The sequence below is a fragment of the Apus apus genome, chromosome Z (genome assembly GCF_020740795.1).
Source record: "Apus apus isolate bApuApu2 chromosome Z, bApuApu2.pri.cur, whole genome shotgun sequence".
NCBI classification, from domain to species: domain Eukaryota; kingdom Metazoa; phylum Chordata; class Aves; order Apodiformes; family Apodidae; genus Apus; species Apus apus.
In genome coordinates, this window is record NC_067312.1 from 12,982,040 (window position 1) to 13,242,284 (window position 260,245).

The 260,245-nt window shown below is 40.0% G+C and overlaps 6 protein-coding genes across 8 annotated transcripts in view; 2 read left to right on the forward strand and 4 right to left on the reverse strand.

Annotated features, from left to right (window-relative positions):
* The window catches only part of IL7R (interleukin 7 receptor), a 15,153-nt gene extending 5,131 nt beyond the window's left edge, over nt 1–10,022 (forward strand). Inside the window, exons 2-8 of the mRNA XM_051643487.1 lie at nt 401–539; nt 1,918–2,072; nt 3,717–3,871; nt 5,320–5,497; nt 6,218–6,308; nt 8,226–8,301; nt 9,519–10,022. Coding sequence (XP_051499447.1) covers nt 401–539; nt 1,918–2,072; nt 3,717–3,871; nt 5,320–5,497; nt 6,218–6,308; nt 8,226–8,301; nt 9,519–10,022 — 1,298 coding nt within the window. The remainder of the gene's footprint in view (nt 1–400; nt 540–1,917; nt 2,073–3,716; nt 3,872–5,319; nt 5,498–6,217; nt 6,309–8,225; nt 8,302–9,518) is intronic.
* An 11,443-nt stretch (nt 10,023–21,465) lies between these two features.
* CAPSL (calcyphosine like) lies at nt 21,466–31,318 on the reverse strand. 2 transcript variants are annotated; one of them, XM_051643490.1, is made up of 5 exons: nt 31,257–31,318; nt 24,949–25,085; nt 23,949–24,126; nt 22,904–23,113; nt 21,466–21,595 (listed from the first exon to the last, which is right to left on the reverse strand). In XM_051643490.1, the coding sequence occupies exons 1-5, from the start codon at nt 31,272–31,274 to the stop codon at nt 21,494–21,496; spliced, it is 645 nt and encodes a 214-aa protein (XP_051499450.1). In that variant the 5' UTR covers nt 31,275–31,318; the 3' UTR covers nt 21,466–21,493. The 2 variants fall into 2 exon arrangements, with proteins under 2 accessions (XP_051499450.1, XP_051499451.1); XM_051643491.1 differs by lacking the exon at nt 31,257–31,318 and adding an exon at nt 30,003–30,224.
* Nucleotides 31,319–45,946: 14,628 nt separating this feature from the next.
* Nucleotides 45,947–80,459, reverse strand: LMBRD2 (LMBR1 domain containing 2). Its single transcript, XM_051643484.1, has 18 exons — nt 80,293–80,459; nt 73,146–73,375; nt 72,607–72,686; nt 69,762–69,857; nt 68,844–69,011; nt 68,359–68,569; nt 63,828–63,902; nt 63,368–63,481; nt 62,571–62,754; nt 61,579–61,760; nt 60,663–60,796; nt 60,343–60,448; nt 59,517–59,614; nt 57,684–57,787; nt 56,443–56,489; nt 54,592–54,694; nt 53,352–53,481; nt 45,947–51,559 (listed from the first exon to the last, which is right to left on the reverse strand). The coding sequence occupies exons 2-18, from the start codon at nt 73,317–73,319 to the stop codon at nt 51,499–51,501; spliced, it is 2,067 nt and encodes a 688-aa protein (XP_051499444.1). The 5' UTR covers nt 73,320–73,375; nt 80,293–80,459; the 3' UTR covers nt 45,947–51,498.
* A 140-nt stretch (nt 80,460–80,599) lies between these two features.
* On the forward strand, nt 80,600–93,077 carry SKP2 (S-phase kinase associated protein 2). The gene is made up of 10 exons (XM_051643488.1): nt 80,600–80,696; nt 81,621–81,883; nt 82,904–83,015; nt 83,282–83,425; nt 83,969–84,103; nt 85,381–85,479; nt 86,997–87,124; nt 89,091–89,142; nt 89,827–89,934; nt 91,033–93,077. Exons 1-10 carry the CDS (start codon nt 80,689–80,691, stop codon nt 91,244–91,246), a joined length of 1,263 nt encoding a protein of 420 aa, XP_051499448.1. The 5' UTR covers nt 80,600–80,688; the 3' UTR covers nt 91,247–93,077.
* A 524-nt stretch (nt 93,078–93,601) lies between these two features.
* NADK2 (NAD kinase 2, mitochondrial) lies at nt 93,602–126,944 on the reverse strand. Of its 2 annotated transcripts, none has more exons than XM_051643486.1 (12): nt 126,516–126,944; nt 111,281–111,369; nt 110,862–110,950; nt 109,152–109,233; nt 107,749–107,832; nt 106,068–106,204; nt 104,956–105,034; nt 101,156–101,251; nt 99,033–99,088; nt 98,896–98,949; nt 98,312–98,435; nt 93,602–96,445 (listed from the first exon to the last, which is right to left on the reverse strand). In XM_051643486.1, the coding sequence occupies exons 1-12, from the start codon at nt 126,873–126,875 to the stop codon at nt 96,307–96,309; spliced, it is 1,389 nt and encodes a 462-aa protein (XP_051499446.1). In that variant the 5' UTR covers nt 126,876–126,944; the 3' UTR covers nt 93,602–96,306. The 2 variants fall into 2 exon arrangements, with proteins under 2 accessions (XP_051499446.1, XP_051499445.1); XM_051643485.1 differs by having other exon boundaries at nt 101,156–101,299.
* A 4,300-nt stretch (nt 126,945–131,244) lies between these two features.
* Nucleotides 131,245–170,240, reverse strand: RANBP3L (RAN binding protein 3 like). The gene is made up of 14 exons (XM_051642754.1): nt 170,093–170,240; nt 161,057–161,115; nt 160,750–160,786; nt 159,001–159,075; nt 157,808–157,882; nt 157,046–157,170; nt 156,730–156,833; nt 148,938–149,022; nt 147,724–147,823; nt 144,478–144,608; nt 143,445–143,565; nt 142,611–142,753; nt 139,195–139,387; nt 131,245–133,834 (listed from the first exon to the last, which is right to left on the reverse strand). Exons 1-14 carry the CDS (start codon nt 170,238–170,240, stop codon nt 133,791–133,793), a joined length of 1,440 nt encoding a protein of 479 aa, XP_051498714.1. The 3' UTR covers nt 131,245–133,790.
* Nucleotides 170,241–260,245: the final 90,005 nt, after the last annotated feature.

Here is a 260,245-nt window from a genome sequence, read left to right on the forward strand (position 1 = left end):
TCTGTTCTCTATTTTGAACTTGACACTGGTACTTTTTCACAGCAGTTTCCATGTTGACATCAGTGCCCCTTTGTCCATGATTAATAGAAAATAATAGACATAGAGTGTCTCATATGATCAAATCATCTGCAATTCTATGTCTTTTTATAGTTCACAGACTGATGCAGAATGTACCTTTGTGCGTGGTAAGTAGGTGGGCATGTAGGGAGAGGAACCTTGAAAGGCACAAGTGGCTTTTAATTTCATTTTGAACAAGCTCTCTTTGCTTCTTACAAAACAGGTGGGTTGATCCACTTCCTTTCAGGCAACCATGTAAAGAAACAACCTCCTATACAATGGAGCTGAAAACTGAACACACTCAGAGGTTTGCTTCAGTAACATCCTGAGAATCTCTCTTTAGGGACTTCTGGAGATGACGAACCAGACAATTTTAACATCAACTGCTTCAGCCAGCTGGAATTTAAGTATTCCTACAGTAGCCTGACATGCAATTTTACCGAGCTGCCTCCTCACAACACTAACTATACCCTGGCCCTGTGGTAAGTGCTGTCAGTCCGTCCTTTGGTAAACTTCTGGGAAGCAAAATATTAAGCACCAGTGAGTCACACTGCCATCATATGCTGGGAAACAGGAGCAGCAAAGCAGTAAAATTACACTTCAGAGTTTTTTACCAAGTTTGAATACTATATTCAGCAAAGAAGAAAAGTTTACTGAAACAGAACATAACTCCCTAATAAGAAAAAAAAACAAACAGATGGAAGGGTCTGTAATGATCATTATAATGTCTCTAATAGTCCGATACCTGATACTGCCTCTGTTGCTCTGGAAGATCTGTTATTAGAGATGCAGCCCAAAATGAGCTAAGAGCATTTTTCCTTTAAATTAAATTATATTTTAAACCAAAACAAACCTAGCCTTTATGAAGTGAAAAATAAAATTGTTTTTGAAGAGGCACACCCTTTCCACAAAAAATTCTTTGGCAAGACTGATTTTCCACTGAAGGAAAAATCATACAAGGCAGAGTATAATGCCTTTATCTAAGCCAAATAAAAATTTAATCAATTGTTTTCACATATACAGACTCACAAAAAACACATAAAAATGAGTATACAAAAACTCAACAGTAATGAAACAGATGAGTTGTCTCCACTTCTCACTGAGACCTTGAAACTGTTTTCCACCTTTTTTAGAACTGATGCTACTGGCTGAAAAAGCTCAGATTTTGTTTCTGTAGCATATGTCTGCTTGTCCTTTTACCTGTTTTCCCTGAAGCTGAAAGTTCTGAAGCAGACAGGAAAAGAAGTAGTTTTTCTTTTTTCATCTTGGTATTTTAAAAATTGCTACATAATTTTTTCCACCTAGTGTATTAGAATTTTCTAATTCATGAGGTTATTTCTGTATTTGGACTGAAATTTTATGATAATCCTCAAACAGGAGTATCACAGAGATATATCAGTCACACACAGATGTATTTCCACCTCTGAAACTGTGTCTTAGGAATCCTTCATGTTGACCCCATACTTGCTAGCATTTTGGTCAGCAGGAAATTTATCTTCAGAGAATATCCAAACTGTGACCCTCTATTTTAAAATGGCAGCAGTGAGATAATTTTTAAAGATAGAAAGGATTTTAACACATAAATCTCCAATGTAATAATTGTCTTTTTTTCTTTTTTTTTTTTTTTTTTTTTCATCTTGGAGAGGCCTAGGACTCTTACTGTGACTCACATCACTTTGTTACTGTGTTCAAAGACCACAATAACAAACACTATCAATCTTTTAAACTCTTTGTTTGCATGGCATTTTTTTCTTATTTCATATAGAGTCTTACTTCAATTAATGTGAAATGAGCAACCAGGATTTGTCCCGTATAGTTAAGACTGAGAAGAAACTAACGTTATGTCACTTTGGTCAACAGTACCAAGGAAGACAGCAGTTACGTGTGCTTCAATATGGAGAAACAGGAAGATGCATATTTCTTACAATTCACTGATATACTGTCAAATAAATATATTTGCATGGACTCTGAGATGAAGAGACTGGTCTGCAAAAGTTTGGTTGTAACTGATATTGGTGAGACAATATTTTAGACATTTTTAAGATACAGTGGTTACTGAGCTGGGAGGAGGGGGTGGCAGGAATGGCCCAGCACAAGGCCTAAGCATCAATCTGGATGACATAGAGGCAGTATAAAATAATGTCCTAGCAGAGCATGGAGCCTGGATTGGGGTGTTGGCAGAATATGGTGTTCCCCTAGCTTCAAAGACAAACATGATTAACCTTCATTCAAAACATGCAGCTCAGTTCTGGTTTATTGTAACACTCTGCCCAAACCTGGACACAGACCGGGTCATGCACATGGGTGAAACAGCTGTTCCTGAGCATGGGTGAACTGACAAACAGGGGCATTTTGTTCATGTCTCACTAGGGTTTGTGCAGTTTCAGGACTGACCACTCCAAGTCTAGTGTGAGCTCAGTAGCACAGGGACTGTAAGGTTTCAAGATCTCGCTTTTTCACACCTTGCTTCTTGGTAGAGCTTGTTGTCTGAACCAGGTGCTCAGACATCCTGCAGCACAGCAGGGACACCAAGAGCCTATGAATGGGCTCCACAAAGCCATGCTGGGGATCTGCCTGAGGACAGAAATAGGGAACTGAAAGGAAGAGGGGCTCCATAGGACTTAGCTCTCTTGGGAGCTGGTCTCATTTAAGGACTGCAGAGAAGCCCATGTGGGGCAGCTCTTTACTGCTCTGGTGCCACATTGCTTTGCCTTCCTTGGGCAATACGCTCTGTGACATTCCCTTATTATGAAACATTTTTCCCCAGTGCAGTAATTTTGTAATAATTTTACATTACCTCTCAGTTTATGGCCCAGCCTTGACCATCTCTGGTAGGCTCTGCTCTAGAAACCATGGGCTCAGCATGAAATAATTAAATATTTGGGAGTTGCAGGTGCAAGCACAATTTCTGGCTAGATGCATTTTCCTGAGAGCAGAGAGGTGTGGGCTCACTGTTCCTGTGAGAGCCAATGTTCTTCACATGGCACATTCAGGTAGCCTCAGTGTCACAGACACAGGTCACTGCAGACCTCAGGCACATTCAGCACGGGCCTGTGTTTTGGATTTGGTGTAATTGCACAGATGGTCAACCAACTGACAGTCTCCTTCTGCAGACTAGGTCAGGTGTTCATAGCAAGTGCCTGAAGCCACAGCCCCCTCTCCTATATCCAGTACTGTTGTGTTTTGTGCCTTCCTCAGTCCCCCTGCCTATGATGTCCATGAGTAGTTGTACCTGTACCCAGTTAACTTCCCATTGCCTTTCTACAAGAGCAGCGATGGGTTGTGCCATGGAGTCTCAGTCTCGGACCACAGGTTAGAGGGACTGAATTTCAGGTCTTCAAGCAGTGCTAGCATAGGGGTGGGACTGCTCAGGAACTGCTTTCCAAGACTAAATGTCACATCCCTAGGAAGAACCACCCCTGCTGGCCACACTGCTGTTCCAGCAGGTCAAAACCAAACCCCTCTCAGGACCAAGGTGTAAGGGTGAGCTAGAGCTCAGCAGAAGGCTTTCACAGTTCAGGCCAACCCTCACTCAAGTTGGGCCACCCTGCAGGGGGTGTAACTTGGAGCGGATTTTTTTAAATTATTTTTCAATACCTGTTCATTTGGTAGTAACATTTTTCTACTCCTGTTATGTCCTGGTTTGTTATAATTTGCAGTTAAGCCTGAAGTACCATTTGGTATAAACATCACATACCAGAAGGAGGCAAATGAATATCTTATTCATTACAGTACACCACACTTCTGGAAAAAATACTTAAAGGACAAATTAATACACCAAACGGCCTATCGGCAGGAAGCAGGTACTTGGAAGGTAAGCAGTGATGTATTAGTGAGCTTACACTAATTTCTGAAATTAAACATTGTCAGAAATCATGTCACAGCACCCTCCACCCCCTCCCCCAAACCTGTATTTCTACAGTTCTCCAGCTGAAAACTTGGAAAGGATCAACCCTCCTATGAAGACAGGCTGACAGAGTTGGGGCTGTTCAACCTGGAGAAGAAAAGGCTTCAGGGAGCACCTCCCAGTACCTTAAGGGTCTACAGGAAAGCTAGAGAGGGACTTTTTATAAGAGCATTAGTGATAGGAAGAGAGGGAACACTTTTAAGCTGAAGCAGGATAGATTTAGGTTAGATATTTGTATCAAATTCTTTACTGTGAAGATGATGAGACACTGGCACAGATTTCTCATGAAAGTTGTGGCTACCCCATCTCTGGAAGTGTTCAAGGCCAGGCTGGATGGGTCTCTGAGCAACCTGGTCTTGTGGGAGGTGTCCCTGCCCAAGGAGGGTTGGAACTAGATGTTCTGTAAGGTCCCTTCCAACTCAAGCCATTCTATGATTTGCCATTTTTAAATTTCATCATTCAAAACTGTTCCAGACAAAGCAGTCATGTCTGTTAGGTGCTTGTCTGGGCTAATGAAGTTTAATTCACTTGTACTTTGCTGAGGGAAGAGAAGAGATAATGTAATGAATCCAAGTGTTTGGATGTCTTGCTTTTTGCTTTGGTGTTTTTTCTCTTATTTTCTGAGTTCATCAGTCAGCAAATCACATGACCCCTTTCTTACTTCGCAAGAGTTTCTTCATGTCCCTTTTCCCCTGAGCCTTTCCAGGCTTCAGGTGCAGTCCCACAGTTCTCCCACCCTCATATCATGCTTTGGGCTGCAGATGCCTGTGAGCTGGATCTGGTCCGGGCTGCCCAGCTGCTGAGACCTCTGTGTCTCTTGTCACAGGAGCAGCCATGCAAACAGTTGACCAGATGGGAAGTGTTTGGAAATATAGACTATATCTGATTTTTACAGAGGGAAGAGAGGAGAGCTGTAACTAGAGAAAGAAAAGGATTCAGGCAACAAAATATATTGAAATACAGAGCACCAGAGCTGCATTGTGGGATTTCAGCTTCTTTCCTGCACCTGCTCTTTCAGAAGTTGTATTTTTTCCCCTCTCTATTCTGAGCTTTGCCAGGGAAATACTTATTTCCCACTGAAGTATCAGCAGTTGCCAAGCACAGATAATACCTCCAGCTACTTCCCAAAGAGCTTTTACCCAGCATTAGTCTGTCTCCCTGATACTGTCTGGATTACCTTGCTGATGCACTAGGCTGAGGCTGTGATGACCACCTTTAGAATAATGACAGTGACACAGAGCAGACATCTCACTTCTGCAGGAATGCACCTAATACTGCACATTTTGCTGGAATCCAAAAATACTTTTCTGATGCCTTCTAGAAAAATAATTGCATTTTTTTGTGTGTGTTTTTAGACAATAGAGTCACCATACCTTCAAGTAAAATTACTTGGAAAAAACCTTGAAAATGATGCATCATATGAGGTGAAAGTACGTTCACAGCCTGATGGACAGTATTTTAAGGGCATGTGGAGTGAATGGAGCACTTCCAAGAGCTTCAGGACTGCAAGGGAGCAGCATTCCACAGAGAGCTGTAAGGGCAGAAACCACTTTGGTCGACCTGGAAGAAGCAGAGCTAGAAGCCCTCAGCTCCCTGACCAGCTCCAGCGGAAGCAGTGACAGGAGCACAGGGGGGGAAGAGCCCATGGCCACTCCAGGGTTAGCCCTCACAGGCACCAGGCACTCCAGAGATGACCCAGAGAGTGGCTGTACTGCCCCAGCCTGGGACTAAACATCCCTGTGGGGTTAAATCTCATTCAGCTTGCTGCCTGCTGGCACGCAGGGAGAAGAACCAGCTTGCTCTGAGCATTTTAGTTAAGGCACCAAGAACGGTGAAACAGGACCCATCTCAGGGCCCTGCATTTGTGTGTGAACATGGAATTTAATGGCAAATATTGTCCAGGATAAATCCCACTATGGCACTTGTAAACATGAGTTACCCCTCTTGGGGTCCTTGGGGACCCTTCAGTCCCCAGGGGCACCTTGACAGCGTATTCGAGGTCCCTTCACTGCTGATGTAAGGGCACTATGAGTGGTGGCTTCAACTCACTGGAGGTGATAGCAGACTTCGAGCTGCTTTAATCCAACCTGAGAACCTCTCTTGGAGCTCAGCCAAGTGCTGGTGCTCTGGCAGCCTACCACTTTTCCTCCTTCAGGGAGGCAGGAGAAATTAATCTGACCCGACACTACAGTTACAATGGGTTAACAGTGAGACATTTACATGCATTGGCTGATGATCTTTGTTTTCCTTCAGATAGCAGTGTGGTTGTGGTCATACTCTCCATTCTAGGATTTATGGTCTTCATTGTCATGATTGTCCTGATCGTAACTTTTTGGGAAAGCAGGTAATCTAAGTCTCTTCATACCAGAAGAAGTATTGGGAGACCCCCATGTTCTGGCAGTCTTGCTGCTTTTTTTCTGTTATACTTGTGAACTAGTCTCTTTCTGTCTCTGAGCCTCTGTATCAAACTGATGGCAGGCAAAAGGTAGAAGTGGACAATATAAGAGAGCATTGGCAGGTAGAAGATGCCCTGAGCAGACTTCAGACTTGGGCTCGAAACACCAGGACCCTTGGGCAGCTAAAGTCATCTTGAAACACAGTCAGTGTCTCACTGGGGCCAAGTTTGTCTCAAAAACTTCAAGAAAGATACAGAAAAGAAAGCAACCTGAAGTTTTCAGTAAAGTCCCAAGAGGTCTGGAAACACTATAGGGGTGAGACTGCCTCTTTCTCTTTCATAGGCTGAGTCAGCAGGGTGTTTCTCAGCCTTGCTTTCAGAGGGAGCAGGGCAGAGCTCTCTGCAATAAGGGACAAGGGCTTGATGGTGTCAGCCACAAGCCCAGCTGGGTCCACATCCAGCCATCCATGTGGTGAGCCAGCTCTACATCCCCCACCAAAGTAGTCACAGCAGAAGTGGAACTCGAGATACATTTGTTACACAGGCACCCATTTGTCTACGTTAGCTTTTTTTTCATATATTGACTACACAGCCATAGATAGATAGATGTCCATGTATTTTTAAATACGTACATGCTTATATAGAATAGACAGTCGACAAGTTTAAGAAAATTAACAGATATGTAGATTATCTGGTGAAACCAGAATCCAAAGGAAAATAGTCCCAAGTTTAACCATAGGAGATTACCCCCTCCCAGGGCAGAAAGCCCAGAGCTGTCCTGTGGCATTCAGGCATGCCCATCCATGACATCCAGCTCCACTGACAGCCAGAGAGATGTCTACACACAAGTTGCTTTTTGGGGAAAAAACTTGGCAGGTGTTAATTCCTGAATTGCAGAGAGGGATTGCATGAGAATGTGCTAGTTGGCTCTAGTTAAACCATGACAAGAGCAATTTTAACAACTGAACATTTTAGACACTGGAGTTATCTGCCAGGGAATGCTCCCTGATGCTGTTTTATTTGCAAGTATAGATGTGGCTTGAAACATCTAGCTCTTGCCTTTTTCTGTTGCTGAGAACCTGCAGTTCTCCAACTTTGCTAAAACTTCTGCATATGTCAAACTGCTGAAGAAACAATACATTTTTAACCCTAGTATTTCCCTTCTAAAAATAAGAGGGGTTTATGCATATGTATATATACACCCATGTATGCAGACACAGACATAATATGAACTATACATTCATTTACATCTATAGTAATATTTGTATCACTGCCACATTGCATGTGAGTCAGGCAGTAGTCTCTAGATGCATCATGGCTGAGGGTTTCCAGCAGCACAACACACAAATGTTGCTCACCAAGGCAGTAAAAATGAGGCTTGTGAGAGAAGGCTACAATACAGTTATCTGAAACACAGAGGGCTGGCCAACGAGTGGGACAATATGCAGTTCTTTGACTTACATAAACATGCAGGGGCAAATATCAGCAAATTTGCACTTAAACCACAGCATACTTTTTCAATTGCAGAAATCGGTTTCACTGTGCACAACCCTGTTACCACAGATAGATGCAAATAAACTCCTTGCCAGCATAATATGCTGCTTTTCCAGTACTTGGTGAAGTGTCTTCCTTTAACTGTCACAATTTGTGCACTCAAAAGAACAATGGCTATTCAGTGATCTTTTTAACTGCTCTTCTCCTGTCTGTTTCATTCTGGGACTTCTCTATCGTTATTCTGGGTACTGCAAGCCAGCTGTAAGGCCTTATGAGAATTAGTACAGATGGTGCAATATGAACCTTGGATATCTCAACATGTTCCTCTTTCGCTGCTGTTGAAACGCTTTTTGTCTACTGTTGCTGTTTCAGGATCAAGCCTGCTGTGTGGCCAAACCTTCCTGATCATAAAAAAACTCTGGAGCAACTATGCAAGAAGCCAAAAAATGTAGGTAGTTACACTGTTGTTTTCACTTGAGTACAGACTACTGGGGAAAAAAAAAACACCTAATGTTCATGAGAGGCAGTACATGCAGTTGCTGCATTAAATGGGACATCTTTCATCGGTGGATTCTACATTTCACTGAAGAGAGCCCCCATTTGCACAGGCAGTTGTCAGTCAAGGGTATGGAAATAACAGACAATTCAGCTAGTGCCTGAGCTTTGAGCTGTGCAAACTACAGAGGGCTGGAGAACTTTATATATACAGAAAGGTTGAAGGAATTAAGTTTTTTATAGAAGAGAGGAAGATCAGGATTGGGAATCCTAATCACAACTTTTCAATACTTCAAGTGTAAGTAGAGAGATGATGCAGGTGCTCTCATCAGAAGCCTGCATAGTGACAGGACCAGAGGCAACAAGAACATGTTACTTCAGCACAAAATTCATCTGGATATAAGAAAGAAAATTCCCCTTGAGAGCAACAAAACACTGTGTAGATTTTCCAGAGAAGACGTAGGTTCTCCTTTGTTGGTAGGGCTCCTGATAAGAGAATCCACATCCTTTTTCTAGCAGAAGGTTGGACCAGTTGGACTGCAGAGGTCCTTTCCAACCGAGATGCTTCGGTGATTGAAAGAAACTGTGATCATGGGGCTGGACAGGGACCCTTTGCAAACATCTCTGGTGATTCCCATGTACCTTTACACAGCCAGCAGAATTGCTCATATATTCATCAGCACTGTTCTCTGCAGTTGGTATATTACTGGCATCTTCTTAATTTAATAAGAGTGCCCAGGGCAGAGATTCCAAATATGTTGCAGAAAGCCATGGCAAGATTTCACTTCCCTCACTGCTAAAATAGGAAGGTAAAACTGAAAGAAACTACCTGGGCTGGCGCACTCATTCCTGTGAAGTGGCAGCTGCGCAGTAAATGTGTGGCTCAAAAAAGTCTCTGAAACTCCATTTCCCACCACGTTGTGCAGAACATAAAACACTCTCCAGTGGCGCTGTCTGCAGGAGGCCACTAGAGAGATTTGTACTGACATGGAAAAGGATTTCAAGTGATGTGTTAATTTATGCCAACCTATTTTTCAGTCTGCTCAGGGTTACTTTTAGAGTTAAAGAAATAATTAATACACTTCTAAAATAAAAAAAAAATATTGAAGTACTTTTCCTGTTAAGCTAATACCACTGTTAACTGACCATGTTGTTCCCTTTGCCATGCAGAATTTTGATATAAGCTTTAACCCAGAGAGTTTTGGTTATGTTCACATCCATAAAGTAGAAGGCATTCAAGTAAAAGCTGAACTGGAAAATTTTCTGCAGCCATCAACTGCTCCAGAGACAAACCTTACAGAAAAATTTAGGAGCGGCTCAAACCTGAAGATGATTCCTGCAATGACAGACAAAATCAACCCAAGCCTGTCTGTGACTTATGGAGAAATCTGGCCATCTGAAGCCCTGCACAGACTCCTGGGCACCAGCCAGTTTGCAGTCACTGAAGGAAATAGTGTCTCCTGTATGTATGAGGTGTGTCACAGCAATGAAGTGTCCCTGTGTGATGATGGTTTCAACCTTCCCTCTGCTCCTCCCCTGGATCCCTCTGGCCAGTCTGGACCAGACCCCCTAAATAGTGACTCAGTATCCCAGTTGCTGCCTACCAGTGAAATGAGGTCACCAAACAATGAGGAAGCCTATGTCATGATGTCTAGCTTCTACAAAATTCAGTAAACCTTGCAGGAACGAGAGCATACAGGTTTTTCTCTAACACAAGCAGGACATTGAAGCTTTCTGCTCTGTTTTTTCACATCCTGTGAGCTCCCACTTCCACAACACAACCTGCTCATGTGCAATGCTATACCTGCAGAAGAGTGGGTTTTCCCACATTTCAGTGATAAGTGGCCTAACCATGGCTCTCAGTATGCTGCTAGCAACCTCCACTGCAGCAAAAATTAAATTTAATTCAGCTTGAGTTAAATCTTCAGATCTGATTAATCCAGTACAATGACACTGCAGTCCTAGCTGAGGATCACAGCATGTCTTGTTAAAGATAATGAACTCCTCTGCTAGTCTCTTGGTTGCAGTTAAGCTCTTAGTCATGCCTAATCAAGAAATACAGTAACAAATTCAAGTTAAATAGAATCCAATCTCTTTTAAACAGCTGTAGATTGAGAGAAGCTCTGCTGCGGTCAGTGGAAGTCCACAAGTTTGCGAAATGCTGGTAAATTACAGTTGCTATCAAGCATTACTTGTCTGGGGATTCAGGAATTTGGTCACCCCAAGGGAAGTCTGCTGAGCCCTCAGGAAAAAGGGCACATGGACTCCTTTTAGGAAGACGTATTCTCAGCCTGACACTTTGTTTGTTTGTTTGTTTTTTCTTTTTTTCTTTTTTTTATGTTAGTGAAGATCATTTCATGTATTTCATGTATTAGCAATGTTTAGCTAAGTAAACAAAACAAAACCAACGAAAAGCAAAATCCCATCTCTTTCTATAAACTGAATCAGGACTGTAAAATGCACGATGCTTTCTTTGTCTGCAGCTCTTGTGCAAGCATTAGTGCAGCAGAAAAGTACTTTCCAGGACAGAAGGGCTGAGTGGACCATGTTTCTTTACTAGCATTGTTCCCAAAGGCTGTGGCTGCATGACAACACTTTGAACTTGGCCATGCAATTTTCTAATGCAACATCTGACCTAGGAAGAAGGATGGAACATCATGGATCCTGCCAGTGATCAGTCAACCTACAATTTTTTTTAAAGTACCTACTAAATTGCCCAGTGATAGCTTTACTGTTATTATAATTTTTATTATTAATATTATTACTTTACATTATGATGGAGGGAGGTATCCTGCCCCTCCTTTTCACCTTTCTCTGGACTCTGTGCCCAGCTCTGAGGGCTTCCTCACGTTCTGTCACACTGCAACGGTTGAGCCACTTCACCTCCCTCTGGGATGCTGCGCATCATGGAGCACATGCTTGGAGATAAAGCTGCTACAGCCAACCAGCTGCATGACAGCCAAGCAGTGTGGCCATGGGAAATCCAAGCTGCTTTCCTGCACTCTGGGATCAGGGTTCACCTCACTGTGCCGTCTCAGTTCCTCTAGCTGCTTGAAATTCTCCTTTACAGAAAGATATTCACACCCGCAGAGTCTCAAGGTACAAAGAGTTCTCTCATCCTCAGAGCTGCTTGAATTTGTTCTGACTGGTGATAATCCCTGAGATGTCACTGTATTTGGTGTAGCCTGCTGGAGAAAAACATCACTTCCAAGACTGCTCCACCTTCTCCTCCTCCACCCGAAGCCGGGAAAACATTTGAACAGAAACAGACTTAAAATCTCTTCATGCAAAGGGGCCGAGGACTTGGCTCAAGGCATGCCCAGTAACATTTTACAGGACGGTTTTTATATCTGTTTCCCACCAGATAAAACATTGATTCATGCAGTAGGAAAACATTAAAGCCCTCGACTTTAATTTGCTTTATAATGCTTGCATTTTTTTAAAAAAAAAGAGCTGCTGGGCCTGCTCATGCTGTGCTGACTTGCACAGTGTGATTGTAGGTGCAGACACACTGTGCTGGAAAGATAACCTCTTCCAGTAACACAGGGACAAATAAAGGGGGATAGAGGAAAAAGCAAAAGCGCATCCGAAAATTCCTGTACAGTATGTGCTATGCTTGTTTCAAACTCATAGACACTTTTTAAGGATTAAAAGGAACATGATAGATGTTTATTTGCACTATTTAAACAATAAGGTACCCATGTGTAATAGAACTTCTCTTTGTCCAGAAAGGTATACTGCTCTTTAATATGGGAAAAGTAGTAGAAACCTGTTGTTTGCTCTTTAATATTGGAAAAGTAGTAGAAACCTGATGTTTATTTACTTCACTCCCTCTGAAACAGTTATATTTTTCCTATATAATACTCATATTTTTGTATAGCTGCTAATGTTTAAATATTCATTCTGTTTTCTGTGTCTTTTTATCTTATTTAATTAGGTAACATGTAACCTTGGTTTTGTGATGTTTTTACTTTATTAAAGGGACTTGTCTATTTGTATGTTCTGTTTATGTTGGTCAGTCTTATCAGGACAGGACTCATTCTGCCCTCACTGAAGTGTTGATAACTCCATGGGCACTACCTAGCTTCAGGCAGGATAAATCCCAAATAAATCCAGACAGTTCCAAGGCCTGAAAGAACTGTAGGATAGCAGCAAGCACCACGCTCCCTTCATCATTGCCACCTGCAAGACAGGGAACCCTCTCTGCACCTGCAGTGTTTTAAACTGGACATGTCTTTTTTCCATCCTGACTACAATTGCCATCCAGCCCTTGTCATCCAGAAAACAGAGAGGTAGCAGTTCTGGGAATCAGATTGCTGAAGCCGATCTCCCGCCAATGGCTTGTACTTGCTCAGGTGAGACAGAAGCTTTGCCCAAGCTCCTTTGTGCCGCCGTTTTCCACACCACATGCACCAGAAAAGAAAAAACAAAACAAAACAAAACACCTCAGGCTTGCAATAGTATAGGTATGCATGCAGTAGGGCAAAGTCATGGAATCATAGACTCATAGGATGGTTTGGGTTGGCAGGGACCTTAAAGATGATCTAGTTCAAACCCTGCTGCCATGGGCAGGGACACCTCATCTCATCTCCTCATCTCATCTCATCTCATCTCATTCATCTCCCTTATGAGGAAAGGCTGAGAGAGCTGGGTCTCTTTAGTTTGGAGAAAAGGAGACTGAGGGGTGACCTCATCAATGTTTACAAATATGTAAGGGGTGAGTGTCAGGGAGATGGAGTTAGGCTTTTCTCAGTGTTGACCAGTGATAGGACAAGGGGTAATGGGATCAAATCGGAGCACAGGAGGTTCAAGGTGAATATTAGAAAAATTTTTTTACTGTGAGAGTGACAGAGCACTGGAACAGGCTGCCCAGAGAGGTTGTGGAGTCTCCTTCTCTGGAGACATTCAAAACCCACCTGGATGCGTTCCTGTGTGATGTGCTCTAGGTGACCCTGCTCTGGCAGGGGGGTTGGACTAGATGATCTTTTGAGGTCCCTTCCAACCCCTAGGATTCTAGGATTCTATGATTCTATGACCTCCCATTAGACCGTGTTCCTCAAAGCCCCACCCAGCCTGGCCTCAAACAGTTCCAAGAAAGGGGTATCCACAGCTTCTCTGGGAAACCTCTTCAAGTGTCTCACCACCCACACATGAGAGAATTTCTTCCTAATATCTAATCTAAATCTACCATCTCTCAGCTTAAACCATTTCCCCTTGTCCTGTCACCCCATGCCCTTGTGAAAAGTCCCTCCCCAGCTTTCCCAGAGCCCCTGCGGGTACTGGAGGGCCACAGTAACATCTTCCTGCAGCCTTCTGTTCCCCAGGCTGAGCAGCCTCAGCTCTCAGCCTGTCTTCATAGGACAGGTGCTCCAGCCTTCTGATCTTCAAGTCTTGTATAGGGCAGTACTTCAGAGAAGGCACTGTGTAAATTCACTGCTTAATGCTGACAAATAAGCAACTGAAAAGAAAGCAGTGGTTTTTTTAGTCATGTTCATCCCAATGTAGCTTTTCTTAGTGGAGGTTGTTCAAAGCGTATGATGAAGCTTACCCAGGAAAGAATCTTTCTAGGAGAGTAATGCCATTCACAGCCAGACTGAGCACCATTAAAGGTTAGCACTGAGGACCCTGAAGGACCCTGTCTCACAGAAACAGCTATTCATTCAGTGATGTCCAGTCATAGGACAAGGGACAACGGGTGCAAACTGGAATATAGGAGGTTCCACGTAAACATCAGAAAAAAACTTTTTTTTTTGTGAGAGTGACAGAGCACTGGGACAGGCTGCCCAGAGTGGTTGTGGAGTCTCCTTTGCTGGAGACATTCAAAACCCCCCTGGACACGTTCCTGTGTGATGTGCTCTAGGTGATCCTGCTCTGGCAGGGGGGTTGGACTGGGTGATCTTTTGAGGTCCCTTCCAACCCCTAAGATTCTGTGATTCTGTGAAACTTATTCACCAAACCACATCCAGCTGCTACCAAGCCAATGCCAACAACTGGGTGTTTACAGTGGTGTTCTGTCAAGTTATGTCAGGCTGAACTTTCACAGGTGCCAGGTTCCTCTGAGATGACTCTGGGGATTAGGCTGCTCTGAAACGTGCAGAGGCTAGCAGTCTGCTTCAGCTTTGACAATCTGGCCTGTGCTGTGAGAGCTTGATCTTCTGGAAAAATGTGTCTCTGATGATTTTGCAGGTGGTGAGTACCAATATGTAAGCAGTCTTAGTATCAGCCTCTCTGAACATCATCTGCGACTTCTATAGCCATCAACATAAATTTGATGAGTGTACACAGATATTACAACTCTCAGCTTCCTTAGGAAAAAAGGGAAATCCAAATATGCACCAAAGCAAGAAGCATCACAAGCACTTTTGGTCCACGGCCAGCTTTTAGGTGCATAGTACATATGTGACAATATGGCCATGGCTATGTCTTGACAACACTTCACTGGGTCAGGACTGAGTAATTCCCTTATTCTCCATGACGATGTTTTCCCCAGAACCATTCACAAATTCCCATCTGACTCAACATTCTCTGGGGAGTATAGCTCAGCCTTCACATATTCAAGCACCTTCTTTAGTTCAGCATAACCTTCCTCCTCCACACTTTGTGCCTCCTGTGCTCATACTTGGCTGCACACACAAAAAGAGCTTGGTGACCCTGGTTTCTACGTAGCTGGTTTATGTCACTGTGCTTGGAGCTGCCTGTTCCTTTCTCTGTATGTACTTTCCAGGCTCTGCTGCCTCTTCTGCACTCATGGTACAACGCAGCTGCTCTCCTCTCTTCATTTCTCCCCTCATCTGTGTGCAGCTCATTTGCACTATGTAAACACCTCCTAGAGACACACAAACACTAATCTGGGAAATAAGTCTTTAGTCAGTTATAACACTGAGTCACAGCCTAACTTTAATGATGTTGAAAAATGCTAATTACCTCTCAAGGCAATACTTGTCCCCTGCTGAATTTATTAGTTTGTTTACCAAATCTCCTCCTCTTGTGCACATTCATCAGGCAGGCTGGTAAAACATACAAAAATGTTGTCTGTGTCAGTGGGGTAGTGAAAGACCAGCTAAGCACAGGGAGGCAGGGAAACAGTTTCTTGCACGGCAAAGGGATGGTTAAATGCATGTGATGTGAAGTCTGGGTCATGAAATAAATGGTGAAGGGATGGCCTGGCCATGACTGCTGCTGGGACACATGGCTGAATTCAGAGCAGTTTTAGGCAGACAGAAGCTGACTATGAAGCTACCCCTTCTGGCAGCAAGGGACCTGGCAATGCTGGCAGCGTATGTCTGCAGGGCAGGACTTTAGCCCCTTCTAGGCTTCTTATCAAAGTGTTTATTGGCTCAAAGGCCTGTATTCATACAGCAGTGATGGCAGCCCTGGGGAAAACAGCACCAGGTTTTCCACCTAATATTCTTTTTTGTCTCTTATCCCCTTAGTTGGGGGTTTCTGAAGCTATGCTTTAAAACCAGCTAAAATTTAACATAAAGGAGACTTAACCATCTCTGTGAAGAATTATTTTAGGGTCAAATAGTTCCTCACTGCTGTGATCATGAAGCCTCCCAGATCAGCACTCCTGTGTCTAGCAGGGAAACGGCAAAATCAATCTACTGTACAGACCCACAAGGAAACAACTGATTTACACGGACTATCCCCCCACGCTTTGCTCACTCGGTGGCTCCAGGCTGGCTGTTCCTCTGCTTTCAAGCGCCATCTGTTGAAAGCCACACGTCTGAGTCCAGCACTGGGACATTTGCTGATGTCATCAAATTATGCAGCTCTGAAAACGTTGCTCAGATGGGAGCTGGGGGAAAAAAAAAATAAAATAAAACCCGCAACAAACTAAGCGGAAGTTTCACTTCTTCATCGTCTCTGATCCCAAAGAAGCTGAGGTAAATGAAAGCAGAAGTCAGAGCTTCCAGGATTTCTTCATCCTTAAAATGAAGTAGGCATCACTGTTTACAGAAGCACTAACTCCAGAGTAGTAGTTCAAAAATTCCTCTTTTGTAACCTAAGAATGAGAAAAAGTGTTTACAACATGTGAAGGCCTCACACTGGGGCTCAAAGCAAGTTGTTTACGTAACACATCCTCATATTTTGCAGATAATTCTTTTGTATCTTCCAGAGAAGTCTGATTTTTTAGATCAGGCTGTTGCAGACAGAGCTGTTGCTTCACCCTGGAAAAATATTCGTGAGAGAAGCTATTCTGGTTATTGATAAATGTTGACTGCATAAATTAGGTGTCACAATGAAATTAGATTAGTTCGACACTAGCACAATCACTAAATGACTGCAAAAAGGCCCAAAGGTTAGTCAAGCAACAACAACAACAAAAAAAAGCAGAAATGCATTGGTGGAAATGTCTAAAGGAATAAATCTATGCCACAAAGTCAGACCTTGTCTAAAGAAATCTGCTTGTTTTGATTTTTTTTCAGGAAAGATACATAAGCTAAAAAAGTATAAATAAATAATAATTAAAACAATAACAAAACAAAAAAAAAACCAGTAAATTTTGAGTGCTGAAGTATTAGCTGGAAAAAAAAATAACAACACAGATTTTGGGAAAGATATCATGTTTTAAACTAAAAAAGAACAGACTGATCTCTGGAAAATAAACACTGCTCACATTTTACCACGTTCTTTGCTTTTCCACAGCAAACCAGGCTTCAGTTAACTTTCATGAAACACTGCACTTCCTTCCTTTCTAATTTTTCCTGCTTGCCAAGACATTAAAAAAAGTCTGGATCCCATCCCTGTTCTCCATCTGCAGCTCCTGTTGGCATCAATGGCAACGTTGTAAGCTGGGAGGAAGTCAGGGCCCAGGTTCTGGCAGCGCCAGGGCTGCTGTACCTGGAATGAACTGCAAAGCAGCGAGCTGAAGCTTTTGCACCCTGCCTCCTGCAGCCTCTGCTGGCATGAGAACTGAGCAGGTGCTGGAGCTGAAACCAACACTTGCTCTGCAGTAATGGAGGCTTCAGAGTCAGCTGGAGCAAACCAGCATGGCCAGGGCTGTTTGAAATACCGAGGCTGCCAAGTGTGGCCCACGAGGATTCACAGACTCAGAGAATGGTTTAGAATGGTTTGGGTTGGAAGGGACTTTAAAGATCATCTAGTTCAAACCCCCCTGAATGGGTAGGGACAGCTCTCCCTAAACCAGGTTGCTCAAAGCCCCATCCAGACTGACCTTGTCCTATTCCAGGGATGGGGCATCTGCAACTTCTCTGGGCAATCTGTTCCACCGTCTCACCACCCTCACAGTGAAGAATTTCCTCCTAATGTCTGATCTAAATCTCCCCTCTTCCAGCTTCAATACACTACCCCTTTTCTTGTCACTGCAGACCCTTGTAAAAAATCACTCCCCAGCTTTCCTGTAGGCCCCCTTCTGCTCACCCCTTTCTCCTGAGTTGGCTTTGAGAAAGGATTTCTGGAGGAGCAGGGTGGGTCATAATCATAGTGAAAGCCACACAAAGCAGGTGGCTGCTCTTGGCATTAGCTGTTTCATCAGGGAAAGCTGAGTGTGCTGCCGTGGCTGCTGCTCCAGGTGCAGAAAGCAGCAGCTGGGAGGCAAACGCAACTGAAATCACCAGGCTTGCTTGTTCTGCCAGCCACTGAGAGCAGTGGCCAAGAGCCCAGCTCCGGGATGGCAGAGCTCTGTTCTGCCCACACAGCCAGGGAAGTTTGAAGCAGCACCATGTAAGAGCTGCTGGCTCAAGGCAGGTCAGCATTTATAACAGCAACGTGTGCAGGTGGTTTCATCTGTAGAAACCTCAGCTGCTTCCAACCTGCCTCTGCCAAGACAGCTTTGTGCCAGGAGACCGACAAAATTAATCAGAACATTGAATATACCTTGTGGTCTAATTTCAAGAATATATGCCAGTGAGTGGGACTTGCATTAGAACTCAGTTTCTTGAACTACAAATTTATAGTGCAGGGGAGAGTGTGAGCCAAAAAGTGATTTGAGACCATGTCAGGCCACAGAATTCTGCTCCAGGTCAAAACTACAAAGCCACAAGAAGAACACAAGGGGCAAAGGATGCTGCAGGAGTGCTGTCTTTCCCTGGGGAACACACGAGGCTGTCCCTTGCCTCTCCACTCCTGAGCCTTGTGCTTTTATCAGGGGGGTGATGGTCACAGAGATGCTCTGACAGCTCAAGTAGAGGTACGGAGTGGGGGCAGAGTTTTGGGGGAGGTGCAAGGGAGCCTTTTCCCTCCACGAGGGAGCATAGGGCCCCACTGGCATTTCTAGAGGAAGTCACAGTGGTGCTCAGTAGCAGGGAAGGCAGAGCTCAGCCCTGCCTGGGTGCTGTGCCAGGGCTGGACCTCCTGGTGCAGCCAAATCCTTCCCCTCTCATATTGGCTCACAGCCCTGCAGACTCAGATGTTCCTATGGTCTGTGCCATCCTGTGTAGCATCTATTGCACAATCAGAAAGAAGAAATAGTGTTTCGAACAGGAGGCACCAACCAAGATCTGACAATCTTGATGCTGGAGCCAGATACGATTGCGTGCTTTGCCACCTATCTCCCAGTATCTGCTGTGTGCTGTGAGCAACCACAGGCTGGCAGGACAGCCTGCACTACCATCTATCTCTAGCATCTGCTGGGTCTGTAGCCAGCACACAGCAGCCTGCAGCTCAACACGGGTGTTAGAGCTTCACTTCTGCTTCACAGTAGCCCCAGCAGAGAGGGACAGTGAAGTGCTAAAGGGCAGCTCTGGACAGCCGATGTGAGCCCTGATATGTCTTCATGTCTGGTTCAAATCCCTTTAACCTCTGCTCAGGTGCATGTGCCCAGTGTGTAGAGGTTTTTCTGCCTTGCAGTAGATGCAATGCCTTTGTTTGTTCCATGAATTTGCACATGTATAAATCAAATGACATTTCTTACTGCACAGATTCTGATTTGTGTTCTACAGCATCTGATTACAAGTGAAAAAAAAAAAAATCACGTATTATTCTTTCCTAGATTATTTCTTTCCCCTGAAGCACTATTCCTTTTCTGCAGTTAACAGTTTTCATTTAGATTGCTCTGGGAGGAACTCGGTTCCCACAGAAGTTAAAGGAATCTTTGCCATCAACTTAAAGGAATCTGAAACCAGCTCTTGGAAGCATGCTCCATACAAGTTTTGAAATTACATTATGAAAAATATCCTCCTAAAGCTAGGAAATGTATTTGGCAAGCAATGAGGTGTGTAGGCAGGCAGACCCCAGGAGCCACTCTGAGAGAGCCAGGGGGTACATCAGCTGTGGGTCTCGCCCCAAGGGGGGGAACTGAGCCCTCCCACCAGGATGAGGGGGCTTGAACTCTCCTGGCTTACAGCCTTCAGGTCCTACAAATAACCCCCTTAGTCAAGGGCAACTTCCACTGCACTTGATTAAATGTCAGCACAGCAGATTCCTGTGGGGTCTGAAGGCAAGCAATAGAATGTTAGAAGGAAATAGTTTTTTCATTTTGTGATCCACATTATTGCTTTTTATTTGAAACATTGAAGACAGACAAAATCCCCATTTTAGAGCCAGCTTATAAATGAGAAAGGAATGGATTATACTCAAGCTGCCAGGACATGCAGAGCCCTATGTGATGGTAAGGTTGTTTCTCATGTAAGGTGTGTTGGTACTCCAGCAGCATCAGAGTATGCAAAGGCTCCTGTTATGATCTTTGGCAACCATAAAGAGACTCTTTCCACCAGTTTCCAGTGTCAGCCAGTATATGAGTTTCTGGAGGGTTGCAGAACAGAAAATAATAATTGAGTTTGCACAGCCTGTCTAAGGAATTGCAAGCAGCTATTGCTCATACTGAGATAATGGGTGAACAAAACAAAAATGGAGTTTGCACAGGACCAGAGCAGCAAAACTCAGGACTTCTGTGTTTGAATTTTTAGCAGCCCAGGCTAAGTAAGAGCTGAGACTTCAGCAGTCAGGCTCTTTTTGAAGTCCAGTATATAAGTCTACACTTCTCTTAGCTGATTGCCAGCCTGAAATGGAGCAAATGCTGCCGTACACAAGCCATCTACTCTGCAACAGCAGCAGCATCTCAGTCTGCAAGAGCAGCACAATAATGTGAGAGAAGAAGAAAGAATACAAAAGGAAAAGGAATCAAAGCAGGGATAATTACACAACACCCTCAGTCTTTTTTCTTTTTTTTTTTTTCTTTCTTTCTTTCTGTTTCCTTTATGTGTCATTTCCCCACTCTCTAGTGAAAGGACAGAAGATTTCAGAACTGAGAAGGCCTTATTGGTGTGACCAGGATGGCAGGTTCCCATGATTTTTTCAGCATCAGAAACAGATTATGACAAAATGAGCAGGATAGAAGTTCTTCAGTTCCCAGAAAGTTCCCTGAAGCCATGGCTTGGCCATAAACCAATATAAATACAAAAAGTAGTAAGCAACTTTAGATGTAGGTGTGTACAGTCAACAGCTACAAGATCAGTAAATGTTCCAGTGAGAAGAAAATCCTGAAACATACATATCCCCTTCAAAGACAAATAAAAGAAAAATATTACCAAGATAATCTCGAAGCACAAAAAGCAAAAAATCACAGAGGGGGCAGGAGGGAAGCAAGAGCATTTTGCATTAGTTCTCGTCCATGTCTTGTCTTTCTGATTTGTTTCTTCTGTCAGCCTCCTGGCACTGGGAGCTCACACATTCCCAAGAGCAAGCTGAAGAGCTGCTCCATCCCACAGTTGAGAAGAAGCCAAGAGATGCTGCAGTAGTAGAGATGAGAGGGCTGCATGATCCTACTGGGACAGTCTTGCTCATGTATGTAACAGTCTGCTCCAGACCACCACCTATCCAGAATATTTTGGTTTCCTCCCTCCTCTTGCGTCCTCTGTTGAACTGAGCTGTATCTAACGCTGGAGGAGGGGATACATTCAGAAGCCACTGGGACCTACTGCAGATATCTGAGAAGAAAAGACATGACAGGGATGCAAGGAGAAAAAAGGACAGATCTGCCGAGTGGCTGGATGCCAGATAATGCTCTCTGGTTATGCTCTGATCCTGAGCCTACCAAAGCATCTGGGTATTACTTATGTAGGTTGACTGTAATTGGCACAGTTAGTGGAAGCTGTGACTATGGAAAATTAGTGTGTTGTTTTGCATACACTAAATCATGGGAACCTACAAAAGGTGGAAGTCTTGCTCCTTTAATCACATGATCAGAGTTTCCAAGCATTCTTCATCATGATGATGAAGTAGACATCTGTGTCAATTGAAGCACTGACTCCGGCATAATAATTCATGAATTCTTCTGTTGTGACCTGAGACAGAAAGATTTAAAACAGGAAAATGAACCTTTATTTCTTTAATACTATAGTAACTCAAACCATATGTTGAGAAGAGCTCTGAATGAAGAAATCAGCACCTGCTATATCACGTTATTTCTAGTGAGATAAGGAATCCAACAGGAGGAATGAAGACACTGCAAATTTGTGTAAGTTCACTTCTTTGCTAGAAATAAGAGCTCATCCTCCAGGAACACTTGGAAGGAAATGAAACATATAGAGTTAAACTAACCTTACCAGGAGCTGAAGATAAAATCAGTGTTGCACAAGAAGACAAATGTTTTAAGGCATTTTTTTTCCAGGGATGTTATATTCTAGTCCTTTGCATTTTTATTAATAAAAGTGGATGGGGTTTCTAGTGCAATACAGAGTCTGGTAGAAGCTTTATATCCATTCACTAGAGAGAAAATGTCATTGCTCTAAACAAATCTCATTTAAAGAAGCCAGCATTCTTTCAAATACCTAAGAGTTTTGACTATCTTTTGTGGGTATTTTGAGGTTGCATTGGTTTTTAAATGACCTTTAAAAAAACAAACAAACAAAAAAAAAACCCACAAAAAACCCCAAACAACAAAAAAAACAGTTTAGCAGATATAAGCAGTACATGACTCCTCTAACTACTTAATTATTTGACAGTATAGGTCATTCTTTGAATAAATATCACATAGAAAAATATTTGCTCCTACTGCATTTTCCATTTGAGAGCTAAGTGAAATGTGACAACGGGGGGCAGAAAACACTGTAACCTGTCCTTCCACCACAACAGGCTCCACCTTCTCCAGAGGCACCCAGCAATATCATAGTGAAGAGGACCTTTCTAGCAGACACTCAGCCTTGATACATTTCTGCTAAAAAACTTTTAAGGTCTTCAGTTCATTCCAGCATCATCAGTGACCTCTGATTCAGGCACAGGAAAGTCCCAGACAGTTTTCAGAAGAAACTACAATCAGTTGGCTAATGTTGGGATGACTGAACAAGAAGTGGGTGCTCAGAGTAATTTTTCTATAAGCTCAAACACTGCAGTGTTTGTGAGGTGCAAGGCACTGAACTTGTCAAGGATCCTTCTAAGGACTTGCTTTATTTGTTCATGTCTGACCTCAGCACAAAAAGCAGGAACATTCTGCTTGAGGAAACTGCACCAACAATCCTGTATGGAGGTTATGCATCCATTTTACTGGAGTCATCCCCATGAATGTGATGAAAATACATGTTTGGTACTGCAACACATTTAATAATTTAAGTCACATGGTGATTTCATGGCTTGACATTAAGTGTTTCACTTACCTTCCCATCTTTGTCATAGGGTGAATCAAAATTATCCAGAAAGGCCCTAAAAACTTGATCTTCTGTCCAGTCTCCATTTTGGTATTTGGGATGGTGCTTTGCATTATACACCCCTCTTAAGTCTTCAATTGTTATGACACCATCTCCAGACTTATCTAACTTCTTAAAGGCCTGCATGATGATTTCTTTCCTTGCGTTCGACATGGGAGGCTGTAAAGAAAAATTAATAGGATCAGTTTATTTCTGCCAACTGCTTGACTAGCCCAAATTCAAGTAACAGCTGCTGTTAAAAGCGAACCTGTTTCAAGGAACCTGGGACAACAAACTGTTGACAAACTGTTGACAGTCTGTTGAGCATTCTCCATGAGCTGGAAGGGCAATGTATTATTCAGTGTCTATCAGTATGATGATAAGTTGGTAATAGAACAGAAACCTACCCAGAACACTTCCTGTTCTACTAATTTTAAATATTTCTGGAAAGAAATTACTAATTACACTAATTGCTAGTATTTTTCTTCCTAATTTTTTTAGACCTCAGCAGAGCAATGAGGCTCCAACCAAAATCCTTCACATTGTGGTTGATTAGAGGAAGCCACCTCATGATTAGTTCATGTTATAAGGAGATAAATCAGGAAAGTGACAAATAAGTGAGATTAATGGGCTGATGTGCATGGGTACCCAGACTGCAATACAGCAGTTTAGGTACCTAAATCAATGGAGCAATTCATTTTTAAAAATCCCCAAAACACAACCATTTATTTGTAACTATACTACTTGTGAGGAGACTTATGCCTTGCCAATAAATTGCAGAGGTATGTTGGCTTCTGAGCTCTCTCATCCACAGAGGTGTTGTTTAGGGTGATTTTCCCCTGCAGCATATTTAGATGGAAATAGAATATATTAACTTCTAAAGAACTACTGACTTTTAAAATAGAGATGTAGATTTTGCAGATTACCAAAGTGGAAAACATGTGCAGTGTTTTCTGTTCAGCTAATGATGATTTTCTCCATTTAATTCAGTAATAACATAAATTTTCAGACTTACTCTCAGCGTAACAAGAAATTCATCAAAATCAATTGTTCCACTGCCATCTTTATCAAATATCTGGAAAATCTCCTGTGCTTCTTCCTTGTCTATCATCATAGCATAATCATTTAATCCTTTAACAAACTCTTTGAAATCAAGGGTCCTGCTGTTGTTGTCATCCATAATCCGAAACATTCTGTGGAAAACATGCAATATTAGGATAATTTTGTTATTAGGAAAACTTTGAGAATGGTGCAGTCATTTAGCACAGTGCTGGAGCACAGGGACTCTATTGAGATAAAAAACAAAAGAGGAAAAAACACCCAAACAACCCTTAAGAACCCCCCCACCACACTTACTGACAGCAGAGAGGACTTGCATAGGTTGGGTGCCTGAATATTATACAGCTGAAGTTAAAGGAGATGAAGGCTGGCTTAACTCAAGGAATCTTCCAATTCATTATACATTTGGGCTATCTAAGAGTTGGGCAAGGTGGTGAAGTTCCAGATGTTCACCTAGGATCCCTCTGTGGTTTGTGGGGTCCAGGAGGGGTTTTCAGGCTGCAGTGCAGCTCTGCTTTCCTTGGGGTGGGCTGACCCACACTCTCAGGGTCACTGCAGAAGAAAGTTAGATGGCTCCCATAAACGAGACAGCTAATAGATAATTACAGGAGAATAACACCCCAAAGGAAAGGAAGCACAAAATCCCCAATACTGATATATAAGTTAATTAGAGAAAATACCAAAGCAAGAGGTATGTTTTATGTTCTCCCTCTCTGCCAGCAGCTATTCTGGGCCTCAGGGAAGCACCTTCCTCTGAGCAATTCATGGTCTTTGGTCCTGCAACAGGCAAGCAGGTCAGTCCTGTCTCCCAAAACACAGGAGCCCCAAGCACAGGCTCTGTGAGTTGTGGCGTTTGCACTGGAACCAGGAGCCAGGTTTTGGCCCCTGCTTAGCCTGCGTGTTTCTTGTAGCTAAAACTATTAGGCTGAATAATGGAATTGACTTCTTAGACTCACCTGCCAAGTCCTTTGATGCCTGCAGATCCTCTTGCTAAACACTTCAGCCGAAGTCTTTCTAGAGGGTCGGTGGTTTTGGACAAATTTTTTTTTGCTTGGATTGCCATCTCTCGGTCATGCCTTGCTGTGCCTGGCATCTGGAAGACAAAAGCACTCATATGGTGCAGATTTACATACACAAGGCAGAGTGCTGAATCCTGCCTTAGTGTCTGGAGCATCCCAAATTCCTCACTCGTAACGTGCTGGCAACTCTCTCATGAGGATTTATTTTGACTTTCTATCTCCTTTTCCTTGTATCCTTCTACCAGAAGAGGAAATGACAAGTTTGGGCCACCAACCCTGAAAGGAGACCTGAGCCAACCATCCTGTGTTTAACCCAGGTGCAACTAGGAAAGTGTGGCTAAGAATTTGCTGCCTACAGTGTACGAACACAGTGAAGACTGGCGGAGCACCCCGCCCAGGAGAGCAGTGCTGCCCCTGCACCCCCAGAAGCCCTGCCAAGCCTCCTCAGCCTGGCCAGGCTTGCAGTCATCATTCCCTCACAGGTTGTCCTTAGTCAGGACCTTTTCCTTATGTTTTTTCTACTGTAATCTTAACTATCCAGAATAGGGAGATGTCATTGCACATCTAAGCAATAGCGACCACCCAGAGACCTGACCTCACATGTGGACGACAACTTATTTCAACTCAACTGGAGAACAACTGCAATTATTATTTAGGACCCCAGGACTTCAGGTCTCCACCAAGAGGCACATAAACCTCCCAGCTTCCCTCAGAGGAAGACAGTGGGATAAAAAGTGGAAAAACAGGGGAATGGACCTGCAGAACTGCAATACCTCCTGCAAAAGCAGCACGCTTAGGCTGGCAGAGTCACTCCGCACACAGGGATTATTTGTGCCTAGTGCTAAGAACACCAGGGATGCCCGTGTCCATGCAGACATTTTAGAGACATGTCAAATCATAGCCCATGGGGACACACTCAGGGTCAGGACTGCAGCATCTGCAGATCACAAAGGCCCCAAAAATAACTTTGAGCCCTTAAAGCATCACAGGACCAGGCCACAGTGTATGAGAGCCATGTAAGGGCTGGCTGAGTCACAGCACAGCCCGGACTGTGAAGGCACTCAGAGGATGCTCAGGCATGGGGAGATGAGGAAGATGGGCAGCTCTGTGAAGAGGCATCATCAGTGCACATTACACTTTCAGTCTCATTATCATTGTATGTGCAGCAGTGTGAATTTAAACAATTGGAGAAGACTTTAAAGAAACCTGAAATTAATAAACTATTTTATCTTAATTGCTCTGCTCCAGTCTACAGAGCACTGGCTGCAGCAGCTGGTATGTTGCTGCACCTTCAGAGAACACCATCTGGGCTTGGAAAAAATGAAAAATAAAATATTTTTGTTCCCCCAAAATGGTTTCAGTAGTAGCATATTGCAGAAATACACCATGGTAGAAAAGACACCATTTCAGCTTTTGCTTCAAACAGAACGAGTGAAGTTCTTCTGGGAACTCATTAGCAAGTGACCAGAAAAACCCTACAGCTCTGTGAGATCAGCAGTCAAAAATGTTCTCTCCAAACAATGATCTGCCCTTAAGAGGCAAAAGTGTAGAATTCAGTGATGTTCTATAAACAGAGTGCAAACTATGCTTACATTATATAATTTTGCACTATAACTTTCATAGATAGAAAAAAATATCTATGTACCTACATGGAGAGTGCATAATGCATCCATAGCATGTGCAGTCTCTATACTATGTTCTGTATTTCCAAAGATCACAGAGTCACATAATCATCATGGTTGGAAAGGACCTCTGAGATCATTGTGTTCAACCATCAAAAAAAAACCAACACCGAAAATACCCACAACCAACAACAAAGCAACAGCAAACAAACAACCCCCCCACACACACACAATAGAATCCCAAACAAATACAAACACCACACACATTTCACCAAACAACACCCACAAAAAACCCCAAAAAACAAACCTACAATCTCAGCCACTAGAGCATGCCATGAAGTTCCTCATCTACACATTTCTTGAATACATCCAAGGATGGTGACTCCACTACCCCCCTAGACAGCCTGTTCCAGTGCTTGACCACTCTTTCAGTAAAGAAATTCTTCCTGATGTCCAATCTAAACCTCCTTGACACAACTTCAGGCCATTTCCTCTGGTCTTGTCATTAGTCCCTTGGGAGAAGAGGCCAACACCTACCTCCCTACAACCTCCTTTCAGGTAGTTGCAGAGGTCAATGAGGTCCCCTCTCAGCCTCCTCTTCTCCAAACTAAACATCCCCAGTTTCCTCAGCTGCTGCTTGTATGACTTGTTCTCTAGACCCTTCACCAGCTTGACAGCTTTCCTCTGGACACACTCAGTGTTCTTCCTGTAGTGAAGGGCCCAGAACTGAACACAGTACTTGAGGTGCAGCCCCATCAGTGCTGAGTACAGGGGCAAAATCACCTCCCTACTTGTGTTGGCTATGCCTGATGCAGGCCAGGATGCTGTTGGCCCTCTTGGCCACCTGGGCACATGCTGGCTCAGGATAAGCTGGCTGTTCACCAGCACACCCCAGTTCCTTTTCTGCTGGGCATCTTTGCAGCCACTCATCCCCATGCCTGTAGTATTGACTGAGGCAGTTGTGACTGAAATGCAGGACCCAACACTTGGCCTTATTGAACCTCATACAATCGGTACTGGCCCATCAACCCAGCCTGTCCAGGTCCCTCTGCAGAGCCTTCCTACCCTCAAGCAAATCAACACTCCCACCCAATCTGCAAATTCACTGAGGATGAACTCAATCCCCTCTTCCAGATCACTGATAAAGATGTTGAACAAGACTGCCCCCAAAACTGAGCCCTAACCCAAGAGCAGTGATGACATAATTTGTCTGGACTGCATGCTGCAAAACTCTACACAAACACATACCCTGCAAATAAGACAGGAGCTCTTTGCCTGGAGTTCAGTGGAGGCATTTCCAGTATACTGCAATGCCCAGCAAATCACCATGGCAGCAAGATTCATGAAGTGAGGCTAGAGAGTGATCATCTGATAGAATATCTATCATGATCTCCTACACCTCAGTAAAAGCCACTGAAACTGGCCAATGCTCAGTTACATCTGTGGTAAGAACACAGTTTGCTTTTACCTGTAGAACCATTTCCAGCTGAGAACCCACCATCTCTAGGCTAAGTGGTTCGGTACTTAATAATTTTCTTCTTAAAATATGTTTTTTATTCCTAGTGTAAATTTTCTCCCATCTTTTGGTGCTGTTTTTCTTGCTTTTACCAGATGAAAGAGTAGTTAGTATTTGTCCAGCTGCAAATACAGGCCCCCTTTAAACCCTCTTTTGCTAAGTAATCAGACAGCACTTAGGACTATCGCTACAAAATGAGTTTCCAGATGTTAGATAATTCTGGTCTTCTTCCTGAACTCTTCCAATTTTTTCAGTATTCCTTCTCAGCTGGAACAGAGCTCTCATTAATAATCTCATTAATGTCACAGGCAGAGATAATGTCATTTTTTCTTCCATGCACCGCAGCTAAAAATCAATATCAATATCAATAATCAATAATAAAATATCAATAAATATTTCTGCTGCTCTTTGCAAATCTATGTTTTCTAAATTGTTCAACAATAAAATTACCAATACCACAGTGTTACAGAAAGCTGGGAAATTAAAGTCTGCTTGAAAAAAGATTGCACTTAAATGAACATTACACTAAAGCCTCTTAAACATAACCCGCTTCCTGCGTTACACAGCAATACTCATTTGAGAATCCCTTCTATATACTAAAAAAATACAGAAAAACAATTAAATACAAGCCTTAGTACACATAAGCCTAGTCTGTAGTCATGTCTACCACTTTGTTGGCTGCTGTTTAAGCAAGAGAGAAACCCTTCCCAGAATGTTAAAAGACTATACTGTACTGCAAGAAAATACTTGTGAGAAAATAGATTCTGAATCAGAGAAATGATGGAGGAATCATGGTGATTCAGCTGCTGTTTTTTACTCTCTCCTCTCATTTTGCTTTTTCCCCTTTTTGGGTAATGTGAAGTAGTTAGAGATACAGTCAGGATTTGCTAAATATAGCCGTTCTCTGTCCACCTGACAAAGTTGTTACATATTAATAACAATTATTAAAGTAAGAAAAGGTCATAAGTATAATTTTGCATGTTTTTCATTCTCAGATCTCTCCCAAAATCATCAGATGTCTCCCATTGTGAAATGAAAAAGGGCTGGTTAATTTAACCCTGAACACTGAAGAGCTGTTTTGCGTAAGAGCTTGATCTATGAGCAATTCCAATACCTCACATCCTCATCATTATTTGTTTCTATGGGCAGTGTTTTGTTGTGCAGGCTGAACAGAAATGACTGCATTTCTTCTTAACAAATACAAAACCTGAAATTCTGGGTTGAGTTTTCCAGAAAAGCCTTAGGCTGTTCAGCAACCAGATCCCTTTACATCCCTTTAAACCCGAGGCTTTAATCTAAGCTATGTTCCTGCTCAGCCCCATTTGTTTATGCATTGTCCTTCAGCTAAGCCCAAGAGACTCCTGTGAAAATCCTAAAAAAACACCCCAATGTGGTTGATAGAAATCCACACCAGGCTCTGCATCACCACAGAATCCTGAAAGTCCCTGTCCTGGTCAAACTCACAAGTCATCCACTACTCTTGAGTAGAAGATCTCAGAATCTGGGAACTTAGTGTCTTAAACCAGTTGCATGCCTTTGGGGTTTTTTTCCCAGTAATTTCATTACATTATTAAAAGCATGAAAACTGCATCAGTGTTAAGCAGCCAACTAAACACTACCTTAAAAATCTGGCTTCCCAACCCCACTGACTCCTCCATGGCAGTCTGCAGCCTCCTCTCTGTGCCTTCACCTTCTTAGCATCATCCAGTTTTAAAAAATATACTTATTTATTAAATTTAAGCAAAATATATCTATTACATGTATATTTTAAAAACTACTCTTGGCTGAGCTGCAAGGCCAACTGATTGGATATGCTCACTGTGAGGTAGCAAACAAGAGAGAAAATCCTTTACCTGCAATGCTATCCTGCACTTGGGGTTTCCACCCAGGGCTTGGGAAGTGCTGGGGGGCTGGGACAGTGTAGTGCCCCACCTGATTCCACCCTTCTGGGCTCTCTCCCGAGGCTCAGGTGGCAAGCGGAAGGGTTACAGGGCCTGTGATTGCTGCAGAGCTTCCTTGTCCATCTCGTTTTACTTGTTTACACACCCAGCTGCCTTGGCCCCCCCTCTTTTGGGAGGCCTGGAGTTTACCAGCCAGTCTCCAAGGTGACACTGGCAGCTGCGGCTGGCCCAACCTGCAATTACGCTGCTTCCCTGGGCGATTGCCTCTGGGTAGCAAGAGTCCTTTGATTTATCCTCTTGTTAAATCAATGCCTCCTTTCCCCTCTCCACCCACACGGGCTGCGTGGGAGGGAGTAGAAGGTACCTTCTGCTGCCCCTGACCGAGATACCCAGGGATGTCTGCAGGAGGGTGCGGCAGCGCCGTGCCAGCCTTGGCCTCGGCTGTGTTTTGGCAGCATATTTCTCTGTTCCGCAGTAGATGGGGTTGAAAAAGAATTGCTGGCTCAAACCCTTACTCAGAACACAATGGGAGTAAAAAGCCTGTTGATTGTATTTCACAAGAAACAAGTCGCTGGCATGCTTTTTTTCCTGCTGATTAATTGCCATTTTGAAGACCTGCTGGTGGTGAGAACCTCTGGGGAGATGCTGAAATTGCATTCATTTGAAGCAAGAAGAAAACTGAAAAGGTTAAACACCCATATGATGAGTAAAAATTGCTCTCTGTCTAGACACAGCTGTTAACAACTCTGTCTGCAGGTCACCACCATTATTGGTGACATAGTGTGACACTTGGAGAAGGAATCAGTGTATTGATAGAACTCTAGGGATGATAATATAGCCTGTGTTATGCTCCCCACCTCTCTCCAGCAGGAGCAGGTGGCGCACACAGGGTCAGGGCTGATGACAACAGCAGCTCATGCAAATCGGCACAAGAACAGGCGGGAAACGGAGAAAGAGCTCAGTTCTGCCCACAGATGAAACACCAAGCAGGAATGCCAACTGCATCGTTTCCTGACAAGAGCAGAAAATTATTTCAGGCAATTACTAGAGCATACTAACATTTGTATCCTGACAGGCTGCTTATCTGGTACTTCCTGGTACTAAGCCGTAGCTTGTGCAAGCTTTGTATCTGGCAGCTGATTGAACGCTAATGTACAAGCAGGAAACTATGCTTATTTAATCATTCAGCAATTAAAAAATATTGACCTTTTGGAAGTGTAACATCCCCGTGCCTGCTGTCTTTGTTTTGTGAATCGATCTCCAGAGGCCACCGAGGAATGTAGGAGAGACCAGGGGCTCTGCATCGGAGCAGGGCTGCAGGTGAGGGAGGAGCAGCCCTTGCGGCCCGCACAGGATGCAGAGGCCAGGCTGAGGCACTGGCACTGGAGCAAGAATTCTTGCTGAACAACAGCTTGGTCCTTGAAATCCCTCTTCCCACCCAAGTGCACCCATTCTTCAGGTGCAGAATTTGCATTGGCTTTCAAAGGGGTAGATGTAGATGGGAATGGCAAGGACAGGCTCCCACACATGCAGGGGTTCAGTCCACCTTTAGCAACCTTCTCTGAAAAATGGACTGTGTCATCTGAGCTTGTTAATGAGTTATGAATCTGAACAATTATTAATGTGCTTTCAGGCATCTCAGATTGCATCAGTCTGTGATTAAGTCTGTTTGATGGTACCTGCTCTGTTACAGTGCACAAAACTGCAAGCAGAATAACTCAGTGAATTCAGAATTCTTCAGAAGGGAGATAGAAATTTCATGAGAACTCCAGAATTTTCCCTCCTCTGAATACAAACCTGTTGTTTTTTAGTTTTGTTCCATCTGAACAGCTTGAGTAGTCTGTCCAGTTTGTGGTTCAGCACTGGAATAAATCTACTAAGAAAAAAATATTCATGAGATTTATCACTATGTGTACATTCACGACAGAGGCTGAGATTTGCCAATTTCAGTTCCCAAAAATTCAGATTTCTTGTTGAATTTAGGCAAGTGGGAAGGTATAAGAGATCAAAGTGCCTCAAAGAAAACAGAGACGGCACTGGGTCATTTGGCACACTTGCCATGCACTGCCATTTCTTCCTAGTGTGCTACATGAGACCATGACTGTAAAAAAAGTTCTCTCTGCACTGAGAAGTGCAGGTATGAACACTTCTATTTGCTCTAGGTAGGGGAAGCAGACTGGTGTTTAGTAAGTGATATAATTTAATTAGCAGGTTAAAAAAAAATAAAAAAAATGCATGATGTATCAGAACATGTCACAGAGTACATCTATCACACCACTATACACCAAAAAAGACTGATTTTACAGAATAAACCTTTGAGGTTTTTTCCTACTGTTGAAACTGAGAAAGTTTCACATACACCAAAAAAGAAACCCCCATGGTAAGTAATATTGTCAATGGAAAACTATTCCCATTTTAAACCAGGCTATAATCCAATTAAATCGAACTCTCAAATACTAATAAAATGCTTTTACAGTTTATGCAAAGTGGAAAAAAACTTCAGGTGGTCTTTAAAAAAAAATTTATTCTCTCACATTTTTCAAAAACATTGATGGGCTTCTGCCAGTCACAGTGAAACAATGCAATGGAGATCAGATATACATGTCAGAGCACATGTCTCTGCTCACCCCATTCTCTCCTCCATGGACAAAAACAGTTACGAGGACCCAGCGTTTAGTAGGCTCAACATACTTTTTGATGCTGAAAAGCTGTGGTGGACCATGGCTGGGAGGAGGAGGTACGGAAGGACATGAAAGCAGTCTGCAGCTTGCTGCAACAGGAACCAGAATATCTGTCCTCAGTGAAGAGGGCAAAGAGAAGGGAGCTAAAACCAGAGAGGATAAGATTTCTGTTAGCTGCTCCTCAAAGAGGCCTCCCTAAAGACTATCATAATGGAGTGGTAGAACAGGCTAGGGAAAGAAGAATGGTTGTGAAGCCTCTGCTCTTGGCACAGGTGTGTGCCAAGAGGGGAAATCTTGTTGATTTTTTGATGTCTCAAACTTATGAAATGTGGATTTTTATGTGTATATGGGATCATGCAGGCACAATTTGACAGGAGAGAAGAAGCTTCCCAGGAAGCAGTGCCAGGAGCTGTAGAGGAAAGGGCAGAGGCTCTTTCTTCTAGAATGTGGGCGAAGCATTGACTGCAGGACTGTCTGGAGGCTGCAGGGAGGAGAAGCTCTCTTAGTCGCCAGTGAGATGAGTGCTTAATTTGTCAGCCCGTGGACCTGCATAACTGCATCTGTTACTTCAGTCTGTGTGGCACCATTTCTAAAAGAACCACAAATACGATGTATCTGTTGCTTCTGTTCTCTGGATCTTCCTCTTCAAATTACCAGGGACTGTTTTGGTTCCTGTCTCCAGAAACTTTGGGACTGGCATGTCAGTCAGATGATTTTCACTGCCAGGGCATGCTCAGCATGGCAGGACAACTCAGCACAGCACAGGTGAATTCTCATTTGTTCTACCCATCAACACACTGGTAACACACCATTGACCTAGAAAGCTTAGTGATGTCCCACATTCCCTTCTCTTGGGGGCTTGCTCGCTTCAGAAGTTACTTTTGTCGTCTTGAAGGACTAGCTGTTGTCAGGCTCCTCAGCAGATGTTGAGCCCCGAGATGATGCCACCTTGGCTGTTGTTGCCTCAGCAAAGGTCTAACTTCTCTGGCTGCAAAGAGCAGATTCACACAAGGATGAGTCAGCAGACTAAAGATCTCAAAACAGATGAATGCCAAGTACTGATATTTACCTTCTCCAAACACTGCAGTGTCCAAAACCTTGTATCTTGTGACCATCAGAAACTTAACATTTACCTCCTTCAAAAGTACCACTGGTCAAAGAGTGCCCCCTCCCCATCCCCCCCACTTCCCTTCTGAGCTGGTGACAGAAACAGTGAGAGCCCAACCATATGCACTTAGAGATATTTTAGCCACCGAAGACACTCCACATGTCTGCATAAAGCCTCACAGGACTTACCTGAGCCTTTCTGGGAGAGGAGCTGAAAAGACAGAGCTTCCAATGCTACCAGATGCTGGTGTTTAGGCAAATGAGTCACCCTCTGGCTGACCCTTCCACAAAATTACAGCATGTAAGAATATTTGAAGTTAAAAACCAGTTTGTTTGGGTCATCCCAAAGTTCTGTGGCCCAATTTCTTAATCTCCACAGTGGCCAGCAGCCTCTGTTGGGGTATAAGGCATGCCTATAGAGTTCTTCCCCATCCACTCCCCAGCCCCTGGCTCATTTCCCAGCTGGGTCAGCTGGAAGTCATACCTATAGAGCCTCTCTCTCTCTCTCTGAGTTTCTCTAGCCCCTCTTTGAAGCCATTAACACCTCTGGCCCTTGTGAAAACCTCACAGTACGAAATACCACAAGTACTCAGTCGTCATGTCTGGAGGTCATGTCTAGTATTGCAAGCAGCCTTTCAGATTTAGTGGGCATCCTCAGTGATGATGTATGAGGACTGGAAAGCAAAAGGTGACGTAGTGTCTCTGCCAACAGGCTTGCCAATCTTGTGATGAGGGCTTTAATCTAGGTTTGTTGGGACTTGTGGCCAAAGCCTAAGAAGGACATGCATGTAATGGCCTTAACACTTCCCAGCTGAAAGCAGCACTGTTGGCAACCAACTTGAATGCCAGAATAGCACAGATGCAAGTGCACAAGAAGAACAGAAGGAGTTAAAATGCTAAGCACACTCCTCCTTTACTAGTTTCTTCCTGTTTGCCTGGTGTAGATTTCAGACTTGCAGGTTTGAAATTCCAGGCTAGGTCATCAGACATGGCTTTCTGAGGATGTGACTTTTTACCCTTGGTGAAATTAAATCTGCTTAGGACCCAGTGCACCTTCATACTAGTCTAAATTTTAGATCCCTGGGAAAGTGTCTCTCCTAAAATAAGTGCATGCATTCCCTACCTAAGCAGTGGACATGAGTAGGTGCCTCTGACACCTGATAGGCAAGCCCAAGTGTCCATTTCTTCCAAAGCTTCCAGGAGAACAAGGCTCTCACAGAGATACAGGGGATCTGCCTTCACAGCCTGGCCTCCTGTTCTGAGCCCACAGCACTCACAGGTCACATATACAAGATAAAGATGAAGACATATTCATTCTTCACTATCTTCTGGCTCCCTACAATTTGGGTTTGGAGTTGGATTTTTCCAATATCATCCTCCAGCATCCAGTCTGAGCACTCTCTTCATTACTGGAGGAAACTGACAACTGAGACAGGAGACTCCAGCTACAGATTGTGAATTTCAGCGGTTTTGAAAATGCTGACTAGCAGAAGCATTTAAACCCCACTTTCTCTGGGGCTTGGCAGAAAAGCTTTTCAGATATCAGAGACAATTAAATGACAGGGTCACATGCTGCAGCCCTTGTATCTTATTTCCAAGTGTACCGTGGACTTTCCTTTTCACATGCAATCCTTTGTTTGCTTTTCACTGTAAATCAAGGCAAAAACACATTGGAAATTTCTTGTAAAAAAGCCTCCTGTGACACTGCTTCAGGTAAATCATAATGATCATTTCTGATAAACCCAAAGTGACTCTGGCATGGATCTTACTGCACATTGCCAGGCAGCCCTTCTGGAAATGATGACATGCAAAGATGTTTCTCTTTCGTCTCTAGCTTTTGATATGCAAATTTTAACCAGAGCAAAATATCTACTCTAGTTTTAAAATTCTGGGTGTTTTTTATGTTTCTTCGCATGGAATGAAATACAGTAGTTGCACACAATCTCAATCCTACAAGCTACTTTCTCCCATACAGCAGTGATCACAAGACCTCTGCCAGCTGCTTATAGAATATTTCATCAGCCTCTACATCCTGGCTGGGGGGTCTATAACAAACTTCCATCAAGATGTCTGCCTTGTTGAGAAACAACAGAAGGGAACAACATAATCCCCATAAAAGGGATAAAATCTACAAGGTGTGTCTTATAATTTTAATTATATTATCCCTGTACTGAAGTATCTTAACTTCATTATTATGATTTCTTTTTTCTCTAACAATTAGATTTGGACCAGCAACAACAGACTCTTCATATTTCAACTAACAATAAATTCTTAGCTTTAGTTACATGTATGGTGCTCTTTTTGCCCATAAATGAGACCTTGATCATAAAGGGAAGAAAGACAAGCATGGGTGCTTCCCCAAATTCAGTTGCTAGCAAGGGGCCAAAAGGCACTCTGTAACATCATCCTGCTCTTCCTGAGGTATGTTATGCATGTTGCCAGCTGTGAACAGCATTAAAGGAAGTTTTAGTATTATATTCTGTGTGGTTAATTTCACATCCACAGAGCTGAGGTGTGTCCCAGCAGTGAGGCTGCTTTGCCTCTTCTGAGTGTTTCCCTTGGAATGGGAAGGTGCTGTTTTTCTGAGCTGGGAAGTTAGGCAGGTGAAGTCTTTCTCCCTACAGGCTGCAGGGTAGTGTTGTCTTTGTGTATGCCACTCACTTCACCCTTGATCCCTGTTTAGCATATAATAAAGAATTATTTTAAATAACAGTGAAAGCATGTAGTGCTTATTCCCAGTAGATTTGGAATCAGCTATTCAGATCTTCCAGCAAAGATCCTCCTGTCCAGCTTGTGAGCAAATATGCCCCAGCTGTGACATGCTCCTTCCTTCACACCAGCAAGCTTTGTTTTCTATCTACCCATTAGTTTCACAACTGCTGGGAGGGAAAATTCCATATTAACCACCCCCAACATGCACACAAGCTTTCCTTTCATAACCCAGGTGCTCTCATCCAACTGCAGGTTAGGTGGGAGTGCCACCAAGAGTAGGAGACCACAGCTCCCAGGCAATCATCCAACACCTCATATTGCACAGTACAGTAGAGAACTACACAGCTTGTGTACAAAGGGACCAGGGAGCACTGTCTGGTGCCACCAGTCTGCAGCAAACACTGGAGATGACATCCAACAGGGAAATACAGAGAAGTAGGCCAACACAATGCTGCAGAAATGGTAGCAGGAGTTCCAAAACTTTTCTAGTTCTACAGGCCAAGTTACAACGTGTTATGGATCCTCTTTTGTTTTGAGACCTTGTCTACTAGTGAAGTCATAATTTCACTTCCTAGGATAGTTCCTGCTGATTTTAGAAGTGTGGCACCTAACACACGCAGTTATGCCTGATGCCACAGAGCTGAAGCACCCAGTATCCACACTTCTCCCTGAAGTAAGTCACCTGGGCCATGACCATTTACACTAGGTAATGTTTCTACTCTGTCTCACTGTGTGGCTCCACGATGGACACTGATGTTGATGAGAAACCTACCACAGTACAAACCACTAGCAGGAACTGGGAAGCAGTCATTTACACAGCATCAGTGCTAGGATACTGGTGTGAGTTCCACATACACATATTTGTAAACTAGTTTTTCTACCTGAAGACTTGTCCTTTTTAAAACCAATTGGTCAAATAATCTCAAATTTATTTATGCTAATGAAAAACACAGTTCAACTATATAAACAAGTAACCAGACTACAAATACTGCCATGTTTATGATACACCACACCTGCATTTGAGACCAGATAGTGTTAACAAGAATTTTTTTAATATTCTCTACCCAGAAGTTGTATAATCTGGCATGTTTCTTATCTACAGGAAGAAGTCATTATCTTTGGATGGATGAAACCTCTCAAGTTTTTGTACAAACAATCATACAATCTGGATATCACCTAAAATGGCTGTTTTTTATTATGTCAAGCAAAGAAATAAAAATAAAAACCAAAAGAAAGAAACAAACAACAAATAACCCAAACAAAAAACCCAAAACCTGATGTGGTTTGGGCCCAACACAACAACAAAGGAACAGCCCCCTGGCTGCTCACTCAACTCTCACACACACACACACTCTGGGGTAAGGAGGACAAAGCTCCTGCGTTGAGACAAAGGACAAGGAGGGTTCTTCACTGATTAAGGTCCTGGGCAAAACAGACTCAACTTGGGGAAAAATAATAATTTAATGTCACACTAATCAAACACACACAGGACACAGACAACACACAGAGCAGGGCTTGCTTATGTTACCCCACCCCTCCCTTCTTCCCAGGCCCAAATCACTTTGTTCCTGGTTTCTCTCCCTCCTTCCCCCCAGCAGCACAGGGGGACAGGGGATGGGGTTTAGAGTCAGTTCACAGGCTGGTGGTTCCTGCCGCTCCTTCCTCCTCAGGAAGAAGGATTCCTTTCATGATTTCCCACGGGGTCCCTCCCATGGAAGAGAGTCCTCCACGAACCTCTCCTTCATGAGTCCTTCCCACGAAGTCCGGAGCTGCTCCAGCCTGGGCTTCCCACAGAGTCACGGGCTGCTTGGGGAACAAACTCCCCTGGCGCCAGGGTCTTCCAAAGCTGCGCAATCAGAGTCCACAGGCAGCAAATCCTCTGGCCAGAAAATCCAAGTCCACTGGCCAAGTTCACCCCTCCTGGCATCCCCAGGGAATGTTCCACCACGTTCCTCAGTGAATGCAGGGGCACAGCTGCCATCTCGCCGTGGGTTGCAGGGAAACTTCTGCTTGGGCACTTTTTTCCCCTTCTTCCTCACCAAGCACCAGCACCGCTCTCCTACCCCAGCACCAGTCTCTTCCTCCAGCACAGCTCTTCTCCCTCAAGTGCCTCTCTGCTCAGGTGTTATAGCTGTTCTTTTGAATGTTAATGGCAGAGGCACGTCTATTGTTCCTCTAACGGCTCCTTGGCTGGTTTGGGAGCAGGGGGAACTTCTCAGCTTCTTACCTCCTGGGGCCCTTCTCCTGCTACCAAAAATCCCACCAAATCAAACTAGAACAAAATCAAAACCCAAAACTCCAAACAACACAAAAAACCCCCCAACAGCTCACATCTCACATAATCACAAAGTAACAACAAAAGTAACAAAACATTTATCAGAATAGAATATTGTTAAGAACAATGGGAATCTTAATTATACTGTTACTCTAAATATTACATAAGCTCTAATAACAGTGTATTTATTCCACCATCAGTTGCCTCTGCCAAGGCATTCCATGCAGTCCATGGCGTGTTACTTGACCATAAGAGGCTTTGCTGAGTGGCACTTTCAGAGTGCAAGTTCAACTCTTCATCTGACATCACCTGAAAATCTAATCTAAATCTCCCTTCTTCTAGTTTACAGCCATTCCGCCTCATCCTGTTGCTACACACCCTTGCAAAAAGCCTCTCCCCAGCTTTCCTGCAGCCCCTTCAGGTACTAGAAGGTGCTATAAGGTCTCCCTGGAGCCTTCTCTTCTCCAGGCTGAACAGCCTCAACTGTCTCAGCCTGTCTGCACAGCAGAGCTGCTCCAGCCCTCTGATCATCTTCATGGCCTTCTTCTGGACTCACTTGAACAGATCCACCTTGCGGGCTCCAGAACTGGACACATAAATCAGTGCCTGTTTCTTATTTAGGAACAAAGTAGCTAAATTGGGAGAAGGACACAGACACATACCCCTGGCAAGTGGTGCTTTCTGAATGGTTTGGTGTCTCTCTGTTCCCTGTCGTTTTCACAGCTGGGACCCAAATTAGAATAAACTGTGAACTCTTTGTCATCCCTTGCCCAGAGCTGTGAAAAAGCGACGGTTATTCATCCCTAATTTTTGAATAAAAGTTTAATTTTAGCCTCTGAAGAGTCCAAAGAAAAAAGAAATGGAAGCTGACTTTAAGGCCGTATGTTAAAAATGCCTCTGCTTTGAAAATATGTTGAATCCTATGTGGGTTAAAATAGGAGTAGTCCAGTCCCTACCAAGGTACCAGGCACTCTGGAGTCCAGGGCTGCACTGATTAATATAAAAACAGGTTTGCCAGCTGCACTGACACATTTGTAGAGGGCAGGTAGACTCTTGGTGATTTCTGCATACAGTTCCTTAAGCAGCTTAGATTATCTGCAAAACCCACCAGCATTCCTCAGCCTCAGACAGTGGATTCCGAAGTACTTGGCATTAAATAATGAACTAATGCTGCAAAAGTCTTTCCAGTGGAAGTTCCCTCTCCCTTCCCCATGCAGTTTTTACTATGGTATTCCTAGGCAAAGCTAATGCTGCAAGATAAAACAGACTTCAGATAAATACATTCATATAATTAAGACCTGCAGTTTCAAGTCCAGGGATTTCCCTGGTGGATTTTGTGCTTTGAACAAAATAAAATAAAAAAAAATAATTAAAAAAGTAAAATAAAATAAAAAATAAAAGTCTAGGCATGAAATTCAGGTGAGTGTACTTCTTTATGTAATAGTCATCAACACTTCAATAAGGCTGTCACCCAAACTGAGGCAAGTGGAAACAAAAGGAAGCACAAAAAGCAATGAAGATCTTAATTTAGGCAGTGTGACATTTTCTCGCAAGGTTTCAGATTTTTGATGTCACGTCCCTGGTCATCAATGTCAGAAATCTGTGGGTGGCATGGGTAAGGCATCAGTCCCCTACTTGAATATTTAACTCAGATGTCTGAGAGCGCACTGGAGGAATGCTTGAGTGGTACAAGGTTTCCTGTACAAAGTTTACGAAGCAGTTACAGTCATTGACTCTCTAGCCCTGGGACTTTCCCAGTAGACAAGTTTCCTGGAAAGAGACAATGTGTTGAGTTAGGGTTTCCTGACATCTGGCTCTTCTGAACTGTCACAACTTGGATCCAAACCAGAAAAACCCTGAATTCCTCCTGCCCATGCTAAAAAGTTCAGTCAAGTCCTTCGTTGTCAGAAGGTAAGGGAAAAGGTAGAGAATCTTCCTTATGAATTCTGCTATATTCTACCCCAAATCTTTTTACAGGGTCTGTGCAAAACCTGGAAGACTACTCTGGAGATAGGCTCTTCAGCTGATGAGGAATACGAAAGGAACATTAACACTGAGTTCAGGGATTTGGTGAGTGTGGAGCTATGATGAACAAGTTTCTCACTAAGTGTTCTGGCTGGTGTGGATAGAAATCTACGTAGATACACAGACAGATAAATAGATTTTGCCTACTGACCTAATCTGTTGTCTAGGATTTTTAAACACTGCACTTGGTTTCCTGAGAGGCAGGACCTGGCCCCACTTGAACGCCAAGTCTACTTCAGGCACTGCAAACCTTATCTTAACTGTGGTCTCTTGCAAAGCAACCCATGGCTTCCTCTCCTAGGAAGCAAAGCAGCAAGCAGTCCAGAAGAGAGGGCTGTGGTGTGGAATGGATTGAGGCAGCCTTGGAGTGGGACAGTCATACATACAGCTGACAGGGATGCTGCTGAAACAAGGTATGTGCAGCTGTGCAAGGATGCTCTGGAAGCCAGCCAGTCTTACAAGCATGGATATCCGCAGTAGCAAGAACCAATCATTTATGTATTTATTTTCAATCCAGAAGTACTAGCATGCAGTTGATTTTTTCAAAACACTTTGTAATTCTTTTCAACTGGATTAAGTGAAAAGTTTAGCAATTTTATTAACTTCTAAACCATTAAAGTTTAAAAAATTCACAGTCTGTAGTTCTGATGAGGAAGCAGCAATTAAAATACTCAACATAAATAGTACACAGTTAAAGAGTCTTGCTTTTCCTCCCACACTAATAGACAATGTTCAGCCCTTACCCCAGTTTCATTAATCAACTGTCACACCAATATTAGACTCCAAGACCTCATTTCCTCAAAGGAGAAGTTTGGCATAAGGTGGTGGATGCTTTCAATCCTTCCTACTCTGCTGTAGAAAAATTAAGGTGTGGTCTGTACCAGAGTTCACTATTGCTGGCAGGCCACATGCTGGGATGGACAGTCCTCTGTCTTGTGTCTCAGTATTTCATTCTCACTGTGGACTTTTGGAGTCATGTTGTCAAGTAGAGTTTTTTGCTTCTCTGATCAGTAATAGCAGAAAGTTGTGAGCAGACCAAATTTTAATGTATCAGCAAAGAAGGAAAAAACAAATCCAACGCAAATCTGACTTTCTATGTTTTTTAATTTTTTTTTTTAAGACATTAACAATTCTCTAAGTAGGGTAATGCTTGCTACCCTGTCCCTCCTGGTTGTGTGGTAGACAGCAGAAACTTTTGTAGCTCTTGTTTTCAAAGTAACAGAGATATGAAAAAATATCCCGAGAGTGTGAGCACCCAAGGAAATATCATGAATCCAACACTGGTACTGTCAGACCCAAAGAACTGTTCTACTGACTGTCATGTTTTATTGCTCTTTGCAAGTGCTGGAAGACTTCATAGCAAAAATCAAATGCTCAGAGTTTTAGTTGTGACATTGCTCCAGTTACTCTCAACCTTGTTGCTAAACATGCTCTTCTGGAAGAATTCTGCCTTGGTCTATCTAGCCCAAAGTAAACTAATTTATTACTTTGCCCTGTAGCTGATGAGATCAAATTCCCACTCTGTGAAAATTAGAGCTTGGATTGAATAGAAGGACTCAATAGCTGAGGACTCTAATAGAATATCTAGCTAATCTACCAAATGGTTCTAAATTTGTTCTTTATTCAAGTTCTTAACTTTTAAGGCTCAACATAATTATTGTTCCTGATAAATGGTGACTGAATTTCTGATTATATTGCTACCACACTTCAACAGATGTCTGCTTAAACAAGAAGTAAGTCCATCCCATTTTCTGGAAGTGTTTTTAAAGTTTCTAGCTCTAAATTCGTTCCAAATCCCTCAGCACCAACAAGAGGGGGCACTGACCAGGGTTCAGGCTGTTGCCCGCTTCAGCAGAGTGCTCCCACCTCTGTGGGAACCTGAGACAGCCCCTGACTACCTTCCTGCTGCCCTGAGCCTGCAGGTCCCAGTCATGTTGTTCTGCACAGGCTTTGCTACTGCTTTACAACGCATAAATATTCAAGTCTGCTCAAGCCTGCAGCCACACCCTCTGCAATGTTTATCCTTCAGAGCTGACAGGTTTTGGCTGGTACATAAAGAAGTTTTAAGCATTAGTCCAAGAAAGGCCTGACTCCAACTGTCTATGCTTTTCCATCTTTCATTTTGGTGCTCTGAATTGCACCATGCTTGCTCACATTCTCAGTCTCTCCCCTAGCTCACTCCTTTCTTCTTTGTGTAGGCACTCTTCAGGCCATGAGCTGTGCTCAGGCTGGATACCTGAAATAAGAGAGGGAAAAGCTACACGGTGTTTTGCACATTACTGGCCCCAACTTCGGCTTTTATTGCTGCTCTGCAGTCAAAGCAACATATTCTTAGATCTCGGGGGACAGTTGTCAGCATGTTGCTATCAGATTTCCTACAGAAAATCTGAGGTGAGGCTGTGAGCAGCAAAAGGTGCTGCTTACCCCAGGAGCAGAGAGAGATCACACCTTCTTTGTCACCACCACTCAAGTACTCTCTCTCCCACGCTTTGCTTTGCCTCTCAACCCACTTCCTTCGTCCTGTCTCTCTCTGCCTTGGGTTCACTTTGCCTCATTCCTTTCCACACACTGTGCAACACATGCAAGTGCTATGTGCACTGAGGGGTTGTTGCTGTGCCACCCTGGCTGCCACAAGTGCTAGACTCCAGCAAGACACTTGCTAGTTGTTTGTGAAACCTGGGCTGTTGCTTGCTCCCTGAATCATGTCTTAGTAGTACACTTCTTTTGCATCTTCTTCTCAATTCCCATAGATTTAAAAACTGCAAAAGCTTCCAAAATTAAAAGCATGATGTTTTTGCAGGACTACTAGTGCTTACAGAAGGAGCCAGCCTTTGGGGGACATGAGGAACATGGAACACACCAGAAAAACTCCCACCAGCATCGAGCTTTTGTGAAGTTTTACTCAGAATAGATGACTTCTCCTAAGCTTTGGGAACAATTTCATTTGACAATGAATTAAGTGTTCACTTGTATTTCAAAGGCTTAGAAGGTGTCCACAGAGCATGTCTAGTCACTGCCTCAGTTAAAACTTTGATGTTGACCGTGTGACTTAAAACACACAACCTTTAACCAGATAAGCTGTTTCTGTGGAAGGAACCTGAAAGCTTTTCTTGTGCTTGGCATAATCTACATGCATAAACCACTGCAATACCTGACCTCTGTTTATGAGCTTAATTTTTCTTTGCAGCTCAGGTCATGCTGCCTGAGAAGAAAAATTGTGTCCTATGTCCAGGTTGGGCCCTGACCAGCTTTGACTATCAAAAAGGCCTGAAGGCAATGGTGTGTTATGAAGCAACACATAAGATGATGCAAAAGATAGGATGTTTATGAAGAGAAAGGGTTAAGATCTTTATCACAGTATGCAGAGCAGAGAATAAGACAACCAAGCAACACAGTGTGGCAGGTACAACATAGAACTGCGCAGGCAGAGGTGAAGTGAGAAGGGCAGAGCAAGGTTAATTCACAACCCTGACAACTCAGTCAGTCAAATGCTATTTCAGAAGACTTAAAATTCACTGACAATACAAGGTAGTTTCATTAGCAACTGCTGACAATTAAATAACAGAATTTATATTGCTCTGTGAGCAAATAAAACTTTGACTATGAGAAATGGAAAGTCAGTATTTAATAGAGGACAATCCCATCCCATCCTCTGCTAGGCTTACAGTAGCTACTCATCACAGTAAGTCTGGAAGAAGAGTGTGGCTGGTTAACTATTCTGACATCCAGACTGTCTCTGCAAAAAACCTGAAAACATACACAGAAGAGCATTCAGCTACTTCTACCTCTTCTTCCATGAATAGAGAAAATACTATGCACTGGATTGACAGATTTCTCAGTTCAGTCCACTGAACTTTCTGTTACACGTCTTTCTTAACACCTGCATCATTCATTTACGAAATTATTCTGAACCCACATACATTAAAAATGCATAACAAAAAGATCCAGAAAAGACACTTGGTAAGCAGCAGGGAGAAGGGGTGTGACAGAAAGAGTCTTTACAAACAGTACCAAGACTTTCCTTTTGCAGTGATAGCACAGACTCAAAATGTTTCCTGAAACTCACTTAAAACAGCAGTAGCGGATTAAGTATAGGAAACAATTAATCAAATACAGGAGTTAACCATTTTTAGTTGTTTTAAGTATTCTGATGTGCTAAGAAGATTAATTATTACTTGCTCCAGGGTATAGCTTTTCTGTTTACAACATCCAGAAGACATTTCTGTATCCCTCTCAAAAAAGAAAAAAAGAAAGAAAGAAAAAAGCCTCTTTACCAGAATGAGAAAAGAATCTGAATAGTTTGGGTGGGAAGTCACCTTAAAAGATTATCTAGTCCAAACCCCCCTGCACAAGCAGGGACACCTCCCATGAAGATCCTAAAAACATCCTGCCACTGTAGGTGTACAGATACAAGATATTTAAACAACAACAACAAAATAATTTCTTCCCTCAGCCTATTTTTTTTTTTTTAAGGTAAGGAAAAGCAAGCAATGGAATAAGAGGTAAGAATAACTCCTTCTTCACTTCACCCATCTCCTCATACAGTCTCTTGCCTCTGTTCTCACCAGTGTCTGGGAACACCTAGGAGGAATCATATTGTAGTTTGACTGCTTATGGAAGGGAGGGATAAGTGTAGAAGCCCTACCTGCCATCCCACCTTTTCCCCACAAAAATGCCCAGTGCCCTATCTGCCCCAGGAACATACGAGGTCCCCAACAGACTTCCTCCAGGTGCTGCAGGAGCCTTACAAGTTCAGCTAACCTGGCTGTACTTCTCTCTCTCCCTGCAGGCACAAAAGCTGCTTGTGCTTCCACAGCTGGGGTGACTTGTCAGTAAAGGTATTGGCTTGAAGTGAGGGTCTAAGTCTCATCCCTGTATTCTTACAAGAACATGTTAAAATATGCAAGTTTCTTCTCAACTGCCTTTTTAATTTGTTTTAAAGAAGATGCAAATGGATGACCAAAACAAGGCTGGGAGTGCCATCTAAACCAAACTTAACTTCTACCTGGAAATAAGAAATACGTCAAATTTCTCTAAAAGATCACTAGCAAAACCACTTCATAGTAGTATGAATATCTAAAATACACCAGGGAAAATATATTGCAGAAATTATTTATTTCATGCCATCTTAGCTCTTTGACTAGATATTTTAACACACATTTTAAAATATATACCCATTACAACAATAATTTAGAATGCTACAGAGAAAAAGGTGTAACTCGGTGACAGAACACAGAATTATGCATACAGACTTGTATCATAAGGCAAAAAAAGAGAGTCTATCCATAAGCAGCACTCCTACAGCGTATCTTCATATACACTGGAGAATGAAGTTCTGTAACTAAACCTTTGCTTACAAATGAATCCCCTTATCTTCCAGACACATCTACAGAAATACAAGTTATTTCTATAGACAATAATCAATTTCTACAGCTATAGCTAAGCTGTCACTCTGCTACTACTGCAATTCACAGGAATATGTCAAATATAAGTACACTACCCTGAAGAAATAACTAAAGTTGCATATTATCTGTTGCCTGCGAATTACAACTAAAACACATATGCATACAAAATCATGCTGAGGAATACATTCCAGTGCATTTTAACAAAGAATAAACCTGATTGGTTTTACCATATGACTGAAACAGAAGATACCAAATACACTGCAACATCATGACAGCAATTACTGTATTAGAAAGGGATCTAGTTCAAGGCATTTTCTTTTTTTTTGCTAGGAATGCTGAGTTTTTGCTAACATAATCAAATGGTGTAGGAGTGTCTCAACTTCAGACTAGACTACTTTATTAGAGGCACAGTTATTACTAGAAAACTGTCACAGAACAGTACATATTCCTGCAGAGCCCATTAGAGAAAAGGAATATAAAAGTCTCAGAAAGTTTACAAGATTCACAGGTAAGTTCATCTGAAAAGATCAACCATTTTCTGAATTTTAAAGAACAAAAAAAAAAATCTAGGAGACAATACATACCCTAAAAAGTGTTTTTGTTAATAATTAAGATGCACATTTTTGTCTGTAATGAATAAGTCAGATTTCTTTAAGAAGCCTCATGAAAAGTTTTCCTTCATAAAGTGATTCTATTTGGTGTTGCAAATGCCCCTCAGATTCATTACAATAATAATGAAAATTGGAACAAAATATTGTTTGTTTCACATAACTTTTACAGTATTCCAAGATGAAGTTAGTAAAATAAAAATTATCATAATTACAGAAAATCTGAGTGATCACTTTTTTTAATACTTCTTATGTGAAAATAATTGTTATGGTTATGTTTTAAAATAGCAAGTAAAAACAGTGAAAAGGTAGCAGCTTTCCACCATTCCCATTAATACTGTTAATTACTATTTTATAAGTGCTTGATTACAAAATAAAGGCAGAACAGATAGCATTATTTTTTTCCAGTAGTCTAAGTTACAGTAGTATAAAGTATGTTATTTCTTAACACATTATCGTACCTAGATAATAAAATATATCCTATTTTGTCCAAAGTGTCACCATTAGCACAGACTAGAAATTGCATAACCTTTGCCTTCCCTCATAAGACCCCCCCACTTTGCTAAGAGATGCACTTTCCTCAAGCAGAGAACTCATTTCTCAAGATAGGTATCAGAATGTGTATATTTTTAAATGCCTCTAGTGTGAGTAGTAAGTGCAACTAGAGCTTTTTGCTATCATAACCGTTTAATAAATCCAACACTGACACAGTATTAATGTAGCTACTGTTTTCACTCTTGCTTTTCAAAGTTCATTGCAACTTGCATGGAGTCTATTCACTAGTTTAAAACTTTGTCAGGAAGGTACTCATACATTTGCACTTAACTTGGGCGGGTTTTTTGATGTTTTGGTGGTTTTTTTGGTATTAACAAATGAAGAGGAAACTGCGGAAATGATGATGAAATGGAAGCATACCCCAACTGCTCAGTAATTCAGAAAGTGAAATAATAAAGAAATACATAATTGACATTCTTTAGCTGAGAATAAATATGACCATGTACTAACAGATTAAATACACCAACATTCAGTTCCCAAAAGCACAGGTTGCAAGGCAGTTATATTTTAAATCACCTACTCTGGAGCATCAAATGTGATGCAAGAACACCACTAGCCAACAGCACAGTTGCTACTTAAAACATATCAAAGCTAGTTTTATCTTTTCTTAGCTGTGGTACTCCTAGCACTAGAGCTATAGCAGCAAATAACTCATCAAGAGTTGCTGCAATCTGGCAGGGAATCATGATAAAATCACAGAGTGGTTTGGGTTGAAAGTGATATTTAAAGCTCTTCTTGTCTAAACCCCCTGTAATGGGCAGGGACATCTTCAACTGGATCAGGTTGCTCAGAGTCCCATCCAACCTGGCCTTGGATGCTTCTGACATGTACAGCCTCTCTGGAGTGGTGTAAAACCTTAGGCATGTAGCCCCCCCAAGCAAGTTCTGTATTATTTGCACTAGCAGCAACCAAACTAGTTGAAAACTAGATCAAGTACACAGCAAATGCCGTGCAGGTATATTCCTTATTTCTACAATGTTCTTTTTAGTTATATTCTGTATTTCTTCATTGAAAGTCTTCCAGATTTAGTAATATGAACTCATACTTACTTTTCAAAACACCCTTTAGATTAATTGGCCAACAAATTGCGTGTAATTAGAGCAAGAGTAGCTGTTGGTCAGCAGTGAACACTCTGGATGAAACCTGACTTCACCTACCAACTCTGTACTTAAACACCCAGCATGCAAGGAGCATGTGACACTGAGGACCTCCAAGCACAATCCAGAGAACTCATGAGAGAGAATCAGACCTCCAAGTCTCATGCTTTCAAAAAGCAGCCCCTGGTTACTCCATTAGTCCACTGCAGCATCAAAAAAGGTCAATGGATTCCCATCACCCTGAGCTCAGAATTTCTATGTTAACAACTGAAATCCCACTGCCATCAATTTATATAGCCAACTCCTCAAATTATTGCACCCCAATGAAAACCGGACAGAGGGCTTACACCAGGGACTAGTTAGCTTTTGTATATAACATCTTAATTACAAGTTTCCACTGAAAATTCTGTTTGCAGCCACTCAACTGAATCCTGAGGGGGGGAAAAAAATCAGGTCCCAAAAAGGCTCGATCCAACTCTCTGAAAGCAACAGGGGATAGGTAAGGATACTTCACACATACTCAGAAAAACAAACATTCCTTCTATAATTTTTCCATTAGCACTGAATTAGATCCCTTTGTAGTGACATTTCAAGAGTTAGACAAAGAACTTGAATCTTAGTTAATCCAACGATTTTTACAAACAATTTTTTTAACAATTAAACAATTAAATGAGATTTTAAAAATAGAAATATCAAGTCTAAGAACATTAATGTGGATGGATGACCAAGAACATATACGACCCTTTTAACATAAGGCTGAATTCAGGATAGCATTTCTAAGTAGATCCGAAATAAATTAAATAGGTGCTAACATAAAGTTGCTAAAGAAAAATTTGAATTAAAAGTCTGATTTTCTCAAATTTGAAGCCCTGAAACAGACATAAGGTTTTGATCAAGTTTTTACAGAACACAAAATGCCCAAAATAAAAAAGGTGCCCTCTTACATGTAATCTGGAAATTGCATGAGCTTGAATACATGTGGCCATGGTTGTTGTTCAGTGTTTTCACCTAAGAAAAGAACTGACAATTATTTTATGTCTGCCAGTTTATTGATATAATTAATGCTATACCGACAGAGTATTTTTTCTCCTTCATAGTAACAGGTCAGCGTTTTAAAACAGACAGACCAATATATTACAAATATCACTACTGTTAGAACACATGATGTACTAAATCACAGGAGGTAGTTAGATCCCCATTAACAATTGCTTCAGAAAGCAAAGATTATTTTTAAAAATTAGTGTAACACCTCATTCATGAAAATTTACTTTTCAGAATTATTCACTCTTAGCTGCTTTCACGAAGGTCTTCTTTTTAAAGCATAATAAAGAATTTACGATAGAAACATGTTCTCTTTCCTTTTTCAACATAACATTGCAATAAGCACATAAGAAAACTCCCAAGTGGTAAAGACTTAGGGCACACTGAAATAAAGCAACGTTTTAAATTAATCAAATTTCCAAAGATATAATGAATTTGACCACACCTTTTACCTTATGATTACACTTGAAAATTCATTCAACTAACTACATTTAAAAAATGTATCTACACCAATGAAATTAATGTGAAACTTTTTACACAATTAATAATTGGCATTTCTGAATGGCATTCAAATGAATAAGCATTATTTGTTTTGCAACAACATACTGCAAAATACAGGCACCTTAAAAAAGATACATAATGCAACAAGGGCATTTGGGACATCAGAAGTGTTTACCATTATCTACTCATGCTATATATTTCCCTTCTTTTAAAGAAATACTCTACAATTTGAAGCCGTGCCTGAGGTGTGTGCAAATTATATTTCAGCATTTAAGTCAATTTTCACATTATATTTCTTCTATAGTTACAAAAACATTAGTGTGCCAAGATTTTCAACCATTACTGTAAAAATCTTAAGCAGACATTGTATCTTCAATAATGTATTCTTGCTATTGCACATATGCTCATGTGACAATGAAACTCCAGTCCATATTCAATTTCAACTATTTACACATGCTAAAATAATTTATCTGCATATAATGTTGGAAAAGAAAAAAGATAGCCTCTCTTGACCAATACACCTTACTCCAAAATTTATGCCAACTGATTTCATAGAACCATAGAATACAAGGTTAGAAGGGACCTCAAAGATCAACTTGACAAAAGCTCCACCTAGACAAGGTGGCCCAGCACCCTGTCCAGACAAACCTTAAAAGTGTCCAATGTTGGGGAATCCACCACTTCCCTGGGGATATTATTCCAACGGCTGATTGTTCTCATTGTGAAATTTTTCCTCTTTTGTCCAATTAGAATCTTCCCATGAATAACTTGCACACATTACCCCGTATCTTTTCCATATGATTCCTTGTAAAAAGGGGGTCTCTATTTTCTTAGAAGCCACCCTTTAAATACTGGAACATGTATTTTATGATTTTATGAAGAACAGTCTACCATTCAGTCTTTAAGATTATGCAGGGTCTGATTCAAAGACCACTGAAGGCAAAAGAAGCCTTAATTTAATTCAGTCAATTTTGGACTAGGCATAAAGTTCAAATAGAAAAATTCCAGAAAGTGTTTAGTATAGTAATTGATATAACTGCACTTTGGATGCATTAAGATGCTCTCACAGCATCTGTTAAAATACAAAAAAATTCATTCCAAAATATCCCCTTCTTAAAACTTACAGTGTTACAGTTCAAGTTGAGTCCTAGGTACATATATCAAGTTTACTCTCTATTAACTTAATTAATAGTTTTCTCCTTTTGGTCATGACACAAAAGCCCACACTGATGCACAACAATATCTACAACAGAGGAAGCATATTCTTGTCATAAGTAGTAAAGTTATCCTACAAGTGCATTTCCAAAATAGTTGTTCCTTCATATTCTTTTTTTTGAACAAAAATGGTCTTTTCTGGTTCGGCAATATATTGTAAATACAGTATTTCCAGACAATGAGTAGGAGATGTATTTCCACTGAATTTTCTTTAGCTTCGAGGAGTTTAGACATCATCAAATATTTTGCTTCGAGACATTGACAGGTATCTTCCACCAGGCTGGTACCTGCAGAATCAATTTTAAATATGAGAAAGTAACACAGGAAATAGAAAAATAATCTGATGAAATTATTTAAGTCTCACTGCACTATTACTCCTTAACTCTCAATTAATTGTAAGATCTGAAGTTCCACTGAATTTCTGTTTCCATGACAGTTTGACAGACGGTCACTAAATTAAATCTCATGTGATCAGGAAAAAGTGATATGAATACTGGGACTCTTAAATAACTTTGTTTTCTGACACAAAGGAATTAAGTTGAATACTTTTGTTGAACAGAATTTTTTTTTTTTAAACAAGACAAATCAATATCCAAAGGTAGTTTGGGTGATGAACAGAACATTGCACTGGATATTCCTAGGAGAAATAGAGTATCAAAGATAATGAAAACAAATGGCTGCATATTTAGTTGGGAAGAAAGAAGCCTTGCAAATTGTTGGTCAAATTTATTTTAGGAGCATTTTTGAAGTACAAAAAAGTTCCAATGTAAGCACAATGTACTTCCTGTGTCCCTGGTGCTCTGTCCTATAATGCTGTAACTATTGATGGGCCTACAGTTTTAAAAATTGATGTCACACAGGCTATTTTTAAATTAATTGGAGTTTCATATGCTATTATTCTTTCTTAATTACTTCTATGAAGTTAAATGCAGGTTATTAGAGGAAAGCTCAACTAAGCTCCAGATTTTGTTTTTAAAGAAAAAGTTCAGAGCACTCCACTCTGCTAAGTCCATACAGAACTTCAGACACTGTACCTGAAAAGTATTTGCTGTCACATAATATATGCATATTCCTATTTTTGTAGATGATTATTCCTTTCACCCTCTATAGAAGTCCATAGCTGACAGACTGCTAGGCTAGTTGCTATTTAAACTCTTGTGCTTAAAACAAACCAACTTTTGAAATGTGGTGACATCATACTGCTCAACTTAGCTGTTGATAAAAATAAGCATGGTTGAATCAATCACTGAATACACACCCAGCAGTGTATTTAACTGGAATTTATTTGTTGACGTTATACTACGACATTTGGGTAGGCTAGTTCCAGCTGAAAAATCATGTGAACTGTAACGTTTTATAAGGGAATTTAAATTATTTATCATTACATGGTTCGGCATCATATCTAGCTGGATAAAAAAGGGCCCCTAAAATGTATTGCTTCTTAAATATGAACAGAGCTTAGCAGTTACATAAGATACTCCATTTCACGACTTAGGGAATTTGGTATTGTAATCACATCCACAGACTCCCAGAATTCTCTATTACAGACAGAGCTACACTGTGCAGTCTCAGACTTTTTTTCAATAAAACAATTTTAATTTACTTCAGTAGTTCCAAAATCTGATGCCCAGGTGTACTGCTGCTACTGCTAGTCCTGTAATACTCGGTTTTCTTCCTTAAAGCCCTTTGTGATGGTTTTTATACAGGGAAATCAAGTGAGCTTTCTGAAGTCTCGTAGGAAATTAAAGAAAAACTTAAAACTACTGTACATATGCAGGTAATTCTCCAGTTTTCTGGTTTTATATGCAGTATTTTTCAGATTATGCCAATATACAAAATTACATGGAACTCAAATTTTACTCAGACAGTTCTAAAAAATGGAAAACATTTCAGGTTTTAATTGGTTTCAAAAAAATTCCCAAAACATGGAGGAAAAGGATGAGAGGAAAAGAGCTACATGAGATGATACATTTTGTTTACAAAACTATTATTATGAAACCATCTGATGTGGCTGTCATAGGTCAGAAGACAGATGACATCAGTATCCTTTAATTGTACATAACACAGATGATCACTTACCTTCCCGAATCTGATTCAAGTGGGTCATCATTAATTGAGTCTGCGTTAAAATCCAAAGGTTCTGCGTCCTGAAGGAGTTCTATTCTATCTCTTTCAGTCCTGCCATTTGATCGGGTATACTTTGATAGTGCTGAACAGGTAAAAGGAAGGAAAGACATTAATTTTCTCTATGAACACCTTGGAATGTGGAGACATCAGACTTAAAAGACCAGAATAATAATTTGCTAATATCTCATCCAAAGTGTAAGTATGATGACTTAAAGTAGATTCAATATTAAACCAAACCTGGCTACATGCTCAAATTCATGGTATTTAACTTTTTTAGCTCCATAGAAATGTAACTACAACTTTCCTTTTGCCCCTCAAGTAAGAGATTGACTTTGCAGAAAAGTAAAAGAAAATAAGAAGCCATATGCAAACATTATTTTTAAATCAATCAATCAATCAATCAATCAATCATCCATTCGTCTTCCCAACTTCCCACTTTAATTAAGCTAGCTGGAGCTTTTTTATTGTTTGTTTTGTTTTGTTTTGTTTTAAAGAGGCCATCTCATGAATTAATGAAATGTAGACGTTCTGCAGCTCACTCTGCCTCCTTAACTAGGCCAGTAATTAAGGCTTCTTTTGGTGTTGGAATGATATTCATATGGCTAACACTAAAATCCAACTTCATATGATTTCCGCTAGTCTGTCACAGAAAATCTGGGTCTCCAACTTTGTAAAGAGGATGGAGAAATGCAATAGAGTTGTCTCAAAAGCATGTTCGAAGTTTTCCTCCTTCTCCCTCTTTTTCCTACTTTTTTTTCAGTTTCATTTATTGCTTGTTGTTAGTTTACAAGAGCACACAGAATACATTAAAAACATTACCATTGTGACAGACTTACTTTTTGGAAGTTTAGAGAATCCAGAAAAAAAGAACAGACATTATTAAAATAAAGTATCTTTGCTGACAACTGCTACTCTATTGCAATCATTATACATCCCATAAAATCAAGTAACTGAGACCAGGCAGAATCTCCAACCTCTACTAGCTGAAGTGTTGAAGAAGGGAAGAAATACAGCACCTCTTTTGAGGTGTCTTTAATGGGCAAGATGGCATTGTGCTACAGAAGGGAATGTATCACCACATCATCTAAGACAAAAAGGAATCTATTTGAAGCTACTCACACAGCCAGTGTTGGGCAAAAAGATACTATAAAAATAACCAAAACAAAGTATCTCCAAAACCCACAAAGCTTACCTCTATTGGTGCTGGTGTCTGAGAAGCTGGATTCTTTTTGGTCTGTGTGGACAACTCTGTTTCTAGTAGAATCGTCTCTATTTCCATATCGCTCCTTCCATTCCTGGAGAGAGGAAAAAAAAAAAATTAACAAAGGAAACATCATCTGTGAGGAAAAAAGTAACACAACAAAAGCATAAGTAGAATCAAGAAATCTTCCAGACCCACAATTTATAGCTAATTGGTCAATCACAACAGACAATTAAAGTAATACTTAAAAAATGTTCCTGTACAGTATCTTGATACAGGAATAATTTGTTTTATTTTAAACTCAATGTATCTCCCTAACTAAACCAGTTACCATAACTGTTCTTTAGAAAAAAGTCTTGTAGAAAACAAACAGTACATTAAATCTGCACTCTAAGTTCACTCAACTGCTTCAAGTTACAACGGGGAAGTTGCTTTTTTAAATTTCTACTTCCATCTAGTGGAAGAATGGTAAAATAATCAGATGCAGGTAGCATCAAAACAAATTTGGTCTGGCCGTGTTTACCAAGCTTGTTCTGTTGTGTTTCCATTCCACTCCATCATGTTTTAGTATATAAACATCTTAGTATCAAGTATAATGAAATGCTAAAGAAGAAAATGCTTCATGCTTTTATCAGGACGCAAGTTCGCATCTTAATAGACTTTTCCAATTGCTCAAAAAACTTTGATATGCTTCAGATTTATACCTAGATCCCAGATTATAGACTGGTAGGAACGAGTATACAGTGCTAATTTATGCCGTATGTTACAATTCTAAGCTGCAGAAGGATCAAGCATTTAATCATGCTCCTGTAAAAGACAACACTCTCAAAAGCCCTAAAATTTTCAAGCATGTATGTGCTGCTAGAGTATCTAATGCACTCAAAGCCAAGTAACATCTGAAGTTGAGTTTGCTCTTGAACTAAAATGTTGTGTAATGTCAGATCATTTCAGTGTATACTAAATGCAAACATTTGCTACTACTTGGTTTCACAAGTTCAAGCTCAAAAATTACAAGATGGGGGCAAGAGGATCAGTTGTATGCAGTAATGGCTGTCATCTATAATTGAAGTATTCTTGAGCTTGAAAAGCCAAGAGATTTTAGTCCCAGGATTATCTTGCTTTTCTGCACAACATACTTTTCCCTTCCTTTAGTCAGTTCTTTTTTTGCATGCTTCCTTTCAGTTTATCTCTTTGATTGAGATGCTCTATGCTAAATTCCAGATGTTATAAATTAATGAAAAACTGTAACTACTGTTAAAATGAAGTTGCCTGAATTAGGTTTTATTCAGGTTGATTGCCTTTCCAAATCTTTCAATTCAGTATGTACTCAAAGTTCAATTTGAATCAAGCATTCCGCTTGTTGCTCAGTGGTAACAGCATTCATTCTGTCCTAAAAGCAATTCCCTCCTCTGAAAAAAAAATAAAAATCCGTGCAAATTATCTTCCAGTGAGCACACAAAGCAATGGGTAAGTTGACACTGCAGCTGCAATTATGTCAAGCAGAGCAGTATCAACATAAGAGACTGACAATAAACCACTTCAGATTACTCTCCATCCTAGAAATCAGGACATCTATTGCTTTTTACACCTATTGGCACACACGGTTCTCAAAGCACAGCGAGTAGAATAAATTTCCAAGTAGTGAGACAACAATCACTCTAATAAAAAAATAAATTATTTTTTCTCCCCAGCCAAGACTATTTTGCAAGATTCAGCTGATTCCATCGATTATTAGAGACTTATTTAATTGTGGAACAGATTATGCTGAATTAAACAGCAATGGCAAATCCTGCCATATATTGCAGTATATTAATATTATAATCAGGTAATATAATATCATACCCTTCTTCTGTTTTCACCTTCTTCCTGCCTTTGTCGTTTTCTTTTCTCTATAAATAAAAAAAACCTGTCTGAGCACCATACAATAAAAACAATTACCAATATTTTTTTAAACAATGTAAATTGAAAGTTATTTAGCAAAGATTCTTATTTAAACAGGTTGCTTATACAATTAAAATAAAAACAAAGCACAAACTCCCTGTCTATCATTATGAAGTCTCCCATTTAAATGAATTAGTTATAATGCTATCTTGGGTCAAGGCATAACATTTGGATACCAGCTGGGAAAGCAAAAAAAAAACCAAAACAAACCACAAACCACAGCATATCAGAAATAGTTGGAAAAAGTATGACATTAAGAAGAAACTTCAGCATTATTGAACCAAAATCTTGCTGAAGTTTTGTGAGGCCCAAAGTATGACTGACCCAAATGGTTTGTCACCTTCTCTGCTATTAAGCTTGAAGTGAGACATGATAGCACCAAAGAACAGTAACCTGTTGCTTAAGTGAAATAGAGACATTCCTTTCTTGAAATAAATACTATTATTCTAAGTAAATCTTGGTTTTGTTTTTCTAAAGTATGAATGGAGAATGAAAGTTTTCCATAATATAACATTGTACTCAGAGACTTTAAGTTCTAAATATTTACTCAAGAACCACAACAGCTTTAAATAACCATCAAAAAACATTTTCCATAAAAATAAACATGAAAAAATTACATAGCTTTTCAAAAGAGGAGATAATTACAATTCTACAGAATAACATTGCTTTTTTAATAAATCACAGTTAGTTAAAACAACAAAAAATCTTAAAGGAAATTAAAGAATGAGAGCAACTCAATCAACACATACAAAGAAAGACCAAAATATGCCTGTTGATGATCAACACAATGTAAGTGCTAACTATCCATTATGACAGATTACACAAGCACCTGCTCAGGTATTATTATTAGATCAGTAATTACTTCAGAGAAGCACCACTTAACTGAACTCTAAAACATTTGGAAATATCTGAAATTCAGATACTGTATCAGTAGAGCTGACACTTTACTTCAGATGTCAATGAGGTCCAGAACCACTTTACAGCAACCCCAAGTCTCTTGCAGTTTGGCACTAGGCTGCCTCAGTACAGTTTTCAAACTATTGACAAGCTATAGGCTTTTTTTGTGTGTAACACTTCAGACAAATTTAATTCAACAATGCATTACATTTAGCAGGAAGACTGGGATATAGGACCTAACTTACCTCTTCTGATTAGCTCTTTTCCTTCATCAATCAAATCAGAGGTCATTTCACTATCCCCCATGAACTGCTGGAATCCCAGAAGATTCAAACAACGAGTTCCTAAACTGGTAAAAGCAGCAGAAGAAGTAGTTTCCTTTATTAATTTACAAGTTTAGATATATTGCACTGCAGAATGTAAAACAAGTATTTGGAAACATATGGACAATTCAAGTAAAAAAGCAATATAGAAGACAGACAATTATACTGAGAAATCAGATAATTCAGAATGGTGACACGTTCCTAAATACAATTGGATGTGATAAAATAATCATTTCCAATAAGAGAGATAAATCCCTATAGTTTGAGAATACTGCAAATTATTTAAAATAAGGCAATTGCTTGAAATGTTTCCGGATATAATAGAATTTATACATCTTATACATTATTGACTTTTCTTTGCCAGAAGACAATTACTATAAAAAAATATGCCTATTATGATTTCTGTGTTTTTGAAACAGTAATAATATAGGAAAGCTACCTTCATCTCAGGTTTACACAGGAGAAGCATGTATCATACTCTTTAAGCTGTCGGGATGCCTGCTGACATTTCTGATACCCACCAGGCTGCAGCAAGATAATAAGCTTGCTCCACCTTTTTCAAGCTATTTCTGGAACTAGATAGCATTAAACAACTTTCACCTTTTCAACTTCACACCGGAGAACACAACTGATGGTTTTGTTATTTTCCTCTCTCCAAACTGGAGTATCAATATCACGTTCTAAGTTGCCTTCATTGTTTATGCTGAAAAGCTTTTTTTCCTATACTACCTGAACTTTAATAAGACTGCTGGATTAAACAAGGGAGACTGATTTCCTTGATACATTTTAATTGAAGATTCAGTTTTACCCATATCTGAATTATTACAGGGCATTGTATTTCAAGCATTAAATTTCAATTTCCTCTCCTTTAGTTCCTTTTCGTTCATTTCACTGTTGGATTCAATACTCGGGATGATCATGGACAAGAAATCACACAAACTATTTTCTTCTCATTGGTTTTCCTGCTTGCTTTTTGTGGATGCTTTGGGGTGTTTTGTTTTTTTTGCATGACAGTATGCAGGGAAAACCTAGGACCGGATCCCTGTCTTCTTAGTATGTGTGTATGCACATAGGGTATTAATGGACTTTGAAGACTTTTAACTGCATTCTGCATGACCCAAAACTTACACATGGCTTCTGACTGAACGGTACTGCAAAACTGAGTAAGTAAACATAAAAGTAGCCGAGCAACATCAGATCAAAAGTATCTCTACTCTTACAGTGGCCAAAAGGCAGACATTTTGAAATGTAAGGATAAAGCAAGCATGTAATGGTATTTTCTGCAATTACCCTTCCAGCCTCCAACTGTGGCATAGGGAAACACAATCAAATTATTTAAATCATTATGCCTTCAAAGTGGGAGTCAGTTAATGGATCAGAAATGTTCACTACCTAAAGGTTCTGCTAATGCTTCTTAGTTTACTAGTAAACCTTCCTGAAAACATTAACTTCTCAAGGTAATTTTAAACTAAATGTCTGTGAGCTCCAAAGTTTGAACAGATCAGATATCAGAATCTAGCAATGCAATTTAATGGGGGAAAAAAGCCCATACTCAATGATGAGTTGATACAACTGATACTCTTAAAATGTACACATCACATATATAAACAGCAATTTGCTGGTTTAGTTTTTCCCTTTTCATTAATAAGTCTCAACTCAACAGCTGGAAGAGGAGAAGTGAATCTCTTCCTGATTGCTGAAATAAGTATTATTAACACAAAAAACCATGGAGGATCTGTCTTGCCAATCACTTACCTAAAGTATGTAGCAATACAGAGAATGACAACAAGCATTGGGTAATATATATAGAATCCATCTGCAATGAAGGACAGCACTCTCATGGATCCCATTATCTAGGTAAAAAAATCCACAAAAATAAGGTCTTATCATATTTATTCTACATATACCCATAAAGATTATGCCATCTCACTGTTTTCAGTCCACAAGACACAAACCCACAGGCTTTTGCAGTTACTGAAACATCGGTAAGTATTATTATCACAGATCTAATTCAGACACTTGACCCAGAATGCCCAGACATTAAGACCATCTCTAAGAGTGTATCCACTTCAGAGGTTTCTAAGGCATTAGATCCTGTTGCCTCATTTAATCCAGAACCTCTTCAAATTTGGTGCATATTTTCACCTGTTGTGAAAAGGGTCTCTGGACAACACAAGGAATCTACTTGCTAACAATGAAGACGTGAGCTGTAACTGTCCTACAGAAATTGGTTGCTCAGTAAAATGAATCTTGCTGGTTTTCAGAGGCAAGTAGTCTACAAAGATGACACAGATGTTAAAACCAGTGGAAGTTGAAGTTATTAGAAAGGGAACAACAGTCTGAACACTTTGGTATAATATTTTACTTTCTCAGGATGAAGGAACCAAAATAGAAAAAATGGGCTATTGATGACTCCTAGTTAGCAATCATTACCAAAATCATAGTGTATGCATATTTCTACCCTGTTTAATACTGCAGAAAAGACTTCAATATCTGAATCTTACTATAAGAAAACCTTAAAAATATTTTACCTATTCTCCAAACCATGCAGAAGTCTCAAGAGCACATTTTCTGTACTTACAGATGTATAAGCAGTTGGCTGAGTGTTTTTGTGAGAGATTGTTGCATCCATGTGGGTCAAGCCCAAAAAGTTCAAGCATAACGGTGGAGTAAGACGGCAAAATAACCTGCACAAATGCAAGAGGTAACAGCATTTAAAACAATTTCTTGCACTAAAAGTATTAATAAATTATAACCGAATATATCACAGAATCATAATGCACACCTCATTAGGATTTATACCCATATGATTATAAATAAAAGAATATAAGTGGAAGTTTCATGGACATTTTCAATGGAATATTTGACAGAAAATCTGCAAAATATATGCCACATACTCACATGCCACTGAAAAGGAGACTGTAAGCATCTGTCTGATGATGTGAAGCTAAGTAATAATAGTTAAATACACGGATCCTGAAGACAGTAGAGTAAACACAGATACTTAGGAAAAAGATTGTAAGAAAACAAGCCATCTGGGGAAAAAAAAAATAAAACAAACCTTGTTTAAATGTAGAACTCTACTAAAGATTTTAATACATTCAGCACAAAGTCTGAGCATCCTACAAGTTGACTATAGTCTAATTTTTCATTTTGAGATGGGACAATAACACCAGCTCTGAGAATTTTCAGGTGGCTTCTTTGACTAATTTGAAAAGGATATATGTAACATTCTGTACTTCAGAACTACACTAACAACTGACCCTAAGAACATTGATTTTCCTTCTTTTTGTTAGGTAAATGAAAATGCTGTAATTGCCTCAATAATTACTATGTCTGATTTGACATTAATTGCCACAAAAAGTGCTAAAACCAAGTGTTTTCAATTCAGCCTATTTTGTTAATATAGTGGAATTTCTAGCTCAGCTTCTTTACTGATAAATTTGTGCACTCATATGCTAGCCGCACCTGTGACAGGTTTTCTGGTCAGCAGCAAATTCCTGTTTAGGGATGAGAGGTCACATACACGGTCAATTAGACACAACTCTAGACATCTATGCTCCAAGCTAATGTATCACAAACTACTCTACACATTATATTCAGCTCAACTGGCTCACATCCTCACCCCATACTGGAAAGTTCTAAAAAGTGGCAAAAGGCAGACAGACTCCCTCCACAGAAACAGTTTTTGGCATTATACGTTTCAGACACCTTCTGAATGTTGACAGACTATTAATTTTACGTTTAAATCTATCTGGTCTACTACTATTACAAATTAATTTATGTGAAAAGATTTTTGTTATTTTCTCAAACTTACCTCTATGTATATATAATTGTATGTCTTCTCTGCCAGCTGTATGAAAACTGCAAATAGCGATAAAACAGGGTTTGTGCTGAAAAATGTGCACTCTGACCACACAACAATTACAGAGAATGTGGCCAGAACAACTGCAAGCACCCTGTAAAACCATGGTCGTAGAAGACATTCCCAGTACCACTCTGGAAAAAACAAACACACACACATCCAGCATGTGCTAATGCAAATTACACAAACAGAAATGGAACTCCCTCACAAAAACTGTTATGAACTTCTTGCATGCACGCCCTTAAAAATCAAGGCTGGAATCTGTGGGGCCACACACTTAATTTCAGGGCTTTTCCCATACCTAGAGATCTGGCTCAGCCCTAAGGAACTCTATGCACAACTGGGGAACAGGGTAAGGCTTGTAAGGCAGATTTTGCAAATGGATTAGAGGGTGTAGAACCGATCTCTTCACTTCTGGTCCAGATACTACGGCTGATCAACTTTTTGTTCTTCATCTGTTACTCTCTCAGAAACAAAGCTTAGGCTGTAAAAATTATATTCCCTATCTTGGAAATAACTCAGTGCTAGTGCACAACAAATTAGAAGTTAAAACATTATTAGGAGAAGACAATTTCTAAAAAGATGCAAAAGCAGCAGCATGACCCCATGAGCAGCTTGATGAGCCCCTTCCTCTTTTGCTTTACTAGAAGAGCGGTGCCATCTCAATAATATCCCACAAATGTAGAAGGCAGCCATGATCCAATAATTTGAAGTTGCTGTTTCTTTCTAAGGCTCCAAATTTTGCTATCACAACGTAACTGCTATAAATTTGTAAAAAAAAAAAATATTGAAGCTTATGGTCAAGAACATAAATGGGTACCTGATTAATTATTCCATTACATAAATGCATTAGGATGCACATTTGCATAAAACAACTGGTTCTTCTTACAAAGTGGTACCAGCTACTCCCTTTGTATATTCAGAATCTGCATGACAGCACTTACCAACTGTTGGTGTGTATAAATACTGAATAATTTTATTCTCTGGTTCCTGGGAATGAAAGGTATGAACAAACTGTCGAGTTGCACTGCTTTCATTTTTTGCCACATCTTCTAGATAAAACGCTTGTTCTAAGAGAATTTGCCACTGAACCTGTGTACGGCGATGTCTCTGTACTGAATAGATTACCTACAATAAATTACAAGAAATTATGGTTACAACATACTTGTTTCAAGAAATGAGAGAAAAGCTTTGAAAATCCCTGAAATATCTACATTACAGAATTGCAAAGATTAATTCTGTATACCCAAAAAGCAATTCCTTGACATTGTTTAAATAAATTATTTAATTCTTTAAATACATACATAAGAGGACTCCATACATAATTTCTAAGTTTTGTAGTTCTCTCATCACAATCTTACCTGTAGCAGTAACAGCCTGTTTTTTCAAGGATACCATTTTATTTTTGCATCTTAGTGAATACCAAGCTTTTACTAACAATTTCTTTTTTTTAATGGATTATTAATCAACCATTACAAGGCCTACCCACAGACAGCTAAAACACAGTCAAGATATAATGCAACAAGAACACTTTTTACACATTGAGAAGTTTGATCTGGACATCACTTGGGATAATAAACTTTTACATTTCCTTTTACTGAGAAATGATTTTGTTAAGTAACATTCCTAAAACCCACTATACTCAGCAATTCAGATAAAGTGCACTGAAAATCTTTATTTGACTAGCATTTATTCTAATTACATTAGCATAAGTGAGGCATTCTCTCATTTATTAATATACCTGCTTGTGAAGTTTCACCAAACTTTTTTCACTTGGGTAACTGTTCTGTCTTTCATCAAAATCTTCATAATCATCCATGTTCCTACCCATTCTCTCCTGATACTCAGTAGGACACTGGAAGGAAAAGGGAAAATTAACTGAAAGATGGAAGAGCAGTCAGTGCTCTTTGTTAATTATGTGTAAATGTTAGGGGACCTTCATGCAACCAAAAAGGTCAACCTAAGCATACGTTTTTCTGCTTCTAAAATACTACCTATGTCAAAATACAGCAGATAATTGCATACATCATAAGAAAGAATACCACAAAGAATCACAATTCAACATCTGATCAGAATGTCACAAGACACCAATCAGAGATTCTATGGTAAGCAGAAAAGAAAATAATGTGCAAGTATTCAGTAGTGCAGGAAGTACCCACTCCCAAATGAACAATTCCAGCTGAAGATGAGCAATTTGTTACCTTTTTCAGTATTGTATCAACGCATTTTCTCAAAGGGTGATTATACTTGATACTCTCACTTACTTTACGGACTTCCTATTGAGGAAAAAAAAATAGAGTTGTTTCATTATGTTAAATATATTAAACAATTTTACAGGGTCAGGTAAGAGTTTCACAGCGCTGCTAATGGAAAAGATAACATCAGAGATTAAAAACAATAGAACTTCCTAAAAGCCACAACCTTACTAACGAAAGATAATTGAATGAGTATTTATAAAGAACATACGTGCATTCTTAAAAAAAACACCCACAATGTCTGTGTGTAAACATTACTCTGCTGATGCGTGGAGGACTGGTTTCTGTGCATGAATGCTGATATGGAAAATATTTTCTTGTTTTATTTATAGCTTAAAATGATGAATCTCTGTCTTATTTGGTTTAGTTTCACTTTCATTACTTTAAAAGGCAGCTGATGAATATAATTTTACACTACTCAGTTTTGTATCTTCTACACATTTATCTCCACATCGCTCACTTCTGAGACCATTTGCCATTTATCAGTAATAAAAGATACTGCCTAATAGCTAGATAGGTTGCACCAGAACTGGAACAGTTTATCAGGCTTAGTGAGAACTAGATTTTGTTCTTCATCCTATTGTCAATCCAGAGATAATATTTTGATGCTTTTTTGTTGTTGTAACGAAGAGCACTTTAAAAATAAACATATTAAGTTCTAGATTCTGGAGGATGGAAATACATGTAAAGGCTTAGAAACACTGTCAAATAGGATAATTAGCAGATAGAAGAATTTTGTTTGTTTAGTGTGACAAGGAAGGTTAAATGGGATATAGACAATCCTTTAGCATATAAAAGGGTGTTCTAACAGATGCCTGTCAGTTATTCTGGACTCCTCCTGAATTTCTTAAGAGAATGACCACAAGAGATCTGCTTAGTCTGTGGCAAAGAAGTAGTGGAATTATGAAAAACAAACAAACAAAATCTCACAAGAATGTCTGTAATGTCAATCCTAATATACTCAACTCTGTCAAATAGACCACTGGAGTGCAAAAAAAAAAAAAAAGAAATTGGGAATATTCTCCAGTACTACACTTTCTTGTGTTTTCAGAATCTCTGATAAAGTAAGAAAATGAAAGCCTAAACTAAGGTGTGTGAGAACTAAAATTCTGTGATTTATTTGATTCAGCAGAAATTAGTAATATTTACAATCAGCTTCTCAGAGTCATCACTGGCATGCTTTGCAATTCCACTGCAATTTTTTCTCGACTGTAAGAAAAAAAAAAATAAGTGGGGGGAGAGGAAAAAAGTGAAGTGCTAAACCCTGAAAGAGGGTTTTATCATGCATTAACAAATTAACATTAATTTATGTTGTGTGTGACATAACCTCAGAATCTGTCAGTCATCCTACTTGACTTAGAGGACACTCTAGTTCAAGACAGTAGTCTAGTACAAGACCCTCTTTTCAGGGAAGTTTGCTGCTTCCCTGGGGCCCAAATTAAGGCTGTCACCAGAAGACTGAAGAGCTTAGCTCAACAGTCAGACTACTATCCACTTCTGCTCTGTTGCTTGGGTTAATGCTGTCACAACAAAAAGTCTGAGGTAGATAAAAACATAATTCAGTATCCTGCAAAGAATACTAAAAAGTCCAGGTAATGTTTTCCTCAAATCTCCCAGCAATGTGGGAGACTCTGGAAAAAACAGGCAAGTGCAGGACATCAGTAACTAGCAACTGCTGTCTCTGCCTAAATTTTGATTTTTATACCACGGAGGAGTCTTCAAGGCACAAGATATGCTGTGTTTAAGGGAACAGAAGGAGGAAAAGGAGAAGAGAGGGAAGGATGAGAAGAAGAGAAGGAAGGAGGAGAAGGAGAAGAAAAGGAAAGAGGAGGAGAGATGAGACAGTTGGAAGGTACCTATAATGAGTATCTAGTCCAACAGTCAAAGGATTGTATACATGCCTCTTAAACACTGACAGGCTTGGGGCATCCACCACGTCTCTAGGAAGCCTGTTCCAGTGTTTTACTACCCTCTTGGCAAAGAAATGCTTCCTAATGGCCAGTTTAAACCTCCTCCAATGCAACTTTGGACAATTCCCACACGTCCTCTCACCAGATACCAGGGAGAAGAGTTCAGTACCTCCCTCTCCATGCATCTGAACAACATTCTTAATAATTTGTTTTAACTTTTGGACAGCCGTGAAGTGGTCAGACTCTTGGGCTAGATGATTGCTGTAGGTCTCTTCCAACTGAAGTATACTCTTCTATTCTGTTCTGTTGTAAGTACTAGTGGTAAACAAAGGTTTTGTTACTCTTTTTCTAGTATGCTTTGTAGTATGTCTCACTCAGATGTTTCTAGCAATTTCTTGCAAATGCTACCACTGCAGAAAAAAGATTCTACTACTGACATATCACAGAAGTTAGCACCCTACCTTAGAACTCTTCAGAATTATTATCACAGAATCACATAGAATCACAGAATCTTAGGGGTTGGAAGGGACCTCAAAAGATCATCCAGTCCAACGCCCCTGCCAGAGCAGGATCACCTAGAGCACATCACACGGGAACGTGTCCAGGCGGGTTTTGAATGTTTTCAGTGAAGGAGACTCCACAACCTCTCTGGGCAGCCTGTTCCAGTGCTCTGTCACTCTCACAGGAAATATTTTTTTTCTAATGTTTACCTGGAACATCCCATGCTCCAGTTGCCCCCATTGCCCCTGGTCCTGTCACTGGACATCACTGAAAAAAGCCTGGCTCCATCCTCCAGACACTTGCCCTTTTTGTATTTATAAATGTTTATGAGGTTACCCCTCAGTCTCCTCCAAGCTCAAGAGACCCAGCTCCCTCAGCCTTTCCTCATAAGGGAGATGCTCTACTCCCTTCATCATCTTTGTGGCTCTGTGCTAGACTCCTTCAAGCATTTCCCTGTCCTTCTTGAACTGAGGGGCCCAGAACTGGACACAATATTCCAGATTTGGCCTCACCAAGGCAGAATAGAGGGGGAAGAGAACCTCCCTTGACCTACTAACCACACCCTTTCTAATACACCCCAGGATGCCATTGGCCTTCGTGGCCACAAGGGCACATTGCTGGCTCATGGTCATCCTCCTGTCCACCAGGACCCCCAAGTCCCTCTCTCCTACACTGCTCTCCAGCAGGTCAGCCCCCAACCTGTACTGGTCCATGGCGTTGTTCTTCCCCAGATGCAAGACTCTACACTTGCCCTTACTGAATTTCATCAAGTTTCTCCCCACCCAACTCTCCAGCCTGTCCAGGTCTCACTGAATGACAGCACAGCCTTCTGGTGTGTCAGCCACTCCTCCCAGTTTAGTGTCATCAGCAAACTTGCTGAGGGCACACTCTATTCCCTCACCCAGGCTGTGGGTTAAAATATTGAATAGCCATGACCTCTGACAGCTTCCTCAGCACCCATGGGTGCATTCTAGCGGGACCAATAGATTTATGGATGTCCAGACTGCTTAACTGATTGCTAACCCAGTCCTCATCAACCAAGGTAAACTCCTCCTTTATTCTGACTTCCTCTGGGCTTCAGGGATCTGGGGCTCCTGAGGACAGTCTCCAGCAGTAAAGACAGAGACAAAGAAGGTAGTGAGTAACTCAGCTTTCTTTGTATTCTCTGCTCTCTATCCAGGGCACGCACCTCATTCAGGAGTGAGTCTACATTGCCTCTAGTGTTAGTTTTATCTGCAGTGTATTTGAAGAAGCCAAGTAGTATTGGATACTGAAGAAGTATTACTTTGAAGCGATGGTATCAGAGCAGAACAGGGAACAGCTATTCAATGTGTTGCACTTGCCCAGGGAGTCACCATCCCTGGATGTGTTTAAGGGTCATTTGGATGTGGTGTTGGTAGGTTATGGTTTAGGGGAGAACTTTGTAGAGTAGGGATGATTGTTGGACTCAGTGATCCCAGGGATCTTTTCCAAACTGAATTGTTCTATGATTCTATGATTTCCATTCTGTTCTTTAACTACAGTAGAGCCTATTGCTCACTCACAAATATCAATAACTGCACTCCCAAAAAACCAAAACTCTGAAAAAACCAATGATCTATATAGTTTCCTCTCAAAGAGCACATACCAAGATCCTGTAAATCCAATTTGGAAACTCTTGTTAAGATTCCTGAATTATACTGGGAGCACAGCATAAAATCAGACATACACAAATCGCATAAACAATAGCGAAACATCTGAACACTGTATTTTCAAATTCCCTCTGGCATGTTATTCATTAGTTACCAATATAAATCCAAAAAGGTCAAAAAAGTAATAAAACGCAACAAATAATGGCTCCCAAGCTACCATGGCTATCATGTGGACAAGGTCTTCACATCAGGAACAACTTTTCTTTTTATTGAGCATCCTCAAGCGGCACACTATGTTGATTTTCTTAATTTTATGATATGTCACATTAAGTTCCTGCTATTTACATTTTCTTGCCATAAGTGTCCAACACCAGGAATTTCAGAAATAATTAACAGCAGCCTTCACTTATTTAATAGCTGAAGCTAGTTACTTACCTCCATAATATCCTCTAAATTCTCCTCTGCATCTGCTTTTTCAGTCATAAGTTTGGCAGCTTTGAAATAGGTCTTCATGAGTAGATAACCCCTCTTGGCCCCATTCCAGTGCGAACGGGGAATTTCCACCAAGCCATAACCCAAAAGCAACACAAGAAGAAAAAGACCCCATGTGTTTGCAGCGGCTATCCCAATTGTCTGAAGTTGATTCCTAAGGAAAAAAAGCAGCTGCAAAAACAGAAAAAAAAAACAACACAACAAAACAAAAACAACCAACCAGCCAACATCCTCCTAGTCCACCTATAAGAAAGCAACTCTGAAGTATTCATGCACCAATATGGCTTTCAAGTTTACAGGAATAGACTTAGCATCATCTGTGACCCTTACATAGGGCCAGTGTGCTACTGGGCCATATTTAAAGACCCATTTAATCTAGAGAAAAGATTCGCCATGACAACTCACGTGAGCTCTAACATTATTCTTACCATTGTAAATTGAAGTTTGGGTTTACAGCCACGTATATTAAAAATGCTCCAAAAATCAGTAAGTAAGTGCCGTAATAGATTGCATTCTCAATCAACGCAGTTTTAATCTTTCCAGTAATGGAGAACCCTCCTGATCTAGCATATGACTGCATGAATGGCAGCAAAATCCTAGGAGGAGAACAAACAAAATTAAACCACATCAGTCAACCAAAAAATAAAAGAAAAAAGTTTAGCAGTGGCAGGATACTGGACAGGGGTGTTTAAGCTAAAGACTCCCAAGCTTCTAACAAAAATAGCTAGATATACATTTTTATTCTAGATTTACTGGTTTGATGGCAAACCTTAAACAAGCTGCAGATAAAAACAACAGTAAGCTTTACTATGAAAAATCTGTGTTAATCAAGAAATAACAACCCTGATATTCTTGACTGAACTATAAAAACATTTATTTGATGATAGGCTGGTCAGAAACCACAACTCAGTCTAACTCACATCTGCTGTAACTACAGCTATAGCTTTATACAGTGTACTAAATAAAGCCAAATAATTTACAGTATTAATAAAAAAATTACCCAACTTATTACTGGAATTATTTTGGTGTCCTGTGGCCTAAACTCATTTTTTTCCCCAAACAATCTATTCATAAACACCTACACCTCTATGTGTAAATTGCTCAGTTTCAAGTATAAAATGAACCAAGGTTAAATTGTTGCCATCTGAAAAGGAGCAAAGAAAAAGGGGATGCTCAATTCAGTACAGTAATTATTAGAGAAATTTCACTGCTAGCAAACAATATATGACTAGATAGCACTGTGGAACAGTGATATATATATTTTAAGAGTATGCTAAGACTGTTGAGATATTGCTCTTAATAATACCTAAATTATAGTCTTTGTCATATTCTTTTGCCTTACTTACCACGTCAAGAACTGTGATGTCCAATATACAACACGCCAGAAAATTGGCATAATCCCGTTAGGAATATAACTCCATGGTTTGAAACACTTTTGCTTACTGCAACATCGTAAAGAAGCTTATTGTTAGTTGTAGGGCCAATAGTATAAAAAATATTTTATAAAAAATTCCCCTATCTAGAAAGGTCTTTGAAAATACCAGACAAGTAATAGACTACTAGTTGAGTAAGCAGTCAACCATAAACCATCTTAGAAGCAGATAACCTGAATTGTCACTTAAAAATATTTATCATTCTCGTCACTGCAAATAATGTATATGGACAAGACAGCTTTCTTAGAGAAAAGTAGCTCTGACTAAAGAAAAATAAGTAATTAAGCAATTTAAGGTTACAATTTTTCTTTTTGGGCAGTAAGTACTTTCTTCATGCAAAGAAAAATATATTTTTGTAGATAGAAGACCATCCAACCTTAGTGCAGTAGGTTTTCAAAAAATCTTTTGGAACCTCATCACCTCGTTCTACCACCTAGAGCATTTAGTGGTAAAAGTGTTTTAGTTGTTTATTCTGTGACCGAGCAGGACTTAGTCCAGTTTATATAAACTTTGACTTGTTGAGTCAATACTATTCTGCCACATAGTGTTTGATTCCAAAGACCAGAAGTCACAAGAGCTTTTCAGTAAAAGAATGAGCAAAACACAAAGTGTCTATGTATCCACACTAAGACACTTTGTTATTTTACCCACACCTGTCTGAGTAATGAAGCCATAGTGAGTCAAGGGGGCAATTCAGTCAATTTAACAGGAATATCTATTGAGAAATAATTGATGTTTTCCAGGGTCAAACTAGTTAAGCCTGAATTGTGAGTTTTTACATACACAAAACTATAAAATTACCACAGAATGACAGGTAGTGTGACTGAAGGTTTCAAACAAAGTTTTAAGATACAAGTTGCACCAACACAGTATCTGCTCCACTACTAAGTTGATATTTTTATTTGATATACTGAAGGCGTATCAAAGAATCATAGAATGCTGACTTGGAAAGGACCCACCAGGATCATCGAGTCCCAACTCCTGTTCCTATGTAGGGCACCCCAAGAATCACACCAAGTGCCTGAGAACATCATCCTAATGCTTGAATTCAGGCAGGCTTGGTGCTGTAAACTGAAAGGCTATTGAATGGTTTTCAAATAATATATTTACCTATGTCCTGTATCTACTTAACTAAGTCTGGCAGGTTACTGTTCTCCCATCGATACACAACATGCAGATAGACTCTGCTTTGGGGCAACACACCTGGCAGTATGTTGGATGGACTTCTTAAATACTCTAATCACAGTTAAGCACACTGCACACATGTACAGTATGTCGAAATGGCCTATGGAGGCTAAAGAACCAGCAGGCACGGAAAGGGCTCACATTCACCTACATTTCCCGTGCTTTAGGGATTACTTCCTTCCTGTCAGAAGACGGCAAGCAAGGTTTCTTTGGTGGAATATAGTAAATTTGAGATAAATCTATTACTACATATATGCATTTACAATAAGCAATTAGATATGCTACTTATATACTAACAAGCCTCCTAATTTCATTCCTAAGGTATAAAATTAGATTTTTTGGGTTTTAAGTATTTAAGATTGCACAGGCAAGATAACCATTCACCAAGGCCCCTCCTCACAGATAACCAAGGTTGCTGGATACCAGATGACCTAGACAGACTGGAGAAGTGGAATAGCAGAAACTTAACGAAGTTCAATGGGGAGAAGTGTAAGGTCTTGCACCTGAGAACACATAACCCAGGAGTGCAGTTCAGACTGGGATCCACCGGGCTGGAGAGCAGCCCTGTGGAAAGGGACCTGGGGGTCTTGGTGGATAACAGGCTCAACATGAGTGACCAGCGCTCTACAGGGACACAGAAAGCCAACAGGATGCTGGGCTGCATCAACAAGGGCATCACCAGCAGAGATAAAGAAGTCATCATCCTGCTGTAGTCAGCGCTTGTCAGACCACACCTGGAGTACTGCATTCAGTTTTGGTCCCTGCTCTACCAAAAGGAAGTGGACAGGCTGGAGAGGGTCCAGAGAAGGGCCACAAGGATGATCAGAGGACTGGAGGACCTGCCACATGAGGAGAGTCTGAGAGAACTGGGTTTGTTCAGCCTTGAGAAAAGAAGGCTTAGGGGAGACCTTATTACCATGTTCCAGTACTTGAAGGCTGGCTACAAAGAAGATGGAGACTCCCTGTTTACAAGGAGTCACATGGAAAAAACGAGGGGTAAACAGGCACAAGTTGCTCCTGGGCAGATTCCAATTGGACACAAGAGGTAAATTTTTCACTATGAGGACATTCAAACACTGTAACAGTCTCCCAAGGGGTGTGGTAAATATCCCAAGTAGGACAGTTTTAAGTGCCAGCTTGACAGGCTGCTGAGCCATCTCCTATAAACTAGAGTAGTACCTAGAAAGGTTGGACCAGATGATCCTTGAGGTCCCTTCCAACCTGGCATTCTATGATTCTCTGATTGCTTGAAAAGCTTACTTCTATTGATTTAACAACAAAACAGAGGAAATTTAGCATGGGGAAAAAAAAATAAAAGGAATATTTAGGTTATCAGTCAGAACTACTGTATAAATTACCGACAATAGAAGCAGATGTATTTTTCTTCACCTCTTCCCTCACCCTTCTGTATGCTACAATCTTCAAATAGCGTATCACATTGATAACACTTATTTATTAATCTTAAAAACACAGTACACTCCTGTTCCTTAAAAATAAAAACAAAAAACCAACAACCAAAAAAACCCAATAACTTTTTAAAAGCAGTCTAATGGAGAATACATATAGCTGATACCTTGGAGCAAGCGTAACATAAGAGCCATTATTTTCAGCAGGACTGGAGTTGACAGCAAGTTTGCACCGATTATAAATAGTCTAAAAGACAATTAATCTCTCATAAATAACCAGAAACATGTACAACAATTCTTTATAAACAGTAATTCCAATTTTTTAAGACATTTCCTGTATTCCAGGTTTACATTTGGAAGCAATTATAGTAATAAATAAATGCTCAAGACAATGTGCAATCTGCAGGGCAAGTAAGTAAAAGACTTGTTTTTATGCTACGTAAGCAGATAAAAAAATTGCTATAAACAAGGAATAAAATTCTAAAGCATGTGAAATAGTTTTGTTATCTGACAAGACCAACAAAAAATAAAATCACTTGTAAACACCAACATTATCATTCTAAAAGTAACAAGTGTCCAGTTTAAGAAGATGCTATTAGGAAAATTTATTTGCTGTTTAAGTTACTGTATTCTGAAATTACTATTTTTTTAAAAATTACCATACACATCCTGTGCAACTAAGCAGAAAATCTCACAAGCTTCTTACCGTACTGACATCGAGAGGCAGTATGAATACAATAAGAAAGCAAAGATACCAAGCCAGTAATGTTGCTATGATCACCAGTCGATGCTGTTTCTTGAAGTCTCCATACCGATGAAGTAGGAACAAGGCCAGAAAAAAGACAAATACTATCTCAAGGCCCAGTGCTGCACCACTCATTATTGAATGTTCGCTCCAGACACACTTCACAGCTCACTTAGGAAAGCAGAACAGAACTGCAAAACGAAAAGACATTTCATTACATTAAAAGCTCTGGAAGATATTTATGCAGAAAACAGTTGTTTAAAAGACTTTTTAAAACATATTAATAGACTCTTCTTATTTCATGACAAGAATGCTGATCAGAAGAAGAAAATAATTTTCAGAAAGTGCTTTATAGTCCTCTGCAGAAATCAAAATATCATGTAATTCCAATTTTGTCATTTCTAGCAATATATTAGGGCGACTCTTCATCTTCTTGATATACAATAGAACCAAAAGTGAAATTTCTGCCCTTGAGTAAGACTGTAAAACTACCTTTTTAGTCCAGTGTGAACCTCAAAAGAAAACCTTTTTTTTCTTTCACTAAAAATCAAGTTGGACAAAGGTTTAAATGCTTCTGGAAAGCTCTGTTAACAGACTGTCCTCAAATATACATTTAAATTCTGTATTCAGAGTTAACAGAGCATAAAAATGCAGCAGCGTGTACATTAGTCTACTTTGTGATGTACCTCTTTTAGGTTTGAAACTTCATCTAGTAAGAGGCAACATGCTAGCTAATTTACCTTCCAACCCCTCTTCTGTTCTTCTTCAGAGAAATAAAGGTCTCCATTATTTCATTACTAGTTTTGCCATGACACACTTCTGTTTTGCTCATCCTGGGTTAGCAAGTCTAAGGTCAGGACTGCTAGAAATGCCTAGAAGTTCATACATCTTCATAGAGGCATGCTATTATAAAAAGAGCCAGTGAGCTGCACAAATATGTTATTGAAAATTTCACTGACTTGTTAAATAATAATTTAAATTGTTTATGACCTTTTTAATAAGCACCATTTTACCACAGGCACTTCATACATTTAGGAAAAAAGTCTGTCACTCTGGTCAGGTTGACTTGCTTCTCCATGGACATTACCACTCTGATTAACAGACATTTTTTCTTAGCATGACTACCCAAGTGTTGTATTTTGAGTGCTTTCACTTTTCACTGGAACTTTCGAGATTTTAAATAAGTGTTAATACTCACATTTCCCTGAATTTACTTTTAAATCCCTCATAACTTGTTAAAGTGAACATTTCCTTTACTAATCTTTCTGCTTAAGCAGATCTGTTATGTATGAACACACTAAGCAGTGAAAATCGCCTTATTTTGACTAAGAAATTTCAAAATTTGTGATCCCAATACTTCCTTGAAGTCACACTGGATCATTATTCTTTGGGTTTTTTCCACAAGGACTTGTTTTACCTCATTTTGTTACTTCCATGTTTAATTTCCAAGTAGTGCAAGCAGCCTGTTTACTCCGTGTCAGCTGCTGTACACTGAGCACCCCACACTCTGAAAATAACTTGAGTTACCTTGCTCTTTTTATCTTCCGCATTTAATCTAATGGGTTTCTGAAATTACTAGCATTTTTGTTGGGTCAAAGCATGCCCTTACTATCTGCCTGTACTACATTTTAGTTAGATCATTTGTGAGTCATGATGCAAGCAGTCTAACCTTTCTCAATCACTTATTCCAAGCAAGTTCTTTCCTATTCTATCACTCCGTTCTTATTTTCTCAGAAAATAATTTTTAGTATTGATAGCATAGTAGCAAATTCCACCAAAAAATGAACGGATAAGAAATATTATAGATTGACTTTTTAAGGCGGTACTATCTAACACACATAGCTTTATGTGTTCATTACAGCCACACCTTATGCTACGGAAACAAAAACAATTACACAGTATATCCTGCATTAGTCACTCCTATACAATTTTTTTACTCGAGTCACACTCAAAATGTTGCTATCAAAACAGAAGGCAAGAAGTTTTTGCACAAGATGCTGCAGTCAATACTGCAGGGAACCTGCAGAAAGATTATAAGTGTGCACTGAATATCCTAAAATAGTCCTACCACAACTTAACTCACTTTCAGAGCCAAAAGCAACTTTGCAGTCACCAAAATAAACTACTTTTTTCTGTTCTTCACCTTGTTATTTTAATATCAAAAGACAAAATGAAATGCCTAATTTTTATGAGAAAACCCACAAAAAATAACCACAACTGATGACAAGTAAAGTTGTTTTGAAATACTGTATATACATATTCCAAAATACTGTTAAACAGTTTTAGACAGAAACCACTTAAAGCTATTTCTCATAACAAATAGCTTAAGTGGGAAAAATCCAGGTGATAAATGCAATGCTTGATAGGAGTTCGTATTGTGAACAAATCCTGTCTAACGGGATTGCTATATTTGGGACCCATACTACTAGAATTTTCTGTATCAGACATTAAAATGTATTACTGCAGGCTAAACAGCTATGCCTTCCTGTGTTAAGCAGCATTTACTTCTGTATCTGTTTGTTAGCTCCAAAAAAGTTAAGTTCCTTATTTAGACAGGCTTCTCACCATTAGCACCACAGCTCCCTAGTATCAGCTGGCTGAAATTCCTAACCCCTTAAGAATGTTCTCCCAAGATCAGCCAACTACTTCAGGAGAGTTCTCTTGCACTGCACAATCTTCAGCTGCTTAGAAGATGCTCCCACTAAACAATGACAAAAAGTAACAAAATTCATCACTCTGAAAGGAAGAGTATCAATTGGCATACTTTTGTTTCTGAAGAGTAAAGCAGCTACAGATTTATACAAATAAGATGAAAAGCTGAAACGTTGGCACTGGAAGTGCATTTTAACTAATAAAAGACAAGGAGCCTCCTGTGTAGGCTTAGGATTTTCTTTGGGTTTTTTTAGACATAGACAAAATCAGTACATTTTTAGTTTTGTGAATGGAAGAGTTTGTTCCCATATAGGATACACATTTCAAAATTCTGAAACAAAATCCTCTAGAGACCAACCCAGCTAATAACTCAGTTCACACTTAATTCCCTTGAAGCCTCCCTCCTACCAACAGTATTAAATTACTTTGCAAACCTCATGCCTAACCGCACTCATGACCATCTACATTACAAATGAACTGACTGCTCTGTCTGGTACAGAAATACTCAAGTTACTAAATACAACAGTAGAGAATGAAAAAACTATCTTAGAGCTTCTATACAGCATCAAATCTAGTAAATACATTCCACTATTATATTCTTGAAGAAAGGCTAACAAGAATAGAGCGCACCTGTGAAGTACCTTGGTCTCACTGAAATGGACTCCTACACCCCTTTAATCAGAAAATTCAGATCAGACTGCACAACATTTTTAGTCTTTTCAGACTTTGCAGGAAAGCATTTTACCTGATAATTCTGTAGACCAATGTAACTGGTACTTCAGCCCTTCCCAGTCAGTCTTACACCACACTTTCTTCTGACTTCTCATTGCTGTCCTCACTCTCCCCAGTGTACCCACCTCCTTCTATCTTAAACTGGACACACAGTATTGCAGCTAATGACTTAGAAGGCCTGAACCAGGAGTACAGATTGCTTCACATGCCTTACTGAAAAGTATACATATAACCTCCACGATGCTCCCTCCACATATGCCAGTTATTATACTCTCTAAATTCTTTCCCTCTAAGAAGTAGGATACCATGGAATAAAGCCCTGGTGAGGACAGCAGGCCAAGAAAGCTGGTCAGTATGCAAGGATCACCTCCTCCAAGCCCAGAAGCAACGCATCCCACCAAAGAGGAAGGCAGACAAGAATGCCAGAAGACCAGCATGGATAAACAAGGAGCTCCTGGACACACTTAGATGTAAAAAGAAAGTCTACAGGCAGTGGTAGAAAGGACAGGCAGCCTGGGAGGAGTACAAAGTAGTTGCCTGCACAGTGAAGGATGGGGTTAGGAAAGCTAGCAGGTTTCTACCAGGGTATCAGTGATAAAATTTTTCAACTGGGGAAAATGTGGGCCCTCTCCAGAAGGAAACAGGAGACGCACAGACTGGAAAAGGGGAAACATAACCCACATTTTCAAAAAAGGAAAAAAGGAAGATGTGGCAAACTACAGGCCAGTCTCACATCCATGCCTGCCAAGATTATGGAGAAGATCCTCCTGAAGGCTCTGCTAAGGCACATAGAAAATGTGGAGGTGGTTGCTGGCAGCCAACATAGTTTCAGCAAGGGCAAATTGCACCTGACAAACTTGGTGGCCTTTCATACTGGGGTCACATTGTCTGTGGACAAGGAGAGAGTAATTGAGAACCTGAGCAAAGCATTTGACACTATCCCACATGACATCCTGGTCTCTAAACTGGAGAGATATGTATTTAACTGATGGACCACTCAAGGGATAAGGAACTGGCTGGATGGTCACACTCAAGGAGAAGTGATCAATGGCTCAATGTTCAAATGAAGACCAGTAACGAGAGCATTCCTCAGGGGTCAGTACTGGGACCAGTGCTGCTTAACATCTTTGTCAGCAACGTGGACAGTCAGATTGAGTGCACCCTCAGCAAGTTTGCTGATGACACCAAAGTGTGTGGTGTGGTTGACACTACAGAGGGAAGGGAGTCCACCCAGAGGGACCTTGACAGACTTGAGAAGTGGGCCTATGCCAAATGTATAAAGCTCAACAAGGCCAAATGCAAGGTCCTATGCATGAGTTGGGGCAATCCCAAGCACAATTACAGGCTGGGTGGAGAATGGACTGAGAGCACCCCTGAGGAGAAGGACTCGGGGATGTTGGTTGACAAGAAGCTCAACGAGAGCCAGCAATGTGCATCTGCAGCGCAGAAAGCCACTGTCTCCTGGGCTGCATCAAAAGATGCATGGCCAACAGGTCAAGGGAGGTGATTCTCCCCCTCTACTGCACTCTTGTGAGACCCCACCTGGAGTACTGCATCCAGCTCTGGAGCCCTCAGAACAAGAAGGTCATGGAGCCCGTGGAGGAAGTCCAGAGAAGGGCCATAAAGATGTTCAGAGAGCTGGAGCACCTCTCCTATGAAGACAGGCTGCAAAAGTTTGGGTTACTCAGCCTGGAGAAGAGAAGGCTCCATGGAGACCTTATATCAGCCTTCCAGTATCTGAAGGGGCTACAGGAAAGCTGGGGGGGGGCTTTTTGTAAGAGCGTGTAGTGATAGGACACTTTAAACTGGAAAAGGGTAGATTTAGGTTAGACATTAGAAAGAAATTCTCTACTGTGAGACACTGGAACAGGTTGCCCAGGAAGCTGTGGCTGCCCCATCCCTGGAAGTGTTCAAGGCCAGACTGGAGAGCAACCTGGTCTAGTGGAATGTGTCCCTGCCCATGCAGGGAGGTTGGAACTAGATGATGTTTAAGGTCCCTTCTGACCCAAATCATTCTATGATTCTGTGACTCCACACTGTTCTCTGTCCTGTATTTGCATAGTTGATTGCTCCTGCTCAAACACAGGCACAGACTCTAGTCATTTGTACCCTTTCCCCTTCAACAGGTTTCTGAATCTTCAAGGCACTTTGATTTCCACTACCACACTCAAAAAGATCTGCAATACCTCCTAGCTTTGTGCCTTCCTTAGTTTTAATAATCATATTATTTCATTATTTCATTATGGAAATTCTTTATGAAAATACTGAAGAGTAGTTGACATGGGACTGGCCTTCTTAATCACAACTGTACCAGCTGTGCTTCCTTTGCAAGGACTATTCTTCCCCAGTAAAAACACCCAGAGAAACAGAACCAAAACAAAATCAAATGTAAGATATCAGCTGATTCTCTCATATACAGTTGGCCTATAATTAAAATAAGTCAGAAAAGTAAAAAGCTTGAAAAAAACCCCAACAAAACACAGGGGCTGCTATACAGGTTAAATATAAACAGCTTATTTTTTAAAAACTAAAAAAAATCACCTTGCTTTCATTTGATTATCCACTTAAGATAATCTTTCAACAACAGCTCTCAGTTAAAACTGGAAACAGTGACCAAAATTATTTTTTTACATTTGTAAGAATGCAAATTTGAGTCACATCATTGTCTGGATCTGAGTTAAGAGCTGTGCATGGTCTGCCATGCGTTCCATTGCCATCTCCAGCCTCACAGGCAGGTCTCTCCATCGCCAGGCAGCAAACAAACGGCAGCACTCACAAGCAAGCGGCTGAATAAGCAGGGAGGTGTAAGTGTATCCAGGGTTATTTTCCCACCCCCCACCCATTTCAAAACGAGCAGTTTGGAGAAAAAGCAGGAAGAGCTGCACTGCTGAAAGAAAGCCCGGCATAAATCCGAAACACGCTGTGAGAGGATGACAGCCTTTAAACCAGCCTGGCGAGGGGCAGGACCAGAACACACCGCCAGTCCCTCAATTTCAGGCCTTCGCAGTGATGGCGTTTCCAAAACGCAGGAAAACCTTTCACGGTAAAAATTTCACTTGTCAGCACGATCCTGGTCTCGCAAAGCAGCTACTGCCCCCGCACACGGCAGCTGACGACTACACCCGCCGGCCCGCGAGGCGCGCAGAGGCTGCGGACCCCGCGCCAGCACGCAGGCCGCAAACGCGCAGCTCCCCGCAGGAAGGAAAACACGGGTCGCTGGGCGCAGAAAAACCAACAGCCAGGGTCCTGCCGCCCCCACAAACGCTGCCTCCAGCCTCCCCAGCCAGACAGAGCCCGAGGTGTGTCTTCCCGCTCCTGCCCGGCTCACGCACCCGCTCTGGGCGCTGCGGGGGGAGCGGACGCGGCTGCACCCTCCCCTGCCCACAGAGCCGCGCCCGCCTCGGCGCCCGCCTCGCTGCCCGGCTCGGTGGTGCCCGGCTCGGTGCCCGGCTCGGTGGTGCCCGGCTCGGTGCCCGGCTCGGTGCCCGGCTCGGTGGTGCCCTCCTCGGTGCCACCCGGCTCGGTGCCACCCGGCTCGCCCCCGGCCCCCGCCGCCGTGACTCGGCGCGGCACCCCCCCCCCTCTCTGCCCGCCGCGCTCCGAGCCGCTCCGCCTCGCCCAGACCCCCTCCTCCTCCTCCTCCTCCTCCTCCTCCTCCTCCTCCTCCCGCCCGCCCCGGGGCCCGCACGCCCGCCTGCCGGGCCGCGCCGCGCCGCTCCCTCACCGCATGCGGAGCCCCCTGCTCGGCAGCCCGTCCCTCACGGGGCGCCGCCGCCCGCCATCCTGCCTCCACGCGAGGGCTCAGATCGCCACGCAGGCAGCGGCGGCCGCGCCCGGCTCCTTCCGCGTCAGGGCGCCCGGAGCCGCCAGCGCCGACATCGGCCCCTCGCCGCCCGCCCCGCCCCGCCCCGCCCGGCCGGCGGGCGCAAGGCCCTCTGGGTACGGCCCTCCGGGGCGGGGGGGGCGGCCTCCGAACTACAACTCCCGACAGGCTTTGCGGCGGGCGCCAAGCGGCTTCCGGCCGGCCCGGGCTACCCCGCGCGCGCGCGGCGGGACGGCGCGGAGCGGAGAAAAGCGCGGGCGGGGCGGGCGCGGAGGTCCCGCCGGTGCCCCCGCCGCCATGCACAGGTACCGGGGGCGGGGGGGGGGGGGGCGTGCGCCGCCCCAGGCGCCGGCCCCGCCGCTGGGGCGGGAGAGGGAGCCGCGTGGCGCCGGGGCTGTGCGCGAGCCCCCGCGGGGGGGGGGGGTGGAGGGGAGCGGGGAGCGGCGCGTGGGGCGGCGGGAGCGCGCGCGGGTTCTTGCGGGCCCCCCCCCCCCTCCCCCTCCCCCTCCCGGTGCTCGGGGTGGGGAGGAGGTGCGGGGGGGGATGGGGGGTCCCCGGGGCGCCCGGCTGGCAGCGGCGCGGAAGTCTGCGGCGGTGGGGCGGCAGGGAGCCCCGCGGGGCGGGCGGGCAGCGCGGAGGCTCCGGGGCGGGCGGGGGGTGCGTTTCCCTCCCGCCTCCCTCCATCCCGTGCGGGGCTGCCGCGCGAGCCGGTCCCGCGCGCGCCCAGGTGCCCAACGGCCCTCCCGCGCGGGCGCCCGCGGCTTTCCCGCCCTCCCGCCGCCGTGCCGGGTTTGCGGGGGCCGGGCCCGGGGAGCGGAGCGGAGCGGGGCCCGGGGAGCGGAGCGGGGCTGCAGCGGGGGCCGGGCCCCGGGAGCGGAGCGGGGCTGCAGCGGGGGCCGGGCCCGGGGCCGCCCCGTCCCGTCCCGTCCCGTCCCCTGGCGCCGCTCCCCGGCCGCCCTTCCCGCAGCCCCTCCGCTCGGCCCCTCGCCCCCTCCGGGGCCGTGGGGCGCCTTGCCCCGGTTCGTGCCGGTCGGCCTGCCTGAGCACACGTCTCCGCCGGGGCCGCTGCCGGTACCTGCAGCGCCCACAGTTTTGGTTCCAGTGGCTGCTTTGCGTGGGGACGTGGCTTGTGTGTGACTGTGAGAGGCTTCTGTGCGAGGATCCCCCCCCTGTGACGGGCGTCGGTCTGGCGGTCCCCCCAGAGCCTGTGGGTTTTGCTGTGTCTGCAGGAAACACCTCCAGGAGATCCCGTCCTCCAGCAGCAATGTTTCCACCAGTTTCACCTGGGACTGGGACTCCAGCAAGACCTCGGAGTTTCTCTCTGGCATGGGAGTGTCTGTCCTTAAGAAGGACAAGCTGGGCAATGAGAACACACCGCAGGACCTGCTGGTGCCATCGTCCTGCCCTCCCCAGAAGCGGCAGAAGGTGAAGGAGAAGGAGAAGGACTTTTTCATAGTGCGCCGGCCTCGGCTGCTCCGAGAGGTGGAGTCAGGTATTTGTCACCCTGGTGCAGGTCTTGTTCACCCTTCAGTAGAGTAGGCATCAGAAGTCATTAGTACTTTATTCTTTGCTTTATTGCTCTTTCCCACCATAATACGGTTTGCAGACCTGGTGGCTGGTACATGCTGTTCCATGTAAGCCTTTAAGTAGAAGTGGTATGTCTGGCTCCAGAACTGTGGCCTGTGTAAGCCATGGATGGCTCCTGCCATCCCCTCTGTGTGTGTTGAGGGTTTGTGCTGTGTGTCCCAGTCTGTCTGCTCCTGCTGCCTGGGACTTGGGTGGCACCTTGGCCCCGAGGGGCATCTGTTGCTCTGTCCATGGACCCGTTCCAGGAGATGTTTCACCACATTCCAAGCAGGGCCAGGCTCCTCACCAAATACAGCTGTGGCTGCCAGATGAATATGGATTATTGGTGGTTTTCTCCCCAGTGTGATTTTGAAGCCTGAGGAGCTTGAATTTTTAATTTTAATTTAATTTCTTTTTTACTTAAGCATCTAAGAAGTGAGATACTTGTCCCTCGAGACCAAAGGGGCTCAAATCCACCTCTCTTGCAGTGCAGGCTGAGGTATGCCAAAAAGGCAGCATCTGTTCCTCTGTTGGAGCTAAGCTGTGCGTAGTGGAAGGGACCCTGCCAGTTCAGCTGCAGGGAAGATACAACTAAGGGGTTAAGGCTCCTGTGCTGGAAAGGGACTGGCAGGGAAAGAGCAGGCCTGCAACCTGAAGACCTGAAGGACTTGAAGAAGGGATTGGAGGATGCTGGGTTCCTTTCCCTAGTATCAAAATGTATTTACAGTTTCCAGAGACTGCAGAATGCAAAATAAAGACATGACAGTAATATTTGGTAGTTATCTTCTGATAACAAAGAGCTGAAAGGGGGATGAGTATTGGGCTGTCACCTGTATAGCTTAGAGGGAGAGGCTGTAGAGGTGTTTTAACAAGCCAAACAAGGCACCTGATCAGTAGGCAAAAATGAACCAGCCTTACCTAGAATACATTTGCTCTTTCCCTAAAGGTGTTTCATGGGATGCACTTCCAGATGAATTGCTTTTGGCAATCTTTTCCTATTTGCCCCTAAGTGACTTGCTCAGAGTTTCCCTGATTTGTAAGCGATGGCATCGTCTTTCGTAAGTATTACTAAGAAAATGTTTGCTTCTGTGGACTGTTAAATGACCTCTTTCTCATCTTCTTTAATCATGTACAATTCAGTTTAGGCTGTATGTGGGTTCTGTGTATGTGTAATCAAAAGGTGGCTCACGTATTTTAACATTAGTAAATTCTATTAAATAGGTTTCCCTCCTCTCCATCTTTTGTGACACTGAAAGCTTTCTGTGCTTATACTCATAGTTATGACCTTTTCTAACTCACTAACGGGTAAAATTCTGTGTCTCAGGTTTGATGAATCTCTCTGGCAGACTCTTGATCTGACTGGTAAAAATCTGCTACCAGGAGTGATTGGACAGTTGCTGCCTGCAGGTGTTACTGTATTCCGCTGCCCAAGATCGTGTGTTGGGAATCCATTGTTTAAAACAAGCAAGTAAGGCTTTTTTCTGCATGTTCTGGATCCTGAAACCACATCTCAAATATTCACGGTTTCTCTCTGTATTTATCGTTTTAAGGTCTCTTACCAGTAGTAGCATTTGTGCTGTCTCTGTAATGTGGAAGAGCTGATCAATGGTTAGGCATGTATCAAAGTTACTAAGATTTTTGAAAGTATGAAGCACCATTGCAGTTTATATATCTTATAGAACCAAGAGGCATCAGTATCTCCAGCATTTTTACATGGCAAGCTCAAAAAAACCGATTAAACTCCAGCAGGACAGACTTTCAACTGTTAAGACAAATCCTGTAAATGCCTTGGAGTTTTCTCTAGTTTTGGCTAGTAGCTTAGCAGTAGACCTGAGCTTAAGTAGGATGTCCAATGTGTAGCTGAATACAATAGCATAACTATTTTCTGCAAGGTTTGCACGGTTTTACTGCACAGAGTGTATTTATAGTATCAGGACTTTGTAGAGCAGGTCTCTACAAATGTAATTTTACAAAAATGTAATTTTAGTAACCTGTCTTTTGCCTTTTTTAGACCTCTGAGAGTGCAACATATGGATTTGTCAAACTGCACAGTGTCTGTTGCCGATCTCCAGAGTATTCTTTGTCTGTGTGAAAGGCTGCAGAACCTCAGCCTAGAGGGACTAGTTCTTTCTGATGACATTATCAGGTGAGTAACATTTTTTGCAATATTCAGTAAATACCTTCTGTTCGATACTGTCATTTTGTGCAGGCTAGTGAAAGAGTGCAGTTGAGAGTTGTTCATTGTGTGAGTTGTTTGAAATGGCTAGTTTTTAGGCACCTAACAGAGCTAGCTGGGCAGGCTAGATGAGCTGCCTCTTTCCTCTCTGTCCTCCAAGAGATTAAGCTAGGATGAAATGCTCTTGGTGCCTTTTCATTCCCCATAGTAGGAGGAGCCTGGAGAAACCACTTAATCTCTCTAGGGTTTATATGTCCATTGGCTGTTCCCACACCCAAGCTGTACAACAGAGCTACTTCTGTTTTCCCATTTCTGTGCTCCCAAGAGAACTTTGTGTTTGACATACAGCTTCTTTTCTGGTTTAAGGGGTCTCCCACCAGATGCTTGTCATGCTTTTGCACAATTTCTCACTTCTGTGTTGAACTTCACTGTGAGTATCTGGAAAATTAGATTCTGTGAAGCAGATGAGCTGTTGTCTGGTTAAAACGGAAAGACGCTAAGGGGTACAGTCAACCTGTTCAAACACATCAGGTGATTGTGGAGGTGCCAGGGACTAGAGGTCAGATGGCAGAGACACTGGGTGTCCTGCTTTCTACTTTTGAGCTTTTCTAATGCATTCCTCATGCCAGAGGGAAAAAAAAAAAAAACAACCCAATATAGTTTGGCTTTTGATAGATGTAAAAGTATCTGAAATTCAGGTACTAATTAGGCACAAATGATGGCATTTTATTGCCTTGTGTCCAGATCTCAATACTGGGTGTAAGGGTTTTTCCAGGTTTTGCCAACTGCGTATCTGCTGTAGTCCTTGCAAAAAAATGCATTTGGGGGATAGTATTTGGGCGTGGGTTATATTCTGGAATTACTCCTCATCTTGCAGGGTGACTTGGAGAAATGGGATGATTCCTTTGTCTTTCGTAGAGGTATAGTCATCTCTAATAAGCCATGTTTGTGTTTAATGGCAAAAATAGTTTGCTTTTAAACTCTGCAGTTTATAAAAATGGAGATTTGTCAGGAATGTCAGTTAAATAGGAACATGTCCCTTTCAGAGTTGTGTCATGGTACAGCAAGTATAGAGCTGGAATCTTTAGTGACTTTTAGGCTGGTCAGTTTACTAAAGATGCATTGCTGCATGTTTAATAAATAATTCTGTGCCCAGGATCTTGGCTCTTAAAAATAGTAATGCAATCCTAGCAATGCAAACAATGTTCCAACATTCATATTTTATCAGGCTTTTCTCTTCTCTACAGGAGCATTGCTAAGAATCCCAGTTTGATTCGACTAAATCTCTGTGGGTGCTCAGGATTTTCTGCAGAAGCCTTGGAGCTGATGTTGAGCAGCTGTTCTTTGTAAGACAAAAATAATTCTTGCTATTCCTGCTTGCTGCTATTGCTAAGGAAAAGGAATTTTTCCTTTTCTCATAGGCATCCTAGTTGTACTTAACGCTAGTATCTTTTTCTCAGCCTGTTTCTGTTCTTAAATGCCTAATAGTTGATTATTAGCAGAGTAGTCTGTTTCTTTCTATCAAGCTGTTTTCTTCTTTAATAGTGAAGACATATTTTGTAGTTTTTAAGGAGTTTCCTTAATCATTCTTAAAGGAAATGTCGTTGGTAGGTAACACTAAGTTATGTTCCTTTGATTATATTAATGAAAGCACTGTGTGATCCTCACGAAGTGGAAGTGTCTTTTGAAACTAAAGAGTCCCACAGCACCGTTAGCAATCGGAGTACAGTATGAGTGTCAGAAAACATTGTGCTTTCCATACACGATAGAATAATTCTTCCATAACGTTCTGCTTTTTGCAGCACTGTGTTCAGATTGGCATCTCCAGTGATTAAACCATCTGCTGGCAGGAAGTCACTAAACTGAACCCAAGTCAGTCTGGGATTATATCCTGATCTTTCTTCTGGCTTCCTGTGAGATGCTGGACAATCTCCTTAATCTTTACTTCTGAAAAAACGTGTTTTTAATCAGACCACAAGTTAGTGGACAGCCAAAGCCCTAATTTTTTTTCATGGGTAGATAATGATTTGTGTTGCTTGGTCTGATTACTTGGATCATGAGCTCTTCAGAGAATGGCAGACTGTACAGTGAATAATGAACAGCAGATGGCAAACCTGATCCTAGGAGTGCTAGTGGCAGTTTAACTGTTTTTTCATGTACATAGGGACTGCCAGCTAAATGGCTCTCATTGTGCTGTTCACAAGTCCTTGTCCTCTGGTTACATCTAAGCATCTGCACACAAGACAATTACTTTGTCCCAGCCCTGAATGATGATAGACTATAAGTAATCAAGCATGTAAAGAGAGTTAAGGTCACAGCATGGTAAATGCTTATATAAAATGATGAAGTATTTTATGCTAATTAGGATCAATTGGTCATCTGACCAATCCTAATAATAGATTGTCTTTTTTCCTCTCACTGTGAACATCTGTTCAGTAGTAACAGATTCAGGTCAGAAACCCAGGAGCAAGATGTGAAACAGTGTCTCCCTGTGTCAGTCTTCAGAGAGAACCAATTCACTTCCTAAGATATTATTGAATCATTCCAGTCAGAAGTGGCCTTGGGAAGCCACTTCAGCCCTTTGTCTAGAGCAGGGTCTAAATTCAGCACTGGCCAGGTTCATGAAGACTTTCTCTGGTTGGATCTTGAAAACCTTGAAAGACAGATTCCACAGCCTCACTGGGCAACCTGCTCCAGTGCTGAGTTATTGTCATAGTGAAATCTGCAGTCACGAATATGGGCATTTGGTAGTAGGTGTGCTACAAATTTTTGCCTCAGAAGTATCAACTGTAATAGCTAGTATCAGAAATGAAACTGTATTTCAGTCTTTCTTCTAGACAATTCTTCCTTCATTTTTGTGTAGGTTGGAGGAGCTGAACTTGTCCTGGTGTGACTTCACAGCCACTCATGTCAAAGCAGCAGTCAGTCATATTACATCAAAAGTAACCCAATTAAATTTAAGTGGATACAGACAGAATCTACAAATACCAGGTAAATAGCAGTATGACAAATCTTTATCACTGTAGCAGCAGGCTTTGTATTTTCTTCTGGTGGTGTATGCTGTCTGCATAGAAAAATCATGCACCAGCGCTGATCTTGTGCTCTGTATAGTTCAGTTTTCTTGATATCAAAGGATCTTTCTCATACCTCTGGCGTAGCCATGAGGGTTGAGATGATTTCTGAATTTAAAATTAGTCAGATGAAAGCTCATTTCAGTTGAAAGGTATAGCCGTTATTTCTGAATTAAGTGCTGGAAGCAGGATGCAGTGGACACCCCACGCTCCACTTTGAATCAGCCTTAGAAATACTGTCCTTAATTCTCTTCTGGTATTGTGGCTGCTGAAGGCATTGTCTGAAAGAGGGCAGTCATAGTAACTATTTGAGTTTCAGCCTGACATGATTTTGTACACATAGCAGTTAATGTGGAAGGCAAATAATCTCGGTAATCAACATTAACTGTTTACTTTCTAATGGTTCTAGGAGGGAAAGTTGGATAAAGTTACAGGCTAATAAAAGTGCAGGGAAATCTGTATTTGGGGAGAGGGCACAATAAAATGAACGAGAGCATAGATAAAGGTTGAAATGGCTTTGGTGGTAAAGAGAAGTTAGTTTTCTTCATGAGCAACTGTGATAGTAGGGGATTGGCTGACAAGCAGGTAGGTGACACATAGGCTGTGACTTCTATTTAAACGTCACACAGACCTTGGCGTGCATTCCCTTGTGGGGAAATGCACCAGTCATCTTTTTAGCTCAGCCCAAAACCCTAAGTAAACATGCTACATAATCCCCTCCAAATGAGGAATCGGCCGTCTGGTGATCTGACCATTACAGACAATCTCTTTGCAAAACAGTTTCTATGAGTAATTTAACTATTTCAGTTAAATTTATAAGCTGTAAAATTTGAATAGCTCATTGATCATCATAATCTAGCTATTGTTTTCTTTAGTTTTTGCATGAGTTCTGAAATACCAATGTTCTCTTGCATGTCGATTACCATATTGGTAATATAGTGGTGACACTTGAGCCACAGGTGACTGTGCTGTTAGCAGACAATGACAACATGGTCTCAGGAATTTACAGTTTAAATGGTAAAAACTGTAACTTTCTGTTACAAGGAAAGAACTTTCTCTGGGTAAAAATGGAGATGGCTGAAGAACTTGCTCTGAAAGGGTATTTGATGTGTGGAAAAATTTTGGAGGAAAGGCTAAGGGAGCTTGGTCTCTTGAGCTTGGAGAAGAGGAGACTGAGGGGCGACCTCATCAATGTTTACAAATATGTTAAGGGTGAGTGTCAGGAAGATGGAGCCAGGCTTTTTTCAGTGATGTCCAGTGATAGGACAAGGGGCAATGGGTGCAAACGGGAACATAGGAGGTTCCACGTAATCACTGGAAAAAAACTTCTTTACTGTGAGAGTGACAGAGCACTGGAACTGGCTGCCCAGAGAGGTTGTGGAGTCTCCTTCACTGGAGACATTCAAAACCCACCTGGACACGTTCCTGTGTGATGTGCTCTGGGTGATCCTGCTCTGGCAGGGGGGTTGGACTAGATGATCTTTCAAGGTCCCTTCCAACCCCTAAGATTCTGTGATTCTGACTACATGTAAGAATTTCAGGCAACTCACCAATATTGTGTCTACACCATATTGTGTAGATTTCTACACCAGTATCATTTGAATTATTCACTTGCTAAGTTGCTGGTGCAGTTTACTTCTAGGAACACTTCGGACTAAATGGATCTGTTTTGCTGAGATTTAAAAAAAGTCCCTGAAAGGTATGTTAATAGACTTATAGCATATAGTCTGCATTAAGTGTGTATCTTGTTCACAAAAAGTTGTGTTTTGATTTTGGGGTTCTTGTAGAGAAGCTACAGATTAGAGTATCTGGAAGTGAGTAGGATGTACAAAGCACATTTGTCTTGTTGCTGAAACGTGGACTGAGTCTGTGTGACTTTTTTTCAGACGTCAAAACACTGGTGGAAAGATGTCCTTTGCTCGTCCATTTAGATCTAAGGTAAGAAGACCTGTGCAGCTAGTCCTTAAATCCTTATGGTTCGGGGGATTGCCAATTCTATTGCAGTGCAATAATTTATATAGCAGTAATTGTGTAGCACTGCACAACCAGAAAATACTTTCTATGATAAACATACAACAGATTTGCTATCTGGCGTGATACAATCTGGAACTTCTAATGAACTTGAAGATTTCTTATCTGTGCATCTATGTTATATACATACAGGATTTTTTAATTAACAAGTGATGGTAGTTGATGGGTAGAGTGGAAGGAAGCATTTAGATGCATACAATTTGAGCCTAGCATTGTAGAGAGGGTTTAGTTCAGCTCTGATATAAATGTGTTGCTTGGCCATAGAACTGTTGAAAAAAAAAGGTTTGCTTTGACTTTGTCAACTAAAATATTGTAAAGTAGTTGTCTTTTCATAGCGTGAGTTCTGCTGAAGAATATCTGCCTGCAGAGAAGTTTCTGCTTCACTTCCCCTGCAGTGAAAACCAAAATCCCTTCTGCACCACACACACACACACACACACACTAGAAATGGGTTACTTCTATATTGAGAAAAAAATACTGCAGTGGTAGAAAAAGGTGATATTCATTGGATTTATCATTCTGAATTTTAGAAATACCACATTTACTGCAGCTTTTTACTTAAACCTCTACTTCATGTGCTTTTGTGTACAGTGACAGTGTGATGTTGAAGCCTGAGTGCTTTCAGTATTTTCACCAGCTCATCTTTCTACAACATCTGTGTCTTAGCCGATGTTACCAGATATCACCTGCAGCCTTAGTGTAAGTAATCTCAACGTGGCTTTGGTTTGCTGTTTGCACAGAGGGTGAGATAACTTAATTTGCTATATTTTAGGTTTAGAATGGCAAGTACTGTTTTGAAAAACTTACTCTGGTGTAAGGAGTTAGAAATGAGGAACTGAGATAAAATAACCTTACTTGCATGTACCTTTGAGAATCCAGACTGGAACCCAAGGTATCTGAGAGAATCCTTGTGATGTCAGTCTGTGCTCATGGAACTTGCTGCTCAGTGTGTCTTCCAGTAATGGCATTATACTACTGGTACTCATTACTGAGAGGTACAGCCAGTGACCAGTATCAATGTCAATATTGGGCTTTCAATTATGCAGCAAGGAAGGTTAGACTAGCTTAATCTATTTATATTCCTTTGCTTTTGTGTGTACCTGTATCAGTTATTGGTTGCCACTGAAACACATCTTCAAGCTATTGCTTGTGGGTTTTTCTACTTCTTATTAGTGTAACAGCTATCCATCTTAATTCTCTGAGGAAGGCTATCAATCCTGGGAAAATGATCAACCAAAGAAAAGGTTGTGAGAGGACCAGGACTATCAAAATTTGCCTCTTGAAGAATCTTTTCTGTAGCAGTGTGTGCCATCATGATGATAGCTTGTGTGTCTTTGCCTTTGGCATTGTCTGATACTTGATAAAACAGGTCACATGATGACTAGGCAATGAAGAAGCCAAGGCTGGGTAGTTTTCAAAACATTGTAACACATTGGAGCCTGAGAGTATCCAGGGGCTTCTGTCCTCTGAGCCACATCCTGAAACTTCATTTGGGGCAATTCCTTCCACTTGTTCTAAATACTAAATCCAGGGAAATTAAAGGCAAGGAACAAATTTATTTTCACTCTGAGAGGGAGAACAGCAAGAAGCAATTTATTGAACTGGTTTCCTGAATTATCAGTACAGAGAACTAATTTCAGTTAAGTAGGTGATTTTAAAAAGTAGGAGGGGGAATTTAGCTTGTTACCTTACTTTAAAAAAAATTGGAAGTAATGCAGTTATCTAGTTTTGAGTACTTTCTGTAAAAAAAAAAAAGTTTTCAGGTTCACAACTAATTTAGTATTTTTCTCTTTCTAGAGAACTTGGTGAAATTCCAACATTAAAGACTCTTCAGGTATTTGGAATAGTGACTGATAGCTCCCTACAGCTCCTCAAGGAAGCGCTTCCTGACATGAAGATCAATTGTTCCCATTTTACAAGTATTGCAAGGCCAACTATTGGCAGCAAAAAGAACCATGAGATTTGGGGCATCAAATGCAGATTAACACTGAGAAATCCTAGTGGCTTATGATCATGTACAACGCACTGGATGTGATGGACATGCTGTGTAGTGAAGCTCCTTATGAAGCAGAGTGCTGGAGCACCTTTAATCATAGTACTGTTATTGTGAAAAGCATTCTAACTTGGTCTTATGCGTTAATGTAGTTTCATAAATATTTGTAGTTTCACAATTTTTTTTTTTACTCAAAGCCTTTAGAACTCTAATCTGTGAGCAATTGTAGTTTGTTTGTTGTTTTTTTTTTAACCGGAGAGCTTTTTTTAAAAATACTATGATAGTCTCATTGTAATTAAACAATGCCAGCCTCTGGCAACTGTTGGAGGTCCTGATGCAGCTTTTGTTGCTCCAAGGTGTTCTAAAGGTGCTTTTGATTAACTCTTCCAGCTCTACAGCTCCTGAAATGGGTTGTAGAGGTGCTAGGTATCTTAAGGCTTATTAGGGAATTGTTGTCTTCTGAGTTTACAGAATTCAAAATGAATAATGGCATTAAACTTAATCAAGTCCTTAACTGAATAAGATGCACAGTAAAGATGAGAAGCTAACCACTGTCTGGGAGAGGGACAGTCTGAACTTGCTAAGTGTGAAATCACTAAAGAGGGGAAGGGCTGTCTACACAAAAGTAGCTATGAGACAGCTCAATACTGTGGACATCAAGCAGCAGTATAAAGGAGCTACAGTGATGTTGTTCTTTAGCAGGCCACAAGGCAACATCTGGTTTTAGTATTCTTCATTGTTAACAAAATATAGTCAGAAAACCCATTCAGAATAAGCATCTGTAAAATTAGATGCTGGTTATCAATTGTTTAATGTTGTGGTGTTCTGATTAAATATTACAAGACAATGTAGGTTCTGTGACCTTGATCTCAGATGAAACTACTTTAAAATGTTCTCTTCCTTCAAAAAATAAGATCTTTCAGCTGCAACTGATAGATTGGCAAAAATCTTGCAGGACTCAAATGGCTCTCAGACCAAAACCTGGGACTACAGCATGAATGCTGAAAGGAAGAGATGCTTTGGTGCTATCAAGAGATACCTTGTTTGTAGTATCATTTCACTTCTTGTATCTCCCACACTAGGTACTACTGTCTCGTGTTGGGTTTTTTTAGTCATATGAAAAGCTGAGTAACTGTCAAAAAAACCCAAACAGGTAGTGCTCTAAAAATTTTGATCTGATCATCAGGGTCCTCATGCATAAGCCTGGAATGTTTCATGGGTATGTTAGTTGAGAAGTCTGAGAGCAAAACTTGCACACTATGTAGGGCATGTATATGCTGCTGCTGCTGTTTGCATTAGCACAGTAAGCAAGTAGGCACTTGTTTTGTTCATGAATGTTTGTTAGCCTACAGCATCACATTAGGGCTGTTCCACAGGGGTAGTGTTTCCCATCTCAATCTGAAGAGTTCACGCATAAGTATCTGGTGGCACAGAGCAGATTAATTACTGTGGAAAGATTGTATTAACTTGATTCATTTTGTTTTAACTATTTTCTACAGTATAGCAAATAGAGCACTATCTTGTTTATTTGTTCTAAGTGGGTTTGTTTTATATTAAATTTAACAGAGTCTAAGTAACACTTTAGTCACTAATATACTGCCTACTCACTCCTTTGTAAGGCACACAAGCCTATGTTCTGAAAGCTGGAGTGCAGAAGTGATGGGAGGTTTGGGGATGCTGGATACTCTTAACGCTTCAGTTTGCAGCCTTAGATTTATGCCTTAAATTACTTATGGAAAAAAGTAAAATCTTTGCAGTAAAGCACTGTTTGTAAATGCTGCTTCTCCCTATGCACATGTAAGCCCATACAACTTCTCTTGCATTTAATAAAGATCTAAGGAACTGCTAAGTTGCACAAAATGACTGATGGAGGAGAGAAAATTTTCTCTGACTTGGCATTGACTGTGTCTTGGGTCTCAAAAAAAATCAAACTGTAAAAGCTATGTCTAAACAATGGTGGTTTAGAGGACAGGGTGTTACCACAACTACTTTTGCCATTTAACAGACTGTGCTTGAAAATCCTGTACAGAATTGGAATAGTAATATGGCTTTGGTTAGAAAGAGTAGTCATTAACTGTTTTTTTTAAGTACCAGGTTCAGTGTTGGAAGAGGACAGACACTGATAATTCAGGTCTGTTGGTTATGATGGCAGATGTAGCAGACTCATAATGGAAATTCTCTGGTTAAGATGCACCACTGACCTTTTCCTAACTGAAAAGTTATAAGGCAGCTCCAAGCACTCTGTATCAGTAACTGCTGCATTTTACCTAAAGCATGACAGCTTAGAAACCATTATTTAAAACAAATTGCACAGTATGTGAGAAAATGAGCACATGAACTACTGTTGAAAGTTGAAACAAAGCACAGGCCAGCTTCATGTATCTACCAAGTTTTTAATTTTTATTACATAATGTATAAACACCACTTTTCTTAAAAAAAAAAAAAAAGCAAAGAATGACAGGTCTAGTTTAGCAGAACACAGTGTGGACTGGCACTAAATGAAAAGACCATGGATTTGATTCAGCAGCTAGAAGAGGTGCAGAGTTCACTGCCAGTCCAGGCAGATCAAATCAGTGTTAAACCAACACTCAGTCCTGTCAGAAAATACTGTCTACCAGGTAAGTTGCCTGTACTGTGATCCTTCATAATAAAGGATGCTTATTGTATTCTACAATTCTTTAATTAAAAAGGTAGCTGCTTCCTGTTTATTTATTACAAATTTCTGAATCATCCTAGTTATTTAAATAAAGCATTCACCAGTAAATGCTTTAACAGAAGTGCAATTAAATATAGACAAAACCAGTAGAGGCCACTCATGAGTAGGTCAGGTTTCCATTTTGCAAAGTTAGGAATTTGTGAAATCTCTTACTGAGGGCTAAACCAGATCATACTTAGTCTCTGCAGGGCCTGAAAACATTGCCTTTTAGTCTCAGCATTCATAATAAGGAATGACAGGCATCTTTAAGAGGTACCCTGATCAGACTAATCGGTCTCCATTAAAAGGTTACAGCACACAAATGTCTTTTAAGTTTGGGACAAGGGTTTCTGCTGTGAATTTTTCTGTGCAGGTATTCAAGTACATTAGCAATATCTAGACCTCAGATCTAACACAGTGATAAAGTTCTATGAAGTCATCAATGTGTGCTAATGACACTGGTGGGTTGATTTGTTTTTTTAAATCTTAACAGCATATTGACTAGTGTACTAGACAGAGGCACATTAACCCTCCTTAACTGGTTACAGATGGATTAGGAATAACTAAAACACCCTAGTCTGTGCAGCCAACTTTCTAAAGAAAGATTAGTCTTGCATCTTTACCTTTAGAGCAGTTTTACAGATTAATTTAGACATTAAGAGCTTTATTCTTACACTTCCTGAACTTACCAAGTTTTGAAAGAGTATTTGGTTACTTGATTATCCCCATCTGGTCTGCAATCCTGGTAAGTAGATTGAGTTATTTACACTATCTGCAGCACACTTAAAGGTGAAATGTACACAAACAGTGGCAACTTACTCAAAAAGCTCTGTCAATATCACATTTTACTAAAATTGAATGCTCTGGTCAGATCATTTTCCTCTAAATGCTGGTTTAGTGAATACAAAGCACTTAAGTAGTGTAAGGAAAAAATCCTTTATCCCCTTCCTCCACCTGTAAAGATAAGTTTACATTTTCTGATTGGCAATAAATACACCAATTTGCCACACTGGAAAACATTTACATCAGACCTGAGAACATCTGTTGCAGAAGTCTCTTCATTCAAAAGTGGTTTAAAGAAAACTCACTTTTGGAAATAGATCTGTAGTAGACAGGACAAAACATATTTGTTTCAAGTCACATAGAAGTGTTCCCGCTGTAGGAATCTTCCATTTTGTCAAATTCTGCCCTGATCTATGCAATTAACACACTTTCAAAGGCAGTCCTAGTTCACAGTTTCTCTAAAACATAAGCCAAGAATTCACTTCCTTTTCTATTATCAGAGCTTTTTTTGCTATTATCAACTTGCTTACCTAACACATTATTAGAGGCACATAAAACTCATTTGTTTCCAAATAAATATCAGTAAAATTCAGCATAGGATTGGAAATTTAAACTTTTGGGGAAGTTAAACACACATATGGAAAACTGGGAGACACACAGGTATTAACTTGTGCTCCCAACTACTACCACTCAGCACATCTCCTTCAATTATAAAGAATCTCAGAACTTGAAATTGCAAACCAATCAACTTAAGTCCAAATATCTTTCTTAATGATAGTCACCTACATACACTACTGTGACTAAACACCTGCTAACCCGTTAATTCATTCAGTGAAGGAGTATATCTTACTTCAACATTTCCTATAGTTTATATATTCCTACTAAAGGGCTCCAGAAAACCCTGGGGTTTCAAGTCCCTCTCTAGCCAAAGAGTAAAGGCAAGAACTACCTCATCCAAGATGTGATTAAACCAGACTTTTACTTTGGATGTAAATCTACTAAGTAGAAAAAAATCCTGGAAGAGCAAAAAAAACCCAACAAAACCCCACCAAGTTTCACAAGTTGTATGGAACTAAAAAGTTGTAAAATTCTTTAAAAGCATACAAAAAAATTTATATTTCTATTATTTCAACATTAGGATTTACCAAAATCTATATATCCTTGCATCAAGTTGCTAGATTGACAGCTTTTCTACAAAAGTGTATGTATGAAGGTGTTTAATCAGTCCCAGACTGTTATTAAAAAACTGTACATCTGAATATTTAATACTACTGACTTAATATTTGAACCCATCTACCTGTGTTTATAAATATGCTCTTTCAGGTTTGCCTTGCAGGTTAAAATGTCAATTTCCACTGATGTTAGAGCTAAGAGACTTCAGATCTATTTCTTTTTCAGCAGACACAAAAAGAGCTTTAACATCAGGCTAAGGTTTCCCCAACCCAAAGGAATGAAAAGCATCTCAAGCTTCCTCCAAACGCTCTTGCAATCAAAAAGGCCAACTTCCAACATAATGCAGCATTGTGATTGCTGTCTATCTCCAGGAGTCCCGTCTCTGGATCCAGCATTGCTTTCAGCAGGAGCCATTTCAGCAGGTCCTTCAATCTTCCAGCAGAACTGTGCACAGTGCATCCTCTGTATCGATCATTATTGAAGCTATCGCCCCATCATTGAACTCAAAAGATGTTCCTCCATCTACAACCATACATGCATCCCAACAACGGGAACGGACGCAGACTCTGCAAAAAAAAAAACAAAAAAAAAAGATTTTCACAAAAAATTAAAAAATTATTTCATACAACCAGTTATTTGAACTGGTTCTTGGACATTCCTTTGCATGGATCAGCCAATGCTTAGTTACATGGAGGCAAACATAGAGAATAACTCAATTTGGTGCTAAGGAATTGAGTCCCCTGACCTACCAGTACCTTGTATACACAAAGCAGAGTCCAGAGAGGACTGAAGGACTTGTCCAAATGGAGACTATTGCTCAAAGAGTCTGAGAACAACCCTTGATTTCAAAAGCTGCAGTTCAGGTGTATTTTTTAAAAGAAAGCTACTTTTTTTTGTATTGCTGGGTGGGAACCAATAGTTATGCCAGAGCTGCTGCAAGACTGCAGTTTCACACAGACATACTTGATTGTTTCTGACTTACACCTTGGTCTAGACAAAGTTCTCATCTCCAAAATGTAATCAACAATTACCCAGGGACCTAAATTTTCAGGGAGAAACATCTTTTACAAATACGAAAAGGCGGGAAGCACAGCCACAGTGTCAGTTTAATTGGCCTGTTGCAGAACATGAAGGCATGTTCCACTCTGGGCAGCCACTACGTCAAAAAAAATAATTAAAAAGATAACAGCAATGGGGAGATAGCTAGTATGAAGAGCTGAAGATCAATTGTGACAGGCAGTAAATTATTCTTAAAAAAAGTGAAAATGGGTATATATCCTTCATACCTATGCAGTCAGTTGTAGCTTCAGTATAGTTTTTATAGTATGTATCATGCTGAGGGCTCCAAGTAAGACAAGACTTAGTCCTGTAGAACCCATGGATAAAAATGCAGTTATTTGCTCCTATTTTAACCTCTGCTCTTACCACCTCTTAGTATTTATACACCCTGGAGAACTCCCAGATCCAACTAAGGAGCAGTAAATATTTAAGGACATGACACATACACTGTTGGCATCTAATATTGTAATATTTAGTAGCAAGAGATGTTATTTATTAATAGGTCATAAAACGTTGTAAAATTGATGTGGCTCAAAAGGAGCAGAATTTGGGCCTCCTTTGTCAGAGCTCCTTTAGACATTTGTTTTGATACAAAAGGTTGAATTAACATTTAACTGATATGTTGTATTGTTCTTAACATGGTTATTCTGAACATAAAATTAAGTTGCATGTAAATTTATATTTAATTGTGGCAAGCTCCAGAAAAATCAGAGAATTCACTTAGGTTGGAAAAAACCATTAAGGTCATAGAGTCCAAAAATTAATACAACATCCACCACTAAAGCATGTCCCTAAGCACAATGTCTGTATATCCTTTAAGAACCTCCATGGATGGTGACTCAACTCCTGGGCAGCCTGTTCCAATGCTTGATAACTCCTTCCTATAAAATCATGGCTAATACATCATATTCTGCTCTGAAAATGAGTTTTCAGAGTACAGAGTATGCTCTGTAACCATACACTGGTAGTTCAATTCAGCAACTACATTCACCCTGATTAGTCTTGTTTCCTCCAGACTGCACAAAAGCACTGTTTGAGTCTCTCCTTCATACAACATATGTTTTGGCCCCCTCATCATCTCAGTGGCCCCTTCCTGAATTTACTCCAGTTTGTCAATGCCTGTGTCTCCTACTGAGGGAAATGGCACACAGCCAAAAATGGGCACAGTGAGTTATTTTTATTCTGTAAGACTGCAAATGGATCAAACATTAAAAAGGCATAACACAATTTGGAAACATTTTCTTCCTGTTAAGAAAACAATACTCAATCCCTTCAAAACACAAACTGCATGTTGAAACACTTCAAAGGAAACTCCTGGATTACTCCTAGTTTGACAAATACACTCTTCAGTGACTGCTACAGCCAACACTTACTTTGAAGAGAAGCCACGCTGCCGGCTACTGGAGAAAACTCTGTTTACAATAGGTTCTCGAACACTGAAAAACATCTTTGGTTCTTCTGGACTGTAGAGCAGGGACTCATTGTAATCATTCGTTACTGTAAACAGAGAAATCAGCCATTATTTTCTTCCAGAGAAAATCAGTTAATCTCAGAAACACACCTTTCCAGGAAAGAGCAGCTTCCCTACCAAGAGGGAATACTGAGTCTTGCCACATGTTTAATAGCCTTTACCTGCAAAAAATCAGATTTCATAGAAGATTCCTTTCAGTTCTATTGCATGATGAACACTCAACAGCTCTATTCAGATGATTATATATTAAATGTCTCAAATCTTAGAAGAAATGAAATTCTGAAGACCTACACATACCAGAGTCTAAATAAGTGCTTTCCTATCAACTCAGACATTTTTCACCAAATGTGCCTAAATAATGTTTGTAAGAAATACTGATTTTACAAGAGTGCTAAAATACTGAAAGCACTGCTCTGTATTAAGAGTACGAACGAATAACTGGTCAAAGATAAGATACCTTAAAGAAATCTTGCTTTTTTCACTAACCTTTTTGTACTAGCTCCGTGTTCAATGGCATAGTCAAACTTCCATGCCTTTTAGCTGTTGAGCCAAGAGAAAGAGCCCCAATTAGATACATAAATCTTTATATAAGCTTGGCCAATAAAGCCACAATGTTAACTCACCAATGTTAAGGATCTCTTCAACAGCTTGATGTGCTAACTTGTTAATATTATAGGACCTAGACAGAGAAGTAGAAGCCTTGTTTGCTAAGCAACACAAGTTGGGAGAAAAACAAAACAAAAAAACTTGCATACACATTAAGAACTATATTCAACACCAGGAAAAAAACAAAGACTGCTAGTAAGTGTGAGCTGACATGAGTTTCTTAAAAAAAATGCCTTAAATTAACTCTCAGTTTGACATCTGCCTATAGCTTTGTAAACCTTAATAATGTTAAGTCTTCAAGAAAGAAGAGCAGATACTCAGGATGTAGTCTCCTTAACAATAATCCTCCTGCCTTAAAACCCCAATAATTGCTGATTAAAATCTTCATTTTTAAAAAAAGAAAAATGACAGTTCTACAGATTTGTGTGTTCTTATCCCTTCTATCCACTCCCTGCTAATTACTTCCCTTCTGTTAAGTTCTCATTTATGGTACCCAACAGTTCTCTACAAATATTACTTTATTACTTCTCTTTATCCCTACCCTAAGATCTGGGCTTTAATCTCTTACGAACCAGTGCATGTAGAAAAGGAACAGTCAGATCAGACACTTGCACTTGCCATATTTGGATGTACAAGTCATCATAAAACCTCAATCCGAACCAAGTCTAACCTCCAACAGAAGTCTCCCTCCCATGTCCAGTCTCAAAAGGTATCAGGTGCTAGTCACAGCCTCTGTGCAGCAGTGCTGTGAACTCGCCGATGTCTCAAAACAGTATGAAATTCTCAGGCCAGCACTTCTGAGCCTGAGCACATGCTGGCATAAAATTGAGATTCAGTTTGAAATTGTCCTCTCTCTCAGCCAGATATCCTTTTGTGCAAGCTCTGGCAGCCGAAGGAAGCACTTGGACACTTAAATCCCTCTTAGTCTGAGGAGGTCTGAAATAGCAGGAGAGCCCCTAAACCACAGTAAGGATCATCACTCCACTGAGGCATCGGTTCAGAGAAGTCCAGCAGCACACACTGATTACAGCAATGGAGACAGACAACCCTGGAGTTTGGTCCCTGGTTCTGGGATTGCTCAGTACAGAGTGTATAAGCAACTGAAATGCATAATAGCTTTGAACGAAGACTGTACATTTCCCAAGGTACTGAACACCAGGAAAGTTCCTCTAGCAGTCTGCCAACTTCATCCTTGGCAGCCTTCAGGACTAAGTTATGTGGTCTGAATACAAAATTCTGAATTACAATGAAGCGTAAAACCCAGTAACCATGGTTATGGCATGAATATGCATTTTTGAATTCAATTAAAAGCTTCAGTTTTAGTTCATCTTAGCTTGCCATATGAATCCAGGGTGTGTTGTACAACTTTAAACTATAAGCACAGCCAGATTTTCAACCGAAAGAGACTCTCACTGTACACGTCTCTCACATCTCAAAACTCAAATGATTATAAATGTCCACACACTACTGAAGCTTGTTTAAGCTGAAGTTAATTTACCCCTTTGACTAAGCTAGTACCAGCTCTGCTTAGATATGCCTGTCTTTGTTTAAGGGAGTATTTTGGCAAGGAGATGGTGCCCTTTCAGTGAAGTTTGAAAGAGGCAAGAGACTTGGAAGGAGAATGGACAGTAGATGTGGCAGAGAACACATAACGCTATTTCCAAGTACATGTTTTCTCATTCTTCTTAGAGCTTAGATTTTTTTTTTTTTTAAGTTTTCTGAGCTACTTCATCTAAGCATTTTAATTTTAGCCCACAAGAGTAGTTTAAAGATCTTACCAATATGCACTGCAACTAAAAGCAGAGCATCTTTCCCTTGCCACCCCTAACCATTCATTTCCATGTGTGGCATGCAACTTCTTTCAAAGTTACACCAAAGGTAATTTTCTGTCTCAATGTCTCAGCTCCTCACCCTTTCATATCTTCTCCCCATACCTATAATTGAGGGGTGCTCTGCTCTTCTCTTATACCCAAGACAGCTTTGAACCATACTGGCAGTAAGAATAATTGGACACAGTTGACATGCACCAACTTACCCGTAGGCAAATAAAGCCTCAGTCTGAACAAAATGCTGAAGCAAAAGAGGTCCATCTAGCTTATCTGAAGTTATATTTTAAGTCAAAGCAGCAACATGTACTTACCATGCTTTTGATCCTGTTCCAGTACACACATTAAGCCCCGAACTCTTCTGTTTTTCCCAAGGACCATCATCAACTGATATCTCATAATAGGAGGCCCTATGAAGCGAGAATTTAAAACTGGGTTTGCAGGACTTAAAGTTCTCCCTGAATAAGACAGAACACACAGCCTTATCAGGCACATAAATATTTACAGAGGCTAGTTTCAAATCTGGATGATAACTTCACAGGTTTTGCACAGTGTTTCTGATTTGGCAGCCACTTCTGATTCACTGTTTTATAGCAATTATAATGGACAAAAGTGATTTGCAGCATGAGCTTTCAGGCAGTTTTTCTGCAGCCACTTTTCATACTAAATTATGCACAAAGAACTCTGTGGTTCATCTGGGAAAAGCTACATACACAAGCAGAGTTTGCTAGGCTTACAAATGAAACCAGAAATGTTACCATCCTTGAGTAATTGTTAAACTACTGAGAAACTGTGTGCATGCTGTGACTGGATCTCCTAAAATTACATCAGGGAACACTAAGAAGTAAGGCACTCCAATGTCTGAAAGTAATAGAATGGCTTCAAGATTAATTGTTGATCACTTCAGTAATTAAAAATCCACTGCTATCCTTCCCAGTTTTAGTTTTACAACAGTCAGCAGGCTTACATTTCTGTCCAGGGCAAATTCTTCCCAAAGCTCAAATGTATTAAGTCTTGGGGTACAGTCAGCATGACAAAGTTCCACCTTCATTAGTACAAGGAGCTTACTGATCTGGTTTGGGTCATGACGGTTTCAGTATGGATCAACTAGGAATACACTTACTGAGTATTAAGCTTAAACTCTTAGTAACTAAGGGCATTTTTGAGCACTCTTGAGAGTATGGAAAGATGAAAGAACTAGTGGCAAAATAAGAACACAGGTGTACAGCTTGATTCAGTTTAAGATAATTCTTGCAAGCTGGGTATGAAAGGTGTTGTTTTTTTTTTTCAATTTCCTTGTTTTCTTAACTGACATGCAGAATAAGGCCTTGAAAGAAACACCTAGACTCATTCTGTCTTATTATACCGCAGACTCTTGTATTTGAATCTTACAGAAGGTGCTGTAAGGTTCTGACATCTGTGTGATGTTATTATTTAAGTCTTCAAGTGTAAGGCCCTATTAACACACTATTTAACAACACAGTATTTATTATCACAGATTTTTTCCTAAGGGCATTGTGTTCCTCAATGCTTCTCAAATACACTGGAACCAAAGAGCACAAGGTATTTGTGACACTCAGAAGCAAAGGGCTACTATAAAACGTTGGAAAGCAGCTTTGTGTTTCTCTATCAATGTACATTAACAAAACATTTTGAGAGCAAAATTTGTATCTCTTTGAGACTAATTCCTTCTGACAGTCTGAAGCTGCAGTCCAGATGGAAGATAGAGCACTCATGGAACATTTATATTTTTTCCAGCAGCAATCAGTGTCCCAGGCATTATACAAATGTAAGAATGTTACACTCTGAAGTTGTGGGGTTTTTTGAGAAAAAACATACAGAAAAAAAGGGAAAAGGAATATAAAATACAAGTTTGGCCAAATCCTGACCAAGGATCTTGCTTTAATTCCTGTCATGCAGTCCCAGTCACATTTCCTACATCCCTACATGTTATCATTTGACTCACAGAAAAACACTGATCTGCAGGACAGAAAGGATAGTCAAAGGTATCTTAGATAATCCAGTACAAGGATTTGATACGAATTTGTCCCTTAAAACAAGAAATTAAGTGTTCTCCCACAGTAACAATGCTTCTGACAAATGCACGCTGATACCTTTGCCTCTAATGACAGAGAGGCAGGGAAAAGAGTACTTCACAGAATCACAGAATATCAGGGGTTGGAAGGGACCTCAAGAGACCATCGAGTCCAACTCCCCTGCCATAGCAGGACCAGAACTAGGGCAAGTCAGTCAGAAATGCATCCAGATGGGTCTTGAAAGTATCCAGAGAAGGAGACTCCACAACATCCCTGGGAAGCCTGTTCCAGTGCTCTGTAACCCTCACAGTAAAGAAGTTCTTCCTTATGTTGAGGTGGAACTTCCTGTGCTCTAGCTTGAATCCACTGTCCCTTGTCCTATGACAGGGCACAAGTGAAAAGAGCTTGTCCCTGCCTTCTTGATGCCCAGCCCTCATGTATTTATAGACATTAATAAGATCCCCTCCCAGTCTTCTCCTCTCTAGACTGAAAAGCCCCAGGTCTCTCAGCCTTTCCTCACAAGACAGATGTTCCAGTCCCTTACTCATCCTCATAGCCTTTTGTGGGACTCTCTCAAGTAAATCCCTGTCCCTCTTGAACTGGCAAGCCCAGAACTGGATGCAATACTCTAGGTGAGGTCTCTCTAGGGCAGAGTAGAGGGAAAGGAGAACCTCCCTCAATCTACTGGACACGCTCTTCTTAAGGCACCCCAAGATACCACTGGCCTTCTTGGCCACAAGTGCACATTGCTGATTCATGGATAACTTGTCTACCAGGCCTCCCAAGGTCCTTCTCCATGGGGCAGATCACCTCCTAACCTCTACCGGTACATTTTGTTATTCCTTCCCACGTGCAGGACCCTGCACTTGTTCTTGTTGAACCTCATTAGGATCCTCTTTGCCCAGCTCTACTTGGTAACACTAAAAGCTAATTCTACCTACTTGGCCATGCTGAAAACTTACGAAAAGATATTTAAAAAGAAACACAGGAGAGGAGGCAGTTTAAGGACAGGTATTTAAATCTTCCATTCACTGTGAAGATAGGAAGTGAAAGCATTTAGTTACATAAGAATTATCTGGGAAACAAGTAAAAGAACGAAGACGAAAGAAAACACCCAGAAATAATAAAAGATGAAAGAACGACCAGACAGGAAGACTGAAAACCAGAAATTAACATCACTGCACTTCCATCTCTGGAAATTCACTCCATAATTAGCAAAAGTACAAGCAGTTTGTCCTGGTTTGAGCCAGGATGAAGCCAATTTTCCTTTTACTGATTTTTTTTAATTTATTTTTTTTTTCCCTTCAGCAAGCTTTCTTTTAACTAGTCACAGGGTGTTCTAACTAAGGCTGATAACAGTGGAATGTTTTTCTAACTGCTGGGTCTTCAAGGTCGCACCTTCACTCTGCCGGTTCAGACACTACAGGGAGATCTGTGACCCCCCCTGTAGGAGGCTGAGTTAGACAGACAGCAAAACTGGCCAGAGATATTCCATTCCATGTATCTACGTAAGCTCAGAGGAAGGTCAGAGATCACAGAAGACAACTTCCTTCCTGCTTCTTCCCTTCTCTTCCATCCATGGCCAGTGTCCGTGGAGGACTCCATCCATCCAGCACTGTCAAACCCCAGGCTCGAGCTCTCCTGAACCTCATAACTCTCCGCTTTCTCCAGCAGCTCCAGGATTTTTTGGGACTGTTCACAGCTCAGGAGATGCTGTGGCAGTTGCTGGGGGTGGTGGGAGGTGAGAGGCTTTTGCACATATCTGAAGATATTGGTATATAATTGTATATATTTTCTTTTATCACTAGTGTTTAATTAAAGCTGTGTAGTTTAGTTTTCAATCCAGCCAAGTCTCTCTCTTTTTCTCTCTCTCATTCCCTACCTGGGTGGGAGGGGGAGGGGATCAAGAGCATTGTTGTCAAACCTGAGTCAAATGGTGACACAGTATTATATGTTCATGGATTAGAATTAAAATTTGACACCCAAGACATCATCCCGTCACTAATGGTCCACTGCAATGTTGTAACAAGAAATAAATTCAACTGTGCCTAGCTGCAGCAGCAAAAAGTTCAACATACCTGGATGAAAGAGATTCTCCAATAAAGACTTCATTGAGTGCTCTCACTGGCAGAAGATGTGGACCAGAAATGTCAGATCCTGCAGATATTTAATATAACAGTTTTTGATCATGGCTCTAATCCCCAAATTAAAAAAAAATATTCACAACTGATTGAAGGACACACTCTGCTTTCTGGGTTTGTATTTCAGACCTAGTGCTCCACTCTCTTCAAGGACTCAATTTTTCACTGATTTGGTCTGTAGCCAGTCACTGTCCTTTACTGGAGACTAGAAATATTTGAACCAAGGTCGATACGGCAATGACACTTACATTCAGTCACTGCTTTCCCTGAAAACTCATAGGCAAACAAAGAAACTGAGGTCTTCTCTTCTGTCAGTCACTCTTCCAGCCCAGTTAAATTAACTGATGGTGACCTAATAGACATTTCTGATAAAGTTCAAAGATTTAGACTTCTTACCACAGGGTAATTAAGGGGGATTAACAAGTTCTTTATGTTGACTAAGGAGTCTCAGTGAGGACACGTAGTGCTAGACACAGGTAAAGGATAGAATCCTGCATCTTCATCATAAAGAAAACCATTGCTTTCTGATGACTAACGAATACCCAGAGAGCCAGAGAGACACCCTCACTTCTAGTTTCTAATTTGTTTGCTGGCCATCTGTGACCAGCCTTTTCATTTGTCAAGTAACCTACCTCAAATTTAGCAAAACTTAAGAGCACATGCACGCACACAAACATGCTTTCAGTGTGAAGCTACTAAACATATGGTTAAATTGATCATGTAGTAATCCCCATGTGTCTATAGTAACTCTAAGAAACAGCATTTTAAAAAAGTTCAGCTGTTTTTCCAGCAGACAGTACTATTTACAAATATTTCTAAACTGTTAACACTGAAAACTGGTTATAAGTGTACAGTCCAAAAAAACATCTATAAACAAAAAATACTCAATTCTAAAAAACTTTAATCTGTGTCTTCAAGTAATGAGAGCTGTCTCTCCCTGGATCTCAAATACATCAAGCAGGCTTCAAATACTTCAGCTCTTACAAGTCTTTATCTCCTGGTGCAAGTTATCAAAACAAAATTATTATACTCATCAGATTTTAACCTACTTTGATCCGGGAGTCTTTCATTTATGTGAGCCCTGCTGTGTTGCTCTTGGCTTAGCTGCTGTTCATGTAAATCTACAGGGGTTGGGTTAATACCAGTCCCTTCAAGATACAGTCGGATTCTTTGCCGCCACTGCCACCTTAGAGGAGAAAGAAGTTGGTATCAGCAGCTGAAATATTAATTGCAGAACTAGACAGGATCAGAAGGTCATCATCCTTGTACAGCCTCACTTAACATTTCCTTACTATAATATACCTATCTGCCCTTAAATTCCATGTATGGTTTAAGTAGTCAAGCAGACAGTATGCAATGAATACTATCATGCTAGTCTCCTTAAAATACTCATGCTAGAACATGTCAAAATCCTTACAAAATTTGAAAATGTGACTGTACCCCTATTACACCACTATTACGAGATCCTGTTACACCACTGACCATCCAAAAAAGAAACATGGGTAGTCTGATACACTTTGTCCTTTATAAATCAATGACGTTGGTTGTGCTTAGAGAGATTGTTGCACTGAAGTGGCTGACACTTCAATGGTAAGCAGAAAAGGCAACCCCCCTTTTTCCAGTCAGTTGGCACCTCACCATCCTTACACAAGTCTGAGCCCCCATAAGCTGTCTAGACAGGCTGATCCAGTTACCCACCTACTTTAAAATTTCCTTAGGGTCAAATCTGAAAACTGCCAAGTGAAACACTCACTCAGGTCCTTGCTTAGGAATATCAGTTCCTATTATTCTGGAAAAGCAACCAGAGACATTCTGTTTCACTCTGGTGAGCCTTCAGATCCATAATGAGAAACAACAGGAGTGTTGGCAACATTAGTATAACATGACACCCAACAAAACATTAGAAGTGCCCAGATTATCAAGGGAGGTTACCTGCATTAGCACCACCTGCTTTGCCTAAGCAACTTAGCGTGATGGAAGGTTAAAAGCTTCTGTTTCAGAACACGGGAGATGAAGTACCTTTTCATTGAGCAATACCTACTGAAACCCCTTCAGCTACTTAAAATCAATCCTGATGACGGTATTCACCCCATTTCAGAATTTTTCTATGCACAGATACAGTTACACATCAATCTGTAAATTAAATGCTAGAAGTATAAACAAAACCCAACAGTAATGTACGTTCATGTGAATTACTTGTTTCTGTTTGATGGTTTGTCATTCTAAAAGTATTCTGGAATGTCAATACACTGCAGAACAAGTTCTACTTTTAAATAGTTTTAAAAAACTCTTCCCTAATCTGTGCTTTGAAATTCAGCTTGCCTCCTTCTTAATTCAAGTGAGACTCTTATTTTAAAACACCAAGCTGTCTTCAGCATAAAGAGAAGTTTTGGTTTACGCTAATCTGCTAGCAAAATTTAATCCACTCTACATTAATCAACAAACCCTAGATGCAAGACATTCACCATTTCCTAACTGTACAGGCTTCATTAGCTTCTAGCATGGCCCATCAATGTACTACGTATGTTTGAGTGTTTAAATATGTAAACCAATACAGTCTTCACCAGAATGAAGCTCCCCATTTAAGAATTTGCTAAGTCAGAAAAGAAAATAAATTACTGGAGATCATAACAAAAGCCTTTTTGCAGAAACTGACAGTCACTTTTATCTTTTGTATTTCAATCTCACTCTTTACCACATTTTGAAAAATCAAAGATCAGTGAATCCTACCTGAACTCACCACGATAAAGCTTCTGTAGTGCTTCAGGAAATGAGTGTGTGTATCTCACAGGCAAGCATAAGTGACCTTCTGATCTGGTAGCAAAAAAGGACAATGAAAATTTCTATTAAGATTTGGTATCTTTAAAAAAAAAAAACCAAAACAAAACAAATCAAACATGTATCTTGTTACATAAAGCAAAGCTACAATTTGACCTTTGTGAACCTATAGTATTCATACATTAATAACACATCAGCAACAATACATCTTGTCCAGCTCCTTTGGCATGTGTGAGAGACACAGGATGTTTCTCCCACATTTCCCCTAAAAACTCCCACTTCAGCGAGTAATCCTGCAGCAATACATGGGCAGTAATATAGTTCCTGTCACCATAGTCCTAAACAAGGAATTGAAGCCTAATAAACCTTCCCAAGTTAGAAAGAAAATTTCCTCCATTTACATACAAGTTAGTGATACTAGACAGGTAAACAACATGTCTAGGATCAAAAGACTGTCATATCAAAGCCAGAAACACTGCTACTCTTTCAAGAGTGATATTTGATAACTTGAAGGCACTTGTAATTTGAACCCTGCTATTCAGGCTTGATACTGTAGAATAACTATTCACAGCATTTTAAGAGTTTTGGAAGTAAGGTATGGAAGGAATTAAAACTTTTGGCCTCCACTTTCTTGTCTACTGAGATTAAACTGGTAACAAACCTAAATCTGGAAATCTCAGCAGACAGAGCCTTGGTGAATCCTGAGTTTTACTTGCCATCCATTTGAAAGCTATATCAGCCAGGCAGTACTAATAAGCTGCATCCACCTGCCCAAATCAATCTTAGGGCTAGGTGGATGCAACTTGTGTGGAGTTTATAATAGGACAACTAAATGCCATTAATTCGCTGAGGAGACTGCGTCCTCTGAGGCATGGCACCGTTTACACAAAGAAAGCAGAACAAACCTCTTCCTCTGAGGCCCTATCAGCTTTCCAATAGGATCCATCTTCTTCATAAAGAAATCACGTTTCTGTGTGTTCAGGCACTATACTGTTAGCTGCTTTCATTAAGTTCCTTCTCCTGTCTCTGTTCTATACTACCATCTCTAAGTCTCAAACTTCTGGTTAGTAATACAAGTTAACAAGCTCCAAATGCTGTTACACTGGTGTGTGAAAACAGTTGTAGCAGTTTACAGTCATGCTTATCCAGTACTACTTAATGTTCTCTCAGATGAAACAAGGTAACTCACGATGGAAACTTTTCTAATAAAACATTATGCTCATTTGATAGCTACAATCCAGTAAAAAAGACATTTATGCTGCCAAATGCCATGGGCATGCCTCATGCAGCATGAAAACAAATGCAAGTTGTCCCAGATAGTAAATAAAGCACTGCTTTCTCAAGTGTGTTTTTACCTTTCAGGATCAGTATTTACTCCAATAACTGGTTTAAATTTATCAAAGACCTTACTGGCTGCCAGCAACATTGTACCATCACCTACAGAAAAAGCAAAAACAAAAGTTAATTTTACTTCACATTCTAGTATCCCAAACAAAACCCTCTCACAGGTACTGTAGCATTATCACTACCTGCTTTAGTATCAACAACCAGCCAGGAAATGGAAGCATTCAAAGCCAGGCAAGATATGTCCCTGAGCAACCTAATCTAGTGGGAGGTGTCCCTGACCATGGCAGGACGGCTGGACCTTTTTTAAAAGCTTCTTCCAACCTGAAACATTCTATGATAATCTGTACAAAAATAAAATGGGACCACAAAACTAGTGACACTTTCAAAGGAGAGTAGTGACAACTGAATTCAAGATGACAGATATGATAGGAAAAAGTACTTTTCTGACAGCTATCCACGACCAGGCAACTAAATTTGGCAGAAGCAAGTTTGAAGGGAGATATATGGAAATCTCTGTATATCAGCTAAGAGAAAATTTCTAAAGAACATAAATTTAGAAAGTATCACTAATCAAAGCCAAAGGAGACAGGAAGCAATACAAAATTTTACTGTGAATCATATGAAAACAATTACTTTAGTTCCATCTCAGTTGTTCTCCTAGAAGGCACAATTCAAAGACCTGATTTAGTTGCAAATAGGCATGCTTGGAAAAAATAAGCTGTTAAAACAGAAACCTTAAAGTGTCACTCGTTTCTTTAGACATTGATATTCTTTCCTGTCTGTTAAACAGGTGGACAACTATAACCTGACTCAACCAAGATATAAACTCTGAAAACACTGATGATGGATCACTTCCCAGCTGCTTGCCTCATAATCCTGACAGATGTTGCCACAGCCAACTGGCACCTTAATCCCCAGTTTAGAGGAGTTCTTTGAAATCTGCAGGTGTATATCAGAATGCTTCAGGAATGTATATCTCTTTCCAACCATTATCCCTTTATAACCATTCTGAACAGTAACCAGTAGCTAAGGGCAAACTGGACCAGTAGAGAGGAGAGAAAGGCAAAGTAGTGGTCAAGTATAACTGCCATAGATGATGGCACATCACGTCAGAGCCCAGCAACACACTGTAGTATTTACAGCAAATCACAAAATTAATACTGAATGAACTGCTGCGATCCAATGTTCAAAAGGCTAGTTGTTCTGTTGGTTCATTTAAAAAGCTCAAAGCAGTGGCACAGGCTGCTCAGAAGTTGCATACTCTCACCTGTACCACCCAACTAGATAATCCATTAACTGGAATTGAGTGTAAAAGCAAGAAATAGTTTGAGTAAGGGGAGAAAGAGGTAGTTTTTGCTAGTCTCCTCACACACCAAAAAACAAGAAGTAGGGTTCAGACCTATATATTAATCACATGCCAGCAAGCATTTTTGCCCTTTAGTTGAAAACAGTAGTAAATTTCACAGCTTATGCTGTTTTCCATGACAACAGTAAATGTTTCCTAAGTGGTTGTGCACTGGAATTCACTTCCTAATGCTACAACTTTACACTAGATGTAGTGATGATGGTCACAACCACTGGATTTTGTCATGTTTTCTGACAATCAGATACACAATTTGTTTTCAAAATGTGCATCCAGATGCTTCACACATTGCAAAGTATTTTTGAAAAGGTATCTATAAAAACATACTGAAAACACTACTCCCATAAAGTCATACCTCCTGCTGATATAACAGCATCTGCCCACCGAACTGTGTCTTCATTATATTCTCGACGTTTAACAAGACGAACTTCTATCCTCTCGTTCCTACAAAGTGCAGAAAAAGCCTGAATGTGTCCTATATTGTTCCTTGCCACAGCCTTCTGAAAAACTGACATTTAATTAAGGACTAATTACAGTGGTTTTTGGATCACAAGCATTTGACACACGGACAAATCCTTCACATCTTTCTCTTTTGTTTTCAAGATAACAACTCGGTATGTAACTTCATATTATGATTATTTCAGGAATGACTATTCATCCACATCCCTCTGTTTTAAGCATTCCTATTTCAGAGCTTGTAACACAAAGCTTCCTTTCATTGTAGTACACAATTCATCTGCACTGTGTATCAAATTCTCAACACCCAACTCTTACCGTAAACTGTCTACAACATGCTCCACATTTTTTGTATGAATGCGATGTCGCTCCAGCAGACCAGCATAGTTAGATCCCTTCAAGGCAAGCTGTGAGAAACAAATTGATTTTGTAAAAGTTAATGACTACAGTAATTGCCTCTGAGTAATACCAACAGAAGCTATAAAAAGCATGTCTTTTATCTCATCAGAGACATGTGCTTTTATAAGCATTCCATTAGATACATCTCTATATACATATCAGTTAGCTTATATTGACAAGTTCATTAAATTAGTTACATGGCCTCAGTACCCAAGAATCACAGACCTTTTGAGGGTTATACACAAAATGCAAGCAAGTAGGCTGGCACTGACTTTTATGCCACTTCAGGCACTCTGCTATCCTTGTATCTGCTAAGTAATTTGAACTCCAGGTAAAACTACATAAAATAGTAATACAATCTATACTCATGTGCTAAAAGCATCCAGCCAAACAGCTAACTACCTGAAGAGTTATAAACATTGTGTTATAGAGAGAGAACAATAGAAAAAGCAACAGGAGTGATAATTAGGAAAACACAAATCTTTTAAATACCTTAGAACCTTAACCTTTACATTATATTTGAGCTAAAATGGAAGACTGCCAAGTGGTGACAAAGGTGACATTTCCCCTGCGTCAAAAAAAGCTTAAGGACAGCCTATCTGCTACCTTTGACACTGTCCCCTGGATTACAGACCAGATTTTTCAAACAAATTCACATAAATAACAAGACAAACAGTATTTAACAGTTGCATTCTAGCAAAATTATTTTTGGAAGCCTCCTGAGGGTCCTTCTAGCCTGTTATTCTACACCTACACTGTCATTGCTCCCTTTTTCCCAACGAGTTAAAACCAATTCACCACCACAGAAACATGAATTCCCCTAGCATTTGTGCAGCGAAATTCATCTGTGCCAGAAGCTTTGAATAGCAATTCCAGCAATATATTGAAGTGCCTTTACTTAAGTTGCACACCCTTCCAAGAGAAAGTGGTGCCAAACAGCCACAACTAATCCCATTTCCATAGAGACTCCCAAACCACAGAACTCTGCAGCAAAGGGGAAAGGTATGGCAGGATACGACCATTTCAGTTAATTGCAATCCAATACCCACCAAACACCATCTTTATTCACCTGACACCTGCTGATGTCAAGAAATCCAACCATGAGCTAAGCACAAAGACAGACTCCGTGCTGCTGAAACTGCAGAAAAGAATGGAACGGTCTGTTCTGGAACTGCGTTGCTGTCCTGCTCAGTGTGTTTATGATCAGCGATTAACTTGCAGGAATGAAATATTTAGGTGGTCTTACAGCTGGGACCTGGAAACCACCTCCAACAGAGGGGCTCCTAGACTTTGTCTGGCTGCCTCCAACAGCACTAGAGGAAGAGTAGCTGCCAACTGTGCTAGGTCACACACACAGATAAGCATGTGGGTGATAAGGAAACATTCAGACAAAGCTTTCAGATCATCTTTACAAAGCTTGTTAGTACAGGGTAACTGGGGTACAGGGTGTTATGTCCCATTCATTGCCTCACACAGTTAAACCCCATGTTTCTGTTTCTTCTACAACTGCCATCCTTGCACACTCCTGAATACCTCCTGCTCCCCCAGTGCCTGTGGGAATCTGAATTTCCCACTGGGAATCTGAATGGTGCCACTGTGCTGCTCTAGGAATGGGAAGAGTACGCAAAACCATCATCAGTTACAGCACTGCCCATTGCTAGGTCTGCTGCCAGCCTCTCATGTCCATTTGGAGCAGAAAGGAGAGAGTGGAAAAGAGGAAATAAGAGATCCATCTCCCACAGGCAACATCTGCCACTGAGCGCAACAGGTCTAATTTGCTAGAAGAGAGATTTTCAATTACACATTTGAAGCACAAATTTACTGTGCTTTACCAACTGAAAGGACAAGAATTCCACAGCAAATGACCTCAAAAAAGTAATCAAGTTGTGTTACTAAAATCCGATTACCATTCATGTCTTCTCTAGAAATACCTGCTGTGAATGAAAGACAAACACCTGACAGACTGCTGCTGCAGCAGCATATGTTTTTCAGGCTTCTATTTCCAAAAGCTATTCTCTCCACACACAACAGAAACTGCAAATTTCATCTTGCGATTTTATGTACCTCATTATTTGGCTAATTTGTCAGCACGCAGTCTTTTAATTTGGTCAAAGAGAACTTTTATCTCAGAACAACGACACCATAATGGATATCTGTATGACCAGTTTGCAAGCTTTTCAGTCACAGACACCAGTGGTGAGCCTACAGCTAACAGTCCACTGGCATTACTAGCAAGGAGAGGTATGGGGAGTGTCACTGCTGTGGAACAGTCTGCTCTGTAACCTACATTTGCCTTAGGTGTGTTAAATTATTTCACTGACAGCTTCACAAAGCAGTAAAGGATGCTCAGCTAATAAACTCCCAATATTCTGATGACTGGCTGAACCATTTCCATGGATACTTCTACTTTTGCTAAGAGCAGCACTGCAGAACAGTTACCTAACAGGTAGAGGTCTCCTCTTTGAATTCAGCTCTGTAACAAGTAAGCAGGTATCACCAAGCAACAAGATAAATTAAAAGTTAGAGCCTTGAGTTTAAATGACTAAGATACATCTACAGAGTTAATGAATCATCCTAATCTGCTAAAGGCTCCAGAGATTAAAACAGTCTGAACATCTCTAGCGTTATCCCTCTAGCTCAGAGTAAATAACTCCCAGGTTCATTCAGCTAAGAATGAATTAAGAACTCAAAAAAGGAACACCCTGCCTGAGCCTAAGCACCTTCAATTGTATCAACAAGGAATGCTTATCAGCTAATTTGATTGTACCTGCCTAAAGAACCAGAGAAGCCCTTGTGGTCAGAAGCCAAAGCACCGTGGAGTGGTTTAGGTTGGGAGGGACCTCTGGAGTTCATCTTGTCCACCTTCACTGCTCAGGCAGGGCCACCTGGGGCTGCAAGGACTGTGTCCAGGTGACTTCACAGGATCTCCACAGATGGGAGCTTCTAACTCCTCTCTGGGCAGCCTGTCCCTGGGATAAGCTACCCTCATTGTGAAAAATTGTCTCCCAGTGTTTAGACAGACCCTCCCTGTGCTTCAGTTTGTGCCCACTGTCTCTGGTCCTACCTCATATCCAGGGCCTGGATGCCATACTAAAACTATGACAAATGCCACTGCTTAGAAGAGCTCTGCACCACGCACAAAGAATAAGACAGACCAACACCTCCTTTTTATTTAAAAAAAAAAACTGAAGGCAAAGATCAGACAGTTTAGTTGCTGTCTGTACAACCAACTCCCCACAGAGCATGGGAGGAACTTGAAAACCCCAGACTGCAAGACAGCCTGGCTCCCAAGACCACTGATCAGAGAGGCCTGTGAACCCGTGACAGGCCTGGGTCTTACCAACTGACCTTCAAAAAGGTCAGTAGGTTTCAGCTTCTGCATCAAGAGAAGTTGCAAATTCTTCTTCCTTTGAGGGAAGCTCTATTTTACAATTGTGACAGTTACCCTGACAAAAGGAAAAGGTTGGACAGGCCACTCCCCACTTTCAACATCCAGAAGCAAGTCTGACAGTCTCACAGAGCAAGTATCTTTAAAGGAAGTACTGACATTTGTGGGGAACGGGCCATCTTCTCTCCCCCCCATTCACCATTTAACTCCCTGATAACAGCCTGTGACAACATTCCTGACTAAAATGTGAAAAACAAACTATTACGACACACTCCTGTTGAGCTTATTTGGTCTTTTAAGCTGTATGGAGCAGAAATTTGATCCAAGTATGAAGTCTACCTGAAGAAAAATGGAGTTACACCAAATACCTGATCACATTTATGAAATAACTTTGTATACTGTAGTTTCTTCAAGTTTATTTTCTAAAAACTGTCATTAAGATAAAGTAAAACAACAAAGGTCTCATTTTTACAAGAAAAAGTTCTCATTGAAAGTAATCCTTCTGCTACATTTCACCACTACCCTTTTGAAGAAAAATCACTTTTTTCCACAGAATAAGAAGCTATGTTTGGTCCATGAAACAGAAAAAACTGTCACAAAACTGGGAAAAAACTGAACTAAGTGTCATGGGGTCATAATATATACTCCTGCAAAACCTACCCATACTAATACAGAAAACCTAAAAAAATTACAAAAAAAAAAAAAGACTAATCCTGCCAGCACAGTACAAGGAGTACACTGTAAAACATAAAACATTTAAACTCATCCATACTCTTCCATACATTGCCAGATTGCAAACTGTTTTTCTAGGCACTGGCTAGCAAATAACAAGGTTGCTTCTACAGAGGTCAGAATCTTCAAACTGGAGTATTCATGGTATTTCTTGGTGTTGAAGTTGTAAAAGCCTGTGTGAGGGGCCACACACAGGTCTGGAGCCCTGCACTAATATTAAGTAATTTCTTCCAGTGGTTTTCTGGTCAGATGTGTAAAAGGAAATTGAAAAGTGCTGATGAATAGAAGTTATAAGCTATAGGTCCTTAAACACACAGGAAATGTGGCATTTGCTGAGGTTCCTGGAACAGAGGGGAAAAAAAAAGGGTAGAACATGCAGGAAACATCCTAACAGAGCACAAGGGTGGTCAGCTATGGGAGGCACTAGCGGAAGCACCCGAAAGCAGAAGTACCCATGACGCGTGGGAAGAAACAACTGTAGACCTATTAATCTGACCTCTATAGGCATGCAAGACTGTAAAATAAAATGCATTAATATATACATAAAAGCTATTCTAGCTAAGTGCATTAGTAGATGAAAACAGACAAACTGGCCAAAAATACATTCAGGCATAACTTCAGTAGGGTTTTTAAACATCACAGATGCAATGTAAAGCAGGCTTCCAAGAGAGGAAAGCATTGGAAAACACTCTCAGGTGAGAAGAACTTGCTCTATAATGGCGTTATTTTTCCTTAGAAGCCTGAGGGAAAAAAGGTCTACATCTAATTACTGCCAAAAAAAACCAAACAAAACAAACCCAACACAGCTCTTCTTTTATCTTCTGGCCTGATCCTTTTTTTTAATGAAAGGGCATTTTTTCAAAAACCTTTAATAGTCATATAGGCAAGACACACTAGACACACTTGCTTGACTGCCTTCCTTCTGAAGTCTCAGCTCTCACCTCTGGCAAGTGTCACCCCACTGGGACTGAATTGTAGACCTGCTGCCCTTGAGTAATGTCGGTCCTCCAGGAACACTGCTGCACAACCAAGGACATGCTTGTAGCCACCAATACAGAAGCAACATGAAGCCAAGTAACATCCAAATACCTACTGCGGTCTACATATGCAGATAATGATCCTTGATTCAGAGAATGGGGAAAAGAAAAGCTATAGACAAGTCTTACTGACATCACTAATCTAAGACGTAGGATAAAAGAGTATGTGCTCTCAAAATAGCAATGTGAATGTTGTCCAGAGTGAAACTGTGAACAGAGCACTTTCTACACCTCATCCTAGTACACTAAGATTAACAGGAACTTTTCAGATCCATTTTGGTTATATATTAATATACATATATAAAAAATACACATCCATATTCTTATTACTACGTTTATCCTTAATTTACAGGGCTAACCTTCATGTTGCCTTAAACTGACACTGCACCAGGGTGTAGTTAATGACTTGGAGTACCAATCAGTTGTTTTACAACCCATTCAGAAGTTAAGCTAAATGTTTCACTAGAAGCATTAAAAACAAACAAACAAAAAACCTAAAACCAAAAACAAACCAACAAAAAAAACCCAAAATAGATCTAGAAACAGTTACTCGCAATATCCACACTGAAGCTGCCAACACACACACCCCAGGCAGGAAAACAAGAACAGATCACTATTTTCCAATCTACTTAATTTCTACAGAAAGAACCACCAAACAAATGGCTTTAGAAAGGAACAGCTGAACACAGAAGTTTGAATTCTAACATGAAGAAAATAATACTATGACCATTATAGGTACAGTCATCTTACCATTTATCAGCAGAAAACAGCACTATCAAAAGTCCTGTATTTTCATAAATTGTACAGTTAGATTAACCACATCTCTCAAATATACACAAAATCAGTGCTCTCAGTTTTAAAAGAAAAAAGCATTTCTTTAGACAGAAATATGGAAAAAAAAAATCCCAATGTGTCAACTTTTTACCTAGAAACAACTTTGAATATGGTACATGCTTCAAATAATACAATCCTAGATTCCCTGACAAATAAGGAACACTGACTCAGAACTTGCCTAAGTATAAAAGACTGGCAATCTATAGTTGCACACAAGTAGTTTTCATATGTTCTAGAGTTAACTACTAGTAAAGTTAAGTCTTCATCTGTCATGCTAAAATCCAGCTACCTCACAGGTCAGGCAGATACTGAACTTTCTGATTTCTTAAGAGCTATAATCATATATTAAGCTTTCCTATTTCATAATGGAAACAATCTTCATACAAATTAGTAGGATAAAAGCATGATTCAGCTTCTGAATCCTAGATAAGAAAGTGCAGAAGCAACAAATATAAAAATAAAATGAGCAGTTAGTCATGGCAGAACCTCCCAGTAGAAACCAGTCTAAGCTTGGATAAAACACCAACTTTCACTATGAGTACAGGACAGCATGCCCACCCTCAATTTATTCTCACTAGAGGAGAATTACCAAAACCAGTATCATTTATGAGCTTCAACTGATGTATTTGTACCAATGACAGCAAGTTTGTGGATAACAGCAAACTCAGCAATGTGGCTGATCCAGAGAGACCTTGACAGGCTGGAGAGATGGGCCAATGTCAACCTCATGAAGTTCAACAAGGCCAAGTGCAAGGTCCTGCACATGGGTCGAGGCAACACAAAGCACAATTACAGGCTTGGTGGAGAATAGATTGGTAACATCCCTGAGGAGGATTTGGGGGTGTTGGGTGATGAGAAGCTCAACATGAGTCAACAGTGTGCACCCACAGCCCAGAGGGTCAACTGTGTCCTGGGCTGCATCAAAAGAAATGTGGCCAGAAGGTCAAGGGAGCAAATTCTCCCCCTCTCCCCCCTCTCTTTTCCCTGGAAAGGTAATGGAACAACTTGTCCTTGGCACTATCTCTAGACATATCAAGGAGATGGGGGTCATCAAGAGCAGTCAACATGGTTTTACCAAGGGTAAGTCATGTTTGACTAACCTCATAGCCTTCTATGAGGAAATTACTAGGTGGATAGATGATGGTAGAGCGGTAGATGTGGTCTATCTTGATTTCAGTAAAGCATTTGACACCGTCTCCCACAGCATCCTTGTAGATAAGTTGATCAAGTATGGGTTTGATGATCAGGCAGTGAGGTGGATCAAGAACTGGTTGAAAGGAAGAAGTCAGAGAGTTGTAGTCAATGGGGCAGAATCTAGTTGGAGGCCTGTGACTAGTGGAGTCCCTCAGGGGTTGGTACTGGGACCGGTGTTGTTCAATATCTTCATCAACGACCTGGATGAGGGCACAGAATGTACCCTCAGCAAGTTTGCTGATGACACCAAGCTGGGAGGAGTGGCTGACACACCAGTGGCTGACACACCAGAAGGCTGTGCTGCCATTCAGAGAGACTTAGACAGGCTGGAGACTTGGGCGGGGAAAAACCTGATGAAGTTTAACAAGAGCAAGTGTAGAGTTTTGCATTTGGGGAAGAAAAACGCCATGCACCAGTACAGGTTGGGGGCTGACCTGCTGGAGAGCAGTGTAGGTGAAAGGGACCTGGGGGTCATGGTAGACAGGAGGATGACCATGAGTCAGCAGTGTGCCCTTGTGGCTAAGAAGGCCAATGGCATCCTGGGGTGTATTAGAAAGGGTGTGGTTAGTAGGTCAAGAGAGGTTCTCCTCCCCCTCTATTCTGCATTGGTGAGGCCACATCTGGAATATTGTGTCCAGTTCTGGGCCCCTCAGTTCAAGAAGGACAGGGAAGTGCTTGAAAGAGTCCAGCGCAGAGCCACAAAGATGATTAAGGGAGTGGAACATCTCCCTTATGAGGAAAGGCTGAGGGAGCTGGGTCTCTTTAGTTTGGAGAAAAGGAGACTGAGGGGGGACCTCATCAATGTTTACAAATATGTAAAGGGTGAGCGTCAAGACGATGGAGTTAAGCTTTTTTCAGTGAAGACCAGTGATAGGACAAGGAGTAATGGATACAAGTTGGAGCATAGGAGGTTTAAGATGAATATCAGGAAAAAATTTTTTACTGTAAGAGTGACAGAGCACTGGAACAGGCTGCCCAGAGAGGTTGTGGAGTCTCCTTCTCTGGAGACATTCAAAACCCGCCTGGACGCCTTCCTGTGTGATGTGCTCTGGGTGACCCTGCTCTGGCAGGGGGGTTGGACTAGATGATCTTTCGAGGTCCCTTCCAACCCCTAGGATTCTATGATTCTATGATTCTACTCCACTCTCATGAGACCCCACCTGGAGTACTGTGTCCAGTTCTGGAGCCTCAAACATAAGAAGGACATAGAGCTGTTGAAGCAACTCCAGAGGGCAGCCGTGAAGGCTGTCAGGGAGCTGGAGCACCTGTCCTATAAAGACAGCAGGTTGAGACAGGGTTGTTCAGCATGGAGAAGGTAACACTCTTGGAAGACCTTTTAGCAGCTTTCCAGTATCTGAAGGGGCTACAGAAAAGCTGGGGAGGGACTCTATCAAGCCACGTACTGACAGAATGATGGGTGTTTCAAACTGCAAGAAGGCAGATTTAGATCAGGAATTAGGAAGAAATTTCTTACTGTGAAGATGGTGAGACACTGGCACAAGCTGCTCCGCTAAGTTGTGGATGTCCCATCCCTGGAAGTGTTCAAGGCCAGGCTGGATGGGGCTTTGAGCAGCTGGTCTAGTGGGAGGTGCTCCTGCCCATGGCAGGGCTGATCTAACTAGACAATCTTTAAGATCCCTTCCAGATCAATCCATTATATGATTCTGTGACCCTGCTTTCACAGAAATTGCTTGACTTAAACTTCTCAAACTTCTTAAAAGGGAAAGCATGTTCTCCTACTTGCTTTTCCTTTAGAAACACTAAATGTATTATCTTATCTTACATGGTTCTGCTAGGAAAGAGATGGTAGGATTGCCATACTTGGATAAAAACTAGTCAAATTCAAGTCCTTATTGAAACATTCCAGGCTCATTGAACTGATACTTTGGATCTACCCGACTAGCACTCCTGCCTGTCTGCTCTTGACTGACAGACTAACTGTTGATTGCTCAGAATTTTCCTGATATTGTCCCTGGCTATATGCCAGGCTTCTGCCAGAATGCTACATCAAGCCTCATACTGTAGCACCTCAGTGGGGCTGCTCCAGACAGGAAACTTCTCTGCTTTTACTTTCCTCACTGTTTTCTTCAGCAACTTAGTTCTCTCATTTTCATTACAACAGTCATGGCGCACTTTCAAATGCTGCCTCAGCATCTGCTACAGAGTAATGACCATGAAGTGTTTTGCATATTGTAGTATTCTGTATGCCATTACTTCTGTAGTCACTGACTTCACTAATCTCTTCACCTGGTAAGTGGAACGGGCAACATTATGTTCCTATAAGAAATGATGCTTTGGGGCAAGAGTCTGATTTACACATCAACAAAAGTAAAAATACCATAAGCTGCTTTCTAACTGTTTTAATCTACCACATTAAAGTATTATTGTAAGTTTAACCACAACTGAAGAATATACACAGTGTGTTTATTTCAAAGGCTGATGCAGAGCAAATTGCTGTGTTAACTACAAACAAAGCAGTAACCACTTTCTGCACGTTTCTGGAAATCCAGTGCAATCCAAGCAATTCAATTATTCAGTTCCATTAATTCAGCAGGACACAAACAATGTCATAAATCACAACTAGCTGAGTACCTAAAAATAATATTATAGTCACTTCCAAAAAGCAGCCATTTTCATCTGTATACAGTATCAGATGCTTGGTGAGACAGTTCGTGATATTCCATTTCGGCACAATGAAATGCCATACTTCTGCATTTATTTGCTATATAAAACTCAGTATACTTGAATAGTGTGCTGGAAACAACAAATGCTAAGGAAAAGCTAATACTACATCCCAATTGTTTGTTTCTATCATTTTCTAGACTTCTCTTATGACAGAATGACATCCTGGAAGGAACGTTTTAATAAAGCAGATACAACTGATGTTACTTAACACTGACACAAGTATATCAAATTTCAAAGGTAAACAAATGCACCTTATGGTTGTGAAACTTGAAAAACATTTGGGTGCTGTTCTCCATACATTCACACCCATTTCAGTTTCCAGTGCAGTACCTCAAAAACTTTCTTTCAGAAAATAGTGTCTTTAGCTTTATATGATCTTGGTATAAACAGATGGGCAGTCTGAATTTATCAGAACAGAAAGCTTCATAGTACCACTTTGCTCATTACATAGGTTTCTATTTAAAGATACTACCTTCAAATGTACCACTGTACATTTGGATACACAAGAGAACATGGGTTAACTACCCTTATACCTAACTGCTTTTTAGAACAGCTCAACTTTTTAAGAAAACAATTAAAACACAAGTTTTAAAGACAAAAGACTCTGTGCTGTTATCTGATTGTATTTTAATAAAAAAATTCACTTGAACATTGAAGTTTGCTTAATAATTTTTCCTTCCACCACCTTCCATCTGCAAAAATCCTAGTGTTTTGCAAATACTGAGAAATATTTTATAAATAGAGTTCTAGTGGATAACAGACATCTAGACTGAAGTGCAGATTACGAAAGCAGAAATCTAAGAACTAAATAGCTTCCAAAAGCCTGAATTGAGACGCTACTATAAAATTCACAAACCTGAAACACTAGTATTTATAAAAGTCATCCAAAAGTGACACTAAAAAATGTATCTTTACCTTCTTTTACATGAAGCGGTGAAATAATTTTTTTCTGTACTTTAAAAAGAAGATAAAAGATCAATCACCTATCAAGTTACAGGTAAAACAGTACTTTTCCCCAGGAGATAATTTCCTAAGAAATACTAAAACCGTAATGTGCAAATTAATAACAGCTGGTGCTGCAAGCATATAAATTAGGAATTAGGAAAGAGGGGGTGGAAGCAGTATACTTCTACACACAGACATTCCACCCCCCTGGCCCCTGTTTCTGGGGTTTTGGTGTACAAGAACATACAAACACAAGCTGGAGCTCTCCTACCTGCTGGGAGACACTCGCTCCTTCTTGACCAGCCCTGCTCTGAAGTTGTTGGTGCACTAGGCTGAAGATGAGTTCATATCATGCCTCTTATAGGGGAGGCAATATCCTGCTAACAGGTTACCTTTTCTCTACTAAGATACCAGTTTTCAGGAAAGAGATAGGAACTTTGAACTTCTAAGATGACCACCCCTGACAATTTGTTCCAGAGGTCCAAAAGAGCCAAACATGATCCAAACCTCCAACTCCTTGTTCTCCATTCCCACGACAAAGACAGACACATAAATGATTCACAACAGAGTAACAGCAGTGGTCCACATGAACAATTTTCAATCAAAATGAACATGACTTTTCATCTGACATTTTCAAAGATAATTAAAACAACATGTGAAAGTGTGTTTGGACAGCTAAATTGTTAATCTTCCCTAAATACGTTCCAGCAGTGAGAAGCTGGCAGCTGCACCTCAACTGCACTATCAAACCAAAAAAGAAATCATGACTCGGGAAGTTGGCTTTATCTGCTACTCAGATATTAAGTTCTCTGAATTTACATAAGGACAATAGCAATGCTTGCTCTGCATGGGTTCGCTGAGAGTAAGTCTCTTAAAGTCTCATCAAGGCAAACAAAACTACTCCTCGCAAGACCTGATGCAAGAATTTACTGAAGCAAAGGGGTTTTTGCAGAGACATAATTCACAAATCTTCCAAACACTCTTCCAAGAACGTTCGCCCTTGCTCTCCATCTCTGCCCCACCTATTTTGCTCTTCTACTGTCTGGTCTACTGCACCTCTCCCCTCTCTGCAGTCTTGACTTTGTAGCTTTGACACTGCAACATTTAATAGTGTTTGTATAACACAACTAACTCACTTGGTGTGTCCAAAAGAAAGGCCATGGAGTATTTAGGTCCCAGCTGCCCAGGGCCTCTCTATTGCCTATTAGAAGTGTCAGACAGCCAGGTTAAATACTGAGATACTCTTGTTCCTGGAGTGTACTGTCATTCATATAGTATATCACACATATGACAAATGCTGTGATCTAGGTAATATTTTAATACCTATTGCTGCATGCGAACAAATCATCATCACTCTTCTTAAATATGGAACAAATCCCATTTAATGACAATGTGTGACCAAAGGCACACACACGCAGTATCACTTCCACATAAAGTGGAACTGCATTTTGTCTTCATACATAAACACAGTGATTGCAACAGCTAAGTTCATGTCTGCTCTCTTGTCTTGGTGATCATGCACAACTGCTAAGCCCAAAACGATAACCAAAATCTGAAGTTTCCAAGTAGGGACATTAGTTATTCTCTAGGGACTTGCAAACACTTCTTCTGCCCACAATCAGTAGGCAAGCAAGCCCAAATTAGGCTTTTCAAATCTAAGCCTCACACTCTGCCTTAAAATTTAGTTTCTGTATTTCAGATAGCCAGTGTCTGGACATCTGAAGATGACAGATTACAACAGCACCCTGCTTCTCCACCAGGACAGGCTCCCTCACTCCCAGATGTTGCCACACCACAAGCCAACTCTAGTGTCATCTCAGCTTGAGCCCCAGCACTTTTGCCTTCACTCTTTGCTGCTACCCCAGCAGCAGGCTTCTGTGAGAGCCTCAACTCCCATCCTGCCCTCTGTGCGGCCACTCGGCATGACTGAGCTTCCACACTGGGTTCATCACCACTTCAACTCACAACCCTTGTGAAAAACTGAGAATCACCCTGGGCAGCGGCAGTAGGGACTCAATGCACGTCCAACGGCAGTGTCTGGCCTCAGTTCTCGGAGATCAGCAGCCTTCGGACTCTGAAGTTTTCTCAGGAGAAGCAGGGACACAGGCAGCACAGACTGCAGTAAACCTTGTGAAGAAACACATGTTCCCAAGCTATTCACAAAGGACACAGCAGAAGAGGAAGGACACTTTGCAGCAGCCAGTCTAAGAAGTGATCCCTGCCCACAACAGAGAGTGTAAGAGCCTCCAGAACCTTCACCTTACCTATTTACCAAGACTGACATTAGCTCAGAAAGTTTGATGGGAAAAATCAGAGACACACCAGTTCTTTACAGGTCTTCTAAAAAAAGCTGAGTAACAGGCAACAAGAATTCCTTCACACTCTTATTTCCTATTTCCAAAATACAGTTCTGGAAGAGCTTTTGCCTGTGCTTTTGCACAAACCTTTGTATTCCCACCCATACGGCGAGAGCCTAACTTAGTATTTCTACACACGTAGTTATACAAGTTAGGCTTTGTCTACCTGGCAGTACTATGAGTTTTACTGCTGCAATTCCTCACATTAAAGTATTTTCAGGGGAAAGCTAGATTTAAAAAAGCATCAGTCCTAGAATAAGCCTAGAGTTCTCACAAATATGGAAAATTCTTATACCTGTAAGTGCCTCTAAAAGGACAAACTCTAAGGTGTTTCTGCCACCACTACAATAAGACACCATGCATTCACAGTTACTTTTAAAAAAATGCATCTTCAGACTGATATATGTCACGGGTCATGCAAAATATGGATTCTTGTGAAAAGAGAAACTGCAGCTATTGCAACAATCAGTCGAGAGCACCTTCAGGGATATGCAACACTAACGACACTGCTCACTAACAGATTCACTATCCCCCAGTCCTGCCAGCACACAAGCTTTTATGCAAATGTGACTACACAGGCCACTTTATTTTTCATGGTTTTAGCTGCGCACTGAGGACAACCCAGTTCTCTACACTCAACAGCAAGAAATTTTTCCTCAAGAGCTTAACTGAAGACAGAAAAGCAGTCTTACAAACAAGCTGTAAGACACACGGCTTTTCCACAGCCATCCTTAGAAAGAAAGCACAGGGACATCTCATCAGAAGGAATCTAAGCGTAGGTGAGAGTAAGAAGAGGCTGATGTTTCCACACTTGGCACCCGAAGAAACCAGACTTAAGAGAGCTTTACAAAACACAAAAACGTCTGGACAGGAATTCCACAGATGTATGACCTATGCAGAACTATGCAGAAAACTGTAAGAACTATCTTGCTTTAGATACTGCTTATTCTGGTGCTTTACAATGCAGTATCATGCAACCAAAGCATTTGTCCATGCTATGCCAGTTATGCAAGTTTGCAAGTTTAATTCAAATGTTGCCAACGAATTGACATCTAAAATATTTCTAGTTCTAAGAGACCAAAAACTAGAAGGATGCAAACTAATGGTCTTATTCAGAGTTAAGACAGTAATAGGAGCTCATGACCTGGTCTGGACATACTGCTGGCAAACAAAGTAGCTCCATCAGGTACCAGCCTTTAGCCCACTGGTGGCAGAGGGGAACAGGACAGAGAGGGGGACAGGATGGGCTCACCAAGCTTGGTGGAGATAAAGACACTAGACACTGGGTGCACGAATCAACTCTTCAGGGATCTCTGCCGTCCTTAGGATACCTTAATGAATGGAACAGCCATCTGATTTTATAGTGAATGTTTCTTCAAGGTCCAAGAAAAAGGCTCTGCTAAGAACTGCAGCAAGACATACAGACGTGAAAGAGATTTGGCTGTTTGGCCACAGGAGTGGTTAGAAAAATACCTGAAGGACGAAGCGAGACAAAGTTGTGGAGGAAGAGAGAAGGAAGAAATTAGTCCTCTCCAAGTCTCGGAGGGGATCCTCACAACATCCTCAGCACACACTCCTCTAAACACAGTCTTTATATCACACACTGCAAGAAAAACCCTGGAGGTCGCTGATGGCTGCTGGAATCAACTCAGAGGACAGACCCCAAACACGCTCACCGCACAAATCCCCCGGCGATTTGCAGCAGGTGACCGGAGGGCGGCTAAGCGGCGCTGCCCGCAGCCCCTCTCCCCGGGCAGCGCGGCGGGCGGCTCGGCTGCCCAGCTCGGGGCCGGGCTGCGGGGCCGGGCGAGGCGGCTGCCGGGCACAGCCCAGCCCCGATGCCAGCAGCGGGGCAAGGGGAAGCCCCAGTCCCGCTTCCGACAGGCGGGCCCGGCGGGGGGCTCGGGAGCCCAGGCACGGCCCCGGTAACTCCCGCCGCCGCAGCCCGGCCCCGCGCCCGGCCGTGACCCCCCGCCGCTCACCAGCTGCTTGAGGTCCTCCTCGGAGAGCCCGGCGTAGCGGTACCGCTGCTGCTCGAACTCGTACCGCGTCGTCTTCACCACCACGGCCACCCGCGCCGGCCGGAACCCGCCGCCCGCCGCCCCCAGCCCCCCGCAGCCCCGCCGCCGCGGGGCGCACGGCCCGCTCCCCGCCGCCCCCCGCCCCGCAGCCGCGCAGCGGAGGGCGATGAGGTGCCGGCGGGCGCCGCCGAGCAGCGGCAGCCCCGGGAAGGCGGCGGAAGCCCCCGCCGCCCGCTGCCACAGCAGGAGGGAGCGGCGGGCGGCCGCCCGGCTGGCGAGGCAGAAGGAGCCGAGGAGGAAGCCCCGCTGCGGGGAGGCCATGGCGCGCGCGCGGGCGGGCGGGCGGGAGCGGCGCGGCCCCGCTCTGAGGCGGCGTCCGCGCGCGGGCTGCGCTCGGCACACATGGCAGGGCCGCGCCGCTCGCCCCGCCCCCCCCCCCCCCCCCGCGCGCGCGCAGCCGCCGGCTCCGCCAATCGCGACGCGCGGCACCCGCCCCCTGCGGGCCCCTCCCCTCCCCCCCCCCCCTCCTTACACCCGAGAGAGGCGCCTCCTGCGCATGCGCCCGGGCCGAGGCGTGGGAGCGCGGGTTGCGCGTGCGCACAGCGTCTCCCACCACCACCCCCACTACCCCCCGCTCCGCCCCGTTCCCCTCCCGCCCCCCAAAAGAGACCCCGGGTTTCCCACCGCGGTGCCCGCAGCCCCTTCTTGCGCTGGCAGCTCGTCAGAGAAGGGCGGGGGCGTTGGCTGCCGGGGGCGGGAGTTGGGATAAGCAGCCCGGGCAGCCGGAGGGGACGCGGGGCCCGGCGGGCGCTGCCCGGGGCAGCGGGCTCTGGGAGCCGGAGGGGCCGGCGGGTGCTGCTGCTCCGGAGGGGCCGGCTCTGCGTGCAGCGAGGGGCTGCAGGGGAAGGGGCCCTCCCAGACGCCCCGGTCGTGCTCGTGGCCTCCGCTGCCCCTGCGGCCGCGTCTGGGGGAAGCGCTTTGCCAGCTCGGCTAAAGAAAGTCGCGGAACGTCCCTGAATTCCCTTTTGGCAGTGCACGCGAGCTGTCTGGCAGCAGCGTGGGGTCTCCACGTTACTGGCAACTGCTTCCTCAGGCCCTGGCCCTCGGCCCCCGCGCCCGGGAAGCCCGGCGTCGGCAGGTCTGTGTCCCTGCTGGGCTTGTGCCCCGCGGGAAGCGCGTCCCAGCGCTCCGGGGAGAGGCTGGAGCCGCAGAACCTGCTTGTCGGGGCAGCACCTCCTGCAGAGTTTGCGGGGAGACTCTTGGGAAACCAGAGCAGCTACAGCCACCCCGCCCTTCCCTGCCCTTGTCCCGTACAAAAGCTCCCATCCCATCCTTATTGACAGATTTTTCTACCTACTGATTAGCTTGGCCTTGAAGGAAACTACCACGAACCAGATTGCAAGGAGAGTAATTAAACATAACTAATTCCCTTGCTAGGCAGAGCAAACCTCACTCTGTATAACCATTAACTTCGGGATTGTACAAAGCAGTAGGTAATACAAGATCCTGGAGACCAAAAAGATTCAAGAGGTTTTGAAAATTTACAGCTCTGTCCAGAATGCTATCTGGTTTATAGCTTATTTGACCATAAAGCTGCTCCTCTGCAATTCTGTGCTTCATGTATGGCCTATTTACATTGAACTGTTCTACTCTTTGAAAAACAACCTTCAGCCACTAAGACAAGCTGGAATATGGGTCAGTGTTTTACTCTGAGGCCATGAAAGTATCACGTTACGGTCTTTGGAATTCATACCCACAGCTAGCATTCTAAGCACAACGTATGAAATATGTATTTTAACATGTAAATTCAGAACAGTGGATATCTTTATGTCCTGGAAGCAGAGCATGAAGGGATTCATCCAGGGTATCCAGAAGAAAGTCTCTGATAGACTAATGAAGGGTACACAGATCATATGACATACCATTGTCTATGTAGAAAAAGGTTTATACTTTCCATAACACATAAAACAGGGATTATGGGATGTTACTCACAGTTTACATCTTACTTGGTAAATGGACCTACTTAAAAAATGTTCAATAGACACTACTTATCCTCTCCCTTACTTGAAAATGTTCAAATCCTTTTGATTTGAACATACACCTGGTACACAAGAACAAGACAGAAGTGTCTGTCAAATGACACTTCTTTTGAGATATGTTTGCAGTCTGGGGCGTAAGACGTGTCTTGTAGCCCCATCTTCAATGACTTCAGAGCAGTATACCCAGTGCATCAAGGGACAGATTAGTTCCTATAGAATTAAATCAATAAGCATAGATATTTTAGCCTGGTATTCTTACAGGATCTGAGTATGGAGCAGGGGTGAATTCCCAGTGTAATAACTTCTTTAATCCTTGGCAGGCTACAAACAACTTTGTTTTGGGCACAGAGTACTTAAACATTTTGCATGGAACCAAACACCTCAATACTGCCTGCAGTATGGGAAGTGCTTCAGGGTAATACCTGTCTTAGACACCAAGGTGTTATAATACATCAGTTAGATTTCAAGACACAAATCCACCAAAACCCAGTTATTCCTAGCTCTACATTCTTCAAGTTACATAGCAGACTTCTAAAAATCCCTGTGTAATAATCTTCTAATAAATCATGTGTTACAAAACAATGTAACTGGAAAAACTTCCATGTAAACACTAAATTATTCCTAAGTTGCTACACTAGCTGCAAAACTGGCAATACATGGCTGCACCAGAAATTTTGTATTAGATCTCCAAATGTAGCTTTTTTTCATCCAGAAGTATGTATGTACTGCATCTAGTACATTTATAATCTCGGACAACTTGTTCATTTATACTCCTTATTGAAGAACTAATGCCCTCTCATAATAATGTAATTAAAAACCAGTTATATAATTAATCCAATCACATTTACATTCTCTAGACTTCCTTTCCATGCTCCTAAATTATACTGGTACCTGAAAATGATAGTGCTATCTTTGTGTTGAAAATGATAATACTATCAGTGGCAGTTGCATTCACAGAGGAAGAGGTAAAGAGACCATTAGGGTAACATTTCACAAAACCTGAATCCTCAGATTTTGAGCCCAGCTGACCACAGCTGTTAATTCTAGTTTTTCAGAGGAAAAATCCAGGCTGGTGCTTAGAGAACACATCACTCATGTGACGCATCAGAATTTACAAGGTAGGTAGATGAACACATTAGCAGGCGTAGCCTGGTGGAATTTCTGATTGCAAAGGTTCTATACATGCATGCTTGCATTTCGATGAGTACCCTCATCAGTGATTATGTTGTTGGGTCACATAATTTGCTTCATCAATTCCAAAATAGAGGAGTGTGCTTCAGAAGAAGTAAAATAAATGCTGTTATTCCTATAAATGTAAATTATTGAACATTTTCCACACAAAACCAATTACTTTCTTGCCTGATGCTTTCATTAGAACATGTTTTAATTAACAGAAATTTACTTTTCTACTTTTCTTCCCAGCCTTTGCTTATGCAAAGAAAACTACACCATCCCTAAAGCAGAATAACAAAATGGAAAACAACATTTCAGAAGCTTGAATATACTGAAACAGCAGCAGACTCCTTGTTGTGTAAGAATAACTTCAGTGTTTGTGAAAGGCAACTCAGGAACCTGAACTCCCCTTTTTAGACAGACACGGCTGTAGAACAGGCAATGTGTGCTGTCCTGCCAGCATACCCCAGTGGTAGATCCTCCAAAACCCAGCCAGGGAAAACAGCATGCTCTTCCCTTCCCTGTCCGTGTTGTGCAGGTACTACTGAAAGAAGTACCAAATGTGCTAAAAGTTTTCCCTGCAATCATTCATTCAATAAAGACATTATCAAACTCTTAACTTCAGTTTGCCAAAACCAATTCAGAGGTCACTAAAGATTGTGACATAAAAACCTGAGCAACAAGATATAGGAAGAGATACAAACACCTCTAGAATCTAAACCAAACCGATTAGGCTAGCACATCTAAGTGAATTTTCCCAGAAACTCGTAATGTTAGAGAAAGAGATCTGCATACATGTCATTATATTAGGAATTTATAGTTTTCCCTCCTTTTGAAAATTATTACTACACTACTACATAGGAGTTTTCAGCTCTGCACCCCTGATGTATATAAATTACTTACTGGGCTTTGTTACAGATAAATGAACAAATAAACAACATTAATTAAAAAGCAAACAACCAATCAATCACAACCAAGAAAAGCCCACATCCAGACATAGAACACATAGCTCCACAAACAGCAAAATTAGTGATGTCTAGTTTCATATGGATTTGGGTCATGTTCCTACTCCCCTCTTCAGCCCACAGTAATCCCAGACATCCATACTTCCATGGTTTTCCTTTCCCCTCCCTCACAGCAAATGCTGCAGCATATTCAGAAGAAGGAGCTCAAGCCTGCAATCCTCACAGACAATACCAAGCTTACCCTGAAACTTTTTCCTCAAGTTAGGTATCAAGGGATACCTCCCCCTGACTTTTGTCACTCAACAACTACTAATTCTCATTAAGAACTTTAATTGCCTTTGAACTTTCAGTTCCCTTTCAATTACTGTTAAACTGAACAGTGTGCTTGACAGATAGAAGGATGTTTAAATCTTGTTTCCTTAGGAAAATAGGCTTGAAATTCTGCAGCTGTTTTAAGGAAGCTCTGACTGGAACAAAAAATAAGGCAACTAGTTGCAAATTAAAGCTGTAGGAAAATTTTTTATTGTTCAGGCATAGAAATTGTCACTCTGTCTGTCATAAAATGTCAAACTTTACATTTTTAAAACCAATTTAATATATTACATATTAGCATACCATCAATCTTGAGAAACAATTAATTTTAGTGCAAGGAGACTAAATAAAATAAATAAAGTATTAGGAACTCAAGAGTAAAAATTCATACCATAAATATAAATGCACATAAATGGATTTATATGTCCTCTATTACTACAGTATACAAGCTCTTCAAATTAGTTAAGCCTGTCTTTTCCTCCTCAGCTTTTAGGAGACATAGCTTCATGTTTGAGCCTTTGTGTTAGTGTGTATATTCATATATATGTGTGTGCATATATATATATGCACACACATATATATATGTAACAGCCTTGGCAAGAGGCAGATCAAAAGAGAGTTTATTTGTGAATGATCATAAACCTTGTTCCTCATGCTGTGGGAGCAAATTACAAAGTTTAAGTGTGTCTGCAAATGTGCTGTTGTGCCTGCTCTGGAACACTCCTTTTGCCAAGGATTTTACAGCTGTAGTAGAATTTAGAGGGGTATCATGACACTCAGGTGCTTAAGTCCTGTTTCACAGCAGGCTTTGATTATCAGGACAGACTTTGAAATCAAACTCTGCATGTAGTGCATAGCCAGCTGAACTCCAGGGCAAAGTTATCACCGTGACCTGTTGCTAAATACATGGGGCTGCTGTGTTTTACAACTACTGAAGTTCTTACACTATGGAGCTTTGTTCCCAAGTATGAGTTGCAGCAATGAAATATGAACATCAGTGATGCAGATACTGTTCTGGTCAGGAGTGAGGCTGATAGAAAAGGTCACAATGTACAGCTAGTCATGGAAAGAACAGTTTTGTTATCGGCAAACTGAAGTCAAAGAGAATCCCAGTGTGTTACTTTTTGACACAGGCCCTCTGTTGTGAAGAACTCCTCTTTTCCTCAAGGCAGAAATCCAAACCCACTTAAGCTTACATTCACCCAGATGCTAAATAAATGTCAGAGAAACACTAATTTTGGTGGGCTGCTTGGAATTCAAGGTAATCCAGATGCTGGTTCAGCTTCATCTGGATGCTCATCTTGACAGGGCACTGAGAATTCAGGAAGAAGCCGGAATTCTTCCAACTGCATAAATATGTTCAGATGGGAAAACTAAGTTGTAATTTGACCCTTTGAGTGTGATTCAGTTTTTAAGATTGAGAAATGGTTACAATTACCCTAATTAAAAGGACTTCAATTATTGCAGAACATTGTTTCAGCTTTTTAGGATGACAAATCATTTTTGGTAACCAACAGCATACAAGGCAGGAGAGAGCTACAGCAGAATGATTGCTGACATTGTTTTTTATATATTTTGACAGAATGAATAGAAAACACAGAGCATAAATGGTGCCTCCACTGTGTGTGAGCTTATGAATGATCTGGAAAGTCTTCATTCACAGGTGGCATTAGAGATAATTGATTTTCCTGATTCCCCATGAGAATAGGTAGAATGCAGTAGTTTGTGGAATCACTTCTACAGTGAGTGGGTCTTTGGCACTGTTGAAACTATTGCACATATTAGGAAGTGTAACATTCATCTATTTCAAGGAATGATGCTGTTCAGGGATAGCTACAGCTAAAGCAGAAGTAATCTCAGATAATCTCACACATTAAAGAGAATTTTTAATGCAAATATCTAGTTATACTGTGCATGCATTTATTCACTTATATCAAATAGACAATTAACAGTGCAAGTACTTGTTCTGTGCAACTGAGAAGGTGTTAATGAGTGCAAGCAAATACACTTCTACATCTTAAAGCTCCTATGTCCCTTACAATTGGATTGCAATTCTTCACTGTGAATTCTTCTGATGCTTACAGCTGTAAGAGCTGATCATGTTTCTTTGCCCTTTAACAAAATTCTACAACCAGTATACAACTCCATGTATTTTCAAAACAAACAGGAAAAAAAAAAACTTGTTATGAAGGCTGATATATACAGGCCTAGGTCATGCTAGCCTGCCACTCCCAATTCTGCTGGTATGTACTTACAAACAGGATGCTAAATGTTACCACACAACTTTAAATAAAAGGTTTCAGTGAAGCCCTATTTAAAGCTTTTTAAATGTACCTTTTAAATAATAGATGAAAAGTGACAACTATCTCTTCATGTATATTATTAGTTCATGGTAATGTGTTTTTTTCAATCAATACGATGAATATTGATTCCATAAAATTCCTTACTTTAATAATGCATCTAGATATACTCAATTCTAAAATCTGAAGCCTTTGTAACACTTCTTGAGTATTGGAAGCCATTGTGTCATTCCTACCTCAGTGCAAAGCAGGCCAACTGGAATCCCCAAAAGTGCATCTCAAGCTCTTTCTCAATGTGTTAAACTTAAGCTGTCCCTAAAATTAATCTTTGTTTGAAAGTCTTAAAGCAAAATGCATCTGATTTCCTCCTTCCAGGGGCTGATGAGTCAGCTTAGACATTTTGGGAAGATGAGTTCCCAGCCGTGATGTTGTAAGCTCTGGGAGGTGTCACGAGCAGACTACAGACTGCCTGCGGTTCCATCTAGAATGATCTGAAAAAGAGGTTAAAAAGATCTGGCTTATTTGAGCATATTCATGTTTTGAAACAATCTGGCATTTCATAATACCAAAGTGGTAGGTTAAAGTCTGGAAATGATCAGTTCCTGGTTTAGGTAAATATCTACCTAGATAACACAGGATTATTCACAAATATTTGAGCATGTGAATTGTGAATGAAGCCCATGACCCCTGAGTCAATAAAGCACATCAGCACTAAGGATAGGACAATGTGTCTGGGATGCAAATCATCTTGCTCTGTAAACGGAACAGTGTCTTAACACTTCATAGTTGATGTTCAGTAAACTGTGAGAAATGCAACATACCTTCAAATAACTAATTGGTCATGATAAAGTACCCCGTGGTGGTTTTGGTGTGTAATCTCTGTGACTATGACTAATCTGTGAAAAGTAGATACAGCTGATGAGTGCCAGACACATAATATCACTATGTCAGTATCTGTTTGAAAATTGCTGCTACCACCTGGCCACAACTAAATACTTAAAAGTTTTTGTAATAAGTAAATACAACGAATCATATATATTAATCAACATTTAAATTGAATAATTAAATTTATAATAAATAATTTAAAATAAAGAGAAGTTTTAAAACTTGCACAGGTGAAATCAAAGGCTTTGAGTTTGTCAGAACATTAAAACTGATTTCCCCGCTCTCTTTCCTGATATGTTAGCATTTAAAACCAATCAGAGAGCTGTCCTTTCTTTTCTGCTTAGATGTTACTGGTATCTACAGCAAAGAATACAGAAACTTGGACTCCAACAAATAATTAAATTCTTAACTTTTCCTCGACTTTAATCACTATCAGGTTGTGTGTGTTAGGTTTATGTCTTGGAATACTTAACAACTGGTAAGGATTTAAATTAAATTTACAAGAAATGTCAAACAAATATAGTGTTTTTTCAGAAGTTCCAATGATGTTGCTGATCAGTAAGTAGTTCCTTTAAGAACTTTAAAAATATTTTCCTTAAAAATGAAAAAAGCTCTTGTAGCATTTTATATCTTGATAAACACCAGCAGGTGACAAGAGTCCTAATGAAGCCAACATAGGAGGTACATGTACTGTGGCCTAGAAAACGTGCCAAAAATAAAGCAAAGGTTGCACTTCTGTGATATAATACTTTCTGTCTCTCATCACCAAAATCCATAGATCCATATAGGACACACTGTATCTTCACACAGTATGGTTTTCTCTTAAGGTCTGTGGCTACATATGGAAAGACTTCTTGGGATTTACTCTAGCATCTTTGAATTCACACTAATAGCTTCTGAAAGAAAATTCCATGCCAGAAAAGAGGGGACTCCTCAATCAAAAGAGAAGATCCCTCAAGGAGGATGAAGTTAGGAGAACATTTAAGAGTAATTGGTGAGGTACAGTATAAGAAGTAATGCATAAAACATTTCTTTGCTTAGTGGCACTGTCATCCTTGTCCCTCACTTGTACTTTTCCAGTTTCTGTGTTCCCCCTCAGCCATAAAACCAAACAATTTCCTGCAAAATCAGAAAAGGGAAAAGGAATTGTAGAAACCATCCTACCCGTAGGTCCCTGCTATTCTATTGCTATGACTGACAAATCATACTCCCCTGTGAAAGAAATGCCTTATGCCTCTAAAGAATAACAGTTCTTACTAAACACTACAGGGTTACAAAACTTTGAAGAACTTCTGCTATTTCTGGTAACTGTGATGGAAACAGCACTTCTTTCTAAATGTAAATAAAATGCATTACTTTGGGCAAGGACAGAATCTCCTTATATCTAACAGAAAAATCTCTTACAAATGCCAGAAGCAAGAAGTAAGATTTTCAGAGATAACGCAGTCACTTATGGGTCTACTGACTTCAGATGATCTGCTACCAGTGGCAAGTTTAGGTGTTGAAGCTATAATAGGTCCCTGCTCTGGCTGCATCAGTTTTTGGGCCTGACACACACACCTTGTTTGTGCTGTCAGGGAATAGCAGGGCACCCTGCAAGAGTTGTATGGTGTCTACATTAGAGAATTGTCCATCCAATAACTATAGAGAATTTATGCATATTAGCAGTGCAATCAGTACTCCCATGTGCTGAGCTTGCAACTGCCTGTGGTCAAGCTGCTTAAGGAACAGGAGTAAGAAAACTTTGGCTGCACAGACACCTTGCACCAGTTTGCTAACATACAGGAAAGCCCCAAATCCATGGTTGAGAGCCATTAGCAAACCAGGAGGGAGTAGTGGCAACATCTGGCATTATGTTACTCATTGCAGAACATGCAGGTACATAGACCTGTGGGGTGCTAGGCTGTCTTTACCCACAAAGGTCAGGTACAACTCATTGCCTGCCAGGAGACCATGCTTCCTTATTAGGCTGTGCCTGGCAAAGGGGAATTCTCTGTTCTGTTTGTTGAAGCAGATCTACCACACAGCAAAGGATGTAAAGTTTTCAAGTCCAAGGAGAAGAAAAATGAAAGGGGAGAGTCATGCAACCCTCTGCAGGCAGGTGGCATTCCCCTCGTAGATCAATACTTCACACATTGCCATAATCAACATTTTTAATTGTTATTTGTTAAATCATTTACTGAGAAAATTTTTAATCTGCAGAATACAGAATTCTGGTCTTTCCTCCAGTACTTATTATGAAGACAAATGAAGGCAAACATAGTTGCAATACTTAGCAGAGAAAAGAATTAGCAATGAAAGAAATGGAAGAAGATATCTGCTTAACTTTGGTCAGCCCAGAAGTTTGCTGTCTAGTCTAAACTCATCTCCTCAATTCACTTTTTAGTCAGTAGGAAAAGATGAATACTTCCCAGAGTGTTATTGATCCCATCCACACTCAAAATCTGTTTAAAGATGAGGTGTTCTGTTTCTCTCCACTGAAATTTATAGAGCAATTGTATTGGTAAAAATATCCAAGATGTATCTGGTGAAATATGAACTAAAGAATCATATATCAGGTACAGCAGCTTATTCTTTAGAGACTTCATCAAATTAATATCTCTACTTGAAAATAAAGCGATTCCATAAAAATTTAGAAAATATTGGAATAAATGTCTATACTGAATTTGTAAAATGGTAGAAATATCTCTAGTAGCTTATATACTGCCCTTATATAACACATCCTGTGGATGTTACAGTGAAGAATTCTGTGCAAAAAATTCTTACAAAAATGTCTCACAAACATATAGAATCACTGCAATATTCATAATGCTTGGCTTGTTACGTAGAACATACTTGCTTTCTTCTTCTGGTCTAGCACTACAGATAATCCACATCACTTTTTTCATATCTTTTACAGTGTCATGAAATATATAGCATAATCTAGGGAACTGTGTTCATTCAGTTTAATAAGAAGGAAACTGACTAGCTTAAGAACAGAAAGAACTATCCTATTTTTTTTTACTGTTTTTTTAAGACAAAACAGGTAGAATGGAATGAAATAAAACACAGGCATACTTTATAATTGCATTTCTTGTAAGGAAACAGTCACTGAGAACTTGTGATTTTTAACATTTATAGTAGTCTTAAAGAGAGGTAACCTCTGAAATTAAGTTACATCTATAAAAATAAGAACTTATTCACACACATCTTTAAATGATAATGAAAACATGAAAATGAAAGCTTTGACCAAATGCCTTTACATATGAAGGATCTGATAACTTTCATCTGAATGGATGTTTCTATGAAGATATTTAAAACTGACCTCACCCTATTCAAAATCCTTGAGATGTATTTTTCTTCCTGTTTGGAGATCGGAGTTTGGGAACAAGTGTGTATAAGGTGAGAAAGTCTGCATGTAAAGTGGGAGCTGGATACCAGTAATCAAAATCTATGCAAAATGAAAAACCTTGTGGGTCTGAGAATAATAAAAGAGGTTAAGGTACGCAGGAAATGCTAGAAGTCATTAAAAAAGCTCTTGAAAGGGGATGTTAGAACTGCTGCCTGTAACAACATAAATTAAAATCAGCTTATTAAACTAAAAGGTCAAGAAAAAACAGCAGCTGACACTCGTATCACAGAATTTGTTTGCTGGCTGCCATCTGAACAGTAGTATCAGAAATCTCTGTGGATCAAAATAAATATTTAACTTGTAAATCTGTGCTCCCACACTGCTTTGACATTCCCTTTCCCCTCTCTTTTTTTTTTTCTTTTTTACATTTTTTTTCAACCTAAAAAGAACAAAGGGTTCTTGTCATCAATAATTCTAGAAAGGAATCAACCTCCATCCAGAGTTTTCATGTTACCAGAGCTGCTTTGTAATATCAATAATGTTTTATAAGAGCATCATGCTTTGTTTGGAGCACAGAATGCTACTGAAGTGTAGTTAAACAACAATTAATAATAGGAGCAAGCTCTGGAAACGGTGACCTATTTGCTGCCAGAGGAAAAAAAGACTTGTTTCCTACGCAAATAGTCACTCGTAGATGTTTCTCACACATGACTTGATCCCTTGTTAAAAGGAAGAGTTTATATTATAAGGACAGTATGTTACTCAGTTGAAGAGGAAAATTAATGCTATGAAGAACATTTCTGCTGTAGTCTATCTGTTAGAAAATTGAATGTAACTGGCAGCTCCTGTACCACTGTAGCAGTTTGGCACAGGCAAGTGAATTTGACCCAGACACTTGACTTCTCTTTTGCTGCTATAAGAGCTTTTAAGTCTGACAGCTCTTTCTGCCTTGCTTTCTGCCCAGCCTTGTCATGAGCTGTATTAACAGCTTCTGGAGTAAGTTTAAGTCCACAGCTTGCCCCTTTTATCTTGTTTTAGTTTCATGGTTCACTTTCAGGATTCACTACATTTTTGTTACGTTGAAGAAAGCTGGCCAAACTGGCGTGTAAATCTTGACCTGAAAATTTCCTAGTGAGGTAGCTGTTACAGCTGATCAAGAATCAGAGTTTTAAATTCAGTTAACTACTGCATATTAAATATCTTAGTAAACACATTATGCTTGAAGCTGTTAGTAACTTTCTAAGTGCTGATGTGAGTGGAGTCAACTTTCACTTGCTCAAGTAACAATTAGTTATCTCAAAACTTGTAGTAATTTCTACTTAAACTGTTAGGTAAGGCTTGACAACATTAAAATTTCTTAACCCTCAGCCTTTTGTCGAAAGTATATTCCACTGCTCTGAAGAGGTGTAGATGCTTCATCTGGCAAACCCTTGAATTTTAACAGTAGGAAGTAAAAAAAACCTAAAAGGAATTGCCATTTTCTACCTGTAAAGGGGTATCAGTAACAGATGAAAGTTATAGTCAGTGGGGGGGGGGGGGCAGGGAAAGTAAAAAAAAAAAAAAAGTACAATATTCATTGCTTACAAGAAAATAATTGGAAAGGATTACAGCATTCCCAGGAAAATTTCTACTTACCAGATCCACTGCTGCTCTCTTGAGTTATTTTTTCATCAGCTTCATCGTCGCTATCATAGTTTAATGGCTGAGAAGCTATTTCTGACTCTGTGTCTACCTGATTAGCATCTGGCTCTTGCTCAGCAAAGCTTCGCAGTGCCACAAGGCGGTGATGTATTGCTGCATACAGGTACCCAGTGTCTTTTGAGCTTCCCTGCGGAACATAAATTGCATACAGTCCAAATTAACCAAGAAGAATCTCTACTTTTCATTCAGAACCTGACTAAGAAATTTTCAAAAGTATGAATTAGCTGTATTTTGTGCTTTTTAATCAAAACAGTTCACTTAAGATTCACACGTAATAATTCATTTCAGAAAACAAATTTAAAGATAAATAATGTCAAGTTTCTTTAAGTGGTCTGAGTTTTATAATATGTAGATGTTGATTATCTTCTTCACAGCCAAGTGAAACATAAGGTTAAAAATTATTATTCCCCCTGAAGAATGGCTCAGTTTGTACTGACTACTTCATATTCCAGGCAATTTCTGAAGGTGGTTCTAGAAGTAATAAGGCACTGAAATGTTAATATCTGTATTGCATGTTTACAGAATAAATTAGAATTTCAAAACCTAACTACGAAAATAATTTGTGGTTATAAAATTTAAAGATATCATGAATTGTGCCGTTATTGTGAAATAGAATATGACATCATCAAGAAGGGTATTGAGAACTAGATGAGGCAGTGTTTTGCCAGTACATGAAGCCTTCAAGCAGTCATGTCCTGATTACTGTGTTCCGTTCTGGGCATCACACCTCAAGGACAAAGCAGAACGGAAGAAGATACAGAGAAAGGCACAAAAAATTATCAAGGGGGTGGTGCAGTTCCTTGTGAAGAATTGAGACTCTTCAGTCTGAAGGGAATGATGAGAAGGGGGTATCACTAGAGTTTTCAAAATTATAGAAGTGGTGGATAAACTGAATATGGTACAACTGTTTAGCAAATCCCACAGTAAATGCTTAATGAAGGCAGCAGGGGATTAGTGTAATGCTTATTCATAGAGTAAGAACTTCTAGAATTTGCTGCCTCAGGAGAGAGTGGGGATAGAAAGTATAAACTAAAACCAACAGGCAAAAATATAAAAGTTTAAAAAATGAATTAGAAAAATTCAGGGAAAGGTGTATCATAAAATAGATAGCGAAGGAAACTTCAAGTAGAGGAGCATACTCTCACATGCCTAATGCAACACTTCCAAACACTGTGGGTTCACAAGGTGAACAGACCATACCAAGTGTCCATACATGCTTGTGCTTCCTAAAAGCAATGCATTTGGGCACTGTTAGAAGTGTCATAGAGTACTTATCATGTTCTTATGAAGGAAATAATCTACCAGAGAGTAATTGAATGCATATGATAGCCCAATTCTCCAGCTCTGTGCATGTGGAGTAATTTCTGTCTGTATCACTTGGCAATAGGAAAAAGTATGTATTCTTCAGATTGGAATGGCATGTTTCAGTGTGTACAGGTGTACGTAACTGGGAAGCACCAGCAGCTCAGGCTTGCCTTCTGTGCTACCCAGATGTGCAGCAGCAAAGAATTATCTCCCTATAGCCAGGCATAGAAAAAAGCAATTTAGAGTTGTTCAGGTGTCTCAACTACAGATGAAATTTTCAGTGGGCACATCTGAGCTGTAAAGATACAGCTTTTCAGGATGGTAAATATGAAAGAGGCAGTTATTCAGTCTGATAATTTCTATCTGTAGCTTCCTACTTACTCATTCAAAAGCTAGAGTTCCTCTGTCACTTTAATAGGAACTCCAGCTTCTGCCACGAGGGGTGGACTCACCTCCATACATCCTCTGACTCTCCACTGTGCCAACAACACCATTAGGGTGATCACAGGTGAATAAAATCAAGCTAAAAAACTAAGCAAACATGGAAAAAAACACCCATATCAGTTCTCTGATCTCCTCTGAAGTGAGGAGGCCAGCCTTCTATGCAAACCTGGGTGACTACTACAGGACCAACCTAATGGAGTCTTGTAAACTGCCTCCTTTGTTATCAGCACCATATGACTCTTCTCCTTCACTCATGAGAAATCCTTTGGATAATACCCCTGAACCAAATGTGTCAATCATTCCTGTGACACAGAAAAAAAAAATTAAATAGCAGTTAAAAATTTCTGCTTGGAGGTGTGGGCTCCACTGACTACTACACCAGCCTGATTTATGAGCCAAGGCTTTGGTGATGCCTGCTGTGTGCTTCAGAGATTGACCAACTTGCCTTCCATACTCCAGGGTCACTGGTTGTCCAGCTGGATACCAACCATAGGGATGGATACCAGTCACCTCAGTGACAACTGCAGAAGCAGCTTCCTGCAGCACTTGTCACTCACATACACCTGTCACATACCTTGGTTCTTGTTGGGAACTGATGCCATTGAGGGGTAGTAGACTTGTGTGGGGAAGAAAAACTGTTTCCCACAGTTCTCCTAATACATATATTTTTTTACTGTCCAGAAGTGCCAGGACAGAATTTAAGGAATGTTTACATCTATATATGCTAGAAAAAAAATGCAGCAAATCTGGAAATCTAGGACGGTTCTAACTGTCAAGCTGTGCACCACAGCCATAGTTAGGTCAGTCACTGTTTGGAAATTATAGACTTACAGTGCTTGCATATACAGTACATGGTGCTTTGCTTGAATATGACATGAGACTCTTCCTGGAAGTGGTGATTTATTTTTCTCACCCAGGAGACTGAAGCCTTCCAAGAAAGGTCTACTGGGGAAGTCAGAAACATCCTTAAACTCATGTGGATGCTCTCAATTCCTAACCTAGGATGTATGTGGTACTTATTTGCAAAAAACTCCACCACATTTCCATCTTCAATTTATCAGCCCTTGTTAGAGAAAAACAGAATTCCCAAGACTATTGTCTCACATAAGGTGACATCGTAAAATCTGTGTTGTCCTCAACTGAAAAATGGAGGTGCAACACTGGATGGATTATTGCAAACACTGCGTTGCAAACCATAGCAGAAAACTGCTACCTTGTACGAAAGTAACCTGTGAATATGTAACTACCTGTGTAGAAATTCCTACCCTGTTGCTTCCATTGCTGCATGTGACCCTGTAATGACATCCATTCCAGAGTCTGGAAATATCTGTCCTAAGGACATATCCCATCTTCACACCTTCACACTATTTTCTCCTTTTTTTTTTTCTTTCTTTTTTTTTCTTTCTTTCTTTTTTTTTTTTTTTTTAATAGTATCAAGGGATAGCACTTCTAACTAATTTCATAATAAAAGCCAAGTAACAGCTAAGCTAATTGTAACCTCACAAAGCACAGAAGTTCATTTGCCAAAACCAGAGCCTCAGCAAGACTTCAGAATCATAAAAGAAATAAGGACTTGAAGAGCACTTTTACCTTTTGCTTACCTGAATTAGAAATACTTGAACAGAGTGGTCCTCTTGGTCTGTTGCAGTGAAGCACAGGCTCTTCCTGTTTGCCCTTTTTATAACCATTTGATCCCAGAGTCGGGTGTTAAGAATTAGTCTCAAGCTGCCTTGATTTCGCATAACTAAAATAAGAAGGTTTACACGATAAGTCATTGGAACCATCTGTATTTTTACTATAGCAGTTTTATGGACCACTTGTACACAACCAGTATTTTCATTAATTACTCTTTTTAATTTGGTCTAAAACCTGACATGATTAGATGATATTATTATTATTATTATTATTATTATTATTATTGTTGTTGTTGTTGTTGTTGTTGTTGTTGTTGTTGTTGTTGTTGTTGTTGTTGTTGTTACTGTTGTTGTTATTATAGTACCAAAATGTATCAGTTTCTTTCAATATATCTGGCATTCAAAGCAAATATATCTGCTGAAACTGTGTAATACGGAACAAAAAATAACAGCACAGTAAAAACAACATTCCAGAACTGACTTGAAACAGAGCTCCTGGAAAAGCAGAATCAACAAAAAGCAATCTATCAGACTGCTGACTGTGCTAAAGAGGCATTGCAGCAGAAATGCACAGAACATAACAACATGTGCAAGCATGAGTGTACAAAATAAGTGAAAAGCGTCCAGTGCCTCAGTCTGTAACACAGCTAACTATACCAGGCAACATTAAAAAGATTTGCAGCAATTTGACTTAAATGAAACTAGCTACTCAGTTTTAAATGTGCTGAAGTAAGTTTGTGGCTAGCAATAGCACAAGTTTTTTAGTGTTTCGTGTGTGTTACTTTGTTATTTAATTCTTACTTAGCCTTGACCGCAACATTCCATCTTTATTGCTAGAAGTGTCATTAAGCCTCAGGGATCCACTGCCTCTTTCAGTCCAGGTTAAAGAGAGCTTATTAAACACAAAGAGCTTGCAGTTTATCTGAAAGATAAATACATGATGGAAATGGACAGTGTTAATTTTATTGGTTCTAAAACTTTATGTTTTAAAACCTTTTGATACAGCTTTTAATATCCATATGCAGGTATTCAAAGCTAAATATATAGATATATATCCCCATCATTACTTATAAAGAAATGGCTTGCAGATCTGCACTAAACTTCCTATTGATCATGGAAAACATTCAGCATGAATGTCAGTTTAGTTTTTCAAGTACTTCATTAACTCTTCACCTGTGAACCTACTAACGCAGCTGAACGTGTTGCAAGTGTTCTACAATCTTATTTTCTCACTCTTTAGAAACATTGTGCAGCCCAGGATACTGGCACTTCTCCTAGAAGAGTACTGCTTCAAAGAGAATTAAACTTCCATGTTCTGAGAAGATAAAATAATGTAACTTCCATGTTAAGATTTTAAAAATAATATACATCACTGCTATTTTCTGAGCAAGTGAGAGATTGAAGATTAAGATTAGCAAGATACATCCTGCTAGGCCAGAAAGATAATTTGTATTTTAGATTAACTATAAAACTTATTACTTTGACAACACATTGCTTTCCCCTCCCTCCAAAACAAATGGTCATAAAAAATATTTATACAAGTCACTTCCAATTTTGAAGTTTTAGTCACTGCTGATGTCCTGTGTAGATGCTTATAAAGTACAACTGTGAAACAAAGTTCTGAAGCAGCCACTTACTGAAAGTGATTATAAAATGAACAAATATAGTATGAAAGAGAAAATATTAGCCTATAGAAAAAGTGGTTATGTCTTTAAAAAGTGAAAAATTAAAATATAAACTGAAGTTAGTTTCAGATTCCTGCAATCTGCAGTTGATCTAGATGTTCTTTTCAACAATAAAACTGCTCATTGTCAAGGCTTTATGAAATACACACCTGCAATACATTGTGTTCTGCTTCTTCCCCAGTTATAACTTCAACTTTATCTAACAGAACTTTCTCCACTGGCTTAGAAATACAAGCAGTTGCTGATTCCGTTAGTGTTGTATTCCTCAACAAAGCTGTTTCTTCAGGGGAAAAAAAAAAAACAACAAACCTCTTTATGGGATTATTTTTCAGGACAACAAATCTAGCACATAAAATGGCCTGTGACTTTATTAATCCCTGCGGTGTCTAATATTATTTATTGTTATTAATAAGTTTTTGGCCAAAGCATAAATAGAAGAGAAAAAGAAAAAGACTGGAATACTCTAAAATGTCTCACCTGTTTAGTTTCATTTTGAATTGACCAGTTCTGCAGTTGCAGAGGTTTGCCCTTAAGGGCAGCTTGCAGAAACCAGCCCTAAATAACAGAATCATGGAATAATTCAGGTTGGAAAAGACCTATAAGATTCTCCAGTCCAAACTTCTAACTAACTCTACTAACCTAGACCTACCAGCCCACTGCTAAACCATGTCCCTAAGCACCATATCTATATGATTTTAAGCACTTTCAGGGATGGTGATTCAACCACTTCCTTGGGCAGCCTGTGCCAGAGTTTAATAACTGTTTTTGTAAGGAAGTGTTTCCTAACATCCAACCTAAGCCTCTCCTGACACAACTTGAAGCCATTGCCTCTTGTCCTGTCACTTGTTACTTGGGTGAAGAGACTGACACCCACTTCACTACAAGCTCCTTTCAGGCTGTTGTAGAGAGATAAGGTATACCCTCAGTCTCCTTTTTCTCCAGGCTAAACAACCCAGTTCCTTCAGATGCTCCTCATATGACTTGTTTTACAGACCCTTCACCAGCTTTATTGCCCTTCTCTGCACACACTCCATTACCTCTTTCCCGTATTGAGGTCCACAAAACTGAACACAGACAATCATTTCCCTACCCCTGCCAGCCACGCTATTTCTGATACAAGCCAGGGTGCTGTTGGCCTTCCTGGCCACTTGGGTGCACACACTGGCTCATATTCAGCTGCTGTTGACCCACACTCCCAGCTCCTTTTCCTTGGCCCATCTTTGTGTGGTCTGCAAACTTACTGAGGGTGCACTCAATCACCTCGTTGAGATAAAGATATTAAACAGGAGTGGCCCTAATACTGAGCCCTGGGGGCCACCACTGGTGACTGGCTGCTGACTGGATTTTACTCTATTCACCCCAACGCTTTGGGCTCAACCACCAAAGAGTATGCATGTCCAGGCCTAGGACAGCCAGTTTCTCCATGAGAATGCTGTGGGGAACAGTATCAAAGGTTTTACTGAAGTCTAGGTAGACTATCCACAGCCTTTCCCTCATCCAATAGGCAGATCACTTTGTCATAGAAGATCAGGTTCATCAAGCAGGACCTTCCTCTCATAAACCCATGCTGACTGGGCTTGATCACCTGGTTGTCCTATAAATGGTGCATAATGGCACCTGAGGTTATCTGTTCCATAACCTTTCCTGCCACCAAGGTCAGACTGACAGGTCTCTAGTTCCCTGGACCATCTTTCCAGCCCTTCTTCAAGATGGGTATCACATTTTCCAACCTCAAGTACACTGGGACCTCCTCAGTTAGCCAGGACTTCAGATCAGTGATGGCAAGTGGCTTGGTGAACACTTTGCCAGCTCCCTTAGCAGCCTTGGGTGTACCCCACCGGGCCCCATAGACCTGTGTGTATCTAAGTGATGTAGCAGGTCACTAATAATTTTCTCTTGGACTATGGAGGTCTTATTCTGTTTGCCCTTCCTGTCTTCCAGGTCAGGGAACTGGGTATCGAGAGAACAACTAGTTCTACTGTTGAAGACTAAGGCAAAGAAGGCGCTAAGTACCTCAGTATTTTCCTCATACTTGGTCACTGTGCTTCCTCCTGCATCCAATAAATGATGAAGATTCTCCCTAGTCCTCCTTTTGTTGTTAATATATTTATAGAAACATTTTTTGTCTTTCACTACAGTGGCCAAGTTAGCTGGGCTTTGGCCCTTCTAATTTTCTTCCTGTATAGCTTCACTACATCTTTGTAGTCCTCGTAAGTTGCCTGCCCCCTTTTCCAAGGTCCATTTGTTTCTGAGTTCCAGCCAAAGCTCTCTATTTAGTCTGGTCTTCTTCCCTGTCAGCTCATCTTTCAAGACCTGGAGATAGGCTGCTCCCGTGTCTTTAAGACTTCCTCCTTGAAGTATTTTCAGCCTTCCAGGGCCCCTTTGCATTTCAGGACACTCTCAACTCTTCTCCAAAACAGGCCAAAGTCTGCCCTTCAGAAGTCCAAGATGGAAGTTCTGCTGGTTCCCCCCTTGCTTCTCCAGTAACTGAAAACTCTTATCATTTCATGATCACACTGCCCAATCCCCCACACAACCTCTTCTCTTAACAAGCAGCAGGTCCAGCAGACCTGAGTTTTCCAAGTGAAGCTTGTCTGTCCTACTGCTGTGCATAAATAAATAATGAAAGACATATGTCCCAAGATTCAGAATAGTTACATGTATAAAATGAACATTTGACAGGAACACGAAAGGACAGGATTTGAAAGGAAAAACATTCTTACAGAACTTTATGTATTTGCATACTCTGTGTTTTCCATAGGCTTTAATTTTTTTTTATTTTTTTTTTTTTTACTTGTAAGAATGTTCATACAAAGAGGATCCAATACATCCATTAGTAAAGAGGGGAGCAAAATTTGGCAAGAGGGCTCAAGATAGTGAACTACTTGTGAGTCCCTCACAGCTTAAGTTTACATGGCTTGGCTAGTAGAAAAGAGTACACCAGAGTCACAAACAACCCCTGAAATCAATCTGCATAGGAGCTTCAATCCCAAATGAGAACACAAATATGGCAAAGCAATTTGTATGAACAGTCTCAAAATAAAAGCAGCCAACAACTTAAAATTGCACTTTAACAATGCAGTCCAAAAGGCCTTCACAAAGTTCACTGCATTTTTTTTCTAGTAATAAATAATAATTATCTGTAAAGCTCTGTCCTTTCCTGAGTAGCTTAGATTATGAATTCTGAAGTTAGTCCAGTTTAAATGTCGTAAAACAAGCTGTAGCTGCTTTCTGAACATAGATTTTGGCACATACTGCAAGTGTACTAGTGACTGGATAACTTGAGAATAGATGAAAATTATTGACCACCACTCATTCGACATCCTCTAAGATACAGTGAAACATATAATAATAAAGTTAACTGTACTTTAGTTGAGTTTGCTGAGAATGCTTACTTGTTTGTGGACTGACATAAAAAGATTCTATGTACATGGATGTTATTTCTCCTTTGTATGAATCGGCTTCATTACACAGCTTGGGATGCTTTTCAGGGCTCTAAGAAAAATGGGAAATAAGAATTCCTGTTTAAATAGAATGGCTAACTGAATCAAACTGAATATTAAATTATTTAATGAATGCTAAGCTGAAGCTTTGCAATTGTAATATCTAAGAGTAAAACTGACTCAGATGATAAAATTTCAGTCTCTAGTGGGAGTAATTTTATTATCATAAAATCAATACATCCTTCTTCCACCAAAAAGAATGGCCTCTTTGTACGAATTCTGGACTAGGATTTAAATCCACTGAAAGACTTAGATGTTTAAATACCAGCTGATTTCCAGTTTAAGCACTTAAGCCCCGGAATAATAGTTCAAGATCCCCAGAGACCACAAAATTCAACTCAGAGGAATTAAAAACTTCCATGACCTTCAGTTTTCGCAGATGAAGGTTCTTAGGCATGTCTAAATAAATGCTTCTGGCTCCTAACAATAATTAGTAGCTCAGCTCCTACCTTTTAACTAAATCCTGGCCAAAAGTCACACCCAGACCTATGGCTGCCAAGATTTTTCACTGGCAGATATGTATACTGCTTTCATTCTACTTCTGCTAGAAACTGAATTTCAGTTCCATTTTAAATGTTGCAGTCCTCAGCTTGGGAACCACCTTTTGGTCTGAATTTGCTTCAGTACTTGATCCATGAAACTGTCTCATAGTATGCACAATGTAGTTTAATGTGGACGCAATCTAGAATGGGTGTTTAACTTTCTCCTTACATTAATTTCTCCCACCTCTTACCAGTTATGGTCGAAACTATTAAAGTAGTGGACACCACATTATTTCATATTGTGGCTGTCCCACTTTACATGGAATACATTAAAAAAACTTATTTTGGTAAAAAAAATGAGCAAAAGAGAATAAGTGCATACTGATATCGATTAGTAATTAGAGTACTTACCTAAGATGGGAAGAATAAGGATGCCTAACCCTACCCTAACCTCTACCCCTACAGAAAATATTTAGATATTTTCTCCTTAACAGTCATTGGAATAATATTTACTCATATCTTGAAAATAACAGAAGGAACTAAAAAGAATTAACCTCTAAAAAAAATTAAACTCCTAAGCACATTAACCTTGATAAAATATCTGCCACCATTTACAGATCTTACCAGAACTCTTTCATCCATGTTTTCTCCAAACACAAAATCAGAATTGCTGCTCTTTTGTACACTTCTGTCTGCAAATAGCTGACTTCTGTGGGAACAAAATAACATGAGATTTAGAACTATTTAGAACTTTGTACAGAATATAAATAAGTTAATGCATTTACTTTACTATACCTTACATCAAAGACAAACAAAAAATGACTGCTTAAGTAATCAGACAAATTCTTTAAACTTTTTTATACCATTTCAGTCTCTAATGGGAGTAATTTTATTATAATAAAATCAATACAGCATTCTTCCAAGAAGCAGTTCTGTTGCTCTTCAGAATAACATTGTCCCTACTGCATTACAGGCCTTCCTTGGCCATCCATCTAACATCTTGGAAAGGAAGAAGGGCAGTGCATCTTAATACACACAGTTCCTATTCATATAAATACTGCAAAAATGTAAAGGCATGATGGCAGGTGGCTTATGATGAGGTATAACTAAAACTGGAAAGGAAGACCCTTCTATTCTTCAACTACCTGTTCCACAGATGTACTTAAAATGAGAAGTGAAGAAAACTAAATACTCCTTTGGTACTAGACAACTACAGTTTGGAGATACAGACTAGGGAGAAAAATTAATAAGGTAGATAAATCACTTTAGGATCTGCAGTGTGACTGGTTTTGGCAGAGGCCATATTAAAACAACACTTGTCCTTCTTATGTCCCTTTTTCCTTCTCAGTGTCTCAGATTTTTCAGATTAAAAAACAATTTATTTTTTTAATTGCCACTCTGAGTTTAACTACTCCCAGTTCGTCTCTTATTTTTTAGGTGTTTCTAAGAGAAGGATTTGAACATTTTTCTAAGTAGTGACATAGTCACAACTTGTAAAAAGTACATTACTTGTGGATTACATTAAAGAATATTGTAATATAAGTAGAGTTGTGATTTTAAATACTAATTATACAGCCACTTTAATTTAACAAGGTTCATTTTTTACAAGAGTCATTAGAAAAGTCCTTGTAAATTTATTTGTGTGGTTTCTGCTGTTGCCTTCTGTTGCTGTTCTTTGTTTTGTTTTGTTTTTACAAAAGGCTTGTAGGTTGTTCATGCTTTCTGTAGAGCTTAATCACTGCATCCCTTCCTGGCAAAGGCAAAACCATCCAAGTTCTTAACCCCTTCTTTCCATAAGGATGACTTGGCAGGAAGATGATCTGATGCTCTGTCACAAACTGCACACTTCAGCACCCCTTACGTGCTCTTCCAGATCATTTACCACCCTTGGCAGGGCTTAACAGCACATATACCATGCAGAGGATATTCCTGATACTAAGCTGGGTTTCTTGCCAGAACTTTGATGATTGCCTCTAATATTTAGTTTCAGTGATCACAACTACAGTGTGCTTGAATTTTCCTCAGAAGGCATTCCCAAATACAAGCTTTCTCCAGTTGATATATAAGGAAAAAAAATTCTTTAACATGGTCCTGCTTCATATGTTGCTAAGACTAAGAGTAAATGAGAAAAATAAATCAGAAAATCCATCTCTTTTCAGCCTTTCATATGTGTTTTGGGCCTCTTGAAGCCTTTCGTATGTGTTTTGGGCCACAAACAGGGAATCTGAAGTGTGTTTCTTATCCTTAAGAAAACTCCCAACTGAAATTGATAGAATTGTGATTGATTTCAATCCTGAAATTTCATCTGCTACTTGTAAGCTGCTCCAGTAGCAATTTAGTAAGGATAGCACTCCAGGAGAGCTAAAAGCCCAGAAACTAGATCTTTGTCTCAAATAAATAATGTGGGAAATAGTTTTTTATTATTTTCAGAAATGTAAGGGAAAAGTCATCTTTCAGAGAGCTAACTGGAAGTACCTACCTTAAAGTCTTATAAAAACCTCAATACACTTCTATTGCTGTAGGAGAAGAACTAAATGTGCCAGGGATGACATTGCCATGGAGATGTGAAAAAAGATACTGAATTCAATGAACGGCAACTAGCAATGAAGAACGAGAGAAACAGAAATGTGGATAAGATAGTGCAAAGGGATGATGAGAAGGGGATAGATCCAGGTACTGTCTGTCTCAGAGTGCCCAGAAAGGCCTGAGCAGCTGCCAGTTTCAGTGCTGGTCTTGAACCCTGGCAGTTTTCCATACAAATCCTTGTGCAAAGTTCAATACATGACCAGAAGCCTGCATTTTCCAGTATTAAATGTCTGTCACTTACAACACAATCTACTTACAAAGCTTTTAATCAGACTAGAGAAACTGCAATTTTCTCCTTTCCTGTTCATTATTAAAGCCAGTTGAGGAAATGGAACTGTCAGTGGTTTCCTGGGACATGGTCAGACACAGTAATTGCAGAGGACCAACAAACCATCTTCATTCATCTCTTTAAGACCCGTATCACACACAGAAGAAGAGGTGGAAGAGAAGGGAAAGTAGGAGGGATGTTTCCAGGCAGCAGCAATTCCTGCTGTTGAGTCTCTCTGCGTTTTATTTTTTGTAGATAAATGTCAATAGTTACACCTTGATAGATAATTAAAAACAAATATGAAAAAATCTTTTCTTAGCAATGAGTAGATCTGGCTGCCATGTTTGCTATAGTTTAGCACGTAAATTGAGTTTAATGAAACTGTGTGTTTGAGTACTTATGCTAAAAAGATTTTACTAAAGTGTTTTAAAGCATCAGTCACTTAATATGGAACAGAAGAATGGCACTAACACTCCCCTGAAGCCTCAGAAGGGCAGTAAGCACCCGATTGAATTTAAATTATTTTTAAACTCTTAAATTACACCAACATTCATAGACTCATAGAATCATTAAGGTTGGAAAGGACCTTAAAGATCATCTAGTTCCAACCCCCCTGCCATGAGCAGGGAACCCTAACATTAGATCAGGTTGCACAAAACCTCATCCAACCTGGTCTTAAAAACTCCAGGGATGGCACATCAACAACCTCCCTGGGCAACCCATTCCAGTTCCTCAGCACCCTTATAGTGAAGAATTTCTTCCTAATATCTAACCTAAATCTCCCTCTCTTAGTTTAAAACCATTACCTGTTGTCCTATCACTATCTTCTCTGATGAAAAGCCCCTCCCCAGCTTTCCTGTAGCTCCTTTCAAGTACTGGAAGGTGCTACAAGGTCTCCCCGGAGCCTTCTCTCTCTCTCTAGGCTGAACAACCCCAACTCTCTCAGCCTGTCATCATAGCAGAGGTGTTCCAGGCCTTTGGTCATTTTTGTGGCTCTTCTCTGGAACCTCTCCAAAAGGTCTATAGCTTTCTTGTGCTGAGGGCACCAGAGCTGTACACAGCACTCCAGCTGGGGTCTCACCAGAGCAGAGCAGAGGGGCAGAATCACCTCCCTGGCCCTGCTGGCCACACTTCTTTTGATGCAGCCCAGGATGCAGTTGCTCTCTGGGCTCCAGCACACACTGGTGGCTCATGTCAAGCTTCTCATCTACTACCACCCCCAAGTCCTTCTCCTCAGAACTGCTCTCTATCCATTTTCCCCCCAGCCTGTATTTGTGCCTGGGGTTGCACTGACCCAGGTGCAGGACCTTGCACTTGGCCTTGTCGAACTTCATGAGGTTGGCACTGGCCCACCTCTCCAGCCTGCCAAGGTCTCTCTGGATGATCTCCCTTCCCTCTGGGGTGTCAATAACACCACACAGCTTGGTATTGTCAACAAACTTGATGAGGATACACTCAATCCTACTTTTCATATCTCCAACAAAGATGTTAAACAGCACTGGTCCCAATACTGACCCCTGAGGAACAACCACTCTTCACTTGCCTCCTTTTGGACACTGAGCCATTGACCACAACTCTCTGGGTGTGGCCATCCAGCCAATCTATTTATCCACTGAGTGGTCCATCTGTCCAATCCATCCCTTGTCAGTTTGCAGACCAAGATGTCATGTGGGACAGTGTCAAATGCCTTGCACAAATCCCGGTAGATGACGTCAGTTGCTCTGCCACCATCCACCATCTCTGTAGCCTTGTTGTAGAAGGCCAACTTCCCATCCAATGCCAGCAGGCCCCTGTATATCAAACCATTCAGGAGTTTTGTCCCCTACCCCCATCAAGTCTAGTTTAAAGCTCTCTCCATGAGTCCTGCCAACTCCTGACCAAGAATCTTTTTCCCCCTTGTTGATAGCTCAATGCCTTTGTTTGCTAGCAGACCTGGTGCCCTGTAAACATCTCCATGATTGAAAAACCCAAAGTTCATCCGATGGCACCAGCTTCTAAGCCATACACTAATCAGTTGTGTTTTCCTAGTCCTTTCAGCTTTTCCTGCCACTGAAGGAACTGAGGAAAAGACCACCTGCGCTTCTGATCCCTCAAGCATTTAGCCTAGTTCTCTGAAATCCCTTTCCATCGCCCTGGGACTTGCCTTGGCAACCTCATCAGTGCCCACCTGCACGACCACTGGTGGGTAGTGACCAGAGGGCTGCACCAGCCCTGGGAGTTTCTCAGTAACATCCCTAACCCGGGCCCCAGGGGGGCAGCAGACCTCCCTGAGGTTGGGTCTGGCCCACATATGGGGCCCTCAGGTCCCCTCAAAAGAGAATCTTCTACAGCAATTGGTTTCCTTTTTTCCTCAGCAGAGGCAGTCCTAACGCATGGGGCAGACTGCCCCGGCAGGTCCCTGGACGGGCCTTTGTCAGTAACCTCAGTTACCTGAGTTTCCAGGGCCATATCCCTGCTCTGTAAGGGCACACGTGAAGGTGAGGGAAGCCGGGTTCGCCTCTTGCCTGGAGCAGGGACCCGCTTCCAGTTCCCCTCTTCTCTCAGGTCCCCTGCCTCTGCCAGGTGACAGGAAGGCAGAGGATCCTCTACTTCTCGTGAAGCCTCCACCTTAAGGTTTTGTCTCCAGGATGGTAGGGTAATACTCCACCAATCTGCTTCTCTTTCCCAGTCCCGGATACTCCGTAATCTTTCCACCTCCTCTTCCAGCTCAGCCGCTGGGCTGAGCGAATCACTCCCCTGGTCACAGCACACACAGGTGCTCTCTCTGCTCTCCCCCGATACGACTGCCGGGCTGAGACACTCTGCGCTGCCAGAGACCTGCACAGCTGCATCTTGAGAGGCACCCCTGTCGGGGCTGCCACTGGCCTCCTGGCAGCAGTGTCCGCCCCATGGCTAGGTCCTCTTCAAGGGGGGGATGATCCCTAGCCGAGCTCTTACCCAGAACCAAGAGGGGCCCGTGCCCGGCTCCGCACGCCCTGCCTGCACAAACTGCCCCACGATCTGCCGCCCCAGGCCCCTCTGCCGCCCCGCGCCCTGTCTGCGGCTCCGGGTCTCCGCGCTCCCCAGGGGCTGCTCCTCTACCTGAGGGGGTCAGGCCCCGTCCCTTTGCCTCTGCCCACAGTGAGTCAGAGCTGCTGCTCCCCAGAAGCTCTCACTCCCCCGGTTTCCTTGCGGAGTAGCCGCTGCAGAGGGGTCCACCGGCACGATCCCTTGCTCTGGTGTCCCTCGCCTCAGTGGCTTCACTGAAAATTAGTCCCATCAGGCCCCATAGATTTATGCACCTTCAGGTTCTTTAGATGTTCACAAACCTGCTCTACACCCATGGCAGGGGGTAATTCACTCTCCCAGTCCCCCAGTCCCAGTTTTCACTTGTTGTGGCCTTTGTGTTGCGGCTGGAGCACTTGCCAGAGAAGACTGAAGCATAGAAGTGATTGAGGACCTCAGCCTTCTCAATATCCTGTGTTGCTACCTCACCCGTTTCCTTCAGGAGAAGGCCTACATTCTCCTTGGATGTCCTTTTCTCCCCAACATACCTACCGAAGCTTTTCTTATTGTTCTTAACATCCCTGGCAAAACTTAATTCCACCTGGTATTTGGCTCTCCTGACCTGATCCCTAGCTGCTCGGACAACCTCTCTGTAATCCTCCCAGGATACCTGCCCTAGCTTGCACCTCTAGGAGCTGCTTACTCATCCACGCCAGCCTCTTGGGAGTTTCTACCTGACTTCCTCTTAGTTGGGATGCAACGGTCTTGGGCCTGGAGAAGGTGATCCTTAAATATCAGCCAGCTTTCATGGGCCCTTCTACGCTCCAGGATGTTATCCCAAGACACTCTCTTGAGCAGATCCCTGAAGAGGCTGAAATCTGCCTTTCTGAAGAGTAGTAAGCTTGCTGTGAGCCCTCCTTGCTGCCCTAAGGATCTTGAACTCCACCATTTCATGGTCACTACAACCTAGGCTGCCCCTGAGCTTAACATCCCTCAACAGTCCTTCCTTGCTTGTCAGGACAAGATCCAACACAGAGCATCTCCTGGAACTAATGAGACACAAATATCCCAAGCAAATTAGCAAGCCTTCTTTTGAAAAAGAAAAGGCAAGGAAATACCATTAAGCACTTTTAAGTCTCGTAACTTGTCGGCACTGAAACACTATATTGTATTTCTATATCCATTTACTCAAGAAAAAGCCACTAACCTATCTTTTCCTAGATACTGTCCAGGTGACAGAAGGTAACTGGACTTGGAGTATCAATACTAACTGACTTTGAAGTCAGCACCATCTTCCCTTTACCTTTTTCAGTATGTGCATTACCATCATTCTGAAACTCCTAAAATATGTTGTGTGTCTCCTTATTGTCCTCACAGGGCATCACCACAGCAATATTTGTGACAGCAAAGGACAGGATGGCTCTTCCAAAACCACACTGGCTGCCCTTTAATGATACTTTTTTTGTTGATAAAGATTAAGAATAAAGATTAAGTTGTCTGTGCATCTAAAAATCCCTTATCTCCTCAGAACCCCAGCCCTGTGTATCTCAAATGCTGCATGCAGAATCCCTTATCTATTGCCCATCCAGCCCAGAAGAAGACTGAATAGACTCCTTTGCAGCTACTGCATTCTCTGCCCTCTTTGTGTGGGAGGGGGAAAGGAGACAACATCACAAATGTGTTCTGTGTTGCCCTAGCAATTTTGAAATGTCATTCTCTCATCATAACTGAGCTCAGGCATATTCCTGATGTTCACAACTTCCACGTAAATAAACCCTCACTGACCATCAGCAAGCAGTATTAATACTGACAAAGATAAATTGCCGACTAACCACAGACCTAACATTCTCATGAGCTAGTCTCCAGAGAGAGATAATAGCTCACTTTTGCCCCAATATGAGCTCTTTCAGCCATATACAGAGGCAAGGACATGGGGCAACATTCTAGGCCAAGGAAGTCAGCTTCCTCAGGCAGAAATTCTGAAGTCCATCCTGATCAACCCATGTCTGCACAAAGATACCACCCTATTAGAGTCATCAGAGTTAGTTCATGCCAGAAATTCTGGCATGTGCATGGAAGTAGACCATCAGTTGCAGAATTCACCTTGTCTTCCAGATCAGTCCTGTACGGTTTTCTTCATGTCTCCTGTGTGCAACATGGTGACATATATTGGTAATTCCTGAGTTTCTCTGCATCTGCTTATGAGATGCTGCAGCTATACTATCAGAAGAGAATTGTCCAAAGGGACAGAGATGACTGTAAACATTCAAAGCTGTGACATTTTTTGAACTGCCAAAGCTGCGCAATCTGGCAAAGCAAAATTGTTTCTGGTTTATGGATTGCTAATCAGAAACAAACTGTCCCACAGAGGTTAATTCCTGACAGGAGTCCATTTCTTATGGCATACAAAGCTAGTGCCAGTACCCACAAATCCTGGCACCACACACAACTGCCAGTGAGCACTATGTGGGTGTGGGTGGCATGGGCTTAGTACAATGGTAGACATGCGTAGGACAAAAGGGCATGCCATAGGCCATGTGACAAAATGATGTAGACATCACAAATAAAAAAACTTACTGCGATGTTTTAGAGCTAGAAGGATTCATGGTAGTAGATGACCTTGCTGCTGGTTTGGATCCTACTGAATTCTCAGCTGGGGAAAAAGAGCTGTCTTCAGATAGCTAGGAATAATAAAACCAAATAAAATACTATGTCAGTGATCCATCAATTCCACGGAAACTCATACAGCAACTTGCTTGAAAATCATGCAGTGCAATAATCAACTGCTTTAAAACAGCACTGGGTTTTGTTTGTTGGTTGTTTTTTGGGTTTTTTGTTTTGTTTTTGATTTGAGCAGCAAACTTAAAGCCAGTAAAATTACTTTTATTTTTACCTGAACATGTGCTTCTTTCTTAGTTACTAGAGATACTACAGGATTTTCAGGACAGGACAGGACTTGTGGGGGTTGCAAAATGGCAGGTCTAATGACATTCCACAGTTGACTTTGTGACAAGGATCCTTGCAAAATACAAAGACAAAATATGTAAGCAGGGACTTTTTCTTCACATGTAATCCATAGTTATGTATCTTGTCTCTTTAACCGAAAGCTTCAAAGCATATTTAAATAACACATTACTGTTTACTTGCTACATACTCTGAGAAATTGTAATCCCTTCTAAAATACACAACTCGGCATGACAGCAACCTCTGTTATCCTATCAGAATAAAAATTTAATGCATTATATTAAAAAATATAGTTATTTATAAAATATATTTGTATTTATGTGTTTAAGTATATCTTTTTATATCTACTTATATTTCCTGCTTTGTGGTAGAGCTATCTTCTGGTATTTCAAATTTTATCCTGCACCTGCACACAACAAGAAGGTTCTTCATTGCCTTTTTGAGTAGAGTTACTCAGTTAGAAGTGGGGAATTTCACTATTCAAGGTTATATCCAGTTAACTCAGGAACTAAGGAGCCAGAGCAGGGGCTCAGAACAGAGCTCACAGGATATTTACACTGACAAACAACTTATGAATCTCATAAAGATACTTAGCCTATGTCAGCAGAAATGAGTTCTCATTTTTGTCTTCTGTGTCTGTTAAGAACAAATTTGTGGAACTACAGTGAAAAAATACAGCAATGACAGTTACCTTCTTTTGTACTTTTGATCCAGTCAGTATTTCTTTGAAAAGCAGCTGAGGTCATGAATATGTTATTCTTCTTTACTACAGAACAAGAAATATGAATTTCAATAATGAGTAATAACAAATTTCAATTATTAATTCACATTTCTGTATCCCCTCCCTATTTTGGTGGTACATGAGCAAAATTGCAACCTCTCCATCTAAACAAGATCTCTGAGATAACTGTTACTGTCTACATTTTATAGATGGATGGACTCAGCCATAGAAAGCACCATGGGTTTTCTGGCTACGTCAGAGACCAAAGTATTTTGGATATTAATGGATGTTTTAGACTCATAACATCCTTCTTCAGCTTTGAAAACCAGGTGCTGCTGGTTTGCAAAAGCTATTGGCAATTCTATCTGGTCCAGTCTTAGGCATTTTTAAAATGTGTACACGAGGCCCAGTCACATGAGAATAAATAAAGGTGTCCTGCCCTGTCCTGGCAAAAAGGCTTTAACAACTTACTATAATAACAGGATTGCACTACTAGTGCTTTCACTGTTTTAGAAAAGATACCAAACACCAGCCAGAAAGTGATGGCAACCATCTACCATGTCCTGTAAAATGACACAAGTGACATTCTATACATAATCACTAATTTTTCATGGCAGAAATAGTGTGGTTTGTTGCTGTAACAATGTTGTGTCCTCTTAATAATGCTTAGGAATCCTTTATGCCAATGTCTGTCAAGGACCTGTCTCTGGTAAGAGACATAGACTAGGATTTAAGACCTGTTCCCATTAGTTGTAAGTCGTAGCACACTCCCAGGGTAACTGGTTAGGAGGAAGACAGTCTCCTAGGAGAGAAAATTATATTCCTCCAGGAATGACCATCATTAAATTGCAAGCAAACTCATTCATTTAGTCACTTTAACTTCACTCTGTTTTTTCAAGTACAATTTGCACCACACTGTGTAAATGCTTATTTGCAAATTACTCAGATTCCTCCCAAGCATTGAGGATTCCCTAACAATAAATACAAAAAACATTTCTTCTATTGAACTGCCAGTCCTACTCCTAAAACATTCCCTTCTCCTTTCCAAATACCACCCTAATCCAACACACTCCAGCTCTGTCCTGCAGCATTCCTGTAAACTTCTTTATTTTAGATAATACCTGTGTTGTTATCTTTTTTTTTTTTTTTTTTTTTTTAATTACCTGGGTGGGAGGGAGGGAAGGCAGGAAGGATGATAAAGGAAGATAATCTCCCTCTTTTCTGAGCAAAAGTTGTGTCTGAAAGGATGAGAAAGAAATGATCATTTGTTTGGGGGAAAAAAAAATAATATTTTAAGATTAGTCAATTTAATGTCATCCCTTCACAGGCAGTAAAACAGATCACTATCTGCCAACTGTCAGCTTTCTGAAGTAGACTACTAGGTTATGCCTCTGCTGCTGAATCAGAGAGGTCTCTGGGGCCAACTGGCAATGTAACACTTCTGCCTTGGAGATGGCCATTTGGAGAGGTTCAAAACAGAACCAGGGAGGGAGCTATCTGTTAGGCAGTGTCAACAATCGGAGGTCAAACTCTCAACTTTCCTCCTGCACCCTGCATTAATTTTTGGTATAGGCATACCCTAAAATTTCTACCATATCTTTGATTTTCTGTGTATTACCTCAGTATAATTTTCAAAGTAAAACAAACTTAGCTTATCTTGAATCCTCTTAGCTGCATTCAGGGGTGTCAGGATTAGGTAAACAAAATATACTGTACACATATTACCATCTGAAATCAGAAATAACTTTCTGGTCCCATCTGTATATGAATTAAACATTGTAAAATCCAGATCAGTCCTTCTGCATGGTAGCCTCAGTGAGTTGTGTGCATTTTCCATGGAAGAAATACACAGTCCTTAAAAGGCCTTCCAGGTCATCTACTGGCCAGATGGAAGGAAGGGCCCTTCTGGAAACTGCTTTATATTTTCAGGGATTTCCCAAAGAATACTGATCTCTTCCACAAACCAGGGAATCTCATTCCTTTCTAGCCCTCCTCCCTTGACTGTGTAAGCAATTTTAGGAAACTATAAGAAATACACAGATTTTAGTTTGGAAAATTAATATTTTTACTTCAAAAGGGATTTACTGGAAATTACCACCAAGTTTACATCAATGTCTGTATTTTCATGACTGGCAGCAGAAAAGTTTCTTAGACAGGAAAATTCTTTTTCATCTTTACCAGATGAGAATGCAGAACTATAGAAATTAGAACATGACTTGAGCTAAATGTCATACCTGTGTTAGACTGAGAGTTAGACTTCTGGAAAGTAAAAGATGATGATCTTGCACGCTTTCTAGAACAACTAACGAAATCTAGAAAAAAGTAAATATGTTGTTCTGCAGGGGCAGACTGGCAGGAAGATTTCAGCACAATGTTGTATATGGAATTAAAACCTGAACGAAATATATGATAGGAATAACTTACAGAAACAGCTTTAAGGTAGTATCTAAGAGCACAAAGGCTTTGGAATCACCTGGCACAAAGACTTAGGGAGTCTTCTTTATATCTATTAAGTTCAGGGAACCTAAATCAAGCACTTAAAAGCAGTTCAGAGCACACAGCCCCAGAAGACATGAAGAATGAGAAGCTACATTATAATGTTGCCTAAACAAAGAGAAATGGGCAGCTAGGAACTTGTACAAACTGATGAACATACTTGGGCACTTTACAGGGCTGCTAGACTTTGGCTTTCTAGTAAGCAAGAGAGGTAAGATGGAAGAATTTTTGAGTAAGACAGGGATACAAATACATTAGGACAGAGTAGCTCTACAAACCACATAGTCTTAGTCTACTAAAAGGGATTTGTCCCTGCTCACACAAAGTAAGAGTCCTAGCACTATCTTCACAGATAAAAATCAGACCTATGAATAACCCAGTGAATTATTATACTGTTTCAATGAGGTGGTTATTACCATTTTCAGCGTTGCAAATTGGGGCTTCTGCAGGCCGCTGTAAAAAAATATAGGCATGGAAAGGTCAAGGCAGAACAGCCATTTTTTGTACCAGGACACAAATTATACCAAGCCAGCATATAAGCATTAAAATCAGTCTTGTCTCTAGTTTTCACTTTTCCTTGTTCTAACTTGAAACCATTTATCACAAGTCCTAACCTGGGCAAAATTCTGTTATTGCTGCTAGGATTATTGCCTATAGAATCTCTATTTCTCAGCATGTTTTATTAATTTATATATATATATATATAAAAAATAAGTTTTTTACCTTCAAAGAACAGTCTTTCTTTTCGAATACAAATGTTGGCTGCACAAGCACTGATCTTTCTGGAAAAGAAATAATTTTTATTAACAATTCTGTAATAGCACTTCTCAACCACAGCTCACAAAGTGCTGTGCAGTAACAAACAAGAATTAATACTTTTGTTACAAAGGAAGAAAATAATAGCACTGCAGTGACGTACAGCACAGTCCATAAATAAAAGAAACACCTCAAGCCCTCAAATCCCAGCGTGAGTTTTGCCTAACTAGATGCCACAGCATTTGGCCTCATATTTTTTTACACTTCTCTTCATTAGAAAGAATAAAAAAGTGCTTTTAGCCTTTCCAAACTATACCTGCCATCCTTGAAGAACAAGGCTGAAATGCAGGTTTGGTCCTCAGAAAAGTGCCAGGATTTGAAATGTAAAATGATCCCAAAAAGAAACCAAGGAAATTTGTTACATTTGACCTCTCGGATACAGTCACATTTTTCCATTCTTTAGCCTTCAAGTAAGGGAATGTAGTGTCAGTTCTAATGTGTGTGTATGATATATAAACATATGAAGTTCTTCAGAGTAAATTCTACTCTTAGGCATAGCTCTGCATTTCCCAGGTATGACTGAGATGAACTTTGGATCCATGTTCTTGTTTTTCTTTTATTTTCTTTTTTTTTTTTAATGAAACTTATTTCAGCTTAGAGTTGCCTCACAGCCAATTTTGTGTTGATTTAGAGGTCACTACTACATCCTATGTGATTTCTCTTTGCTATTTACTTTGCTGACACCTTTGCTGCCTGTACAGCACTAAAGGACTAACTTTGGTTGCCAGTGTGAAAGCAGAAGTTGTTTTCACTAGCACCACCAACTAATGACACATTTCTTATACCAATGAAAGAACAGACACAAACAGATGGGTTTTTTAGACCACCATACACAGGATTTGCCTCGTGCTAGCTGGAGATGTCTTTAACTTTTAGTCAATAGAAATAATCACCTGAGCCTGAGCATCTTTTAGTTGTGTATGTTAGGAGATGACTGGAGACCTAAATGCTTATATTTCTCTCAAACGGTAACAAGGACAGACAAGAGTGACTACTGAGCTACATGACAGGCCTTTGGGCAAAGAAGTCCCACACTTGATATCTTACTAACTGACACTTTACAGAATATTTATCATGCACACATTTATGTAACACTGGCTTCCTCTGTTTTATATTAGAATTTCTCAACAAAAACTCCATGTGAAAATTTATGGATTTGGTTTGCACAACTATCTGTGATTTCTAGCATTGCTATAAATTACGTAAACATTTAATAAAGTAAATATCAACCTATCATGGAGGTTTTAAAATTACTAAATAAATATATATTCAACAATCAAGAAAAAAGCAAACATTAATTAAATGCTGTGTGTATGTAAACTGGGGCAAGAAGCATGAAACTGGTACTCAAGTCTAGCAATATACATACAAACCAGTAATAACTAATGCAGTTTTGCCGTTGTGAAAGTCATTTGTATTTACTTAGGCATTATATGTGTGCAAAATAATGAGTTTTCCAACCTCGACATACTTTGCAATGAAGGTCGGGTTTGTCCTTAATAAAAAAAGCAGAAAAAAGTTTACATTGTTCAACTCCAAACAAGATAATTCTCTGTCACTGAAAGCTGAAGTGTCGTCCATAATCCTGTTTGAGCTGGGATGCCATGGCATGAGATGGAGCAATCCCACTTCTATTCACTAGAGGGGAGTGGCGCGCATAAACAATAGCATCTTGCTGAACAATGATTTATTCAATATAATGGGCTTTTTTTCTGTCTCCTTAAAATAAATAAATAAATAAAGGAATAAAAATAATTAATATTCTTATTGAATTAAGGGAAAACACGTAACTTAAAGCATAGCTACAGAAAACGTCGTATTTTTCATGGTACGTCTCAAAGTTAGGAAGCATTTTAAAAGTTACATTTACTACTTCAAAGCATGGAATTAGCAAAGAGTGAACTCCTGTGAAAAAGAAACAGCCTTTCCATCAAAGCATTAACTTTTGCTGAAGCTAGAAGGCTGCAGGGTGTTTGTAGGAATTAGGAACTTTCGCTACAATTTAAATAACAAAATTTCAGTAATAGATTAAAACCCAGAAGCTCCTGAAGGAAAATTTGTAACTGCCTGATTACCAACAGAAAAATGTGAAGCAAGGGTATAATGGTACCTCTTAAGGATAAATATATGTAGTTTGATACTGGGGTTCATATAAAAGATACACCACATCAACTGCTTTTTAACCAAGAGGAAAATTTTCCCTTTAGATTTAGTCAGAGTTTGTGATGCTGCCATGGTTATTTATCGCTTTCACAGTTCTGTATTTTTTTCTACCCAAATCAAGAAAACCTTTTTGTAAATCCTGAAAAGTACTCCACACACCTTATCAGTGACATCTTCACTCCTCAATCAGACCAATCATAACAGAGTTAAAAATAAATTGTATTAACTACATATGTATCCTATGAATAAATTTCAAATTTGAAACTTTTCAGATATTTAAGAACAAAGTATCTGCAGCTGACCCTGCAGAAAAAAACAACACCGAATTACTTGTGGATGTAACACGCGACCATCAAGGAGTTACCACAACTGTGTCCATATACTAATTTTAACACTGGTGAGCAACTTTGCACGTCTCTCCATGTTGTGCACTAAGGTTGCGGCTGGCAGGATGGATGGCTGAGTGCTGGGAGACAAGAAGCCCCCTGGCAGCAGCAGGGGCACTCAGCCCGGCAATGCCCAGCTGTCCCAGGGGAGAGACAGCAGCAGCCAAAGCCAGGGCAAGCAGATGAGGCAGGATGGGGTGAGCTGCAGTCTCCTCTCCTCCCCATCACCCACAGGACATGGACAGACATGAGCTGGCTGGGGCTGATTTATGACTGGACTGCTCCAGTCCTCAGCAGTTTGATACTTGTTACCAGAAAAACCTGCCAAATGCCTCTGGCTTCAGGGACTGCAATAATCCACCAGCCTCAGCCAAGAGTCCAGACACAGAACTTGTCTGCCTGCCCATCAATAACCACCATAGATTGGGCTTCTCCTCTGCAGCTGCTGAATTAGAAAGGTCTTGGCCCCTTGTTTCCTGTATTCAGAGTTCAAAATAAGTCCTTGCCCAGAACACACATGAGAAACACCCAGTTCCCTTGCTTGAGCTTGTATCTGCCTGGCCCCTTGGCTCCAGCCTCCTGTCCCGCGCAGAAGCTCTGACCTGAGCTCAGGCCTAGTGCCTGCTCTGCCCTCTTTGTCCTGTGTGGGATCCCTGCTCCATCACTCTTCTTGTCACTCTGCCTTAGCACTGTACCTGCAGGCAATCCACAAATCATGGTCATTCATGTGCCCAGATGGAGACTGCATTTATAGAGTTCCATTTGGAAGAAAATGCAGAAGTCCATCTTGGGAAAAATAAGTGTTGTCTGCTGCCTAAGCCTAGGAAGCATTAGTCAGACTGACGTGAGAAATAATGTAAAACTGCTTTCACCAACTTGGCTTGATTCCCAAAAACTGGCATTGTGCACAAGGTGTATGGGTCCTTCAGCCTTTGCTGTGACATTACACACTTCACTTTTATTACTATTGCTTTTCCTAAAGCTGTAGAAACTTCACGAAACACACGCATTAAAAAATAAGCAGAACACTGATGGTTTTGACAATTTTAGAGTTATTGTTATTACACCATCTTGCCCAGATAACATGTAAATGTTCCTTAACCTTTGAGGGCTAAGGACACAGTGGAGAGAATATGAGCCCAAATCTCTCCCCTGTTTCCAGGCAATCATATATCTGAAGTCATATGTAAAAACTAGCCGACAGTGCTGTGGCTCTATTCTCCCAAGGCAGAGCAAAAAACCCCCAAATCTTTAAGAGGATAAGACAGGAATTTGCAATCTCAATAAAAGTTTTTTACTTCTGACTTTTAAACAGTTCATTTTTACATTTTCAGATTCAAAGGAAGATGAATTTGGTTGCATCTTCACCATTACCAAACTTGCAAGGAGTCTGAAAACATTTAAATTCAAATTAATACAAACTAATTTCACTTTTTTGTATCTAAAGTTAGGGAAAAGTGTTAGAAAACTATTAAAAAAACCAGTAGAAGGTTTTTTATCTCTCAGGATGGCTGACTCCAGTGAAATATGTGAGTGCCCATCAAATCTAAAAGCAAACCTGATTTTACATACGTATTAAAATGCTAAAACGCAATTAGAGTTTGACAGTAGGCACAGTTCTTACACGTGAATCCTGTTTTTCTCCTCCAGTCTTAGCAACATACTCTATTATAAAAAGGAAGTACTCCTTCAAATTTGTTTTCTGTACAAAATTTAGTGGTTAGGGATCCCCTTTAGCTAATTACAAAAGTGAGTAAGTAAGAAATTAGGATTTCTGTGGTGTCAGATTTTTAATTCCAGCTCAGTAACCAGATAATAACTTATTCAGGGACTAGCCAGTCCATGTAGAAGAAAGCTGTATCTACTTTTCCAGTAGAGTAACCTAATACCTTATAATGTTAGACAACTTATATAGTGTTTTGTTTTTCAGCTTTGGATTACAATTTACTATTAGGCTTAACTGAAAGCCATATAAAAAACTGTACTTTATATATTTCACCACAAAGCTGGCAACAGGTGGTTTTTTATTCTGTCAGTTGAGTGCCATTGAGCAGTTAGATGGCAGGATTCTCATGTCTCTACTGTTCCTTTCAGTTTCATACAGAGAATTTCTTTAAAGACCTAATGTAAATATGCTGGGTTTTGCCAGAGCTTTCCATACTCTCGCAACTTTACATACTATTTGTTTTATATTATTCTTTACAATTAATTCTACAATCGGGTATTTTAGATTGGCTTAGCTACAAAACACAGAACATGAAAAATCCCACCCAGTAGTTTGTCACTGTCAACAAAGATGTAACACTGACAGCAAAAGCTGACTTGCAAAAAATAACATTTTTCTCAAAATTCCTTAAATTAAAATAGCAAATCATACATTTTTGGGTTTTGTACCTCACAGGAAAACTTAACGCTCAACCAGAAAATACAAATTTTACTTCACACAGTAAAACCAAAATAAAACAAAAATGTAATATTTTTTTTTTTTAATTCTGGAAAATTGTATGATCTCTTTGTAATGTCACTAACTTACAAAACCTTTAAGTATCCAGCTTTCCCTCATTACATCATAGTAAGCGCTACACAACACACAAAAAACTACATGAACATTATTAATCAAATAATAATTTTATCCCATCAAAAGAGAAAGCTGTGACATAACATTAGCAGTTTTCTGTGATTCAATATGCTATAGCATGAATTTGACTAGCTTTATATATTACTGCTATAATTTGAAAAAATAAGAGCACAAAGACTGATGCTTTTTGATGTTACAGCTTAGTTTGCGGGTTCCCAGGTCATAGAACTTGAACCAAATAAAGGTTAAGAAATAGAAAAAAAAATCTTGCACATCATATTGGCATTTTGTTTGTTTCACATACGAAGTAGCTCAATGCAATTGGGGAACATGCAATTGGGGAAGATGTTGAAAAGTAGATTTACTGTGACTGTAGTTACAACATTCCCAGAGGAAGTTTTGTATTACTAAAATACTAAGAAAAAAAACAAACCAAACTCTAACAAAGGGAGAGCTTTGTCTCTACCATTTATGAATATATATTGTTTACAACTATTACTTGAGAAGATCATTAAGACAAAATGTTTTGCCTGGTGTTTTGTGTCAATATATGTGAAGAAAAACAAAGTAACAACAGACTAGCATGTAAGTGAAAGAGATGGATACAGAGATTAGTATAGTTCCATGAAAAAACATTTATTTTGACTATGCTAGCTGATGATCTGCTCATTAACATATTGCCTCAAGGACTATCAGAGTTAAACTGTGTCCTAATGAAACTTATTTTTGTTCAATATGCTGAAAAATCACAGAAAACTACCTATACTTCAGATAATAAACAGTAACAGGCAGAAGAGAAAGATGTATCGTGAAAATATGCAGTACGGTAAATTACAAAATACTTTGCTATCCAAGCTCAGATTCATGTTTAAATATTGTTGCTGGGTTTTGATACAACAAGACATGTGTTGGTATTTCCAGAGATGGACTGTTTTCGTCTAAAAAGAGGTGAAGAAATTATAAAAACCTTCTGGCTAAGAATAGGGTTTGCCATACCTGCAGTAGAACTGCCATTTCTGTTTTATAAATACTCACTAAACTTCGCAACATGTAGCAGTTGAGTCAGTTCACAGCCAAGCCAGAGGGCAACAAGGCTGCCAGCCAACATCTCAGGTCCGTCAGTGACCTCAGTAAATAAGCCAGGCTTTCCTCTGACATACTTAAATAAGGAAGGTGAGATAAGGCAAAATGGAGATGTCCCACAGCAGTGCTTTAGGCTCCCCACTCAGAGCTTCCAGAAACAGACCTGTTACACAGGATCACCAGTATGAAATTTAAAAAGCTTCTACTGTACGTCAAGCTCTGAGCAGCTGAGAACTCCAGTGGAATTCACATGCACAGCTGGCTGCTCAGCACCTTTGAAAATTCAGGTCACTTATTTAAGACTTTAAATATGGACCTGGAAACCTAATTTCAGATTCTTGTTTATTACCCTTCACACTTTTGATTTTTGCTTATGAAGCACATTCAGTACATTCTAAGACAACTTCTTTAAAAACGGAGATCTGCCAAGAGGGAAGAATTTTCCAAGAAAATGTAGGTGGGTTTTTTGCTGTTGGTTTTGGTTGGTTGGTTGGGTTTTTTTGCTAGGATATTGTGAGACAAGACTGATTAATTAGTTTGCGCCTAAACCCATTATGAGGGCATGGTGGGTTTTTGTAATTGGTAACCATTGAAAACAAAATGGGAAAATAAAACAGGGTCATAAATCAAATGAACTTCTAATTTGGTCAAACCTCCAATGCTCATCAAAAGAGTTTTCCATATGCAGAGGCACCAGAGACACATGTCACCATACAGGCAACAAATTTTCAATTTCAGTATCTTAGTCATAATTCCGGACTTCTAAGCTAATTGAATTTTTTTTTCTTTTAGAATAGTCTTCTATTGAAGAGTGTCAGTGAATCGATTGCCACAAGCTTTCACAAATCCTGATTTTCAAAAAAAGTCCAATAGAAATTGCTTTAAATAATTTTTCAAAAACCACACTGAAATATTTTATTAAAATAAATAGTTTCAGCATTATTAAAATAAAGTACTTTAAACATATTGATATAAAAATTTTGGACAAAGCTTTTCATTTTTTAAAAGAACAACATTTCTGAGCATTTTATTTCTAGATAATAGGAAGAACAAGACATTTGGCCACCTGGCTGTGCTTGCTGCAGAAATGACTGTACGTCACTGGCCCATGAAGAGATTGCTCAACACATCACTGCATGCTGTTCAAACACTGTATTAAGTACAAAGGGTATGTTGCTTGTCTTGGGTTCAGATCGCATCCTATAAATACAGTTTGGGGAACTGAGAAATAACTTCACGCATCCCTGTTTGGATCAGCAGGGAGGACACGGCCAAAGAAGCTAGTTTCAGCTTCATCTTATTCACAAAGAGGAATGGAAAAGTTCATCCAACCATTGCAAAATAAAACTGCTGGAAGAATTTGTCCTAGGACAGCTTTATAGAACTGTTCAATCTTGTTCAAAATGTTCAATCTTGAACATTCTTTGTCATACATATACGTCATAGCACACATAAATAATTTCGCCGTCATCAATGAGACCAGTTATGAGTGCAAGGATTCTTCATCCAGGCACAGCTCTGCAGAATCAGGCCCTAACTTTTTAAGGCATGTTCACTGTTTTCAATCACCCTCCTCAATACTAGAGATTCTAAACCATTATCTTAATTAGTGTGGGAAGGTTTCTTCCACCCAAGCATTTAGATGTACTGCCCCTAGCTTCCACTGTGGGTTTATAGCATGCCATATGACATCTAAAAATTAACATACTTCTCTTTAGCCATGGAAACTCAGCTAACAGCCTGCAAACATGTTTATAAATACAGCATATGTCACACCCATTCATGTCTGTAGAGCACACTCCTCATCTTTATATGGGCAAGACATGAAGGCATCCCTGTCCCAGCCATACTCTATCCCAGTTTCTGGGAGGGATGAAACCCAGTTGGCTTTATTTCAAACACTGGAGTGAAGGGGAGTCTCATCACTACAAGGTAGCTCTAGCAGTGATGCAATGACAGAAGTAACTGTGTCACTAGAGCAGCAGAACTGTAACCAAAACTTGTTTTAGAAACACTGAAACTTCCAGCATTTTTAATCTACCATGCAAGTCTGTAAAACACTCAATGCAAGGCCTATAAAACTCATAGGCATATAAAGCTTTACCATTTTCAGGGCATTCTACCAATATTAAATTTCATAAATCCCTAGAAAGTAGAATGGAAATAACACTTGGAATTTTTGTGTGCAGAGCTTGAACTATACAGGTAATAAGGCCATGATCCAACAGCACTTACACATCCTTAAATTTTAAGCACATAAGTAAATAGGACTATGTGTACTCAACATGAAGCACAAACTTAAATGGTGGTTGAATCATAAATTATCCCAGGAACTCTAAACTGTATCAGCCACAGCAGCACCAGGTTTGGACCCTCAAAAAGCACACGCATCTTTTTTGCTGTTTCGGGTTCATGCACTGTCACCAATCTTTGTTTTGTTGTTGGGGGAGGGGGGGTTTAAGGGTTGGTGGCATCACCTACAAAATGCCCTGAACACCAGTACTGGTTTCTTCACGCGTCCTTGCAAAACGTGTCAGCATCACAATTTCATACACACCACCCTCGGTCCTTGGCGCTGCTCATTAGGCAGATGACGGATCTCCTCCCCACCTCCCTGAGCAGCCAGAACTTCAGCCGGTGCTGCTCTCAGCACGCTCAGGTGCGCAGGGCGAGGCGGGGACAGCCCGGACAGCAGCGGGAGACAAGGAGAAGAGACGAGCCGACAAAACCTACCTTTACAGCACTCCTCCTCGCAGCAGCCGGGGCAGGGCCCAGCGGGCCGGGCTCTTCTGCTGGGGGGGTCCGGCTCAGCCGGCGGGCAGTGCCCGGGGCCGGTGCGTGAAGCATCCCCTTTGCCCGCCGGCATCGGCTGGTTTCTCATGACGACGTCCTCGGAAGTATCTTTATATATATATGGAATGATATATATTTATATAGGGAGAGAAGCCGTAGGTGGGTCTAGAACTTCGGGTCTCGGCCGACCAGCTGTGCCCCAGGCCACCCCCCAGCCAGCCGGGCCGGGCCCCGCGCCGCGCAGCCCCGCAGCCGCCCCGCGCTGATGGCGGCCCCGCCGGAGCCAGCGGCGGCTGCTGCGGCCAGCAGGGAGTGCGGGGGGGGCCCGCTGTGCGGTGACAGCGCCGGAGAGCCCTGGGCGGGGGCCGGCCGCGGGGAGGGGAGATGTAAAGCGGGCAGAGGCGCGTCAGAGGTTGGGCGGGGAGCGGCCGGGCTGGCTGCGGGCGGAGGCAGCGCGGGTGCGGGCGGTGTGCGGGCAGGGGCGGCCCCGCGGTGTGCGGGCAGGGGCACCCGCCATCCCCTGCTGCAGAGCGGGGCGTGAGGAAGACCCCGCCGAGCGGGGACGGCGGCTTTTGCCGCTGCTGGTGCCCGCTGGCGGCGGGGGCGGCGGGCAGGGCTGCGCTGCCGGGGCGGCGGAGGGGGAGCCCGGCCGGGGCGGGCGCGGTTCCCGTCCTCGTCCCGCCGGGCGGCAGCGAGGGACAGAGCTTGCGGGCCCCTGGCCGGGCCGGGAGGGCTGGGTGCCGCTGTCCCGCAGCGCCGCCCGGCCGGGGAAGGGCGGCAGGAGGCCCGCGGGACGGCGGGGACCCTGCGGGCAGCTCTGCGGGCGGGCCCCGGGCACGTCCCTGCGCTGAGCGCCCACCTCTTCCCCTAGTCATTCAAGACAAAAACCGTAGGAATTTGCTAGCGGGTCGTCAGAACCGTATGTCTAGTCCAGTCTAGCTTCTCCGCGCAGCTGGTGTCAGCTCTTTCACAGGAAGAGACGCCAGGAGCCCAAGAGCAGGCAGATGTTGAGTAGTTTTCTTTCACTAGAACCCCCGTGTGTGTCGGCACAAATCCTGAAGGGTGCTGTTTTACCGCTGCTGCAGGAGCATCAGTAGTACCATAGAAGCTGTGGGTTGGAAAAGACCTTCAAGATCATGAAGTCGCACTGTTAAGCTAGCACACTGCCACATCCACCACTAAACCTGTCCAAAGCACCATGTCTACGTGTCTTTTATAAATGTCCCGGGATGGTGACTCCACCACTTCCCTGGGCAGCCTGTTCCAGTGCTTAACAACCCTTTCAGTGAAGAATTTTTTCCTAATACCTAGTCTAAACCTCTCCTGGCACAACTTGATGGCATTTCCTCTTGTGCTATCGCTTGTTACTGGGGAGAAGACACCAGCATCCACCTCACTGTGACCTCCTTTCAGGCAGTTGTGGAGAGCAATAAGGTCTCCCTTCAGCCAATTCCCTCAGCTGCTCCTCATAAGACTTGTGTTCCAGGCCCTTCACCGGCGTCGTTGCCCTTCTCTGGACTCACTCCAGCACCTCCATCTCATTCTTGTAGTGAGGAGCCAGTTTATCCAGAATTATTTTTCATCCTCTTCCACAAGTTTCCCAGCATCTCAGCAGTTTTTCTGTTATATTGCAGAACAAACAGATCTGTTATCATACTGTTTGAGGTAATAATGCCCAATTCAATTATTTGAGATTATCAGAGTAATTCAGAATCCCATAGCATGGATTTATAAAGGATTTTTTCTTCAAGCCAGTAATTCATCAATGGAATAATATAATTAATCAAAGTATTTGGCATTTTAGTCAGTATTCACTTAGTAGGGTGGAAGATTTTCTCAGCTTCTTCAGTGTCTTCTCTCAACTGACTGATTTAAACAACTAATTTGCAAAATGCTGCTGCTGGATTGTTGGCCCCTTTCCAATTCATCTACACTACAGGCCTTATTATGAAATCTGTTTTTTATCTGCTCAATAAAACTAGTAATTTATTTCTACTTTTTCTCCCTATCTCTTAGGTAGAATTTGAGTCATATTAATATGTGTTCTGATCCCACTAGTGTTTAATTGTAGACTAACTTTACTCTTACAAATGTCTAAATAATTGACATAACTGCTTATTAAAATATACTACATACTGATTTCTGACAAATAAATACATTTTTGGAAATTGAATACTAATAAATCGGTGATACATTTTCCTCTGTGTATTCATACTGATCTACAGATTTTTAGGAACTCAAAGTTTTTAATTGTGCTTACATATATGCATACCCTACTGTATAATCTTACTGTGTACTCCTTTACAGCATTGAAACCTGTAGGCTTTTGGGGAACAATCTTAGAAATGTGGTGAAGAAAGACATAAATCAGCAGAGAACTTGCATGTTGGAAGATGCTGAGCACTTTCTGCTCCTGATTTATGTGTCTAACATAGCTTAAAAAGAAAAGGTTCTATATGTTGCGTTGCTAATTTGGCTGAGTTTAAAGTCTTAATCCAATGGACCATATTTAGAAGGTCAGTTCTAAAGAACAGTAAACTAATTTGGTTTGAGTGAAAAGATTTTAAGGGCATCTATCTTCCTCTTTCTGAGCAAGCTTCTTCTGAATTCAGCTTGAGAGGCAGTTGCTTAGGACATCTGAAAATTAAGACATTAACCTGACATCAAAATTATGGTCTCTTATAAAGCTGGTGTAAAGACTGTTTTTACTCTTACAATGAAAAGACTGACACCTCCTATGTTCAGAAATCTGTAAAGGTCATAGAAGTCAGTAACAACTTAGAGGGGTCTGAAAATGTACTGAGAGCAACCTAGTGGTTCTGAACACTGTTCTTTTTGGGCATTGTTTTGGGTTCTGTTGCGACCAGTGTGTAAATAATCTTCCCCATGGCAACTTATTATTTTAAAACCCATTTTAAATACTGTAAATAAGTGTGTTTAAACACCAAGAGCGGCCAAGTAAAATGAAAGTCTGGGTTTAGAAATGCATGAAATGAAATGTGATCCTTATATCAAATGAGCTTGATTTTGTAATCTAAAGCCCTACTATCCCAGAACATTAGGAAAACTTGGATACAGAGGCAGATTGTAGTCTCAGCTTTGCCGATGGGGATCATTTCTAGTTGAATGTTTAATTCATATATGATTTACACTGGATCACTGTAATTTTTTATATTTAGATCTGAAAAATCTAAACAATTTGATGGCTGAGTTTATAGAAATTTTCCTGACTTTCGTTCTACCAACTTAAATTATAAATTATGCATTGCTCCAGCATAGCTTGACTTTTGCCTGCAGCTGTTCAAAGCAATTACAAATATTAAAACACATTGGTTGAACTTAGGTGAGTTTAAAATGCTGTAAAAAAAACTGCAAAAGAGAAAAGATTTACATGGTATTACATTTAATTGTCACTATGTTTGTTTATGTATTTCCAGATAGTGATCCCAAAAAGCTCAGGATATTTGAAAATGTAAAATACCTCAACTTACAGTTTAAAAAAATGCTCAACAACTGTAATGTTCGATTTTATTCTTCAGAATCACAAAAGCTACAAACATGAAACCGTAACATTATAAGAGCAAAAGTGATAAAAAATACTTCAGTTCCTCCAAAAACAGATCTGAGTATTTCTGCTTTTTTTTTTTTTTTTGTATTTCCACTGGTTTTATCTGAATTACACTTTGATGCTTTTCACAATTTGAAGAGTCATAATTCATTTTTTCTCACTCTGTAGTTTTTTTCCTTCACTCAGTAATGCTCAGTTTGGCCTTGCCTTTCAAACATCTACATCTTGTTTAAAAATGTAGCATTTATCTATCATCACGTTTCACTCTCTGATTCTGCGTGTGCCATTCCACTGTAGGAGGATAATGCTTTATTTCTACAGATCTTATTTTTTTCAGTTAAATCAAAAACTCAGAAAAGAAATGCTAAGGGCCAGAGTCCTTCTTCCTACCAAGGGATATGGCACGTGAAAAGGAAGGAAGCAGAGCAAAGCACTCACAGCCCGTGCTGCTGTCCTGCTCTGCACGCTGCTGTCCGTGACACCTTCCCTGGCATTGCCTGCTGGACTAACATGGAACCTGCAGCACAGCTCGTACCAGTGACAGGAGTCCCTCCAAAATCAGTGGGGTTGAGTGGTCACAAAGATCACTGGATCTTAATCTCCTTTATGCATGCAATTATTACTATCTAGGGACACCTTTGCAATAAAACCTGGAGAGTGGCTGCCTCAGCCATGTGATTGTTGTGTGTGCTGAGATCAGCCTGCAGAAGGCACTGGCCCTGACAGCAACAGAAAGTCTGCAGTGAAACCAGCAGCACTGGCTGACAAACAACAGATACAGATGCTTGAAAGGAATCCCTGTGCCTCCCTATGACATATTACATAGATCATTAGATGACCCAAACTACAATTGCTGGAGAAGGAGAGGCTAGTCTGGAGAAGCATCACTTTGGCTCATCCTGTTGTCAGCCTCAGCATCCATTGCTGCTCCCTGCTGAAGGACACTGTGGTCCAACCTGCATCACCATTCTCATACCCTTGTGTGCATTCAATTTCCTTGCAGAACTGCTTCAAGAAGTAACATCTTAGTACACTGACAGTAAAGGGAGTGCAGACCATCTGAAACTGTAAACCAAAAGTTTAAAAAGGCAAAATGATTTTTTGGAAATCATAAAGCAGACACATCCTGTGTGTTTGATGTTTCATCTATGAAAATGTAAATTATCCAACAGTTAGCTTCTCCATAAGTAGTTTTTCATCACATCATGAAGAACTGCATTTTGGATTAAGCAAGATGAAAGTAAATAGCACAAAATTTAGCTCTGCTACAGTCTGAGCTAGAACATAAGATAAATTCCTTACTTCTTCAAGCTTCCAAATGGGGCAGGGTTCTTTTATAGACAAAGTAAGTATGAATTCTAGACCAAAGACATTATAATCTGAGTCTAACAGTTTTGTGAACTCTCAATTATAACAAACAAATCCAAGTGTTTGCAATTAGTGTTCAAAGTCCTGAAAATGCCTGCATGTGTCCTGCTGTCATTGGCAGGGCTGCCACTCTCCCCTGCAGATCTGTTCCTCTCATTAAACAGAACCTCCAAGGACAGCACAGATTTTGTGAATGTCAGCATGATGCACTCACATGACTCTTATTTATCCAAACATAACCTCTGAGAATTCCTTATTTAACCTTAATAAAGAAGACAGGATACATCCATTTCTATTTCCCAACATACTAATCACTCAACCAAAAGGCACCTATCCCATGCTCTGATCACTCTCTACTCAGTAAAACTTAAGGAGGGAGTATCATTCATATGACAGTATCTGTCACCAAGCCCCCCGCCCTCATGAACAAATACAGTCTATAATGGCACCCTGCAGCTGCAACATTTCAGTTTTCCACATCTGAACAACAAAAGAATGGATATGAGATTTAGGTAACAGCTGACATCTATTTTCAAGGAATAAAAACTTTAAAAGCGGTTTTCTTAGTACATTACTCATTGTCCTTTACTAATTTCCCATAACACAGCATTTACACTGTGCTCAGTTTGGCCCAGTGTGGTGGTGCATTTTATTGCTTTTTAACCCCTTCCCACACATCTTTTCTCAGACCAGTTCCAACCCTGTATTTGAGAGATTTCTGTGTGACAGAATTTCTGGCCTGCCTCTCTATTCAGTTGCGTGGTAAAACAGCTGAACAGAAAGGACCTCAGCGAGGTGACTTGAGAAAGTGCCTGTTACTTGGTGAGTGCTCACAGCATGTTCTCCTTTCACCTGCCCCCAGGGCAAGGACAGCTAGACAGCCTTGGAATGGGAAGGAGGCATGAAGGTGGTAGGGGAGTGTGTTGCTGCCAGCTCCAGTTACTGCTTACGCAGATGGGGACAGCTACTGACTGGATGTTTACAGCATCCTCAAAGCTGGCAAGTGAGATCTAGCTCCTAACTAGGGCAGAGTCACACAGAAGAAAAAGGAAAAAGCTCTAAGCCCTGCTGGGTCACTTAGCACTGATGCCTGACAAGGGATTAGGAGTAGGTACAACACCCTGTGAAGACTGTTAAAACTAGAGAGCAATATGTTTGGCAGTAAGTTGTTACTTAAATTTCCACTGTAGTATTCCAGAACAAACATGCAGTGCAAAACAAGAGTATTTTTTAACAGTCTGGGGCCATGTGGTGTTCTGCTAACCAACAGCTCAGGAAAATTAACTGATTTCCCAGGCATGTTGCTTATTCAGGACATACACATTCATTTTTTATTCCCAGAGCTGCCAAATCAAACTCATTAAAGTCTAAGGCACACCAGCCAGTTCAGAATTAACTCTAAGTTTGTTATATCATCCTCCAAGTACTTTGAAGTAGAAAAATGAAAGACATTATAGAAATAAAATATATTATTGCAAGTAGCACTATCTAAGATTAAGAGGAATGCTCTTCATTAAAAGGGCATATTTTCCACAGATGTATGTCTGTGTGAATGTGCATATATAATGCTTCCTGGGTACTTATTTGTGAAAGCAATATATACACACTGCTGAGTCTACTCATAGCACATATTTTGCACTAAAGTACTGGAAATATATATATGCATCAATATAAGTAGGTGGGTTTTTTTCAGTTTCTAAATAATAGGTTTGGATTGAAAATTTGTTTTTCCACATAAAAAATTATCTATCACAATAATGCAATAACAGAATTATAAACATTAGAAGGTTCCTCAGGGAATCATCTAGCCCAGCATCCTGCTCAAAGCAGGGTAGACATTGAAATCCGACAAGGTTGACCAGGGCTTTATTCAGTCATGTCTTGAAAACCCAATGAACAGAGATTCCAGAGCTTCTCTGGACAATATGTTCATTTTTCTTTAGATTAGGTAAGATCCTCCACCATTTCAATTTATGACAACTCTGTCTTGTTCTCTTGCTATGCGCCTCAACAAAGAGTCTGGCTCCGTCTTCTTAATAAGCTCCTTCAAGGTTTTAGAAGGCTGCTACCAAATCCCCTTGAAGCTGTTTCAAGTTCCACCTCCCTCAGCCCCTCGTTCCAGGCCCCTGATCACCTTCATGGCCATGTGCAGAACTTGCTCCAGTTTATCAGTGTCTTTCTTGTACTGTGGGACCCCAAATTGAATTCAATATTCTACAGAGTCTAAAAAATGCTGAGTAAGGGCCAATAATCTCCTGCATTTCCTAAGCTAATCATCTTCTCCTTCATATGCTATGAATATATATAATAATACAGTATGAAATAATATGTACTATTTACTCATCCATGTTTTCTCTTTAGCCTGCAACACCTATTAACTTGTTTTATGATTTCAGGTAAAACAACCTGCAAGCATGCAGAATATTTCTTGAGCATTTCCCAGTTCTTGAGTTGCTGTGTGTATGTTCTGGCTGAATGCTGGCTTCCTGTCTTGAGAAAAACTGGACTATGTCTGTTGTTCTTACTTTTTTCCCCTTATTCTTAGAATAGTGCAGAAGAAGGAGAAAAGGAAAAGGAAAAGGAAAAGGAAAAGAAAGACAAAGAGAATGGACCAGAATAGACTGTTTCAGTTGGAAGGGACCTACAATGATCATCTAGTCCAACTGCCTCACCATTTCAGAGCTGACCAGAAGTTAAAACATGTTGCTAAGGTCGTTGTCAAAAGGTCCTTTAGCACCAACAGGTTTGAGGCATTGACCATCTCTCTAGGAAGCCCATTTCAGTGTTTGACCACCCTCTTGGTAAAGAAACGTTTCCTAAAGCTAAGTTTGAACCTCCCCTGACACAACCTTGGGCTATTCCCAGGTGTCCTGTCCCTTGATCCCAGGGAGAAGAGCTCAGCACCTCCCTCTCCATGTCCCCCCCTCAAGAAGCTGCAGAGAGCAATGAGGTTGCTCCTCAGCCTCCTCTTCTCCAGCCTAGTCAAACCCAGAGTTCTCAGCTGCTCCTCATAGGACACATCTTCCAGCCCTTTCACCACCTTGGTTGCCTTCCTCTGGAGGCATTCAAGGACCTTCACATCCTTCTTAAGCTGTGGAGCCCAGAACTGCACACAGGGCTCAAGGTGAGCTCACAGAAGTGCTGAATACAGCAGGATAATCACCTGTTTTGACTGGCTGGTCACGCTGTGTCTTGTAATCCCCAGGATGGGGTTTGTCCTCTTGGCTGCCAGGGCACACTGCTGGCTCCCCTTGAGCCTCCTGGTGCCCACCAGCACCCCCAGATCCCTTTCTGCAGGGCTGCTCTCCAGCCTCTCCTTGTTTATACTTGTACCAGCATTACTCTGCCCCAGCTGCCGAATCTGACATTTCAGCTTGTGAAATTTCCTCCCATTGATGACTACTCAATGTTCCAATCTATCTAGATCCTTCTGCAAGGCATCTTGTGCCTCAGGAGAGGAACCAGCGCCTCCCAGTTTGGTATCATCAGCAGACTTATTAATGGTGCACTCAACTCCTGCATCCAGATAGTTGCTAAAATCGTTGATCAGACCTGGCTCTAGAACTGAGTCCTGAGGAATATCTCTGGTGACCCCTTATATCTAGTCTGAATCTACCCTCTTTTGATTTAAAACCACTACCCCTTGTCTTGTTGCAACAGACTTCTAAAACGTCTGTCTCTCTCTTAGACCCCCAACTCTCTCAGCCTGTGTGTGGTGAGGGATGATGTTTTGTGGCAAACTCTGAGTTGTGATGAGTGAAAACATAAAAGTGTACCTATGGGGCTAGTAAATCTACTGGGAGCAGTGCATTCTTAAGTCATCACATAACAACTCACCAAAGCCCTACTGTGGTAGCTCTGACTCCAAAAACAAGTACAGGAGGCACTGTATATACATTTAAAGAAAAAGGTTTGAAAAAAGGTCGGGTGACTCATGCTCTAGAGATGTAAAATTGCCAGCATTGACTGTAAAAGGAGGCGAGGGTCATTGCCCCAGATGCAGATGCCTTCCAACTATCGTTAGGTTGAATGCATCCCATCTTCAATATGAACATTTTCTTACATAGAACACATTTCAAAATCAGTTTTGGAAACTGATTACCAAGCAATATCGCCTGGATTTATTAATGAAAATCAGGCCAATGTCTGTTGTTTCCTGACTTAGAAAGCTTCATTGCAATGTCAAAACAATGAATAACCAGATCACTTGGAAAAGTATTTTAATTAAGATACAAGGAAAATGTGTGACTAGGCTTCTTTCAAAAGAATTATGAAGCTAGCAGATGAGTTCTTCCATACAGATTGTCCTCTGTGTGTCCTCTTTGGCTGGTACTTGGTAAACTATGCAAATCCTGAAGATTATTTCACTCTTGAATACTCTACACTTAGGCAACTGGCACTCTGAAGTCTCTGGAACATCTTGCTACAGCTCATGCATAAGTATAAATACACAAAACCCCAAGAGTTTAAAGTATTTGTAGAATCATACCTACTTTTTTTACATGCGTTAAAATGCTTACCATCCCTTCATATTATAAAATGAGGTAGATTACAACATACAGGCCTTCTTCTTAAGGTTTTGTTTTATTTGGTAGTTGTTTACCATTGGAACACCTTTATGTGCAAATATTCAAAGATTCATTCGTTGTTATTCTTCATCTACCTACCTCATACAGTTAATTTATTTGACACTATGTTAACAGCATCATGGCATTACAAAGTGTAAAATTAGACTGTGCAATGCTGTTCTGCATTATTGCTATTACAATCTCTATGTTCTACTCTAAATCAAAGGACAAAATTCACTCCATTCAATGCCCTGGCAACTTTCAGTGTTTCTGTAATAGATATTCTAAGACTATGTTAACGTTATATAATGCTATGTACACATCTTGGTTTTAATTAACCTGCCTCCAGTAATTATTGAAAGAAAACTGAAGGAGAAAGAGGGGAAAAATCTCCTGCTGTGCCCAGTGGGACAGGATCAGAGCATGGGCTGTCTTGTTTGTTCTTCAGGGAAGGAGAGAACTTGAAAGGATCCTCTGTCTGCTTTAACAGCTGACCTCAAGCCCTGTTAACAGCCACCTCAAAGTTTTCTGTAGGAGCTAGTCCAGAGATGGAACTAAAAGAATGAGAAGCAATAATGAAGAAACATTTAGGAAATGAAGTGAAAACTTATTAAACCAGAAGTTTAATAAATGTCATGTCTAATAGCAAACAGAAGCTTAATCTTTGAAACTCTACAAGAGGTTATGCTTTTGGTAAGGAATATCTAGTTTTTGCCTTGCTGTTAACAAGTACTGGGTTGTCTGTTGGTACTGAGTCTGCTTAATACATTCCTCTTTCTCTGAGTTTTCATTCTCCTTTCTGTTTGTGTTGCAGTCTCTTTTCTCCTGGGATAGGAAATGGGCTTGTTACTATCAGATCTCTAATCAAAGACAGATGCATGATGAACTATGAGACTGATACATGAATCTCATTCTTATGCTGTGATTTATACAATATTTGAGATCTCTGTAAAGTTTTTAATTTTATACAAAGGTGCTTTTGAGTAGCAGAAACTTCACTGATTTAACAGCCACTTAGGATTAACAACATTATGAAGAACGTGTCTTAAAGTAAAATGATAACACTGTTTCCAGGAAGTTTGCATCTTCTCATCTTGTCCAGATAAAATTTTGCAGATGTTTTGCAAATATAACAATACAAAAGACACAGGGTGAAACCCTAGGGCCTTTTAACAGGCAATGCTTTTTTTTAAAAAAAATAATAATAATTTTGAGTTAAAATAGAATTTTCCCTATGCTAAACAAATCACTTCTGGCCCCTTAATCTAGCCCAGAAAATATATACTGTTTCAGAGTGAAAATTCCTATATCTCTTCCCTGAAGGCTGTTAGTGCACTACTGCCTCTTCCACACCTGTTTTGAACTGTTTAAATATTAGCATCATTAACCACATATTTCAATCCCTTTTACTTAAGCAGTCTCTACTTTCAAAAGGGTGTAGATACTAAATTTAGAAGCTATTTCACAATAGTCTCAGTATTGTAGAGCTTATGTTAGAAAAACAACATCTATGCTTGATCAGAAAGTAGAAGTGGCTACATTAAGTGTTTTGTGGCATTTATTAAGTATGGTGTACCAAGATATTAATCTATTTATTTAGCCAAGGAAACAGGAACTGAAGTACATACCAGTTGTAGCAGTGGTGCTGTTAGAAACATCATGTTTTCATTTACCGGCTTCTGTGATTTGAACTCTGCAACCTTTGGCTCTTGTGACTGTAGGGTGTTTCTGTTTATCCAGAAATTATTCCACTCTACAAGTGTTTGTCTCCCAGAACATCCCTGAAACACAAGCTGTTCATCACCACTTCCCAGTTCCCCTACCAAATCAAAATCCAAGGACAAACTGGCAAAGATGACTGATATGAATATACTAGCACTTCCCCTAGTTAATAAACAACAGGAGTAAATATGATATATATTGATACTTTGAAAATGAGAAGACATAAAAAAGCATGCCTTTTGTTATTATGCAACTTCTGTTTTCAGGTACCTCTCTTGTTCATCTACCAACATTTTTAAAGCCAAAAACAGCCAAAGAAACTGTGTGAGGAAACAAAGCACTCCAGCTTATTCACCTTCCATAGGTAACATGACAGAATGAGATGTTAAGCGCAAACAAAACTTCAACTTTATTAAATGTAGACCTTTCCATCTTCAAAGAGTCACAGAATCTTAGAATAGTTTATGTTGAAAGGGACCTTTAAAGGTCAAATTCCAAGTAGCCCAAATTCCCTGCAATGAATCATAGAATCACAGAATAAGTAAGGTTAGAATAGACCTCTAAGATCATCAACTCCACTGTCAACCCAACACCACCATGCCAACTAAACCATGTGCCTGAAGTGCTACATCCACACATTTTTTAACGCCTCCAGGGATGGTGACTCCCCCACTTCCTGGGAAGCTTGTTCCAACACCTGACCACCCTTTCAGTAAAGAATTTTTCCCTAATATCCACTCTGGACCGCCTCTTGCACTACTTGAGGCCATTTCCTCTCATCCTATCACAAGTTATGTGGGCAAAGTTTTTTTCACTGCTTCTTTTAGGTGGGGGTTGGTCTCTTCTCCAAAAGCAGGAAAGTATCCCTTGAAGTATCTGTTCCCATGAGCAGGGAACATGAGTTCCCATGAACTAAATTAGGTTGTTCAGGGCCCCATCCAACCTGACCTTGAATGTTTCCACCAATCGGAAATCTACCACTTCTCTGGGAAACCTTTTCCAGTGTTTCACCACTCTTAATCATAAAAAAATTACTTTTATCTAGTCTGAATCTACCCTCTTTTAGTTTAAGACCATTGCCTTTTGTCCTAACACTACAGGTCTTGTTAAAAAGTCTGTCCCCATTTTCCTTATAAGCCCCCTTCATGTACTGGAAGGTTTGCCATTAGATCTCCCTGGAGCCTTCTCATGTCCAGGCTGAAGAACTCCAGCTCTCTCAGCCTGTCTTTATAGGAGAGGTGCTCCAACCCGCTCATAATTTCTCTGTCCCTGTTCTGGACCTGATCCAACAGCTTTGTGTCTTTCCTGTCCTGAGGACTCTAAAGCTGGACAGAATATGCCAGGTGGGGTCTCACCAGGTTGGAATAGAGACAGAATCAACTCCCTTGACCTGCTGGCCACACTTCTTTTGATGCAGCCCAGGATACAGTTGCCTTTCTGGCCTGCCTGCACACATTGACAGCTCATGTCCAGCTTTGTATATACTATATAAATATATATCTATGCACACACACTGTATGTATATATAAACACACTAATCAATTCTCTCTATATAGTACTATATATATAAAATATCATATATATGTAGTAAAAATACTATCTAAACTATAATATTACCTAGAAAGGTTTGACCAGATCATCCTCGAGATCCCTTCCAACCTAGCATTCTATTTTCATCCACCAGTAACCCCAATTCCTTCTCCACAGGGCTGCTCTCAATCCATTCATCCCCCAGCCTGTGTTGATACAGTGGGTTGCCCCAATCCATATGCAGGACCTTGCACTTGGCCTTGTTGAACCTCATGAGGTTCACATGAGCCCACTTCTCAAGCTTGTTCAGGTCCCTGTAGATAGCATCTCATCCATCAGCTGCACCACTCTACTAGCTTGGTGTCATCTGCAAACTTGTTGAGGGTGCACTTGATCCCGTTGTCTGTGTCACTGATGAAGATATTGAGCAGTGCTGGTCCCTGTATGGCCCCCTGAGGGACACCACTTATGACTCATCTCCCTCAGTACATTGCGCCAGTGTCCGCTAGCCTCTGGATCTGACTGTCCAGCCAATTCCTTACTCATTGAACAGTCCCTCCATGAAATCCACGTCTCTGCAATTTGGAGAGAGGGATGTTGTGAGGTACCATGTAAATGTGGACAAGTCACACATTTCTCTGCAAACTGAAAGTTTCATGAATAATCCATATCTAACAGTTACTGCTTCTGAAAATTACAATTGTACTGTTTCATGTCAGATCATGTGCGCTGTAGAGCTTTTAATACTGGTAATGAGTATTGCAGGCATTGTGTTCTGTAGCATAGTGCAAAAGAAAATAAATAGATCTTAATAGCTCAGGAAGTGTTACAGTTCCAGGAGTACGTATTTCTGCATGGATGACTATATTTTACTCTTCCTTGGGTATTTTTGTCCATTCCACAAAACTGGGAAATGATTCCTCAAAGCTTAGTATGTGATTGCATTGCTACTTATATAGCCTAACACTTGAAAAAAATATTGTTTCCAGAGCTGATTGAAAAAATTGAAGAGGAAAGTGAAAGGCAGCATGGTGCCCAACTCCCATGAGTGTCTTAGGACTATAAGTGTCCATTTCAGTAAATGCTAAGGGGCAGCAAGACTTAGTTTAACTTCAAATAGAATAATGCTGGTTAATAATGGATGTAGTAATGCTACTAGTATAATTATGCCTTGAAAACGATGATATTTTGAGGACAAGAATGTTCAGAGTTGGAGCATTATTACCTCAGTTATCTGTCAGGATAAGAGCAAATGGATTAATTAGAGAGAAAAAAAACATTCTCCATTTCACCATTTTGTATGTCAGAGAAGCAATTTCCCAAGACAACCACACCCATCAACTGAAAGACAATTGCACCCTTCATATTTTCTGACAAAAAGAAGAAAGGTTAGAGCCCTCTCTGGTCCTGGAAGGGTTTCCATATGGCAGGGGACATCAGCATATTATCACACAGTAGAACAGAGACTTTTGGTGTTTATTTCAGGCTAAACTAGGCTTTATTATAATTTGGTTTCTTTTTCAAACATTTGTAAATTACATGACTGACTTGTGAGAATAATTGAATTGCTTTGTGGTGTCCTCGTGTTGCATTTCTATGTGCTTTCCTTGGGTTCTTTGCAAGTACAAAGTGACTTCCTGGATCACAGGGCAAGAGTAACTGAAATTCTGTGCCTGCACTATGCAGGAGGTCATGAAATGTTCAAAATTATCCTTTTAACCTATTAATCTGTAAATCAATGAATAGCAAAAGCTGCTCCAGCTGTCAGGACTTCTTAGGTTTTTTTATCACATGCAGAACAATCCCTTCCCACTTCTTTTGCTTCTGGAAACATTCAGAGGAAATTCCTTAGTCCTTTCCTGAGTACAGAAGTTGTATTACTGTAACTATTCAAATATGCTAAAACTAGTAGTGCTCCCCTGGTGGCGAGGTAGATGCATTCTACAACTCATTTCTCACTTACTCATGTATAGAAAGAGGAAAAAGCCCAAATGTCCCTTTCTAGTGGTGCAATTAAGTAAAATTTGGATATGGTCTAACCGCCAATACATAGCACCCATGACCCATTCTACTGCTATGTTTTAACATCTGGGTATACTCAATGCCTTAATTCTACAGTACTACAAAAAGGCCAAGTAAATGAGACAATATTTCTCTAAGGGTGTTGGAAAACACCTCCCCACTTCAAAGGTGATTCTATAGTTATTTTTGAAAAGCACAAGAATCATCTGTTGATAACGCAGTACATGAAATCATCTAGCTAGCCAGCTAGTCAAAGCTAGCAAACAGCTAATACTTCACAGAAATTCAAACTCAGACCTGAGGCAGCTAAGAACCAGAACCATGTAAGTCCTATCAAAGTCAAGGAAATACTTTTGATTTCAACAAGAGCCAGTTCAAGCCTTTATTAAATTCTATTTAACTTATTAAACTCTACTTTCTTGCAGCAGGTAACTAGCCTTTGTGATGTGAAACATGAAGTTTTATTTATATATCTTTTTTACCTTGCTTAAATAGACTTTAATCACCTATTCCTTTAAAAATAAAACATACCTACAAAATCCAGACACTGTTGTGGTTTTTTTTTAATTACTTCCTGCAACAATTAAATTCCTCAGGCTTATCCTGTGCACTAGATTTCTGTGTATGTAATGCATATTTCCCAGGTTTTGAAGTCTGAACTCTTCAGAGTTCATTTGGAGCTGATACTCAAAATAGAACTTGGCCTGTTTAAGCATAAATCAAGTAAAATTCCCAAAAGAGCCTGAACCAGCCTTGTGGAATATAAGTGTCATATTTCATACATATCTGATAAATACTGATACCCCCCAAGTTTTGGGGTAATTTCAAGAGTGTGTTGTAATCCACGGTATTTTGTACAGTGAACAAATGGGCAGGTCCCAGAAAAAGGAAACTGAATTTCAGCCACTGCTGTACCCGTTTGGCAGGCATTAAACATGAGGTTTCCTTTCTTTGCAGCACCCACCATCTGAGTGCCAAGAGTACCACAGGACTGGCATGTTTTAAGCGCATCTCCTCTGCTTGTCTGTGAAGGGACTGTTAATGTTCAGAAAAAAGGAAAGAAAGAGGTCATCCAGTATATTAAAATTACTATGATTAACATTGCTACAGTGGAAACTACTCACTTATTATCAGGTGAATTTTTAATCATTAGACAAAAACAAACAGGAATTAAGTTACAAACTCTGGTTTATTAGTAGCAGGTTTTTTTCCAGGAAAATCAGAGGGCCAAACAAGCTAACACACAAAGTAAGAGCCGGGGCAAAAAAACTACTGCTCAAGTTTAGTGTAAATTCAGTTCTGAAAGCCTGAAGTGAGTCACTGGGGCTGATGGCAAATGTGGGGATTGCGAGATTGGGATTTTGTGTACGAGATCAGCAAATTAAAAGAAAATCACGGGGAAAGAGCAAGCATTTATGTTCTTTTGAGAGGAAATGAGGCAGAACAAGTTCAGCATGGAAAGGCAATTAGCTTTGTCTCTCCTCATCACAAACGCTTTATCCATTTCCTCCTTAGTGAAATGGAGATAATAACAAGAACAGTGCATAATGACAGATCTCACTATAGACCAGGAATTTAATTAATTAATAGTAGCTGCAGAGTTCCTTCTTATGAGTGGAGATAAGTTGCCAGAGAAATGCAAATAATAAAAAACAGAGGTGCTGAGGATAAATAAAAATACAGCACTGTGAAATATGTAATTGTGATTTTTCCCCCCCCCAAGAAATGTAATGACAGACACTTCCTTTGTGTTTGGCTTATAAAATATAACTTTTCATACTGTCAAAGCACAAGCAATTACATGCCTTTACTTCCCTGTAACTGGACTTAACTTCATTGGAAGCAATGATGGAAATAATTCACTTCTGTAAAACAAGTGAGAAATGAGCGCTAGTCAGTCTTATATCCCATTGTGCAAACACATTAAAGCAGTTCAAGCAGTTAATCGACTAGTCAACCAAATGGGAAAATGTCCTGAGTCAAAAAAGTAGCTACCTCAATGTATAATACTGAGCTGAGTGTTCCTGCACCAACACAAAATGCTTGCTTAGAATTTGCTTGGGTATCTTTAGAGTGTAGTAGTCCAAATGATGAAACTTGTATCTGTATTTCCTTTCCTATCAATGCTAATGATCCAAAGCTTTTCCATAGCAAGAGAAGCATTTCCTTTCAAATGCATTTTCTTTCAAAATTGCCCACTTCATCCATGCTGTCATTGTATCAACCACTGTCTTCTTTCCATCAAAAAGGCATTGCCTATGAATAGAAATGTTATGGTTTCTGTCCTAGCACGAATACCTGGACAGGCAAGAGCAAAAGAAAAAGCAAAAAGAATTGGCAGTTTCCCAGACAGACAATGAACTAACATAGCCTGTATCTTTCTTCCAACAGGCATGAGCCAGTGAAGTCCAACTAGTACTGCCAACTCTTACTGCATTAAAAAAAAAAAAAAAAAAAAAAAAAAGTAACTCTTCAAATATTCTGAGATCTTAAAAAGTATACTCAGGATCCTTTCTCTTCCACATTTGATTTTTATCTTTGAAGACATTTGCATATGTCTGTAGATCAAAAGGGGAAAGAGAATAAATCTGGAAAGGTCATCTTGATGTATGGTATGATGAAAGTGTACGGCAACCTCTCTGGAGAGCATAGAGCCTTTTCAGGAGAGTATTCATCATTGTGCAACAGCAGAGTGCTGTTCACAGGAGACTGGAGATTCTGCTGTACAATGTAGTCAGCACAGACTTTCAGCAGAAGAAACAAAAGGGTTAAATTCCACTGAATTTTTGGTTGAAAGTTTTGTCTGGCTCTGTTGTTTTCTAGATTAATTTATTTTAGTTCAATTTAAGGAGCTTTGGTAAGCAGAGAAAAAATATTTCTTCTGTTTTTTTTCTGTATTTTATAATCTGTTGGCCTTGTTGCTGAAAGGCCAGGAAAGATTTGTTTGCATTTTGTGTAGCATTGTGCATTTTATTTTTTTGTTGTGTTAAAAGATTTCAAACTCTTTTCACATGGATGTTTTTAAGGGTAGTCAGGAGAGCTCCTTGTTGCCTTCAAGTAACTTCTTAGCTCCCCAGTAAAATATTAAAAGAATTTGATTCATTACTATTGCAGTTTTAACAGGAAACTTACTGCTGGTGAACAATAAATATTTTGTGTTTGTACCCATGCCTGAAACAAGACTCTTCTTATTTCTACTGTAACAAAGAGGCCTACTATTTCTACTTTTCAAGATGTACTCGTGTTCCCTTTAGGAATCCTTAAGGGTTTTAAGACACTTTGAAATCCACTGGGTGATGAGTACTTAATTCACTTAAGCTCTTTTGAAATCCTACCCTTGCATTCTGAAACACTGACTGGAACTGCTCTTTGTAGAAATAATTTACTACAATAACTAGTGCTGTCTTGATGTTTACAGTGAACTGATATGCAAAAGCCAATGGTGAAAGATCTAGGATGAAAAATATTTATTGGTAATTGAAGCTGTAAGCTTTATGGGTTTTATTCTTCTCAGGAGTTCTCTAGTATTGAATTCAAACACACTTACTTGATTTCACAATAACTTGGTTTATATTTGGCTTGTACTTCACTTTTAGGAATTGGAAATTAGACTATGCCTCTCCCAGTACAGTGCACATATGTACAAGACATCTTTCCTCTACAGTATTTAAAGCGATCCATAGACTATTGTAGTAGTCTTAAACTGTGCACAAAGCTGTTCATTTTCAAGCAAGTGTCATAAATTTTAAAAAACTGCATTTCTTGATGTCTTGGTTCTAAATCAAGATCTATTACCTAATCAAATTACACAAAATTCTTCTGAATGTCCAGCAGATTTATACTGGGAATTTAGCTCAGAAACAACAAAAAATGAGTAAAAACCTGGCGGAGCCTTTAGAAATGTGCAAAGTGTTTGCTTACTGAAACAAGAGACTAGTAGATCTGGTTAAAAAAACAAACAAACAAGCCAATTAAGAGGCTATGTATGTAGAAATACAATTTTAAAAATGTCTCAGTTATTCAGAGCTGAATGTGGCATATATCTTTTATTTTCTTATTATTGATATAGATAAACACGTGAAATGTTATCTACACAAAGGAATATGAATTATAAAAAACAATACTCATTCATAATAATGCTCTGTGTCCATACTGTTTATAATTAGGACTTATATTACTTTGTAATACATATAAATTATTTGCATTTGACAAACCAACCATATTTATACAAAAGTTATATTGAATGAAGGAATAGTAATAAGGAAAAGAGCTAAAAAGATTAGTAACAGGATCAGTAAAAGAAGAGAAGAACAGATATAATAAAAGGATGAGGTAATGAGAAGCTGGCAGTCAGCAGGAGTGTAAATCCTCTAACATGTTTATTCAAGCACATTTAAGTGAAAGTGTCCCCTGTTTTCCAGGTTGTCCTGGAAATAGCCATGTGCCATGTATTAGTGAAGCTAGAGGAGGGATAATAAACTCAGGCAGAAGATGCTTTCTGGTTATACCCTTTCATTCTCCTGCTCATATTGCATGCCAGGTCACTGCTCTTCTTTGGCACTCTGAGAAGTTACACTTCAGCCTTGCAACCAGTGGTTTCAGGATCAACGTTCACTAAAGACGCATCCATAGGCGTTTTTTAGATTAACAAGTCTTTACCCCTCCTCACACCCAGGTTTCTTTCTCTACCTATTGTTTTTCATTCATAAAGAGTCAGCCGGACTGTCTCTGGGTCTTTCCTGCACCTCATACTCCATTACTTAGGCTGTCTTCTTGGAGACACTCCTGTGTGTGCCTCAGTGGCCTGCATCTTCCCAAAGCACTCACAAAAGAATTGAGAACAATGCCACACTGGGAGACTTTGATGGTCTGTTGAGGAGCCTGAGAGCTGTGTGTCTCCTAAACAAAGTCAGTTATAATGTGAAGGCTTGAGGATGACTGAAATGAATTATGGAAAACTTCTCTGTCGACCAAATTTGACAGTCTCTAAAGTATTTTAATCTGTTGAGCTGTTAGGGAGATGGACCGCAAGTTTTGGGTAAGGGGGAAAGCCAAGGGAAAGTCCCTGGTCTAGTAGCTTTTTTTTTTTCTTTTATAATTTTTCTTATAGATACTGATTGCCCTGTTTTCACCAAACTGAATTGCTTTCAGACAGCCCATTACCTTGCTCTGGAGGCTGACTTCAAGTGAGATAACTGAAAGTATTCATCTGTGGTACCTGTTTTACATGGGTTTGGGCTCTGTTCTGCTCTCACAGTAGCCACTGATGGTTAGAAAACAAAGATTCTTTGCCCTAATGTCCTAACATTAACACTTTTTGGGTCTCACCAATAGCCTGTGTGTTCATAGATAACAGGGCTTTACTCTCCTGATATTGTGTCCTACGCTGTGTGGTCTGCAGTGACAGATAAGATTGGGATGGAGGCAGAATGTAGAGGGCGGATTTCTCAGACAAGCCAGCCCTTCTGCTTTTTCTATGTCAGTCTGGTAGATAAATAGAATGAGGTAACATCCTTTATATATGATAAGGTGGATCACCTTTCAAGTGTACGCATGAAGTGGCATCAACACGAGGATTTAAGGGCCTCTCTGAGATGGTGCAATAGCGTTTTGATGAAATATGTCACCCAGGGCATTCAAGGCAATGTGCTGTGCGGATGTGAGTAGGGCGATTGGAAGAGCCTAAAACCTCTGGGACAGTCCTTGGAAGTGATCAAATACAGTAGTGTAGATGCAGCCAAAGATATCCCAATTATTTTACAATAGCTTTGACCATTGTGGGTTGATTGCTTGCCAGTATTTGACTTTTAAATGACAATCAGAAACTGCAAGAATTGTACTTTGAGTCATTCATGCTGTTTTGCTTGCCAGGAGTTAGTAACCTCTTTTGCTCCTCAACTGCTCTTCCAAGTGCTATTTCAAACCTACTGCACCCAAAATGGTTGCTTTAAATGACAGGAAATGAAATAATTACCTTATTTCTACACAATGGTAGAAAACAAGCAGTTTTAGGCAATGTTTTTCTTCAATACCGAAAAAGGACATGCCTGTGTAACATAAAATAGCCTCTCAAATTTTCTTCTGAAGAATAAGCAATAAAGCTGAGTGGAAGCTGTTTGTGCAGGACACCAATTATGCATGCTCTTCTGGGCAGCTACAGTACGGAGTACAGCCACATCTTTCTCTCCTTACTGAACCTTTCCACAGTCAATGTTCTCATTTCACTCAGTAGTTTTTCCTGGGAGAAAGTTGACAAGATGAGCAGCATTACAAGAAATTGGTATGGAGAGGGAAGGAAGGATAGATCATCAAAGAGGCATAAAGAAGTGTGCTGGTTTTGGCCAGGATAAGAGTTAATTTTCTCCATAGTAGCTGGTATGGGGCTATGTTTTGGATTTATGCTGAAAACAGCATTGACAATTCAGGGATGTTTTTGTTACAGCTGAACAGTGCTTACACAGAATCAAGGACTTTTCTGCTTCTCACACCACCCCACCAGCAAGTAGGGTCGGGGTCATGATAAACTGGGAAGGGATGTAGCTAGGACAGCTGACCCCAGCTGGCCAGAGGGAGTGTTCTACACCGTATGACCATATGGATTTGACAGATGGACCACTCACTGGATAAGTAATTGGCTGGATGGCCACAATCAGAAATTTGACTGGATGGCCACAATCAGAAATTTCTGGTCAATGGCTCAGTGTCCAAGAAGAAGCAAGTGACTAGTGGTGTTCCTCAGGGACCAGTCAATACTGGGACCAGGGCTGTTCAACATCTTTGTTGGAGACAAAAGTGTATCTTTAGCAAGTTTGCTGTAAATACTAGGCTGTGTGGAGTATTTGACACCCTAGAGGGATCTTGGCAGGCTGGAGAGGTGGGCCAATGCCAACTTCATGAAGTTCGACAAGGCCAAGTGCGAGGTCCTGCACCTGGGTCAGTGCAACCCCAGGCACAAATACAGGCTGGGGGGAAAATGGATAGAGAGCAGTCCTGAGGAGAAGGACTTGGAGGTGGTAGTAGATGAGAAGCTCGACATGAGCCACAAGTGTGTGCTGGAGCCCAGAGAGCCAAACACATCCTGGGCTGCATCAAAAGAAGTGTGGCCAGCAGGGCCAGGGAAGTGATTCTGCCCCTCTGCTCTGCTCTGGTGAGACCCCACCTGGAGTGCTGTGTACAGCTCTGGTGCCCTCAGCACAGGAAAGGCATGGAGCTGTTGGAGAGGATCCAGAGAAGGGCCACAAATATGATGAAAAGGCTGGAGCACCTCTGCTATGCAGACAGGCTGAGGGAGTTGGGGTTGTTCAGCCTGGAGAAGAGAAGGCTCCAGGGAGACCTTATAGCACCTTCCAGTACTGGAAGGGGACCTACAAGAGAGATGGAGAGAAACTTTTCACCAGAGAGGGCAGTGATAGGACAAAGGTTAATGGATTTAAACTGAAAGAGGGGAGATTTAGATCAGGTATCAGGAAAAAGTTCTTCACCATGAGGATAGGAAGGCACTGGAATAGGTTGCTCAGGGACGTTGTTGATATCCCCTCCTTGGAGATGTTCAAGGCCAGGTTGAATGAGGGTTTATTCAGCCTGACCTAGTGTTAGGTGTCCCTGCTCATGGCAGGGGGGTTGGAGCATGATGATCTTTAAGGTCCCTTCCAGCCTTAAGCATTCTATGATTTTATGATGTCATGCTCTGCAATGAAACTGGGGGAGAGATTGGTAGGGACTGGCCAGGCATTGCTCGGTTGGTGGTGAGCAATTGTTTTCACTGCAACACTGGTCTTTCTTGGATTTTCTTTCTCTCTCTTTGCTATTTTACTTTTCATTTCAATTTTCACAAAAGCTGATTTTATTTCAATTATTAAACTGTTCTTATCTCAACCCAAAAGTTTTCTCTCTTCTACCCCACCAATTCTGTGTCCCTCATTCTGATGGGGGTGGTGAGTGAGCAAGCAGCTGCATGGTGCTCAGTTGCCAGCTGGGGTTAAACCATGAAAGGGAGGGATGTTTTGTTTGTTTGCTCACACTATTGTTGTGAGATCTCTACACAGAATTAAATAATTTTACATTCTGCTCCTTTCTGAAGTTTGTTCTTGGCGTTCACTCACTGGTCATCTTCCTGTCTTGGTATCTCATATATAAAATGGAAATAATGTTCAGTTGTCTCCACAACCACCTGAATAATTAATTATTTAGTACTTGTAAAACAGCTTGATATTAATCAAACCTATAATCATTAGGAATAAAGTACAGAACACCTGCTCTAAGTATATGTTATAACAACAGCTAAACTATGTTTCATTCATATAAAAGACTGTTAGCAGACTCAGTCCTTTATGCTCTGCCATTCACTAATATGCAGCACCCATTTTATTTAGCAGTTTCAGGTGTTAGGAAGCAATCCAAGTCTCCCTGATGATCATCAAACCCCCCCCCCCGACATCAACAGGCACCACAATTTGTGAGTTCATAGTTAAAATACCACTATTTAGGTTCTCTGATAAAACTCTAGAACACAGACATATGATTGTATATGTTTAGAAAATCTCAATCATTAAAGAATTTATTTTTCCCTTTTGTTATATTTTAATGTGAAATATAATAATAGATTTCATATATATCTCTCCTACTATTGCTGTTTCATTAGTTGTACATTTGTGGTGCCTTTTTTGTACTATTTTTTTCTGATCCGTTTAATCATTCCTCTGTCATATACATGTAATCAGACTTACCAGACTCTAAATCCATTTAGATTCTTCATACCTGCTATCAGAGATATAACCAGTCACTTTCAGATTCATACTTCTTCTCTCTAACACTTTCTTTTCAAAGGGACTTGATGCTACCTGTGATTACTGCCCAAGTTTTACCAGAAGTCTGAAAGTACATCCTCTTTGTCAGTCATAAATTTATCAGAAATATCTCATACCTTTTTTTTTTTTAATGAAACAGATTTCATTTCTTAATAAATGTGAATAATTTCTATTTCTTAATTATGTCAGTTATTCCAGTGTCTCTATATTCCAGAGAGTGTTAGTCATAAAGAGAGCCAAGATAAGGTTTTCAGTGTTCTGTTTCCTTCTGGGCTTCTGCTCATTCAAATATAGTTGCTGAATGACAGAGAAAAACTGATGCCAGATTTACTTCTGCTTCTTTTAAGTGTTGAATTCAGGATGCTCTGTCTGCACTGGTGCTACCTTCTCTTGTTTAGAAATTACTTTTCCAGGAACAAATCTGCGAGTTTGCATTCATCTGAATGAGTCAATGCGTTAACTGGATGGGTTTCTTGGTTATTTAGACTACACTGTCCCAGTAGTGTACTACAGAGTTCAGCCATGCCCAGTGACATTTGTCCAAAAGTGTGTTCTCTACATCTCAGCTGTTTTAGAGGGCTCAAAGACTACCTCACAGAAATGAATGAAAGGTGGATGCACAGTAACATCACCGTTCCTCTCCTTGCACAAAAATTAACAAAATCTTCTTTGTCAAGGGCTACCATGTAGCTGTGCTGTAGCTATGAGCTTCTATGACAAACAGTCTTATTTCTAATCTATTCCATGCATTTCTGATCCCTTTCCACACTTGAATTTTGTAACAGGGGGCTGGAGTGCCTGGGAAGCTGGTGCTAGTTGCAGGCACACATGTTGACAGGTAAATGATTACTTATTCTCTATCCCCACCTCTGAGCTGGGGATTTTCCACTGCAGTGTCTGTGCTCAGGGAAAGTTTTAAAATGGCAGCAGAGTGTCGAGTTGTCTGATTTTAGTGCTGATAGAATGGTACTTGATTTGCTTGACTAAGGAAGCTGCTGGCAAAAAATGTTACAATTGGCAATTTACTTGTCTCCATGCATATTTTGGCTGCGTATCAACTTTCTGAAGTTTTTTTTCCAAACAAGTGCAGAATAATCACCACATCTGCCGTGCAGTCAAAAGTAAAGTTGATGAAAACATTTTACTTACACAGTCTAATGCAAAAATGTAGTTTTATATTTTATTAATGTTAATTATGATGCTACTAACTAAAGCTATAGTCTCATTGTGGAGTGAAAATATTTTATTTATTTTTTTTAAATCCAGGTTAAGTTTTACAGGATCAGAAGCCTTTCTTACATAAATAATACTAAACACAGGGCATCTAATTTTAGGCTTGCTCCCCTGCTCGCCCTCAAATATATTAATTTAATTACTAAATTACTGCAGTTCAGTTGCCAAATATTAACACTCCTATGGGCTTTATATATTTTTTTTAATAAAGAAAAAGAAAAATTCTTACTCTGTATGCCACAGGTTTATATTACACATAATTTTGCATAGGTTGTAAGGGTTGTTTTTTTTAAAGGCAGTCATAGAAGAATTTGGATAAATATACAAGAGTCTTAGGCCATACAAGAATATTTCTAGCCTGGCCAGACTTTTTATTTTTCATCTACAATATGTAAAAAAAAATTACACAGCAAAATACTATCCAGTGCAAGACATCAGATTCTAACTCTTACTGCTAGCAGACTGATATAATAATAATTTATAAAAAGTAAGTGAGAAAAAATATAATTAAAACATAAACTTGGAAAACATTAGAAAATACTGCTCATTTAATTCTAGTTCAAAAAAATCGTCTCTCTCTGGCAAAACTTTTAAATGCACATAAATCTATATAGGCAGCATAAACTAATGCTAAAATCTCATGTATTTCAATTAAATCTAATAATATGCTTACATTCTTTGCTGAATTACAATGCTAACAGAGCTGATTTATAAAGATAAAATCTGGGATTATATTCAGTAACTGACACTACAGCTTCAGCTTTCCTCATCAATTCAAGCCTCCAAAGTTCTTCTTTAGAGGTGGCGCAGAGATTGCTACTTTTCTGCTGACATACATGACAAACTTGTAAAAGGGTTTATTGCTAACAACAATATAAAGAATAATGACATAAGGAAAAAAAAAAAAGATAGCATCTCTAGCTGATTGAAAAGCATGACAAATGACAGTCCAGGAGATCCTGAGTGACTGGATAGAAATCTAATTTCTTTCTGTAAAATCCCCAATATTTGCTAAGAATTTGAAATCAAAGTTACTTTGGAGTACTTCTTATTTTCTGCTACTGTGTACAAGCCAGGCAGGAATGTTTTGCACAGTATTTTGATCTAGCTAAATTTTCAAGGTTTCATAGTTCACACATGCTGTATGTTGCTAGGAAATTGCTAAAGTCACATCCATTTATCCAGGTAAAACTGAGCTTCTTGCTTATCTTAATACCCAGCTAAATTCACATATGTAGAAAGTTCAAAGGCAATAAAACAGATGCATATTTATTTTCTAAATGTCTTCTTTATGTGTCACTGTTAAGTATATTTGTTCTGTTTCCATTTTTCAGGACTGTGATTTTGCTACACTTTTTTGAGGCTTTTTATTCCATCGCCTTAATTCACCCAAGCTCTTTCATGAGGTGATCTGAAAGCAGAGGATACAAAGAAGCAAGAACCATCATATCCCCTTACACAGGGAAGAAACTGAAATAGAGGAAAATTTAAATCATCGTATTCACACAGAATATTTAAGAAAATATTTCCAAAAATACTTACTTGCAAAAAATGTAAAGACATAATGTGGTCAAGTTGTTTATTTTGCTTTTCTAAAACCTGCTGTATCTTATATATAAAATTCAAAAGCAAAGGTGTATTTGTTAGCTTGGATATTTACTCTCTGCTCTTTAACTAGATGTATTTCAAATGGAATTTTTAAAACTCGCATGAATATTCAGACTGCCACTGTGAAGTATTCACTCTGGAAGTCAGTGGTTGCACCAGGAGTATGCTGCATGTGGTTCAGTCCAGTTTGGCAGAAGCATCTCTTAAAAACATGAGTAATTGGTTAAAAGCTGCCTGAGAGTGTCAGTCCCTAGTGGATTCACATCATAAGGGCTTTCTTCCAGACTAGATGGTATTCCTGGGATAATATAACTCCTGATTCCTGCCTCCCTTTATATATAATAGAGCAACAATATAGATGTAATACAGCTACAAGGCTTCAAATATATTACCTTCAGAGTCAGCAACACAGAGATTCAGTTGAACTCTTTGCTGTGTTTCATGGAGATTTTGAACAATTTGCTTTAGCTTTCTTGACTCTGTTTGAAGTACATTTTACATTTAATTTTTTACAGTCAAAAGGTGCAAGTTATACCACCAAGTTATCAAAAATACTACTTTATATTAAGAAACTTTAGCACAAATGCAAAAAACTTAACTGTCAAGCTTTTAGTTGTTCATGAATTGTTTCCTTGTAAAATATTCATGGAAGACAATTAGGTCAGCAGATAATCTTCTATCTCTAAAACTGCATAGATTTCTAAGCTTCCAATACATTTGTCAGACGTTTCAACTTCAGTTCATGACTAATGCTGCCAGCTGTCAGACATAGATATGTTCAGTTTTTGTTTTGTACAGTTTGTCCTTTGCTCTAATTTCAAAACACACTATTAGATCCAGCAATAGTTGTGAAGTAATTTTCTCTGCCTACACAATTTTAAGTAATAGCTCTATATTTAGCTGGTTTTAAGTGTTTGCCTTAAAGTCCCACTCAGATGGAAGCAATATCTGAACAGTTTGATCTCCGTTTAGATGAAAAACAGCTTCTTGTTAGCCAACCCTGCGTGGGGAACACTCAGCTTAACTGCTTGGATTGATACCACCTGTACTTATGCACATACACAGATGAGCAGGAACATGACTTTGAGTTTAAAAAACAGCTTGAATTACCTCAAGTAGTATGGAAAATGAACCATACACTGATGGTTTTCCTGTCAGGAAAAGAGAAGAAAGGGGACTTGGATACTCTAGATGGAGGAAGGGGTAATTTCAGATAGACTGGAGGAGTGGAAAGGAGAAGAGAAAGGTGAGAGCAGTTGGGCAGCCACCACAACATAGATAATTAAGCAAAGAGAGGACAAGGGCAATGTAACCCAGGGCCCCTGACCAGAGGAAGTCTGAGGTCACTGAACAACAGAGGCAGCAGAAGACTTCAGGTTGCAACCATTGTTGCTATAACAACTCCTTAACCATGGGTTGATATAGTGACAGGGTGCAACTGAGCATACAACCAAGGTGGACAACAGATCTAATTGAGAGATGGTGCCAGAAGCAGGATGAATGTGATACAGATATGCTGCATATTTGTGGAAAAGGGAAGGGAAGGCTTTTCTATGATAATTATTATGAACACAGAAATCTCAACATGTTTTTTTTAAAAAACCTTTTCTTTGTTGTCCTTTGTGCTTTAGAGCTCAGAAGGGAGAAAAGCAGACCATATACAGCCAACACTTACAAGACAACCATAACTTGATACCTGTAAGGGTGATTTCTAGCAAAAGTAAAGAAGCAACAATAATAAGGAAGGAGGCAAAGTCACATCAGAATCACAGTTCTTAAGTACACACCTCCAAAGTGAGCACCTCCAGATTGAGTCACACATTGTGAAATTTGGCACACAGGATACTGTGTCATTACACAGACTTTTCACCTGAAAATCCTGTAAATATTAGAAGAGTTTTAGGATGCTTGTGTCTTTAGATTTTTTCCTGATGACTTGAAACTTTTTAAAGAGCTTTTGGTTCACTGTCTTTCTACAGTGGCATGTAATTAGTAATTCCACTTGTATTTTGTTTTAATAGACAAGATGAGAAGATTAGTATTTTTAAATTCCCTTACAAAAATGAAGATTTATTTTATTGAACATCATAATATGTATTTGTAAATTACTTATGCTTCTGTCAAATTTGCAATCTTTTTCATTACTAAGAGACTAAATCTATCAATATAAACATACCAATAGGATGTAATGCATTCTATGCATTTTCAATATATACTTTTAAATTTTGTTTTAAAAAGACTTAAAAATTATGAAGTTCAAGGCCAGTTAAAGAACATTTCCTTTATAAATTACTTAATGCCTCAGAAAATTAGACTATCTTTTAATTATTACAGGATTCTTGGAAGCTTTTCTAATTATAATAATTTACTCCATCTGATTTTCCTTGTTCATCTGACCATAACCTTGTCCCTTAAAACCTGAAAATATTTTTAAAAACTCAAATAACAAGCTGCTAGAAAACTGTAAACTTCTCTCTTTACAGAAAGATCACTTTTCACAGTATTCATTCAGTCAAGTGTTATTCTAACTTCCACATATATACTTTAAAATTTACAGACAAAGTCCAGACTTGTTAGATCATGTAAATTGGGCAGAAAAATTGCGATTTTTAACTGTTCAAGGACAGAAACTGGTTTGTTTTAATGTTAACAGTTTGCAGAAAGGATAAGCTATTTCTGGGCCTCATTGAATCATGTTGTCATACATTTCTTACTTGACATTAAGAAGTACCATTTGCTTTTATATGAAAAAGCTCCTGCTTACCCATTCAGGTTTCCTTCAGGAAGTTGAGGATGCAGTGGTTTATAAATGAAGTGCTGTTTTAATCTGTGATTTATGGACATTTTACTAACTTATATGAAAACTGTTAATAATGAACAATTTATCTGTTATACTTTAAGAGACATTTTGCTACTATGTTGCTACATTGGTGCTTTTCTAATCGCCCTTAACAATAATTTAATTGCAAAATCCAAAAGCAATTGGTAGCCCCTCCCACAGCATCCAGACATCCAACCTGAAAAAAAGGCATCACAGACACTTTGTAACTGCTACTGAAATTTTAAAAAACATTTCCTTCTAGTGGTATAAGGAAAAGAAGAGAACATTCAGATATATAAACACTAAATTTTTTATCTGATGATTAATTACTCCAACTGCATGGAGAGAAATATGTCATAAAAAGTCTAAGCAGTGAAAAATTTTGCTGAAAGTTGCCAAGATTATATACATATATAGCTATATATATATGTGTATGTATGTATATATATATATATATTTAGTTTAAAGACATATATTATGCTCCCACTGAAGTCAGTGACAATTTTGACTGAGATCTCAAGTGGAGCAGGCTGGGTAGGTGTTCTGCATTGCTCCTACACACGGTATTACGAAGGTGATAGCGATTATTCTGACATTCTGAAGAACATAGTTTTTTACAGCTCTGGTTTATGGAACCCAAAGAAAACTGACTCATAATAATGTGTTTTACTACATGTAGAAATAACCTGTGCACAATATATGCCTCCAGATTTCCACATTGTTTCATCCCCAGCAGATGTCATTTTGTATTTGAGAGTGCAAGAAAGCACAGAATAAAGGGCCTTACATTGCTCCAAGAACTGAAAAAAGTTTCAATTAATTTTGTTTCTCTTTGGATAGTACTATATTTTCTACCTCATTTACAATTTGTATCTTTGTATTCTGATTGTTGTACATGGATCAGCTTGAGATGATTGATTCTACTGTTTCAGAGCCTGCTGAATTCAGTGGTCTTATATGCACCACATTTATTGTAATAAATGAAACTCTTCAGGCTGAAAGTTAAAAACATATACTTCAGCTTAAACTCTTTACCATTTTAAAGCTGTTATCCAGGGAAGCTGAAGGAAGCTGGTATTCCCTTCTTTACTTTTTTTTGCACAGATATTACTCTTTAAAGGATTTATTCTGTGATTCTGTTTCCTACAGATCAAACTGAGAGCTGACATGGCACTGAAGAATTTCCACAATGGTACCAACAAGGGTCACTGGGAAGTCCCAGTTTTCAAAGGAAAAGGCAACAATATTTTCAGAGCTGGCAGATTTTCTAAATTAATACAGTTCAATTGGATTAACCTGTTTTCCTTACACCTTGAATTTTGGCCTTACATCTGTGACATGGAAAACACAACTAAACTTTCTGACAAACCTGGACCAAGGTGTGAATAATTTTTATGCCAAAATTGGATTTTTAGTGAAAGACATCGAAAATACTTGCTTTGAGGTTTCTATCAAAAACATGATGCTTTCAGTTGAGTTTCCTCTTACATTTTTGTTTCAATTTTCAGTGTATGCAAACCTCATGCAAACTGCAGCCAGAACAAAGTCAGAACTCTTGCCAACAAAAACTGCTGAGTTTCACACAGCTTTAAATATTTTACAAGGTCTGAAGCTTTGTTTGCTCTCATTGGAAAGAACTGTTAGGATACTGCTAACAGTTTGCCTGACCTCAGCCTGTAATTTTTGAACGTTTACTCTCAGGCATACCTGTAACTTTCCACTTCGCATTCAGCCTCAACTATTTAGGAAGAAGCAAGTGGGCAATAGCTTTACTTGTCTCCAAATCACTGAGAAGTTAGGAAAAAAAAGTTCCTGAATACTTACAAATACATGTCCTAAAGGATAAATGCAGCAATAGACTGTGTGAAGCTTGATGTCTGTCACACAAGTGCATGTGATGATCATCACTGTAAGAACCAGACTGTAATGTGTAGTCTGGAAAGCTGTATTACCACAGGTCACTTCAATCTGAGAGACATATACTCATGAAGTATAAACGCAGGTACTGGAGTATACATACTCCTAATGTGAGCAGAATATATCCATGTTTACTTTTCCAACTTTTTAAGTTCTAAATATCACTAATGAAATAGTGATAACAAGAACTATTAAATATATATATATATTATCAGTAACAATTCTGTTGAAATGTGGGCATGGAAAGAAAAAGTAGCAGCAGTTAAGTGGCAAGAAACTCTAAGCTGAGCAGGTCTCTGTAGATGAACAGAAGACAACCAAAGCAACTAATATAGCTCCATGCATTAGTGCATCTACCAGCATTTTTAAAAAGGTTAATTTTGTATTGCTAAGAATCAGTGAATCAGCTGCCTGGGAGAAAAATGTGAATGGTAGTAGAAAACATTTTAAGGATATAATGGAAAAATTTGGAGAACAAAGACATTTTTTGATCCATGTGACAGCAGAAACCATCTGTATATATGTCTGTATCTATATCCAAAAAAACACACAGAAATGGAAGAAGCAGGAAACTACCAGCAAGAAAAATAGACTAAAACCCGGAAACTTTAGAAAACTGATAAAGAAATTAACAGCTCTAGAGAGAAATCTGTGTTCCATAAGGATAAGAACAACAATAAGGTTTTTAGGAGCAATTAATCATTTCCTAATATTTGGTACAGGTTATGGTCACATATATACAGTGAAATGTTTGTAAAAAGCAGCATAAAGTTATTATTTCTGAAAAATAACAGGTTATTTTAGTATTCCAGGAAGATAATGATAAAATTTCCACGCAAAAATGAAGCAAGCATATAATACCAATACTAGGAAAACCCAACATTTTTAAGGCAGCAGTTCAATGCAATTTGCATTTAAGTTTTAAGGAGCTAGAAAGTTCAGAGTTATGTGAACCATAGCTGTTGATTTTCAGTAACAGCTGGAACACTGGAAAAGTTCCAGAAAACTGGAAACAAAGCCGATGTTGAACATGTATTTAAAAGATGAGCAGTTTGGATAATTCTGTGTTTATCTGTTTCAGATTGATTTTAACAAAATCAATCACCGATACAACTTAATGAATATAGAATTTTTTTAAACTAATAAATACATAGCCCATTAATAGAAACAACGAAAATAGAGCCTGACAACTCAACTGGACTGTTACTTGCTAAGACTCCAAGATTGGAGTGGTCTTTCCGACACTTCTGTAAGACCGAACGCTGTACTCTCAGCGTTTTCACTAGGACAGAACTAGGAGTATCAGTTGGATTCAACTGTTTTCCTCACAGCCTGAATTTTTGCCTTACTTCTGTGACAGGGATGACACAGTTTGGAGGCCTGGTGAAGAATGATAAAGAGGGTCACTGGTACAGAATGAGGTCACTTAATAAAATGTGTATATATGAGAAATTCTCAATTTAAGAAAGCCAGTTGTGAACTCTGTACCAAACTGCAACAACCCAATGGGCACTTGTTAATATTACAATCTATAAATTACACAATCTAGTGAAAATCATCCTTTAACCTGTTAAGTATAGGAAAGCTGATCAGCACAAGTAAGATTCCAGCCACAACCCTGGATTCCAATATTGTTAATATGCCATCTGACAACTAATAAAACAAAAGACAGCAAGTAGTAGCACAGACGTACAACTTTACTGCAACCTGGTAGTAACACGATACACAGATAGCCCCCTCTTATTCTCACTGTCCCCAAAAAGGACAGGAACATTCTGCCTAGGTTCAAAGTCTTCACATCATTTCCTTGTGCCTAAAGTTTGTACCTGACAAGGGGAAGCAGGGAAATCTCTTCATGCTAGAAAAAAATTAATTGTAAGTCATTATGAAGGACAAGAAGCTTGAGTCTAGTGAGATGGCAGATTGAAAGTTCGGAAGATGGAAAGACCATGGAGAAATAGATGGATAGCAACAGGGCTTTCACTGACAGCAATTCTAAAAGATCAGCTCAAGAAAAAGATGGTGCAGTAGGTAATCCACAATGTAACCGAGGCTTGCTCTAAAGATACACAGCTGAGAATGGTAAGAAAAAGAGATGCTAAAGGTGTAGAAGCATCAGTGAATGTCTTACATATGAGAAGAAATCTAAATGTCCCAGTTTGCAGAAAAATAAAACAGTTGAAGTATAAAAGGTTTACAAAGGCCAATCAAAACTGAGATAATATTTCTTAGAATCATAGAATCATTAAGGTTGGAAGGGACCTTAAAGACCATCAAGTTCCAACCCCCCTGCCATGAGCAGGGACCCCTATCACTAGATCAGGTTGCACAAAACCTTGTACAACTTGGTCTTAAAAACCTCCAGAGATGAGGCATCAACAACCTCCCTGGGCAACCTATTCCAGCTTGTCACCACTCTTATAATGAAGAATTTCTTGCTAGTATCTAACCTAAATCTCCCCTCTCTCCGTTTAAAACCATTACCCCTGGTCCTATCACTATCTTCTCTGATGAAAAGCCCCTCCCCAGCTTTCCTGTAGGCCCCTTCAAGTACTGAAAGGTGCTATAAGGTCTCCCCGGAGCCTTCTCTTCTTCAGGGTGATCACCCCAATTCTCTTAGCCTGTCTTCATAGCAGAGCTGCTTCAGGCCTTTGATCATCTTGGTGGCCCTTCTCTGGACCCTTTCCAACAGGTATATTTCCTGTGCTGAGGGCACCAGAGCTGTACACAGCACTCCAGCTGCGGTCTCAATAGAGTAGAGCAGAGGGGCAGAATCACCTCCCTGGCCCTGCTGGCCACACTTCTTTTGATGCAGCCCAGGATGTGTTTGGCTCTCTGGGCTCCAGCACACACTGGCAGCTCATGTCGAGCTTCTCATCTGCTACCACCCCTAAGTCCTTCTCTTCAGACTGCTCTCCAGCCATTCTCCCCCCAGCTTGTATTTGTGCGTGAAAGCATGATAGAAAATTTTATCATCTGTCTATTGTATCTGGAAAAAAATTACTCCTTCCTTTCCTCTTGTCTCGTATGCTCAAGCCATATATATTTTTTTCTTTCTCCTTAGCAACTCCAGGGCACTCTCATTCTCCTTACCATTCTCATTTCTAGTTCTATTCTCTTGCTCAAAACCTTGTCTTAAAAAAACTTGTCCTAGAAATGTTTTCTGCTTTTTTTCTCTTCCTGATTATTTCTCCTTACCTTTTCTGTGTCCATCTGCTATGTTCCTTTTATCCTACCTGCTCTGAATAATAACCCTTTTAGGGTAAAAAAATAATCACATTCAGTGGTTCACAAATGGACATTTAAAGGCTTGTGGGCAAGCATTTAGGTGACAGTACTGAGCTGCACAGACTTTAAAAGCTCTGTCCATCAAATGCAGCAGTGGAGCTGACAGCTGTTCCCAAGGTGTCATGCTAATTAGAAACCTCTGAATGGAAGTAATTTGCTGTGAATAAAACAAAAAAAATTATTGCTTAATCATTAATAAATATTAAAAATCTAAAAATACTGATATTTGCCATGCATATATATATAACTACTAATTTTATACTTATATAAAATTATTTAATTTTAAAACAAATATTCATTAGTTTGGTAAGATGGTCAGTCATAATTCAAATTATATCTATGTATTTCTCACTAGAACTTAAAAAAGGGATTTTTTTTTTTTAATTAAACAAGAAAGATTAGATTAGATTAAAGAAAGCAGATTAGTTATCTTTAGTAAAGTAAAGATTATACATTTCAACTACCATAAAAATTGCAAAACTTCAGTATGTATAGGGTTAAAGGGTGGAAAGGTGCTGCAACTTGTGGTGGAAATTTCCACTGCGTGCTTCATTGGCAGAGGAATGAGCCATACCCATGGTAAGGGGGGGGGGGAGTGCGTGTGTGTGTGGTCCCTTCATAAACACATTGGAATGCTGTGTCACATTATTTTTTCTTCCAGCTTTCTGACCAGTTTTTTGTTCGTGGTCTTCCTGAGTTTTCTGGACTCACAATACACACATATCCACTGACACTTGCGGGACACTTGCCTAAGAACAAACTGCAGGATCACATTTTATTCTGCTCTGAGGCCTTCTCATACCGACACATTGTACTCTCCATAGTGTTCTCCAGTCTTTGTCACCTCATCAGTCAGTCATCCTTTTGTCTTACTGAATGTAACTTTGCCTTTTTTTTTTTATTCTGTACAGTCAACACGTCATTAGGGATATGGGAAATACTGTAAGGTTTCAGGGACAAGAACTGTTCTGGCTGTAAAACAGCAGTTCTTATGCTTCCAAATCCAGTAACTAGTTACAGGATACAAGAGGACAGTTAGGACTATTTGGAGAGAGGTTGCCTAGAAAATTCCAGTAATCACAGTATTGGAATCTGAGGTATTCTATTCAATTTACTGATGATTTGGAAAAGGCCTAGCATAATGGAAAAACAATGGGCTGCATTGCTATTTACAATAGTCATGAGTAAAGCTGGCTGCAAAGGAACTGCAAAAAATACACATCTGTGGGAGGAAATTGCAACCACAAGATAGGAAAGGATTAACAGAAAACAAGCCCCTAAGTATGTGAAAAAGTATGAGTTTACTTGAGCTTTTGGCACTCAGGGAATAAAATCTTAGTCAATGTGGATAGTTTTCTGAAAGCATTAAGTAGGTGAAAATCAGAACATTCCACAATGCTCTGAATCATTAGGAAAGGAAGAAGAAAGCAAAAGTGTTTTTGCCTTTTAAATATTCCATTTCATGGGTTAATGAATCCTGGATACTGCCCACAGTTCTTTTCTCAGTGCTCAATATGCCAGAAAAGGCATAAGAAATAAGTGAAAGGATGGTGGGAGATGTGGTTTCCACAAGAAGTGAGCCTGAGCACAGTAGGACTTTTTATGTTAAAAAATGAATATCTCAGAGATTACATTATTTTAGTGGAAGTAAATAGAAGAGTTATTAAATATTTATCTCAATTTAAACACTAGAGGGCACCAAGGAAACTGCTCATCAGCAGCTTAGCTTTCTCTCAAGAAATAATTTTTTCAAAGTAACACAGTTCACTGAGGTATTTCTTGCTGTAAACTGTTGCAGCTGTCAATATTTTAAGGGATTCAAAAGTAAAGTGACAAAAGGCACCGAAGCCAGTGAGCAGTGGTGAAGCTCTGCAGCTTCTGACTCAGGAAATGACTTAGATGAAGAATGTTCACGCAAAATGTGTGCCTTCTCTGATTGAATCTACCCAAGCAGCTGCTGTGCAGCCCCTGAAGGAGGCAGACTCTGGGAGAAGACAAACCTTTTAGATGTCCTAGCATAACAAATAAATGTTCCTTACACTAAGCACACAACACCAAGTTCAAACAGAGACCTGTTACCAACACCTAAAATTGTGAAACAAAGAGCTGTAACAGAAGTGACTGAACAGCAAGGCTCAAAGGGTGCAGTGAATGGGGGATACATCAGTCACCAGAGGTATTCCTCAGGGCTCAGTCCTAGAGCCAGGTCTGATCAACGATTTTAGCAAGTATCTGGATGCAGGAGTTGAGTGCACCATTAATAAGTCTGCTGATGATACCAAACTGGGAGGTGCTGGTTCCTCTCCTGAGGCACAAGATGCCTTGCAGAAGGATCTAGATAGATTGGAACATTGAGTAGTCATCAATGGGAGGAAATTTCACAAGCTGAAATGCCAGATTCGGCAGCTGGGGCAGAGTAATGCTGGCACAAGTATAAACAAGGAGAGGCTGGAGAGCAGCCCTGCAGAAAGGGATCTGGGGGTGCTGCTGGGCACCAGAAGGCTCAAGGGGAGCCGGCAGTGTGCCCTGGCAGCCAAGAGGACAAACCCCATCCTGGGGATTACAAGACACAGCGTGACCAGCCAGTCAAAACAGGTGATTATCCTGCTGTATTCAGCACTTCTGTGAGCTCACCTTGAGCCCTGTGTGCAGTTCTGGGCTCCACAGCTTAAGAAGGATGTGAAGGTCCTTGAATGCCTCCAGAGGAAGGCAACCAAGGTGGTGAAAGGGCTGGAAGATGTGTCCTATGAGGAGCAGCTGAGAACTCTGGGTTTGATTAGGCTGGAGAAGAGGAGGCTGAGGAGCAACCTCATTGCTCTCTGCAGCTTCTTGAGGGGGGGACATGGAGAGGGAGGTGCTGAGCTCTTCTCCCTGGGATCAAGGGACAGGACACCTGGGAATAGCTCAAGGTTGAGTCAGGGGAGGTTCAAACTTAGCTTTAGGAAACGTTTCTTTACCAAGAGGGTGGTCAAACACTGAAATGGGCTTCCTAGAGAGATGGTCAATGCCTCAAACCTGTTGGTGCTAAAGGACCTTTTGACAACGACCTTAGCAACATGTTTTAACTTCTGGTCAGCTCTGAAATGGTGAGGCAGTTGGACTAGATGATCATTGTAGGTCCCTTCCAACTGAAACAGTCTATTCCGTTCCATTCTCTTTGTCTTTCTTTTCCTTTTCCTTTTCCTTTTCCTTTTCCTTTTTCTTTTAATTTTCCTTTTCCTTTTTCCATTTTCCGTTTTCCTTTTCTTATTCTGCACTGTTCTAAGCATAAGGGAGAAAAAGTAAGAACAACAGACACAATCCAGTTTTTCTGAAGTCAGTAAGCCAGCATTCAGCCAGAACACATACACAGCTACTCAAGAACTGGGAAACACTCAGGGAACATTAGGATAAATAATAAATTGCTCCAATCTAACAATTACAGTTTTTCTGTTTTCTCATGTCTTCAGTTATGTTTCGAATATAAAATGGTCTAAAACAAAAGAAAGCTTTTAGATGCATTTGCTGGCATTCTGTGGTAAGCTTGCTGTGAATTAATCACCATCTGTTCCAGAGTTGCATCTGTCCTTAGGAATGATCACCAATCTCTGTTACTGCATACGGAAACTTGTCAGTCCATTTTCTATCATCGCTTTACAATACTTGTGTGTCACAGCTGTCCTTCAGAAAAGGAAATACTGGTTGATGCTTCTGTTTGGATATCTCTGCTGAAAGTTACCTCAGAATATTTACAATGATTTGGAAGTCTTAGGAATTGTGGAATGAAATTCTTATTGCTGTAAATATGAAGTTGTTATTACTATATACTTTATTATACAGTCTGTAAATTTCTCATTCCTTTTTATGATGTTGAAGTATTTTTAGGTGAAGATTAAAAAAAAGCAACTTTACCATTTGTTTCAGCCAGTTTCTACCTTGATTTTTTTTGCTGTTTTGTGAACTTTTCATCTTTATAAAATATAAAGGCCGTACAGGGCTCCCCCTGCTTCTACTAATAAGATTAGAACCCTTTTTCAGGTCACTTGCAATTCAGTCATGTCAAGAAAAATAAGGCAAAAATGCAGCAAAAAATAAGAAATATGTTTTCATGATTAATGCTACTAAATAATAAAAGCTTCTCTGAACTGATGAAAAAACAGGTCAGAAGACAGCACTGGATTTCACATCATAATTCTGATGTCAGAACAGATTTGAATTATTTTGAAAAGTAAAATTGGTCGTATTACCAGTTACATTTAGCTAAAATTGACACTCCAATGTTTTGGAAATAGAGACAAGAGCAAATAATTTCTTATTAATTGCTCGTGTTTGGAATCTTTAGACAAATTGGAGCTTTCACGTTGAATGTGGATTTGAGGCCTTTGGTCTTTTACAGTATCTTCTTCTGAACTGATGGTGTTTTTTTTAAATAACTGCTAGTATAATAAATATAACAAAGATAAGAGCAAACACCTGTAAGGAGAGATGCAAATAACAATCAGAAAAAAGAAGTCCCTCTCAGAAACAAAGTTTCAAATTAATTGTAAAAATTCAGATCTCAACAGATATGCAGTGACAGATTCTAGGTCACACTGACCTTCTTGTCAAAAGGCCAGAGGCAGACTGGGTATCTGGGACTAGAGCACAGTATAAGCACTGTGCTACTTGTGGTAATGAGAAAAAGCAATATCCAGTGGCTGCACTTGGAGTTGACAAATATGACCACTTTGGATTAGATTTTTTGAGGCTTTAAGAAACTTAAAATAGTTGTTACAAAAGTGCCTGAGACTCACTGGTTGAAAAGGATGCAAGCATCCGGTTTACCTGAAACAACTACAAAAGGTGTTGACATACCTCATAATCTGACCCTGTCCTCACTGTAGTGAATGTTCAAGGTGTTTATTGGTAGCATTGTTACTCTTAATTACTGATCTAATTACATGTTCTTCTGTAGAAGAAAGGCAGCCAGATAGTACCATCATTTTGTTGAGTCAATACATGCTGCGACTATAACCATCTCTCACATATTACTCACTTTGCATGTTTTATTGTTTACATCTGGAGGACTTGGTGGATAAGAGGAGAGCTGTGGGTGGCGTTTATTTTAATTTCAGTAAGGCTTTTGAGACTGTCTCCCAAAACATCCTTATAGACAAACTGATGAAGTACAGACTAGAGGAGCAGACAGAGAGATGGCAGAAGACTGGCTGAACTGCCAGGCTCAAATGGATGTCATAATGGCACAAGTCCAGCTGGCAGCCAGTCACTTGACCTAAGGGGTCAGTACTGGCACCAATACTGGAGCAAGTCCACTGAGAGGCCACAAAGATAATTAAGGGATTAGAGATCTGAACACAAGAAGAGGCTGAGACAGCTGGGGCTGTTCAGCCTGGAGAAAAGAAAGCTCAGGGGGTGTCATCAAGTGTCTTGTCAATACTAGGGGAGCAGGGATGACAGACTAAAGAAGATGGAGTCATACTCTCCTCAGTGATACCCAGTGACAGGACAATGGGAAGAAACTGAAATACAGGAAATACTGTTGATACAGAAGAAAAAAAAACTTTTTTTTTTTTTTTTTTTTTTTTTTTTTACTGTAAGGGTGATTCAACATGTTGTAGAATTTCATCTTTGGTAATATCCATAACCCTAATGGACTCACTCCCAGGCAGCCTGCTCTAGCTGTCCCTGCTCTGAGCACAGAGGCTGGACTAGACAATTTCTACAGGTCCCTTCCAACCTCAACTATTCAATGATTCTATCACTTAATTAATGTCATAAATTCCAGGCACCTTACTGTTTTGTATATCAGTAAAGCATTACTTGACAATCAACAGAAAATTCCACTGACTGATTCAATTACACTCTGACCTGAAGTAGAAGCTTTCTGTCATGTTTCCCTGCTGGGACACTTGGAAAAGTAGGGTCTTCTGCTTCCTCTGATAGGGTGTTTTTTTTCAAAAGAGGAAGAATTACTACCACCTGCAAAACATTAACTGAGTAAGCAACACCAAAACATCTGCTTTTTGTGAGCAAACCTGAAAAAACAAACTGAAAGCTTTCTAATAAAAATGCTGTCTATCAGTATAATCTTGAGGCAGTCTGACAAGTCGCCCAATTCTTTCATGCCTGGTGCCTTTTAAAACTGCTCCCTGTTGTGCAGCTGTTTGCTGTTGTTCTTGAAGTCTGTTTTGTCTTGCCGGAGTTACTCTCCTTGCTCACAGTTCAAAGACACACCATGCTAAGCACAGCATTTTTGTGACATTAACAATTATCAATGATTGTTATTTTGTCTTGCCCTGAATGTGCTATATATTTATCTGAAAATGTATCAAAGAAACATATGTTCCTACCTTTACCCATGGGTAGTCTTCATGCTTAATACAACACATTTCCTTTCTACCATGTTGATTATTTGGTGGCACAGAAACAACAGCTTCTTGTGTCCATGAAATCACTTCCCTTATCAACTAATAAGTTGATAAGTGCAGCCTTCATCTGTAAGCAATTGCCATCTGCAAACAGACCTATAGCCCGTAGCAACATAACAAACAGTTATTTGTCCCTTCACTGGAATGGAAGAAGAGAAGAAATTGAGAAGTCCAGTAATTCCTCCCTCTCTAGCCCCTGGCTGGTGGCAAGTTCTCCAGACCTGAATTACTGTGTAACCTGGGCATCACCTTGGACTCAGATTTTGTTTGAGAAGGTTCCATAGTCTTACACTTAGGCTATGTTTGATTGCCACTGATTTTTTTCTGAGAAATAAATGTCCCTCTTCACTTGCATAGCAAAACTCTTCAAGCTTTACTATCATATTTTTATTAGGGCTTTTCTGCCTTGCACAGGTGATATGCCACCGTGCTCATATGAATGAAGATGCTAACTTTTTTCAACTCATTATTTTAGCCCTGATACAATCATCTGGGCGGTTTTCACTGACACTTTTTATTTATTCTCTAGAAAATACAAGCCACCATCCACTTCCTGCATCTCTTAGACTATTTTGTGCCCACAGCCCTATCTACTGTTTCCTGTTTTTACTGAGACATTGACTTCAGTATTCCATCAGCTACCTTCTCCTGAAGTACTCCTGATGTTTATAAGCCGCACTCTAAAACAGTCTCCACTAGACTGCCTCCAGAAGCATGACAATTCAGTTTGTGGTTTGCTTACCATACTGACGAACAGTATCTCAATGCCTGATGGTTATTAATGTAACTTGATTTATATAATTAGGTTTTTGTCAAAAACATCACACAGTGGACTCCTGGTCAATGAATGAGGCTTATTGGCTTTAAAGTAGTCCTGTTAATGCTCTGTGAGATACAACTATAATTATTACTGTTATTAATAAAAAGATCTTTTTTTAAGCTATTTATCTTGCTATAGTGTAAAAACTGATATTATCATAGAGTAATAAATTCAAAAAAACGAACTTTGAGTACGCCTATAATGACTGATAAATACTAGTTTTTACCAGAAGATGGTGCTTATGTGCCATTAAGTAGAAACGACTACACAGTCCACCAATTTCAGGCTACTTTGTCACAAAAGTAGAATAGAAAATAAAGCAATAATTTATGATTTCTGCTCTTCGTTTTGAAAAGGTTTGATGATCTGTCAAGATAAGGAACCAATATATTTTTTCCATAGGAGATTAGTTTTCCAGGTTTTTGAACCAGGCTTTCCTCTCATTTTACAAGCAGACTGACAGTTAAACAGGTTTTTAGTGATATCAAGTATTTGTCCATGCACAAAACAATGAGAAATATATTAAAAAAAAAAAAAAGGACAACATGTGAGGTGTTTTAAGTATAGATTGCTAAAATTATTGTTACTAAATACCTGATGAGAAGCTGCAGTGATGATAGATTTTAACTATTCTGGATTAAGAAAAGTGTTTTTTAAGCCAAAAAGGGAATAAAAAATTACATTGTAAAAATTAGATCAAAAAGGATTATTTGGAATTAACCTGTGAGGTGTCTGGGTGTAACAGAAATCTATATAGAAACCAATTTATTTTAAACAACATAATTTTTATTTATGCAGTATCTTTCATCCCATAGCAATGCAGAAATTATTTTAGAGGCTTTGGTACATAACATTCAGAATTTTCTAATATTTCCATTATATAGAAAATCAGAATACTTAGGCAATCGTTTGAGAATTTATTTTTTCCTTTTTTTTTCTTGTAAATATGGTCCAGCTGCCAGCACCATAGGTGAAAGTACTGTATCCACACTCACTGGATGTACATGTAATGGAAATGGAGGTGCTGCCCTGCTTTTCCCTGGCCTAGGGCAGGATTTACTATCTCTGCCTATCATTTACTTTCAACAGCAGAACAGGCATAGAATGTAGTTAAATTGGAGGCAAAATAATAGCAAATGTGAACCTGAGAAGGGGGATCCAGGTCTTTGGCAGGGATGTTTTACTGCCTCTCATCCCACCTTTCCACCTAGTCACCGGAAGTCCTTCATAATAGGCTCTAGGTATTTATTTCCCAGAGTTTCCCGGGAAGTGTGGCCTGCACGGCCACTGTCCTTTCCTCACAGCTACTCGATCTAACACCATAATGGGATTGTAGCATTTGTCCCTCTTTAAAAGCCTGGCCTGGCAGAAGTGCACTTTTTACTCAAGACTGCTGAAGGTAGCTTCTGCTCAGCCACACCTCAGCCAGCAGAGCTGAAACCTCTGACCAAAAGGTTGGCATAACACATTGTGGGGTGGTTACTGCAGAACTGTTAAATGCAACAAAAGCAAAGGCATGCCTATACTGGATATGGAGTTACTCAGCCCACACAGAGCTGAGGACCTGCTGTCTCATGTGTGGAGGCATATTGGGGTCCTTTCTAAGGAAAGATCTGAACCACAGATCTTGATTTTTGCAAGCGTACACACAGACTGCTGACTAAACCAGAATGACAAACTCCCCCTTAAATAAAATGCAGTATTTTATAAAATGATGAGGTTTCTATGCTATTGTGCTCTCAGTAGGCAAAATAGATTAAAACATTAATATACATCCTGTCCTTTCTTTAACTGTAAATCTAGTAAGGTTCTTTGTCAGCAGTTCTGAGAGGCTCGACAGTGCATCCATGCAGCAGCAGCAGGAAGGTTTCAAGACCACCCTGCCTTGAACTGTTAAAGATCCCAGTTTGCCAAACACCTACTTCATGTGTTTACATGGGTTTTTAATATATTTTTAATAACTTTTAATTTCTAGTAACATTGCATTTGCCTAGTACTCTTATGGTTCTTTTTTACCTTCAAGCACTCTGCATACATTAATTAACTCAATCCTCTTAATGCTCTGATTAATCACTTCAGTACTTCTTGGTATTCCCCCTACCCCAGAGATGTTAAGGACCAAGCTGAAGAGTTGTTGTTACATCATTAACTCCACGTTTTAAAGAAATCTGCACAAATCTTAAAAACATGCATGTAAAACACTTGATTATACTGAAGAAACCTTTTTGTATTTTGCATTAAACCAGTGGAAATTTACAGTACATGAAAAAGACATTTGAGAAGACTTTCTTGCTGCACACAAAATAATGAGTTTTTGAGAAAAGTTTGTAATGGTAAAGAAGTTAGAGGAATTATTTTTAAAATCTGTAAGGAAAACACTGGTGACGTATGCAAGCATATATTCAAGTACTTATTTTAGAAGATCACTGTTGTATGTTCATCACCTTTTACACAGTATTTCAGTATTGAAAAGCACTAAATATTGAAGAAATAGGCACATTCTCTAACCTATTACATAAGATGTTTTCTTCAGTGGTAACATGGAGTTAAAAGAGAGAAAGGACTGGTTAATCAGCACAAGCAAAGTTACAGATTTTTCTGAAATTATAACTTGAGCTCAGAGAAAATGGATTAACCTTTAAAAAACAAAAAGAAGGCTTGATGGGAGAGACTTCTTTGAGCAGAAAAGGATTTTCAGAGAGGTCATGTGCTTGGGGAGAAAATGAAACAAAGCTAATTCTAAGAAAAGTTTGAAAGCTGAGAAAAGAAAACCTACCTTTTCTAACAATGTTAAGTGTTGTCAATGGGAATGTTAGTTTTCTTTTGGTTATAAAATTTGGATCAGACTGGCAAATGAAGTGCTTGAATTTGAGGACTGAGTCAATCTTTAGAATATTTTCTGTAATTATGCTATCCCTGTAGTTCTTTCTTGAACCTGAGCAATATTCACATGCATGCACTGCATTCTAAGTAATTAAGGGTTTTTTTCCACCTTCTTTTGAATGGACCAAGGACCTACTCCAAAGAGTAACTGCTGTACTCTAAATCAGTAGTTCTCAAGCTATTGTTTGCAGTCATCCACAGAGAGCTGGCTTGTCACATGGTGCTGGCTGGAACCTTGTAAACAGAAATAAAAGACACTAAAAAGATGTATTAAATGCTTTCCCATGACATGGTCTCAGCAAATAAAACTGAAGTGTCCATGCAGTGCTCTAAGAGAAATGGGAGTGTTCTTTGACAAATCTTGGATGCTGGATGTGGTTTGCTGCACTTCTAAACACTCAGAAGCCTTCCACTTCTTTCCTTGAAGTATCAGAACTACTTACCATAGAGAAAAGAGTAACAGTAAGAACCAGTGAAAGCAAAGAGAGGAAAGCAAAATAAAAACAATAAACTTCAGGAAAGTAGATTCCAATAAACTCAGGGAAACACTAGTTAACAATTTATGGCAGGCAAGTTCATGGGGAAAAGGAGTTAGAGAGACCTGGCAATTCCTCAAAGAAATGGTATTGAGGCACAAGTACAAACTGGCCCAATGCAGAGGAAGGATGGAAAATGCAGAAAGAGACCAGGCTGGCTAAGCCGTGAGCTTGTTATTAGCCCCGAACACAGGAAGAGAGTACAGAGAAAGTGGAAATTAGGTTAGACTGTTAGGGACAAGAATTTTTCAAATGATACAAAACTCAGGCCAAGGTACAAACAACTGCAATTAGGAAGGAAGAGCAAGAATAACAAGAAAGAATTTTATAAGTAATAATTACTTTAGTAATAATAAAAAGAGTGAAGATAATAGAGCTTTGCTCCATAGGAGTGCTGAAAAGTTATAGGGCTTCAGAATTCAATAAAGACATCATTTGTGAACAGGAAGCTAGCACACTTCATTGAGTGATAAAATGTATGACTTCAGTTTAAAATATGGAGGGGAAAAGCTAGGCAATTTAAAAATCTGTTCTAAATTAAAGAATCTTAGAATTATCAGTCCTGTCAGTACTGGCAAAAGAAAAATGAGAGAGAAGACTTTATACAGAGAAAAGGCAATACACAACTTTAATGGGAGAGGAGGGAGATGGGAAGAAGAATTAAATGTTCAGTTACTGGAAAAATCCTACTAACAAATAAACAAATAGCAAACATTGTCTAGAACAATGTTTTAGGCAGTTCTGCTAAAAGCAGTGAGTTGGACTTGGTGATCCTTACGGATCCTTTCCAACTCAAAATATTCTATAGTTCTATGAAATCATGTGATATCTTTCATATAAAGTAACAGGACTTGCCAGCGAGGACACAGCAGATACTTGGATGTTTCCAGACACTAGAAAGGCTTTTGACAACTGTCCCATATGATATCCTCATTAATATCTTAGGAAATGTTTTGTTTAACTCTCCTAACATAGAGTGGGTGCATAATTCATTGGAAATTTACACCTAGAGTGTACTTTTTTATGTTTAGCTGTCAAAATGGAAGGAAGTATTCAGCAGTGCTATGATTTGAATGAAGCTCAGCAGGCCTGCATAAAAACAGGCTTGAAAGCAGAAGTAATGAAACAACTGTATAAATACTGTACATGGAACAGCTGGCTAAGGAGGCACTAGGAGTAAATCACAAGCTGGACGTGACCCAGGGTTGGCTTGCTGTCATAGAAGAAGCAAGGCTATATAAACAGAGGAGAGCTATATATAACTAGCAAAGTTATATAAATAGAATATGTACAAGAAAACAAGTGAAGTAATCTATCTAGTCTGATCAGCACTGATAAAACTACAGGGTATGAAGAATATGCTATCCAGTTTGGAGCACTGACCTCTAAGAAGGCTTAGGTACACTGTCAGACTCTAACACAGGATTTTCAAACATCTAGAAAACATCACCTAAATAAAACTAATAATAACCAAAAGCAGACTGAGGAGTAATGTGATAATAGTCATTAATCTAAATGTTTTTTTTTAAAAATATGCTTTTCACTGAAGGCATGAGACTGCCTTCAGATGGTAGATCTGTTTTTCTATGTACCTATACATGATAATTCCCAAATCTTAGGCACATTCCTATGGTTCCTATCAGATATTTAGAAGTGTTGCAAAAGACAAATTGAAGTTGTGTTGTGCTTCCATCATTGTAATGAAAATATACTGTATGCCACTCATACCTTCATACTCAGGTCCAACTCAGAACAATCAAAGCAAAGTATGACAAATATACAAATATTGCTCCCGGATTCTTAATATTTATTTAACATTTCTTCACTTTCTTTTTAAGGCAACACAACACCCAAAACTTAGTAATGTTCCTCTTTCTAGCTTCCTTTCATGTTCCTAATCCCTACACAGTAGCTACCAAAAACACCAGCTAGGTACCTGTAATAACCTCTCTTAGATATACTCCGGAAGCTTTCTTGAAACATCTCTGGAAAAAGGGTGCTGGTTTCCTGGTCACTCTGCAAGATCCACTTTCACAATTAAGCTTGTGCAACTAAAACAGAAGTGAAAAATTGAGAATTCACAACAGACCAACTATGAAAATTCTCATACTTAAATCTTACCTTGGAATGTGACTGATTGTGATAATGGAAAATTTGTGGCTATCTCAGTTTATAGTTTTTTGAAATTGGTTTTATCCACTGTCCAAAGACACTGAACACTCATGTTTCATGCAAGTATTAAGCACTTTTCAGTACAATATGAGCTGCTTTTACAACACACTATGTGTTTTTTACAAATCTATGTACAAGATCTAACACTGTGAAAAGATAGCTTTACCTAGTGTAATTTTGGCAACAGCTAATCTGACACTCCTATAATAAATTCCAGCACAAGATACTTAAAGATGGGGAAAATTCTGAGCATTGAAAAAGAAGATTTTATGAAGTTTTACCATAAATATTAGGTAAATTTATTAATAACAGTTATGCAACACACACAGAGTTGCAGGCACAGACAGAGATACACAGCTTTTCCAGATTGGCCAAAACGATAGAGAGCTTTGTGCCATTCTGGCAGCTGCAATAATGCTAAAATAGGCAAAGGTATAATATGTAATTTTAAAAATGTCCATGAAGTATCCCTGATACAAACTTGTTCAGCAAGTAACATCCAGGCAACATGATTTTTGTGATGACACTTAAATTCTGATTGGATGTTATATATTCTTGTTATGTTTGGGTTAGTTTTTGTGTGTTTTTTTTTTTTTGGGGGGGGGGGGTTGTTTTGTTTTCAGTTTACACCAGTGATATTTTTATCATTCAGAGATCTGCATAATGCAGTGTTCACATTTTTTGTGAGGGATTGCACTTGTCTTTCCTCTTGCATTTCAAAATGTTTATCTTCTCAGAGTGCTGTTCACTCTTTTCATGGCCAATCACGTGGAAATACTCAAGCAATGCTACATCTTGCAACTAACCGAAAACTCATGCTCTCTCCCTTGTTTTGGGGGTCTCCATTTTGCTTTTGGGATGACAGTCAGTGTGTGCTCAGCTGAGTTTTTAAGGACACACTTACTGATTGTCTAAGAAAAGGATAAAATCACATACCTGCTACTAAGCAAGTCCTGCTAAAACAAGATCTTGCTCTCCTTCAGACATGAGAACAATCTGCAGCCATTTCTAGGCAACAGTAACTGAAGAGAATAGCAGGGCTCATTTGAAGTTTATTCCAGGATGATCACAGTAACCACACTAGTTCCAGTGTGCTGGCCGTGTTTCTGTCCTCAGAGTGACCCTGCAGGGCTTCTGTTCCCTCCCTCAGTATTAATGCAGGCAGTCCCCTGAGGATGGACTCTCCCTAATCCACCTTCAGGAGTCTAGAAGGACTAAATAATAGATGTAAGATTTATTTACAGGTAACTGGGATGCTGCAGCGTTACATTTCTGTGCCACATGGTTCAAAAGGGCTTATCAAACACCAGATGATAGAGCTGGCAATGAAAGGAAGCAATTTAAGTATTTTATCTTAAAAGGAAGGAAATAGCTTTTTCTGAGGTCAAATCACAAGCTGCTGCAAAATCAATTGATTCAGTGAGGTCAGCTATTCACTCTGGCAAAGTAACTTCAGTTGTTTGTAAAGGTAGCTCTAGTGTGCATTTAGAGATTGAATTAGTACAATTGAAGTTCATATTTAGAATTTCCCCCAGTTTGATGAATGAATACACACACTATTCCATGAGACAAGTCTTACTTTACTCATGTAAGCATATTCTTTATATAAATGAACACTTTATTTTATCAATAGAATTCTAATATACAAATACTCTTTTCAATTGCACTCATAACAGCACATCAGGTACAGCAAGTCCCTGAACTGAAAAGAAATGTGTGGTGGAGGAGAGCATGTTTGCCTGCTCTTTCTATTCTCCTGGCTTTCATTTGTGACCATTGCTAGAAACAAGAGTTTGATGGACACTTTTGGTGTAGCACAGAATGTCCATTCTCATGTTCTGATGTGGTGATCCTCCCTATTCAGGGGCAAATGATTGATGTGATTATGTGCAGTTTAGCAGATGGGAACTGCACTGCAATATGCTGATCTTTAATTCAGCTCAGACATTTGATGTTGCCTTAGTTGAGTTAACTAACATTATTCTTAAATCCTGGTCTGTTAAAACAAAACAAAACAAAATAAACAAACAACAACAAAAGAAACAAACAAAAAGAAACAAACAAACCTGTAAGGTTTAAATCAATTAATGACATTACCAGAAAAGCAGAGGTCTAGCTAGTAGTTTCTTCTACTGTAATTTCATGTTATAAACCTATAAACCAAACTTGCTACAGGAATGTGAGTTTATGTCTGTCTATAGAATTTAGAGGTAAAAAAGTCTGTAGTCCACAGAGGAATGTTGATTTATTGTATCTGCTTCTCGTGGTGTCATTTTAGCAACATACTTTTGCTGCACAACTGAGTATAAGGTGGAAAAATAGCTATAATTAAACAGGAAGAGTTATAAATTAATCCTAAGCAAAAAGATCTGAAAAGGTCCCAAACACATGGCTTACATAGCCACCTTTTTCTAAGGAGACTTTTGAGACATTTACTCCATTGTAATACAGCTGGGATGCATCTGTACACAAAGTTATCTCCAGTAAAATATTAAATACTGTCTGAATCAGAAGTGTTCAATAAAAGTAAATTAAAGAGCATGACATTGAAAACAGGAGACTATTGGAAGCTTTAGAAAGGTATTGTGATTACTAGTGGGTTTAGGAAAATATTTTCCAGTGCAAAAGGAGCATAGTGTTCCATCTCCTGACTAGCATGCCTAAAACTTGCAGATCCAAGCAATAAAAGGAAATATCTAAAGGGTCCTCACTTTTTGTTTGTTTTGCATCACTAATGGGAGACTTTTATCATTTGTTTGAATGATGTATTCGAGTTTCTTTTATTGCAAGCATTTGCTGCCCCCAGGAGTCAACAGCTCAGTTTCCACAGTGTTGTGTACTTTCTTAAAAGATGTTTAATATGTACAGTATCACGTGTTTCTGTGGTTGCTATGGTAGTGAATGTACTTGTCTTTTACAAAATTGCAGAGTGAAAAACAGGGATACAAAACATGAAAACAAAACAGTAGAAGTTCTAGTTGTTTTCTGAGGTGGTTTTGGCTGATATGATCAGTGGACTGTACTTTTGTTCTGTTGAAAATTAACACTAAATTAAGTAATATAATGAAAATAACCCCTTTATCTAGTCTGCCTATTTGATTTGCAAATACTAATACTTAAAACAAATACAAAAACTAATACTTAAATGTGTACATTTGTTAAAAATGTGGCAATAACTGATCAGAAAACAAATATCTCATTTTTTCTGTATTTTCCTGTACAATGTAATCACCCCATTACTTTCTAACACATATCTTTATTAGTGTTTTTACTGAACAATGTCAATGTGGCTATTTGTGTTCAAAGCTAGAATAGAAAGCAATCCCTGCACTATAAAACCAACATTTTGAAGCTTATATGCCCTATCCAGTCTCATGCAAAATGGTGAGAAGAGTTCCCCTCACCAAAGGTTACTGGCCTACAGAGGAAGAGAACCAACTGGGATACTGTATTTTGCAATAAGTTCAAGTCTCAAAGGCAGCAAGGAAACAAAGGACAGGAACACCAACAAAACAGAATAATAAACACACAAAACCAAATCAAGACCTATTTGGGGAAAATAAAAGCTGTGAAAGTGACACAGCATCTCACGCACATAGCTATGCAACTTCTATATAATCACATACAAGCACATGTAAACATTGTGTCATACACACAAAGTATAAATGCAGCATATACCTAAAGAGGAATGAGAAAAAATGGCAACACAGCCAAATCAGATAACAGATAGGAAGTACGCTGTGAGTGTGCAAAGAGATATGGCTAAAAAACCAATAATTTTTTAAGAGTTTATACCCAAGTAAGCTGACATTAAGCAAAAAAAGGACTATCTACACTCTAGTTCTATTGTAACCATTCCTGTAATACACATTTGTCTGAGTAGCACAGACATAAAATCCCTTTTCATCACTTGGAAACAGCTTTTTCAGACTCTTAAACTCAAAGAAATGTTTTCAGTGATCTAGAAATACATTACCTTTCACTTAATGCTATCAAATTTCTATTACTCCAGTCTCAAGACCACTCAGATCTTTCTGTATGACCTTAATGAACATCTGTTGCCTCCCAATCTTATGGCAAGGCATACAGGCATCAGAGAGGTTCTTGCTTTCAATTTATGGTCTGTAATTATTATAGAGAAAAGAAATTATATGAGAAACTAGATGAAAACTAAGGACATCAAGCCTACGTGAGTTAACTATAGAGTCATACACCATGCCTATAACGATGCCAAGACAAATGCCTACACTGCAGTGCTCTGTGGGTGAGAATAATACTAAACCAACCAGTCTCCAGCACCATTACTGACACAAAAAACTCGGTATTCTTCTTTTCCTCTTAATTATATCAATGGCAACAATTTAATTTGCAATTAACTTTTGTTGCTTCAAAGCATTATCTTGCATTGTTCATACATCACAAATATTTTTCTGCATGTGTAAATAATAATGGGAATGTTGCTCAATAGAAGTTCTAGAAATTATTTAGCACATGTTATTAAAATAATGTCTGACAACAAGAATTATTAATTTATATGTGCATTTTTCTTTGGCATTTGTAGATATAATAGCTAAGCTGTTTGTTTGACTTTCACAACACATGTGAAATGAAGTGGGGATATACCACTTGACAGGTACAATTAAGTGTTTGAGTAGATTAAAGGCACAGGTGATCCCCATCTTGGTTTGCTCACTCTCATAAGTAACTGTAGCCTAAATCTTGTTTGTACCTGTCTACCTCAGCATTTTCCAGCCTTGCTTCTTATGAGCTGCCTGCCCGTAATGTGTCATCCATGTGTCCCACCTCCAGTTCCGTACTCCATTGCCCTTGCTAGTCAGACCCTCCAAAGCTGACACCCAGCTCCTCATGCTGCCCCTGGTTCAATCCTTGTCTCCGCTGCACTCTGCTCAGGTGTCTGCACTGCCTGCACAAGTAAGTGCAGGAGAGACCCTGCTGGCCCCAGCTTTTTCTTGACAGGCTCTGAAATGTCCCACAGGCAGCTGAGACTGTCTGTGCTGAGAAAGGATTTGTGCCTTGGCTACTGCAGAGCATGCACAGCTGTGTTTTTGGAGTGGCATGTACAGGCTGGCTGGGGTCGAGAACTGAGAGAAGCCGTCTCCATCAATCTTCAGACCAAGGTGCTGAACTCTTAAGAAGTCTGGGAGTGTATTCCAAGTGAGATAATTCAAAGCGTAACTTCGCTATGTATGGGTGGAGCTCTCAGGGAACAGCTATAAGCACCCTCTGCCAAACTGCAAATACCATAGTACAGAGGTGGCCAGGATTTTCAGATAAAAGGTTGGTAGAATATATTGAATTTAAAAGATAAAAACTTTCTTCAATCTAAATGGAAGCATTACTTACAAAAGCATTTCTCAAAGCAGTCACTTTATGACAGACATTCAGTCTGAACTGTGACTAAAAGCTTAAAAAAGTTATAAGCAACAAAAAGTAGATGCTTAATAAAAATGTCAGTCAGCTTTCATAAAAGGAAGTGCTACCAGCCCTACCTATGTCTGTTGTGTTATACATTACAGCTACAGGCCTGTGTGTTTTCCTGCAAGTTTATGCAAGTTACAGCCTACTTCTTGTAAGTTCAAGGAAGTGGGCCTTGCAGAATTACCTGATATGAGAAAATAATTCCATAGGAATTAGTTTAGGCAGCACATTAACACAAAGAAAAGGGGAAAAAAAAAAAAAAGAAAAAAAGAAAAAAAACCAAACAACAACAAAAAGCACACCACCAGAAAACAATGCAACTGTGAAGTTTTAAAAAACATTCAGATTCACAGAGGAAGTCAAGGTTATTAGCATTTGTATCATTACAATGTTAGCCTGTGCAGATGAACACGGAGTTTTCATAATTATGAGGGGCCTGAAATGTGAGGACAACAACTGTAGATGATGGGCAGTAGTCACCTAGTGACATTATTCTGAAAAGTACTGCAGTCAGACAGTGAACTAGAAAGATTTCATTGAATGCTTGAATGCTTTAAAGGCTTAGAACTCAAAAGGCTTGATTTACTACTAAAGAAATCTAGCTTGAAGCAACTTATATACTGTTCTATGACAACAAGAATTTTACATTTAGGCCTCCTTAAAAACAGACCTTCCTCTTAATAGTTGACCTTCAATATGATCTAGAAACCCAGCCAGGCTAAGGGAAAGCTTACCTCTTTTTCAGCCTTGTTGCTAATGAAGTGTTTTCATCCTTATAGATTGAATTTATGGAACTAGACACCCATGACAGTATTTTTTTGTATAGGCATAAACGAAGGGAGGATTCCACTGACAGATCTTTAAAGCTTTGACTTACATGAGTGATATTGAGTGATTTGGAAAATCTTTGGCACCCATCTGGGAGAGCTTTACACCAACATGGCATAAAGTCAATATGTGGAACTGAGTGAATATCTGATCCTTTGGTTCACTGAACAAACAGAAAAGAGACAATTTTGGATGGATCAAAATGATTTGTTGGCTAAAACAAAATGTTACCCCTTCCCTTCAGGTGTTTTACCTTTTTTCAAATAAATGTAGAAAAGTGAGGTATTTAAAAAAAATAACAAAAATACAAAATACACAAATAAAACTCTGAAATTACTTGCTGTGTTGGACAAGTATCACCTGAGATTACTTTTAAAGATGCCACTTTACTTTCTGTTTTGTTTTTTTTTTTCCCACCTCTCTCCATTTGGTCACTTATGTTTTAAGTCTTGGTTAAGCTGATTGATTGTAATTCTGAATTCTATTTGGAAAAATGTTACGTAGTAATTTCTTGTGGAGCTTTAAAAATTTTGTTCACCTATGATAAATGTAGTGGATGCAGTCCAAAACAACAAAAGAAAACAAAAAATACCCTAAATACACCAATATTACAAAAACTTCTGTTACTCTGATTACCTGGTTTCTCAGTCAGTATCTCTAAGAAAATATATGAAGAACAAGAAAGCTAACAAAGATCCATAGCAGCAGGCATTGGTACTGAAAAAGAGCCAGCACTATATGGTTGAACTGTGTTTTTGGCAACAAAAAGGCTGTAACCTTGCAATGTTATTTGTTAGGAACCTGATTTTTTTTTTAAAGTGATATAAACTGGTCCAATATTTTTCCTGTGGAACTGACAGAAGTACTTACGTGCATTACACTCCAGTAACAGAGAAAATACTGTCATCCATTGTGGCCAGAGTATAAATACTGTCCAGCTTCTTTTGAATTCTTATTGAAAGAAACAAACAACCAACAACAACAACAAACACTTGATGGGATGAGACACTTCTAATGTTTATGAGTATTTTTAATTTTTGTTTTTAAATCAGAATTTATAAGAAGGCTCATGTTGTTGAATGTGGTAAGATCAAACTACATCCAGCAATTCCTTGCTTGCAGGTCTGAGATTGTCTTTCCAGCCAGTATGAAGGAAACAATTCTCTTATGCACACTGCTTGCTTGTGTGTGTGTGTGTTTCCAACATCCCTCTGCTCTAGGTATTTCTAATCCATACACATACCTTCATCTTCACCTCCCCTTTTATAGATACTGTACAAGACACAACAAGTACTCAAAATCTCAGTGATTTACACTGAGATTTTACACAGTGATTCACAGCCTTCAGTCATCATTCTTCATCTGCCCCATAAATAGCTGACATCTCAAAGCTTAGCATCCCTTAGAAACAGCAAGAGAAGCTGTAGTCCATATCATCTGTTAGCAGCACTTCCAAAATTTCTGGCAAACTTTTCTTTCCTAATTGGGGAAAACGGAGTGGCCTTGTTCACAGGTGAATCCAAATAATTCCCCAGGTTTTGTATTTGTATGACATGTCACTCTGTTCTAGCCAACAGTCAAAGAATACATGTAATTTTTTCCCCATTTTGACTGAGTGGGTGGCAACTAATGTACCTATCAGCTTGAGTGAAGTCTGAAACTTCCCTAGATGAAAGATATACCTACTAGCAATCACTCAATATCTAGCATAATATATTACATCTTTTCACTAACGAGCTCCAAGCAAAATCCCACTTGCACATATGATGTGTGGAGAAGATAGAAGTCACAGGAAATAACTGACAAAACTAAAGACTCAAGCTGTTCTAACATTAAATTGCTTGCCCAGCCAAAAGAACTTGCTGTGAGACAGTGAGACCCAGAGGAGCCTAGAACGTCGGGGGAGAGAAAACAAGTGACCACTGGAACAGAAGTACCAGTTTGTTTGTGTCTGTTTGAGACCAAACCGGTGTCTGAGGCTGAAGTTACATCATGGAGACTGCATGGGCTCAGACACCATGGCACGTTCAGCCACAGATATGCTATTGAATATTTAACACATGCCACAAATGGACTGTTGTGCAGCAGCCACAGTGCAGCAGAGGCGAGAAGCTGAGCTGGTTTCGTACACAACCTTCCTGTCCTTCAGCAGAACATGCTGTGATCCAGAAGAAAACACCAGGCAGCCCAGCACAGTGATCCCAGCTGGCAGTGGATACACAGAGGACAGGGATGAGTTATCCTTGGGCTGCCATGAGCCCTCAGGTGTTCTGTGAGCCTTTCAGAGGCCTCTACTGAATCTGCCCATCAACTGCAGATGGTATGGAGAATGCTTGTCTCTGCTTGGCTCAAATTCCTGCATTGCCTGCTGATTGGCTGCTGCAGGGTCATGGGTGGCCCTTCTGGAAGGCTCTCCACAAGCAGGTGAGGTCTGGACCTCCTTAGCAGGACACCACGAGTGATCTGGGGCCACTGGGTTTGGTGCCTTTTTGCTCACAAGCTTCATCTGAGGAGTGCAGACCCTCTGTGACATGAAGGGCACCTTGGGTTACCTTAGCAAATTGTTGCCCGCTGTCTGACCTGTGGTGGTGGACCACTACATCTCAGACTGATCTGTAACTAGTTTAGTGAGTCACATTTACCAGAATTTTCAAAAATTTCGTGTGTGTGCAGTTTTGGACACCACAATATAAAAAGAACATCAAGCTATTGGAGAGTGTCCAAAGGAGAGTCACAGGGATGATGAAGGGTGTGAAGGGCTGACTTATGACGAGCAGCAGAGGTCACTTGTATTATTCATCTTGCGGAAGAGGAGGCTGAGGGGTGACCTCATTGCAGTCTGTGGCTTCCTCATGAGGGGAAGAGAGGGGGCAGGTGCTGATCTCTTCACTCTGTGACCAGTGACAGGACTTGGGGAAATGTCAGGAAGCTGAACCAGGGGAGGTTTAGGTTGGGTATCAGAAAAGGTTTTTCACCCAGAGGGTGGTCAAGGACTGGAACAAGCTCCCCAGGGAAGTGGTCACAGCACCAAGCCTGCCTGAGTTCAAGAAGTGTTTGTATGATGGTCTCAGGCACATGGTGTGATTCTGGGTGTGCCCTACACAGTGACAGAAGTTGGACTTAATGAAATTGATGGGTCCCTTCCAGCTCAGCATATTCTATGACTCTATGAAAAAGAAGGAACTGCATTAAGGTTTTCAGTACATTATGGATGAGGTGGCCTGAGATCCACCTGAACACTCATATAACCTGAACAATTTTTTTTCCATATTTGAGTCAGATTCAGTAAAGCTGTTACACTTTTTCAATTATATTCATTATTGAATAAATATTATTAACAGTCTTACTTTCAGCTGTAGAAGATACAATGTACAAGCAGTGTCCGAACTGTATTCATGTTTTTGGATTGCTATATTACTGTAAAATGTAAGGAAAACTTTCAAAACAAGCTACAAAATAGTGGGTAATAAATAGCAATTCCTGCTGTAAGGGGGTGAACAGAAAGGTCTTGGACCAAGACTCAAAGCCAGACACTGTACTTCCTGTCTTTTAGATCTTCTAACATGTAAATCGACCGTTACAAAGAGGATTAACTACTAGAAGTGTACGAGTGAAGCCTGACATTCAGCCCTGCGCTTTATTCGTAGCCAGAGCAGACCAGGTGTCCAGAATCCTAATGCTCAGCTCTGCAGTTGGGGTTTATATGAGCTGCATACTAAGCACAAGTCACCATTGTTTTCTTGCTTTAATTTATTGGTGGCCTTAACAACTGGCTATTTTGTGGCTAATTGTACTTTAAATCGCTAGTACAAAATCAAACAGCCATTGGGACTCTAAACACGCACTTTCATGAAGTACAGTCATTTTTGAAAACCCTTTTTTTTAATCAGAGAATTAGATTTATGCTCAGAAACTTCAGGCTTTCTCACAGAAAATTTCCTTGTGGTATTTTACTCATGCTAATGGCTTAAGTTTATTACTATTTTCTTAGGAAAGCTTTCTTATATGTGTTAGAACTGGGATTATGTAAGAAAGTGTTTTCAAAAGTTGCACTAATAGAATTGCAGGCTTATGTGTGATTTTTCAAAATGAAGCCTCAGGCATTTAAGAATCTCCCCTCTTAGTGCTTCTTGCAGAAACAGGCCAGAGTATTCTGCCAAATTCCATTTTGGAAAATCTGTCTTATTTACCAAAATTCACCATATGGCTTCATTTCACAGTGTGGGATAGAGCTGAGGGCTGGCAGGGAACACGGAGTCCATGATGCCTGACTGCAGATCTGGATGCTATTCTGGTACAGTCAAGACCATATCTTCTAAGTTCCACTTGGAGGAAGTGAATTTAAACTACATGACTTGCCAAATACTTTAGGATCTACCCACAGCTTTAAAGATTACATGAAACTTATCCTGGGAAACACCAAGCACGCCGTGCAAAGCTAGAGGCAGACACTCAGTCTCTCTTGTCTATCCTGTGCTCCAATAACAAGACCACTATTTTTCGATAAAAACTGAGGGTCACTTTGAACTACACAGAATACATGGGTTGGCACATAAGTCAGAAACAGGATCCACTCTACAGGGTGCAAGACTGCATGCCTACTCTTCATGGACCAGGCTTCATTTTTCCACTTCAAAATACTGTCCAGGCAGAGTTGGCAGAGTTTCTATATTTATCTATATTTACCAGATGTGCAGTTGCCCATGATGAAAGTATAATTTCTAATGTTGCAGGACTGCAAGGTCAGAAAAATATAGTGAGAACTATGGCAGCCATATAGTCAACTCTTGCTCATGTGTGAGTAGTTATTTGAGTTGTTCTAAATTAAACCTTACTAAGCAAGCTGGATTTGTTCTGCTATCACAATGAATTTCCATTCTGTGAAATATGGCCCTCATGTTGCCAGCCATCTAATAGCATAACTGCTTCTAAAAGCAATGAAGCAGTTTAAAGTGCTTGGAATAAAAGAATGAACAAAATGAAAGTACATCTTTGACAATGAGAAAAAAAAATACTAAAACCAAATTGTATCTCAAGCTCACATTATAGAAGTAAAATCCTGGTTGTGCTGCTTGTAAAATTATAAAATCATTACAAAATACTTTAGATGGATATTTTAATGAAATTCTTAAAAGCATTAAACCTGGGCTGAAATCTGTAAACATTTAATGGGTTTTAATACGTGACAAGCATTAGATGTAAATTTCTCTGGGAAACATGTAAGCTTAAGTATACTCTGCTTTGTAACTCCCTTTATAACTGAAATCCTCTGCAAACGCATTGGAATCTCTGTAATTTACTCCAGTGAACGCACCCACTGATGAAATGCAGACCCCCCCTTCAGCCCTGCCAAGAGGCACGCAGTGGTTGTTTCATGCCATGCAGCAACTCAGCAAAGAGTGGGAAAATTTGTAGGGCTACTTCAACAGATAGCAACCAGGCTGGAAATAACCCCACTTTTAAGATATTTCTGTAAATATTTTCACTATTCAGATGAGGGCAAGGCCTTGATTTCTTACCTCATTCAAGCAGTACCAGTAGCTCATACAGTATGACATTGCTGAGACTGTGTGTAAGATGATACCTAGCACAGAGAAACCACTACGAGCTGAAGTGCTGAGGTGGTAGCAACAGCAGCAACGCTTTTTCCAAGCTATAGCATACAACTATAAAATTACCACAATAATTTGAGAGACCAGTTGAGATTACAGATTGACACTGGATTTAGTTATTCTGTGTAACTCTTATAGCATTTTCTCCAACAAGAAAGAGTAGAGCAGCCACAACTTCAAACTACACTATTGGAAAATCAGCTTTAGGCTTGAAAAAAGTAATTAGTCATTCTTGCTGCTACTCCACTTCTAAAGCAAGAATGAAAGCGTCACTATTTATAAACCTGGACAAATGCAAAAAAAGCAATGAAACTTGACTAAACTTTATGTTTTCAAGATTGTTTAGTTGTCTTTAGAAATTTGAGACTGTCATGTGACAGAGGCTTGGCAGAGCTCTACTTTGTGCACAGTCATTCTTTTGTTAGTATCTAGAGCTGAATTAAGTTGTAAACGGCAACCTATGATTCTTTCCCATACATTTAAAATGTATTGTGAGTAAACAGACATGAGGGAAAAAGCCTGGAACAGAGATACAGTGATTCAACTTGTGCTTAGATTGAAAGATATATTTATTTTATGAGTCCTTATTTGTATAGGTCATATCTGTATATCCTATCTGTACATCCTATGTCAAGAATTGGACCCCTTTTCAGCCTCTTCTACAGATTTGAGAAAAAAAGGTTAGACTGTTGTTCTGGCAGATATACATACATATATTTATATTGTGATGGTGCTGTCACTTTTCCTGTTCTGTGTTACCTACTTTCACTCTGAAAACCTTAGAGGAAATTCAGCCTGTGTTTGGATTACTTGCTAATAATTCATGTGTCCAAGTTTTGTGGAAGAGACTTCTGTCTTTATAATCTAGAGTAATATGCATTTATGTGTTATTGTCCATTGGAATAAAATGAACTGTTTTACCAAGATTTGTGAGCTGAGATGAGGAAAACTTTTCACTTTTATATTTTTAAAGAATAAGGCACAGAAATACCGAACTTTCAAAACTCACAAATACCCCTGAGTGGTTAATTTTTCAGAATACTCACTTGAGATATTTGTAATGAGAACATGATGCTGAGCCTCCATCTCATTGCTTTGTTTGAGTGGTAACTGTAGATGCTCAATATTTTTGAAAATAAAAGAAATAGCTCTCTCAAATGCTCTATAAAATTGTAGGTACTTCTGAAAAGTTTGAGCTACAGAGTATCTTAAAAAATACACAGGAGTTCTGTGAAATACTCAGGATCAGAACACAGCTCCTCTGAGTATGATTCCAGGCCCAGAATTCTCCTGTGCTGCTCTCAAAGAGCTTTTGTTTGCAGTGTGGTGGTCTGCAAAAGGCACAATGCACTCAACATATGCAGCCCACCTTCTTAGGAGAAGGAGTCACTCCTTTCCATTGTGACTTTGGCATTTTACTGCTGAAGACTGAGTGAATGGCCTATTCCTGAAAAGCTATTTAGTTTAACAAGTCAAACAAAATAACAGATAATGTGTTTTTCTGAATGTATGAACACGTTTTTGAAGTTCTAGTTCTTACCAATCAGTTTCTAAAGGATAATCTTTCACATCTCCTTTTTCAAGCCCAGCAATAAAGCCAAGTCTATGAATATAGCAGTTTTAATAATGAGTCTGAAAGTAGTCTGAAATAGCTTTAATGGGAAAGTGTCTGGCTCCTATTTATGTTAGTGATACCCATATGCATGCCCCAACTGATTTATATGGTTGAGGTTAGTTCATATCTCATAGAAAGAATTAAAAATATCTTGTTTGAATAAGATAATTTCACAATGGAAAATTCACTTTCTAGTTTTCCTCCCAAACACTGGTAGATTTCAGCAATAATCTTGCATTCATCCACACATGGAAGAAACACAGAAGAAAGCCCAGAACACAAACTCTGATTGTATCTGTCTGCATCTATTTAAGTATAAAGATTACATTAGATGCTGGTCACTTAAGTGAGAAATAACTATATATAATTCCTAAACACATGAGAAATAAGTAAAATTAAGACTTCAGAGATTAAATCTACGTTAATTAGGGCCCTATTGGATCCTAAGCGCTACACTTATTTGCATTATAGCTATACCTTCTATTTCAGAACAAACTAAGCTGCTTCTAGACATTCAGGAACATTATAGTTTAAAGGCTTTGAAATGCTCAGTTTCTCCAATATAAAAGCCTGTCCCTCAATACTGGAACTCTGAAAGTGTGAAGGGGTCTTTACTCAGGCAGAAAAACTCAATAAGATTAATTTTTAAAAGACCATTTAGTTCTGGACTACAACAGCTGTAGGGGTTAAAATGCCACAGATATCTAGTTCATCCTGTATCTGTGTGGTTTTGTTCTTTTTACATAGCTGCAACTCAAGCAAACCATTTTTAATCAACACAAATTTAGATATTTTTTTTTTTAGTTAGACCACACATTCAAAATGTCTGCTATCATGGGATTTAACTTTTGTTTGTTATCAGTTCAGATATCCCCAAAATATTTGCAGTGTAACTCAGACAAGGAAACAGGAAGGGATCTAAGCTCCCTCCAGATCTCCATTTCAGTCCTGCCCGTTCACTGTGCTAGTAGTACATGTACGTTTTTATTCAGTGTAGCACTAAAGTTAGCTCATCAGTACTGCAAGCATACACTCCTGTTACTCTCTGTTTACTGAAATCGTGTTTTTAAAAGAGGTATGCCTCATTTCCATAATTATTCCCTCTGTGTAAATAATATTTACTACATTGAAACCTATTCTTCCTTTTACACAGTAAAACCAGTCTTTGTGATGTAAAATAAATGAGGTCACTTATGCTAGAGAACATAAAGAAATGCTAAGAAATAATTAACCCCAAGTCTTTTCTCCTCCCTTCACTATGGTTTCTCCATCTGTAAAATGAGTAAAAGATAGTGAGTTACTTTGTGAAATACTTTCAGATCAGCAGATGGGAAGCTCTACATGACAACTAGGTATAATTTTTCATAATAACTAATATTAGTAATATTGAGTAAAATCTAAGTTTTGGGAGACTAGCTTACACACAAAAGCTTTGCTAATTTAGACACCCTACAGAGATGCAGGTAAATGTAAATACATACTTACTTTAATATCTCCTTTCACATCATAAGGTAACCAAGCAGCTATACTGTAAGAGAGTATCTGACACACTGAGCTTACAAAATTCCAGGAAACTCTTTCTGCCTTTTTCCTGTGTCCAGATATAAAACCTTTTTATTTATTGCAACCTACCTTTCACTAGAACCAATCTGTTTTCATGTCTGACTGACCCACAAAATAAAAGACTATGTGCTATAGCAGTGAGATAAGTAACAATGACCTCAGCAGAACACAAAACAAAACTCTTCATATTAAGAGTTTCATAGTATCTCTTCACATGACTGTTATCTTCTGACTATCAATTGCTTTTACAATATCATCATTCTTCAGTTGTGAATGTCTTCTATAATGCGTTTTCGTAGGGGAGCTTTGATTTTCACTTTGGTGTCTTGCTTTTACATATTTGGGTAAAATAAATGCAGTAATCACTTGGGTCATAAGAAATCTGCAGTCCATTCTTTTGCCTAATTGTCCCCACTGGGTTGACACTAATCCATGGACAGCGCACATGAGAACATAACCTGCCAAGTTGGTGAATAAAGCAGAAAGCACTGGAACTGGAAGCTGCACATTATGTAAGACTGAACTGTGACTTAGTTGCAGGTTTTATGTAGTTGGCTACTGTGCAGGTATGCTGCCTCAGGATCACATCTGAAACCAAAATACAAATAAAAATACTGTACTTCAATCACCAGGTTGCCTCCATTCAATCTCTTTAATGATTTAAAAACCACTACTGTTGCCTTAAGCATTTTTTGTGCCATTCTATAAATTTGCTGGACATACTTTAGTCTGAATACACATTAACTGTTCTCTCTAAATAAAATTAGAAGCTATAAATTACATACATCTCATCCCAGATTCAGGTTCAATTGCATGTTCAGGTTGCAGTTCAATTTATTTCATCAAATGCTTTTGATTAACATAAAAATATCATGTTTTGTTCCTTCTGAAGACCAAGAATAGTTTTTTTCCATTTGAGAAGGCAGTATTTCTGGCTAGCTAGGTGAAGAACCTGCAACAAATAAGACAATGCTGTCCAAACAATTCCTGCTAAGAATTATCTGTGAAAGATAAGATTTTAACAGATTTTCTTGTTTCGGATATTAGCTGCTTGGTAATTCATAAAATTCCAGATTTCAAACTGATTTTCCACAGGCTACTAATATTTTTCACTACAATGATTTTAATTATTGGCTGGTATAGAAGCTCACATTGAATCATTTCTGGGTTGATATGTATTCCAGAGAAACGCTTTTAGCAAACTTCAAGAGTGTTCTGGGACATACATTGAGGTAAAACTAACCTGATATGAATCTTCTCATTACTGGTTTTTTGGGGCATTTGTTGCCGGGGTTTTTTTCTTTTGTGTTTTTTTCCCCCCCCTGAAATTCTCTTATGAACAGAGCAAAAATACATTCCATATGCCTGTCCAAGTACACAGTGATATGCACACCTAACACCAGACATCAAAAACTACCTTTGCTTTATAATCTGCTGCATATTTTGTGGTGTTTCCTTCATGCTGGGCTTCACTGACATGTAGCACTTCCCTGCCATCTAGTTTAATGGTAGGCTGTATAAATAAATGATGGAAACACAAGCGAACAGAGCACAGCCACACACTGTCTGAGGCTGCTCTATGGCAGACCAACACATATCCTATAAAACTACTGCAGGAATTCAGCTAATGGAGCTGGATTGCCTGCAGCTTCTAAACATGATTGAAAAAACATAAAACGTAGGCAGAACTAAAGGGGAAAATGAGACAGGTATGTAACTTCCTTATGTGCTCTGAAGAACAACAAATACCAACAGAAGGGTGGGGATGTCCTCCAGTAAACTTTGCTGCACTCGTATTTTAGTAAATGAACAGTAGTGATGAGTGTTGGCAGAATTTGTGTGCTCCAGCTGTACCAAATCAATTATTTACACTTTCTGCTTATTAGTTATCCAAGTGGACAGAGATTACATTTTTATGCATTATATTAAATATATGAAAGTCACAGGTGGATTTTGGACACCCCTCTTGAAAGAGTGGAAATAAGGGGATGCAAAAATGGGCAAGCAAGTTATATAAGAAGAGGAAATTGCTCTTTATTAGATCAACTGATAAAGCTGGCAAAACCAGACAGGTGTTAATTTGTGTTTACATATTCTGAAATTATTTTTATAAAACTATATCTGTTTCACCCTACTAAATTGAATTATTTTCCCTGTGCAGTTTGTCTTTTAAATAACCAGGCTTTTTCTGAGATCTTGGTTTCAAAATTAAATTAATCAAGGTTCCAAAAGTCTCTCACATAGAGTAAGACATAGAAAGTTTTGGCTGTGAGTGAATCTTCCAGATTTCTCTTTATAAAACCATTTTTACTAGCAAGCCAGAGCATGTCTTCCATTTCTATGCTGACTTTTTAAATCGTAATTTTATTGCAGTATTCTGCAAATTTCCCTGCAATGTCAGTCTTATGACTGATTTATTCAATATTTTTTAATGTAAGATTTTCATTTCTGCAGCAGGCAAAAAGCCTGGGAGAGAACCAGTCTCCATATGTAGCACTAGCACTAGATATTGATTTTCAGATTAATGGGAAAGATAGGATGTGGGAAACGGCTCTTTTCTTCCCCAGTTGGGGTAGCCCCCCAATATCAGCTAGTGATATAAGGTCAGCTTCCCTTTTTTTGATGGAGTTTAAATGTGAGAGCAGTACCTTTCCTGGCATACTATAATGATTTGTTGATCCTTTTAAAATAAAATTCCATGCAGACATGTCTGTATTTTGCTGGCCAAGCAAGAATCCACAAAGAAGATTTAAGGTGTTTTTTTCAGATTCAGCTGAACACGATTTTGTATTGAAGGCTGTTACACTCCACAACATCTTCAATATAATAAAACCCTGGGGGTGAAATGCAGCTAAACTACCAAGAAAATGCTAGGCCATTTTAGTTGTTTTTTATACTGAGAAAAACTGCAACTTCTGAATGTGAACTTCAGAACCCATAGGAAGAGGAGAAAATGGAAGAATCATACATGGAAGTCCATTCTACTCTGTTGCACAGTAAAAACGAAGAGCAAAATCATGAATCAGGTTTTAATAACTTTTATTTTTCTCTGTGCACTGATACAGTAAAATAAGGTCTCAACATCAATGGCAGAAAAATGCAGTAGCAGGAAGTGTGATTTATTCTGTATGACTGCAGTTTTGGCTATACTGCAGTAAAGTGAGGCTACTCACCTGTAGCTGAATACTGCTACTTACAGTGCCCCAGGAAACCCCTGTTCATTTGTACGTGCCACTTAAGGATGGTAAATACTCATTTTTTGAAAAAAAACCCACACCCTTCATGCTCCGGTAGTGACAGGAACTGCCTACAGGGCTGCTGTTTGTGTGCTCTATCACTTCCAACTTTTGGTCACAGAATTCATTTGTTTACAATCACTATGGTTACAATGACTACTATGGCAACTCTCAGTAAACTGTGACTAGAAAAGAAAAGAGCAAAGCAAAGGAAATGAAAGCAACGTAGTAAAAAAGGAAAGAGGGGAAGGATGGAAAGGGAGATGGAGAGGGAGAGGGAAAGAGAGAGGGAGAGGGAGAGGGGGAGGAGAGGGGGAAAGAGAGGGAGAGGGAGAGGAGGGAGAGGGAGAGAGAGAGGGAGAAGGAAAAGGAAGAAGGGGAAGAAAACACATGTTGCACTAAACTGCAGGAAGATAAAACATTTTTTTATTCAGCTCACTTTGCTTCAGGACTAGATTTCGTTCCCCTTTCTCAGTCAGTGTGATAAGGCATAGGACTGATTATGGAGCAAAAAAGCAAACAGAATGAATCAGAATATTCAAGATTACCCTTAAGCTAAATTTTCCCACTTTCACAGAGATCTTTTCATCTGTCACTGTACCACTTACTGAAAACCTTGTTTTAACAGACCTCCATTTAAATTCAGCTATCACTGTTTTTTATCACTGTTTTTACAGACCATACAAGTACCTAAGTACCAGACAATTCTTGGTGTATTTAGTTTGAAAAAACTCCTGAACAAACACCCCAGTGAGCTGGGCAAGCATTTTGCAGAATGAAGACTGAAATACAGAAAGGGTAAAGTAGACACTTGGCTGCGTGCATGCAGTGTAATGAATTGCAATCAACAGCAAAGGCATGACACCACTTCATGCACACTTCTAGCCATGGCAAGCATGATTTTAATGCATTACCTTATCATTCAGAAATGCTATATGCGAGACCTCATAGTATCTTAAAGCTTAAGTAAAAAGTTATAGAACCCAAATCTACTACAGGAATACTTCATCACTACTGTGATCAGTCTCAGGAGGGTTATTAACAACATGTATATGTTATTTTTGTTCTTGTAATAAAAAGATATCAGCATATCTTTATATGCCATATTTATAAAACTTTCAAGCTTCAATTTAATCTTCACGTTTCATATCAGATTGTGTCTGTTGCTTGGAGAGAAGAATTTTCAACCTAATTAGGCACTGCTGGCTTTAGGTACTTTATACATTACGTGTACAAGGTGTCAACATGCGTATTATGTTCTCAGAAATCCTAGCTGAAGAAGAGAGGGGCGCAGATTAAGTCCAAGCAAGAAGGCAGTTTGAGGAACCACATTCTTAGGAGCTTTGCAAACAGGAAGGCAACACCCTTCTGAGGGCACTCAGCATCTCTGTGAAAATCTTAAGGGTGTCCAGGAGGTAACGAGATACTTCAACTACCTGCATGGACAAGTCTGGAGGCTGTAATATGTGAAAGGGACACCCTTAGGTGAGTATACTAGAGGTTCTTTGACATCAGTGTGACAGCAGGGAAAGTACCTAAACTCCAAAAACTGGGAATATGTGATGTCTCTTGAATACGGAGATAGTGAGGTTTTTAATCTGTCAAGCAAAAAAACAAGATCTGGCAACTGTTTTTCTTCTTATAACCATTTACAATAAATATTTATCTGGCTTGCAGAATAAGCAGCATGGGATTATCACACAAAGATATTACTGGAAATAATGTATAGAAGTATTAAGAATACCTATTTTGCTAGTGTATTATTTAGTAGGTCTCAGTTATCCATCTTCAAAAGAAGATAAAATTATAAACTAAAAAAAGAAAGCAATTTCACAACCATAATTAACAATACTGAGTAATCGAGTTATAAAATACAATGAGTCACAAAATTGCTTGCAAATGCAGTATTTTTTTAGTTTCCTTGTATTTCTCCAGCGTGTCCAATCACACTGCCCAAACAGACATTTTATTCATTATTTATTTTATGTAAAGGAGCTAGTGTTGCAAGAAAAAGATGCCATACAGAAGCCTAAAGGGAGGCTTTCTTTCTGCAGCATCTTAAATCCCTGAATATTGATTGTCATTACACATAAATCATGTAAATGAAAACCTGTGTGAACATGAAACAATTTTACTGTCATTAATGCTCACTCAAAGCTCAACAGCTAGTGGAATCTAGTTAGACAAGACCAACAGAAGAATAAAGATATTCATGTGAGAGCCAGAAAGAAATCTATGGCCTAATGCACATAAGTAGCAGTGATGCAGAAGGGACTTAAGGCACAAAACACGAAGGAGAGCAACATTATTTTATGGTAGTGAAACGACCTTATAGTGCAAAAGCTTAATGAAAGTAACTTTGCTATGGTCAATGTCTCTTGCAGAAAACATCTGAAAATAGCTGAGATAAAATACTAAGTAATACACTGTAGAAGACCTAGATCCTTTCCTCTGCCTGCTCAGTATTTATGAGAAAGAAGTAAAAGGGCAGAATAGAGAAAGAGCAGCAAATGAAATTACATTATCTTTTTCCGTCTTGTAGAGAATTTCTAGAGCTATTATAATGAGGGTCCCTTGTGGAACAGACTTATCAGACAGAATGACTCCTGTACCTGTTGTTTTCTCTGGAATTCAACCAGGTGTGGGAGGGCACAGAGTCATGCAATCTCTATCGAGTCTTCTGTCTGTCATTGGGTATCAGCCATCTTTGGGAAATAGGGAGTGTTCTCAGTTTTTATTACTAGACAGTATCCCTTTCCTACAGTCCCCAGAGAAGAATGGCTCACCTATGCACATCCTTGCTCACACTCTCCTATTCTGCCACCTTCTTTTGTAAGGGGATAATTCAGGCAAAGTCCCTCCCCTGCATCTCATATTTTAATTTCACCATCTTGCATGTTGTGCCTCATTCATAGCTGGCTCTTTTCAAATTCTTTAAATGTTTCATGTTCATTGATTTCTTAAACAAAAACATACTACTTGCATGTATTCTAGCTGCATTAGAACCATAACCACCACCATGAAACACGCACGTTCTGACATTATTGAAGGGAAGCTTGTGTCTTTCCAGCATAGTGCCAGGTACTTTCTGCCTTTTAGAAGCTCTCATAAAGTAAAAAGACACATTGTTAGGTAATACCTGATAAGTCCCCCAGGAAGATAACACATCAGAGGGCAAAACAATAACTGAAATTGGGAAAGTACCTGTGGCAGAATTGATTCTGAGACAGTGTAAGAGGCAGACAGAGAAGATATTTATTACTTTGCACCTTCTACCTCTAAAGAGCTGCTATGCCTCTGTCATTTCATATCAATAACTATTAGTGGCAAATGCAGTAGCAAATCTTTCATCTTCACATCAAAATGAAAACTTTCCAAGGCGTACTGGGACGAGAGAGAAAATCCAGCTCTTTATACTCAGATCTTCAGAATGCTTAATTTACATGCAATGCAGTTGCAATTTAATTAAATACATAAAACCAGTATTTGTTTCAAAGTATTGTGGCCATGAGGGTAAGTTTTATTTTATGAAAAGAAGTCTAAACTCAGGATTTATGTATAAGATTCAGGGAAGCCATTTATTCTACATGCTTTTTTAATATGTTGTTAGCAAACAAACAAAAAACCAACCAACCAAAAAACCAAAACCTAGCTGGGAAAGTAATACATTCAGTAAGAAAAATCAGATTATATTATAGCTTTTATATATTATATGTAATTTTTATATAAAATGATACCACATACTGATATATGTTAGCATTGTTCTAAACCATAGTCTTGTGTCAAGAACTATTTTATGGAATACCTCTTTAAGTGATGTCATATCTGAGCTGACATGATACAAATTACCTGAACTTCTTTACAGACAAAAGTGATAACACAGAAATATCCCATTTATTTTCCCCACCCCTCCCCCAGTAAAAATCACAGAATTGTAGAAACATAGAATTTTAGGGGAATGTTGGAAGGGACCTCTGGAGATCATTAAGTCCAACTCCTCTGCCAGAGCAGGACCAATAGATCTTTGGAATGCTTATAATCTTTCCTGAGCTGTCCTCTGATCTCATTCATTGGGTGAGATCCAAAAAGTGAGCTTCATTTCAGTGCCTAAAAGTTAAAATCCAAGATGCTGATAAATTCCCTATATATTGACTGGGAGGGAGTTATATCTAGACAGCAGCCAGTGTGAGGAGAAAACACCTAGTCCAGGTGGCAGGAAGTGCTAGGGACAGAAATTGGTCTGGAATGTTGTCCCTTGACTGTCTGAAAGCTGCAGTTGTGAATCTTCAGTTCAGAGCTCTTGAACACGTTTCTGCTGGCATTTTTGCATTTGCCTGGGGACCCACTTCCAAATCAAAGAGGTGATTGAGCTGAAAAATTGCAGTTTTATCATTGATGCCACAAAATTAATTATCAGCCAGATCAGTCTCCCAAACAGTCCAGCCATTCAGCTTGGCTAGAATTGGACCGGTGAAATAAGACTCTGGGCAGCACCTTGAGCAATGGCTTAAAGAAATCAAGAAACTGCATCTTAAGGATGTGATGATGAGGAGAGGAGAGGAGAGGAGAGGAGAGGAGAGGAGAGGAGAGGAGAGGAGAGGAGAGGAGAGGAGAGGAGAGGAGAGGAGAGGAGAGGAGAGGAGAGGAGAGGAGAGGAGAGGAGAGGAGAGGAGGATATGATATTATTAATATGATGGTACAGCCAAGTGCATCTAATGGCTGAATGCTGCTAACGGGCAGAACAGCTCTGCCCTTGGTCTTCTGGTATGTTTCTACTACTTCCCTTGCGTTGCAATTCTTTGACACTTTAGTGATCTGGGTAAGGAAGGTAAACTGACTTACAGTGACATTATGGGGGAAGAAAAGTTGCATTCCCATCACATCTCACCTCTGTCGCTGCACCTACTGAGATACTGTGCAAAACACTGAGGAGTGTGATGGGGCTCAGAGAGGTGGGGTGAGGGCAGGACGCACAGGGAACAAAGTGGAGACAGGCTGGACTCACTGCTAGAGCAGCTAGAACTGTTTGATGTAGGTGCTGGATCACTTTGCTGTTAACAGCAGAAAGCAAAGTCATGCCTTTGAGTACTGGCACACAGGTTGCTGTTTTGTCCTAGCAATGTGAAAGAACATAAGTAGGGTCTGGTAGTTCTACCTTTAATATGGCAGTCTAGTGATCTGAGCACTTCCCTTGTCATTAGAAAATGCTGCTCATGAGATTTTCAGTGATTACAGGGGGTTTTGTTTCAGACTTACGTCACGCATTAAGACAAATGTGAAACGAGAACATGAAGCCTTTATTTTGGAGCATTCTGATAACCTTTCTGTTAGTAAAGGCATCTGAGTAAAGCATTCTGCTGCTCATCAGAAGATAAATGTGTTAATCAAATACATGGAGCCAGAAACGAGATTTTTTTTTTAAATTCTGTAAAAATTAAAGCTCACGCTATAAAACAAATTCACTTTGCATTGTACTTTCTAAATGTTTTAATGTTCTAGAGTCTGTCCCAATAGAAGAACAGATACATTTAAACAGATTTTTTCAATTCTATCTGCTCCTTGGAGTACAGCTCTGACCTTATCTTCCTGTTCTTTGGGCTTTTGCTTTAACTTGAATACACAAATCCCTGGATAGTAGGTACAAAATCGTTTCTCTTTTTTTAATTTCCCTCAGTTTTGCAACTTAATATGCAACATTAGTTAGCCCTAAAACTTTCTCCAAGTTTTAAGGCATTCAGCCCCTTGCCTTCCTTATTCTTTGGAGGCTCTATAGACATCCAAATGCTAACAAATGCAAAATAAAAGAACCTGTTTTTCATGTTGCCAGAGGAAAACTTCAGACCACAGGAAAAGCAGGAGAATAAATATTTGCTCAAGAACGTGAATTCTAGTAACTTCATTTTCTGCATTTTCACACACATCCCTCAAGATAAAACAATTTTCCCTGTAAGTAAAATTATAGTTTGTAGTCATTGCTAATACTTAATCATGTTATACAGATACCAAAGTCACAGCTTCTATGTTCCTTCAGAAACTCTTCAGAAAAATAAAAATAAAAAAATATATTTAAAAAAAGCAAAATAGGAATACATTTCAAGCATTAATAATCCCAGCTTTCTTTTTTGCATCTCTTGTGACTCAAAGCATGGTTGCAGAAAAAAACCTGTAGCCTTAACAATGTTGGTGTAGGCTAGTAAAACATATTTAAACCTGTTTTCTCCTTAGTCCCCATCTTTGGCAAAAACAAAAGTAGAACTGAGGCACTCAACATGTAATTTGTGCAGAATTTAAAAGCTTATGTTTGTGACAAGCAACATCTGCAGTAACAAATGTTTCAAGCCAACACTTTTTACCTGTCTAAACTTGACATACTCTGCATTCCAGATGAACTGTCCGCTATCCAGCTTTCACCTGAGGCCACCTGGAACCTAGAGAAAGACATCCCTGTGGCTATGTCCTCAGAAGTAAAAGGTGTGGGAGTATGGGGGTTGGGAGTGTTCTCTTCAGGAGAGAGAAAGAAGCTGATATTCGCCCTGTGATGGAAACTGAAGGAAAGAATTTGTCCTGAGGGTTTATGCAGCACAAAAGGAGGTGTAAATGATCTCATTCTGATATTCTCCAAATTGCCCCAGTAACTTGAATTCCTTCTGGACCACTAAATTAGGCTATCTTAGCACTAAATTATTCCTGTAGCTGGCATGACTAGTTTCCTAGCCTCTTTCATTCCAAAATCAGACCTTTGCTATGTTGTTCCATTGTAAAATGTAAGTTTACAAAATACAAAGACAGAATAGAACACTCTTCCCTAAAAATCAATATTCTTCAGGAACCTTAAAGGAAATAGAACTGCAAAAGATTTTGTTTAAATCCTGTTGAAGTTTAATTTGTTCAGAGCATCCATTTTACATATTTAGATCTGCCTCCTTTTAAAAATTTTGTTTCTATAAACTAAGCCCACCAAATTCTGATGTTTATGAATGTCATGTACTACTCCAAATCTTCATACACTAATGACTGAAGCGGACCCAGTTACCTAACATGCAGAAAGAAGTTACCAGCCAACCAAAGCAGCTGCTAGCATTTAATAGTTATAGTCTGACAGATTTGTCTTATGTGGCAGAACAGAGAACCAAGATGTTAATAGTAGTTTTAAAACTGGAGAACAAAACCAACATCTCATCTGAAAAAAAAGAAAAAAAAAAAAAAAAGAAAAATTTTAAACTGCTTTAGTAGTTGACAGCCTGAAGCAAGTGGTGAAGTTTTGTGAATATTTAACACTGAATGGATATTTTTTCCACAAGTGGTAAGGAAACAGAGACACAAAACTATATATAGATATTTCACATATTACAGTTTCCTCTGTCTTTCACAAGACAGCTGTAAAATCCCTCTTCCCAACTTCCCCCAAATTCTACTTCACTGTTAGAATATAAGTGACTGTCCTGGGTCAGACTGAAATCTCTCTAGCACAATATTTTGCTTTCAGTAGTGGCCAAAAAGACAATCCTTAGAGAAGAGTATTGCAAGCATCAAAGAACAGAGCAAACACTGTGACTTACCCTTATACTCACCTAGTGCTCCTACCTGACACTTGCTCCAAGTATATGTTAAAGGATTATATTAAAAGCAAAATAGCCTAAGGTTATGCCATGAGCAGTAGTGTTGTTTTAAACAAGGCAGGGAATTTTCAGAGTGTTCAACCCTATTTTGGAAATGTTAGTGGTGAAATGTAGGACTCTCACAGAGATGTTATACAAAGTAACAAAAAAAACCCCTTCCAGTCTTTTGGTTATTCAGTAAAAGCCAAACAAAACTGGTGATTTCTCTTGAGCTTTCCAAGCCCTAGTGTTAGTCACAGACTTACCTTAGAGGGAGGAAATCTTTCACAGGTGCTTGGCCAAACCTGATATTTACAGCTGGAAACAGAACAACAAACCTGATGAATATGAATTTTATTAAAGAACACCTAGTTGCACCATTACATAAAGCTCATGAAAAGATGAGAGAGTATAGATTTTGTACTTGTACAAAACTTCTTAGTGTAGAAAATAGCTAGCAGAAGTCCATAGCAAATTGTGTAGGAGGAAAGTAGCCACCACACACCCTCATTCCAGGCTCTTGCAAAAATCTTTCATAAACTACCAACAGAAGAGCAATAAAGAGACAGAATCTAATTTGCTGCATAGAGCAGACCCAGTAAAGGCCCATGTTATCTAGCTGCTGTCTCCATTGACTCACTACCTTGAAACTTGCAGTTTTTTTATTACTGTCCTAAAATTTTACCCTGATTAAAATTCAGAGCTTATGAAAATGGAAAAAGCTCCAAAAGACTGCATCAAAGCTGGGGAAGAGGCAGAAGGGGAAAATACAGCATACAGGCCATACAGTGCCACTGCATAGCTCTCATCTACATGACCAGTTGTCCATCCCTTCTAAAGCAGGGCAGTATAACAGTCCCTGGCAAGTTTTACATCCTGACCTGGGCCCAGCCACAATATATGGAAATACATTAGCTGGTCCATAGCCAGAACACCACCAGGTAGAATGTGTCAATTAAACAGAATTAACAACTATGAATCAGTGCTGCCACTTATACCATGGCCCTGCACCATTTCTTAATACATGTGTTCTGATATCTATGTGGCAATCTATATTATTAAATTCTAGGCAAAAACAGAAATCCAAATTAGGGGGAGATGTTCCTTTCACTTTGAGTGTATTCATATTGTATTAACTTAGTGTAATGCTGCTGAAATCTTGTTACTGCATCATTTATGCAGTTAAAATTAAGCAGCCTCTCTTGCACTGAGGATTAACATCTAGAGATGAAGAAGAGTATTTTAATTTTTTGCTTTGATAAAAAATCAGAAACTTTTAAAATAATTTTAATGGCATTCATTATGGCATTGCAATGAGTCCTGGATAAATTTTCTTGCACATGTTATGCTCCTCTAATATTCTCTACAAGTAAATAGACCCACTGCTGCTCAGTACCTTGTCCAGATGTATTTTTAATATCTCCACTGATGGAGAGTTCCAAACCTCTCTGTTCACCTGTTCTAAACTCTAGCACCTTTGCTGTAAAAAAAACCACTTCTCATATGAAGTCAGAATTTCCCTTATTCAAACTTGTGTCAATTGCCCTTTTGTCCTTCAAGTGTACACCTCCAGGAAGAGTCTGCATCTATTTCTCACCCCCCTTATTTAAATATTTGAAAACAGCTGTAAGATTTGCCCCCAGTTCTCTCCTCCTATGTCTTATGCTCCAACTCACGACCATTTTCATAGCTCTCTGCTGCTGTGTCAGTGTCTTCTTGGACTGAGGAGTCCAAGAGTTGGTGCAGCACTGACTGAGGCAACACTAGTGCCAGGTAGAGGGGAAAAACATATCTGTGAGAGTGTTACTCCTAACAGAGATGAAGATACACATGCACTGACACTCAATTACCAGGCCAGTAAAACAAAGGTTCTGTTTTGATTTATGCTTTAATGTATCATCAGGCCTTTCTTATTAAAATTTAAAATGAAACAATAATGTATCTCTTATACATTACTGTCCAGTTTAGGAAACATTTTGAATTCAAGAGGGCAACTTACTCTTTATCCCCTTGGACAAAAATAATGCAAATGTTATTTCATCCCAATGACTAAAGAGTGCAATAGTAAGAAATGGTGCAAAGGGGAGAGATGTAATGAAAAGCAGCAAGGAGGAGTAATGGCATGGGAAGAAAGGAAGAGGGACTAAAGAAAAAGCAAAACAGAAAAAGGTACAGGAAAGGGCAAGATTTTCTGTAGAGGTGAAAGGCAGGGAAGAAAAATCTTTAGCCTTTATAAGCATCTGGAAAGTCTGGCAACACTAGGAAAGACCTCTTCTCAAGCTCTAGAGCCTACTGCAAAAACAGACCCTGCTGACCTCCTCTTTCAAGCCCTTTTAAAGTTCTAAACTCTGTAAAATCTATCCTAGTGTTACAAATAAACTCAGTGACTGTTTGCTGTGCGTGAATCCTTGATCAGCCTTTTGGCTCTGCATACCCAGCTTTCCACAGTACACTGAAACTCTGGCATTGCTTCTCAGTGGCCAGTGCCAGCAGCAACCTGAGTGTCAACCATTTAAAATTTGCACGGATTAAGAAGATGAATCTAAATCCAGTGATTTGTTTGGCCTAAAGGGGTATTTTAAGCTTCAATTTTATTTTTTAACAAACACACTCAGCAAGTCTAGCAGATGTTCCTAAACCAACTGATTTTCTGCTAATTTCACTTTTCAGCTTTCAAACTTTGTGTCTAAAATACTTCTCCTATTTTTTTAGCCATTTGCCCCAACAGAATCAAACAGGGCATTTTTGTGTAATGAACTCCTTTCTCCATGACCACAGCTTTCACTGTGGACAGCAAGAACGTTGCAAATAGAGCTTTATTTATTTATTGTATTTGTTATATAACACCCATCCCCATGTATCTGGCTGTCCTACAAAAGTTAGAGACAAGAATAAATAAAATAAGGCTATACCCAGTGGCCAGAGAGAAGCAGCTGTTCTGCCAAGAGAAGAGCCAAGAAAAAACAACTCAGAGAAAAAGAGCTGTTGAGAAAATCAAGATAAAATTATCAAAGATTTGTCCAGAAAGTTCAGCAGAGTTTATTATGGAGGCTTTGCCATGCCTTGTATCCTTGATTGCCATATATAAGCATTTTACAGTCAGCCCTGCAGGATAATGCAGGTGGAGATGCTGTGCAAACCTATCAATGGAATAAAAAAATGCTCTGCAGCTGTCCAAAAGTCATGGCAGTGTGAAAAAAAGAAAGAACTGCGACACTCATCTCTAATATCTTAACAAAAATGGGGACAGTTTACATTCGTTAGAGTCACTGCCGTAAACAGTCATGTAAAAGTTACTGTCCTTGCATAGCAGGAACAAAACAAAAGGAAATTAAATAATGTTTACTATTAAAATTAAAAATCAGTATCAAAAGTACCACAGAAAAGTAAGTTTTCCGTAGCACAAAAAAAGACATCTACCTCACTTCCATCCCTGGAACAATGATGAAACAACTTCTCCTTGGTGCTGTCTCTAGGCATATCAAGGATGAGGGGGTTATTAAGAGCAGTCAACATGGTTTTACCAAGGGGCAGTCATGTTTGACCAACCTTACAGCCTTCTACGAGGAAGTAACTAGGTGGGTAGATGATGGTAGGGTGGTAGATGTGGTTTATCTTGATTTCAGTAAAGCATTTGACCCTCTCTCCCACAGCATCCTCGTAGATATGCTGAGGAAGTGTGGTCTTGGTGGTCAAGTAGTGAGGTGGATCATGAACTTGTTGAAAGGAAGAAGTCAGAGAGTTGTGGCCAATGGGACAGAATCTAGCTGGAGATCTGTGACTAGTGGAGTCCCTCACGGGTCACTACTGGGACCAGTACTATTCAACATTTTCATCAACGACCTGGATGAGGGAACAGAGTGTGGCCTCAGCAAGTTTGCTGATGACACTGAACTGGGAGGAGTGGCTGACACACCAGAAGGCTGTGCTGCCATTCAGTGAGACCTGGACAGGCTGGAGAGTTGGGTGGGGACAAACTTGATGAAATTCAACAGGGGCAAGTGTAGAGTCTTGCATCTGGGGAAGAACAACGCCATAGACCAGAACAGGCTGGGGGCTGACCTGCTGGAGAGCAGGGTAGAAGAAAGGGACCTGGGGATCCTGGTGGACAGGAGGATGACCATGAGCCAGCAATGTGCCCCTGTGGCCACGAAGGCCAATGGCATCCTGGGGTGCATTAGAAAGGGGGTGGTTAGTAGGTCAAGGGAGGTTCTCCTCCCCCTCTATTCTGCCTTGGTGAGGCCACATCTGGAATATTGTGTCCAGTTCTGGGCCCCTCAGTTCAAGAAGGACAGGGAACTGCTTGAAGTAGTCCAGCACAGAGCCACAAAGATGATGAAGGGAGTGGAACATCTCCCTTATGAGGAAAGGCTGAAAAAAAGCTGCGTCTCTTTAGCTTGGAGGAGACTGAGGGGTGACCTCATCAATGTTTATAAGTATGTTAAGGATAAGTGTCTGGACGATGGAGCCAGGCTTTTTTCAGTGTTGTCCAGTGATAGGACAAGGGGCAATGGGTGCAAACTGGAGCACAGGAAGTTTCACATAAATGTGAGGAAAAACTTCTTCACTGTGGGGGTGACAGAGCACTGGAACAGGCTGCCCAGAAATCTGCCTGGACATGTTCCTGTGTGATGTGCTCTAGGTGACTTGCAATGGCAGAGGGATTGCACTGGATGATCTTTCAAGGTCCCTTCCAACCCCTAAGATTCCATGATTCTGTGTTTCTGTAGTTGTTAGGGAATTCAAAATAATTATTAACACTCCATTTATCATCCAACCTTCTTATACAGCCAACTGTATCTGAAATATGTCACTCCACAGAACAGTGGGGCATTGTTCATTGTTCAATTTATTTAACATAGCAGAATGCTGAAAATGGATTAATCTCGAGCCCCAGCAGTACAACTACATGCTATTAAGTTCTTGGACAGTACAAATGCCAGCCAGATCCTCCCAGCTTTTTAGTCAGCATGAGTATATGAAGATGTTGAAACCTGTCTCGTAGATGAAGAGACCAGATCAGTTTACCTCTGAGCTGAATTGTGTCATTCATACTACTGGGCAGGTGATGAGTCTTTTTTGCTCTTTTTGCTTTTGCTTTTCCCCTCATTACTTGCTGACTTGGCACATTGCATAGGAGATACCTCCTCTTACAGCAGCAGAACGTGAGTATTTTATAATTTTAAGTTACTTTATTTCCACCTATGCTCTTTGTAATCCCTCAAGCACCTGGCAAAAGTCCAGCTATAAGTATTTTGTGGTTGTTTCCCATCCCTGTATTCCTTTCAATGCACCTCCCTTTCCAACCTCCAGACTCAAAAGAAAAACAAAAGAAATGGAGTGCATGCCTTACAAGTCTGACAGAGGGGTCAGTTGCCCCAACAAACTGGTATGTTTGGTACTGCCTACCCTTATTCTGTGCCTTCAGACAGAAAACCCTTCAGGGCTCAGTCTATCTCTTTTGTGCACTTAAAGGACACAAAAGGCCCAACCCTGGCTGGGAACCTGTATGGTATCTGGATGCTAGCAGATGCTTTGATCTCCTTCTATTTCCAGGCCACTCCTACAAGACACTGGGCTGGCACTGCTGAGGCTTTCTACATTTGTTATCAGACATTACATGCATATGCAAATGAATGTACGTTTCTTCTTTTAAAAAGACTCCTTGTCCTTATTCTCTCTGTCAGCCTACATTAAAATCATCCATCCCTTACAGACTGTGCACACAATTTACCACGTTAACAGGACCCTGTTCTTGCATGCAGACTAATACGGACCAACCCTCCCAATACATGCATTCAAATAGGGATTTTAGAACATGCAAAAATTGCAGATAGTCACAGTACTAAGTACATTGAACATTAATCCTTGTTAGCATTTTGACTCCATACAGAGTGTGCAAATACAAAAGGTGTTTTCTAAACTACTCATCACTCTAGGCCCAAACCGAATGCACGTAGAGACCGAATTACCTCTTTTTACATGAAGAAAATATTGCTTTTGATTGCAGGGCTGAGGTTTTTGGCAGGGTACCAAGGAGCTCCCAGTGTGGCTGCCTGTATCACACAGGACTGTACATGGCTAGAGGGCAAACATAAGACTCACACTGTGCCAACATATCAAACTTTGTAAACACGAATGTGGAATGAAAAATAAGAAGCAGCAAGACTAGATCATGCCAGCAGTACATGCTGTATTTATTATTCTAGTGCACATGCTCTGAATAAAAAGGTCCTTGGAGGGGTTCCACTGCCATTCTTCTTCAAATCAGGTATTTTTAAATGTGCAACAGCTGATGAAAATACTTTTCAAGTTTAAAAAGATCATTTGTGGAGGACTGAAATTTAAGAATGCTTACACTTTTCTCACAGCCTTTTCAATTTTATTTTCTCACTATGGTGTATCTCAAATCACTGTCAGTCAATGAACTGTAACCAGCTTCATTGCAACTTCAATTTGGAACAGATTTGAGGAAAATACATAGTTTTCTAATGTTGTTTTGATTGATCAATTTTAAAATTTTGATAGAAGGTATCATAGCAATGGGAAATAATAGGATAACCATTTCAATCTAGTTTCACTCTTTCAGTTAATTTACATACAACTTCCATAGGAAATTTCTTCATAATAGCACCTGGGATGTAATTAATAGCTCTTACTGTAAGCTATGTGAAATGTCTTTTTTTTTGCCCAGAGACTGAACATTTTTCTAAAAACAAAACAGCAATTTTCTATACTTCATCTGAATGACAAATCTCACATTCTCATGTGCTTGGAGACTCTACTTTTTACTCTTCATTCACAAAGAATCCACAGGCACCACCGGAACGAGAGCTGTGCCAGGGCTAAGGCAGCTTAAGGATCAAAGATTTGTCAAGAAAACAGTGAAAAACAGGAAAACAAAAACACTTTTACTGTACAAAGTAATGTTACACTGGTACCAAGAAGATTCCTCCCATTACCTTTTGTGAACAAAAGGGAGAAGCAGGCATAAAGAGAGGAAAGGTAGAGTGATGTTAATGAGGTTGCAGAAATGTAGCTGAGATATTTGTCCCTCAAGTTCTGTACGTGTGGAGTATAACCAGTGATGGATGCATACACTGGAAATGAGAGGTTTTCTGAATCCAGAGGGATGTCTGGTTTAAAAGCAATGCTGTAGCTGCTTGGAACAGTCTCCTGCAAAATTTTCTTGGCAAAAATATTGCAACATTAAACGTTTCTAATAACATTCTCATTTTAATCATGGTAGAATCTGCAATAAGGAAACGCAGGAATACCTATAGGATGAAGAAAGTTAAAGTTTTCCTGTTTGCAAGACTCTTTCAAATATACTACAGAATGCTATGATGATGGCCCCAAAATACTGTAAAAAATCATTTATCACATGACACAATCAAGTGAGTTTGACTGAATAAGCTATAGTGGCAGTAAAATTAGAGAAATAGTATATTATGGTGATCCTAATGCATTTCTTTTTTAAGGATCACTTTTAAGATTTCTCTGTCCCTAATCTTAACAGTCCAAATATTTTCTATTTGCATATTTGCTGATTGGTTTTGCAGTTTGCACAGAAATCTTGTGATTGAAAAGTGGACTTTTGCATGCATGAGTACAGAAAAAAGCCATAGGATTACCTCACATATATTGTTAGGAAAGCAGAGAGTATTATTTGTAAGGGGAAGGCTCTTTTTGCTTTTTTTGTTTAGGGAGGGCCAGGCTGTTTGTGATCAAATTCAGGAAGAGAAGGATATGATTAGGATAGTGAGGTAGGCAGGATGCAAGCTTCTCGAATCTGGCTGCTCTCATTAATTCCAAGTAAAACTGTGTCTGCCTTCTCTGCTCTGTGGGAGAGCTAACATTCCTGTCCAGAGAGTAAAAGACTTCAAAGATCTTAGCATGAGAACAGTATATTTTAGATTAGTACATATAGCTTATTTAAATATTCAAGCCTAGGTTTAGAATCACAATGTTTGTACTCTCTGGCAGCATCTAGACTGTACTGAATATTTGTCTCACTCAGCTGTTTGATCTGATGACAGTGGTAAAGAGGGACAAGCAAAGCTGTAGAGCCCTCAGCATTTAGCCAGTTTGAGGAGCAGAAGCAGATTGTTGAGTAAAAAGAAAAATAAATAGCCAGGTACCTCTTCATTTTCAAAAGTGTGTACAAGAGCTTGTTTCACTAAGTATTAAGCATGTGAGCTAACAGGTCATTGCCAAGTGCAGAAAAATACACATTTCCAGTGCCAACTGTTTTCCAAGAATCTCTGACTTTCAGCTGTCTGACAGGAGTGCTCATCACTGCTACTTGTGTTTTCGCTTGCTTTATGCTTCTGGCAAACACACACACCAACAATCACAGCCTATCAATCCTGAAGCCTCATGTTTGTAACTCACCAGCCCATTTGATATAGTTCATCATTGGCGCTTCCACCTCAGCTACTGCTTTGGGCTGTAGTTCCTGTTGGTTCATAATGGAGAATTGGACCATTGTTTCATTTACCAGCTTTTTGAAAACTAAAATCTATTACAGTATAATTTTCTGTTATTATGATAGCAAATACAGACAACTACATTCTCCATGACAAACAAAAAGCACTTGGCATTTACAAGCATTGCAGTTTCAACCTAAATGATAAAAACCTGTACTAACTCAGGGTATTAAATAATTAATGACTTATACATATAATAAACTGTTTACAGCTTTCTGAAATACATGTTTCATTTGCTTTATTAAGCAAAAACACCAAAGCTCTTACTGAAATTAACTTCATTTAAAAAATTACACGAATGACATCTGACAACTTTTAAGACTAATCTTGGACATGAAAGCATTTAGTATTGTAGTCAAGGATTGATACATGAAGAAACTTTGGATAAACCGCAGAAAAACAGTGCTGTGTCAGCATATGCTTAAAGATGCTCCTTTGTTTCCCTGGAAATAATGCCTCTCCTGTGCCAGTTAATTTCATAAGATGGTTGAGAACATCAATGACCACAGCTCTTCCAAAGAGCCATCATCCCTCAACTGTGTCCACCTTTCTAGTCCCAGCTGCATTCTCCTGTCTTTTAGTCTTGCCTGACTCTGATGCTTGTGGAATCCTTCTGTGATATGGTTAAAGTTACAAAGCAATGAGTTTTGAAATAGGAAAGTCCCTAAACAATTTGTAGGCTACTTTCTAGCCCATCTTATATTCCAGTAACCTTGCTTGTTGATCAAAGATTCATTCAAAAGCCATGTATAGCTTTTAACACAAAATAGCAAAATTTGCAAACTTATAAAAGGCAAATACAGATGTCAGAATAGCCAAAGAATGTGCATTGTGACTCCTACATTATGCTGCCATTTTCAAGGCTTTGAGACGTTTGTACTAAACATCTAAATTTCTAATGTAATCCAAGGAAAGTTCTGAGGGAAGCAGAGAGCTGCACTTCCTGTGTCATTGCTCCCACATCTTACAGAGCAGTGAGTTACCTGTGGAAGATGGGACCCATAGCTACAGATGGTTCCTGGAGTTTCTGGTAATGCAAATTAAATATATTGAAGGTTATGCTTCACAGTTATTTAAAGTATGATTTTGTAGTACAGCACGAACATGTAAAAAACAGCCTCTATTCAAGGCATTTACAGAATAAATATTAAATACAGACAACCTACATAAATATTGACATCAGTGGAAGTACTGGGAAGTGAAATTAGCAGCATTTTACACATCTTTTGCACTACATTTAGAGAAACTTCAAGCATCAGAGGAGAAAAGAAGAATTAACCTGTTCACACAAGTAAAAGGGGGGGAATATAAAAGAAAGAATTTTAATCCAAGGCAAAGCATATTTGATTTTCATGGTACTCACATAGGTTCATCAAAATAAAATATTATTCCTACAGTTCAAATGAGACTTCAACTGTTCTAATTGCATTTTGTGTGCAAACAGGAACTCTGAGTTTCATTTTCTACTCAACCGTTATAGACTTAAATAGTTTGTGATTATACAAAATGCACAAGTTTGTTTTAAGCTGTTTAAATACAGCATGACAAAAGCAGATGAGTGTGATAATCTCATTTCATTCATCTCTCATTTTATTCTCCTGTTTTGAGACACCAAATCACTGGAATGCTGTCTTTAGTAACTTATTAGAAACATGATCAAAGAATTAAAAGCTTTCATATAGCTGGGCTTAGTGAAGTCCAGAATAGCAAATAGTTTTCAGGAAGTATTCAGATGTCAGAGAATATACTGCTTTAGGGATACTTTTTCCAAGATGACACATTCTCATAAGTGATATGTTTTTAATGTTAGGGCTAAATCAAAATTCCTGGCTAATTCTACAAATAATTGGTAGTGGGTTTCGAGAATTAATGAATCATCAGGAAATTAATATCAAAGCACAGCTGACTGGGTTCCTATTCAGCACTTCTGAATCACTACTCATTGAGCAAAGGAATCACTGTACAATGGGGGTTTTGCGTGAGCAAACTGTCAGGAGACAGGAGACCTGAGCTCCCATTGGGAGTTTTGCCTGCATATGGAGTGAGCTGGGACTTCTGGTGAATGGGAGCCATTCACAGAGTAGCTAAGTAAAGCACCCAATACATCACCATTTTGAAGCTAACACTAGGTGGTAGACATAACTGGAAGAAATACAGACACTTTTGGAGCAATGTGAAAGACTTGTATAAAGCAGCACTTCAAATGTATTGTCTCTTATTTCCCCCTATTTTGGCCTAAACATTTTTTGTTTTGAAAGGTATCTGGCTGTTCACTCTGCCATTCCCTCTGCTTTAACAAATTAATTAAAATAATTTCCTTTTTGTGTGCAGTCTGTAGGCAGAAGAGAAATCTCTGTTTGAAGGGATAGAGTTGAGATCCTTGTAGCTGAAAGCAGAAATCTGTTTCATTGCCCATATGCTCTATTATTGTTTAGCTGGAGGAGGGAAAGATTTATAACTAATCAGATCTCAGCAGGCTGCTGTGTAAGTACATATCCGCTGATCTACAGAGATCAGATTTCCATTACATATTTGTGATACAAACTTCTCCATGAACACATGTCAGTATGAATGACAGTTTCAGTCCCATTTCCCAAACCATCTGAAAGCTGGTATAAGGCCCAAGATCTAAGCTTCCCTCAAACTTGAATTCACTGATTCAAATTAAAACAAGACCTGTCCTTAGTAGCTTTTATCTTACTCACAGGAAAGTAGTTGTGGACTAAGGAGTAAAAAGGGAGATTGACCTAATGGAAGTAAAAGGAGAGGAAGAGCAATGAACTTGCAGAAACATGGTGAGTAGCTTCTCTGTCAAGAAAAAGGGGACAAGGCAGGGAATGGAGTGATGTCTTCGAGGAGAAGTTCAGAAGAAGCAGAAGGGATGGAGTTAAGTAACTGCATGAAAAAGCAAACCTGATATGTCCTATATAGTGAATACGTAGGTGAAGGATAGAATACTATACTATGGCTGAAATATTTTATTTGCGTCTTTCTTATAACACTTTCTGGTCTGAATCAAAAGACTACTATTTGTGTTCTTTCTACAGATGTATTTATAAAATACATCAGAAGAGTTTTCATTGTATACCAAATATAAATAAAAACTATGTACAGTGTTTCAATGTTTTGTGTTGTTATGGAAAAGAAAGTTTTAAAATGTAGATGCAACATATTTTTGTTTCTTGATTTTCCTAGTTTTTAATTACAATTCTCTGAATTTGTACAAAAATAATATTCATATCTTCCCTGATCAACCTAGTCCTTCTGAACAGAACAAATTGAGCTAATACATCACACCAGTTACATATTTTCTTTGGAACATATTTGTTCACACTGCCATCTGAATCTTATTTTTTCTATAGATCTGCTGACAGGCATTTGGTCACATTTCAAGAAGAACAGTGAGTTATAAATATTGAAGGATTGTTCCTATATTCCGTTAGGTAAACTGCAGATTACCAATGAGTCCATGGCCCCTGGATCACAACAGAGAATGGAATTTCAGAATGAAAGCCACAGCAAGAAAATAAATGCTGAGCACTACACAGCCTGAGTGTCTGGATGCCAGGGATAGTATGAAACTGATATTTTGAGATCTGCTATGGTATATTAAACAGAGATCATCCAGAAGAATCCAATTACTTTAAATCATCTCAGCCTATGTGGACTGGAAAAATAGAAGCATAGAAGATTTTCTGCCATTATGCTTTCCAAACCTGATGCTGCTTTTTCCCTTGCTGAAAATTTGCATGTTTTCTCAGAGCCTGTTTCTTTCTCACAATAAACAATGCAAAGCCCTCTTGCCAAAAAAACGTCCAAATGCTAAACAGTTGCTATTATGCTCATTATTATAACAGCAACTTTGAGCTGTGTGCTTTTAAATTATAATTATTTTTACAAAAGATTTTTATGTGTCTTAATTGTAGTAATTATTATTCCATAGTAGAAAATGTGTATTTAAAAAGTCACCTTAGCTTACTGGTCCAAATAAATGAGTTCCCTTAAATGAACTTCATACAAATGAGTGGTTTTCTTTGTATTTATCTTATCAAAAGCTTATCAAATGAAAAGCAGTGTTTAATCAGAAATTTGCTTCATGCAGATACAACCAGATTTTAATTCAGAAATGTGCATTTCTCTTTAGTCTTGTTTCTCACTTGTCTGCCTTTGTTTTTTTGAGGAGATCATGTCAAGAAAATAAAGCAATGAATAAAGAATCTGGGACCATGCCTGTTGTACAAGCTGGCAGATATACTAGCGATAAGCCTGTACCCCATGTGAAGAAAATCCAGTATAAAGAGCATCACAAGATTCAAGAAAAGGGCTTCTTCAACAACCAGTCTGGTAGGGAATAAAGACAGAAAACAGTTCAGCTAGTGGAACACCTGCCAATAGTGTTCTTATCCCAAAATAAGATACGTGGGATCACTGCTCTGTTGCCACCCTGACCAGCAGGGATTGGAAGTCACGATTCAGAGTATCCGTGACAGTGTGTGCTTCCTGTCAGAGCTTCCCCAGGGGACTCTCAGTAGCTCAGTTGTTTCGCAACCTACTGAAGTTTACAGCTGATCAGAGAAAAGCTTTTTATATATATATATATATATATATATATATATATATAAAATGAAGAAGAGGAAACAGAAAGGGACCTGAGAGAAAGAGGGTAGCAAGTTTCTGGCTCCAGTGCCATGCTCCTTTGTAATTAGCCACAATGCCCTATTAACTTTTCAAATTAACCTGCCTGTCCCTCAGCACCCATTTACGTGGTTGCCACTAGCTGTGGGAAAGCCAGTGAAGCCGTCCTACACAGTGGTTTGGATCTGAAACACCACCAGCTATCAATGCCATCCCACTAGATTTCTTACAATTCCACAATCCCATCCTATCTGCCATTCTTCCTAGACAACCTTGCCTATTCTTTGGTGAGAATTGCTCCATTGTACATCCAGACATTCACATCCTTGATAAGACAGTCAGGGGAAAAGTTCATGAGCCACATCCTCTGCTGGTATAGCTTCACTTCCCTTCCCCCTCCTCCCAAGAGTGAGTGGGTGATCTGAGTCCCTGTGTTGAAAGGAAACAAGGTTGTCTATTCAGCTGCAGTCAGACATACAGTGTGTGTTAAGGCCCAGACAGCCTATGATGCTGAATGGAGATACTGAAGTTTCGTGTTTCTCTGCTGGGAATTTTCACAGTGTAGAAAAGGAATGCCGAGTTTTTGTTGTACAACTTCCGACTGACAATTGACAGAGCATAAAATCACAATTATTCTCATGGCACAAGACCTCAAAATGTAGGAATGAAAAAAGGCCAATAGGATTTGTTGGCTGGTCTCAGTGAGCAATGTTAATACTGTAATGGGACACTAAATAGAATTGTAGAAACAGATCACTGAAAACCTGAGTCCTGCTGATTAGATTGTCCACTGCTACAAACCATTCTGCCTAATCTCAGGCAAACACTTGGCTTTTGAAATATTATTTTGATGGAATAGTAGCATTTTTCAATAAAAATTTAATCTTTACAATCAATAGAACATTTTACAACATAATCTTTAGTGATAACTCAACTTGACCTATGATTTACAAGATGTCAAAGATAAACTCAAGTGCAGCACAACCAGTAGAGGAAATTTCCTACTAAAATGGACCAACAGCCTGGATTCATAATATGGAGTGGTCTCAGAAGATGTGAACTGGTTTCCTTTAGAAGAAACAAAACCCCATCATACAGTCCAAGCACTAAAGGGTGCTTGGGCCACAACACAAGGTTAGAACTAATCCAAAGTAACATTCCTGCAGTATGCACACTGCAAATATCCTCAACACCAAATACAGATCTACAGATCTTTTCCTGAAGCTCTTAATATTTGCTAACAGAACATATCCTATGTCTTTTTTGGTGTGTGTACAGCACGTGCAAATATAGAAATTACAGCACACCTATCTTCCCACTATCTTCAATAAAGCAATTTGTTAATCTTCATTGTTTCAGACCTTTATTTTTTATTAAGTATACTGTTAATGGAGGCATTTGTCAAATACCACTGTGATAAACAGATTTGAAAAGATACAAACACAAAATCTAAATTGCTCGCATTCATTTTAGCATGCTTAAGAAAACAAGAGCCAACCAAGTATCTCAGGAAAAAAACAAAACAAAACAAAACAAAACAACAAAACAACAAATATACCATAGTCTTATGGAAACATTCTGGATCATAAGGCCACCCCTTAGCTCTGCCAACTATCTAATAACTTATATGGATTAAATTTGTGCTCTTAAAGAGTGTTTCTTTGTTGGTAATGGTAATTAACAGTTCTAAACTGGATTGGAGCTTGCAAGGGAGTCATACATATACTTCGTCCAACTTAATTGAAGACTGGGGATGTACCAACAACCAGGAAAAAAACATTCATTTACAGGAAATTTACTTGAGTTTTGTCATTATTTTAAAAAATACTTCACTTAGCCTCTACCTAAAATTCCAAACTTCAAAGATTCAGTCAGTATTAATTTATAGTGCTGATTTAGTACTGCAAAGACTGGCTTACTTTCCATGTTAAAAATTTCAGCTGGGATCCAGGCACTTTCATACTGGATTTATTACGATCTGGGAACTGAAATTGTACAATATGTTGCTTCATTTCCACTTCTTGCATTTGCTGCAATTGACTTCCCTGGTTTTTTTGTCCGATAGCTCTAGTTGGCTGAAAATAACATTACCCTAGGTTTGAGCAGTAGCTTCCACTTGCCATATAAGTAAATACCTTTACTTATTTCAGAAGGGCAGTCAGTTACTTTGCAAAGTAAATTTACTGACTGATCTTGTTAGCCACAACCAAAAATGGCTTGAGTTGAGCCCAACGTATGATTTCAGCTGGCTGAATCCACACTGCCTATGAGGATGAGGTTCAAGTTAAAGCCAGTCCTTATACATACCTGCATTTCCCTGCTTTGCAAGCCACCTGGTGCATTGAAGGGCTGAAACTGAAATCCAAAGCACAAATCAGAGCTGTGCTGAGCTAATATGACAATATAAACAGGCTCATCAAGGCCTTAGGTCCTTCCTTGATGATTTTTGTAACAAAAGCCCTGTAGAAATTATTTTGTCAATGTTAATTTGGTGGTAACACTAATTACTGCTCCTCTGTGTTAATCTACAAAACATGTCAGCACTTTTGTATATTCTTAGTATTGGCTAATCCAATAAAAGAAATTAATGTCAGGAAAGGAAGGAGAGAAGAAAAAAGACATGAAGAAATATTTGAACAAGAACATGTGGCCAAAAAGCTCTTAATATTCTGTTTGTCTAAGCACTGTGTAATAATGTCTGTTGCTCACTGGGAGCTAATAAAAGTGCTGAAGTTAAGCTAAACTGTATGATCACCTATTGTCTATTTTCATTTTCTGTCACTGAATAGCTAATTCTCTCACAGGATTACCCTCATTTCTCATAGACTCTGTTTAAAGCATTAAATTATTACATACTTTTAGATCACCTCATTTCGGGACTGACCCCTGTTCCATTAAGGCAACTGGAACATTACTATTCATATGAAGAGAGGGCAGAATGAAGCCCTTATCTGGGAGGTTTCACAGAAAGCATACCATACTCCCAAAAGAAACATCAAACAAGCAGATCACTAAAGTCCAAAGGTCAGTTAAGAGGTCAGTTCCCATCTCCAGGCAAAATGGTGAAAGTATTTTAAAACTGCACCACAAAAAGTAAGAATGAGTTACACATTTAAGCTGCCAGGTGTAAGAAAACACAGCTTGCATTTCTATCTTTGCAACACAAGCTGTCTGCATTTTTTCTTGTTTTTTAAAAGTCAATAACTTAATTAATATACTTACTTTCTTTCTTAAGTTAGATACCTAACATCAAGATTCCACACTGCGCAGCTCAGTCTCGAAACTAGACTAACCACGAGCAAATTTGCACTATACTGTAAGATTCTTTTTCTCTACATTATACATCATTATTTAAAGCTCGTTTAAATTATAAAATAGTTTGGCAAAACCATTTCTGTGACTACATGAAAGTAACACAGCTCTTAAGTTTATTTTGAACTTAGCTATATTTTGTGAATCTAGTACAAATGATTATTTCTGTAAACTTAAACTGACCTTCCATGAGAAATGTTAAAAGACACATCATCTGCAAACTTCTTAAATTATAAGTTTAGTATAAATTTATATAAATTTTCCTTTACAGTATTTTTTCACCTTATAAAAAAATACACTCAAAATTTTCATGAAAGATGCACTGAAATGTAATTGCTGAATATTTTAAACTTTACCAACACTTAAACTAAAAGTGTTCCTCTAAACAGTAAAAGAAGTTCTTTGGGAATTCCCTTGACTCTCCTCTGCAAACATCTTTTCAATAGCACAAACTTTTAAATGCTATAAAAACTGAAGGCCACTTATTTCTCAAAAG

What these genes read in the sequence shown, in the direction of transcription:
- CAPSL (XM_051643490.1), bottom strand. An exon ending in AATTTCTTGTTACGCTGAGA is followed by an intron (nt 23,114 to 23,948) that starts GTAAGTCTGAAA and finishes TTTTCTTTACAG; the next exon opens with CCTCCCATGTCGAACGCAAG. An exon ending in CCTATGACAAAGATGGGAAG is followed by an intron (nt 21,596 to 22,903) that starts GTAAGTGAAACA and finishes TTTCTGTCTCAG; the next exon opens with GTCACAACAGAAGAATTCAT.
- LMBRD2 (XM_051643484.1), bottom strand. Translation starts at nt 73,319, where the DNA reads ATGAGTGGTGCAGCACTGGGCCTTGAGATAGTATTTGTCTTTTTTCTG. An exon ending in ATTTAGAGGATATTATGGAG is followed by an intron (nt 63,903 to 68,358) that starts GTAAGTAACTAG and finishes TTTCCTCAATAG; the next exon opens with GAAGTCCGTAAAGTAAGTGA. An exon ending in AAAAGAGCTAATCAGAAGAG is followed by an intron (nt 56,490 to 57,683) that starts GTAAGTTAGGTC and finishes TTTTATTTATAG; the next exon opens with AGAAAAGAAAACGACAAAGG.
- SKP2 (XM_051643488.1), top strand. An exon ending in CCATTGTTTAAAACAAGCAA is followed by an intron (nt 83,426 to 83,968) that starts GTAAGGCTTTTT and finishes TGCCTTTTTTAG; the next exon opens with ACCTCTGAGAGTGCAACATA. An exon ending in CTCGTCCATTTAGATCTAAG is followed by an intron (nt 89,143 to 89,826) that starts GTAAGAAGACCT and finishes TTTTGTGTACAG; the next exon opens with TGACAGTGTGATGTTGAAGC.
- NADK2 (XM_051643485.1), bottom strand. Translation starts at nt 126,875, where the DNA reads ATGGCCTCCCCGCAGCGGGGCTTCCTCCTCGGCTCCTTCTGCCTCGCC. An exon ending in AGGAGGACCTCAAGCAGCTG is followed by an intron (nt 111,370 to 126,515) that starts GTGAGCGGCGGG and finishes TGTTTCTCACAG; the next exon opens with CTTGCCTTGAAGGGATCTAA. An exon ending in TGAAAGACTCCCGGATCAAA is followed by an intron (nt 105,035 to 106,067) that starts GTAGGTTAAAAT and finishes AAATATCTGCAG; the next exon opens with GATCTGACATTTCTGGTCCA.
- RANBP3L (XM_051642754.1), bottom strand. Translation starts at nt 170,240, where the DNA reads ATGAGAAACCAGCCGATGCCGGCGGGCAAAGGGGATGCTTCACGCACC. An exon ending in AGAAAGACTGTTCTTTGAAG is followed by an intron (nt 160,787 to 161,056) that starts GTAAAAAACTTA and finishes ATTTTTTTACAG; the next exon opens with CGGCCTGCAGAAGCCCCAAT. An exon ending in TTATGTCAGTCCACAAACAA is followed by an intron (nt 144,609 to 147,723) that starts GTAAGCATTCTC and finishes TTTCCCCTGAAG; the next exon opens with AAACAGCTTTGTTGAGGAAT.